This window comes from Miniopterus natalensis, chromosome 11, assembly GCF_054644295.1.
Source record: "Miniopterus natalensis isolate mMinNat1 chromosome 11, mMinNat1.hap1, whole genome shotgun sequence".
NCBI classification, from domain to species: Eukaryota; Metazoa; Chordata; class Mammalia; order Chiroptera; family Miniopteridae; genus Miniopterus; species Miniopterus natalensis.
The window spans coordinates 47,375,634-47,663,991 of NC_142091.1; the positions used below are offsets into that span (position 1 = coordinate 47,375,634).

Below are 288,358 nucleotides of genomic sequence, written 5' to 3' on the forward strand. Positions count from 1 at the left end.
TTTTTTTTTAACCACCAAAATGAACCAATAGCCCTGGCTGGTTTGGCTCAGTGGTTAGAGCATCAGCCTGCGGGCTGAAGGGTCTCAGGTTCGACCCCGTCAAGGGCACGCGCTCGGTCGCAGGCTGGATCCCTGGCCCCCGTCAGGGCGTGCATGAGAGGCAGCCAATCGATGCTTCTCTCTCACATCAATGCTTCTCTTTCTCTCTCTCTCTCTTCCACTCTCTCTGAAAAGCAATGGAAAAAATATCCTTGGATGAGAGTTAAAAAAAAAAAAAAAGTACAATGAGGATTAAAAACCCAATGGCAAAAAAGCTCGCCAGCCACGCAGCTCTTCCTAGTCCCCGGCACCCACTCACACCCATGGCCCAGCACCTTCCAAAGGGGTGCATTGGGTTTTAATTTTCCACCTTTATCCTCAGGTCATTTACACAGCAAATAGCTGTGACAGTCTCCATTTCATAATATTCCTTTCAGGAGGCTTATTTAAAATAGTGCTGCCTGGTTTACTCCTGGCCCATTTTTAAGTGATGATGGGACATGTCAGTGTATGAGTCAATCCCCCGGCATTTGAATATCCACCGTGCACAAGATTCTGCATCTAACTACGCTGGAGAGTGCAAAGACGTGCATGCTAATTCCTTGCGGGAAGCACCCTGAAACTCAGAGGGAGAGAAGATAAATAGCCGCACAAGAGTACACCGTAGCAGCAGGCGGCCTGTGCTCAGCGGCGTGAGTCAGGGAAGTATGGAGCGCTTTCATTACCAGGACGACTTCTCGAGAAGGGGCCACCGGAGCTCAGCCCCCAAACATGAAGGGGATGTGCACAGCGCACTCGTTTCTGTCAAGACAAATCTTATTAATAAAGATGCAGGCAGTGGGGTGTTTGAGATGTGTGGTGGATGGTGAGGAGGGTGGTTAGATGGCACAGAGGAAAACGGGTAAGAGGTTAGGGGAGAGACTGATTGTGGAGAGGCCTGAACGCCGTATCCAGAACGAATGTTATTAAACGGGAAGGAACTGATTTGGATGAGAGCCAGGCCCGAAGTGGGAAATGAGGAGGGAGAGTCTTTCTGCAGACAGCTCCCCAAAGCCTACTGGTAGGGAAATGAAGAGGAAGATCGGATGGTGGCCCCTAAGGGTGAATTAAAGTTATTAACACCATTGGGGAAGCTGCGCATACCTGAAGGCTAGAGAGGCAGCGCTGGGTGGGGTGGGCAGAGATGGAAGGTGACGGGGAGAGAACAATGAGGAAAGCAAGCTCTCCAGTGAGGTGAAGGGACAGACTGGAACACATGCTGACGGAGAAGCGGGGGGCGGGGTATCTTTGACAAGGAGGGAAATCACATGCTCTGATACAGGAGAGACAGAGACGGGCCCAAGAATGGAGATGCAATGGTTGAAAGCAGAGAGACGGGAAAGAGATGTGTTGTCCCAGGCTAAGCCCGGGCTCGGTGGGCTCAGGGCAGCAGGCAAGGAGTGGTTTGATCTGGAGAGTGATGGCGATTATTTAAAATGAGGTTGAGCCCGGATGGTGTGGCTCAGCGGTTGAGCATCGACCTAGGATGCAGGAGATTGCGGTTCGATTCCGGGTCGGGGCGCATCCCTGGGATTGCGGGCTCGATCCCCAGCGGGGGCACGCAGGAGGCAGCCGATCAATGACATCATGGATGTTTCTCTCTCTCTCCCTCTGCTTTCCTCTCTCTGAAATCAATAAAGACATATTTAACAAAATAAATAAATAAATAAATAAATAAATAAATAAAATGCGGTTGAAAGGTTGGTGGTTTCAAACTTAGGCAGGGGTTGAAGGTACAGCATAGGGAATATAGTCAACAATGGTTGACTGTCTATGGTGCCAGGTGCGCACTTGAATTATCAGAGGGAACACTTCATAAAGTATATGAATGTCCATCTGCTGTGAAGTACATCTAAAACTAATATAAAATAGTGTTGAATGCAAACTGTAATAAAAAAATAAAAATAAAATCCAATGAGGCTGATGGCCCAGGGGATAGATGGAGAAGTAGCAGAAAGCTGGGTGAGAGACCACAGACCTACAGAAGCAAATCCACACCCAGAGCCCCATAATTAGTAACCTCTTCCTACAAGTGTGAGCTGGGGCTCTCCTTGGGGTGGATACATTCCTCCAGCCCTTGGTTTCTTCTTCTCCCGTGGATCTGGAATTCTCTGGGGCGAGGACTACATAGGTCCTCTGGCAGCACTGTCCAAGAGAATTTTCAGTGATGATATAAATGTTCTATATTTGCACTTCTCAATATGGTAGCCCCTAAAATGGGGCTACTGTGATTGAGGAACTGAATTTTAAATTTTACTTAATATTAATTGATTTAAATAGGCACACATGACTAATGGTCAGCTCCCTGGACAGAACAGCTATTGACGGGCCCCTTTCTCCCTAGTGAAGGACATAAGACCTTCCATGGAGTGGAGGAATGCGTGGGGTCGGACAGATGGTATTGCTGTTCACTGGGAGGCACTAGTTCTCTCAGTGACAACTCCGGTTGACCCTCCCAAGATTAAGCTTGTAATTTCAGAAGCTCCGAATTCTCTTCAAATTGCTCACGATAAACACACTCACAATGATCAATTATTTTGGAGAATAATTTTTTCATGACTAGACTGAGTGTTTTCTTACCGTAATGACAGTCCTGTCCTTAAATCTATGTACCTGGGAAGCCAAGGGAGCTACCACAAGTCTTCTTGATGAGGAGATGTGGGGACCCAGGAGACTCTTTGCTCAGGCCAGAGTAGCTTCTGTGCTGCTTCTGCTGTCACAGGGAGGATGTCTGGGGTCCTAGAAATAGTTCCAGCTTAGTATCAGAGACCTTGATTCAAACTTTGGTCTTTGAATCAAACGGAAGTTATCCAACCGTTTTATTTCCACATCTATAAAATGGAAAAAATGATACCTACTTAAATGGGCTGTTGCTGGTGTTTCATATAATTAATAACATATTTATTCCACATTGATTGCCAGCTAATGTGCTAGGTGCTAGGAATAAAATGGTAGGCAAAGCAGATACAATTCTTGTTCCACCAGCTTATTTAACCACCATGTGTTCTGGTGTGGGATTAGTCAAATAATCACAGAGTAATATAAAATTTCAGACTGTGATAGGTCCAGGAAGGGAGAGTATATGTGATTTTCAAAATGTCTGCAGATTTTTTGACACCTTCCCTCTAAAACGTAGAATCTAGCCCTAGCCAGTTTGGCTCAGTGGTTAGCAAGCATTGGCTTGCAGACTGAAGGGTCCCGGGTTCGATCCCAGGCAAGGGCACGTACCTCAGTTGCAGGCTCAATCTCCAGCCCTGGTCGGGGTGCGTGTGGAAGGCAACCCATCGATGTGTCTCTCTCACACTGATGTTTCTCTCTCTCTCCTCCCCCTTCCACTCTCTCTGAAAATCAATGGAAAAAATATCCTCCAGTAAGGATTAAAATAATAATAATAATAATAATAATAATAATAATAATAATAATAATAATAATAATGTAGAATCTAATTCTCCTCACTTCTAACACAGATAATATGGAAGAAGTGATGCTATGCAGCTTCTGAGGCTAGTTCAGGAAAAGAAATAGTCTTTTTCTTCCCCTCCCTCTCCCTTTCTCAATGCTTGGATTTGAGTTCAAGTCACCATGTTGTGAAGCAGCCCAAGCCCAAGAAATACGAAGAGGTCCATGTACAGAGAAACAGAGTCCCATTACCACAACCAACACCAGCTTGCCAGCCACATGAGTGAACAGCCTTGAAGTGGGAACTCCAGTCTCCCTCAAAGCTTTAGGTAACTGCATTCCTCCGACACCTGACTACAATCTCCTGTGAGACCACAAGCCAGAACCACCCAGCCAAGTCATTCCCAAATACCTGACCCCCAGAAATCATGAGAGGTAATAAACGATTACTACTGTTTCAGACGTTAAGCTTTGGAGATATTTGTTACCCAGCATTAGATAATACAATAGAAGACCATGTGGTGAAGTCTGAGGATCAGGGCAAAAAACCTCACTTGATGAAGTAACATTTGAGCTAATCACAGGAGGAGAGGAATGAATTAGACAAAGAGGAGGGAAACGTATTACAAGGAGCTATGCTCACACAAACAAGCGCTCTGGGGACAGATGATAAATTTGAGGAACTAAAATTTACCCAGTGGGCTAGGAACACTCAGTTGGAAAGGAGAGATGCAAGATGCCTGAAAAGGCAGGGAGGGGTTGGCACATGCAGGCCCTTAGATGGACTCTTCCTAAATATAGCAGACCACTCCGGAAGGGTATTCTGAGTCATGAAGGCTAGAGGGGCACCTGTTTTGATAAAATAAGTGATGGAGGCAGAAGCCCAGTTGGAGAGAGTTGAGGGATAGTGGGAGGTAAAGAAATGGAGGTAATGAGGTCAGACAAATCCTTTCAAAAGTTTAACTGTGAAAGGGAGGAGAGAGGGCAGTAGGCGGGGATGGGGTTAGGGCAATAGATTATTTTTTGTTGCTTTTAAGATGGGAGAGAGACTTCTGTATGTTGAAATGCTGATGGAAAGGGTCCAGTATAGAGTGATGTTGAAGATCTAGAAGAGAGGGAATGATGTATTCTAAAAGGGCTGTCAAAGTGTGAGAGGGGATAGGACTCAGAAGCAGGTCAAGTTCTGGGCACATGGGAGGCATCTGAATATTGGCAGCTCTCGTCAAGATTTAATTTTAATGTTTAAAAATTGTGCAATATAAAAGATATGTAGAAAAGAATGCTTGAAACAAATATACAGCTTAATGAGTCATTATGGTGAACACCCATGTAACCAGAGAAAAATATAACATTGCCAGCATCCCAGAAGCCCTCTCACATTTCCCTTCCTTGTCCCAACACCCTACTTATAACCGCCACCCCAGATTTACTGGTAATTACTTCATGTTATTTTTTTCCTTCAGTCTAGTTTTGCCACCTAAGTATGCATCCCTAAACGATACTGTTAAATTTTGCTTTTAAAAAAAGTTTACTGTCGGGAGTATTACAGATGTCCCCCACTTCCCCCCGACCTTTGTCCCCTCCACCCAGCCCCTGCCACCCCAGGTCTTCCCCGAACTACTGTCTGTATCCATAGGTTATACATATATGCATGTGTTCATTGGTTAATCTCCGCGCCCCCCCCCCCCCCCCCCGAGATCTGTCATTCTGTTCCATGCATCTGGACCTATTTTGTTTGACAGTTTATTTTGTTCATTACATTCCACATATAAGTGAAATCAATCTTGTGATATTTGTCTTTCTCTAACTGGCTTATTTCGCTTAGGGTAATAATCTCCAGCCCGGTCAGTGTGGCTCAGTTGGTTAAGTGTCTTCCCATGCACCAGAAAGTTGCAGGTTTGATTCCTGGTCAGGGCACATGCCCCAGTTGTGGGCTTGAACCCCAGTAGGGGGCATGCAGGTGGTGGCTGATCGATGTTTTTCATCAATGTTTCTCTCTCTCTCCCTCACCCTTCCTGTCTCTGAAATCAATAAAAACATTAAAAAAATAATGTCCAGGTCCATCCATGCTGTCGCAAAGGGGAAGAGCTCCTACTTTTATTTTTTTTTGCAGTTGCATAGTATTTCATTGTTAAATGTATGACAGCTTTTTTATCAACTCAATTTACTGATAGGCACTTGTGCTTGTTTTTAAACTATATATACATGCACAATTATACTACATGGATTCTTTTATTTCATGCTTCTTTCACTCAATATTGTAGTTTTAGAATTCATCCATGTTGTTGTATGAAGCTATACTTCCTTCATTTGCAACCTTGTACAGTATTCCACCATGTGATTATATCACAATTCATTTATCCTTTCCACCATTAGTGGACATTTGGTTTGCTTCTTGTTTGGGGTTATTACAAAAATGCCCCAGGGAACATTCTTGTATGTGTGTCCTGGTGCACACGTACCTCAGTTTCTCTTGGTTGTATTCCTAAGAGGAAGTGCTGGGTCATAAACATGCATATCTTCAACTTCACTAGCTAATAGCAAACTTTTCCGAAGTGCTTGTACCAATTTACACTCCTATAAGAAAAGGTATTCAACTTCATTAGAAATGAGACAAATTGTATCATTACTATTAACACATCTTTACTTGTCTTACAAAGCATTATCCTCCTGAGCCAGGTGCTTCCTTAGAGTAAGATCTAACCCAGTGATTTTCAACCATTTTCATCTCATGGCACACATAAACTAATTACTAAATTCTGCGGCACACCAAAAAATCTATTTTTTGCCGATCTGACCAAAAAATAGGTATAATTTTTATTCATTCACACCAGATAGCTTTTGTGTTGGCTGTTGTCATTTTCTTATTTGACAATCTAAGGGGAAAAAAGGTCAGTGCCCCTGACTAGTTAGGTATTACATGCTTTAAAAATTCTTGCCACACATCAGTGTGCCACACACTAGTTGAAAATCACTGCTCTAGCCCACTGGCTCTCTTTTCTAGCTTAAGGCCCTCTCAGAGTGTCTCAGTATGAGTTGTTACCATTAAGTGGATCACTTTTCTCTAATGTGTTACAAGTTAGTTTCTTCCTTGGTAATACTTAGGAGTAACAAACTGTCTTATATCATCAGTGATACAAGTGATTGTTACATCTCAGGGTCGGCCACCCTGGCAGATGGTTGATCTTTAGCACTCTGTATAGTACTATATTTGGGTGGTTAAATGGAAGGTTAAGAACATAAAACCTGGAGCTGGACTGCCTGGGTTGAATCCTCAGTCACAAGAGTTATTCCTATTTATGTGTAGATCCCGGCAATGTACACTTAGCTGAATGAGACCCAGTCCACATTCTAGTGGCTCAGATATGGGGGCATCATCCCAGTACACTTGTACAAATAGTGTGTCTGGTGCAAGGAGCTTTAAGGGTTCTAGGGAGGAAATATCTAATTAAGCAGTCTTCCTGGAAAAAAATATACGCATGCAGATGGGAGACATTGGAGAAAATTCTGGTCAGGAAGTCACAGTACTTCATGAAGAGCTTTGAATCCCAGGCCAAGGAATTTTTCTGTAATTCAGTAAGGAATAGGAGACGTTGTACTGCCAGGTGGCTCTGAGATAGGAGCTAGATTCTGAAAGGCACCTGCACTGGGCAAACAAATAGTGGTTTAGAAACCTATTGTTTGGTTGCCACTACCATCCGACTCTATCAGGTGCTTTTATAAGGTGAGAATAGTTGGAGAGAGATGTCTAGTACAGTTTTAATGCCAAATTAATTATGTTTTTACACATTTCCAAAAACCAGTGCGAAGGTGGCTGGGGTCATTATTGTGAGCCTCATTGTATTACCTTGTTATTGCACACAAACTAGAAATAAAATGCATTAGTACCTGACCATAGTGGTGGATACCTATACAGGTGAGAAAATTGTATAGAAATAAATACAGGTATATGCAAATGAGTACAAGTGAAACTGGGGGAATTTAAGGTGGATTGTATCAATGTCAATATCTTGTTTATGATTCTGGAAGACATTACCACTGGGGAAATCTGGGCAATCTCCATGTTATTATTTTTTACAATTGCATGTGAATTAATTTTCTCAACAAAAATTTCAATAAAAATGTGCACTAGTAAAATTTGTTTTGTAGAAAGAGAGTCACAACCCACTTCTTTCAGTTACCTATATTTAGGGGATTCCTGGGACACATAAATTAGACGTTATTTTTCTCGAGGCACTGACTGGAAAGAAGAGCAAAGTGCCTAGAAGGGAGGAGGCCAACAGCACAGGAACTGCATTGCTATTTTGATCTAAGTGAACTTGCAAATTACAATTACCCCAAATTTTTGACAGTTCTGCCACAGTAAGTCAACTTTACTCAGCTGCTTTCTGATTTATCCACTGGGCCTACTATGTCACTTTTGGGTCACTAGCTCCAAAGGTAGGATTAAAATAATTCTGGGGAGGGGGCGGAAGTGGGGAGGAGGGGGTCCATGGGGGGAAAAGGGGGATATCTTTAATACTTTCAACAATAAAGATGAATTAAAAAATAAAAATCAAGATAGAAAAAAATAATAATTCTTATTATGGAAGTGAAGTTTACCCACAAAAAAAATAAAAAATTTAAAAAAAAGAAAGAAGGGGGAAAAGGTGTGATGCGAAGTTTCCCCGATGCGGCATTTTATAATTTAGGGAGTTTTTAAGCCAAGTCCTTACTTTAGAAAAGTACAACCCACAGCTGCGAGCGAACTTAATTTCTTGAGCGACTGGAGAAGACGGCGCTCGCGGGACGGGCGTGAGGAACTCCGCCGCGACCCTCCCGGCTCCGCCGAGGCCCCGTCCCGGCCGCAGCGCCCCTCTGCCCGGGAGGGAGAACCGCACGCTGGGCGGCCCCGCCGCGCCCGACCGCCTCGCGCTTCTGGGAAGACACTTCCCTCCCCGGACCTGCAGGTTTCCGCGAGCCCAGGAGCTCTCTCCGCGGCCGCCCGCGCTCCCCCGTCGCGGACGAGGGAAACTGAGGCAGGGCGGGCGCGGGCTTCCAGCGCCCTCCGCGCGGCCGCGCGCTCCTCCGGGCCGCCCTCCGCCCCGCCCAGCCCGGGACAAAGCCCGGGGCCCGCGCGGGGAGGGGGCAGGGCGGCTCCCGCGCGCTCCGCGCTCCCCCGTGGGCGCCAGGCTCCGCCCCGCCGCCCCGCCGCCCCTCCGAGGGGGGAGCCCGCGCCTCGGCAGCCGGGCCGCCCGGCCGGGCCCGCCCCGAATCCCCATGACGTCACCGCCGGCAGGCCCCGCCCCCGGCCCTGGGCGGCAGGCCGCATGACGTCACCGAGGCCCCACCCCTCCGAAGCGAGTTCGGTCCTGGCGTTCATTTCATTCCTGTCCTCATTCCGAACATTCTTAGCATCGCTCGCGCCGCGCCTCGCCGCCGGAGCCGAGCCGAGCCTCTGCAGCCGCCGCCGCGGCCCCGCCGCCCGCCGCGGGCGCCCACCAAGCACTTTGCAGACTCGCTTCCACCCCGCGGGCCAGTCCGCGCGGCGGGGCCCGGGCCCTGGGCGGCCGCGTCCGGGGACAGGCCATGCAGTGAAGCCCCCCCGCCCCGTCCACCTTTGCCCGGAGCCGCGGGCGGCCGACCAGTGCGCCCGGCCGGCCCCGGGGCAGCGGCGGTGCCGAGCAGAGGCGGGTGGTCCGGCCCGGGGACCGGGAGCCGGGGAGGGGGCCGGGCACCGAGCTGCGGGCGGGAGAAGCGGCGCCGAAGTTTGCCTCGGACTCACCCGGCGCCGCGGCGGCTCCGTTCGTGAGGTAAGTTGGCGCGCGGGGCTGCTGCCGGGCGAGGAGCGCACCGGGCGCCGCGGGGCGGGGGGCGGCGGCGCGTCCCGCCCCGGCGGCCCTTCCACTCGGGCTCCGCTTTGTGCGCGGGCCGGGCGAGCCGGCAGCGCGGGGCTGGGCCGGGCCCCGCGCCGTCCGAGCCCCTCGAGGTGAGTCCCGGCGCGAGTTGCCGGGACGCCAAGTTGGGCCGCGCGCCGCGGAGCCCGCGCGGCAACAGGCGGCCCCCGCGGGCGGCCCGGAGGCGCCGGGCGGCCGCGCCGCCCCCCCGCGCCCCGCTCCCGCCCGCGGGCGCGCACACGCACATACCCTCACAGCCGCGGGCCCTTTTCCCGTTTTTCTCGGAGAAGTCAGAAGTTGGAGCGAGCGCGGGCGGGAGAGCCGCCTGGGAGCCCGAAGGCGGCCCGACCGCCCCCCAGGAGCCCCCGGGCCGCCCCAGCGGTCGGGGCCCCCCGAGGCCGCCCGGGGTCCGCGCCGACTCGTGCTGCCAGCGGGGGTTCGCTCCTTCTTCTCAAAGATGAAAGAGGGCACGGGCGCCTCTGCCGCTCCGCCGGGACTGCGGACCGCCGCCGCCGCTCCTTCCTTGCACATTCAAGTGGAAAATTTTCAGGAGTCAGCAGAAACATTGTGTCCAAAAAAGACTGAGTCGCAGTTACCACCAAACCCTGGAGGAGACTCTCCCTGGAAAACTTCCCTTCGGTAGGAAATACTGGGGGATTTGTTTGTTTATTGGAGGAGAAATGATCTCCAGGAGGGGAGAAAATCAGGGTGCACTTCTAGTCTTTGTTCGTAGCAGCAACACTTGTTTTCAAAAGTCCAGAGGCCCGCTTTAAAGAAAGTTCAACTTCTGTGTTTCCTTTAAAAAAAAAAAAAAGCGTATTTTTTTTTTTTTTTTTTTTAAACAGGCAACATTTTAAATGAGCTGAAAACAATGCAGGGCTCACACCTCCTTATTCTCCTCCCCCGAAAGAAAGAAAATCCAGATCATCATTTTCCTTGCTTTTAAATTCTCTCTTTTAAAGATTTATTTAAAGTTGAGTGGTGTCACTGGATAAAAATATTTGTGAAACAATGAAATACCAGCCACCAGCATTTCTCAGAAGGCTTGTTAACTTCTCAGAAGCAAGTGGCTGCCTGTGATTTGTAGAAATGAAAATTGACCTCAGTAAGCACTGGAAACTTAGAGACAGATGATGTTGCAGGAGCGGGTAATGTAAAAAGGCCGTGTTTTAAAAACAGTGTCTTGGAGGAAGCCCAGGTCCTGGGACAGAGAGGTCTGCAAAACCTATCAGATTTCAAAATAATGTAAAAAATAAAATAAAATAAAATAAAATGCTACAGATACTGCAGAGGAGTAGAACACTATCAGTTCAGGTCAGCCACATGTTTCTTCCTCCCCACCTCTCCCTAGGATTGTTTCTGGAAGTTGAGGTGCTCTGATCGCTCGTGGCGTGCTGGCTGCCTGCAGGTGGTTACCTGAGTAGACAGGTCCCTTCAGGAAGACCAGAGCTCCCTGCCTTGTCCGTGCGGGGAGTGGGCTCCTTCTTTGTGGTCTGCCATGGATCTTGCTTCTGTCTTATTCATGGGGGGCTCCTCGGCTAGGGTGTTTTGGAGGCAGTGTTTGGGGAACAGACCTCAGGTTGTGCCCAGAGCTGCTTCATCCTTTCACAGTTGGTTTTGTGCCCTTCTGTAAGTAGGATCTTTGGGCCCAATCACATCTGAATGCCAGACTTAGATCCAACTTTGGTAAGAATCTTCCCTCGTTAGAAGGAAATGGTAGAACTAATTACGGAGTGACTCAGGAAAGACAAATGGATTAGTTGAACCTTTGTCAACATCGAGGTTTTGAATTGTTGATAATTTTTTTCAGGGAAAGGCTTATTTTTCTAATCTCACTATTTCCATAAATGGTCACAGATATTTTTGTTTAGCGTTTCTTTGTATGTGCAACTCTGTGTTGAAATCTCAGGTTTCAGGTTTTAAACAGAGTTTACAATTCTTTTATTTGCTGTTGGTGTAAAAAAAATGAACTGATAAACAGTATCCATTACTGCTTCTTGCTGATGGTATAAAAGTGCCAATGTAGACCATTTTATTTTTACTTAAATGATAAGTATTACTTGATCCACAGTTTTAGGGGAATATTAGAATACCTTTTCTTTCTTTTATTCCCCCCCCCTTTTTTTTTTTTACAAATTTGGAACAAAACCAGTGTGACACTTTGCCCTGACAGTGAGAGTAAAAAATATAGGAAAGAATCTTTGTTTAGAGCCCTCCTCTGTGTGATCTTTTGTAAGGTATCAAATAGAACTCCGTCCAGAGAATATGCCTGAGAGATTATTAGAGGGATTTTTTGTTTTGTTTTATTTTGTGTTTTTTTTTCCCCCAAAGCATAAACCAAGACTCATGACATATACGTAATGAAATTTGATTTAAAGAGGGAGGGCAACCTAGCTTAGCTTGAGCCAGATTGAAGTGAATTTCTCACCGAGAGGTGCTTCCTTACACTGTGGTACAAAGTGTGTGCTCCACAGCAGCGAACTAATTATACATAAGGAAGAGTTGGGGCTGTGGGTACAGCCTGGGGAAGTCAGCTTTCTCCTTCCTTTCCCTCTTTTCTTCCTCTCTTTTGCTTTATACAGCAAGAAATCTACTTTCATATACTCACTTTGGGGACTGACAGCTCCTTTTATTTAGAAAGAGGACAAGCAGTTCATAAGGAAAACTAAGGTCCTGGGTTTTTTTTGTTGTTGGTTGCGCTTCTGTTATTTATAAACAATTTTGAATTTTCCTGGCTCTGACAATACAGAACAGCTAGTATAAGAGGGCGTTTCTTAATGGGGAAATTTGGGAAGAGTATACTTGTATATCATCTGTGTCTAGATCGTATTTGTTGTCACATTTTCAGTAGAAAAGTATGTAAAGGGACAGTTAGAGAATGTAGATCTCAAATTTACATAGAGCTTTGAAGAAATAAGCTATGTCATTAGCAATATTTTAAGGTCTCCTGCTTCAGAAATGGGTTGATCTCTCATACACAGCGGTTGTACAAAAGCCTGCACATCTGTGGGGTTACTCTTCTCTCCCATCTCATGCGTTATTATGTGTTAATTGTGAGCATAATTATACTGCCTGCAAATGAAAATTGTTGCGTTTTATCACTCAAAAGTTTGGTGCAAATAACTGCATGTATGATCTAGTGTACATAAGATCACCATGTTGACACACAGATAGTAGGTATATAACACTTTTAAGCTTGTATTTTAGGCACCTAGTCTTGTTTCCAATAAAGAAAGTGCAAAAAGACAAAAAAAAACATTGCTGAGTGAAAGCCTTGCTTAGAGGTTGGATCTGTTTAGTGATAAAACTTTTGGGGCCTGTTTTCTCCAAAGACTGGAGAATGCTGGCCAGAGCAAGGGTCCAGCTTTCTCTATAGAGCCACAGGGAAATCAGAGCCCACCTTTCTGTTGACAAATGTGGGTGTTGCTGTTTCCCCCTTAGAGTTCAGTGACTGGGACAGTGGAGGGCTAATGTCCTACTTCTGAACTCAGTAAGAAAAGTATATTGTAAGCCTTTTGCCCTTTGACAAACTTAGGCTTCTCTGCTGGGCTGTTGGGGACTGACCGATGGCTGGAATAATCTTTTATAGCTGAGTGGTGCCTTTTCTTTTCTTTTTCTTTCTCTGTTGAAGACACAGATTACCCTGTGGCATTTAAATGAGATCCCAATCATGTTTGAACAATATCAATGATGTGGTTTATTCTTTCATATTCACAAAGGTGATAAAAATCAAGTAATTCCGGTTCATGCTAAGCACTCACACTAAGCACTTAACGTTTCAGGGTTGGGCTTTTTGACAAATACCCAGTTAGACCCCGTTGTGTTATAATTACTGGCTGCTTCTGAAATCAGGGAGGTTCGAGACCTTCCCTATTCTGGGTTAGTTTTTGGAATGCCAGAATATTTGGATCTAAATACCTGGAGTGTTTTTGTTGGGGTTTGTATGTTGTTTTATTTCAAAGCTGTTAACCATTGAGAGTCCTTAATCTGTAACATACTCATCTCAAGCTTCCTTGACCTTATCCCGTATTTAAACTCACAGTTGAAATTCAGCCATTTTTTCAGATACATTTGGGCTGTGTAGTGGTGCAGAACGAGAGAATTTCAAAATATGTGTTTTTATTTTAGTCAAAGCAAATGGGGTGCCCTGAAGGGTGGGTTTTCAGGATAGTTTTCCTTAGAGGGTGGCTCACTCTCAGTGCTTAAGTTCTTTTGTTCACTGGCTTTTTGCATGGTTGGGAGGATTCTCAAAAAATAGTTTCCATAGTCTGGGAGTCCTGGCTAACTGTGAAACCACTGGTCTCTCTTCTGATTGGATTGGGGGGGGGGGGTTGTTCTATGAGGCTGTCTTTTCTACTTTTGTGGCAGGCCAAGGGAAGGCTCCATGCTGGCTGTATTATGGGCCCCTCTTTCCTCCCTGCAGTTTTTTAAAATCAGTATTTACTGAAATGCTTTCTGCCTCCCCCCCCCACATTAATTTAAAAACTAATTAATTAAGGCTCTGTCCTAGCATTTCATTAGCAGTTGTAGTTTAAGGAACAGGGCCCAGCACTGGAAAATGGGTTTCTAAGAAAAAGCCAGCTTATTGATGAACAAGTTAAGTCACTGTCGTCTCCAGCGGAGATTCTGGTTGTTTTTAGGCATCTGACGGGTTTAGATGTATGTGTAAAGTGACTGAAACACTATTGACTGGGAATATACAACAATGACGAGTGCTGTTGTTTTTACTGATATATAAACTGAAAAACTGCTGCTAATGGTGGGAAATGTTAATTATGTGAGAACATATTGAACTTATATTCTCTGGCATGAACTTTAAAAAAAAAAATGCATGAACTACGCTGCTTTTTTATAGGCACAGCTTTCTAATTATCATAATTCAGTTCAGCTCCGCTCTTGGATGGAGTTCAAGTGCAATCTCAATTTAACTTGAAAGGAGTTTTTTTTTGTGTGTTTTTTTTTCAACTGAGAATGTTTAAGAAAATTTGAAAAGTTCATCCAAGAATGTTGTCTGCTTAGGTGCGGGTAATTTGGGGGGATGAAAATGAGTGCCTTTATGTAATAGTTAAGTAGATCTGAATATTAGGAGAGAGACTTTTTTTTTTTTTTTTTTGCTTTACACCTATCCAAATCTGCATCTTGTGCATTTTTGCATACAGATGTTATGTGTTCTGAGTGCTCTTTGAAAACCAGGTTTCTTTTCCCTAATAGGTAGTAAACTAAGAAATGAATATTTTATTACTATCAATATCATCTCTGCAAAGATAGAGACCTTTTTAGAGAGAGTAGAAAGTACAAAGAAATGCAGAAATCTTATGAATTCATTTGACACAAGTCACCAGTAATCTTTTATACCAACTAAGCCCTTAGAAGCTGATCTCCTTATCTGGCCAACTTTATACTTTGACTTGATGGCATTTTGTAAAGGGAGTCATATTCGAGAGCATTCATTCCCGTGTCCAGTATCCTTTAAATTTCCTATGACCTTATTGTCTTTTCAAAGAAAAAAAAAAAGTTAATGAAGCCCAGGCGCCCAATCCTCTGTGGAATCAATTTTAAGTGGAAGAAAGAACAACTTCAGCTGGACCTTCCTACTCTCGGACTCCCGTCTGGTCTCACTTCTGCTAGAATGCAAAGGGAGCCCGCGGAAACCAAATGACTTCATTTGCTCTGGCACTTCAGAGCCAGAGCCGAATTCACTTCCATGGTGGTGAAATAAAAGGAGCCAAGTGTTTTAAATAGCCACTCCCTAAGGCCCGCCCGCCTGAGTGTTTTGAGAAAAGCTCATTGTCTGCTTGCAGCCCTATCTGGGAGCCTGCCTGGCTCGCCCTCCCCCACCAGGCAGCTCCAGTTCTGAAGTTGACATCTGGTTTTCTCTCTGTTCACCTGATGTGTACCCATTCATGTGCACACATGAGGTGTGTCCGCAGGTAACACCTATTTTTGGCATTGAATATGTGTGTGTTTCAAGTCTCTACTGGGATAGGGGGAGGCACAGAGCTAATAGCACAAAATAAAATGTAAACACTGTAGTCACCCCGCATGCCACTGCTGCTGGGTTTCTGTCCGAGGGTGCTTTGGGTAGGCGTGCCTATTGTTGTGGCAGCAACAGGCGGCAGAAGTTGGGGCACCATATGGCGGATGTGGGCCTCAGATAAGCTGTCTGGTAATTTAGCTTACCAATAGCATTTTGATATGCTTCATTTTCAGATCACCCATCCCCGTGGCTGGGGGTGTCTTGGGGACTAGCTGATTTCAAAACTATTGAAACCATTGTGAGCGATGCTGCCTTTGGTGGAATCTCTTTCAACCCTTTCTCCCTCTCTGCCTTTTCATCTGAAAGCCTTTGGGAGACAATGGCGGTTCGAGTTGGAAAGAGCCCCGTCAGCTGAGGGAACTGTCAGTCCCCAGCCCCTAGCCCCGTCTTGAAATCTGGGACACTTAGAAGACCTCATCAGGTATTTTCATTGAGAGGAAAACAGAAAACAAACTACTTAATAGCATCTCATACTGGCGGAGCCAAAATTCCCATAATTCAAAATGTGCTTTTGCTTTAAATACTGGAGAGAGAAGGCTGATATTGTTCTTATTTTGATAAAAGGTTTCTGGTTTTGTTACGCATTAAAAATGTCTCCCTAATTTTCTTTCACCTTTGACTTTTATCTTGATCATAAAGTGTAAAAATGATTAGCATCTATATAACTGGATATCCGAGGAAGTGTTATCTGTGATTTGGAGGCAGGGAGCAGCTTCTTTATGACTAGGAATTGTTAAACAGGGACATATATGCTTCTAGAACACCTCCACTTGGATGTCAGGTGAAGCTGAAACAAAACTAAAATCTGCTCCACTGTGAAGTGAGGGAGGGGGTCAGGGGTGGGCGATGACTCTTGCCTGAGTTGCCACAGCGAACTCAGATTTTCTGCACACAGTAGGTGGCTCTGTGCATGACCATGTGCTTCTCAGCCACATGAATCTCATTCAGCAGATATTAGTGTCCCTGATGTGTGCCAGGCACTGGGGAAGCCAGGGTGAGACCGTGTGCTCGTTTCCTAGCCCACCCTTCTTGCATACTCTCTCTCCTTTCCAGGCCCCTCGCCTTTCCCAGGTTTTGACTTGAGTTGGTAATTAACAGTACACGGATCCTTTTACATGGCTGATTCAGGATGGTTCTGACTCAAACCCAGGGTACCCTCTGCCACACCAGTGGTTCCCACCTGAGCTTGTGCATGCTGCCGCCATGGAGCTTTCTACAGCCTGGTCGTCGCCCCTGGAGACTTAGGAGGGCTGGGGGAGGTGCAGCATTTAAGAGACCCCACAGTGGTCTTTGCCTCCAACTGGGAACCATTGCTCTAGACACTCTGTAATTTTTATCCTTAGATTGAATCAGACAAAATGTGGCCATTCCTCCTAACTCTGGATTGGGATTTTCCTCCCCCTATGTTTGTGAGGTGATGTACTTCAGGATATATACTGAATCTTAGGGAATTCACAAAGATGTTCTTGGTTGGTTTTAAAGATGCAACTACACAAAAATAAGGTTGCATCCTTTGTGCCCAAGAAGCAATAAAATGGGCAGGACCACCTTCTCCATGCTCTGCGCGCTCTCTTCTGTTGGCCCTTGCGAGTGTAGCAGTTGTTTCCAGATGTGATAATAGAGGTCTGTGTCAAGCTTCCTGGGGAAGGTTTTAAAGGCTAATTCTTGCCTGACTGCTTGCAGAGGTAGTTTTATTTTTTGAGTAGTGGGAATACTCTCTGAGTTTCTCAGAGAGTATCCCTTGACATTGCAGAGTGAGGGGGTAGGAAGGGTGATCCTGACAGCTTCCCAGAAATGAACCTGCTGCTGATAAACCATATGCGGCTTTTCATTCTTTTCTTTCTTTTCCTTCCACCTTGTGTTCCCAGAAATCCAGGTGCTCCCAGTTTTGCATAGAACTGCTACTTGACCCCGGACATTTAAACATTTACAGGTGCTACTGTGTGCCAGGGATTTGTTGATCAGTAAAAGGTGGCCAATGAATGGTGATCAGTTAAATTTACAGGAAGGGAAACAGCCGTGTAGAAGATCATCGCAATCCAGTGGGGAAATAGTGTATCCCATGTTTTATGATGCACACTTTTTCCATATTTGAACATTTCCTGCAATTCTGACTGGACCCATGACATGGTTGCACACACTCATCAAAGGCTGTCGAACGGATGCAGGTAGGGGGCGACAGTGTGCACCACAGCATGGGTATTGGTCCCTCTGAGAGCTTGTTTTAGGTATATCTTATCCGGTTTATTTTGCTTATACTTTTCTCTTTATGTATGTACAAGATCGACATGATTAAAAAGTTTCAATATGCATAAAATATGATTTTTAAGTGATAAGGAAGCACTCTGGGATGGTTTGTTTTGCAACATTTCTTAGAAAGAAAATCATGCTGCATCTTCCAACTAGTGGTGTCTTAGAGTTGATGAAATGTGTACATCTCTATCCAGAAGTATCTGGAAGATTGTACATTATTGACAGGGTTCTCTTTGAAGGGGTGGATTGGGAAGGGGGAGGGGCTTTCATTTTTTTACACATTTGTATTTCTAGGAGCATGAATTTCTTTACATAGTATCAGAATAGAGGGGGAAAAAGTCAATGGAGTTAGTGCTCATGACATTTCCGAAGAGCTTTGTTGCCTAGTGGTGGGGACTGAGGAAAGATTTGTAGAGGAAGTGACGGATTTGGGCCTTGAAGGAAAAGTTTTTTTTGTTGTTGTTGTTTTGTTTTGCTTTTTGCCAGATGCCGTTTTGGGAGTAGAGTAGGCCTAAGTTGTTAAAAGACAAACAACCCCCCTGAAATACTCTCCAGAGTAATGAATTCAAATTTCAAATACTGTTAACAAAGGTTTATTGCCAATCATGGGCTAGTATAGATCTGAAAGTTGGCTGTGAACTATTAATTGAAAGAAGGAAAAGGGAGGGAAGGAGGGGGAGAGGAGGGAACTGGTTGAGATTAGAGTGGGAAGTTTCCTGGTTCCGGTTTGGAAAAACGCAAGAAAATCATATGTTTAAACACACAGGTTTGGAGTCCGACACACCTTATTTGGACTCTTGGCTCAGCCACTTACTAGTTCTGTGGCTTTGTGCAAATTACCTCTTCTCTCAGCCTCGGTGTCCCCATTTGGAAATTCCAGTAGAATGCCTCCTGACAGTAAGTGCTCAGTAAATAACAAATTCAAATGTTATCTTGCCTACCAGGTCTTCACGGATTTCCTGCCAGGTCAACCTGGACAGGGACTATGGAGGAACACCCAGGGCTGAGGCAGAGTTACTTAGAAGAACCGGACTTCTGGTCTCAGGCAAATGGACTGAAATCCAGGAGAGGCTGGGGCATCTCATAAAGTCCTGGACCATTAATCGCTATGAACCACACTTCCCCTGTTCATAAAGTGGAGGAAATCCATCAGTAAATACATCATATTTGAGGTCATTCTTTGCCAAATGGTAGTACGAATTAAATGGAACTGCTTCTAAAAAGTGGGTATGATGTACCTCCATCCGCCCAAAAGGAAACCTCTTTCTTAGATCCTTGCTTAGAAGTCATGGTCTTAACTTTGCATTGGTCTTAAAAGTTCTCTCTAAGGTGGTTGTAAGGAACCCTTCATAAAGAAACTGTGCTTAGGGCCCTGGGCCTGCTGGCAGGACCATTGAGGAATTCCTCCCTGCTGACGTTCTGAGGGCACTAAGCATTAGGTGGGAGAGAGAACTAGAGGCAGAGAGGAACCTCCCCCTACCATTGCTGCCTTCCTGCACTTTTAAAAAATTTATTGTTGAAAATATTACAGACGTCCTCTTTTTTTCCCCCCTTTGACCCCTTCTGCCCCCCCCCCGTGCTATTGTCTGTGTCCATGGGTCATGCATACATGCATATAAATTCTTCGGTTAATCTCCCCCCCCCCTTCCCTCTGAGAATCGTTAGTCCTTCCTGCACTTCTTAATACCTGTTTAGCACAGGCTGCTTAACTTGTCTGTGTCCTCAGTTTCCTTATCTGGAAAATGGGGATGACGTTTTCTACTTTGAAGAATTGTGGTAAAGTTTAGTTAAGAGCTAGCTCAGTGTGACTGCTGTGAAAACCCAGACCATCCTGTTCCTCCAAGTAGGTATTCCACGCTCGGGAATCAAGTCTTTGCCAGCCTCTCTCATCAGACTCTTTGCTTTGGGTCTTAAATATAATTTACATAATAATTAACACTTTTACGTGAAAGGTAGCCCTCCCTTTGCCCGTGTATTTGCATATGTAAGAGCAAGTTTGTTAATCCAAGATGAGTGTCTGCTTGGGTTAGTACCCTGGTTAGGTGAGCCGAATCCTTTCTGGAAGCTGGGTAGGGACCTGTTTTCTGTCAGTTGGCCTAAACTGGCTGTGTTCTGCTCAGATCCCCAGCTGCACTTCAGCGTGTGTCAGCGTCCCCTTGTTGTTCTGACCTGGTCCACTCCCTGTGACTGGTTTGAGTAGTTAAGATAGCTTTGTGTGAGCCAGGACTGGGGACCACCTGCATTCTGTTGACATCTATTGTCTCTTAACCACGGTATGCAGAACTAATGTGGTAGTTCACGTGACTTCCCAGTCTTTAAGTTAAAAATTGCTGAGGGATGAGTAAACTTGTTGGGGATAGGGGCTTTTAGGCAGCTAACTGACGTTGAAGAAAGGAGAAAGGATGATTTAAAAACAGTGATTCACAGCCTTGTGAATCTACTAAAAGCCACTGAATTGTATACAGCATGTTCTCAAAAAACCCCCCACATACACACAAAAACACACACCCGTTTTGTTCAACTTTGTTTTGTTATAACACTGATGAGATGCTGTAGGAACTTAATTCTTGTTTATATCCATTAGCTTATGGTGAAATTGGTTTTATTTTGTATTTTCACTTAATGTTGTGGAACCTATCAGCAATGTTACACGAAGACTTACTGTACCTGAAAATGGTGAATTTGTGTGGTGGGTGAATTATACTCTCATAGGAAAAATAAAACATTCTGGTATCACACAGCACAGTGTTGGCCTTGTTCCCCATCTTACCCCCTGCACTCCTCGCAGGGACTCTGCAATTTGTTTTGCTGGTCAAGAGATTAAGATTGATATTCAAAGCGATGACCTAATAAGAGTTTACATTTCTACTACTGGCTTTCGTGAGGAGCCTAAAGATATATCTTAAATGAAAGATTTTTTTCTTTGTGAAGAATGGTTTAATGATGTGAAATGACTCTCTCCTTAATGATAAATGTTGACTGTGTTAACCGCCTATGTGGCTTATTCACCCACCACACAAATTCACCATTTTCAGGTACAGTAAGTCTTCATTTGCTTTAAACAGTCAAAGAACTAAAATCATGAAGGATAAACTAGGAGATCATGAGGAAGAAAAACCCGGAAGGCATATGGGGCCACAAGTCATCTATTGAATCTGATTTGTAAATAGATTTAAGATGGGAAAAAAGAAACCCAGAGTCAGGTTAATTTATACCTCGTGTAGCCAGCTGTGCTCTGCCCAGTTTTTCCTTTAATTTCAACTTGGTCTTTCTAGTTCCTGTGTCCTCCCACCAAATGCTGACTGTCTTCCTCATAGTAACTGTGGCAGTTTTTATCCATTTGCATTTTCTAAAGGGTTGTCCTTTACTGTTCCTTGTGGCTGTGTAACTGCTTGCCTGAAACAGGCTTGGTTTATGCTTCTAGTTTTGGTGTAATCCTTAATAATTAGCACCCCTTTTTACTCTCAAATGTCCGGTGGACGGTAAACTTCATGGTCATTCTACTAATAGGAAACTGTTGAGGAAACTGGCCGGCTCCCTTTAATTAAGCAGAATGGAGAGAAAATCTGGGCAGGAGGCCTCGGTGGTGCTCTGGTGTTGAGCTCTTGACAGTATTATTCTTGCAGGAGTGTCCCAAGCTATTGTGAGCCTGGAGCTACAATAGAAGGGAATTTCAGGGAACAACTTGTCCTATAAACTTGTGCTAGTTTCAACCAAATTGTTTCGAATCCTCTGCTATTCTGAGGATCAATTCCTAACCTATTAAGAAAAAATTCTCATGATTCATAGGAATGATTCAGCATTGATTCATTTCCTTTTTGACTAGCAAAGTGTAATTTAGGAAGTTTTTCCCAGTGGAATTCTGAAAGGTTTGTAACTGAAATTTGGGGCATTTCTGATTATGGTATTGAACCTATGGTCTCAGGGCTCTTGACAGTCTTTGGTTTCAAACTCGCTTATTGTGTTCTTTGGGAGAGTGTGTAAAGATGTCCTATGCTGTGCCTGAATACGTACAGCAGAGGAAATGGAGTGGGATTTTAGGAATTAAAGATATTTTTAGTACTTAGCCTAAAACCAAAAGTAATTGTAATGACACTGCGCAATTTTAGGTGGTCTCTTGACACCACTATTTGCTGAGTTACTATCTGTGGTTTAGGCAGTAACTCCGGCAGGTTCCTCTCCACTGTAGTGTCTTTCAGATCTTGATTAAGAATGGCATCTGGGTTTTGCTGTTGAGAGCCTGGAGAACTGTTTCCTTGTTGGGGCTGTTCATTTGGAAGAAGGCCTTTGAGGGTCCTCCGGGGGCTGAGATCTAGGTCTTCCATTTCCAGCTGTGTGGAAGGAAGGCCTGGTTAGACAGCCCCTGATACTGGCTTTCCCTGTGACTGGTCGAATGGCTTGAAAATCTTTGGTTTCTCTTTCTGGGAAGGTGATACTGGGCCACCTGCCCCTCTAGCATGCCTTTGAGTTGAGCTTTAGATTAAAGATATAAAATGTGAGTGCCTTATCTGAGTCATCCCATCTACCACCCCATACTCTCCTCCCCAAACCAGATTTTGTGGAGACGGTGCAGGTCTTCTGAGTTCACTCTTCTTTTAGTGGCACTAATTCCTTGGGCCACTCTGGGAGAATTTGGATAAAAAAGGAAGGCTGGTAGGCCAGGTTCTGTCTTCAGCCCATTCTTTAGTATTACCTTATTGAAATCTAAGAGCTCCATTTGTAGTTGAAAAAAGGGAAGCTCAGAGAGGTTTGGTAACTTGCCCAAGGCCACACAGCCAGTGTGACAGGGCCAAAATTTTATTTTATTATATTTTTAAACATGTTTTTATTGATTTTTAGAGAGATAGAGGAAAGGAGAGGCATAGAGAGATAGAAACATCAATGAGAGAGAAACTCAGTTGGCTGCCTCCTGCATGCCCCCGATTGGAGATCAAGCCTGCAACCCGGGCATGTGCCCTGACTGTGAATCGAACCAGTGACCTCTTGGTTCCTGGGTGAATGCTCAACCCCTGAGCCACACCAGCTGTGCAGGGCCAAAATTTAAAGCCAGTCCTTAGATCTGTGTGACTTCATAGCTGCCAGGCTAACAAAAGTCTGCGTATTAAGTCATCTAGGTGTTTTTTTGTTTTGTCTTTGTTAACCCTCACCCAAGGATATTTTTTCTATTGCCTTTTTTGTGTAGAGTGGAAGGGAGGAAGGGAGAGAAACATCAATGTGAGAGAGACACATTGATTGGTTGCCTCCTTGCATGTGCCCTGACTGGGCCAGCGATTGAACCTGCAACCCAGATATGTGCCCTTGACCAGAAATTAAACCCAGGACCCTTCGGTACTTGGGCCGATGCTCTAACCACTGAGCAACACTGGCCAGGGCATAAGTCACCTCTGTTTTATTGAGGCATTTGAATGGATTTAAGATTGATTGTGACATTGAAACAAAGGTAGACTTCCCCTCGCTTAGAGTATCTGCCCAGAAAAGGCAAAGTACACAAAACACAAAAGTACACAAAGCACAAAAAAACACAAAGTAGTTTGTGTTCTTGGTGGCCCATTTTACTGTCTTCAGAACAAACCTGTGGCTGAGGTTCTCAAATGCTGGGTGTGACTCAGTCAAGCTTTTCCTAGGGGAATTTTCCTGCCCTAGTCATTGATCTTCCTGAGAAGGGGCAAGATTCAGCTTTCCCTTTTGGTTTCAGCCCTCAGACTATGGAGACTTAAGTAATACCCCTCACCTCTCAGACTGGTTGTACTGGCCATTGAAAATGAGAGGGTAAGGCTACTCCTGGGGGCTGGGTTGATCCAAACTGCTCTATGGCTCTGTGTGTGTGTGTGGGGGGGGGGGGGGGGGCGGCTGAGGTGGTTTTGAAGCTTGGAACTGGACTTACCAGTTTTATCGGGTTTTTCTTTGGAATGTGCCCTGTTGGCAGGCTGTCAGAGTAAGTTAGTCCCCTCTACCACCCTGAAGGCTTGGATATGGAAATGGCTCGTGCTGGGGGGTAGGGTTTAGGCACATGACCTTGACTTCACTCCTTGGTAGTGGGAGTGCTAGGGAACCTAAGAGATGGGGTGAATTTCTGTCCCCTCCACCCGGGTCACTTAGGCTCTGTCTCAGGCTGTGACATGTGATGGGCAGTGATGGGGGTGGAGGTAAGAAGGGTGTTAACTGCTTCCTCAGAGTTCTGAATAATCAGGCCTCTGAAAAAAGACATTAGGGGCTTTGAAATGGGGTTGCTCTCCGTCTGTGCCATCTTGGTGGCTGGTTTTAGTGGAAGGGAGTGGACTGGTTGACACTGTCTTTTCCTCCCGTTCACCTAGCTCCGGTCACTCTGGACCTTGTGCTCTTGTATTCAGGACTTGCCCCTTTCTTAGACTTTCCCACTGACGTTCTGGCACTTCTGCTGTTGGCCACTGTTGTTGACCTAACTTTGTGTAGCTCTCTATTGCTTGATTTATTTAGTAAAGTAGCCTAAAAGCATGGCCTTGAAGTCAGACCCCAGTTCTGCTTATTGGCTGTGATATCTGGTAAACGATTTAATTTCTTTGGGCCTCCATTCCCTCACCTGAAAAATGAATAAAATAAAATAGTTTTTGAGTGTGAGTTTAAAGTGAAATATGATGAAATATAGTAAATGACCCGCAGTGAGTGTCTCCATTGGTCCCCCCAACCCATTCTGAAGTCTCCTGCTTCCTCTGCCCTTCAGTTCTCCATCTGAGATCCTCAGAATTTGTCCCAACTAGACTGGACTAGCCTGACAGGAGCTCATTTATTTGCTTTTCCATCTTTCCCCTTTGGGTTTAGTTTTAAGCTTTTCCCCAGCTTCCTCCCTTGCTGGATTTCCTGCTCTGTTGTTTTTCTCTCTCTCTTCAGATTGTTTCCCTTTTCCTTTCATGTATTTACACACACACACTTGCACACATGCCCTCCACTTTTTATGCTTTTTTCTCCACTCTTATCACTCTGAAATTTTAGAGACTGCCTCTGCAGTTCCCCGAGTTTCACCAAAAATGGTCATCAGTAAAGCAACACTTCTCGATTCTGCTCTCTTTAACACTAGAGAGCATTGACTCTTCTGGATCATGGAGTTACCAACCCTCTTAAAAGTTGTTACTATTTTGAAAAGACAGTTCATTCTGATTCTCGTTATGCTTATGAAATTGTGGAATCACACACATTTTATCCACTTGTCTGTTTGTCCTTGGGCCACCTCTTTACTTCTTCTCAACCCCAGTATCCTTACCTGTAAAATGGACATAGCAGTGCCTGCCTTATGGGTTAGAGCAAGGATTAACTGAGGGTTACACATGCCTGGCAGAGCAGTAAGCGTCCCATAAATGTTAGCTGCTGATGTAATTATGATTGCGATTACCATCCCTTAGCAGCCATGCATTGGAGTGCCAAGTACCTGTTCCCATAGCATCTTTCTTCCTTTTTGAAGGAGGGGGCCAGGAACCGTGTCTACTTTTAATTTTATTTTAGGTTTTCAAAAGTTTTATTATGGAAAAATTCAGCATAGTGGAGGGTAACGAGCCTCCGTGGACCACCATCACTTAGCAATAGACATCGAGTCATGGCCATTCTTGTTTCTTCTGAACCCCGCTTCCTCTCCCAGATGTCATACTGTTTCATCTGTAAATTTTTGTATGTATTTTTAAAAATATGATTCTTTTTAAAAACATCAAGTATAATATTGTAGGAACATTTTAGTAATAATTCCTTAATATCAAATACCTAGTCCCTGTTCACATTTCTTTGATTGTCTCATAAATGTTTTCCCACAGTTGGTTTGTTCAGATCAGGTTCCAAACAAGATCAACAGGTTATATTTGGTCAATATGTTTCTTAAAACTCTTTAAAGGTCTCTCCTCCTGCCTTTTTTTTTTCCTTTCTTGCAGTTGATTTGCTATTTAAAAAGCCTTATTGTTTCTCTTGTAGCATTTCCATCATTTTGGGTTTTGTAGTTGCATTCTCATGGTCCCGTTTGTCATATTCTACTGTCCTCTGTATTTCCTATAAATGGGAATTCAGATTTGAAGCTTGGTCTGATTCAGGTTTAATTTTTTTGAAAGGAATATTTTATAACTAGTATTCCACCAGGAGGCCCATAATGTGTAGTTGTCTGGTCTTTGTGATATTAGCAGCCATTGATTTATGATCTCTGCCTATGTCTTTTCATATGAGCCACTGGTAATATTCCAATCCTCTCATTTCTTCTTCATTTATTAGCTAGAATACCCCTTTAGAGAGAGACTTTTTCTCATCAATTATTTAGCTAACTTGGTGTATAGTTTATACAGGAAAGGCAGGTTTCTGTTTGTGTTTTGTTTTGTTTTCCTGTTTGAGTAGCCTTATACAATCATAGATTTTAAATGATTGGATGCTTTTGAATCCATTGTAGTTACTCTTTTTATTGGTGCTCAAAAGACACCATATTTGGCCAATGGGAGTTTCTTTAGTTGACTCTCTTGTCCTTTTGATGTAACCCTAATAGTTTGTTATAGCTTACTTGCTATCCAGTCTCTTCTTGTATATTCTTGGACTTAAAATGGATCATTTCTGCAGAGTTTTGGTTCCTTTTAGTGGAAATGGTACTTCAGGGCTACAATGCAGGTGCTAGGATCTCTGCTTTTTTTTCTTTTTCTATCCCATTCCTCCGGAAATGGATCCCACCTACTATGTCAACTTGTTGACCATGGTAAAAAAATTTCTTTGCACACTGGTCTCATGCTGGCCCCTTTGCGTCTCATTGGCTACTTCCAGGCCCATGCTTGTCCACTTCTTCCTCAAGAAAAAGGCCAAATTAAAGAATTCCCCACGGACAGGTCATGGTTTGACTCTCATCTCGAAGGCCAAAGCTCACGATAATTTAGGCTTCACAGAAGACTTTAGTGACGTTTGTTCTACCCCTTGCTTAAATAACCAGAAGGTGAGAAATCTCTTATTACCTCTCTGAGCCATTCAGATTGCAAACTATAGTTTGATGATATTTTGGGGGTCATTTACACACATCTATTTGAATAAATACTCAAGTCTTATACCTTCCTCTCTTGAAGTGTTTAAAATAGAATATATTTAATTTTCAGTCACTTAAAGAATTTATCAGTATGTAATACATTATTTTTAGTAGCTAAAAAAATGTTAAAGCTTTGTAGTTTTAGTCAGATTTGTGCAGTGGAGTCTTACACAAAACACGGCTGTTACGGTATTGTGGGTACACGATAGAAAGCCTGTAAGTCTGACATGAGTGTTTTTTGTTTAACAGGTCTGCTATTAGACTTATTTTTAGTAATTCCTGCCTTTGCTTCTTGGAAATTGTTTTATGCCCATGTTGGTGCATCACAGAATATGCACTTAGGCAAAACCCAAAAAAGCAGAATCAAGGAAAAACTCATTTTAAAGATAAGCTGCTGTAATACTTTCCTCAGAGGTTCCGTTCAGGCCTGGAGTTTCAGCTTCAGTAATACATTTTGTTGTTGGTGGTGGTGAAACAAAGCCGTGTGCGTTCATAGTCCAGTCAACACAGGCTCACAATAGAATGAGCGAATAGTCCTGAAATTATCATCATTCATGACATCTCTGAGAAATTAATTAGTGCCCTGGACTGTGAAATTTTGGCCCCCCCCTCCCCGTCGGTTTTTTTTTTTAAAGGCAGCTTCATTTAATGCTTCCTCTGTATTAAAGTACAGTATTGTTGGGGTTCATTCCCTCCCCTTTCCTCTGTGGGCACCAAGAGAGGGCGAGGAGCCTGTAGTTCACAGGCTGGCCTCTGTGCCCCGAGGTAAACTTGGTTTCACAAAGGGAATTTTCATTGTGGTCCTGTGGCTCCCTAACATAGTGGAGGCTTCAGGAGGCGTGTGGTAAAAGCTACCAAAGAAAAAGCTGGACTGGAGCCACTGACGTCATGTCAGTAAATCTGTTGGAGGAGCCCAGCCTAGCAGCGCCTGCCAGCCAGCCCCTGCACTTTGGCCTTGCCTGGTCAACTGTTCTCACTGCTTCCTCCACCTCCGCCCCCCAGCCAGCCTACACTTTTGTTTTCTTTACCCCCTTTCCCTCTGTGCCACTGGGCTTGCGTTGAAACCTGTAAACACTTTGAAAGCTGCCCCTGAAACTGAGCTTGTGCTTAATGTCCTGTATTGGGGGGCAGGGAAAACCCAAGGATTGGTGGGTGAGGGAAGATTGAAAACTTTTCCCTAGGGGGACTTCTTCAGGATGAATGAATCCGTGGGGACATCACGGGGAGCAGCCGGAGGTACCAGCTCCTGACTTTAAACTCTGAGAGAGCTTTGCTCTTCAGTCCTGGGTGTATGGGTTATATTTGCGCGAGTGTGTGCATGTATGTGCAGAATGGTCTGAAGATGGGTGGAAATACCGAATTGCAGTCTTCTGTAGAGGATGATTTAAGAGAACAGGTTCCACTGCAAGTCCTTTATTATCCATTACTCATTAGTTGGTTAACCCTGCACGCTCCCTGGTTTGCAACTCTAACAGTTAAATCTGTAGCTACACACTTCCTTACATCTTGGGTTTTTAGAGTCACAACCCCAGATGCTCCTGAATTAAAATATTGCTGTGCTAAATCTATTTTTACATCTAGGGGAATGACATCTAAAAATAAACCTTATCCCACCTGTTACCACTTTTGGGAAGTTTGGACGCTGTCAAGTCACAGCCCACGGATTAGGCTTTTGCTCATGGCTTCACATGTGATAGTCACATTCCACTCTTCCTGCCCTTGGTGTTATGTTTTCATTGTTTCATTAACTGTTGTCCTCCTGTTTATTTTGCTGTGACTGTTCATTTGCAAAGAAGAGTGAAGCACAGGTTCAGGTTGGTTTTGAAGTTCTTGAGCCGCCGGGTCAGAAACATATTAAAAGCAGTATCTTATCCATGAATCATTAGATGAGTCAGTTCCTGAAACCACTACAAGCCTCATAGTTCTTGGCTACAAGCAAAAGCAGGAAATCCAGGCTTCAATAACTTCCTTTCCCAGTCCTGGCTATAGTCGCGTTGGTGGTTAGGTTCTGCTGCCTGAGTTTGTAAGCCGTAGGAAGATGTATGTCTGAGGAACAAAGGCACCCGAGTCAATTTACTGAAACTGGTTATAATTTGCGGTCTTGATCTGAATGTCGGGCTACACTGGCGTACCCTGCTCTGCTTGCAGCCCGGCACCACTCAGCCAGGAAGGTGGCAGGCCGCGTCTGCCGAAATGCTCCGACAAACGCATGGCAGCGTTTCAAGGAGCTTTAGTGTTCCAGTGAATCCTAAAACTTGTGGGCATGCAAGCTGACATTAGGCAGAGAGCTCTGGAGTCCATATGTATAGCTAAAGTGTCAGCTCCTTTTGTTTTGCTCACCCAGTTGAGAAACAGAGAGAAGGGAAGAGAGGGAGGGAGGAGGGAGGGAAGGAGAAGAGAGAACACAGGCTTGTGCCAGCCGCCTGAGCTCTGGCCTGTCTCTTGCTTTTGCTTGCTGTTTACTTCCACATACACAGGGTCTTTGGGGGTGGGGAGAGTGGGGCGGGGTGGGTTGTCCTTTTGCAGGGTTTCAGGGCATTGTTACTGACCTCAGAATCACTTTGATAACTGTTTTATTAAGTATTTTTAAGAGTAAGGTAGAAACACGAAGTGGTTGTCTCCCAGTGTAATGGGTCTGCTGCAACTTGTGCTCACTCTTTTATGAGCAGCCTCCACTTGTCTGAGTTCCGAAGTTGGAGCAGACACGGGTTGGTGTCTCTGTCTGCGCGGGGTTGGTGCTCACTGCAGCTTTCTGTTTTGTTTGTGAATTCATGGACTTTTATGATCTTAAAAAAAAAAAAAGAAAATCAAGTGTGATACGTTTTCACTTATCGACTGACTCTTCTGTTCTTTTCCTGAACTAATTGGTGTTGGCTGGCTGTGGGATTTGAGAAAATGGGACTGAAACTAGACGTTTTTCCACTGTAGGTTTAGGAGGAGTCATTGGAAGTTCTGATAAAAGTCTAAAAATAGACTGGGTAGACAAACCCCGTGGAAAGACCATGAAAAAGGAGACAAAATGAAATGATGAGCACTCATATATTGATATGCTGTCTTTTACATTGAGCTTGTTTCTAATTCATAGTCGGCAATAGCTCAGAAAGGTCAAATTCTGCCTCAGCCTTTGTGAACAATAAAATAAAAGCAAATGCAAAAGTTTGCCTGCCTTTCTAATGAAGCACAACAGATTCAGAGCACAGCCGGGCTGGTGAGTGCCACTTTGTCCTTACTTGTCATTTGTGCTTTGTGTTTGGGTAATTCTCTGTTCAACTTCAGTCTCAGCTGAAAGGTTCTGATAAGCTTTTGAGAAAGTTGGGCTCAGCTGATTTTAGAGGTTTAACTGAGAGGCATAATATCTGACCCAGGTTTTCCAGATTTCAGGCTTGTACAAAACATCTCTTAGCCTAGGTAAGTTTGTTAGGAAATCATTGGAAATATATTCCTCTTATTAATGTGTGAAGAGTTATTGTTTGAACTTGGAAGAGATGTTTCTTTTTTGTTGAGGGATACAAACCCAATTATTTTTATTTGTCCTGCATCAATCTGAGAATTAACTTCTTTTTAATGTAGATTTTAGGCTGGGAATACAGACTGAACTTGAATTGCTTACTGTCTCTGGACCAAGTTGTTCAGGGCCAGGGATTGATTCATTAATTAAAATCAATGTACATGGATTTGTAAGCCTCCTGTAACAGATATCTTATTAGCAACCACACAGAGCAGTGCACGGTCAGTGAGGAATGTGTTTGTTGCCATAGGTGAAAGAAACCCCGACTGATGGACTCTTTGGGGCTACTTGATGAAAAGCCCAGTGGGCTTTTGTAAGGAGGGAGCTTTGCTGAACCTTTACACTGAACAGATTCTAGCTATGGAAAATTATTTTTGTACGTCTGCCTTGAAGGCTTCCATTCTCTGTGTGTGTGTTGTGTGTGTCTCCATCGTGGCTGCCTCTCTCCCCCATCCTTGCATTCATGATCTCAAGGACATTTTCGTGAATTGTCCAGGTCCTACTCATTTCCAGGCAAAAGCAGGAACCAGAAATAAATTTCTATTTGATAACAACAAAATGCTTTTTTTCTCTGACCCGAGCAACCAACAAGCAAGTTACAAAGAAGACATTTATCTGTTATTTGGGGATCTGGCTGTACAGCTGTGCTTCCTTGGAGTGATGATAAGAAGTCAAGATGGTACCTTTGGAAAACCTTGTGGCTTTAACAAAGGTCGGAGTTCATCGAGCTGTCATTTGTCCTATTATTTTTTTGTAATTGTGCTGGACAGGTAGGTATCCTCTATAGTTAGACCAGTTCACCCACCTTCTCTCTGATGTTTGGATCAAAGGGGGACATCTGACCCAAGCTGAGTTAAACTCTGTCTCCTGAATATTTTGGGATTGTCTTTGATGTTCACACTGTAGTCCGGGGAAAAGCTAAGTGGGGAGTAGATGTTTGACCCATGGGTGCAGAGAAGCATGGACTAAAACGGCTTTGCAGAGGAAAAAGACAAAGCAGCTGTGCAGAGGAGGAGACGAGAGACCTTGGGGATAGTCTCATTTCCTGATGGTTTCCATTTCCCATCGGAGCTGACTGCGGTTCCTGATTCAGGGGCTTTCTGATAGACCCCTGGACCTTACAATGAACCTATGTTCCCCTGCCCTTTTTCCCCCCTTAGGTTATTGGGAGTGAGTTTCTGTTCATTGAAAGCAAATGGTCTCTGGCGAACCAGTTTGCTGGGAAATACGCCCTATGTGGTGCTCTGGAGAGGCCCCCTCACCGAAGGCAGCTAGCTTAGTGCCGCAGCGCCTGGCGTCTGCCTGGGCAGTCATGCCGGGCTGCTGTCCTGCACCCTGTTCGCTGCCATGGGCTTGGTCCCAGGGAGCGTTGCTAGGATGTTTAGCTAACTGGCCCCTTAATCTGTGTCTCAGACTGGAACACCTCAGGGCCTGATTTAGGCCTTTCCGTTGCCTGGTGTGCCTTATGGATTCAGGTTATGTGGTGCTTGGTTCCAGCGTGGCCGGTGAGGAATTTTCCCAGCCATCCCCCCTGGACACTGAGGAGTTCTGGTTGGTTGAGCACCTGGGAAGAGGGAAGCCAGGTGTGTCATTAGAGCTGAGTGTCCTGCCCAGTGGCGCCATCTCCCTCTTCTCCCCTCCCACCTCTGAGCAATGTGGAAGGCATGCTCTCAGAGGCCCTTGGCAGATGCTTCCCAAGGATAAATCCAGTATGTAAGATGGGCACGTGCTTCAAGTCTCCTCTGTCAGGGAATCTTCCAAATTCAATGGATTTTATTAGCAAGTGGATTGAATAGCAATGCCTCGCTTGAGGAGACCAGTTAAGATGTGTGCCTGTGCCAATGGTGTTAGAAACAAAATGCCTACTTCCTCCACTGTTCCCCAGGTTTGGGGGTGGGGGGGAGACATGGCAGTGTAAATTTTAGGTGGGACTTAATATTTAGAAATAGAGTAGAAGTTGTCTCAGAAGATAGAGTTTGTTTTGGAAATCCTTAGCATGTACGTAAGCAGACGTGAGGAAGCATTCGTTTGTTGGCATGTTCTACAAATTTGAATCCCTTTTAAGTTTAGGCTTGATATGAAATGTTATGTTCAACCTGTTTTGTTTGTGAAGTTTAGTTTGTATAGTTAGAAAATGGAAACCTGGAGAATGTTGTTTTCCTTAAGTTGAGAAGGGGTAGGGAAGGGGGACATGGATGTGAGGGGTTTGGACTCATATAAATGTGTTCCTAGATGTCACCTATCTAGTAAATAACTAATGTTCCTGTGATGCTTGACAGTTTACGTAGTTCTTTCAATAGGTTAACTTGTTTATTTCTTACAACAACATGGTGGTTTTTGTCCATGAGGAAGTGGAGTCTAAGAGATTAGGAGGCTTGCCTGGGGTCACACAGCCAATAGTGGTTAAACAGGGACTGAGCTGTGAGCCCTCACTGGGATGCAGGATGTCTGATGTCGCTTAGCCATGCCCCTCGTCCTCCTTTGCTGTGCTCTTTCCCTTTTGTCAGCCTTTGTTGTGGGAGGAGACTGCTAGGACAAGGCTGCAGAAAGGTGACTTGGGGGTGGGGGTGGGGGAGGGGGCAGGTGGGGTCTGGGATGGGAAGGGAACGGTTTAACTTCACAAGTTCAGACAGGTCTCTCTGCAGTATTCAGAGCACAGAAAGAGCAGGAAGGGACTCAGATGATCTTCTCCACTGGATTTCAAACCAGGCTGAATACCTTTGTCACCCAGGGAGTTTTTTTTAAAAATACTGATTCTCACGGTTCACCCTTGATCTAAATCAGAGTGGCCCAAGGTGAAGCCTCGGTGAGTGTTCTGAAACCTTCCCAGGTGAAGCCATAACATACTTCATATAGTTGAGTGTGTGTAGAATTTATCTGGTATGGTATAAAGAGTGAGGTAGGGACCCAGACATTTTTACCTGATTCTTGACTTGTCCCAGCTATTCATTGAATCTTTTCTTTGTGGATCCACACATTAAATTCGTTCTGCTATCTACCGTTAATTATCATAGCTCTGTAAAGGGTTTTAATATCTAATTCAGTTAATCTTTTCTCATTACTTTCTTTTTTAATACCCCCCCATCCAGCTTTCCTCATGAGTTTACCTATCCAATTTTAGAAGCACTTTGTCCAATTTAAATTTTTTTTCAGAAACTATGTTTATTGGGGTTTCATTAAATTTCTAGATTTGTTTAGCTTCATGCTTTTAAAAAATATTTTTGTCTTTTCTAAATTATATATACTAGTTATTCAGAACACCTTTCAGCAACAATCACATCTGCCCTTTGTCGCAGATATGTTGGAAGTTACAAGAATATATCTTCTGTAGGATTTTATCTTCATAGAGACTCTCCCTGACCTAACCATCCCATCTAGTGGGTGCCTGTGCCCTCCCCCTCCCCACCCACCTGGCTTGTTATTCTGAATCACTTCATTCTGTTCATTTATTTCTCTCAATAAAATTAATAATAAAATTCCTTGATTACCTACCTGACTTAACCTACTAGATAGATTGTAAGCCCCACAAGGAAAGGTTCCATGTCTGTTTTATTTGCCAGTATAATTGCTGAGTGTTGAGAAAGTCCCTGGACTTGATGCTTAATACATAATTGTTAAATGACTTGGAATGAATGAAATCCCAGTAACTAAAATGTCTGGCCCCTCTTGTTGAAGATTAGCTTCATGTAGAATTGTCTGAACTTGGATCTCAGTTTGAACCCAGCCCACTGTTTGAGAAATTATTCAAATGGATTAAAGTGAATGTGTGATCTTTTCGGGGAAGCATTAATTATCTGCCGTTGAATCAAGCACAGCCCTGGGAGTGTTTTAACCTAGGGAAGTTGGCAAAGATGACCAGTATCTAGCACAGGCCTTGTCACCTAGCAGGTCCTTTGGTTCAAATGTCATAACTTTGGGTTTAGCAGCATCTCTCTTTTAGATCATTTTGTTATGTTAATTGTTTTTCAACTAGGGAAAATAAAATAACTGCTGCAGAGAACTTTGGACCTTTTTTCTATTACTAAAAATTTCTTAGAGAAATTAGCATCACCCATTTATTAAACCCTTTCATTTTAGGTACAAATACCCAACTTGTGAGCTCCTTATGGACAGGAACAGACTTGTCATTCTCTTTTATGATTCTGACATCCAGGTGCTTGACAAATGTTCAAGTAGTAAGAGGATCCAAACTATTAACACACAATATATTAAACAGAAAAGTGACGTTTTATCTGTGGAGTGCAGTGGAAATAAGTTTTGCATATATTTTAGTTTCTGCTCATGTTCTTAAAGGCCACACTGATCTTAAAAACATTTCTTTCCATGATAGAAGAATTTCTAGAAATTATATTTCTTGACACATTTATTTTCCCTCAGAAGAGAAGTGTGGGATATTTGGATGGAATTGGCCAATCATTTAAAACACCGCTGCTTTCGCTCCTTAGTTTATGATTTCAGGTCTATATTTGGAATAAATTGAAACTCCAGGAGTGTTTGAGGTCTTGAACATATTTAGTGCCAAGGGGCTTGGTTTTGTGGATGATTAATTCAGTTGACTGTTTCTTCAATAAAGTAGCTCCACTGCATGATTCTGTGGTCATCTCCTTGAGCTCTTTTTGATGGTCCCGAGAGCGATTACTTTGGGAAGGACAAAGCCAGGAGTCTGTGTCTAGCATAGGCCCCTGCCTTATAGTTCAGCTTTTGAGCAAAACCATAGCAGTCCCCCACTGGTGACTCTGTTGTCCCTTTGAATTTGCGTTTGCTTCTTTGTGTGCACAGTGTACACTATTTGAAGAGAGTGTGTAAGCCCGTTGTGTTTTCTTTAATAAAACTGCATTTATCCTTGTGTGGACAGATTGTGTTCTTAGAGTCTAAATTCTTAGAGAACACTAGGAAGTGTTTGCTTAGATCTTTTTTTTTTTTTTCTTTAAATAAAGGCTTCCTCTGGTTTATCAACTTTAAAACTGTTGAAAGTCACAAAAAAGTTGGTTGAAGAGAGAACGCATGATTCTGGAGTGGTTTGAACTTAGTGGCTGTATTTTGGAGTGACAAGACCTTTTACTTTTCCAGAACCTGTTTCAAACAGTACTCTAACGCAAAACACAAACTAAGATCTCAAACCTAAATTAGGCTTTTTGATCTAGGAAATCAGGTTTTTTGGAAAACCAAACAGGGAAGGCTTGAACAAATGAGGTGCTGCTTCGTTGAAAGTCTTTTCTGAGTAAGGGGTGAGTTGAGTGATAGGAGTGGGTCGTGCGTTGGGTTCTCACTGTCTTTGGGTGCCACAGATGGGGGCTGAAATGTCTTTGTTTGTGCCATGGTCCATGGTGGGTTGTGGGGGCTCAGAGAAGAATGAGAACTCCAGGCTCTTTTAAGGACCTTCAAGGAACCCCAGGCTAGTGGGAGAGAGAATTGGTTAAGACCATTCCAGCCTACAGTGGTGAGTGATGTGAGGAGGCGGCATGGGGTCTGCCAGAGAAGAGACATGGGCTGGGTTCCTCCTGAAGCTAATATAGAGAAAACTTTCATGGGGAATAGGAGCTCCTGATCTTTATTGTTTCCTGGACTACATAGGCTTCACTTAACATAAAAAAGATGAGTTTCTAGAAGAAATCTTATCCAGCCAGTGACAAGATAATGCAGGAAATGTAAACAAACGTTTGGTCCCAGTGGAAGGCAGATGCTGGAGGGCTGCCTCCTGCAGCCCTGCAGGGCTGTTTCTCCCCCCCCCACCCCAATCTCTCTGTGGCTGGCTCCAGGACCCTTCTTTTGATCTGTTCACAGGCTTTATAGCTGGAGAGCTGGAGGAGGTAGAGCCAATGGGTATTATTTTTCTCTGGACTTCCTTTCTCTCTGCTGTGCCCTAGAATGGTGAATCCTGATGTCCATGTGGGGGGCTGCCTCCTGGTCTGCCCCTTGAACCAGACCCTTTGTGGGCTCTATCCTCAGCGAACCCACACTGAGGAAGCCCCAGTTGTCAGTGTTCCTGGGCTGGCACCAGCCTGCAGCTGTGCAGGGCGAGAATGTTGGAATTGACCCTCAGTGTTACTATCTGGGAATGTCATGGGTGGACAAGGTTAAGTAGAGATTCCTCTCTTTCTCAGGGCTCATTCCTCAGGCTGGTCCCTTGTCCCAACTCTTTTTTGCTTTATGCCCTTTATCTGTACAGTGTTTTAAGTCTTAATGTCCTGTGGCCAAGTCCACACAACAATGCCAAGAGTAAAAAGGGGAAGGATGGTTAGCCCCATGATAGAGATGGAAGACTTGAGGCTCAGAGAAGTATACCTGGATGTTCAAGGAGCAGAGTCCAACAAGAATCCTCTGAGTCCTGTGGCTGAGTGGCCCCTCCTTCCAGCCACACTGCCTTTTTCCCAGGCTGCAGGCCTCGTGAAACATCCCCCTTCTTCCCAGGTCTCTGATCTCTCAAATCGGTTGCTTCCCTTCCATTCCCCCTGCAGCTACTACTATCTTCTCTTGTCTGAATTGCTCCAGTCCTCTCTCAGATAATCTGCCAACCTCAGTGAGTCTCATCTGGTTAATTAAGTTGCTGCATCATTATAACGATCATTATCTAATAATACTTTGATAGCAGTTCTTATGGGTAGCATTATTCTTACTGCTTTGCAATTCATTTAATTTTCACAATAATTCTGTGAAGTAGGTATAGAATTATCATGCCTACTTAATAAATGAGGAAGTGGAGGCACAGAGAAATTAAATACCTTGTCCACAGTTTTACATAGCTGTCAGAGCTGGGACCAGACCCAGACCGCTGGCCCCCGTGGCTCTTGGTCATCACACCTGATCCCAGGCTCTCATGTCTCCAAAGCGTCCTATTCCCTGTGTGCTTCATCGCCCAGCCATTGTGTGCATTCCCCTCTGCCAGGAGCATGAGACCTCCGCAGTGGTCTCAGTGTATCTTTCTGGCCTGGTGGCCCGTTCAGTATCCTTCCTGCAAACTGGATTCTTGTCATTTTTCCAATGTGCTGTGCTCACAGGAAGGCCTCTTTTAGCCGAGAAGGAGACCTTTGGTTCCTGGCTTTGCCACCGATGGAGTGTGTGACATTGTGCAAGTCACCCATGCTCTCTGAGCCTGGGTTCCTCTGCCCAGTGCATGGAGATAGTGCCCCCTAGCACACTGGTGTGTGGTGAGATTTGAGTGAGGTGTGGCAGGTGCCATCTTTTCTATCTGTTTTGTCTGTAAAACCTGTTTTCTCTACAGCTGCCTTCTTCAGGAAGTCTTCTCGCAGTCTGTTCCTCCTTTACCAGGAGATCTTCACTTCCTTTGCCCATCAATGTCTCAGTGTCACTTTCACCGTCCAGCATGTCCATTCTTTGTAGGTGCCCTTTCTTCCTCCTAAACTGTAAGCTTTTTCAGGGTATGGATGGTGGCCTGTACAACTTTATATTCTCCATGGTGCTTTGCATATAATAGGCATTCAGAATATATCTGTGGAGTGAATGAATTCAGGGCCACTGGAATTCATTTACTGCATTCCTTGGAGAGCTGGGTGAGTGGTGCCCAGCATGAGTTGACCTGCAAGAGCAGCCATCTATTGCATGGGCTCTGGCTTCTGCTTTTTAAAAAAATTTTTCTCATTATAGCTGGAGATCCCTCCCCTCCTTTTCAAACCCAGGCTCACGGGGTAGTGCAAATTTGCACAGCCATCTTCTAAGCAAATTGGCTGAAACTGCAAATCCCTTGGAAGCGGAGTGGCCCTGGATGTGCTGTTAAAAAGCTGCATGGATTTTATTTTAGAGCACGGAAAGAGTTATGTTGGAAGAACTCGACTCCTGCCAAGTCAGAGACATGTCTTATTATACTTATCTTCTATTACGGCTGAGTCGGCATTGTGGTTGGCTGGTTTGGGGAGCTCCCCGCCATGCACCTAGACCAGAGGAAGACCATGTGTGTGTTGGACAAGCCTCCTGACAAGCATGGGGAGAATGCAGTGTGACCACTCAGCTTGGTATGTGGAATTTGCTGAAGCAGCCACTCTTTTTGCTCTGAGACGTTACAGATGATGGAGGTGTCTATGACACTGGGTGACCCCAGCCATGGAACTACCAATGAGAAAGTTTGGTCTTTTCTTCTAATCTCCTGGCCAGCTGCACTCACCCATCTCTCGCCTCCATGCCTTCTCCTCCATCAGCACTTACCTGGGATACACTCTTGCCATTGTGCGCTCTTCTTCTAAGGAGAAGACTGTCCATTATTTCACAGAAGACTTCCCAGCACCTACACAACAGTGTAACCAAGCCTCCCTTCTTTCCCCTAGTCCCCCACACTGTCACTCAGCGTTAGCATTAATCACATTGTCTTCTACATCTTAAATTTACCCCTTTCTCTCCCTCTGAGCCCCTTGAGGGCAGTAACTGTATCTTATCTTTGTATTCTGCCTGGTACAGAGACGCTCAGAGCATGTGTGTACAAGTAAAAGTATTTGGAAGTGATAGAAATAGCTAACATTTCCAAGTGCTGTAACTTTTATTAACAGGAGTGAGTCATGGTTCTCATGATGGTCACTCATTTTCGGTATCTTTAAGGGTAGAACTTTTCAAAATATAATTAAATTTATGCTGATGAAAACATGTCCTGCACATGTTCCCAGCTCTGTGCCTTGCAGAGTAGAGGTCCAGTGGATGTCTGTGGGATGACTGAATTAATGAGTAAGTGAATGAGTGAATGAAAAGAGCTTCCATCCTCTGGGAAGGAAAGAATGGTAGAATGGACCAAATTGCTCTTGAAAGCTGTGTTGCTTGGTGTGAGGGCTGAGGCAGGAGCTGAGCTGACAGAAGAACTCACATTTCTTCTTTCTAGTAATTTCCATTTTTGAGAACCAGCAGGTCTTCTGTATCTTCTCACATTTTCCTAGAACCTGAGTTTTTACACTGTTCTTCAGAATCCTAGAATTCTGCCACCACGTTTTAATCCAACATGAAAAAAATGTGCTAATGGCTTCCAAGTTCTCACCTCTTCATCTTCTGTGAAAATGGTGTCGTGATAGAATGATGCAGTACAGAGAAGAACCCGGGTGTTCCCCTGGCTGGGGAAGGTCCCAAGGCTCGATACTCATGTTCTTGCCACCCATCTCCATGGAAGTGTGGACGTTGCAGTTGTCAGCATTTTACTGGCATTTGTATGTGTGTATCCAGGCAAACATGAGAAAGACTCATTCTTTCAAACACTTGACATATACAGAAGTGAAGAAAATTTTATCTTATATTGTGAGAACAATGACAGCAAAAATTACCAAGATGCTGATTTGCATACCAGCCATTACCAGAAGTTGTGTCTTGTATATGCAAAATCTGCTTATTAAGTAGACAGCCTTTTAGAATATATGTAGTACACAATGTGTACATTGTACCAAGGTATTGTCCTCTTATGAGTTATCTGTAGTGATGTGGATAGTAATTCTTAGGAGTTTACCTTTTTATACTACAGGTTGTTGACCCCTCAAGAAAACGTTGAGCTACAAGTATTTCATATGAGGTGATAAACCACTTTTCTACATTGGCTGAATCTCTCACATATAATGTGGTTGCTTTCACTTGTGTATCCTACTGAAACTTTTAAGAAGAGTGGAATGATCACCATTAGGCAATGCGGGCTTGTGTTCTCACCATGCTTATTTACAAAGGCCGGGTGAGTGTGATGAAATTGAAACTTAGTTTGAACTCAGTGTGCGAAACAAAATAAATTGGACTCTTTTGAAATTTTGCGTAAATATCTGTCACAGCCTGGTACTAAGTATCAGAGAATTTTTAGAACTGACCTCATTGAATGTTGAATTATGTTCTAAGATACATCTTAACAGTGTTTTTCTCCAGAAATAAAAGCTTAAACTGACCAGTGAAATCACTCTTTAACTCTCTCTGAATTGAACATTTCCTAATAAATGTTACCTGACTTTAAAAATCTCCTGTTGTCCTACCTTCAGGTTTCTGGGTTAGTTTCATTGAGTGGATGCCTGAGCCTGCAAGTAAAAGGTTAAATACTTATAGATGCCATTTGCAACTATATGTGCATTAGGACTTTCTGTGCATAGTAGTTAAAAGAGAAATGTATTCAGTGCTTCACTTGAGATTTAAAATTATGATCATGAGGATAGTATCATTGTCAGACCTGTAAGTAGATACTATAACTTAAACAATTAAGTTCTCATGGCACTTTTTATATTTTTTATGTATTGAGGTGATCGATAAGGTTTACTCTGATGGAGGGTGTTGGTCTCCTGTCAAAAGCCATTGCCTTAGATATTTCTACGCTGACAGTGGGGCTGCAGCCTGCCATGGTTGAATGGAAACTTGTCATTGCTCTCCTTCCTTCCTGGCTCCTTCTGGGACTCTCAGGATCCTCTGGTGTGGCCGGACCAGATGTGACTCCCCTGATGCATGTGTCCTGCAGTTCATAAACACTCCAAGCTTGAGTGGGAGGCTCAGCCTGGCAGACTTCCTTCAGAGTAGGGGTGGTCACAGTCATATCGCCTCACACTCTCCATGGTGGCCCTCTTTTCCTGGAGAAGAGCAGGTGTCATTCCCATTTTACACTGATGGGAAAACCACGCTGAAAAAAAGGCATGTGGTTGGCCCAAGGTCATCTGTTGACCTTGAATCCAGCATTCTCTTCACCATGTGATGTTATCCTTGTAGATCTCAGTTGCTGTGCCTAGGAGGGGAGTTTGGGTTTACAAAACTCTCCAAATTGTTGGCTAGTTGGAGATATTCCAGACAGCTTAAGTAAGGGAAAGAAATAACATTTGCAGCACTTTTTTTTTTTCTTTTAGCAGAAGCATAGTGCCAGCAGAAGACTTGTTTACTTGCGGTGCTATGCTTGTATGACTAGATGTTTGTCTCACTTGCTGTGGAGGAAAGTGGCTGATGTGTTCTTTTGAAAGCACTGGTCCCAAGACCTAGGATCACCCTTCTACTCCTCACACGTCTTGCCTTTGGCAGCTGGCCAGCCGCCTGCTTCTGTGTGTCAAAAACAAAAGCCCTCCACCAAGGATGTGACAGAGCTATCTGCAGGCCGCGTTAAGGCACAGGATCAGATGTAAGACTGGCACTTGAAGTAGTTTCACAAAGTCTGCGCACCAGGACTTAACCACTTCACTCACCGGCGACCTGCTCAACCGTAGCTACGTTACTCATAATGTATTTGCAATTCTACTCCACTTCCGTTCTGCTTCTCACAGCATGAATGACCGGAAAGGGTCATTTTTGGCTCTAAAGTAGAGAGGGGGCATCTGCTAGAGAGGAGAGGAGGTGGCAGATAGATGATAGATGATAGATGATAACGTGGCGAGAGAGAAACACGAGAACAGGCCCATGGAAAGAGCGTATTACACCGGGTTCTTCAGCCCTCCTTGCCCTGTCGTTGCGAGTGGTCAACACCGTCATTAGCACAGTGGGATGGCCGGTGCTCGTGATGTGACTGTGATCCTTAAGTAGCATCCTACTTCTATCTAGTGAGCTCTGTTTAAGAAGACAGGGAAGAATTGTAGAAATGAACTTCAAACATGAAACAAACATTTTGATGGTCATGGCGCAGATCAGTATTCATACTGAGAGAATATTAACAAAGAACAGTTTTTCCCTGAGGGTACTGGTAACATGAAATCTTACGCTGTTCTGATCAGTGGCAGTGGGTTTTATTTTAAAGAACTTTCTTTTCTATTGCTAAAATATGTGCTCTTGGCCCTAGCTCTGCTCTTGCGGTTTCCGAAGCCCCTTAGAGGACAAGGATGATGAGTGGGGAGATACATCTCAGCCCCAGCAGCTGCTCATTCATAGGGGTCTGTCTTGCAGAAGCTGCAGGCTCTCTGTATGTTGACAAGGGTCCTATGTGTTCTCTTTGCTTTGTGCTCAGAGTCCAGAGCTAGGGACCTCTCTGTGGAATAGTTGTCTTCACTTGAGCCCTGTGTAATTATTCGTCCTCTAGTGTAGCCCAGAGTTCACCCAGTAAGGCTCTTGAACCCTGGGCAGATTTAATAAAATTCTGCTTGTTTTCCATGAAGAGGCAGAATTGGTGAGGTGAGCATGGATGAGTTCCAAGGACAGTTTTGTGAGTCAGAGACTTTATCTTGATGAAGGTATTAACTCTCCTGATCAAAAACACCCTTGAATGAGGTGAAGGTGGGGGAAAATTTCATACACTACTGACAGGAATCTAAATTGTACAGCTTTTCTGGAGGGACTTTTGACAATAGGAATTTGAAATGTCCAGTGCATTTACTCTGTGACCTGGTGGCTCTACTTCACATACTTCACCCTAAGGGATGAATAGTACACATATGTTAAATAGTATAATAGTATAAACAGTACAAAGATGTTCCTCACCATACTGTTTAGTGTAGTTATTCCCATCTCCCCTTTTGTCCCCTAAAGATTCAAACAGGTCCTTTACCTTCTTAGGTTTTACTGAGAGTTACTACAAGGAAACCAATAAAGAAGTAAAGGTAACAAAGTAACAAAGGTAAACTAGCAGGGACAGCAAGGTAACAAATTAATAGTAACAATGAAGCAAGCATGGGGTCCCTCACTAGTTTCTGTTCTTCCTTCAGAGTCATTGTCTCTGATTGCTGGTTAGAATGCATCAGGTTTCCTTATCTCATCTATCACTCTCCAGGGCCAAATGTGCCAAACCTTCCTCTCTTCTCAGCTCCCCTTCTCCAGGTACCCCTCTCTCTTTCTCCACCAAGGTCTTGCAGCCCAGTGCTAGGGCTAAATGTGTAATTAAGGTACTCCGGGCTAAACGTGGAGTGTCCATTTCCAGGTCCACTTGGGCAGTTGGCATCTTTTGAGAGACACTGTGTAATAGTCATATAGGGTCAGTCTTCTTAAATTATTTTTTCATGGAATCTCCCTTATTTTCCATAAAAATCTCCTACCTCCTACCCACCCATCTGCTCATCCATCTATTCTTTCATTGGCCCATCCATCCATCCATCCATCCATCCATCCATCCATCCATCCATCCATCCATCCATCCATCCATCCATCCAATAATATAAGCTCCTTATTGGAGCAAATCACTGTTTTTAGCCCTTAGGTAAAAAAATGTCAGGGGGCTCTCAGTTCTCACCTGACCATTTGCCCTCTGGATCCGTTCGTTGCTGGCACTGCTTCCTCCTGTGAGGTCGGTCACTTTTTCTGCACCCATACTACTTCAGTTGATGCTTACGAGTGGATGACTCCCATCTGAGCTCTGCTACTTAGTTGCTTTGTGGCCTTGGGCAAGTTATCTGAACTCTGTCTCACTGTCCTCATGTGTTAAAATGGGAATAGTAATATACTTACCTCAAAGTTTTTGAAGATAAGATTAAATAATGCATGTAAAGTACTTGGCACATTGGCTAGACTGTGTTAAGTGCTAAAATGTTACACCACCACCACCACCACCGTTACATTAGTATTACTGCTATCACCACCATAATTTCTGCCCTTGGGAAATGTATTAATCATGTGGGAGGTACTAGGGGAAAAGTACAGTGAAAAGTCAAGGTTTTATCAGGGCAAGAATAAATCAGATCCCATATGGTTGGGGTTGATTGTGCAAACAGCAGAAGACAACTCTGAATGGACAAAAATCGAGGGGTATCATCTGGGAAGACATTATGGGGGAAGTGCGCCTTAAATAGTACTTGGGTCTGAATTGACAAGGGAAAGCATCAAGCTTAGCCCTAAATGGAATTGGGAAGTTCTTTGGCCTTCTATCTAGTCAGAGGGTTCTCAAGTTGGGGGCCAGATACAACGGGTCCTCAAATGATGTCATTTCATAACACTGATGAGAAAAAAATTGACTCCCACCAGGGCCACTGTCTGAGTTGACATGTTCTCCCCATGTCTGCGTGGGTTTTCCCTGGGTACCTCAGCTTCCTCCCACATCCCAAAGATGTGCACGTCAGGTATATTGGCACGGCAAGGGGAGGATGGGATGGCTACATTCCTCTCAGTCGCTCCCGGGGAACGCTTGTTTCTGGAAGCTGCAACAGACAGCCCCCCCACTGGGGAGCCCAGGGAGCCACCTGGTGAGTGTAAGCGGGGCTCCCAGAGACAGGACCTGTCATGCAGAGTCTTCACAAGAAGGGGCTGGGCTCAAGGGGTCTGCATAATTTGGATTCTGCATAGGGTTGCCAGATAAAATACAGTATGCTCAGTAAAATTTGAGTATCAGAAAAATAACCAGTACTTTTTTAGTGTAAGTCTACTAATCCATGACTTGAATTTTAGAGAAGCAACATTTGGGACAGATTTACACTAAAAAATTATTCATTGTTTATTTGACATTCAAATTTTACTGGGCATCTTGTGTTTTTATTTACTAAACCTGGCAACCCCCAGCTCTAGGGGTTCCTGGATTCACTGAGGTGATGAAGAAGATGGAGAAACAGAGGGCAAGGATAATCCTGGATTATCTTTAAAAAAAAAAAAAATCTTGACAAAGAAATATTGTGCCCTAGCTCCCCCACCCAGCCTCCCTCCAAAAATGAGACTTTCCACTAAGAAACCTCACAAAGGGGTCACAGCCTAGTGGCTTCCTGTCCCTCTCTGGCTCTGCCTGCCGCTTCCCGCTGAGGGCTGGATGGGCTCTAGCTCGTGCTTTCTGCTCTGCCCTCATTTCAGTTGCATTGAAGCCACAGGACAGGCAGAATCACTGCACTCCAGTCCAGCCTCATTTTCTCTTAGAAAAGGGCATGTGCTGCTGAATCCTAGACTTGAATGATCGGTCAAGAAGGAGCCATTTCTATTTTTGTCAAGGTCTTATTTCTCGCAGTGCTTTTTTTTTTTTTTTTTAAATCCTCACCTAGGGATATGTTTTTATTGAGATTTTTTAAAGAGAGAGGAAGGGGGAAAGAGAGAGAGAAACACTGATATGAGAGAGAAACATCAATCGGTTGCCTCCCAGCTTCTGCTGCTACCAAGTGATGGACTGTGCTGGGTTTCACCTTTCAGCTCCCAACAGTGCAGGTACAGACCCACATCCCATAGGTTCTTGTGTGACTTTGTACTTCTTCCATAGAGAATGAGCCATTAGCAGTCAAAAGTGTAGCCACAGAGTATTATAAGGAATGTAGTTTAAACTCATCATAGGCTACAATATCGGGAGTAATTTTGGCCTAATAAATAAATAACCAGCAGAATTGAATGTGGGACAATTATATGTCTGTGTTACAATGCTGCCTGCTCCATACAGCTGTGGGTGTTTGATACTGTGTTTCTAAATGGAAAGATCAGATTAGGTTTGACTTTCTGTCACCAAATGGGGTCTAGCTACACCTGAAACATGGGTTAGGAGGCAGGGCCTTCCATTCCTGCGGGCCCTGACTGATGGAGGTTTTGTGTTTTATGGATCTAAGATGTGCTGGGTAAGGTGGACAATGGAATTACACTTCCCACAGAAATCACTCCTGGACTGAGAATCAGGTTTGCACGTGTGCCCTGTAGCATTCCTTCTTGCCGAATGCTGGGAGATGGGTGGTTATTAGGTTATGTCAAAGTGGTGTTTGCCTTAATACACGATCCTCTTGCAGTAACCCAATAATGGGAGGTGGAAGGAGGGAGGGAGAGAAGGTGGTGACCTGCATATTTCTGAAAGTTGGAAGCATCTGGAAGTTACGGAGCTTTGTGTGGCATCAGCAGTCCTCACCCCAGTTCAGTGGCTCATTTGAATTCACTAACCCTGGGACCTGGTACAAGGCAGTGCAGCTTTGTGGTCCAATGAGTAGCATCTAGGCTCAGACTTCTTGGCTCCTGGCCCACCGTTTCCAGCCCCTTGCCTTTGGGCAGATTACTTAACCTTGCTGTTTACTGAATTGTACAATAGGGCATTAACAGGAGTGTCTACCTCATAGGGCTGTTGTAAGAGTTAAATGAGTTAATGAATATAAAGTGCTTAGAACCCTGCCTGACTCAAATGCACCTTTATGGAGGAAGAAGTGGTTTTCTTTCCCCCTAACTGCATGCTGTGAGCACTCTCTGATAGCAAGAGCTTGTAATAAGCTCGTAACCCCACCCTGCTCCCACCGCCTCTCATACAGACATGTGTGAACATCCCTGGGAAAGGTCACGGCTGCTCTTTGTGATTAGTGGTTCATGGACCATGCTTGGCCCTGACGTGACCTAAGGCTCACAGGCTAGACCTGTCACTGGCTGTGGGACCTTTAGCAGTTTCAGAGATATGTGGGTGCCCCACATCCCCCTCCCATGACTATCCTGGGGGCATCAAAAAGGACAGTGAAAGTGAAAGTGCTTTGCAAGCTGAAAAGTTCCTCTTCAGAGGGAAGGTGTCATTACTGTTAACGTCATCCCCTCATATCCACGTCCATCTGCGTGGCCTCCCGCCAGCCCCTTGCAGGTCAGGGCTTTGCTGTGTTTATGGAATCATGTGGTTCTTCAGTGGAGGCTTTGACGCCCCCCCCCCCCCCCACTTTTTAGGGGGTGGAATTATTTACATAATTCAAGTTTGAAGTTCTGTATGAATAGCATTTTGATTTCGTGGAAGGGTGTTATTTCTGAACCCAGTTCCTTCCTTTTCGTTTTTCTTTAAATTATTCTCTGGTCTGATCCCTGCAGGGTTCAAGTATAGTCCAAGGCCAATCTATAGTGAGATGGTTTTTCACATTTGTTTTATGGCTGTCCGTTTTTAAAAAAGGAGACGTTTCATCAAATTTTAATAACCTCCATCCTAGTGTTACCTTAAGTATTTCCCTCTACCCTCATTTGGGCTGAGAATTATATATTTTATTTCCATATGCTTTCCATGTATTACATTCAATTAAGGGCAGTTTCCCAACTTTAAGAGTTTGCAAACTTTGCTCTGGGGTGTTCTTGGGGGTCTGGGGGTCTTCTGAACAACCACTTCTGACTGGTGGTTGCTTTCTGGGATTTTTAGGGCATGGGAGACCATCACTTTGACAGCAACATTTCCAGGAATCAGGACAGGGGCCGCTGTCCTGGCCCGGGTCATCCTGAGCTCCTTCCTCAGGGCCTGTCCACGAGCAGCAGTCCCTGTTCAACCCCAGACAGAGTGAAACAAGGGCAGTTTGGGGAGGCGATGAGGTGCCTGGGGTGGGGGTGCGCCTTTGTGCCCAGGGGAAGAGGGGGTGGGATGCTATGGGGGATGTCTTTGTCCTACAGTGAGAGGTAAGGAGAGTTTCTTCGACTATCACTCACATTAATGTGGGTAAGATGTAAGACACTGCCCATGAGCCCCTGAGAGGGAGACGCTGCTGATGAGTGAGCCTCACGCCTGTTGCGTGCAAGCAGCCGCAGAGCCCAGCCATCCTGGGCTCCCCTCGACCTCTCTGTGCTGTGCCACTTGCTTAACTCCACAGCGCTGCTTAGCACCTCTCCATCTCTTCCCCTTCCTCTTTTTTGGTCCAAAGGCCAGGCTAGGGACAAGGATCATTTTGCACTGAAAAGGACAAGCAGTGCTGAGATAAATCTCGGCAACCTTTTCAGAATTGAATCTGGGAGAAATCCTGGGTTGGTGGTGTAGGGGTGATGGTTTAAATAGCAAAGAGTCTGAACAGCTATACCCGTCTGGAGCTCTGAGCGGTGAGGCTCTGTGACTTGGAAATTGTGCTTTGGGAAATAAACATTGAGGACATAGCTGCCCAGCAGGGGAGGGTGGGGCGGGAGGAACATATGCCAGGTAGCAGTGAAAAGTCAGATGCTTCCGCTTTGCAAGCCAGGGTGTGCTGGTGGCTGGAAGAGGCTGTGGTTTCCCTAACCTGTAACCTTTTTAAGGCATGACTGAATCTTTGCATCCCCAGAGCCTGTTTTCTCCATAAATAGTTATTGAAGAGATTTGAATTATAGATTTCTTTTCTGTGACTGGAAAGGATCTTTGAAATCTAGCTTCCTCATTTTGCAGGGGCCCAGACAGGCTAAGTGACCTTCCAGGTCTCAGCCAGTAATTGGCCGAGGTAGAGCTCCATCCCCGGCTTCTCCTCTTAGTGAGGAGCATTTCTCATCATATCATGTTGCTCTTCTAATTAAATCATGGATAATGTCTGTGACATGCTTAATTTCTAATTAGATGACTTTATGGATCAATTTGCATTTAACGTTAGATCTGATGTGGAAATCATTAAAAAGTTAGATCCCTGGGGAGAGGAATAGGTACTTACTCCCTGCCTATTAAAAATAACAAGTATATGCCCCATGTTAATACATGAACCTTTTTATGTGGAATGGGAAAATGTTAGTAGAGAATGCAGAACCCATAGGAAGTCTGTGTGCTTGTGAATTGGGGAAACGTCTGGTGTTCAGATCAGATTTTACAATGCTTATAGTAACTGTTGCAACAGGTATCATTTACTGCAGTTTTATGGTGCGCCAGCCCTGTGGTAAGTCCTTTAAGGTCATTGTTTTACTGAATCCTCAAACTAACTCGATGAGATGAGCATTATTATTTCCATTTACAGGTAAGGAAACTGAGGCTGGAGAGGTGAAGGTCTTGCAGTGAGCAAGTGGCAAAGGCGGGATGCGAATCCAGGCCAGTTTGATTTCAGAGCCGACTCTGGGCTAGACTAGTGAGGTGCTCCCATGGATGCTCAATAATTCTAACCAGTAAACTCTGGAGCAGTCTAAGTGTTAAATCTGTTTGATTCTGAATGTGTTTGCAGCTGACAGTAATTTGGGGTGGCACCATTATAGTTTTAAGGAAGAGAGATGGGCCCTGAAGTGACCAGCTGAGACTCTCTCACAGGGTCCAAAGGCAAAGGGTCAGTTCTTCAGCAAATGTGACTCCCTGTCCATGACTTTTCTGAGGTTGGCCGGGCACCTCCTCTGGGAAGCCACTGTTGTGTGTGGGTTTTCTTTGGACCATGTATCCTTTATGGGACATTATTTTAGACTTGCATTTCTTTTATTCTTCTTGGTTTTCATGTTTGGCTACAAACATGAAAACCAGTTAGTCCTAGTTGCCAGTTCCTACTCCACTGGATATAGTTGTGGTTTCCTTGAGTATATGGGTGTGAAGTGCTGGGCCCAGCACACTCAGTAAGGAAGCTCCTACTTCTCATTTCTTCTCCTATAAGGATGTCGTCCATTTATTGATGAGATGACTGGATCCAGGAGCACTTACATTTTTCACTTACATTTTTCTGGCTCTTGCTATGGCTACTATTTATTCAGTCAACCACTATTTACGATTGCACAGCGCCCCAGGCCCTGTCACAGAGGGAGGATCTGCACCCATTCCCACGCCCATGTCATGGAGCTTTCCCAGTAGCGCAGGTAGACAAACAAGCAAACAAACAGTATAAATACCAAATATAGTTGTATGCAAATACTGTCTACCAGCTCCATTCATTCATTCATTCATTCACTCACCCATTCTTTCACTAGCATTTTGAACACTGTGGTATACATGAGGCATATGAAATTGGGTAATGTCTGGTAGTCCAGGAATTATTTCACCAGAAAAAAGTGTCTGAGAAACACAGATCCTTTCTTGTGATCTTTTGTCTTAAACTTTTTAACTTTGTGGGGTTTGATGCTCATTTGAGCGATTACAGGCTTCTAAATATGTTTTTCCCACATCCAGCAGGTTTGTGTGTGTGTGTGTGTGTGTGTTGGGAGATGCACATATGAATTTGGGTGTTTCGATTTGGCACATATTGGTGTGGTTCTTAGGCCAGTGGTTTGCAAATATCTCTGTGCATAAGAGTTGCCTGGGAGACTGGTTAAATTCAGATTCAGGTGCTTCATTCCCAGATCCTCTGATTCACTAGCTCTGGGTTGGGGCCAACCATCTGCGCTCTAACCTGCAGTGCAGGTGAATTGGAAGCAGGTGGTCTGTGAACTACGCGTGGATCAGATTCACACAGTGCTGTGGAGCAGAATAGTCTGGAGTCTCACCCTGTCTCTCACCTTGTAGACTTATACAGTCTTGGGTAGGTTGTCCGGCTTCTCCGAGCATTGCTTTCCTCATCAGCCTGCCTTGCTGGCTGAGAGATGTGACAGGAGGGATCCAGGCAAAGCATAGGATAGACACTCCTGTGCTAGGTGTTGCCCCATGCCCAAAGCCCACACATTGGTTTCTTAGATTCCTGGTTCGTTTTTTTGAATGGGAGTTGAGCTGCTGCAGATACACACCGTGATTTCTCTTTATTTCAGAAGATAAAAGGCTCTAACCACACTAACGGAAATGAAACAAAAGAAAAAAAAGTTTACCCACAAGCTCACCATCCTAACACAACTGTTTTCATTTTTCCTTTTAGTCTTTGTCTCTGTTTGCAGGCATATTTCTATATAGCTGTAATCATATGTACACTCAATTTTGTATTCTGCTCTTTTCACTAAACCTTAAGCAAATGTTTTCCAAATGGTTACATAGTCTTCAAGACGATTCTTAATGGACTTACAATCTATCATCCCCACAGGCTAAATTTTTTTACCCATTCATCTGTTATTGGACATGTAGCTTTTTTCCCTTAGTTACGTGCTATTATTATAAATAATACTTGAGATATGGTTTCATACTCTTTATTGGATATTATTTCTTTAGGGTGAGTTCCTAGAAGCAGGATTTCGGGGTTAAAGAGCATAAACTTTTTTTTTTTGACTCTCGATGGATATTGCTAAATTGGATTCTAAAAGGGTTGTACCAGATGACAATACCAGCAGTAGTGCAGGAAGGTACCAGTTTGAGTATCTTGGCCTGCATCAGATATTGTCATTTTTACAAAGGTTTGGCTCAATGGTGCCTCATTGTTTGATTGGCACTCCTTCAATTGTGATAAGGTTGAATATGGCTTTATTATTATATATTTAGATTTTAGTTAATTTCTTAATTTTGTTATAGGCAGGATCTCTCCGTTTGAGGTTAGATTTAATGCCTAGAATATTTTAGATTTTGGGTTTTACCGTTTTAAAAAAACAAACCAAACTAACATAAACCAAACCTAGAGCCCATCTGTATAATAAATACTTCGGACATATTTTACGGTTGGATTAGCTGCTCATGATCTTAACTTCCTTGCAGGTCACCAGTTTATGGGGTGATATTTGGAGAGTGGAGGGGCTTTTCCTTTACTTCTTCAAGTCATCTTTGTTCTTTCCCTTCCTCCTCCCATTTCCTGTCCCTCCTGCTCCCCTGTAAGCACTGCTTTTGCCTCTTTGGAGATAAAACATAAAAGGATCAGCTTTTCAGTCATGCTCCTTCAACTCACAAAATGTGGGTTGCCTAAACTGTGTGCTAGTATGGGAAGGAGGGTACAGAGAATCACAGCATTGTGACAAATTGCCTTTGACCGCACTGCGGAGCCTCACGTGGAATAGTAGGAAGGTGTGTTTGAGGGTGTAATCTTAGCTTATGCTGAAGGGGAGTCCAACCTGTTTTTCAGGTTGGTCTTGAATAACTTTGTTCCTTCTGGAATGCTCACCATCCTGAGCATGGCAGAGTTTGCTTGATGACAAACTCTCTCACTCTGCTGTACATACCAGGCCGCTCACTGAACTGGTTTGTTTATTTGCCTGGGGTCAGTGATTGAACCACCCTTCCTATTGCAGCGGCACGCCCAGCATTTGATGGGCCACTTGTGTCCCCCAGGCACCCTTAGAGTGGCCCTGGTGGTCACCCTTGCCCGTCTGCTCACGAGGACCACAGCAGGGCTAAAGGACACGCGCTTCCTTGGGCAGGAGACAATCTCTTGAGCATACGGGCTCTCTCTCCAAAAAGGTGCCTATTGAATAGCAGGGTGTGTGTATACATAAGAGAATGGTCGCGGCTCAATTTCAGTTTAATTTGTTAGTGAAACGAGATGGAGCACATTTTCCCCTTCTGCACACCTCTCGGGCTGTTGGAGACGAGGCACAATTAATTTATTTGTACTGTCTGTGGAGGCATATGCCAGCTAATGCAGTGCAAGAGCTTTTATCTTTCTGTTTGTAATGAAGAGGGGCAGGCTGCTGGCAAACCGACAGGGACTGCTGATGACTCATTCTAGGACTATAAAGTGCTTTCTTCTGAAATCACAAAATGCACACACTTGAACGTGGACATGCAAACCTAGTTCCTGTTTGAAATGGACAGAACCAGTTTGGGAAAGTTCAGGCACCTCTGAAACACTGCAGGAGAAAGAAAGAGAAGGCAGGCAAAGCTGTTTCTCCAGCTCCCTGGCCTGACCGAGGGCAGGACCCCTTGCTCAGCAGGGCCCTGCCTCCCTGGAACAGAAATTCCCTGTCCAGTCTTGGAAGGCTGGCTCCTTTTTGCTGTCTGTCCTTTGTGCTCCAGTAGGCGGCCTTTCCCCAGGGCTTCCTCCCGGAGGGGCCAGGGGGCTGGATGCCTGCCTTACCTGGGGAGCCTGCCCTTCTGGGCTGCTTCCTACCTGAGATCCTCTGGCCAGGAATTCTGGGCCTGTTTATGTCAGCCCTCTTGCGCTGGTCTCCGTCTGGCCTTGACTATGGCTGTGTTGTAGGTTGCTCTGTCACCCCACTTTGATGTGCTTCAGAAGAAATAGTTGACGAAGTAGCTAACAGTCACTTGGTCCTTTATAGTGTATAAGTCATTCTGACATAAGAACTCCAAGTTTGTTATATTGTTATCCCATTTTATGGATGAGAAAATTGAGGTGCATAGAAGTTATATAACATGTTCATGATCAAGCAGCACACTAATAAAAAGGTAGTGGTGATGAAACTAGGACTCTGGAGTCTAAAACCTGACCTTAAAGTCTTTTTATGACATTTACTCATTAAGGACAAAACTCAGCATTTTCTATGTAAGAAATGTATAAGTGATTGGCCAGGGAAGCTATTCAGGAATTATCTGAGAAAAGGTAATTTTTATATTCTATGGAATAGGAGGAGGGTCACAGAATACTTTCTGGAAACCTAGAAGCAATTTATTTTGCCCCATTTTGCACTGGTCCAGAAAATTAGTGTTTATTACAAATTCAAAGGTGTTTTCTCCTGTGTCATATGGTTGGTTGAGCTGGTTGTGCATTGAAGGCCAAATGTAAATGTCCTAGTTGGTTTGTTCCCTGGGTATTAGTGACACAAATCTCTGTGCATGGTCTTGTTGATTTCCAGAGTTGGAAGGAACCATGGAGATTTTACAGATGAGGAAACTATGGCCTAGAGACGGAGAGACTTTTGTGTTAGGAAGAATCCCATTCATTTATCCAACCATCCATCTGTGCATCTGGCAAATATTTATTAAGCCTCTGTTGGGTTGGGAGTAAGGCTTGAGCTGTGAATGAAACAGACACAGCCCTGTCTTCAATGAACATACAATAGTGGAGAACACAGCGGAACAGGCACTCAGAGTACAGTGTGTTAGGGCTGTGAGGACTGAAGTCAGAGTACCCGGGCACAGAGGGGGTGCATAGCCAGGGCAGGCTTCCTTGGAGTGCTACCTAAGCGAGACTGGTAAGTCATTTAAACATGGGGAACCTATGCCAACTGCAAACTGGGGCTTCCCAGTTCTCAAATTCAACAGAAGTAAGTACCACAAAAAAGTCTCTACATGCTTTAGAAACCAAAAGGCTTCAGGCTCTGTGAGACTCAAGTGGGCACAAGAAGTGTTCCCTCTAGGCCCATACTGTGCAGTATGTGGTGGCCACCACCCACGTGGGCTGCTCGGTGCTTGGAAGTTGTCATCTGAAGTTGAGATGCGTCACAAGTATACAATGACCACTGGATTTCGAAGACAGTACAAAAAGAGAATGTAAAATGTCTCATTAACAGTTTTTTCTTTATATTGATGACAGACTGAGATGATAATAGTTGGATGGGTTGGGTTAACAAAAGAAGTTATTGACATGAATTTCACCTGTTTCTTTTTCCTTTAACGAGGCTACTAGAATGTGTATCATGCCGCACGTGGCTCACTTTGCATTTCTATTGGATGGTGATGTTGGTGGTTGGTGGAGAGAGGCCCAGGAGAGGAAGCTGGTTGGTGATGAGGGCACAGGGTTAGTATGAAGAGGCGTGAAGAGTCCCCGGGGCACACTCTTTGGCAGGCCCCCCCCCCCCCCCCCCCCCCCGCATCTCTTGATTTCCCTGCCCTCTTCTCTGTTGTGGCACTAACAGCCTTACCGCTGGGATGAGGTTGAAGTCAGAGTGCCCATGAAAAGCCACTCCCATTATGAGTTGTGGTTCCCCTTGTAGTAAAACAGGTTTTAAGATTGAGATAGTGTGTACTATACAATATACTGATATTTTATTTTATATGTATTTTTTTTAAAATATATCTTTATTGATTTCAGAGAGAGGAAAGGAAAGATAGAAACATCAATGATGAGAGTCATTGATTGAGCCCGCAACCCAGGCATAGTGCCCTGACCGGGAATCGAACCCCGATCGCCTGGATCCTAGGTCGACGCTCAACCGCTGAGCCACGCCTGGCCAGGCTATACTGATATTTTAAAGACAGATAACAAATTTGGCCCATTGCAGCATTAGGCTGGTGTGTGGGAAATGCATTCAGTTCACAGTGAATTACAGACTGGGGGTGGATCTGTGTTGGGTGGCGTGGAGAAGAGAATTCCATTTCTGTTGCCCTTAGCTTGCTCCACTCCAGGAATTCCCTCACACCTCACCTCAGAATTTGCATCCAGGCTTTCATAGTCCTCCCTCCTTGTTTTGCCTGAAAAGGCCAACAAGTGATTGCTATTTCTTTTTTATCTTCAGGTATTTAATATTGTATTCCTGAAACTCAGCCCTAATTAAGTGCTTAATGAGTGAATTGCCATTCTACCAATATTTACTGAAAACTTGGATGTATCAGGCTTCTGCTGGGCTCCAGGGACCTTATGTTGAGCAGGGCACAGGCCCTGCCCTCAAGATGCTCACCTTTGGGAATGAGACAGTTACCAGGCCAAGGTAGAGAACTGTGGGAGATATGGAAAGAGTTCCTATTGTTAAATCCTATGTCTCAAAGGATGACTTGATTAGAGATCACAAAGGAGGGAGCTAAGGAACAGAGGTAGCTGACGGAAGTATACTTTCTTATAATTTCCTTTTGGATAGTGACACTGAGGAATTGTGTTTACCTAGGATTCTACCAGCCCTCAGGGGTTTCCAGTACTGTGGCAATGTTTGATATTAATGTTGCACCTGTATATTAATTACATTTTTCATTGTCAGTTACAGACTCAGAAGGTAGTGCACATGGACCAAATAGCCCTCCCCAACTGGGAGCGACTAGGGCTAATTGGAAGGCTCACGGAGGAGCAGTGAGGCCGAGGTAGTGGGTAGGGCTCAGCAGGAGGTGTTTGAGAGACATGAAGTAGCTGTTGACCTGGCTGGAGGTGGTAGTCAGGCAGACAGTCACGTCATTTCGGCGGGAGATAGCATCTGATACTCATCCCTTCGGGCTAGTCTTTTAATAGTGGCAGTAAATAAAGCTGCCTCCAATGTGTTCCCAGAATATCTCTTTCTGCAAAATGTCTTTGAGGGGATGTTTGACTTGCAAGCATGTGGTTGATAAAATAAATACATTTTAAAAATGTAAACCTCTGTATGAGAGGTTTTAGTCTCTTCTCTCCCCAGGGGAAAATAAAGCCCTTCTTTAACCTCTTTTCTTCCCTAAGTGTAGAATTCCTGCCATGCTTTATACGAAGAAATATTTTTGGAATGTAGCACCTGCAGAAATATAAAGGGGCTCTGCCCAAACCACTGGGCTGTGGCTACTGTGTGGGTGGTTTCTTGAGGGTTTGTGAAGAGATATCCACTCTGACACCTGCAAAACATTTGAAGAGCTGGCCCTGGGTTATAGGAACTCAGATTCAGAGGCTTGTAAATTGTTTTTAGCTGAATTCTGCGGGCAGGCAGCTGTAATAGACCATTCTCTCTACTATTAGAGGAGCCTTAGCATTTAATGAAACCTTGCTAGAACAGGGTTCGGTGCCTAGGAAAGTTCCTGGCAAGATGTGGGAATGTAATATATAGTTGTTGATGAGTGAATGACCAAATAAATGAGTGAATGAAGGACTGAGGCCCTTTGGGCTTCAGAGATCTTAAGGGATGAGAGTGACCTAGGCCTTCCCCTCACTTTCTGAGGGTTGTCTGTAGGTCAGTTTCATCATCACCTTGTTAGCACACGAATCACCTGGGGATGCAGATTCTGATGCAGTGGATCCGGAGAATCTGCCAATAGTGCTGGTCCACAGCATTTTAAGGAGCAGAGCAAGGTTCTGTTAGGGTTCAGTCAAATCATTAATAAGTCTTTAATGAGTTTCCAGCAGCACTAGGGATTGTGGATAAAGATGAAAGCCTTGGTCCTAATCTCAGAAAAATGTGTAGTCATAGTGAAAAGTCAAGACTCATCCTTAGAAGCTAGAGGAAAAGCAATTCATTGTTAAACTCAGTGGATTGAGTAGTGGTCCCGGGAAAGCTGAAGGAGTGAAGAGCTTTTTCGTGAAGGTGCTTGAGCCACAGTATAGAATCAAAGGATCTTGTGTCTGGTTTCAATCCTGTGGTATCCCTTTAGCCACCCTAACAGTTGGGCACCCAGCTTCTGCTTAAATGCTCTCATGTCAGGACTATATCGGCTCTCGCTTGTATAGTACCGCCGTTTTACAGATGCAGAAACTGAGGCTCCTAGAGATTCACCTGTGTAAGGCTATGTTCTTTACAGAGGCACTGTGGGGATCCAGACTGTTTAATTCCAGTTGAATGTTTTTTTTAACTGTACTCCATTTGGCCCTGATTTGGTGAGAGAACAGAGAGGCAAATCCTAAAATCTTGATTGAGGATCCGCACTAACAGGAGTAGTGGTATTGTAGATTAGAGGTATTGTAAGTAGAGGTATTGTAGATTCTGGAGCAGGGATGACTCAAGCTGTGTTGAAGGAATTGGAGCACAGTAAGTCCTTCCTTGATGTTGTTGATAGGTTCTGTAACTTTAAGCAAATGACATATCATGAACCCATTTTTACCATAGGCTAATTGACGTAAACAGGAGTTAAGTTCCTACAGCATCTCATCAACATAACAAGATGACATTATTTGAGGACCTGCTGTAGATACCTTGAAGGTCAAAAGAAGCTAACCCTGTAGAAGCTAAAACTCCATGGAGGCTTCTCCTACAGTGTGTTCTGTCTTAATACATCCTAGAAGCACAGCTGCTTTGATGGGGATTTCACGATAACAAAGGGCTGTTTATTTCACTGGTACACCATTCTCTTATAGTGAGCTCAGGGAGGGTCCCCTAGAATCTTTACCCATGAATCCTAATCCTTCCTCTCCTGCTGAACTACGGTGCAAACCTCTTTTCATATGCTAGACCATTTAGGTTTTAGTTCATTGAAAAATTTAAATAATTTTTCTTACCAGATTTTCAGTATATGTCCATTATGAAACATTGAGAAAATATGGAGAATCAAAATATAGAGAAGTAAAAAGGAAAACAACTATCAATAATTGCAGCACTCATAAATTCCAGACTGTTTTCAATGCAGTTTTAATGTGTTTGTCGTCATTTTTACAAAATAAGTTATATTGTTTTGTGCATATTTTATAATTTTCTTTTGCTGGTGAATAGAATTTCATTAATATTTTTCATTTCAACAAATATTTGATACTGCAATTGGTAACATATAATTTCATTATGAGATATGTAATTTATTCCCTTTTGGTATTTCGCCTGTTTTTGGCAATTGTAAACCATGCTGTAATAAATGTTCTTATAGATTAATCTCAGTGTAGTCATTGTTTTGGTAAGCTGCATCTCTGTTATCTGTTCTGGAAATGGAATGGTAAAGTCCAAGACCAGTTTGGCAGTGACTCTCATGGCCCTCCAGGTCATCCTCCAGTCCTCATGTCCTCATGCGTTTTCAGGATGTGGCTTTACCCTTGTGTCTGCCCTCTGAAACATGCTCACTTTTGACCATTCCTCCTCTACAGACTCTGGGATCCAGATCTGAGATCTCACTTTTCTTACTGTGAATGTAGCATTTCTAATCAGAGCAGCCTGAGAGAGCATTAGCTTTTTCAGGAGCCCCATCACCCTGAGTCATTGAGCTTGTGGGCAACCCAATCCCTTAAGACTTTCTCGTGTGATCTCCTCTACCCTATGCTTGTGAGTTGATTTTTTTTATTATTTTTTTTGGACCTAAGTGCATGACTTGACATTTATCCTTATTAAATTTCCACCTTGTTAAAGTCAGCCAGTCATCATATCCTTTGAGATAGTATCAGGAGCAGACTCATCCTTCATAGTCACTGTCCCTTCCAACTCCCAGTCACTGGCAAATCCCAGTGTCAAATGATTCAGCAAATCCCAGCATTCACTTTCATCTTCATCGTCCTCCCTAGTTTGTGAGGTCTTTGGGGCTGAGACCATGTCCTATTATTTCCCTTTAAAAACCCTATCCCTGCTTCCATTTTATTATACATGACTTAATGGATATAAAGAAAATGTTGCCATGTGAATATTTGTTTTGATTTAACTCCAGGGATGAAGGCATGGTGGTATCACAGTGAGGAAGAATATAGAGAAACCTAGGCTGGGTCTCTGGGTGAGGGGCTTATAATGAAGTTGGAGAGACAAAAAACTGAGTAACAGATAAGTAACTGAGTAAAGATAAGTTCAGATACTCTTCTGAGGTTGCACATGGGTTGACTATTTGGGCTGGAGCTGATTGTTGAGATGGATCTTAATGTCTTGCAGTGGAGGGATTTCTCGGGCACAGTGGGTGAATGCCCAAGACAGTGAAAACTTGAGTTGGGGACAAGAGGGATGGCAGTGGAGATGTTTGCTAGGAGAGCTGAGCACAGAAAACCACCCATCCACTGTTTTGAGAATTGTGTTGAGTAACGATGTCAGAGAGGAGTCTTTCTGAGTCTGTTGTGTGAGATATAGAACAAAAGTTACCCTCCCCTTTTCTTTTTTATTCATTGAGCTCCAGACTCATAAAGTTAATATCTGCTCACGAATGATGTTATCCTTAGATCAGAGGCTGAACTGAAATCAGAACCTAGGAGCTCAGACCCTTCTACCAGGGCCAGTACTCTAAGCCAGATTCATGGTGCGAAGGCGGCGTGATGGCCTCTGCATTTTCCCACCTTGGAGCCTGCCTGGGGCCCATCCACGTTTCTGAGTCTCAGACTCCTTGCCTGTGAAATCAGAATAACCTCACCCTGTTGGCTTCTTCGAGTTGTAGTGAAACACGTAAGACAGTGCTATGAGAAGACGTAAGCTTTGGGCACAGTCACTTGTAAGTAAAGACCTGTTGAGTTGAATGACAGTGAACTTGGCAGCATTTCTTAGTCCCAGAGAGGTCAGGGGCAGGAACCCTAGTGTTCCAGCTTCCCTGGTGTGGCTGTGGTATTTTCCAGGCAGCCCTGGGGCCCCTATATCCCACCCTGCAACCAGTTCAGCTCTCCTGGTTAGAGCAAAGGCCCTCCTTGTTCACGAAAGAGAAGCTTTCCCCCAGGAGGGGAGAAAGGTTTCTCCAGTCCCAGGGAGTTCCAGCACCTCAGGCCCTGCCCAGTGGTGTCTTGGAAGTGTCAGGGCTTCTCCACTGGGTGGGACCTTAGTTATTTGTATAGGGTGAGCTTTCAGGTTTCTGAGGTAGACAGTTTATTTCTCCTGCCTCGGTCCATGTACAATACATGGTGGTGTTTGTCATACTTCCCTCCACTACAAGAATCCTAGTTCATATTTCTGTGGAGGTGTATACAGAATGCATACCTACTCAACACACAAACATGTGTGAATGTACATACATATGTAAACATATGTAAACAAACATGCACTCACAACTAGATAGAAACATGCAAATGCACACCCATATTGTTTTTAAAGAAAATGTAAGGTCTAAGATTATATTAAAGCTTGCTTTCGTCTTTTGTATTGATGTGCAGCAGTTATTTTAATTTAGAAAAGGAAACTCATGCAGGGAGATGGGGAGAAAATAACTCCGGCTAATTGTCAAAAATCCGAGGCAGTCCAGAAAAGCAGTGTGTCCAGCAGAAATTGGAACCTTTTAAGTGTCTGGCTCAGGAGGTGTTTTTTTTAAATCTGGTTTCGAGCCACTGAGAGCTTCCATTCCAAGGGGTGGCTGTCTTCTCCTTTCTCCATAGTTAGTCAGAGGATCCTCTTTTCCTCTCCCTCCCAATTCCTTTTTGGTTTACTCACTCTGAGTCAGCATGGGGACTGGAGCTACTGCAGGGAGGATTAGAAAAGAGAGAGGAAGAAGTGGAAGAGAAACAAGATCTTGTCCTGCTGTGGTGGTTCATTGTCATCCCAGGTCCCTTCCCCAGACAGAAGGTAGCAGTGGGTAGAGATGGGGTCAGCATGTTTGCATTTCCAAGCATTTCTGTGTATGTTATCTCATCACTACCCTAGGAGGGAGCACAGGAGGCCACTGAGGCATCGTGACATTAAACGCGTTGCCGTGGTTCACAGCTGCAATGTGGTGGAGTGGGCATTAAAGCCCAGACCCCTGCATTAAGAGCCAGGCTTCCTACCAAACTCCAAGTCTCGTGGCAGATTTCTGCCTGCCCATCTTGCCTCCTAACCTGCTTCATTTTGGGGGGCACCTACTATGTGATATGCACTGTTCTGGATTCTGGGGTTACAGCTGTGACCAAGGCAGACATATAGACACCATGAGACATGCATCCTCTGGCCCTGTCACCACTTTGCTCTCCATATTCCCAGCACAGCTTTCTCTACGTGCAGTTACCAAGATGTGTCCGCCTCTCACTGGACTGTGGGATCTTCAAGGCAGGAGCATATTTGTTACTCATCATTATCTCTCCAGCACAGAGCCTGGCCTGAAGTTGGCTTCATGCCTGTTTAAGGCAATTGAACGGATGTTTTTATGTGTTGTATGACACCCAACTGAATGGAGTAATCCAGATACTGCTGCTCCTGTGTCTCAGTCAGCACTGCACAAGTGGACTTTGTAGGCTATACTTCACCTGGACATCTAGAGAAGTAAATAAGGCAGGCCCTGAAGCCCTGCGTCAGTATGTGTGAATTGTGAACAGAAACCTCCTTGAAAGTGTTAATATGATAATTGTTTACTCTGATAGTTTGCCACTCAGATTCCTCTCAGTGAATCCATATATAATGTTCCAAAATTCCAAATGCATAATTTTTTTCTTCCTCTCATTTACTATTTCCATTTAAAACTGGAATATGTTAACATATTATAGCCTATTAAGACCAAAGAGCTTGATTTTTTTCTAGCCTTTTATTTTTCTTTTTTGCCATTGTCCCACTTAGAACAAAGTACTCAGGAAAGATAGGTTTTCATGGTAGCAAGGTATCTTAAAACAAAAATGAATTCAATTTAAAGAAGGAAATGGGATTAGAATATTATTTGTATTTAAGATTTTAGATATTTTGTTGAACTCAGCTACTGTTGTAAAATGGAATAGGAGTGATCACCTCTCTTCCTTTGAATAAATAATTTATTAGTGATTATTCTTAAACCTGGCTGTGAATCTGTGAATATTCACTGAACGTGTTCTACGTTTTAGGTCCAGGTATAATCCTCAATGCTTATAGAATAGTCCGTGAACATATTAATTAAATATAGACTTTTAATCAAATTTGATGGTCATATGGGATGGGATGGGCTCCACCTAGAACCTTAATTTTTTATTCTTATCCATTCGCAAAGAAATATCATAGGTAAAGCAGGAAAAAAAAAAGAGAATGTTTCTTTGAGATAGAAAAAAGAGGTTTGCTTTTCTTTTAAATTGTTACGCATGAAAATATATTTTAGTTTTAAATTTTACTTTATAATTTTCTTACTTTTAAGACATACAAATTTATAATCACCATCTTTTATTGTTTTGTCAGAAACAGTCTGCTTCAAAATTTTATATATGTAATGTGGTCAATGATATTTTATGGGACTTTGAAAAGATTGATGTTTTGGACAATCCAGCCATGTATGGGTCAGAAGTCTGCTTGTTCTGGTAGACAGCTGAATGGAGTAGAAACAAAATCTTATACTTGAAAGCTACCTACAAGTCTGATTTCAGTTCCCGTGTTTATAGATGAGGAAACTGAGGCCCAGGTTAGAAAAAAAAAGATTTACTTAAGGGTATATGGTATTTGTGTCTTACCACAGAAGTTAAGCTCCTCTGAGTCAGATTGTGTATTGACATATCTCTGGCTCTGTAATTCATACACATTCCAGAATATTTGACTAAACAAAAGACTAAGCACACACACTCAAAAGTAATGATCATCTACATTTAAAAATGCTCTGAGTTTCACCTTCCCTACCTCAGATTCTCAAACATCTGTTGGCTGTGATATTTCTTTGTGAATGTGTAAGAATCAAAACCCAAGGTTCATGCAAGGGCTATACTTACAGAGGGTGCCCAGGCAACCCACAGCCAGGGATATGCCTTCCATTTACAGTGTCATTTTGGCATTACCTGCTTGGAGCTGTAATTCAGATGTATGAACCCGTGTTGGGTTTACCCTGAAGCTACACGTAAGCCATGCTAAAAATCATTTGTGCTCTCCAGTGGGGTGCTATATATTCTGGCCGCTTGCTGCATTGTGGGGTTCAAGTACGGATGCTTGCTTCCTAGCATCACTCTTATAGTTTGCTCAGTAATTAGAAGAAAAAAGCATTTTGCAGATGTGTTCTCCTATGTGAAACATACACCAAGAGTAGACTTGGAGGTGTATATAGCAGTACAGTTTTAGGGGTGATGAAGTAATGTATATGACAGAAACACATACATGTACTGTTGTATCTGTACATGTACTAGCTGCCTTAAAGAATGGAAAAAGGACTAGGCAGAGAACAGCAATTATCGCCCCTGCCTTCAGCTGACCCCTCAGTATCGATAAGGATTTAGCAGCCTTAAAGAATGTTTTCTAATTTTAGCCCACAGAATAGGTGCTTGACAAATTGATCCAACTGCAATTTAAACTTTTGTTCCTGCAAAGAAGAAAATACTCCCCTGACCTCAAGTGAGTTTGAAGAGGTGATGTGTTTAAACCCCTGCACTGGGCCTGGCACCTGAGTCTCAGCCAGGAGTTATCAGAAGATGGGTGTAAATTATGGAAATGACATTGCTCACAAATCTCTCTTTTCTAATGCAGGCGGCTGTGGGAACCTGTCTGGGAATCCTCTGCCGTTGAATCCTTTCCCTTTCCGTTTCAGGTCAGAAAATCATTGGGTTTTCTGTGAGTTTAACTTGACTGTTAACTGCTTAAGACAACCCCACCTGTGAGCTCTGAAAATCAGAGCAGCATTCTAGCCCCTCATTTTTTCTGGCTGTTAATCAAAAGGTTCAGTACTGACTGAAGGTGGTCTGTGTTGCACCAGGTCCTGAGGACACATCCAAGTAAGGTAAGGGTGCTGCCTTCATGGAGCTCAACACTAGGAGCTAGACGTGTTGACAGGCGCTTACAAAGGTGCTCTGGGACAAGCATGATGTGTGTGTGGGAGCGTGCAGCAAGCACCCCAGAATTCGGTTTGACAAGTGGACACATGACTTAGTATTTCTAAACTTCATGTTCTCATCGGAATAATGGATATAGTAATACTGCATCTCTACCTAATATAGTTGTGATGAGGATTAGAAGAAATAATAAAAGATCCTGAGCCCTGTGCCTCACACAGTAGTCAGCGCTGAACAAATGTTAACTGTGAATATTATTTCCATTTATGCCTACAAGGTATTTTCTTAAATTTTTGCCATTGTATTTGATTTTAGGAACCAAAAATATTTTTATATCCATCAATTAGAATTTTGCTGATTTGGCAAAGAAGCTGCGGTTCATCCTTCAGCCTCCACAGCAACTTGGAGTTTGGAGTATATGCTTGCGAAATGGAGGTGTGGATGGGCATTGTCTCTGACTTGATTCCAGCTGGACCGTGATCCCAGCTGCTGAGCTGGACAGTGCTGTAATGCGTCCAGGCTAGCACCTTCTCGGTTTTCAGAGTCTGATTTTATAGGCCTCTTGCTTTTTTTTATTCCCTTCCCTGACTGGTGTTCCAGCCCTGGCTTCCCCAATAGAGGATGGACAAAAGCATTTAGAGGAAATGAAACTCTGTTCCACTTATTAGTTATCTGTTCACAGAATATAGTTTAGCTTAGCAGTGAGAGCTAAGGTAGACATCGTGCTTGCAAGTGCATAGCAGTATGCACATCCTCCAAATGTTCCTTTTATTGGTATAATAGGTAAGCCAGTACCAGGGTGGTTTGGGCATACGTTAGGCTGTATTTGACTCTTCTACCAATACCTAGATTTTAGCATTTTAATATTTTTGCTTTAGTTTTCTGAGAATATAGTTGATGATCCAAGAGTTCCTCAAAGCCTCATGGGACTTAAGCAGATAACTTTTATCCTTCAGGAACCAGTATCTCTGGTACTAGTACTAGGTCCATGAGTCTTACGATGTTGACGTTTATCTTCGTCTAACCCAACTCACTGTGCTTTGTAGAGAATAACTTAGTGGGAGCAGCTCCCTGTTAAGCATCTTGGAAACTGCTTCCTATTCATTGTCCATTTCAGTTTTAAAAATAAAATATTAGGAAATTTAATGAATTTAAGAAAGTGCTGACATGACAGTGGTCTCTGATTGGAGAGAGAGAATTAACAAAATTTAAAAAGCAAATCTTAAGTTATAAGTTATCTTTGAACAGGGTTGGTATTTAAAATATTAAATAAGCAGTACAGACATTGACACAATGGAAACCTCTGGAGGCCCCCAGGTGTGCCAGGCACTTACCCTGTACTTGTTGGATAGTGAGGGGCCAGGGGGACAGGGGCATTCAGTGGGTTTGGGCCACTGACTCTTAAAAAATATATATACACACACATATATTAAATGTATATAAATATATACTTATTTTAGAGAGAGGAAAAGAGAGAGAAACAGAAACATCAATCAGCTGCCTCCCTCATGAGCCCTGACCAGGGTTTGAACTCGCCATCTGGTCATGTGCCCTGACCGGGAACAATATTTTAAACAACCAGTATGACTGTACCAGTGAGGTACTGGTGTGGGTGGTGTGTGGGGCGAGCTGCATCTGAATTGCCTTTGACAGGTATTCTGAGGAGTTAGATGGAGTCCTTTATCTCAATGCCAAGGGGACTTTTGTGTGCTGCGCCTGATGATCTCCCTGTAGGCACTTGGAAAGTGTCACATTAGAATTTAGGGTTGTCTATTTGGAAAGCACTGAGACACATTCCTTCACTCAAAAAACATCTACAGTGTGACAGGACAGTTTCTGTCGTTATGAGGTCCCCAATCTACACCAGATTTTTCCTGCCCTTGGACTCCAGGAATCTGTCCTTAGGAAATGATTACAGGGATGTTGCCCTAACAGTGAAGAGTTGGGGCAAAACCTAAGTGTCCAACCATGGAGAAACATCAAATAATGCTACATTCATGACACAGAATACCGCTTAAAAATCATGAATACAAAGAAAATTTCAGGACTCAGGAAAATGCTGAGTGTAAAATGTTAGGTGGGCAATAAAAGAACCCAAAACTCTAGGGAATAATAAGAATAACAATAAGTTGTTAGTGCAAGAAAATACATCAAAATGCATTGTTAGTACTGACTTCTGTTTGGTGGAGAACTGTGGGGAAAGTTTATTTTCTCCTGTGTATGTTTTCTTTATGCTCCACTTTTTGGGTTATCTAGGATATTAACTTTATCATTAGAAGTGTTCCATAAATATTGTATTTTGAAAATCCATTTTAAAGTTTTAAAAATTACTATAAACAGTGGCCGAGTATGTTGAATATAAAAGTAGAGAAACACATTTGGGGGTTGTGTTTGTTGCCTGTAAAGGAAGCTGCTGACTCCATGGGGTAAAAATAAGAGCCTAGGTCAGCCTGCTCATGCTGGCGTGCGGGCCCCTCCAGGTTTCCATACTGCTAGGGTTCCGAGAGGCCCTAATGGGCTTGTTGAAAGGCTCTACTTGGCTTCTTATTAATGTCCCTCCCTGAGCCGTGCTCTGCTCTGCTGGCTAACCTTGTCAGAAGGTTACCCGTGGCTCTCCAGGGCTCGGCTAATTTTAAACCCGGCCGGCCAGTGTGGTGGCGTGGCATTGCGCTGCGGAGTCACGAACAGCTCCCTGGGAGACATGGCTGGGAAAGATGAGCTGAGTCCCGGGTTTTTCTCTTCCTCCTGTAAGTGACCAGGCACGCTGAACAAGCAAATAATAATGAGATAAGAATGAGCTTTTATGGTAAAAATCAGGATTCTTAAAGGTCTGTTAGCAGTGGCAGTGCTGGTTGATAATTGCACGGTGTGATGTGTCCGGCATGAACTGTGTGACTCCTGACAGCCCGAGGAGGAGCGAGGTGGCTGAGGTCCTCTCTTCTAGGAACTAGATTCTGACTGTTTTTAAAGATAGAATGAAAATGCCGTTCATTTTATTACTTATATGCTATTCTAACTTAACAGAACTCAAACTCTACTCGTAATAGGTTCCTTTCCTGAAGTTTTTTATTGGTTTCATTGAGAGAGGAGGGTTATTTCTTAAAAGTTAAAAAAAAAAAAGCAAAAAAAAAAAAAATACAGAATCTGCCTGTCTGCATGTCTACCAGCTGCTGGTCTGGCTGCCACTAAAAGCTGTCATTTTAAAGGCTTTTTTAAAAAAAAGTATTTGCAATAGAGTCCTGTTTGGAACACTGCTATGCCTTATAATACTCAGAATGCTGATATTTTAAAATAAAACATAAATCAGTAGTTCCAAAATAATGTGACTTTGGGAAACCTTTCCCCATCAAAATTAACTTTAAAAAAAAATGTAGAGGACCTATTTAAAAATAATTAAAAAAAAATTTTTTTTTTTTTAAATCTTTCCTCCTTTTCAGCACCTTCAGTCTGGGAATCTACATTGCCTGTTAGAGTGAGCTCAGTTTTCCCCTGCTGGGGCATTCATAGCAGCTCTCACACATAGAAATTACAATGGGAAACCTAATCCACCAGGTGCATGGCCTGCTCTTGGTGTTTATCTGCCCAGCCGAAGAAGGACAACTTTTCTTGAGCTGGGTCTATATCCACCCTCTTGTAAAATGTTGCTAGAAGCAAATTAAAGAGGCCTAGCGTATGGAGTGAACCCAGATGAAAGCACAGTGGATGGAGAATCAGTAACCTGCTCACTGGCTGCGGTGATTGAAGTTAACTTTATTTGAAGGGCCCGGACTGGGTCAGACCACATCCAGCCAGCAGCCTTCCTGCACGAGGGTAGCACAAGAGTGGACTTTGATTTCATTTTAGAAAAAATAAAACTGCATAAATCTTTTTATTAGCTGCTTTTACCCCCTTAAGGTTTTGCCCCTCCTTCAATATACTTAGTTAGCTTTGTCATGTTTGAATTTAGTTTTGAGAAAATTAAAGCTGAGTAATATCAGGAATTTGTTGAATGGGAATTCTTGTCAAAACCTTCATTGACCCAAATCTGACTTCTATAGAAAACATTAAATAAGCAAACTAAAAAAACCCCATCCCTCTCTTGTCCTAAAATAATGTTTTAAAAAGTACATTCAAAGTTGTTAAGTATAACATAAATAGAAGCTGCTCTGAACTGGATACTAAATGAATAAGTGAAAGTACATTTCTTAAAACCCAGTTCCTCTGTGACTCAGATGTCTGCTTTTTTCCTTCTGGACTCCTTTATTTCTCGCCTCTTCCTTCTGCACTTGGCCTGCTCACCCGCCTGGTGTAGGTCCTCTGTTATTTTTGTGGTAACCTGACACTTCTCCTGACTGTGCCCCCTAAGTCCCTGGGGCGTGAACTGGCTGTGAGCTGAAAAGGCGGGCTTGCTCCTGCTCCCGCTGCCTGTCTCCTGGGTAGAGCAGCTGCTGCAGCAGGGCTACAATGCCACAGACTGGAGGGGGTATCTGTCGTCTCTGAAGACCTCCCATTGTGGCTCAGTAGGCAACAGGCCCTACCCTGAGGTGGGGGGCCGGCAGCTTTGGTGTAGAGGCTGGAGGCCAGGCCAGCTAGTCAGGGTTTTGGAGACTGGAAGAAGGTTTTGGAACCAGTGAATTCTTTATTTCAGCCTAGAGTATGCCTTAGGCTGTCTCTGTGATTCCTTAGACAAGGATGAATTTCTTAATAGTCATAAAAATTGTATTAATATTTTATATTGAACTAAATTGAACAATTACTTATTGAGCTGGAGCAGAGATGGGACAGAATCCCTCCCTTCTGAAAATTTGCAGAATAGCAGGAAAGATAGATATATAAGTAGTAATTACTAATTATAGTTATATACCTTTGTTCAACAGCTATTTGAGAACCTATGCCAGGCACAGTTCTGAGATGTGTGCACACACAAACCCACTAATCTGCAAGCATGCAGGTAAATAATGTACATAATGACTGCCAATGATTGAGACACCTGTACTTCACACAGGTCATCTCATTTAGTCTTTATAATCGGTAGGTAAAATGATTAATTCCATTTTGCACATGGAAAAACAACACCTGAGACACAGCTAATAAGTGGAGAACTCAAAATCAGACTCTTTCGGGATTCCAGACCTATGTAATCTTCATATATATTGAACTGCTTTGTCAAATAGATTCTCCAGTATGGTCCCTGCAACTGGAGGGGTACCCATGAAGGAAAATATTTAGCAAACATTTTTTGAGTTCCAACAATTTGTCTGGTATTGAGAGACGTTAAATGTAGGCATGTCCAAGAATTTACTGTTTGGCTGTGAGATAGTATCTTACGAGAAATCATGGCAAAGTGTACTAAGTGTGGTGTTGGAAGTTTGTATGAGATGCTATGGGGACATAGAAGTAACTTGTCTGAATGGAGAAATCCACTAAGGCTTCCCAGAGGAGAGGTTGGTGGCTTTGGTCTTGAAATGACTGTTAGACATTCATCAGGCAGTGTTGCTGGTGAGAGAAGCTTCTGAGCAGAGGGACCCAGGTGGCTGAAGGGGTGAAGCAGGCAGCTTGCTGTGTCTGCGCACCTTAGAGTGGCCATATGGCTGGAATATAGAGGACTGGACAGATGTGTGAGAAGCAGGCCAAGCTTGAGTGGTCAAGGCCATGGGTGCCCTGTTATGCAGTTGGTTCCTAGAGGGGGTGGGGATCTGCTAGAAGAGTTCAAATGAGTATATGAGAAAAGTCATAGTTGCATTTTAGGAAAACTCTGGCTGAAGAATAGCGTAGGAGAGTCTTGCTAAAAATACATCTCCTAAGGATTGTGATTCAGTACTCTGTCATCAGAGCTGGGATTTATATTTCTAAGAAGCCACCTGTGTCATCCAGATGTACATCCAAGGTTGGCAACCTGGCAGAACCAGGTTGTTGGCAGTGGTGGTGGTGTGGGGACTTAGGTGGCATCCTGGCTCAGAGAGAGGTGGTGAGAGCCTGCCCGAGGGAGAGGAGCAAAGTCAGTGGGTTGGAGAGGAGTAGAAGGGATCTATTTAAGAGATGAGGGGATGAGTAGACATTCTTGGTGACAAGTTGCATCAGAAGGGATGGGAGAAGCCTGGGATGATGGCCCAACTTTGGGTGCTGCTTCAGCCAGGTTCTCTGAGTGGAATCCCTCAGGGGGCTCTGGGATTGGGTTCCTTCATTCAGGACCTGAAAATCCTTTTTGGATTTTAATGGGCGCTTTTACAGACAGATGCTTAGATGCAGAGAAGTGACTTTGAAGGTACCCGAGCCCAGTACGCCATTTCTGTGAAGCACACTCATAGGCTGAATGTGATGGTTTGGGTTTGTTTGCTTTCCCTTTGGGCCTTTTGGCCTCTCAAGTTGCATTCCCACCATTAGGCCATTGCATTGAGAGAGGGAGAACCCAGAGAGCAAGGACTTTGTAGGTAATTGAAAACGGATTACATTTTAGAGAGAGGAATTGAGGTTTCTCCCTTCCTCTATGAGGTTAGCAGAATCTGTAGAAGGTAAAGATCCTGGAAAGAAATGTGTACCCCTCCCTCTTTTTTATTCCTAGAGGGGTGTGTGTGTGCGCGCGCATGCACACTGGGGAGCTGCAGAAATGTTGATGGAATCACGTTTTAGCCTTTTGCCTTTTTTACTTTGATACATTTGCTGGAGGCATTAGGGGTGAGGAGAGAACAGTCCAGTGGTCTCCTTCAGACCACTCTGGGCCACGTGCAAGTGAAGGGAAAAGTAAGGCCTGATTTCAGAATTGGCTGCCTTAGCCTTTCTGTGGGGTCTTGCCCCACTGTGTGCCCTTGCAGTGCTTGTGGACCACTCAGAGCTGTTGCTGTGCACACAGTTGGTGCTCAAGTAATATTTGTTAATTGAATGAGTGTCTTGTTGTCTAAAGGGGGTGGACAGTAGCTGCTCAGTTCTCTTGCCTCAGCCAGTTTCCAGCTAGAGTGCAAGGTTCTTTCTGCTGCTGAAGTTGAACTGTAAACCAAGGACCGGGATGGAGGACAGGGATGGGGCCAGGGTGAGGCTTTCATTGGCCCTTGAATCTGCATCCCTCTCTGTGTAAGACCTGTTTTGCAGCTCCCTCATTGTGTCATCATTAAGTGGCAGATTGTATTTCTCCTTGGAAGGGTGGGGACTCAGTTGTATCAGTGAACATTGAGAACCAGGGGACATTTTTGAATATGCAATGCATGTATTTTTGGTTAGTTGGTACATTTGCTCATGTGGGCATGAGCTTGTGTTTGCACACTATGTGAGCATGAACATTCTAGTCCCCATGCAGGGTTCAGGGATGAGCACACGACCAGCACTCAGCCCTCTTTAGGGACAGGAAAATAATGGGAGTGCTTAAAGACCAAGTCTGATGAGCATTTATTGGAAGAGCTGAGTACTGGGTACCTGGCCGAGTTAACCTTGCAGCTCTGGGCCATTTAAACAAGCACACCTGTATAAACTCTCATTGTTTTTTGGTGCATTAAAACACCTTCATAAATTTGAAATGCTTAAGGGATAATGCCACATTGTAGAATTGAATTTATCTAGAGACTTGGCATTGGGACACACTGAAAAAAATTGATTAAAAACAATTCTGATTCCAAATTTATAAAATTATTTGTTCTTTACCCCAATTTCTTGTTCTCTTTGTATGAAACAGTGCAGAACTTTTGTCACAATGTGTGTGGTCCCCTGTAATCTGGGCAAGCTTACTTTTCCAGCCTCTGCCCCATCCTTTCTGCTTTCTTGCTTTGCCTTTTCTCACCACTTCTCCTCCATGGACATCTTCTCTGAGCAGGCCTCCCAGCTCTCTTCTTGTAATTGGCCTGCTAAGTCCACTCAGGCTTCAGGACCAGCCTAAATGTCACCCCCCTCGAGGCTCTTGTTGACTCCAGAGAGAAAATCAGCTCCTACTTCTGTGCTCCAACAGCACTTTGTTTATTCCTCCTTTGACATCTAATATTCATTTACTCATTCATTCACTTATTCACTTATGGACTCACTATTTAGACATCCATTCAGTTGTTATTTTGGGGGAGCATTTACTGTGTGCCAGACACTCAGTTAAATGCCCAGGATAGAAAAATGATTAAAGGCATGGACCTTACATGGGTCTCACAGACCCACAGACAAGGGTGACAGACACATAAACAAGTCATTCCTATGCAGTGAGTGAACAAAGGTGCTACCTGCAGGAATGTAAGGAGGGAGGTGGGGCTTGAAGTCTTAAGGATAATTAACTTTCTTATCTGTCTCCTTGCTGGAAGGGTGCTCCTTGAGGGCAGGAAGGGTAACACATTTCTTTTACCTCCACCTCTTTAGTATCTGGCACATGAGTGGGGAGACATGGGAGAGGGAGATAATTATAAAACAGAAATAATTTACCTATCTTGTTTCAGAATGAATTTAAGGCATCTTGCAAGGCTGTAAAATAGCTTAAATTAAAAGGGGGAAAAGAGGGAAGAAAAAGAAGGGAATAGAGGTAGGGACCTAAAGTGGATTTAGGAATGAAACCAAACTTCCCAACCAAAATCACCTCTGTGCTTTCCCTGAGGGGCCTGCCGGAGTGGCTCAATGCACCTTGGTAGCCAGTGAGTAAAGCCGAGGCCTAGCTAGTTGACCACAAGCTATAAAACACATTGTTGTTTTATGTTTTATCGAGCTCTCCTTTGGGTTTTTTGTAAAGAGCAACCTGTGTGATGTGCTGAAGGACACCCCAACATCCTTGTAGAAAATCTAGTTACTAATTCAGGGTTGTTTCTTAGTATGCTAATGACATCTCATAAAAGCATAATTCAGTAAAAGCAATTATTCAGAGCTCCTGGAATAAACTTTCTCTGAGGTAACTGTGGAGTCAGAAAGGTACTGGAACAAACAGGTTAGTTCTGTTGTTCTATGTTGTTCCACTTTTTTTGTTTTTTTGTTAATCCTCACTGGAGGATATTTATTCCATTGATTTTTAGAGAGTGGAAAGGAGGGAGGGAGGTGGAAGGGCGGGGGAGGAGAGAGAGGGAGGGAGAGAGAGAAACATCAGTGTGAGAGAGAGACATTGATTGGTTGCCTCCTGTACATGCCCCAGGCAGGGCCAAGGATCAAACCTGCAACCCAGGTACTTGCCCTTGACCTGGAATTGAACCTGAGACCCTTTTTGCAGAGGCTGATACTCTAACCACTTAGCCACATGGGCCAGGGCTGTTGTCCCACTTCTATCCAGTTTTGTTTTTTGTTTTTTTCAAATATATCTTTATTGATTTCAGAGAGAGAAAAGGAGAGGGAGAGAGAAACATCAATGATGAGAGAGTCATTGATTGGCTGCCTCCTGCACGCCCCTGACTGGGGATCGAGCCTGCAACTGGGGCATGTGCCCTGACCAGGAATTGAACCCCGATTGCCTGGATCCTAGGTCAGCGCTCAACCGCTGAGCCATGCCTCGCTGGCCCCACTTCTATCCAGTTTTAATGCTACATGCTACTGCCCTCAGTCCTGTCACAGAAGCTCTATTTCTCCTCCCAAGGAGTTTTATGATCATGTTTTGGAATTCAAAAAATAACTCTTGTATGATTTTTGGTAGCATATCAGGATCTGTATGTTTGGAGCCATTAGAAATGGATATTTAAAGGCAGATAGGCCACACCCAACACCCACACACACAAGTGATATCCTGATTTCTGATGGTCGAGATGATGGAAAGGAACCAAATGTGTCATGATGAATTGTGTTCTTGGCTACCCTAAGTTGACAGGAAATAGGAGTTTTTTTCTTTCTGGGCAGGCTGGAGCCTAGATTTTGGATCCTCTGATATGAATTCTGATGAGATCAGTTTGGTCTTTAGAGAGCAGTTGAAAGCCAGTGTGTATACTTAGTAGAAGAACCAAGGACTTGGACTTCACAGTTCAGCACTTTAAAATGTCATCTTACTGATTAATTGACTTACAACCCAATCTGAAGTAAACTATGTGTTTACCTTTTGCCTCTGTCCCCCAGCATGCTGTCTAAATAATCCAGGGTGGTTGGCCAGAATGAGGGAAGCATCCTAAGTCATAGAAGCTGGAGAAAGAGGCCTGGGATCTTTTCTCTGTGTAGAGGAGGGAGGACCTTTCCTGATGCAGCAGAATTAAAATATTGCCAAAGGAGCTGCATCTGGGCAGGTCAGCTACTGGGATTCTGAGTCAGTCCAGAGCCAACATATCATTAAGTTGGCTGTCAACAGACTGTGTAACATTGAGTGAGTCTCCACTGGCCTTTTGTAAGAAGGATAACACCCCAGGCATGACCCATAGATTTGCCACCCAGGGAGCTAGCACTCTGTATGAGGCCCATTTGTAGGCATTCTCTTGGGCATGGGGCTGAGATGGACCCTCTTGACATGCTTGTCTTAAGGTTTGGCCAAAGGCAGTGTACGTATTTATCTTGCATGTTGATATGTTTTGAAATATGAACTGTTTTTTATTTTGAGTTTGTACTCATTGTCATTTAAAATGCTAAGGCATTGTGATAATCTAGTGAATCTTACCAACAGGAAAGTGATGGTACCCATAATTTAGTGACTAACGAGAATTATATCCTAGGTATTTCTTGTCTTTGTTTTGGTAAGCAATATGATTGGTCTACCTCAAATGTATTTTCACTCTACACACCTATTGGAATTGAGGAGTTAATTTTGGGGTCTTCTTTAACTGTTATACCTGGGAAGGGGCTTACATGTTTTTCTTTCAAAATGTTTCCTGATAGCTAGTCACCGTTAACCCTGTGGCATTTTTTTCTCTTAGAGCAGGAAAGAAGCTTCTGTTTCCAGGTTTGAAATGTGTTTCCTGAAGTTAAATTGTCCACCTCCCAGGATCCATGACTCAGCCTGCAAGTCATGTCATCCAGCACAGACTCCCCTTATGAGTGCACTGTTTCTATGTCAAGTCTTCACTTTGGAGTGGTCAGATGGGATAGACTGCCTAGACCTCAGCCTGTGGCTGTGTCCTTTTGAAGGAGTCTACTGATGAAGGAGAGCAGTGATTAGCTTGACTGATGGTGGTGATGGGGGAAAGGAAGTGGCAGGAATTTCTGTTCTCAAAGCCTAACAGATTCATTAAGGGGATAGGGAAGGTGATTCCCCTAAAGGCTGGTAATACAGAGCTGCATAGCATGAAATCAATCAAAGCCTTTCTTGAGCTATCACCTGGGCAAGTACTTAGGGCTGATGGAGCAGAGAATTAGAGCATCTCAGGAGGGCAATGCTAAGTCCTCTAATGGGGTACCCAGCATTGGGAGCTTGTTGAAGAGGTATTGGCGTGTTGATGGATCCTGTTGATAGGGAAGTGATTTTTGAAAATGAGAAAGAGTAATTATCCACTCCTTCCTGCTGAAATTAGAAGGAACCTATTGGCAGTTGGAGTGCATGACACCCAGGTTCACTGGCTGATATTGGCTCCACAGCAGATGTGGCCTCAATTCTCAGTGTCAGCATTCCCTAAAAGTTCTGCTCTCTCTTTGACAATGACTTACGTTCTACAGTTCCATCTCTCTGGAGGCTGCCTTCAACATCCAGGCTGCTGTTCCTCATATTTCTCAAGCCACTTGTTAGCAAGTTTGGCTGGTGTCTGAAATGGTAGGAAAATAATAACCTGCCTACTTTGCATGTGCAAAAGCGATTAACCATCATTAGTTTCTGACATTCCTCCCAACTACCCAGGGAGGTGAGTCAGTATCATCACTATTCATTAGGAATTAATTAGACTGTACTTGATGGTGTCAGTCATGGACGAAGCTGAGAATTTAGCACTGCCTACATTCCCTCCCTTTGCAGTCCAGCCTACAGCTAGTGAGCATGTAGTGTGAGACTGATATTCCCATGGGATGTGCATTCTCTCTGGAGAAATGACCTCTAGATTAAAATTCTGTTAAGTATATGACTTTGGTCAACTTATTTAGACCTCTGGACCTCATAAAGTGGGGCTAATACCCAACGAGGGTATTATGATGATTAGATAAGATCCTGTAGGTGGAAGTTTCAGACATTGTTCTTGAAACCTGGCTCACTGGGAACAGGATGAATTTGGATTTCAGGTACCACTTTGGAAGTAAAGCTCCTTTATTTCTAGTCTTTTTATTGGAGGGCAGCTTTCTGCTTATGAGAAAAATTTGGGTTTTCTGCTAAGATCACAGTGAACTTCAAACTGTCACATGCTTGGTTGAGTTGTCTCTTACAAATATCATTCCAACCATGTGATTCTCTTTCTTTAAACCCTAAAGTGGCTTCCACCTGTGCCTGTTTTCACCTTCTCCTGAGTGCTTAGACATCTTTTTTCTTAGGTTTGCTCTCAGTGCGATCCCCTATATGTTGCCTTTTTCACTCACCTACTCAAATTTGCTTCGCTACCATTTTTTACCTTTTGAATTTCTTTCTTGGCTACCTCACTGGTTTCTGGTCGTTACACCCTCACCCTCCTGTATGGCTTTTCTTGAAGCTGTCATCTTCTGGTTTTTGTCTTCTCCTGTGGTCAGAAGAAAAGGGGGAAAACAAAGGTTAAATATTGTATCTCAGAAATTACCATTCCATTCAAAATAAGGTTTGTTTGTGGTAGGAGAAGCTTACCTGCTAGAGGATCCAAACCATATTTGTCCCTTTAACACAGAAAGACTATTGGTTGTCAATAATCATGATTAAATAAAGAATAAATTGGATCAGACAGCTAATCCTTGGTTATACAAACTGTGTCAGACTTAAGTCTGTCCTCTTACATTTTCCTAATTTGGGGATTTCCCTTGGGCTCTTACTGCTCATGAGAACCTTGGCCAGAGTCAGGGTGAAGCTTGATGGTAAGTTTAGTCATGTTGTCAAAGAATGTCCATGTCATCTGGTTGTTGGTTTATTTCTTCTTTCTTTCTTTGAATATTCATTATGCCAGGTGCAGTGCTAGCACTGAGGATACTGTGGTGAGTGTAACAGTCCCTGCCCTCAGGGACACTGGAGTGTGGTTAGGGGGCAGTAATAAACCAACATACTAAGTTCTATTCTAGGTTGAGTCTGTGGAACCACAGGTGATGAATGATTAAGTTCCTTCAGTGTTAATGATGGAAACTGAGGCACACAGGAGCTGCAAGGATCATGTAGTCCTGGGTTACTCAGGTAGAGACAGAGTCCTAACTCCTAGACCAGCTCCTTTCCTTTTGCCTCATAGAGTGTTAAGACATTGGCTAAAACAAGGCATACGGATTTTTGTGTGACCTTCATGTTCAGTGGCATTCCATAAATCACGAGGGTTAGTTAAAACTAAGCCTCTTATTTAAGAGCTCTTAAATCACCCGTAAGTGGGTGAGATGCTTGTATTATGAGGGACCCAAAGGAATTAAGATGAAGGGAGCAGCAGATTCCTGTGTCCTATGTCATAGCCCTTGTGCATCCATTCCGTGAATAGAGTTGGTGTCAGAAGCACCTGTATTTGACTCTCTGACCCCCTTCTTTCCTCGGGCTCTTATGTTAAAAGTGGATTGGTCAAATACACATATGATGTCATTCCACTGTACTCATGTTGCTCTTTCTGGAGTATCAATGGGTAACTGTAAAAGAATGATCCATTTAGGAAGTGTGGCTATTGGAGCAGTTAGCAGGAATATATGGGTCCCTGTTAACAGATCTTTTTGGAATTTATTGTGTGGCTAGGAAGAGTTTCAGAAAAAAAGGAACTTCTAAAAAAGTGTTAATGATGGAAACTGAGGCACACGGGGGCTTCATGATATACAGTGGATTTTCAGCAGCAGGAGTTCCCTTCTGTCTTGCCTTTTAGGCATTCATTTAGGCTTGGGATTGTTCGCTTGAACCAAACTTCCCAGAAGAGTATGAAAATTATTGAACCTGTGAATATAAGTTTAGATTTATATAAGTATTAGAAGTAAAGGGGTTTTTACAAATTTAAATTTTTTATTTAGTCATCTGAAGACCTTAAGGAAGAGGGTCCTTTCTAAACTTATTTCCCAAAGGGAACTATTAGGAAAGTGCCTTCCTTCCTTCACCATCCCATTATCAGTAGGTATTTGGGCACCACAAGGTACATACTACTGTCTAGAGATAATGGACTTGAGAACAAATGAACATCCGGTCATGGTTTTACAGATGTCAGAGCACCTTCACCCATTATCTCTAAATCTTTACGGCAACCCCTTCAGATAGAGTCCCTCCACCCCTTAATGATTTTTCTATGCTGGGATTGAATTTAACTTACTATCTCCATTTTACAAATAAAACCTGAGCTTCTGTCTGGACTGCATGGCTAGTGGGTGAGCCAGGTTTGGAATCCAGATCAGTCTGAGCTTCCATATCATGCCCCCCCCCGATTCTATATTGTTCTTTATTTACTGAATTGTGTGAAAGTTAACTCCCCTTGCTCAAAGGAGGGGTGAGGTGAAGACATCAGCTTTACAGGCACAGATATTTGATGCATAATTCACTTGATTAGATCTTACTGTTGGTAATAAGCAGGTGCTTCTTGCTAGGTATTTGGAAACCAGGTGGATTGGGTGGTAGTTAACCAATGCCACACATTTTCAGGACACTCCTCATGTGTGGCCGATACTCTGAGCCACTAGATACAAGGATGGTTTCCAGGATGAGGTGGATTTTGAGCTTAGCTGGAAGGGACCCGAGGGATAGAATGCCAGAATGGTTATTTCAGTATCCAGTATAGGGAGCTTTTCTCAACCAGCCCCAGTCTTGTGATTGGAAACTCTCTGCCCATACAGGGCCTCATCTTACAATTGGGTTGTAAAACCAAGAGCCTGTATAACTCTGTGGATTATGTATCTAGTGGCTTCTGGGGTTGTGCCCTGGCCCTTGTTCAGAGAGGTAATTCCATCCTGCTGAGCTCCAGTTGACCAAATTGCAAGAGCCTGGACACAGAGTTCTTCCCTTTGCAGTAAATGAATAAAAACATGTGAGCATTTAGAACAGTGCCTGTGCTTACTAAGTAGATGGGTCAGTTAATGCTAATACTGCATTCCCCAAACAACCAAGGGCATATGACTCCTAGCTTTGGAGGTAACTTCAAGGGGTTGTCTGCAAGACTCTGCTGTCTGTCTTTAAGGCAGCCCACCCCTTGTTGAACAGTTCAACTAGCAAGAACTTTTTCTCATGTTGAGCCAGAATCATCTTAGAAGGTCCACAGAGTGTGTCAGCACCCTGTTCGTGTCACAGATAGTTCTTCCGAGGACGGTCATGTCTAAGAACACTAAGCTTGGCAATTATGATTCAAAAAGATCTTACCAGCTTTGAGCCCATGGGTTTAGGCTAAAATAGTGGAATTTAATAGAAATACATATAACCCCCTGCTTTTAGCTCCTAAACCAATTGCACTAGAGAAGGGAATTCAGGAATAGAACTTGGAGTGTGGGAGCCTAAGAGGTTTTGTGGATCCCGGTCAATCTCTGTCATTTATTGGGTGCTATGGACAAACTGGTATGTGTTCATGAGGGCTGGGCCAGGTATGATGTGAATTATGTTTAGTCTGGGGCACAATCGGGCTGCTCTTGTCATATATAAATGGATGTTTTCTTGGGAAATTTGCTTCTGCAAGGGATGGGTTAATATAGAAGTTAACCTGGACATGAGTTTTAGCCTAATGGAAGAATTTCAACATGTCAATGTGGAGGAGGTGGTTTTGGGGAGGGAGTGGGGTCCTTGTCATTGGTGATGTTCAGGTGTAGACTGTATGAGAAGTTGAGAAGTGTTAGAGGTGACTTCAAGCATTGGATTAGGGCAGTGTTGGTGTGTTTTTGTCTGAAAACTCTGAGGCTCTCAGTTATATTGTGATTTTTTTTTTAGGCAAGTAAAGCTCCCCCAGCCCTTCAGCTGGCCCTCACTGTTCTGGATTCTGTCCCTCTACCATAGTGGTTGCATGCTGGGCACATCCACAGTTTATCTTAAAATCTGGCTCCCTGGAGTAAATTCATACTGCTCTGAGCTGTCCAAAGTTCAAGGACTGGCCTGTGTTTTTGTATCTCTATTATTTTGTTTTTTAGGGGTAAGGTGGAGAGGGAGACAGTAGACTAGCCACTGCTCAAAGCATTCACTCATATTCCCATAATTTCTCCAATAAACCACTTTGGAGCTAGAACAGACTCTAGGGGAGCACACAGCTCAGCTTGAATTTTATAAGACTCTTAGATTCCAACAAAAAATGTAATAATTTGAGAATTCAAAAGGCCCACACTGCAGGCATTGCAGAGTTCATCTGGGGGTTAATCACAAAACCCTTTTTTGTGGCATAATTTATACCTCAACATTTGGCAGTTTTTTAAAGTCCTATGTCAATGTACATGTGTTGGTAAGATGTAGTAAATATTTTGCTGACAAGTTCTTTAAATGATGGATCTGTGGCAGCATTTAAAGGCAGACAACCTGGGGTTTCTTTTATCCAGGTGCTGCCAAATCTAAAAAGCTGTCAGAGTACTGAGCCAAAATCACCCACTAGTTATACCATTAATTGTGTAATGTTCATGTGCCTCAGAGTTTCTGCACCTGGGATCTGTTGATATACATCGGTGGGGGAGAGGGAAAAAAGACAGGCTGCTTGCTCTCAGGTGACTGCCCTGGAGCACGGAGCAGTCCCTGGTGCCTGATGGGGCTGCCAGCACCTGCTCCCCTCCTAACTGTCTCTGTTGTAATGTTGCATGGACTTGATGGGGCAGAAGGCAGGGAATGGTGGTCCCACTAAGCTCTCTCTTCTAAGGCCCTGCTGTCTCCCTTCTTCTGTCAGTCCCCAGGAACAATTCTCCCCTTTTTGGGGAAGTCTTTGAATTAATGATCTGATGCCTTTTCAACAATGGAATATTGATAATGTTAGTGTGTGGACAGCAGGGGGTACTGGATTAGATCATTTTCTCATTGGTGTTTGTGCCAGTTTGACATTGGTTTGGAAAGCTTATTCCTTTAAGACCACAGGTTTCATGAATAATTTAAGGAGAATACATCTTTGAGAAAGATTTCTTTTGGTTTTGTAATCTTCAGCGCTACAGAGAAATAAATGAAAGTTTCCCTCATGATTTTCTTCTGATCAGGAACTCCAAGTAGGCTACCAGATGAAGTGCCCATTTAGGTGTAAAACATTTCTTTCTGCAAGTGTGCTGGCCACTTGTAGCTGTTGCAGGGAAGGCAGGAATGGGGACAATTTGGTCCCTGCTTCAAGGTTACAATCTAGAAGCTGAGAGTGGCAGAGTGGCCTGATGGTACAGGATCAGAGTCCCACAGAGAAATGCTATGGACTAGCAGGTTCAGGTCAGCTGTCATTGCTGTCTTAGTAGAGTGAGTGTTTGTGGTAACAAAATAATATTCTTTTTTCTTCCATCCTGCCATCATCTTGCATCTTGGTGGTGATCTCAGTGATAAATTTTGAGATGGTTTAACATTTCAGAGTTACCCTGTTAATTGCCACAGTGAGGAAAACATCTTTTGTTTTACTTTTTTTCTTTTAAACAAAGTTGTTCTGCTATGGAGTTTTGGTTATCATTGAGCAGGGCGCTCTTGGTAGATAGTAGACACTTAGTGAATGGTTTTGCATGGTTCACTGTGAACTTGCAACTTAGAGTAAGTACTATTCTCAGATGAAAACTTCCTCTCATCTGCGAAGATTATACAGCTGCTCTCTGCCATTAGGTTTCTATACTGAGTGCCTAACATGAATACATAAAGAAAAAAAGCCACTTGGATCTCAAAATCCCATATTTTCTCCTCGAAGTTCTTCTCCAAGCGAAGCTGCCAACTAAAGAATGCGCAGTGAAACTAGGAAGAGCAGTATATTGGTGGTTACCTCATCTTGATCACAATATTTTTTCATTCTCTCTTAGGTTTATTTTCTTGAAAAGGCTCCAGGCTTCGGCTTGGAAAATCCAACCGCCAAAATTGAGCCCAGCAGCTGGAGCGGCAGCGAGAGCCCTGCCGAAAACATGGAAAGGATGAGTGACTCTGCAGATAAGCCAATTGACAACGATGCGGAAGGGGTCTGGAGTCCGGACATTGAGCAGAGCTTTCAGGAAGCCTTGGCTATCTATCCACCATGTGGGAGGAGGAAAATCATCTTATCAGATGAAGGCAAGATGTATGGTAAGTGGTCTGGAATGCTCCTTTGAAGCTCTACAACCTGTTTTTTTAGTAAAGGATCATTGTAGCTAGCCTTCTCCTTAGATCTATTCATTGTGTTGTGTTGAATGATCTTTGTAGAATTTTAGTTGGCCATCCAAGGGACTAAATTTCAACTAAAGAGAGTCAATAAAGGACCATTGGGAAATCATTCCCTGAGGGTTTCTTCTCCTCCCCTATGCTCAGTGCCATTACATCAAAAGCTCTCTAGGTCCAGGTAGAACACAGACAGTTGCAGTGGCCTTTGCAGACAGTAATGTGGGGACTAGTTCTTCAGAATGCCCAGTTGAAAGGAAGTGCAGCCACTTAGCTCCAGATAATCCCCCCCCCCCCATTTTCAAGAAAAGCTAGCAATCTAGATGTTTATATAGGAAATTTCATTTTTTAAAGTCAGCACTTTTTTTGTTTTGTTTTTAACATAACCCTGTATAGGCTAAATAAAATATGTGCATGGCTTAATCAGACCCTTAAACCACCAGTTTGTGACTTTGTTGCTAGTTTGCAGTTGAATGGCAGAAATGGCATTAACCCCTCCTCCCAGGCTATTCTCACCTCTTTCCTCTTTTAGAAGGGGATGCCAGGCGGTGTATTCTGAAGGAAACTCCATGAGTATCTAAGAAGGCAAGACTGGTTGATCAGATGGCTTGGGTTGCCAAAGTCTGGAGCTTTTGCATGCTAGTTTTGGGCATTCCCCAGTCCTTCCGCTAATGCTTTTTGGCTGCTTACCTTTTGGGAAGCAGATGGCAGGTGGTTGCTTGTACATACTGCTTGTCTAATTGGGTACACTGAGTTGACAGAGTTTGCACTATAGCTGAGTCTAAAGAGATACAAACAAATAACCTAAACTCAAAGAGAACTACCTTAGCAACCTACCCGAGGTTAACTTATCACAAGAGTGATTTATTTCTAAATAATTTGAAAGCTTTTTCGTAATAGGGTATTGTACCTTTAATACTGCGCCTCCCCTGTCAGGAGCTGTAGGACGCTGCAGCTCAAACCAGCACACACCGCTAAGGAGAAAGCAGATGGTGGTGCAGCTGCCACCAGCTGTGCCCCCCCCTCCCCCCTCCCCTGCTCCAGCTTGGATGATGTAATGGAAACAAGGAAAATTTTGCTTTCTGCAACACTGGAGTCTCTAAGCCCGTCAGTGTCACACACACAGGGGGTGGAAAGAGAGAACCCAAACCTTCAGCATTTGTTTTATGCTCTCATGTAATCCTTTGTTGCCAGAGAAGCTTCTTTGGGTCTGCTGAAATGGACTCTGGATGAAACATCTCAGCTGCTGTGGGTAGAATATTTCAGGGCCTTTGATTTTCTGAATGTTTGTATCTTTCCTGATCTGCTCATCCTTAGCCTGGGTATATGTTTTCAGGGTCTTGTCTTCCTACCTAAAAATGAAACCTCCCCATTTTAAAGGCAGAGGAAAGCACTTTAATCTTTGAGCCTTCTTTGAAACTGATTTTATTACAGGTAGGGAAGGTGGCTTCAGGCCACTTTACCTTGTACAGCTCCCATTTGTTTACCCAGAAATTGTTGTAACCTGAAATATTGGCCTAGTATTGGAAATCGTGGTGGGGGAGAGCTACAGTCTTTTCTTTCTCACAAGGAAGACTAGGGAAAACTCTGTCCCTGTAGAGGTCAGGACTGAGAACATAATGCAATGCAAAAGTTTAACTTTTCAACTTCAGTTTTGTTTTCTCCGCTGAGTGTACCTTTTAGGTAGCAGCCATGGTAGATGTAACCAATTTGCCGATAATTTCATCATAAATATAATTTTTTGGTGAAAATAATTGTGTAAGAGCTCTTGTTGGTAATTGGATGTCAGGGGCAGCTGGCTAGGAAATAGAACTGTGAGGAGCTTCGGATTTGGGTCATCTACCAACAGTGAACTCAAACAATCCTACCTTTGGTCTGCATCTCAGTTGTTCTCCCGTGCAAAAAAAAAAGAAAAGGTAAAGTAGAAGATGTCCATGGGTCCTTGGGACTTTGCCATTTTGTGATGCTGTGATTTTGCGACTTGTACCTCAGTAAGAGCGATCAGTTCATGGACAGATGTGTTAGTTGTGGGAGCAAGTCTTTAATACCCCCCGGTTGTCAGATTCTGGGGGCTTCCTGAGAGCACATGCTCTTGGTGCACAGTTCTTTTCCCCCTTAAATCAGCCTTACATTTACTGACTGTGTTGGTGACCAACCTGATTTAAAAATGGGACCATCTTTTGGAGCGAGCAGCATTAGGAATTATAACTGCAAGGTTGTGCGTCCTGATTTGAGGGTTTAAGAGATTCATTTGCTGCAGTGGCCCTGAGGTCGCTTCACCCCAGGCAGCTGCCTTGGGGTAGAAATCATCCCCTTGAACTTCCTCTCAGCATGGAGGATCTTTCTTTCTACTACTGCTTTGGAAGGAAATATGGTAGTTAGCCGGGCCATGGGAGATGGAGACTGGACCCCTTAAGAGGAACTGCTCCACGTGCCCTGAAGCTGCCTGTGACCTGTTTGTGATTTTGAGGACGAGAAAAGGTTGAGTTGGGAGCCTCCACAGTGACGCCCCAGCCACTTGGGGATTGAGTCATGTGAGCAGTGTGGGCCAGAGCTACTGTTCCTTGGCTTGTGGCCTGTTCCCCATCTTACCATAAGTGAATCAGGACACAAACCAGACTAGGAGTTGAGGTTTCTTAAGGTCCAGAGCGCATACTTTCTCTCTTAAGCATTTTGAAAATGAAAACATTGAAAGCATTTTGGATTCCATGGAGTAAAATCAAAATAATTTAATGCCTTTTAGTGAAATACCAAGTGTTTTTGACTTGAGGGGGTTATTCTGATATTTCTGAGCATTTGTAGAGTGCGTTGTGATGTCACTAATCCTGAGCCGTGGGAGAAGCAAGGTCAAGTGCAGTGCTGATTTATTTTGGTAATGAAATTTCCTCTGTGGTTGGCAGTAAGGCAGATGCAGTCTTATAGAGTGGGAGAACGGAAAACTCTCTTTATGATGAGGCTTGGGCCATCAGAAGAGATGGCTTACCTCCTTCCCTGCTCCCTGGGGCTGTGGGGAAGCTGAGACTTTACATGGTTGGTCTCCATGTGGATAGACTACTTCTGTCTTGGGCACCCTATGTGTAGACAGTTGTTTTTAGGGATAATTAGAAAGAGGATGAGACCTCTTTGACTTTGTTCCTGAGCTTGCATACTCATTTTTTCTCTGTTTTCCTTTCCTTTAATTTAAAAAAAAAATTTTTATTGAATTTATTGGGGTGACATTGGTTATTAAAATTATGTAGGTTTCAAGTGTACAACTCTATAATACATCATCTGTATATCGTATTGTGTGCTCACCACCTAAAGTAAAGTTTCCTTCTGTCACCAGTTATCCCCCCTTATCTTCTCCTATCTCCCCACCCCCTTTCCCTCTGTTGTCTGTGTCTATGAGGTTGTTGTTTTGTTTGTTTGTTTGTTTAATCCCTTCACCTTTTTCACTCCTCAGCCCCCCAACCCTCTCCCCTCTGATAGCTGTCAGTTTGTTTCCTGTATCTATGAGTCTGTTTCTATTTTGTTAGTTTAGTTTTTTCATTAGATTCCACATATAAGTGAAATCATATGGTGCTTGCCTTTCTCTGACTGGCTTATTTCACTTAGCATAATACTCTCCAGGTTCATCTATGCTGTTGTAAAAGGTAAGATTTCCTTATTTTTTACAGCCTAGTGTTCCATGGTGTAAATGTCCCACAGCTTTTTTACCCACTCATCTACTGATGGGCACTTGGGCTGTTTCCAGAACTTAGCTATTGTAAATAACGCTGCTATGAACATAGGGGTGCATATATTCTTTCAAATTAGTGTTTGGGATGTCTTCAGATAAATTCCCAGAAGTGGAACCGCTGGGTCATAAGGCAGGTCCATTTTTAATTTTTTGACGTAACTCCATACTGCTTTCCATAGTGGCTATATCAGTGTGCATTTCCCCCAACAGTGTATGAGAGCTCCCTTTTCTCCACACCCGTGCCAACACTTGTTTGTTGATTTATTGATGATAGCCATTCTGATAGGTGTGAGATGATATCTCATTGTGATTTAAATTTGCATTTCTTTGGTGATTAGTGACATTGAGCATCTTTTCATATGTCTATTGGTCATCTGTAAGTCCTCTTTGGAGAAGTGTCTCTTCAGGTCCTGTGCCCATTTTTTAATTGGATTGTTTCTTTTTTTGGATTTGAGTTGTATATTTCCTGTTACTATTATTTTTTTACACAGCTTTGTGTCTTTCTCTCTGGTAGGAAGTTGTAGAGGAGATAGCAGGAGCACAAGATAGGAGAGAAGTTCTTCATTAGCAAACTTGCCTGGAATTGAATTTCACAGGAGCAGACCTTAGTTTAAAGCAAGAGAGAACAAAACAGTGAACCATGGGAATGCCGGAATATGTGTCTGTGGCAACTGAAAAACCTGGTCTGGCTATGTAGTCGCATACGTCCCATAATCAAACCAGGGTAGGGACAAGAGATAACATTCATTGATTGCTTGCTTTAGAGACAGAAAAGTTAGCACTTCAAGTCTTGGACTTTGAAATTGATACGAATCCTGGCCTAGCCATTTGTTGATATCAGAGTTTAGGCAAGTTGCTTTTCTTTTGTGTGCCACCATTTCCTCAGTTGAAAAGGGATTTAAGTAGAGCCTATTTCAGTGATTATTATGAGAATTAAAGCTAATTGTGATCTAGGGTCTCTCGGACCACGGTTGAGCAGTGTCTGGTACACAGTAAGAGCTATAAAAGTGTGTGTGAACTAAAAACAAAAAGTGTTCTCTGTCATGGGCTGGATTAAAGGCTTTACATATAATTTCTATCTAATGCTTCCAACAATGTTTTGAGGTGGTTATTATCCCCACCTTGTAGATGAGGAAACTGAGGCTAAGAGGGTAAAGTCACTTTCATATGACTAGTATAAATGGTGGAGCTGGAAAGTTGCAAATCCAGGTCTGTCTGACTCCAAAACCAGGGTTCTTTCCACTGTGCTTTCATGCTTCCTTAGTGGAAGTTATTAAGCATTAACTCAGCAAGTAAGTATTGAGCACCGCCTATATTTCAGCCCAGTGCTAGGAGTTGTCAAGGATATAGCAGCAACTAGGCAGACATGGTCCCTGCCCTCATGGAGCCATCACAAGTTCATTTGCAGGAAACACTGACCTGAGGTCAGGGCTGTCTGCCAGAGCTTTCTGGGAAGTCTGAGGGCCCTTTGAAGATGGTCACCTTCTACTTAGCCTTTTGCAGCCTGTTCTTGGCCACCAGTGTCCAGGGCACCTGGCCCAATGCTGGCAGGAAGAAAGCTTCTCAAATAACACAGCTGGAGGATTCTAGATCACAAGGCTAGCCCTGATAGTGGCCAGAAAGATGTCTGGAAGATTCTAGTGCTCTAGGATCCTGCAGGCAGCGTGAGCAGAACAATTGCTAGACAATGACTTTCTCCTTTTTCTGAGCAGATGTCTTCAGAGTCCTTGCTTAGCACAGCCCCAACGATGGCCCCTTTCTTGCTGAGATGCCATGCCTAATGGTTAGCCCTAGAGCTGAGTTGCAAGAACTAGAGAAGGTGAGGAGGAAATTATCTCTGGGCCAACCTTCTCCAGTTGTTGTCCTGAGTCCTGCCAGCCATGGAAGCACAGGACTTGGAATTGCCCCTTTGCTTACTTCATACGAGAACAAGACAGAAGGAGGAAAGGGGGGGGCGTTTTAGTGAGGTAGTGGCAGAACAGACAAGGGGACGTCAGAATGAGTACACACAAGCAGATGTGAGTATGTACTAGTTAATCAATGTAGGCAAAGAGACTGACCTTTGATCTGGAGAACTGGTCAAGGAAATGCACGATTGTCCCTTTGTAAGACAATGGACTCTCACAACATATCGTTGAGGACCAGGAAAGTGATCTATGTCTGTGGAGGCCCTAGAGACCCTCATATGGAAATGGCTATACAATCCGAGCCCTGTAGGATCTCCAGGCCTTGGGAACGTGCCCCTTGGGGCCTGAGCTGAAGTTCTTTCCATTTTCCATCTGAACATCATGTGGCATCTTTGATTTCCTCTCTTGGTCTGACCTGTGTTTCAGGGCATTATTTCAAATGAATTGGCCAAAAAATATGAAGCACAAAGAGGCTGGTATCTCCATAAGTCAGGGACCCCTTCTTGCTGTCTCGTGGGACATAGAAAGTGTCAGTAATGTTTCTTGAATATATGAATACATACATGAATCATTGGTTAGAACAAAAGAAGGTGAGTAAGTAAGCCTCTACGCCCCAGGGCCTCTACTGTTGGAGGAATTGGCTGGAAAGAAAGGAGGAAAGAGAAAGAAAAAGAGAAACATGTTTGTGTTTTTAATGGTCTTTCCAGATTGAGAAAGAGGACACCCTGGTTTTCGCTATGTGTGTTGGCAAGTGTTAGTTCAAGAGGCAGGAAAGATTTTTGCCCAAATAGGCACAGTAGTAGAAGAAGGGTTAATTCTGGAATCCTAAGCACAGATGAGTAATGAGGGATTTTGAAATAGTTTGGTTCCTGTGAGAATAGCAAAGCCAACGTCATCAGCATTTTGAATGTGTGGGGGAAGTTAAATGTGGGGGGGGGCCATGCAGAAGTTTACACACAAGGTGTGAGCCCTTGTGCAATCTGGATTAAAAAAAGGCGAGCTAATTAGGATGGCTCAAGATATGGTCATGCGGGAGAAAGAGGAAAGGATGTTAGATCACCATGTTATGTTTTCCAACAGCTTTGCTGTGGCAGTGTATGAGTCCTGGGACTGAAGAAGACATGGATTCATAAATTATTCATTGAGGGCCTGCACTGTGCTTTGACTGCAGTGGGGACAACAGATAAAAAATAATGAAAATAACCGACCTGTTTGACCAGTTGCATGTGCTAGGCATTTTCTCTTTGCTTTAGAATGTGTTATCTGTTTATTCCTCATAACAACCCAGTGATATAGGTGCTGTGATTATCCCCATTTTACAGCTGAGGAAGCTGAATCGTACCAACATCAAGTTACTTGCTCAAGGCCACACCATAAATAAGTGGTAGAGCAGACATTTGAAACTAAGCCAGTCAATACAGTAACTACAATATTGACATTTAAGGAAGTCTATTCTGTACTAGAGATATTTACAGCTTAGTGGTAGGCCAATGAAAAGTGAGATTATTTATGATTGGGGAATACACATGTCTGTATTTAAGAATCAAGAGAGCAGAAGAAAGTCAGGCTGACAGGCAGACTTACCAGAACTAACTTTGAGTGGGAAAAAGGCCACTAAGTGTTTTTTCTTTTTTTTAAATTTACTTTGGATATAGACCTATTTGAGAATCTATAGAAAGTTGTGGGTTTTTTTCCCACAGAAAAATGCATATTTGTGTGTAGTTATAGGATTGTTGCATAAAACTTTAGGTGATTTCTGGAGCCCAAATTCAGATGTGCTACTGTGGGTAGAGAGAGAAGGGAAAAGGCATTCAGGCCTAAGGCAACAGCGTGATAAAGGCACAGAGTTCAAAAAGGCATAGCTCTGGTGTTCTCAGAAATGAGGGTGTATCCTGGGGGGGGCTGGTAGAGGAGCCTGGAAATGTGGGCTGCTACTGCATCCTGGAGGGCCTTGAATGCCTCTCCGTGGTATCTGGTGCTCATTCCAAGAACAAAGGGAAACCATTACATTTTGTTTCAGGAGACAGCTGTGACTCAGTCTGTGTTATACAAAGCCAGCTCTGAAGGCGTGAAGACAAGTTGGATGGCTATTGCAATAGTCCAGTGGGAGAGTATGAGACCTAAACCAGAGTACTGGCAGTGTTGGTGGGGAAGTTTCAGAGGCAGAACCAACAGGACTGTCTGACTAGATACAGTTTGTGAAAGAGGAGGAGGAGCTGAAGATGATTTCAGGGTTTGCGTCTGGGTACTAGGGAGGATAGTGGGACTATTAAATGGGGAGTGGAGACAGGAGAAGCAGGTTTGATAAGAGGAAAGGAGTGAGGAGTTGAGTTTTGTCATGCGCTTGAATTACTGGGCTGCCATCCAGATGAAGAAGACCTGTTGAAATCACAAGGGTAGTTTGGGGCTCACCATCAGAGAAGTGACCCCTAAAGCTGTGATAGTGGGTGAAAATGGCCTGCAAAGTACGGGCTCACAGTGTCTCCTGATAAAACCGGTATAGATTTTAAATGGAGTGTCTGTGGCCATGGGAGAGTAAAGAGACTGTCTTTTTAAGAAGAAGGAAGATGCCTCAGCAGTTCCCAAGCCTGACCATTGTCAGCAGGAGCTCTTGAGAAGTTAAAAAAAAAAGGCAAACAAATTGAATCAGAATCTCTGGGAGTATGTATAGTCTGGGAGTCTATGTTTCTCAAAGCTCTGTGGGCAGTTTGGGTGATCAGCCCTGTTCGAGAGCCATTGGGTTAGGGTAAAAAGAAACAAATGAGCAGAGAATGAGAACAACCTTTGAAGCAGTCCCCAGTGTTTGAGTGCAGGAAATGATCTACGTTAGTCAGTGTATGTCCCCTCTGCACGGAGAGGGACATTACCGTTGCCCGGCCGCTCTTTGGAGAGATTTGGCCACACAGGGAGGGAGCCATGAGATGGTATCTTGAAGGGCGTAAAAAGTTAAAGGAAGACTGATTTTAGAACAGGGGAGAGACTTGACCATTTGGTTCATAGGGGAGAAAAATTATGAATTGAGGCTATATTTAATGGAAGAAACCCAGGAGAGACTTCAAAGGGAGTGAGGCTTTATTTTCACTCTGATACATAATCAGATGGGTTGGGGGGTTCAGGAGAGCTTAATGATTGCTTTCTTCAGGTGAGGGCTAAAGTCTGTGGGCCAGGGTGGGTCCTGGGCTTTTGAGGAGTAGAGCTATCGTGGGGGAATGGGATATGGATCGGCGGAGGGAGTCAAAGGATCGCTGAGCAGCGCACTGATCTTACTCGCATTTCCCTAATTCTACATGTACCCTTGCGTGTGTGTGTGTGTGTGCGCGTGTGTGTGTGAAGTTCTGTACAGTGGTGTCACATGTGTAGGTTCAGGTATCCACCACACAGTGAGGATATAGAACAGTCCCAACACCACTAGATCCCTGGGGTTATCTTTTTATAGCCATACCCAACTCTATCCTGCCCCCCTACCTTATCCCTAACTCCTGGCAAGCATTAATTGATCCTCTATTTCTATTTCTAAAGTGTTATTTAAATCATATTATATAGTGGATCTATATAGTATGTAACCTTTTGGGATGGCTTTTTTCCTTCCATTCAGCATAATTCCCTGGAGATTCATCCAGGTTGTTGTATGTGTCAATAGTTTGTTCCTTATTGTTGGGTGGTAGTCCATGGTATATATGTTCTGCAGTGTTTAACTATCTGTTCAAGGGCATCTGGGCTGATTCTGCTTTTTGGCCATTAAAAATAAAGCTGTTATGACCATTCATTTACAGGTTTTGTGTTAACATAACTTTTTGTTTATGTGGGATAAATGTCCGGGAGTGTAATTGTTGGGTCATATCATAGTTTTGCCTTTAGTTTTTTTATTAACTGCTCAACTGTTTTCCAGAGCAGCTGTACCATTTTTGTATTCTCACCTGCAATCTAGGTTCTCCACCCTCATCAGCATTTGGTATTGTCACTATTGTTTATTTTAGCCATTCTGATAGGTGTATGGTGATATCTCATGTGGGTTTAATTTGCATTTCCCTAATGACTAATGATGTTGAACATCTTTTCATGTGCTTATTTGCCATCTGTATATTCTCTTCAGTGAAATGTCTGTTCGTGTCTTTTGTCTAATTTTCTAATTGGATTATTTATACTTTTACTGTTGAGCTTTGGGAGTTCTTTATTCTAGATACAAGTCCTTTCTCACATATATAGTTTGCAGATATTTTCTCCTTGTCTGTCACTTATCTTTTTATCTTCCTCACATGGGCTCCCATAGAGTAAAAGTTTTTAATTTTGATGAGTTCCAGTTTATTAATTTTCCCATTTATGGATTGTACTTTTGGTGTCAAGTTGAAGAACTCATTGCCTAGTCCTAGATTCTGAAGATTTTCTTCTATGTTTTGTTCTAAAAGGTTTATAGTAGTTTTGTGGGGTTTTTACATTTGAGACTGTGATCCATTTGGAATTAATTTTTGTTTAGGGTGGAGAGTGTTACTTTTGGGGGAGCCCATTGGCATGATTATATGATATCGATATTTTATCAAAGGACTAGGGTTGATTCATATTTTGAAATTATCAAGGCTTGAGAACTCAGATACTAAGTTCCTAATGAGTGCATTGTTACACCAGTCTAGGTGCAGAAAGGGACACGGTGAAGCTGGAGGGGCTGGTAAATCATGATGTGTGCTGCTCAGAGGCCTGTTGTGTTAGGAGGGGTAGCAGGACAGGAGGTTGTGGTCATGCACGGGAGAGGCAGCAGCTGAGATTAGAGGTGGAGAGGTTTCATGTGATGAGTTTCGAGGTGTGGCCACAAATGTGGACAACTGATATGAATGTGGGCGATGGCCATTGGAAGCGAGGAAGTAAAACACTGTGAGGCTCATCAGCATTGGGTTGATTAATCACTGATGTTGAAGTTCGCAGTAGTGAAGTGTGAATTTGTAAATAAACATACCAAAATAACCAGATGTCAGGGGAATTTCTTTGCGGAGGATATGACCCCATGGATGTGAATGGAAAGAGCTCTGTATAAATGAATGGTATGGACCTTGTGAAAAGCAGGCAGCAGAATTGTGGAATAGAAGGAACACTGGGTCACAAGAAAATTCTAACAATTCCCTACTCCCAAATTCTTTGGCTGGTCCAGAACTACCATACCCATTTGCAAATTATCTTTGGGCAGCCAAAGAAGCTCTTTGTATGTTGTTGCCATCGTCTGTAGAATGGAATGAGGAAAGCAACATATTTCTCCCTACCTCTCAGCAGTGTTGAGAGAAAATATAGTTATGTATGAGAAAGTGCTTTGAACTGAATTCTAAAAAGAGTGCTTTTGTGAGGTTAAGCCCTTTCAGGGCATGCCTGTTGGAAAGGTAGGGAAGACTAATTTGGAGCTGTCACTTAGGGTGAAGCTTCCCTGGCCCAGGTAGAGGTTTTTGGTTAAGGAACGTATTGAACTGACCCCCACCCCCACCCTTGCAGCATTTCTGCCAAAGAAAGGGATGGAGAGGGGAGATCCAGGGCCATCTTGTCTGGATCAGAGTCACAGACGATGACGGAGGTGACCCATTGCCTGGCAGAGGCTATGCTGGCCCCAGATTAGTGGCTGTCCCTGACATCCAAGGGGAGGAGGCAGTGGACAGACTGCCATGCTCTTAGCAGGCACAGCCCTGACTTCCAACCCTATCTCTCTGTTCTTCCCCCACTGACTTCCACTTTCAGAGCTTTAGTTCCTTGCTCCCCTGTAGCTGTGGCTTTGCATTTCACTTGAAAGTGTGTCTCTAATTTCTTCTTATTGTTGTTTATTTGTATCCCATTGCATTGATAGTGAGTGCTTAAAGTGGTCATTTTAATAATAATTATCAAAATTATTACGATGATAGTGTTCTGTTGACCTCTATAGTAAACGTGCTATCTTAGAGAACCTTCAACTTGGTAAATTTAAATATATTGATGTATCGTATGGTTAGGATCATAGAAAAAAAAAACCTGAAGGCATTTACAACATAGAAATACTGGTTGCTGCAGGCATTGTAGGCAACTCATTCCTTTTCTATTATATGTTTCTGTATTAATAGAATTTTTTATAGTGAACATATGTTACTTTTGGAATTGGAAGGGAAAATAATTATATCAGGTTTATTTTTTCCCTCTGATTCTGAGTAAGGACTACTCATTAAAGAAAAATGTTGAAAATACCAAGACTTAGAAGCAAACCATATTGCCTGAGTTCACTTTGGTGTGTTCACCAGGGGTTCATGGGGGAGGGGGAGCTGCTAAGGGTCCTGGTGGGCAGGAGGGTGTTGTTGGGAGAGGAGTCGATGCCAGTGAGCTCTCTGTTCCTCGTATGGGTAGCCAGGGCAACGATCTTGGGAGACAGGTGGTCAGAGAGTGGTGGTGCTGGGGCTGGGAAGCAGGACAGGGTGTTCTTATTATAGGTTTTAGGACATTGGCCGGGAGTTCAACAGGTGCCCTGGACAGTTGGATCTGTCAGTCAACTGTTCAGACTAACAGTGGCATTATTCTGATATTCATGTATTACAGTGAAATAGGGATGGGAGAGGTAGAGGAAAGCAGTCCAATCCATTCTTTCACTGCCCATATGCTCACAACAAAGTGCCACATCAGAATTAACAGGAATTAACACGCTATGTCTCTGCTGAGCCAATATTTATTGTTGAACTTATACGTAAGAGGGTTGGGGGCCTCTCTTTTAAAAATGTTGATAGATTTTTTTTATTGTCCATATTATTCTCTGTAACAGATTTCTGTCAAGTAAAATTCCTGGCATTGACTCTGGGCAGAGGTGGGTGCCTTTCAATGTATGAAAATAATCTGGAGACATTACAGGTGTGCTACAGATTTTTGTTTGATTATAATCATTTGGTTTAATCACGGGTATGTTTCATTTGCTTGATATTTACCTGCTCTGCATACACTGGAGATTATACGGTCTGCCCACCTTCTCTTCTCTCAAATGCTTCACTTCCAGGTAAATAGTAAAATCAAATGGGTTCTTCAAAGCCCATATGGATATTATTTCTTTAAAGCCTCTTTGTGTATCACTACACTCCCTTCTCCTTAGCCTTTTAGAACACAGTCTGAAAGGTGCCACAATGAAACCTGCTGCCCAGGACATTCAGTTATTAAAAATTTTTTTTTTATAGAATTACAGCTTTTCTTCACAGCCAGTGAAATTGGTCATTAGCTGAAAATTTCCATAGACATTGTTCCTTTTGCAAAGGCCAGGGGAACTTTTAGGCTACCTTAAAAGGGAATGCTCTGGGGGGAATGTAATTGATCACCCCAAAGCTTTGCAGCATCCGGGGTAATAGTTAACATATGTTAATAAGCTGAGTTTTTTCCCCAGCCATTTACAAAGGTCCTAATTACTCACTCTATGCCTGCCCTCTTCCCTGGGTCTGCCTCTGTGCTCTGTGAGTTGCTTGCTATTGTGTTGAGACAGGCTTTGGCAACTGTCTCTTAGATGAATGGTTCTATTACAAACACAGTAGCTTCCGTGACAGCTTAGAAGAGATTGTTGTTTATGACTGCTTTTATTGAGAGAGGTTTGGTGCACATTAATTCCCATAAATACATTTATACCTATATAGTAGCCACAGCCTTAAACATATTTGATTGTGAAGAAGGTATCAGGGCTGATGGCATGCCATATGTGAGGTATCGGATTGCATGTTTATTCAACTGTTACTGCAATCTCTGTACTCGGATGTGCCTTTGTATTTGCTGTCTCACAGCAACACACAGAATGCAATGGCGATACAATCCTGATTATGAAAGATGCTATTTGGGTTACTTGAATCGTAAGCCACATGTATTAGGAAGCATTCTCTCAGTCCTCATGTGTCCTGAGACAACAACCATGAACAGTTGTTAGGTGAAGGGAATTGCCAGGTGGAATGACAACAAGCACTGGGATAAGGGTCTTTTGAGATGGCCAAATCTTTGTAAGGCCTGGACTGACCAGGGCAGGCTTTGTGACCAGGGAGTCAAAATAATAATGATAATAATAATGATAATAATAATAATAATATATTTATCCAGTGCTTACAGTGTTCCAGGTACTTAATGTTCTAAACACTTAACATCAACTCATTTAAGCCTTTTTCCAAATCTTATGAATAGCTACTATTATTCCCATATCACAGATGAGGACACCAAGGCCCAGGAAGCTTCAGTAAATTGCTGAGGGCCATACAACTAGTAATTTCTGGAGCCAGGATATGAATCCCTGTCATTTTGGCTCCAGCGCTGGAGCTCTTAACAGCTACTTTCTGTTGCCTCTGGGTTGTGACAGAACTGTAACCTGAGGTTCTCTAGACCTGGTGTCCCTCCCTGTGTTGCTGCCTACCTAGTGTAGAAGAGAGTTCTGGCTCCAAGTAAACAATGAAAAAGAGAAAATGGGCTTCCTTGGTGTCTGGCACACTCTTCATTCTGTTTTCTGCCTGGTAAACTCCTACTAGTCCTTCAAGACACTGGAAAAGGTACTCCCTCTTCTCTGAAGACTTCCTTTATCTCCACAAGCAGAGTTAGTTGCGCTCTCTTTTGTTTCCACCGCACATTATTTAACCATCTGTCGAAGCACTTTTCAGACTCTTTTAAGTGTGTGTGTTTGTGTCTCTGCCCCCTTCAAGGGCAGTGCTGTGACTTTGGCATGTCTGTAACTGTAGTCCAGGCATAGCACCTGGCATACCTTAGGCCCTCAAAAAATGTTTGAATTAATGGAAGTTGCTGGTAAGAACAGTTCCATCTTTTATCTCTACAAGGTGTTCTTGCCGATATTCTTATCATTGTTATCACATTTATAACATACTAATGAAATGAGGGCAACAATTATAATTTTATAAGTAAGAAACTGAGACACAGAGCTCAGCAAGTTTTCCATTAGGACATTTTATTTTGAGGAACTTAGGGTAGAACCAACCACACCCCATTTCCATGTTTATACTTTTCTATTATAGCCACATTGACCATGTGCCTGAGATGTAAATGAGAATAGTTTTAGTTTACAATTTTATGTCAGTATCACAATGATTCTGCCCAAATGGGACATTCAGTGGCTGTAAAGGATCGCTGAGCTCAATTTGGTTGTTATGACTGAACCTACCATCCTCCCATCCCTGATTTGATAAGCTTATTTGAGATGTCTCTAGATAGTGTGTATATGTGCACATTACTTTTTTCAGGCTGACTCTGGATTTAGTTTTAGCTGTCTGAACATCTAATTATCCGCCACTGATTATTCTAAGATGATGTTGTTGATCCTGAATGATTTACTTAAGTGGAACAATGCACTAAGTATCACTGTGGAGTTTGGAAGGATGTTAAATTAGGGCAGGTCACCAGACCTTTAGGACCAGGTCACAAAATCTGGTTAGTGTAGATTTAACCTGCCACTAATCTGTTTAGTGGCTGATTTATATGGGGGTTTATCAGTTAGCCCATAGGAGTAAGTTCATCATGATGATTAAGGGCATAGGGTCAAGAGTGAGGGCTGTCTGGGTTTTAATCCTAGCTCTGCCACTTGACTGGATGTGTAATCATGGGCAAGTTAATATTCCTGAACCTCCGTTTTCTTGACTGATAAATGGGGCTAATATTAGTATCCATCTCACAAGTTGAATGTAGGGATTGAATGAGATAATGCATTAAAATGCTTCACATACCCAGCTCATTTTTTGAGAGCAGTATTACCCTGACAGCAAAGACAGATAAAGACATCACAGGAAAACTACAGACCAAATATAGATGCAAAATTCTCAATAATATACTCACAAACCAGTTCCTGCAACGTGTTAACAGGATCACACATCATGACCAAGTGGTATCTATCCCAGGAATGTAAGGTTGGTTTAAAATCTGAAATTAATTAATAAAATATACCATATCCATAGAACAAAAGACGAAAATGATATTATCATCTCAATAGATGTAGGAAAGCACTTGACAAAATCCAGTGCCTCTTCATGATGTAAACACTCAACAAACTAGGAATAGAAGAGAAAGTACCTGAAAAGGAGCACTTATGAAAAATCCACAGCTAACACTATACTTAATAGTAAATGACTGGATGTTTTCCTCCTAAGATCAGGAACAAGACAAGGATGTCTGCTTTTACTTCTTCTGTTCAAACTTTTACTCCAAGAACTACAGAATATTGTTGAAAGAAATTTGAAAAGACCAAAATAAATTAAAAGACATTTTATGTTCATGGATTACAAAACTTAATATTGTTAAGACAGCAGTAATGGATCTACAGATGGACCATAAATTCCTAACAAAACCCCAGCTGATAAGCCAATTCTAAAACTCATATGGAAATTCAGGGGACCCAAAATAGCCAAAAGAATCTTGAAAACGAAGAACAAAGTTGGAGGACTCATACTTCCTGACTTCAAAACTTACTACAAAGCTACAGTCTGAATCAACACAGTGTGGAACTAGTGTAAAGTCAGACATATACATCAGTGGAATAGAATCAAGAATCTAGAAATAAACTCTTAAAGTTACAGTCAATTGATCTTGAACAAATGTGCCAAGATAATTCAAGGATGGGGGGGCGGCATTGTCTTTTCAACAAATGGTCCTGGGACTATTGGATATCCACATGCAAAGAATGAAGTTGGACCCCTTTCTCACATCCTATGCCAGAATTAACTAAAAAGGGATCATAGACATGAATGTAAGAGCTAAAACTAGAAGAAAGGAATAAATCTTTCCAACTTTGGGTTAGGCAAAGTCTTCTTGAATATGACACCAAAAGCATAAGTAATGGAAGTACAAATAGATAAATTAATACTTTTTTTAAATGACAAACTTTTATGTTTCAAGGGATACTATTAAGAAAATAAAAAGACAGCTAAGAAAATAGGTGAAAAGTTTTTTCAAATCTTAAATTTGACAAGGGTCTTATATCAAGAATATATAAAGGACTCTTAGAACTCTAACAGAGAGGCAAATAATCCAGTTAAAAAGTAGGTAAAGGACCTGAACACACGTTGTTTCAAAGAAGATATACAAGTGGTCAGATAAGTGCATGCAAAGAGCTAAACATCATTAGGTATCAGGGAAATTCAACTTAAAGCCACAGTGAGATACCTGCTAGGATATGTAAAAAGACTATAGTAAAGAAGACTGACAGTAGTAGATATTGCCATGGATGTGGAGAAATGGGAACCCTCGTACATTACCAGTGGGAATTTGAAATGGCACAGCCATGCGGGAAAACAGTCTGTCAGTTCCTCAGAAGGTTCATCATAGAATTATAAGACCAAGCTGTTCTCCTCATAGGTATAAAACTAAGAAAAATGAAAACAAATGTCTCTACAAAAACTTTTACACCAGTACTCATAGCAGCATTATTCATAGTAGCCAAAAAGTAGAAGCACCCCAAATATCCATCAACTGATGATTGCATAAATAAAATATAGTATATTCATACAATAGATTATTATTACTTGGCTTTAAAAAGGAATGAAGTTCTAAATGCTATAACATGAACAACTGTTGAAACATTATGCTAAGTGAAAGAAGACAGTCACAAGACTACATATAGTGTGATTTCACTTATGTGAAATGTCCAGAATAGGCCAATCTATAAAGACAGAAGATAGATTAATAGTTATATACGACTGGAGGGTTTGAGAGAAATTAGGGAATAACTGATAATAGGTATGGGTTGGTTTTGTTCTGGGATGATTAATATGTTCCAAATTGGTTGTGGTGATGTTTATACAACTCTGTAAATAAATAAAAATTACTGAACTGTACACTTCAAATGAATCAATTGTATGGTATATGAATTACATCTCAACAAAGCTGATCTATATGCGTATATGCTTAGCATTCGACCTGGCCCATTGAAAGTAGTAAATAAAAGTTAGTTAGCACTGTAATAATAACTGTCTTCCTTCACTTTTATATCAGTGGAATGAGAGGAGAACACTGAGAAAGTAGGTGAGCAAACCAGTTAAGTCAGATACCAGGTGATAGAGAAGGTAGAAGCTCTGTGGCAGCCCTGGGCTAGGAGCCAAATGCTGATTTAGGAGAACTAATGTAAAGGTTAAGTGAAGTTATGTGGTACAAGTGCCTGGCACTCAAGAATGTGAAGGAAATCTTAATTTAGTTGCCCTTAAAATGTGGTTGAGCTTGGGTCTGAGGGTCTAGATGTCACTAAACCAGATGTTTTTCACAAAAGAATAATCACCATTAGTGTGATAAAGTCCAGGGTTTTTGTGTCTAGGAGTCATTAAACCAGATGTGTGGGGGTTTTTTGTGTGTTGTTTTTTGTTTTTTTAAATCACAGTAAGTATGACACACAGGGCCCGGTTTCAGTTCTGTTGCTATATTTTTTTCTAGGCGGTGTCTGGGGAAACTCAGCTCCTACTTTCAGCCCAAGGTAGACAGTTTTGTTCTTTGCAGCATGTTTCATTTGGGCCTGAATATTCGAACCCCTCAAGAGGAGAAAGTCAGAGCCCAGCCTTCATACTCTGGAAATGAGTCCCTGCAGAAGCTTTGCATCAGCACTGTAGATGCCCTGGGCTGGTGACCAGTGGTTCCTCCTTTAGAAGTTGGAAGTCACACGTCAACTAGGGGGAACTTCTCTGCCAAGATGCATTAATTTGCTAACATGTCTCACAGTGTTTATTCCAAGGATCTACCTATGTAGGGATTTTCCCATTTCATTGTTGACGAAAACCAAGTGAGTGGCTTTGCAGAAGTTTAGGCCACATACTGGCACCCATGGTCACATGGTACTGAGTGGTGGAGCCAGGACCCAGACATCTCCCCTATCTATCTGACTGCTAAGGCAGTTTACTCTTAGTCTTTACCACTAGGCTGAACTACATCTCAGGGGTGGACAAAGTAGAGGAGGAGGAGAGTTGAAGGCAGAGAAGGGTGACAACACACATGTATGTTCTCAGGATCAGTAAGGAGTTTGGGAGAGCTAGAGTATGGGTGCTGTGAAGAGTGGATGGAGTGGAGTGGCTTAGGAACTCCGAAAGGTAGAACGAGAGACTATGTCGTAACAATTACATTTGAACACTACAGATCAAATATAAGTAGCACATTCCTGGGAGGGGTGGGGGTGGGGTGAGAGCCCTTCTTTTTAGGATCTACAGCTAGTGTTTGAGGAGAATCATTATGGAGGCCTGATGACCCATAAGAAGGCTGAGATTGCTGCAGTACTCCTGGCAGGAGAGGCAGAGGGTTTGAATTAGGTCAGAGGCTGTGGGAGTAACAAGGAGGGGATAGAGTGGGAAAGGGAAAGGTATTTTAGATCAGTATGTTAGTGATCAGGTATTTAGATTAGATACCTTAGAGATCAGAGGCTGTAGGGTTTCATGGCAAGGAAGAGGTAGTTTCATCTGCATGACAGCTGTGTATTTAGAGAGACAAGGAAGGTATACAGCATGGAAGAACAGGTTTATAGGACTGGAGTCATGAGTTAGAGTTGTATGGAGTTTGCAGGGCTTTAGGACTCTCCTTGGGGAGGAGGGGACAGCAGGCACTTGGATATTCAGCATTCTTGGCTGAGAAAGTTTGGAAGGTAACATCTCAGGGTGTGGAGTTGAGACCTTGGTAGTAGATTAGACTTTCCAGGAGACAGAGAGAGAAAAGGCAAGGAGAAAGGAAGGCTAAGGGGAGAACACACTTGAAGCATTGAAGAGCCAATATCTCAAGCCCAGCTTCATGCTATGTGACATCTTGGTAAGCACCGTGCAAGCCACATGAAACCTTACAGATTCTGGGGCCAGGGAGCCTGAATTCCTGCATTTTTACTATACTAAGTATGCTGAAATATTTGTTTGTCTCTTGGCCATGTGTTGATGGAAGCATGGATGCTTTTCTTGTAGGTTAATGGGGTGCTGAATGGTTTGACATGTTCCTCTCTGGCTCCCTAGGGTGAGTTAATGGGCCACACCACGATCCTAGTTTGGCTCCTTCCTTTTCCTTCAGCCAAATCTGGTATGAGCCCGAAGTGTTATTTCCTTCCTTCCAGGCTCCCCTGGAGTGTTGCTGAGCTCCCTTCAGTAGTTGCAGTTGTAAAGCATCAGCTACCCTGTTAACTGTAGCTCCTACAGCTGAAAAGTGCACACTCAGTGTGCAGTGGATAAAAGGGACAAGCTGCCTGGAGACCCTGGAGGCCATGTTGTGTGTGAGGGAGCTTGGGGGATCCAGCCCACTTTCAAAATCTGCTTCAGCTTGCTCTGTTGGGGCCAGTCTGGGGGTTAAGGCTGGAGAAAACCCAGAGACAGTAGGCATGACTTGTCAGAAGGAACAAGGCCTGCCCACTCTGTGTCAGATCAAAGACTGACTTTTCAGTCACTTGACACCTAATGTGAGGATGTTTCTGAGCCAGGGCTGGGGCTCCTGGTGGCCTATGCATGGGGACTGTGGGGAACGTGTGGACCTGCATGTGCTCTGTGACAAGACCTCTTCCAGCTGCTCGCTTACAATTCAGAGCTGGAGGGATCTGGAGAGACCAGCCTGGCCTTCTCGGTTTTCATATTGGAAGCTGCTGCCTACAGATGCCCTTTTCCCAGTTCCAGTTCTGGGGGCGAGCTGGCCTGGCTTGATCACAGCTGCTGCTGCATGGCTGTTTCCTCCTGTTTCACAGATCGTGGGCTCCAGGGTGCAGAGGTCATTCCCAGTTTGGCTTGTGCCTAGGATGACCATATACTTTAATGTCCAAACTAAGACACTTTGGAAAATAAAGTGGAGCAGCAGCTAAGAATAACACCAGGAAAACAGAAATAAACTGGGACCATTCAGGCAAACAAGAATATATGATCTTTCTACCTGGACCTTCACTTTGGGCTCAGTTTTTCCTCCACCCAGGTTGTCCTTTCCAACTCCAATTCTCCAGATTCCATGACCCATATGACTTTGGGTGCCAGGAACTTACAGATTTTGGACCTTTGAGATTTGGTGTCTAGAAAACAGAATCAGGAAATTTTAGGATAACCATGGGAAGCATATCTCTGAAAATCCATGACTGTTCAGAACATAGACTTAGGAACTTTGATTTTTAGTGGATAGTGTGGGTATGTCAGAATTTACTTATTTTTATTCTAAGCACTAAATTGTTTTCACATATATTCAGTCTTCTCTCAAATGTAGCATAAGGTAGCCTCCTGGTAACATACAAATAATGAGAAAGACATACTGCTCTGTGAGTCTGTGGCCCTATATAGAGCTCAGAAATACAGCCACCCAGTCTTTTGACCCAGAAATGGAGGGGGGAGTCCATGGCTCTGGGCTCCTCTCGGGAGTGAGGGGAATAAGTGGCTTGTGCATGCTGTGTCTCTACCGTCTCCACAGACACAGAGGAGAGTGGGAGAGAACACGAGCACCTGAGCTTTTCTGAGACCAAGCCAAATGGGGATTTAGGAAAAGAAGGCATTCCTTTCCCAGAGTAGAGGTGGTGGGTGTGAGAGCTGTCTGGTGGCTTTCTCAGCCTGCACTGGCCTGACTTTCTACCCAAAGCTGGCAGAACCCAGATCACTGCTGGGCCTCAATGAAAAGGGTCTAAGGAGAGGAAATGGTCTTATAATTGTGTGCTCTGACCTTTGCCTCCCCCAGATCACCTGGATGGCCTGGATTTCACCCTTTTCTCACTAGAGTTGGAATTAGAGTTGCCAGATTTAGCAAATAAAAAATACAATTAAATTTGAATTGCAGATAAAGGAAATTAGTATACCCATGCTATAGTTGTATTTTATATGGCAGCCCTAGTTAGTAGGGACTGGTCAAGTGTTTCTTACCTCTAGAGTGTTGTGGAACCATTCACAGTGCTACTTTCATTTAACATATATTTATCAAGTGCCAACTCTGTCAGACGCTCCTCTAGGCACTGGGGATACTGCAGTGAGTGAAAACTGACAAGAGTTGCTGACTTCATGGAGCTCACAGCTACTGGGGGTGATAGACAGTAAGGGAGACAAGTATGTTAGACGGTGAAAATGGTAAAGAGGAAAATAAGACAGAGGTTGGGGGATGGGGGAGGAATATTGGGAGGGTTCGTACTTGGAGGAGGTGAGGGATGGAGCGAATAGAATAGACCAAGCAGGTGTTTGGGGAAGAGCATTCCAGGCAGAGGGTGGCACACACATCAAAGCCCTGCTGTGCCTGGTGTGCTTGAAGAGTGTGAGGGCCAGTGTGGGCTGGAGCAGAGTCAGCAAGGGGAGAAAATGTGGGAGAAGAGTCAGCCCAGGTCCAGGTGCATGGAGCTTATGGAGCCCGGGAAGCCTCTGTGAGGATTTTGGCTTTCACTCTGAGTGGTAGGTCATTGGAGGCAATTGAACAGGGTGGGCTGTGATCTGATTAGGTTTTAAGAGAGTCACTGGCTGCTGATGGAGAACAGAGTGAAAGCTTGCCTGAGATCCAGTTCTCCCCCCACCCTCTGAGGTGGTCTGTGAGGTTTGAGACATGAGTGTCACTTTGAATAAAGGGATGTTGTTACTTGGACACTACACTTTATAGGATCTCTTCTCCTAACTCTGTCTTTTCCATTTGAGTGAAATGTTCCTACTAAAGAAGCAGAGGGACATGTTGTAATTATTCGTTTTTGCCAATCACTGTGTGATATACCTGGTTTGAGGGACAATTCCTTAAGGTTTCCTATTAAGCTTTAGAGAGAATAGTGACTTGCTGGATATCATTTAATATACCTGGAGTTTCAGGGCCTTCAATGGATCAATTTTTGTCAAAGTAAAAGGAAGTTGTGGGGACTTTTCAGTCTTTGAAAGGGAAAGAGAAGAGTGAGCTGGCCAAATAGTATAGAACTTTGTTTTACCTGCATGAAGTTTCTGCTTTAATATTTTTTAGAAAGTCAACAGTTCACATTTACAATTAAACAATGCAAAAATTAAGGAAAACATGCATTTTATTTTCAAAAATAATTATGTTCTGAGAAAATTATTGAGCTTATAAAAGCTTGGCTTATAAGATTATTTTAAATGTCAGCAAATTTTGATGAGAGCTATAATTCTGAGGGGTGGCAAATGTTTTTCAAATATCTTTGATAAGCCTATTGATTTAGAAATGGCATACTGATAAATTAACTTTTATAGGTAATATTATGAATAAATATTTAAGTTTTCACATATAGCCATAAAATTTATTTGAAAGTACACAAATGAAACACTTTAAAAAATGTATAGTGTACACATTCCAAATGTGAAAATGGGTGATTTTGCCAGAGGTGTGAGGAATATATTAAGACTGAGTCAATATTTAAAGTATAAGATATAAGCAGACTTTTTGAGGGACTGTCCTGTGCTGGGTTATATGCTAGGCATGAAGAATACAGAATTACAGGGTGACCACTGTAAAAAACATCAGATGAATAGAATATATGCTAAAACACAGGTATGTACATTGTGTAGTTAAAAGGGACATTTTAGATTCAGCCTGTTCTAGACTAGTGATTTTATCTGTTTTCTTAAGCAGGGACTAAAATTCAGTGTAAACCACATTCATGTATTTGAGACCCCAACCTTAATAAATTGAGATTTTTGCCACCTCGGTTTAGAATTGCAGTGTAGAAGTATATTCACTTCAGTTAGAAAGATCTAGCATTACCACCTCTGCCTGTATGATCTTGATTTCTCTAAGCTTTAGTTTCCTCTCTGTAAAATGGGGGTAGTGAAATGTACCTTGTGGGGTGTTTGTGCCAGTTAAATGAGACAACATGTATCAGTATCTTAGATAATACTGGCACACAGTAAGCTCTTGGTGAGTGGTAGCTCATGTCATTTTTTTTTTTTTTAATATATCTTTATTGATTTCAGAGAGATGGAAGGGAGAGGGAGAGAGAGATAGAAACATCAATGATGAGAGAGTCATTGATCGGCTGCCTCCTGCATGCCTCTGACTGGGGATCGAGCCCGCAACCCAGGCATGTGCCCTGACTGGGAATCGAACTGTTATTTCCTGGAGGTCGATGCTCAACTGCTGAGCCACACCCAGCTGAGCACTCATGACATTCTTGTTGGTAGTACTTTTATTATTTCCTGAGAGTATACAATTTATATTATTTAATGATTTACAGGGTTCCCCAAATTCAAATTTTGGGTGTGCAGCTAACATCTTTTTGATTGCCTTGAGAGAGAGGGAGTTGACAGGAGAGAGTTTGGCTCAGAATAGGTGGGAGGTAGGAACCCAGAATCCTGGTGAATGTGCCATTACACTTGACATCACCCTCCAGATGGCCATTCAGCAGGTTGATAATTAGCTTCAACAGACGCAAGCCGAGAGTCTCCTGGGCTGCTTTCTGCAGCGTGGATATGTAGCCAGAGGAGCACATGGCATCAGGAGGCCTCAGCCTGCTTGGGTTGTGCAGCAGGGCTCAGCTGGGCCGGTGGAGGTATTGCCCTGAATTGGGCCCGCCTGGGTCTCAGCTGGTGCACAGACACTGTCCCTGCCTAGCAGGCTCCGAGGAGCAGACGTGCCCCTGTTGGGGGCTGTGGCCTCCAGCTGCTTTGCAATCTCTTTTGGGCCAGGGCAGTTCAAGCCCCTGCTCTGCTATTTAAATCCATCATCACTGATGACTGCTTCCAGTTTATGCAGAGGAAGTATGTGTATGTGCTACAGGTTTCAGCTCATTACCTCTGTGGGGGTCCTATCTGGTGGCAGGCTGGGGGAAAGGCCTGCACTGCAGCCTTCCTGTGCCAGTCCTAACCCTCCAGAGGCAGTGGTTGGGCCCAGCATTTGGCTCTGCTGCCCCTGCAGTGCCCATCCCCTCAGTGGATCTTTCTCCACAACACAGACCCTGGGGTTTTGCTTTTTCCCATTGTGACGGGATGGGGACACTTGGGCTTGGACATCAAGGCTAAATGACTTTGGGTAAGTCAGTGTACCTTTTGGAATTTGTTTCCTCTATTAATAGGCAGTGAACTTTTAAACATATCATCTTTATCTACATGTCCCTTGGATATAGTAGGTGCTCAATAAACAATAGCTTAAATTTGAAAATATAAGGATATGGTGTCCACATCCCTGAGTGGTACTGAGGAGAAAAGAAAGTTTTTGTGAGGAGTAAAGTGAGGGCCCCTTTTTTCCCCTCATGTTCTGCTCCTTCCATACCCCAAGTATGAAAGAATCTCAGATACTCAGAACTTTAAAAGAAGCACATTTATATATATTCATTTACTGATTCAAACTTTTACTGGCTTTACCAATGGATCTTAATAGACATCTCTTCATAGAAGGTATACAAATAGCCAAAAAGCACATGAAAAGGTGCTCACCATTGTTATCCATTAGAGAAATACAAGTTAAAAACTATGAATCCCTGGTCAGATGGGAGACTCTGGTAGTAATGGGATATCTCTGGAAGGGGCTGATAAGGGTCTTGTCAGTTTCAGGAGTGGGCAGGTCCTCCTTATAGAGGTTTCTTGTGACTGAGATACCTGATCAGGCATTTTCCTGGCTCAGGCCAGTGATGGGTTATAGGTGGGTGGGCAAGGGAACGGAACGTCTTACATGTGTCTACAACGTTGAGGAGTCAGTGATTATTGGTCTTGAAGAGAGGGCCACTTGACTGAGATTTGGGGCTAGTTTCAGCCAGTTCTCTAAGCAGTTATTTTCTTGCATTTGAGATATAAACTCATCCTATAATAAAACTATAATGGCATAGGGGAAAATGCTAGATGACCAAAGGAAGTCCCCTCATGGGAGATCAGGCCGCAGGGCGATGGACACTGGGCAAGTGCTCATGGCACTCCTCCAGGTGCACGGGGACACTCTGAGATCACCTACTGATTAGATAGTTTGGTGAGTACAGAAATAGGACAAAAGCCAGTGAGTGTTTTTTAAGGGAGATTTCCATTAAGCTTTATTTGGTAGATAAATAGTTCCTCTCTGCTCTGGGGCATTTTCTCTCTAGGCAACTGTTATTGACCTCTCAAATGTTTAGGGGAGGAGTGGTTCTAAGGATATTACAAGAGTAACCAGAAAAGGGAAGTAAGGGAGAAAAAAGCTTAAATTGTACTATATAGTACAATAATAAAAGTTTGGCCCAGACATAAAAATATAGGCAAATCTGAAAACTTGTTGCTTTTTTCTTTATATTGCTTTCTTTGATGTAAGTCTGTTTATATTTCAGTTAACCTGTGATGGTCACTGAAAAGGAAATATGGACTTGTTCTCAGGACCCACTGCATTGCTCTGTTAGAACAGTGTCCTGGTTTTAGAACATCAAGCCTGGATATGTACAGCCTAACTTTTAGCTAAGCAGCTCTGGACAAGTTCCCCAGCCTCTCTTTATCTTTAAATAGGGTCAGTTATACTGGACACGTGTGGTTGCTGTGATGATTAAATGAGATATACACTGAAGTGTCCCATTATAATGTGAGGAACATGGTAAACTCTCAAGTGTTAGTTTCATTACCTTATATATAATTAATTATCTTACAGTGAAAGTTACAATTGGGAATATTTAGATTTAAAGTACACACTCACTTATTGTTTTTCTTCTGATTTAAACAGTAGAAATAATTGAAAAGCATAAAGAGTAAAAATCAAGTTTCCATCATCTGGAAATTAATCAATTTACTATTTATATATTTGGTCAGTTTTTTCTATCCCTATATACGTTTTATTTTACATAACTGAATATTGGGATCATAATTTAAAATTTTGCATATAATTGAAAATCTATAACGTTATTTTAGAAAATTACCTAGAATTGTGTGTGTGTGTGTGTGTGTGTAATATTTAACCAATTGCCCCCTTTTTCATCAATTAAAGCTGTGTTTCCCTTCCACAAGTAAATATAGCAAATGCTCTTGAATAATATACCTGATTATTCTTTAGGACCAATTCCAGGAGTTGGAATGGCGTATTAAAGTATAGATTATTTTCTTTAAGAGCTATTATGATATTGCCAGATTACCTGCATCCAACCCACTAAAAAAGGAATAGGAATGCTGATTTTCCCCAGTCCACAGTCAGTGCTGGGTGTTTAATTTTTTAAATATCTTTGCTTATTTTGATAGGTAAAAAATATCTTATTGTTAATGCTATTTGTATTTCTGTGGTTATGGGTGAACTTAAATAATTGTATATGTTTATTATGTATTTGTATTTCTTTCATTAATTATTTAGTATTTTCCTCAATTTTTTTGCTAGAGTATTGTCTTTCTAATTAACGTATAGGATGTTGACCCTTTTCATGTATGTTGCAGATATATTGAGTTTGGCATCTCACTTCTTTTTTCTTTTTTTTTTTTTTTTAAAGCATTTTTAGATACCCACTGACATGGTAAGACTCTGTAGGGAAAAACGCATGCAGGTTGTGGATCATGAACCTAAAGATAACGACTTCTCTGTTGTTCACGCTCATTAATTGTCTGTGATGCAGTGCATAGGTGGGGATCTTGCTGAGTGCCAAACATCTAGAGCTCACTTTTTCATTCTGATTTCACTGCAACTTTTCAGAAGCCCTTCCTCACTGGGAAAGTAGGACATGGGATATTCCTGAGGATATCCCAGGTATATGTAAGTGTATTGCTTTGAAGAATCAGTTTTGGATCACTATCGAGGATATTGGAAGCACACATTTCATTCTTATAGCTCTCGAGTAAAATGGCCATGACTTTGGTCTACCCCAACCCATCTTAAATTTTGTTGCTTTAGCCAAATCTAATGGAAAGCAGTTGTGGATAGTGGGAAGGGCTTGGAACCAATAGTTCAAATCCTACCTATTCTATTTATTAGCTGTGTGACCCTGCACAGCTTACACAACATTGTTTAGTCTGTTTTCTGGGTTTGCTGTGTTAGTAAAATGAGTCACATATGTGATCCTCTTGGCATGTCCAAAACACCCATTAAATGCTTGCCAATTATTTTTACCCTTTGTACCAAACCATGTGCTCCTCCAGGCCTGATCTATGCCATATCAACCACTGTATCTGCATGTACATAGTAGCCCCTTAGTGATTATCTTATGACCAAATGGATGGAGCCAAGCACAGCAGCTTAAATAAGTGCAAATTTACTCTGAAGAATGAGAATTGACTTTTAAATGGTCTCTGTATATTACTTTTATAAACATATAAAAGTATTAAAACATGTTATGGTGTTGATGACTTTGGGTATCAGGGTACACTGAATTGGGAGTGTCCTTCATAATTTGGGGCCTAGCATCCCCTCTTTCAGATTGTGACAGACCCTTTCTGGGTTAGGTCTAGGGCTGATGCAGTGGTGCTGATTGATCCTCTTCAGGTGGGCTCTGGAACCTTGAGTTTCCCCCTGTGTGGTCCTTGCAGTGCCTGTTAGAACCTACTGGGCCAGAATGGGCTTCCAGGGCCCAGCCAGGCCTGTAATTGTTCCCACTCAAGACAGAGCAGAGCTGCTCCTGCGACCCACTGGGAGCGCCCAAGCGGGTGTGCAGATACATAATGGGCTCTGCTGTGGCTGTAGCATAGGCCAGGTGCCAGAACGTGTCTTTGAGCAGTTACTTTCCCTTGAAAGGGGATGCTCGTGGCCTGGTGCTTTCCCTAGTATTTCTGACAAGGAAAGGAAATCTGTCCTACACTGATCAGCGGTGTTGGCACCTTCTCCTGTAGACCAATTCTAGCAGCAGCCCCCCAAGGGAGATGTTAGTGTGGCATTGTATCAGTGTGCTAGGGCTGCATAGCAAAGGGCCATAAACTGGGTGGCTTAAAACCATAGAAGTTTCTTGTCTGGCAGTTTGGAGGCTAGAAGTGTAAAATCAAGGTGTCCACATGGTCCAGCTCTCTCAAGGCTCTAGATTCACACCTTCGTCTAAGCTTTGGTGTCACCATTGGTACTTGGTTTTCCTTGTCTAGCAGCTGCGGCACTTTAGTCTCTGCTTTCATTGTCATGCAGTGTTTGTTCCTGATGTGTCTTTGCATTATCTTCTTATAAGGACACCAGTTATATTGCAGTAAGGATCCACCCTACTCCTCCTGTATGACGTCAACTTAACTAATTACATCTGCAGCCATCCTATTTCCAAATAAGGTCTCATTCTGAGGTATTGAGGGTTAAACATACCATTTGGAGGCACAGGTCAATCTATAACTCATGTTGTATATAAGGATGCAGGTTTAAAGTAGGTCAGGCCCTGCTGGGCATGGTTCAGCGGTTGAGCGTCGACCTAGGATCCAGGCCATCGGGGTCCGATTCCTGGTCGGGGCACATGCCCGGGTTGCGGGCTCGATCCCCAGTCAGGGGAGTGCAGGAGGTAGCCGATCAATGACTCTCTCATCATTGATGTTTCTATCTCGCTCTCTCCCTCTCCTTCCCTCTCTCTGAAATCAATAAAGATATATTTAAAAATAATAATAATAATAAAAAAATAAAGTAGGTAAGTAATTTGGCCATGGTCACAATGAGAATGTGTGGGGGTCAGGATTGTAACCCACGTCAGTCTGACCTCAAAGCAAATTACTTCTCTTCCCCTAAACTTTGATGCATCAGAATCACTTGGAGAGCTAATAAAAAACACAGAGGCCTGGGCTGTACACCATTGCTCCCCCATCCGTGATCCGTGGACCAGCAGCAGCAAATTGCCCAGGAGCTGGTTGGAAATGCAGATTCTCAGGGCCCTCCGAAGACCTACTGAATCAGACCCTGAAGTTACAAGGTTCCCCAGGGATGTGTATGCACACTCATGTTGGTGAAGCACCTGACTCAGGTAGTGCACTGCTTCTCCACCTCGACTGCATATTAGAAGCTTTAATGTAAACAAACCAAACAACAGCAGCAGCCTCACCCAAGCCAATTGAATCAGATGTCTGAGGAGGCAGGGAGAATTGTTGTTTTTAAAGCTGCCAAGCCCATTCTGTTTCACCGTCAGAGGTGAACACCCCAGGGGGCGGGGGACTGGAGGTACTTACTTTTGCGAGAGTGTCAAGAACCTTCAGTACTAAGGTTGAGGATTCTATTTATGCAGAAACTGGAGGAAAGTTCATTTCTGGGAATGCAGATGGACCTCATATATGACAGTGATCTCGTAAGATTATAATGGAATTGAATTTCCTGTAAGAAATGGAAGGGTTTATGGTTCAGGAGGAATTTATTTTTCTCTGATGAGAGCAATATCTGTGGGGCTTGACAACAGGCTTCTTCTCACTCACAACACCTCAATTTTGAATGCATGGATTACATCCTAGTCAGCCACTGACCTGTTTCAGCACAGAGGAGCCTCTCCTCCCAGCAGTGCATATTCGAAGGGCCTCGTAGATTAGCTTGATGGTCTTCAGCATACATTGCCGTAAATTCTTTGTTGAGGACCTAAGGTCCTGTACAAGGACACAGGGCCACAGGAGCTACCTTAACAAATATTAAGTGCCACTGCCACTTTAGTAAAAGCTTTCTGTATCATGTTGTAAGGATGCAAAGAATAGATACGTGTTATTTCCTCCATCAGTTCAATGCCAGACAGAGGGCCCTTTGTGCCAAATAGGGTTATTGGAACCAAAAGCAAATTTCCAAAGTCAAAATATTCAGCCCTTAGTTCTGTATCTTCTCCATGTTAAACACTCTTTTTTTTAAAAAATGAATATCACAGAAGTTTCTTAATCTAATGTGCAATAACCAAAATCACACTGCCACGACAACCCTATGTTCCTTTATCTCACCATCTTCATTTCTTACTCCTTCTGATCCACCTTTTCCCCTTTCCTGAGTCACTATTATGGTGATCTGTGCCCTACCAGCCAGTTTCTCCTTTGTATTTCCAATCAGTCCAGCCCATGTCCCTGTTCAAGGAGCAGCATTGACAGCTTCAGGGCTCTGTTTCTGACTTTGTCAGAAAGAAGGAGGTGGAGGACTTGTAGCGGTGTTTAGAAAGTCTACAGTAGTGTCTAGTAATGTCCTAGGCCTTCCCATTCACTCACCATTCACTCACGGACTCACCCAGGGCAACTTCCAGTCTTGTGAGCTCCAGAGTGCCCTGTAGAGTTGTATCATTTTTTATCTTCTATGTTGTATTTTTACTGTACCTTTCCCATGTTTAGATATGTTTAGATACACAAGCACCACCGTGTTACAGTTATCTACAGTACTTAGTACAGGTTATACCGTAGGTTATACGCTGTAGGTTATACTGTATAGTCTAGGTGTGAGGTGGGCTATACCATCCAGGTTTGTGTAAGTGTATTCTGTGATGTTTGCACAACAACAAAATTGTCTAAGGATGCATTTCTCAGAATGTATCCTTGTCATTAAGCTACTTAAGACAGACGTGTGTGTTTTGTATGTGTGATCTTAAGGGGTTTTGTATAAAATATAATTTTATATTTCCACTTTCATCTTTCACTACTACCTTGGTGGCCTCAGCTCCAGCCACACTATTTTTTTGCTTTCCCCACACTTGCCTTGTGTACCCACACTCTGTGATTGGCATGTGGGGGTTTCTGTGAAAGTTTGCTGACTGCTGATTGGAGGGGATGCATGCCTGTCCTCTAGACAGCTCCCCTCTGCCTGCCTATCCATGCTTTCCTGCCTTTGAGGATTCCTGGTTCCAGTTCCACCTCTACCAGGTCTTTCCTGACCACTCCATCCTGCCTTGATTTCTTTTTTTTTTTCCTGTGACTTCAAAGAGTACTCATCTTCTCTAGCACCTTTTCATTAACTCTGTTTTGATTTCACTTTTATCGATTTTGAGTTTGTAATATGCTGGCATTCTGTTTCCTCACTTAGATTGGAAGCTGCCTAAGGGCAGGGCTTCATTGGTGTTACACCCACTTCTTCAAGGTCTGCGCACCCTACCCCACCCCCCACCCCCACCCCTGCCACTGTGCAAGGCATTGCTCTCTACATGTAGGAGCTTGGTACCTTATGTATGGTTAAATAAATGGATGAAGAGAGTCGGAACCTGTGGTGGGTATATTTATTTAAATGTGTAAAGCAAGAATGCCTGCAGTATGTATGCCAAGAGTGTAAGTTCCCATCTGTAATTACCAATTAAAAAACACCTTGTATTTACAGTTGAGTTTGGCACCAAATCAGCCCTGGTTTCTCCCTCTTTGGTGCGAATGTTATAAAACCTTGAATGCACTGTTTCTGTGAAAGGAACACGAACTTCTGCAGAGGTGGTGATTAACGTCAGACGTCTCCGCGCGGTGCCGCCCCACTTCCGAGGAAGCACGGACCTGTGGATCTAGGCTCCGTCTCTGAACTGGTTTGCTTTTGCTCTCCTCCCCCTACCATCCCCACCTGAAAAAGAAAAAACAATCTGGAGGTCTGTTTACTGGTACCATATTAAAATAGAAAAATTTTAATGCGTAATATCTGTTTACTCATTCAGACGAAGTTTGGGGCGTCGTACTAGGCCTCCCTCACCTGTGGAGGAGTCAAAATCTGATTGAACTTGTGTTGTGGAAAAGTGAGAAATACATATTTATCCACTATTGGTTTGTCTAGTTATCTACCCAGCTACCTAGCTATTAAATTAGAAAATGTGCCAGGCATTGATCTAAGTGCTTTACAGATATTAACTCATTTAAATTTCATAACAGCCCCACGACAGGGATACTCTGCTCTCATTATCCTCATTTTACAGGAAGGAATCTGGGCACAGAGATGTCTGAGGGGCTTGTTAAAAATCACACACTTCGTTCAGAGCAATTACTTTTTAAAAGGACTTAATATATTATTATTTTTTCATATTTCTTGACCTCTGGTTATTATTCAGGTAGCTAAATGTCTATTATTCCCATTCGCATGTCTTGTTCTATGGCTTTTATTCTCATAAATCATTCTGGTTCCTTTTTTATGGTCATGGCTATACTTGTGTATATGTGTCGGGGGTGTCTGCATTTTAACATTTCAGAAGCTTCCTATACTGCTTTACAGTTAATAAGTGTTGTTTAAGATGTTATCTCCCTTAGTCCAACAACCCTGGTAAGAAGAGTTATTATTAATTCCCATTTATTAAATGCAGTAAGTGGCTTAGAGAGGTTAAGAGATTGGACTGTGGCCTTTGCATGATTAATATATTGGAATTTGAACCCACATCTTCTTAATCCTTTGCTCTTCCCTCAGGGTATTGAGAATGAATCCTTTGCTCTTCCCTCAGGGTATTGAGAATGGGGTCTTTTTAAAAGAGGAGACTATCAGATGGCATGAAGAATTTTTTTTCCATTTTTCTTTGATAACTAAAGATTGGGAGTTTTGCAGGGTTTTCCTTGATATCTTTGGACTTGGGCACTGCAGGGGAATACATGCCTAATACTAATAGTTAAATGCAGTTTTTCTAATAAGGGAGTGTTCTCAGTTTTACCTACATAGACCTACAAAATTGCATGAGAGGTTTTTAAGGAGAGATTTAGGCTAAAGAGCCCATTTTCAATGTAAATACCCAAGTCTGAAGATGATTACCTCCTGTACTTCAGAGCTAAACAGTCTCTTCTAAGAAGATCCTGCAGTATGAGTCAGCACTCTGGGTTCCCATCCAGTTCCACCACTTAGCTCTGTGCTCTTGCATAAGTCACCCACATGCTCTAAACCTCAGCTCAGTGTAGCAGGCTTTCATGGAGCAGCTGTATGCCAGGCACTGTGATAGGTCCCCCAGATAGTTTTTTAAATTAGATAAAGTCTCTGCTGTTGGAGAGCTGTCAAGTGGTGGTGGTGGGTGGGGGCGGGGGGGGCTGCCAGGAAACAGAGTTATGGTTCCTGCTGTGCTAGAAATAGGCCCAGGAGGCTGATGAGGTGCTGGGAGGCAATAAGCCATGCAGTAGAGCTACACGTCAATCAGGGAATGTTCCCTAATGTGCTGAATTAATATCAGCTTTCCTCCTCTTTTGATCCCCTAAACCTACCTTCCTTTCCTTACCAGTAGCCCCCCTGTACCCCTGTACTCAGCTAATAGATGGGGGTATAGTAGGGACTGTGATGAAAGTGAATGCTGGCACAAAAAGGAAAAGCCTCCACCATACTCTTTCCCTCTGTGAATACTGTGGTCAGGCATCTTATCTCCCCTTGCTCCCATCTGTGCCTTGAGGACCACATGCTAGCACAGGGCTAATCTCAGATTTATAAGTATCCTGTGTATATGTCTGTATTTCTCACTGACCTAAGAACCCCTTGCAAATGGAGTCAGTTACATCTTTGTGTATTTAGCATCAGCACTGTGCCTGGCACAAACTTAGTGGCGGATAAATTCTGTGGAGTAGGTGGGTGGGTGGGTGGATGGAGATTGCTGGAAACACAGCTGGAAGGAGCAGAGGAGAGAGAGACTGAAATGAGAAGAGGTGGGATGCTCTTGGGCAGTAGCTGATAAAATTAATCCAGGCAGGGATGGGGCTTGTGCTGGAAGCCTTATTAAAAAACTGCCATATGCAAAGTAAGAACTTAACTCCTTGGTTTCGCAAGAAAGGACAGAGTTTATCCCAGAAATGGCTTGATTTGACAATTAGGCCTAATACCTGCAGTTTGTACTGTAGTGAAAACTTCTTAAGTCCTAGATGTTGATTGGTGTAAATGGGCCATTGTGGAGAGAAATGGGTGCTTGGTGGGGTGGAAAGGGTCCCAGCTCTGCCTGAAAGTTCTCTCCTTTTCCCTTTTCATGAATTTGCCTGCAGAGGTAGAAACTAGCGCCTCTAGCAGTTCTACCCCATTTTTAAGAAAAGCAGTAAGTTAATAGAGGCTTTAATTGATAGTTACAATATCTTGAGTACCTGCCACAGGCTAGGGACTGTAGTAAACACTTTAATTCACTGAATTCTCCCAGGAACTTTCTGAAATAGGTATTAGTGTCCTTATTTTATAGACATGCAAGTGGGAGCACTAAGAGGTCTGTATTGAACAGTTAGTAGAAGAGTTGGAGTCGTGATTTGAACCTATACCCATTTGCTTCCAGAGCTCCAGCTCTTTAGTAGATTTCAGTGATGCCAGATGACTGGACTCTCCTGAAGATGTTTATGCACAGTATCACCACATGGTCAAACTGAGAATCATATTGTTTTATTTCATTCAGAATCATAATGTGCTTTAATCCAGATTCTGCCTCAGATAATGAAGGTGGGTGGCTCACAGGCTATATTGATCAGTGTTTCTTACAAGCAAAAAAACCACAACCATTTGATTTTGTTCTGTGTAGGCAGAATGGATCACACCATAGCTTGGCTGAGTTTGACATTTACTTAATGTGGATATATTTAGTGTAAACTGAAATTAGGCAGACGGCTGAAATAGGCCCTCTGGGGTTGCTGTGGAGTAGGTAGAGGTAGTTAATGCTCGCCTCTGTTCTTCACATTTTGAGCTTGAGTTTATTTCTGAATGAAATATAGATCTTTGGTTTTAACTGGCTGCAGCTCAAAGGTCAGCCCTTCAGAACAGAGCATTTCAGTCTCAGGGCACCAATTTTAACCTCCTAAGATGAGACCATATTCGAGGCAAGTGGGTCAGCATGGGATGGTGTTGAAAGAGAAAATTCATCAGCAATAAGTCAGATTACAATTAAGTTTGTTATTTATCGAGCGTCTACAGTGCATGGGGCTTAGAAATATGGAATGATTGTGGGTTTTGCTGTTCGTTTTTTAGAAGTATCTGTCACTTTTTTCCACATGAGGAAGATAATCCTGAAGAAGGAGAGACTTATTCCCCTTTGAACTTAGGAGTTTTATTTTGCTTTCTTTAATAAAGCATGTAAAGTAAAATATATCATTTAAAACAAGTATGTGTTGCCTTGTGTGACCCCCACCCCCTTCCTCTAAGTGCTGTAGTTCCATTTTGTCTTTGGACTCAGAGGAAGATAATATTTATGAAAGTGCCTGGTGGGTGGTAGGTGTCGAGTTAGTGCCCATGAATCTTCATTTCCCTGTGCAGCTCGCTTCCCCGAGAGGTATTGGTGGCCAGGTGCTATTCATCCAGGTCAAGATGAAGAAAATGCACTTTTGTCATTTCTTCAGGCATGTCGTAAACCCGGTCGAGTCTCAGGTATTCCAGATATGAGCGATGTGCCGATTGTGTAAGGCTTGAAGCATTGCTCACTCGGAGATACAGAGGCCTGCCTGCCCCGAGCCCTTTGTTCTCCTGGTTGAAAGCAGTTAATTAGCAACTGTCTCCATAGCAACTACCTCATAGTCCAAAAACATTGTCTAGTTTTTCAGTTTAGCTTATCACACTGTTTACCTGAAGGGCTTTTCACTGCTCTGAGTCTCATTTGAGTTGGCGGCGTGCCTGTTGGGGAAGTGAATTGTCAAGATAGAAAAAACACCATGGTAGCAAGAAGCCAGGGAGCCTTCTCCCTAACTGTACTGACCTGGGCTCTGGATTCTGTGAAAACAAAAGTTGTGAGAGCCTAACCTTTTTACCTACATTTTTTTGTTTGCCAGAAAAGTGCCATTCTCTCCACCAAGCCCAGAATTACGAGAACCCCCCCCCCCCCTTTTCCTGAGAGCCTTTCTAAGCTCTTTTATATTCCCCGTTTATAGTACATTTCCATTATTAGTCATCTCAAAACCCCGGGTGCTCTCGGCTGCTGCTGTACATTCGAGGAAATTTTACTTCCCTGAGGGTCTTGGCATTTCTGAAGGCCCTTGGATGAAGGATTACGAGTCTGCATGTGAATTAGTCAGAGCAGCTTTGTTTTTAGTCATAATGAGCTGTTCTTCTTACCTGTGCCTTAGATGGGTTAAGCTCATATGTGTGAAAAAAGACAACTTCGAGTGTCTTTCTGATAAATAGAAAGGGGAACTATGGCTTTTCTTCAACCATGCAACAAAGATAATAATTTTTATGGCTGTCTTTGATTGAGTACCAATCGTATGGGCCACTGTGCTGGGACTTTTAGGAGCTTTGCCTCCCATCTGCAAAGGGAAGATCTATTATCTGTATTGTAAAGACAGGAAACCAGGGTTCTAAAGAGTTGCTGCCTGCCCAGGATTGTGGAATGCCAGCCCAGGTCTGTTGGATTATAGGACACAGCTCTTCCCTGAAGTCAGGAAGCATGATGGGGGTACAGAGCTTTCTCTCAGGATTTGGAGGTGGGATTTTGCCCATACCTGGTGAAGGGCTTGGTGAGGATGTCTATAGCAGTGCTCTGTGATACTTTTGCCCAAGGTGCTAGTTAGAATCGTTAGAATTGGGTGGTGGTCATATGTAATCAGATCCCTCGGTTATGTCCAGGAAAATCATGTTTTTGAGGTTTTCTTGGGTCCAGTGATGAAGTAGTTGAGTTTAATTTTTAGACACATGTACCAGAGCTTATATACACATCTAAGTCAGTGTTCTTCTCTTCAAGGCACTAACCTAAACAATATTGTGCCTTATGATGCTCCCACTCTTCAAAACTTTTTAAAAAATATATGTTTTTTATTGATTTGAGAGAGAGAGGGGAAAGTTGAGGGAGGGAGAGAGAAACATCATTGAGAGAGAAGCATTGATCTGCTGCCTCCTGCACACACCCCTACTGGGGCTCTAGCCTGACACCCAGGCGTGTGTCCTGACCAGGAATCAAACCAGCGACCTCTTGGTGCATGGGGAGGGTGCTCAACCAACTGAGCCACACAGGCCAGGGCTCCAAACCTTTTTAAGGGACCTCTGGGGGGAAGATGCTTTCCAAGCTTGTGACGTGACTTTGAATTCAATGTGACAGACAACTCTTGGGCACTTAACTCCTGTAACTGTGGGCTGAAAAATATGGCTTTGCCAAGTGGCGAGCAATTGGACCTAGCGTGGATTCACCGAGAACAGCTCATACCAACCCAGCTTCTTTTTTTTCTTTGAAAAATTTATTAGACTCATAGAGCAGAAAACTGCACTTGACATAGAGGATAAACAAGACATTGGGTACAATTTTTAATCATATTTACTTTGTCAAAAATGGAGATGTATTCAGTGTGCTAAACACACAAGGACTATGATTCTGAACTGCAGCTGGTTTCATGCCTAAGAGTGCAGAGCAGGTGGTAAAATGGGAGATCATTTCCTGGTGGTTGCCACACTATCTTGTGCTCTGGCCAACATTTGTATGGTGTCCTGGTGAAGATAACATGAAACCTGGAGAGGGTGAGCATACTCGATGGGGCCTGATTCACAGTCCAAATCTCTGCCCATGCTGGAGGTATAAAGGTACCTAGAAGTCCCAGTGCAGACGGTAAACAGGAGGCTACGTGCATTTTGTTGACTGTGACATTACAGTACATTCATAAATATGGCTTCTGCAAAAGCGAATGTTGTCTCAGACTGTGTTGATAGGAGAGGGGAGGACGATCACCATATTAGGCTATACTTGGAGTCAGGTGTTCTGTGTTCTTTCTGTTTTCCACCCTCCTCTCCCTCTCTCCTATAGTGTGTGCCAGGTACCTTTTTTTCTTTTTCTTTTTTTTTTTAAATATATCTTTATTCATTTCAGAGAGAGGAAAGGAGAGGGAGAGAGAGAGACAGAAACATCAGTGATGAGAAAGTCATTGCTCTGCTGCCTCCTGCACGCCCCTGACTGGCAATCGAGCCTGCAACCCGGGCATGTGCCCTGACCGGGAATTGAACCCCAGTCGCCGGGATCCTAGGTCCATGCTCAACCGCTGAGCCACACCTGGCCGGGCGCCAGGTATACCTTTCTATATGTTAGGAATACAAGGGTGGACAAAAGAAAACCTTCTTTAAAGGTAACGTGAATATTGTGGAGTTTGTTCGGTGGAAAACAACCCAAATAATAAAGAGAACAAGAAACCACATGCCACACAAAATCATTGAAGGGGTTAGGAGATATTTGGCCCAGCTTATGAAAGATTCAGCAAGGACATGAGAGTTGTTTTAAAATGAGTGAAAGAAACTTCTGGGGTCAGGAGGAGGCAGATTTGTCCTGTAGTCCATACATATAATGGAAGCAGACAAATTTTGACCTAATTATGAAAAGATTATTTTCTAATAGCCCTACAAAGATGGACTAGGCTTCTGTTTTGGGATATAGTGAGAAGTATTCAGGCAAGGGTCAAATGACCATATGGTGGCTTGCTATACAGATCAAACAATAAAATGAACCTTCTTTAAAATTTCTAGTCATAAAAATTCTGTTGTAGATCAGGCATGTCATCTGCCTGGGAGACAAATGCTAGTAGTGAAGAAAAGTAGGTATCACGATCGACATGTCTACTTATTATTTATTTATCTCTTTTGGGATGCAGCTGAACGTGAGCAATGTAGAGATGTTAACACCTTTGTAACTGTGGTTTATGAGGTGGGCAGTTTTTACTGCAGGAAATTTGTTTCTTCAGAATCACAGCACAGGTCCAATTCACTATAGTTGTTATGTCATAATTATAGATGATAGTGTCTCATTCCTTTATGAATGCCTAGAAGTAAAGAGTGGGTAACATGTACTATAGCCATTGTAAAGGCGTTACAGCTGTTATAAAAACTACCGCTGATGTAGAACCACTTAAGTTTGGATCTTAGGTCCCTCTATTGAATTTTTCTTTTTCTTTTAAAGTATGTCTTTATTGATTTGAGAGAGTCATTGATTGGCTGCCTCCTGCATGCTCCCTACTGGGGATCGAGCCCACAACCCGGGCATGTGCCCTGACTGAGAATCGAACCTCGATTTTCTGGATCATAGGTTGATGTTCAACCTCTGAGCCATGCCAGAAAGGCTTGAATTTTTCTTTTTTCTTTTAAAAATGCTTGATCCTAAAGTTGGTACAGATCTCCATGAATGATAGACATAATAGTGATTTATTTTGCTTTTGATAGTTGTGTATCAAAGTTTTAAGACAACCCATGGACTTTTAGAGAGTGTCCATTAAATCAGGCGTTGAGTGATTAAATAAAGATTAGTAGTTACAGAAACCTGTTGAAGCATCGATTGGTACACCTTGGACCTTCTGAAGAATTGATCTATTTAAATCAACTTAGTATCACAGCTCCATTTGTTGTTTCTCTAGGTTGATTAGATAGTTTTACGGAGTTTCTTTTATTCTTTAACTAGGAATTTTACTGGGCGTTTTTTTAATGCTTGAATCAATAGACTGGTTTATAAATTTTGAGGTTCTGTCTGAGCTTCTTAGTCTATTTACAATGGCAGCACTTTCATGTTTGGATGTGACCATAACTGCCCCTAATATTTATGGAGCCTGAAGCAAGAGTGTAAAGTGGAAGCTCACATACTATCTGTCTAAATATTTAAAAGTTATAAATCACTGTAATAAACTGTAAATAACTTTCTAACCTCCTACTTTGACAAATATACCTTCAAAAAACCTGGAATCACCTTCAAATTTAGGGGCCTGTCCCTTTCTCCTTCCATCCCTGGCTGCATCTCGAGGATGTATGGCTCCCCCAGATAGCACAAGAAAACCCTCCTCTATTTTTGGTATCCCCAGACAGCTGCCTCTTGATCATCCCTTGCACCTCAGGGTACACACACCAGTGACACAAACATCATTTTGAGGACAGATCAGGGAAGTGGCCTTCGCAGGCCCTGGAAGTGGAATGGGGTTCTTGGGCTGGGAATTCTGAAGACTCGGGTCCTTAGTCCATGGTCTAAACAATAAGGGAGGCTCTGAGTGGACTGTCAATTTGACCCTCAAAGACTCCTTACCTAGAGAGAGGAGGAGTATGGCCAAAAGAGGACCAGAGCTGGGCCTTCTAAAGCCTCTGGCGCCAGTTAGGCCTTCTTGCCCATGTCTAAGGACAGTACTGAATATGGGTGAAAAACAGTTGCCCACTGGCTTTCAGGCTTCTGAGCTTGAAACCAAGCAGTTTCAGCCAAATAGTTGGGTTGGCCTAAGTAACTTTTGCCATTTAAGCTTGTAAGTGATCTAAACAGCGTGGTCTGAGGGTTGAGGTCTGAATTCTCTCACATGTTTTAGTTTGTAGATATATAGATGTATACTATGAAATCCCTGCAACTGTGAAATTGTCGTAAGAATTGCAGGTTGTGCTGTACAGTCAAATGAATTGGTAGGTAGGCTTACATGGACAGAATCCTGAAACTGTCTGGAAAAAAAAAAAGAATAAATATAACTAGTAATAAGAATCAAATATAATACATTTTTCTGGAGAACCAGATTGCACTACAGGATGTTTTAAAAGAATGATATGAAAACATAGCATAACGGCACAGGTAGAAATGTTAGGCCAGTTTTCACGGTAAAATCCCCAAATGTAAAAGCTCTCCTTTTTCGCATAGGTATTTGGAAGTAGTAATGTTTGCATGCACGGTTCATTGGTCAGAAGAAGATAACTTTTGGTCCCATGAGTTTTTCAAGGCAAGTGCAACTGGTCAACCTTTAGTGTTTTCTTTGCCACAAGGTCTAGCTCTGTTTCTGTCAACTCAAAACACAGTCTTTATGAAGGCTAATTCCCCATAGGAAACCACAGTATGTCTTTGTATATAACACATGGTTGAAGACAGTATAGTATAGATGATGGTTTAATGTGGTTGGGTGGGTTCTGAAATTGCAGCCCTGGGTCTTGCTCTTGGTTCTACCACTTCCTGGCTACCTGTGTGCTCTTAAGCAAGTCACTTAACCTGTCTCCAAGTTAATTTTTTTAAATCTTTAAAATGTGTTGAATAATAGCACTTTGCTCTAAGGTGGCTGTGAGGATTAAAATATACAGATATAGAGCTTTGCACATAGTAAATTGTTAATAGTTAACTGACAGATTAATGAATGGAAACTAATAATCATTATTAGCTCACTTGTGTGAGGAAGGTCTAAGGGTTTATATAAAGGCAACATTTTATGGTATAAGAACCGTTCCTTGAGAACCTATGAAAATTTCAAAGCACTGCAAGGCAAGTAGCATTGAGGATGATTGGCCTTCTTCTGGAATTGCCCTGTTCAGGTGAAATAGGTAATGTTTTGCAGTGCTGGCAGTGACCAGTCCTGGGTAGGTGCTGAGACCTCAGTGGTTCCTGTGGTTGCTGTGTCCTTGCCCCCCACCCTAGGTAGCAGATTGTGGTCCTCACCCATCTACAAGGAGCCCTAAGTGGCCAGAGCCCTAGATGTGGTTTATTGTCCGCAAAGGGTATGAGTTTTCCTCTCTGAGTATAAAACGGAAGAGGATGACGGGAAGCTGGAGGCTCTTTTTCTAAGTAAGCGCAGCGCACAGCCTCAGAATGTGTGGGGCAACGATGGGAAGGAAAATCACTTTTGTTCCTCAGTGCACTCTTCATCCCACTTCCCAGGTAACTTGTGGCTATCATTATTTTTAGTAATTTATGCTTACATAGTTTCCCTCAGGAACAATCAAATACTCGCCTTAAACACAAGGAAATTTTAGGTCATAGCAGGCTCATAACATAGTGCCTAGAGTGAACTTGAGGTCAGACAGGGAGTGGGACAGTGGGCTTCTACCACTTCTATGTCCTCAGCTCTGCCCCGGAACCTTCTCCAACGCAGATCGAATGGCCCATGTCGTGCAGGAGCAGGACCTCTTTTCTGGAGTAGCTGCTACTTAACTGATGTCCACAGTGAATGCACCTCCTCTGCTCCTTCCTTGTCTTTAAGCTGCAGTGTTCTCATTTATAGGAAGGGAGACAAGTGCCCAGCTTGCCAAGGTGCTCAGAGAATGAAGTAAGAAGCACCTAGCATGGGATGCCCAGAGTGTGCTAGCTTACTCTTTCTCTTGCATGTGGAAAGGTGGGTGATTTCACTGCTCACCAAGCCTCTCTTCTTTGAGACACGAGGGAGGAAGCAACAAGTGTGATTCACAGAATTTCCTGGACAGGCACAATTTCAAATTTTCTACCCTTACTCAGCCTTGTACACATACTTTAAGGTTGTAAACTGTGTTTTCTTTTTCATTCTTGGTGTTCAAAAACCTGACCTCTAAGTTTCTCCTCTGTCAGTGGGGGAGAAGAATAGGCCCCACCTCATAAAGTGGCAGCGAGGGTGGAATAGTACAGGTGAAAGGCTGTCCAACTCCAGTATGCGGAGTCATACCCAGAAGAGGAGGAAGGAAGCTGTGAGACCCTGTTTTGAATTGGAGGTTTTAATTCTGAGCCTATATTAAGAAAAGGGATGAGACCCATCTCAAAGTAGAAACCAAAGTGTCCTTATTGAATATGGCATGAACACTGGTTTTTCTTAATGAGGTAGTAAAGATTAGACTTATGCCTTCCTGACCTCACAGAGTGAATGAATCTGGGAACTCAGAGGAGCCCAGTGGTGGATCCTCACACAATCCAGCCTGGCCCTCCCAGATGTCCCATAGGTCCGTGTCACCTAAGGTTTTTTAGCTCTTCCATTTTCTGCTTCATAGTGAACTCTTTACCATTCCCTGTACTCAGTGGCAAAGCCTTTGAAGCCAACTCTGCGTTGAGGCATGTGGAATCTGGGAGATTCAGACCCACTGCTTTCCCCTCTGACATGTTTAGGGTGAGACATTGTGCTTTACTCATCATCAGCCCAATTTCTGAACCCACCGAGTACTAACAGACATTCAAGAAGTGCCAGCTGGAAAAATTCCCCAATGTGGTTGGTGTTCTTGTGTACATCCCCAGATCTTCAAAGACCCTATTTCTTGATCTGGCCACAGGACCTCTTTCCCCTGCAGTCTCAGACACAGCCTTTCTGTACCTCCAGCAATTCTGCTCTTCTTTGTAGCAGGCGTAAAATGTTAGTGCTGCCATGTAAGCCTAAGGAGGGGCTGCCCAAATCCAACTTCCTGTGCCTTCCCATTGGAGGCTGTATGGGAAACCACTAAGATCTTTAGAAGCAGAGGCTTCTGTGTGCAGGAGAGGTTAACAAGAACCCTCTGCTTCATCCCATAGGAACTGGGCTTTGCCTTGTAAGTTCCCAGCCCTGTGCCTGACAAGTGGGCCATATTGTTATGAAAATGCCCCTGCGGCATGAAGAAGTCATCTTTAGACCAACAAAAAAATTGTCAAGGGATAAAGAAAAAAAACTATTGTGTTAATCCTAAGTAACTGCTAGCAGGTGAAGGCTTTTTAGAAGTGAAGGAGCTTGGGAATTTAGATACAGATGTATTGAAGTTGGAGCATTTTCTCTGTTGGGGTTTAAGCCTGGGAAAATGGCCAGATTGAACTCAGACATTTTCCCATTTTCTCAAATTAGGGGTGTGTTGGGAGAACTCTGGGCTCCTTGCCTGCAGGAGAGCTGAGGAAGCTTTTGTCTTGACCTCTCTGGCTGAGGTACATTTTCCTCCCTCTCCACATCCCTCTCTGTCTTCTGAGTGTTTTTGTAGACTCAGGATTTCTGGTGATTGATGGTTCTGTGCTTTCTGGTGTGACTGGGAACTGTGCTATACCTCCCTGGGTCTGGTTTTGTTACCAGCAGTGAGTTGATGCCTAGGGCTACATCCTTTGTGCTGATGAGTATGGTTGATAATGTCACTGTGATGATTTATAAGAAAAATGTAAATTTGGTCATTCAGGTGACCAAAATATATTTCTTATATATATTCCATCTTCTTCTACAGTTCTGGACTCACAGCTCTCAAAACTCTTGGAATTTTGTAAGTGTTTAGAGTGACAATGGTGTCTCTTGCTATGTTGATGAAGTGACTTTTCGACCTCTCCTAAGGATGGGGGCTGGTTGGCAGGAGAACCAACCATGTTAGGTTGGAACTTGGTTTTACCCCCTCACCTCTGAGGAGAGGACAGAGCCTGGAGGTTTAATCATTCGCCAGTGGCAAATGATTTAATCAACAATGGCTATGTACTGGATCCTCCATAAACACCCAAGAGGACAGGGTTTGGAGAGCTTCGGGGGTGGTGAACTTGTGGAGATTTGTGGAGAATGGTGTGCCTGGAGAGGGCATGGAAGCTCCACATCCTTTCGCTGTAGCTTACCCTATGTATCTCCTCCATCTGGCTATTCCTCAGTTATATCCTTTATGGTAAGTTAGTAAGTAAGATGTCTCTCTGAGTTCCGTGAGCCACTCTAGCAAATTCATCAGACTTAGAAAGGGGGCTATGGGAATCTCTGATTTAACCTTCAGTCTATAGCCAGTAGGTCAGAAAAATAGGTAACAACCTGGGCTTTCAACTGGTGTCTGAAGGTGTTGCAGGGAGCAACAGTTTTGTGAGACTGAACCTATGGAATCTGATGCTATCTCCGAGTAGGTAGGCATCAGAATTGAGTTGAATTCTTGGATACCCTGCTGATGTCCAAGAATTGCTTGTTGGTGGTGCAGAAAACTACCTCCTCCATACATTGAAATTTGGAAGCAGGAGTCCATTCAGTCACCATGGGGATTCCTTATCAAGTTCTTCCCATAGCTTTTGGCCATGGAGGTCTCAGATAATTCTGTCTCTAAAGAAGCTGTTCCTTAGCCCTGTCCTGAGATAAATTCCTTTGGGTTACTGATTCTTCCTCATCTAGTGGCTGCCTGCAGTTAATACTTCTTTCCCTGGACTAATTAGATGGTTGCTTTCAACATATCCTGTGAAGCTGGGAATCATTTGTATGGAAGTGATCAGAGGCTACTTAATGCTCCGTGGCTATAGAGGACATTTTTTGGAAGCCTCCTCAGCATCCATTTTTCTCTTCTTACCAAAATCACACATACTTTCCTTCCCCTGTTCTATATATAATTTGGGTGGGGTTGACCTCAATCACAGCTATGGAGGTGGGGCATGATCGACATAAGCCAAATAGCAGATGTCCATGGGGATTGGTTACCCAGTCAGAGCCAGTGAATTAGATGAGATCTTTTTTCTGGGCTTATGGAAAAGAAAATCTTTCTTTTGTTGAAGCTTTTGGATGAGAATCTCATGTCCTGTGGATAGTGTGGTGTGAGGACCTGAGGTCTGTACCTATAGAAGCAGTTTTCTTTCATAAGAAACCTACACATGTACAGCACTGGTCATTGGTTGGAACCAATAGCTAACCTAGTGGGAGGTAGATTTGTGATGTCATCTGAGCTGCTGGAACAAGACTTCTTAGTTAAATGAGCTGCTAATCCTCCTACCCCGTCCTTTGCTTAAAAGCCAGTTTTAATTGTTTCTTAGAACATAGTAACCTGATAAGAAAACCCTTCCTATTGAGAATTTGTTGAATAATTTCTAACAAGCTCTTTCCAAGACTATCATGGCTGGGTGTCAGCATCCATGGAGCCAGGGAGTCTCCCTCCCTTCAGCTGTGGCAGGTGGATCCGGAGCATGGCTCCTACTTTCTGCTGAGGGGGGCCAGGGCCAGCAAAGGGTGTCTTTGATCCTTGCAGGAAGGCAGCCTGAGGTGGGGCCCAGAAACTCAGGGAGCCGGAGAGAAACAGTGAGTTGGAAGAAATAACCGGGAGGTCTTGGACTGGTAGTAGGGAGCAACCTTGCTCACAGTGGTAATTCATTAAGAATTCCAGTATGGATATATGCCATTATAAACTTGTTCAGACCTATAAAACAAACAACAGCAAGAGGGAGCCGTAATGTAAACTACAGACTTTGTATAATAATGATGTGCCAATGTAGGTTCATCAGTTGTAGCAAACACACCACTCTGGTAGGGGGTATTGATAATGGAGGAGGCTATGCATGTGTGGGGATAGTGGGTGTATGGGAAATAACTGTACATTCTACTCACTGTTGCTGTGAACCTAAAACTGCTCTAAAAGATAAAGTCTATTAAAAAAAAAAAAGTTTCCAGGATGAAGATGTACGTCCTCAGTTGTCATAGACTGTGAGTGTGTATTGGGAGCTTGGGGGGTGGGGGGAGTCCAAGTTCTATAATGTTGGGGAATCTGGGGTGTTGTAGATGTCACTTTTCTCTAAGTGAATTCTGTTTTTTTACTTGGAAAAACTCTTGCCTCTGTGCTGAGAAGAGCCCCTTAAGGCCACTGTTCGTTTGGTTGTTGATAATGACACACCTACGGTTGGACAGATCATCTCACACACACAGTTCGACAGCAGCCAGAGCTAACCCAGGGCCGGGCCCATGCTCACAAATACTGTCTTTGTCATGCACATGGGCTTTTGAGTTTGTGGCTTTGGACTTGTGGTTGTGGACTGAGAAAATTGCTTCCTAGGTTTACAGGGAAGGTAGAGGAATGACCCTCTTGCCACCACTTACTCAGCGATGGCTTTCTGGCCTGGGCACTCGGGGATGGATGTGAGTGACAGGCAAAACATCAGGGGTTTACAGAGAGGGGTCAGATAGGCAAAGTGGAAGAGCACGCCATAGCACGTAGGGCTGAGCCTACCCAGTGTTTTGCCGTTATTACAACCTCAAACAGGCAGCAGTTAGAAGAGCACTTACTATCTGTTTGTCCCCGAGGAGATGGAAATGATGAGGGTTTTGTCTCTAGCCTGTGGGAGCTCTCAGCTTCATGGACAACAGATCTGTAATAAATATGATAAGGTCTAATGGATGGATTCACATGGGCACAATTTTTTTTTTAAATAAAAAATTTTAAGCAGAATTCTGAATTACTATTGGTATCCATCCTTTTTCTAAATGTCGTGTCCGATGTGAAACATGTGATGTTTGTCAAGAGAAAGGTTGATCTTGGAGATGTTGGAATTTATCTTGAGTTCCCCTTGGTAAGCATGAATCCTTCAAGTTCAGGACCAGAGAGAATTAGCCACCATCTTCAGTGAATCACTCTCCGCGGGGAAGTGGTGGCTGAGCACTCTTCTGGGTTCAGGAACACTGAGCCGGAGAATTGCCCGCAGTGGGCTATGCAGCAGTTTATCTCTGTACCCAGTGAGATTATGAACACAGCAATAGTGTAAAAGAACTTTTTTGAAGGCACTTGGGCAGGCTGGTGGCAGGTTCCTGGGATAAAGCAAAGGTTTAGTGACCATGATGTTATGAATTAAGACTCAGCGCACATGGTCTGTCTGAGTGGGGTGAGTATTTATCTATGGCAGAATTGCTGGTATCCAAATGCTCCTCCAGAACCTGTATCAGTGGCTCTGTTGGTCAGACATGGCCTGGGAGGAGAAACTAAGCCAGACAGTAAGGGACAACCTGGAACTGAAAGGGAGGGATTCAGTCCTGGTGAGGATGTTCACTAGGCTGAGGGTGTTAGAGCTGTAGAGGCAGGTGATGGAACAAACCAGGGGCTCCCTGGGAGTCCGGGCAGCAATTTCTACCACTTTGATGCTTGAGAAATGGAAGAATGCCAGGGAAGGCTATTGGGTATTTCTTTTCCCTATGACATTATAGAAATTCCATCTTTCAATCAACCACTGGGAAGCTGCCTTTAAGAGAGCTTCAAGTGAACCAAATAAGGGGGTAGGAGAGAGGAAAGAGTTACTGAGGTAAAGTGAACACTGAGGGTCACATTCTGTCCTTTCTGCAGCCCATATGGACTGTACATCCTAGATTTTGGCCTGAGAAAATAAAATTTCCGTGTGTGTGTGTGTGTGTGTTTTCAATTCTTTACAGCGGTTCTTGTGATAAGCAGTGTAATGTTAAAGTCAGGAACTGTCCTTTCATTTCTAGAAATGAAACATGAGGAGCCCAGAGGCCTCTCTATGAAATAAGAGCTGTGTGACTTTGTATGAACTGCTTAACTTCTCTGAGCTCAGTCTGCACCTCCTTTGCAAGTTTGTGCTGAGGCATAGATGAGATGATATCCAGTCTTTCTTTTCTGCAGGGAGGGTAGTGGTGCTGGCAGACAGAGCGCTGAGCTGCAAGTTCCCCTGGAATCTCCAGGTATTGTTTGGATTTAACTGGGATGCTAGTATCCTCTCCTCCTGCAGGTGGTATCTTGAGTCACTGCCCATGGTAGAGGAGAGAGGGTGGGGTCCAGCCTGGGTCCAGCTCCCTTGAACAAGGTTGGGAGGTGCTGACCACAGGTCCGGGGCCCTGAAGAAGTGCTACAGGAGGGTGTTTCTTTCCCCGTTGGCACTGCATTCAGTTCTTGACAGTCTGACACAAACAAACTGTTCTGCTAGCCATTTCTTATTCCCCTTTGCCTCCTGTGTGCTGCCTGCCACCCTTGCTGGTCACTGGGGCTGACATGTGGGAGCAGTGGAAAGCAGCTTCGCTGACAGTGTATGCCATTATTTGCTCTCTGTGGAAGGAGGGCGTCTGGCAGAGGCTGGAGACCACACTCTGGCTGTTGAGGCCTGTGTTGAGGCCGCAGTGGGACTGGGCACCTTGGGGGAGTGTGTATGAGCTTGTCTTCAGAGGATAGTGCCCTGGGTCACTGGTCCTGTGCTTGAGTGCTGCTTCCACTCTTGAAGAAAGAGTTTGTTTGCCTTTGAAACAGATGTATGTAGCCAGGGGCACCTTAGAAGGCTGTAGGAATGAACATAAGAGTGTGTGAGAGGGGCTCTGACCTGTACTGAAGAGGTTCAGTTGGTATTCCCCTCCCTCCCTCCCTCCCTCCCTCCCTCCCTCCCTCCCTCCCTCCCTCTCACACACATACACACACACTCACACACAATTCCCTTGAGCCCCTGCTGGCACAGCAAGAGAACTTTATGGAAGGGGGCCCTCTGTAGCTGGGCTAGAGATACCTTAGGGACTTGTCCCCATCAAGAATGCTAGGGCTCTTCCCCAACTTAATGGAGAGGAAGTCCAGGTCAGAAATGATTCAGAAGTCAAATAAAGGCGTAAAATAACAGCACTTAAGACTCTTTACCATGTCATTTCATTTTATCCCCCAACAGCAGGAAGGGTGTATAGGTTTAGACAGGTTAGGAAATTTGTCACCCAGTGAGAGAGTGATGAATTGTGACCCCAAGTCCAGCCTCCTCTGACTGTCCCAAAGCACTGTCTGTGTGCGTCTGCCCGCCCATCCATCCACCCACCCATCCATTCTCCACGTGGACAAGGGACATGCTTTTTCCTTTCATTTCTTTCAGGAACAGGCACCCAGTGCAGAACTGGGCCCCATAATGGCTGCTGACTAAGTGCTTAATGGAGATGCTGCTGCTGATAAACTGCAGTTGAAAAGGGAAAGAAGCAAGCGAGCTGGCCAACATCAAAGCTGGCTTTTGTTTATAGATAAGAGTAGGTTTCACTCTTTGGGCTCCAGAGCCCCTGTCCTCAAATCTCAGACAGGGTTAGTTTTAAAATGGAAACTGTGTCCCTCTCTCCCGGTGAGCTGGCGGAGAGGCCTGCTGGGGCCAGGAAGTCTTCCTTCTTCCTTCCTAGACGCCAGGCCACTGCCCTCATGCGCAGTGGAGCCTTAGGGGAGAGGGAGGACTCCCATCTGCCTCTGAAGTAAACAATCCTGCCCCACCCCAAATGTTTCCACTTGGTTTTTGTTCTTCAAAATTTTTCATTCCTACTTGAATACACCATTTAAAATAATTTAGAAAATAGGGATATTAAATAGAGGAATCTGGAGAAGAAAAGAGATCTGAGTAATGTAATGGACCTGTGAACTACAAAAATGGAAAACACAAGTGTAAGACTGTGTGTGTGTGTGTGTGTGTGTGTGTGTGTGCATGCATAGACCTTCCTCCTAAAATAAAACTTAGCATGAATGTGATGTCATTTCTCTAGTAACAGTTGTATTCCAGGTGAAAAATTCAGGTAAATGTAACCAAGTAATACATAGCTTTAACAACTGGGTAATGATTGGGCTAACTTGGAATCTAGACAGAAGCATAGGGATTTGACAGGTTCAGAGGGTGCCTGTGTTATGTGCGTGTATGTGTTTGTATGTGTGTGTTGCTAATATGTTCTTTAGAACATAGGTGGAGCCAAAGGAGAAGTGTGTGTTTTCAGCACTGGGGCACTTAAGAAAAGCAGGTACTGGCCACGCCAGCACATGTAAGCTGTCTATTTACAGGTTGGTGAATTCTTTTCTGTTACTTCACTGGCTCAGGGAAAAGAAGGCAGGTAGAAAGTTAGGATCCTAAATATGACATACACCTAACCCCTTAAAAAAATTTTTTTTTTTTTACGGTGCTTCAGTTTTGATTTGGCCCTGACTGAAGTCCTCTTAGCTTTTCAGGAATCCAGGCAGGGTCTCTGAGCCAGCCTGGAGGCTGAGCTAGCTGGTGACGGCTGTGCTGTCCTCTCTTTCTTAGGAGCCACTGATGGCCATCTATCCACTTTTGGGCCAGGCTTTAGGTGTTGTTGTTTTTAAATCAACCCAATACCATTGCTCCCATATCCCACTGATGGCTAGATAGAAGTCACACTGCTCACCTTGCCATCATCCTCTCTCCTGGTGCCCATGTGACCACATTCCCACTTGCCCTCTGGGAAGCCCCCACGGGATTTTGGAAAGCATTCTAGCAATGATCTCTCACATTTGGTCCAGGACACTTGATCCAAGGTTGTAGGTTGTTTGCTCCTAGGAGCTCTTTTCTTCTGCATATCTGTTTTCCAGGGGATTTCAGGGTTGGTTCAGCAATTTAACTCATCCCACCCCATTTTTGGTATTCTGAGTAGTTTGTAAGTCCCAAAGTAATAGAAAGAATTTGTTAGCTGATTAGGTGCATTTCCTAGTTGGGCCCCTAATCCTAGAGATCAGGAAGATGGCCCTTGGGGTGACCTTTTTTCTCCTGGTTAGGCTATGCATCCGTGCAAGAAAGAGGATAAGTTTAGTTTGTATACACAAGCCAGATGCAAGACTCCCAGAGTGTGAGGGAGAGTTTATACCCTGTGGGTATGCATTTACCACATATTTTGTGCACCTCTCCATTGACAGAGAAAAAGGTATCGAACTTGGTTTTTGCTCTCGAGATGCTCATGTTTAGTGGAGGAGACAAAGTTGGACACAGGTCACTACAATATTATAATGTAAAAGTAGAGAACCGAGGACTAACTGCTGGACCCCTCCCTATTCAAGATGCCCTCTCTGGGCAGCCTGGCTGGAGGCTTGCTGGCTTGGAGTATTGATAAAGACTTCCCATCTTTGGTGGAGCAGCCTCTGTGAAGTTTATGCACATTGCACAACTTAAGAGAAAAGTCTCATGTTCACTAGCTGCCCGATCAGCAGAACCTTCCACCAGGCACTCCATGGGCTCACACACGGCAGGAGGTCTGTTTTTTAGTCCAACTGTTAAGGTTCTTGGGAATAAAAGGCACTTCAGAGCAGGGATAGGATAATTTTTCTATCATCTACAAATTAGCAAATTTTACTTTTAAGGGAAGCGGGGTAAACATACGGTGATCAACAGAAGGGGTATACATTGCCAGCATTTGGATTTTTTAAATTCTTGTTTACAGAGAGAGACTTCCATTGACATAATTCCCATCTTGTTGATATACGTACCCTATTTTAATCAATTTGCCAGATTTAAACATTTTCCTTTTGCGAACAGTGTATGTACTCCATCTATCACATTTAATGTATTCGGTGTGTGTGAGCGCCGGCCTCTTCAGAACTGTTGACTTCATCATCCATGTGCTGTTTAGAAATGAGATCTTGATGCCCCCCCCCCAATGAATTATAAAAAGCTTTTCATAGTAATATAATTGATCCACTGTTGGCCACACTTATAAAAAAAAATCAATGTAACGTGTTAATATTTCATGAGTGCCCACGTTGCCAGCTCCTTGCAATGGGACCAAACTATAAAGAATGAGAAATGTTTCATAATAGCCCAGCGCATGGACAGAGTGCCAGGAAAGAGAGTTTGGGGTTGACTTGAAAGTTTGCAGTGCAACAGGGCCATTGAAAAACAATCCTCTGACTCATGTCAGATTGTTATAATTATTTAATACCCACAATGCAGCCTTGTCCCCACGGATTTATACTGGAGAGGTTTCTTACCCACACATTGTGGTTATTAGCTGCAAAGAAAGCGGCGTTTGTTTATAGTGACATGGGGTGTATCTGTATGGCAAAGAAAACACTACAGATTCTGTCTTCTTATGAAGGAGGCAAGAATTTGGCAGACAACCTGTAGGAAATTGGGAGACATGCTCTCATTACTTTTCATATATGTGGGTGGTTGCACCTAATAACCATTAGACACCTTTTATTTTTAACCTTTGTCCTAAACTCTTGGAGAGAATGAAATTGCTTGCTTACTTTTCATCCATGTGATATTGTACAGCTGATGTGCTCCAGAGTGTATCTGGACTTAGAATCTTTCTGTTTCTATTAAATTTGGGTTGCAAACATTGTCTCAGGAACCACTGTGAACATTTGTATAAAGAGTAATGTGCTTTGAACAGTTCTCATGTGGCCAAATCTCACTAAGCTCTTCCTTGGGACACAGAATATATATATATATACACACACACACACACACACACACACACACACACATATATATATGTATGTATGTATGTATGTATGTATGTATATTTTTAGAGTCAAGAAATGAAAGTTGAAGAAGTAGCGCTTTGGGGCCTCTCTGGGGACACATCTGGTTTGGAGATTGGTGGTGGTGCTAATGACCCAGAGTCCAGGCATCCAGCTGTTTGGGAGATGAAAGCCCTTTGAGTCCAGGGGGGCCAGTCATGTCCAGCCCCCCAGAACTGCCCTTCTGTCTGGGCCTTCCTTGGTCCTCCCTTCTTCTCTCACAGGAACTCTCATAACTGCCTTTGCTATCAAAGGAGATTCAGTATCAATGGGTTTCTCAAGCATAGAGGGCAACAGGGAGACATTGAACCAGAATAGTGTGAAATTGTCCCGAGGCACTCACAAGCTGGGGTGTGCAAATGCAGTTTATAATTGCACCGGAAAGACTTGTAACCTTCATCACGCTTAGGGGTGGAAATGAGAAAATCTATGTGAGTCAGCGGAGGACTGGCTTGGGACCCATAGGAAGCGACTGGGTCCTCTTAGGTTTTGCAAGACAACTACAAATAGAAAGCAGATCCAGGAAGTAGTAAATATATTTTGAACCCCAAATTAGCACTCATGGTATATTCAAGGTTTTTGATGCTGTTTCTGGTTCAACAGGAAGTCTGGGAGATCTGTAGGAATTCAGGAGCACTGGTGATGGTTTATGGAGCCCGGAAAACCTAAATTTTGGGACTGAGATTGTGCTGGAAAACCTGAATATATGGACTGAAATACAGAATGTGGGATATTGAGAGTAATACAAATTATGAGACAATTAAGGGAAAGGTTTGCATTTCAGCATCTTCCCTTCATACCAGGGGCAAAGGCTACCCGGTTGCATTGTTATTCCTGGTAGGAAACCCTGAGGTGCTTGTGTAGAGGGGATTACTTTTTTAATTAAAACAAAAACAAAAAGCAACTCTATATGAGTATTCACTTTATAATCCTTCCTTTATGTCTTATGCACTTTAATATATGCCTGTTATAATTCACAGTATAAAAAAATGTTTAAGAAGCAATCTTATTTTGTCACATAATGGCCCAGTTTTAAACCATTTGAAATGGGTCAAAAATATGGTGTTATTGTTTCACAAACAACTAAATGGCTTATTGATTTTCATATGATAAACATACACTCAAAACCTTTGTTTTCTTACCCTGATTGTGAGGTCCTAGAGGATAGGAACTGTTTCTCATACTTCCTGGTGTTGGAGGTGGAAGAACTGAGTGAGCAAAATGGCCAGTTGGGCAGGGACTTGGTGGCTGGAGCTCAGAGCCTGCGAGGGCAGGGGAGAAAGTAGGAGGTGAGGGGGGTAGAGTGTTAGATATCAGAGGATACTGTGTGCCATGCTGTGGAGTATAAGTTCTTCCATCAGTGCAGAGCCAGATGGCAAATGTTGCATTAGCGGGAAAGCATGTTGCTATGAGATGGTCCGGTCTGAATGAAATATGCTCAGGGCTCTTGCCCTACAGTAATTTTCTGCAACCCACAGGGCACTGCTGTTCTGAGGAATGGAGAGTGGCTTGATTCTTATGACAACATCATGGTTGTGTAGCCTAAGAGTATAAGCGCCCACTGCCCCCACCCACCCACGGGCCATCCAGGGCTTTCCTCTCTAACAGCACTTTGTCTCCTGAGAAGAAAGGCATAGTTGTTTTTCCTTTCTTCCTCTCCTGTCCCCAAAGCATCCTCCTTCTCACCCAAACCATGATCTCAGACCTTAGGAGTTACAAGTCAGACATGTCATGAAGCTTCTTTGAGAGCAGTTGTGTACATTGGTGATGCAATCAAAACACCCTAAAAGAAGCCTTTGGAGTAGGAACTTGCCAGGGTCATGAGACATACTTGGGTTGAGAGAGGAAATGTGATTACATGAAAAAAGAATACAAAGTTGTGCCTATTTAATGATTACGGCTACTGTTTCAGGGGGCAGGGGCCAGAAGGGAACCAGACCAATGGAAACCATTGTCTTGTAAGTGCTGTGGGATGGTGAGTACTGGTTTCGCAAAATAAAATAAGTCCATTATGATAATGATTTTGTTGGGCCACTGATGTACATTAATTTAAAGAAATCAAATGTGAGTCATTTTAAGATGGCAAGAGTGAACATCAGGCTAGGAATCCAGGAAGGAACCAAAGTCTCTCCAAGGCTGATGGCAGAAAGGGCTCAGGGCAAGGGAAGTGTTTGTAGCCGTTTAGGGCCTTAGTACCTCTCTGCGTGCTTTGTTTAGTCTTTGCCTTGGCCTCTCCACTAGCCTGTCTGCCCTTAAACCTGGGGAAGTGAACTCCTGCTGCTCTCCAGGGCTTCCAGAAGCAGAGCCCTGTTCTCCGATGTGTCCACTTTTCTGTTGCTGCCCAGAGTCAGATTCTGTGTGGGCTGACTTTCTTCAAGGCCCAGTGTGATGAGCCGTTGTGTAGAAGTGTGTGAAGTAACACTCAGTGCTTTAGGAGCACATGGTGCCTTCAGAGCAGTGATTTGCTGTTTCTTATGTGAAAATAAGAAGTCTAGATTTTTGAGTTCTGGCCCTACTTTCATCATTTTCTTGCCTTGTGACCCTGGTCTAGCCCTGAAACCTTTTAGAAAGTGTTAAAGCTGTGTTCACCTGTGAGAGAATATTTTTATTCATCATTGCTTCATATTGTGATGTAGACATAGAGGAAAGCTAATCGCTGTCACAGTTTAGTGTCTTCAGTAAAATGGGAGCATAACTGAGGTTTTCACTGGGAGTTCCCCTCAGCATGCATATGGAAACTTAGAACCTCATCTACATGGCTCTGAGCTAGACAGACTGTGTTTGAGATGGAAGGGCACCTCCTGTCTTATGAGTGATCTAAGGTGTATAGGTAGTGCTGGATTTAGAACAGTTGTCGGCGTCTTATGATAGGATAGCCTACCAAATGGATGTGCAGGTCCCATCTAATTTCATTCATAGCTTATCTCTTTGGATTCCATTTGTCCATGTGGTTTGGAATCGCAGTTATGAATGAATTATTTTTCTTTGGTGTGTCAGAACTGTGTCACTAAAGACATGAAGTTAGTAAACAGTGTGGGAATGCTAGCAGATGAGCTGGGAGCATTGATACCTTGAATTTCTACTCAATGCTGAGTTAGATTCACATAACAGGAAATTCCTGTTTCATGTGGGAGAGGAGGTAGCACAGTGCCAGGGAGACCAGTGAGGATCCAGAGCCCTGGCTTTGGATCTGCCACACACTGGTTGTGTGCTGTCCACCCAGTTGGTTAACCTCGTTGCAGCTCAGGTTTTTCATCCAGTAAGTGTAATTACAAAATAGGATCAAAAGAGAACAAGATAAAATGTTTGCAGTTATTTTTGTGATAGGGACGTAAACATTTAGTTGTAATATATACACTAAGGAAACAATATACACACATTCTATTATAATAATAGCATTTTTATAACTAGATGACCTTGTTTTGATTCTCACAATTACCTTATGAGATAGGTACTGCCATTTTCCTGTTTAATAGATTGGGGAAACTGAGGGACCCAGAGATCAAGTCCCATATCTAGTAAGTAGGATAGCTGGCTCCAGAGTCCTTCCTCTTAACCACTACACTAGTCTGTTCCAAGTAAATAAGCCCCAAATATGCTGGGAATGATATTCCCCTCTTGATGGATTCTCATTCATTTGGCAACGTGCAAAATTTGTGTGCAACACTGAGAGGAAACTAGAGCTGGGAAACTGAACCCGAGTTAAGGAGCTCCATGTTCAGTAGAATCTCAGTGCTCAGGGGAATGCTTGGTGATAGCTCTTCCGAGCAGTGCCCAAGACACATGGTGACTGGCTATTAAATTCTTGGGGACCTCATGCTCTGTGGGACTTGAGGAACTGTGCCTTTGCATACCAGTGATATCACAGACCACCGTTCACACTGCTTTGCCTTGATCTAGATGCAGACATTATTCTTTTCTAGGCTTATATAGGTCTGGTCCCTGGCTTTTCCAGCATACACACACACGCACGCCCCATCCCTTTCTTACTGATTGCAGCAAATGATCTGGAACCCTGAACTATCAGCTCTTCGGGAGGATAGCAGCTTTCTCTTTTGATCAACTCCATGGTGCTAAGGACATCAGAGACGCTCAGCTGAAGAGTATTGAAAAAGTGAAAAATGGCTTTATAGAAAGTGCCCAGATCTGTTTTTATGGATTTTTGATCCACCTGTGTGGGATCTATAGCCAGATATTAACTGGCTGAGCACTGGTAAAGTGTTTCAGTGTGCACAGTTGAATGGCGCATTCTCTCTCGAGCTCCCCCTGCCTCCCTCCCTCCCATTTACACCCTCTTCTGCTCTTCTGTCTTCCCCCTTCTCTGCGCTCCTTCCTCCCGTTTCTCCTTAACTGCTCTGCTTCACCTGTAGAGAAACTGGACGTCTAGTTTCTCATACACTGTGGTCCTCTGTCTTTAAAAATATTGAGCACCTCTCTCCCAAGTATAGAACAATTATTGAAATAATGATCTTGAGGGAACCATCGTGTGCATGGTGTGCATACTCATAGCCAGATGCAGGCTTTGTGGAAGGCAGGGGGTGTGCTGTGTCTACCCTGTCACGTCCTTCCAGGGTGACAGCTCAGACCTGAAGCTTATTCTAAGCTTTCCACCCTCAGCTTCTCCACAGGAGCCCAGTAGAAGGTGGTAGGATGGGGCCTGCCTGTGAAGCGCGTCTGCTGGGAGGGGGACAGAGAAGGCGTGGCCTGGGAGGCCAGTGCTCTCCTCAGGGCTGGGGCTCGGCGTCCTTGCGCACGTCCACCCGCTCCTCCCAGCCAAGCAGGGCCTAAGAGCTTTCTGCGGCCACGCTGCCTTGCACATGGTGTGCACTGGAGCTCTACTAAAGGAACTTAGGTTTTAGGAGCATCCTCATTATGACATCAGTGTGGTTGCCCAGATAAAATGAGCATCTGTATTAGTAACGCCCAATCCCAAGAACGATGCAATTATCTCATGATTTTATTTAATGACTGTGCTCTTTTCAAAGCTCGTTGGGGTAATCTTCAGAGCATGTCCTGATTACATGCTGTATGGTCTACATAACAAGTAAACTAAAAGGGCAATTCAAACCTAGCTCCGATTTAATTTCTAGCTTTTATATTTCAAGACAGCATTCTTAGTAGGTAATTTGTCCAGCATTTGTTTTACCTGGGTCAGTATTTACTTCTTTTTATAGTTTCCATTCTCCCAGCACATCTCATCTTGGGTAGTAGCAGTGAAGATGAGAGAGCAGCTGTCCTGGATCTCCTTCACCTTGCTAATCAGGCCATCTCTCGAGCTCTTTAGGAAATGTTTAATGACTAATAAGACCTTGCAGGACTTGTGTATGGAGCCCTCTGGTCTTTTCTAAATGGAAAGCCAATTGCGGGCGTTTGTTAGCTGAGTGATCTTGGGCAGTTTACTTGACTTCTGAACTCTGATATCCTTGCCTATAAAATGTTCCCACTTTATTAGGCAAGGTTTGCTTCACAAGGTTGTACTCCAGCTTAAATGAGGTAATTCTGTGAGAAGTGCCTGGTCCATAGAAGGCATTTGAAAGTCATTTTCTGGGTCTGCTTAGGTGCCAAGACTTCCCAGGTTGCTTCACAGTTGGGGATGCTGGGGTTCTCCTAGGACCCTGCCTCTTCACTTTTCCGTCCAGAGATGTTTTCTCTAGTTGGGAAGTGCAGGAGGGAGGGGAGAGCAAGTGCTTCTGTGCCAGCTAATTTACTCTTCCTCTGGACCATTTTGATAGTAGACCAGGCACTGTATGGGAAAAGGTGCAAGGCTGAGACGTGCCACATTCCTTATGGAATACACTAGTATTATGTGACAAAATGGGATTTGTCTGTTGGCAGATTTTCTTGTCCAAAATACCGTTAGCAGAGCAAAGTCGAGGACTCATTTACTTGGCACTTATTATGTAATAGGCACAGGGGCCTCAGAGGTGAGTGTGACGATTGTTGGGAGGTGCAGAGGGTGTGAGAACTAGAGATGAGAACTAAAGCGTTATTGTCCATAAATGTGGTAAATATGTAAATGGACATAAGCAAAGGGATCTGGAGGAGCACCTAAGTGTTGCCAGTTTTCCCGTCAGCAGATGGAGGTCCAGCTCCCCCACCTGAAACAAATATTTATTTTATTTTATTTATTTATTTATTTTAAAATATATCTTTATTGATTTCAGAGAGAGGAAAGGAGAGGGAGAGAGAGAGCTAGAAACATCAATGATGAGAGAGTCATTGATCGGCTGCAGCCCGCAACCTGGGCATGTGCCCTGACCGGGAATCGAACCCTGCTCGCCTGGATCCTAGGTTGACGCTTAACCACTGAGCCACGCCCGGCCGGGCCAAATATTTATTTTAGATCTTAGGGAAACTAAGTAATTTTGACTTTTGACCTATCTGAGATACTGAAAAATGAAAACTTTTGTAAAGTTAGGGAAATGAACTCTAGCTCTGCCCATACACTTCATTAATTTTCTTTCTCTGCCTAGATTTCAAATCCTTTGAGCAAGACTTTTATTTTTTAATTTATTTTCTATGAAATCCTAGCTTGTAATGCCTAGTTTGTTTATATTCATCTTTTCATATCAGATTTATTACACTGTGCAATAGAACCTGTAAATTATAAAGAACTAAATGTGCACTCTGGGCACTGGGTTCTACGTGCATTAGGTATTCAGTCATTGTCTGCAGACTTGCCTAGTAGTGTAAACAGTAGCCATTCTAGGCAAGTACTGTGTAGAGGCTGGAAACTTTATAGGATCGAGTGTGAGGGTGTGTCAGAGCAGGCAGTTGCTTCAAACATTTGGATTCTGAACACCCATTTGTGCCTCTTGCTGGGGCATCTACGTTTTCACCTTTCAGAGAAAACAAGGTCTTTGGAACCAGTGTGTTCTTTCAAACACTGCTGGATGCTGCCTGATTGTTTCCATTCTGGAACCAAGTTTTTTTTTAAAAAAGAAGTCTGGCTGCTTTGTTAAGATAAGAGACTGTTGTGTGAAAATTGCTGAGTGAGAGCTCTCATTGAAGGCTCCTTCTCTTCCAGACCCCTGCACAGTTCACTCCCAGCTGGCTCAAGTGGTGATGGGGGGAGAGTTTGGGCCAGATTGCTAGAGCTCCCTTTGCCCCACTGCCCCCCAGTCCTGGACACTGGGGTGGGCAGAGGTTGGAGAGAGTTGGTGGGACCAGGCTCCTGGCCTTGCAGAGCCATGCTGACCTAGAGGCTGTTCAACAGCCAGCAGCGATATCACGTCCTCCCGGACTCTGCTGCCTGTTTGCCTTCCCTTATGTCACCTTCTCTCCAACTTTACACAGTCCTTGCATGAGACAGTACTACTTTTTCATATATTTAGTTTTTAATAATTTTATTTCATCTATTAGATGATACTTGTGGTTCTCTGTTCTTAATTTAAAACACACATTGATTTTTTTTAAGTTTGTGAGTATGTTTTTTATTTGTGTGTGATCATGGGTAAATAATATAAAATATACTTATGCAGCTCTGTTTTGTAAAGTCTTCAGGAAAGATAATAGTATGAGTAGAATACTTTATGCAAATTATGAATACAGCTTTCTCCTAAGATCCGGAACAGGGCAGAGATGTTCACTGTTGCCACTTCTATTCAAAATCGTTCTGCAGGTTGAGAGTTAAAGACATCCAGACGGTTAAGGAAGAAGTAGGGCTGTCTTTATTTGCATACAAATTGAGACTGCATATAGAATATCTTAGGGAAAACCCCCCCCACACACACACAAACCTATTACAACTAAGAAGTTCAGCAAATTTATGGGGTATGAGATCAATATACAGAATTCAGTTTGATATACTAGCAAATACAACCTGAAAATGAAATTACAAAAACAGTTCCATTCAAAATAACATAAAAAATAAAATTCTTAAGAATAAAGTTCAAAAAGAAATGTAAGATTTGCACACTAGAAACTATAAAATATTGCTGAGAAAAATTAAAGAAGATCTAAACATATGGAGTGGTATTCCATGTTCATAGATTGGAAAACTCAATATTGTTAATTCTCCCCAAATTATTTATAGAACTCCTATAAAAATCTCAGCATGCTTTTCTGGGTAGAAATTGACAAGCTGTTTCTAACATTTATACAGAAATGCAGAGTACCCAGAATAAAGGAAACAATTTTGAAGAAGAGGAAAATAGAGGATTACACTTTTTAGTTTCAAAACTTACTACAAAGCTATAGTAATCAAGACTGTGTGTTACTGGTGTAAAGATAGATCATTGGTACTGAGTTGAGAGTCTAGAAATAAACCATTACAGTTATTGTCAATTGATTTTTCTGTAAAGGTGCCAAAGCAATTTAATAGAGGAAAGATAGTCTTTTCAACAAATAGTGCTAGGACAATTGGATATCCACATGCTTAAAAAAAAAAAAAAAAAAAAAAAAAAAAAAAAAAATTCAAGCCCTTACCTCACACTTTACACAGAAATTACTTACTCAAAATGGCTTGTAGACCAAAATGTAAAAGTGAATACAAATCAAATAGGAAAAAATGCAGCAAAAAATCTTCATGACCTTGGGTTAAGCAAAGACTTCTTAGGTATGAAACCAGAAGTACAACATGCCAAACTACTTTCTAGAAGGTTTAATAGCTGTGCATATGAGATCATCTCAATAGATACTTGCTAGCATTGAAGATTGTCTTTTTTTTTTTTAATCTTTATTCATTCAGTGGGTGAAAAGTAAACACATTATTGAACTATATTGTCTTGTTCATAGTAAGGTTGAATTTTTACATTTTATTAACCATTCCAAATATTAAAACTTTCTGGGCTATTCTAGATCTCTGTCCTATCTTTTCCTAACCTACCAAACCTTTCAGGAGAAAATGTTTCCTTGAGGAAGAACGTAAGTGTATAGGGCTTTATACATTGAATTATACTTTTCATATCAACTGTGGGTCTAATGGGCACCATGGTAGATCCATAGTGTCTTTTGTGTCCTTCTGCCAAAAAAAAGGTGAGTGATGAAAATTCAAGACATGAACAGCAGAGTAAGAAGTGGACATAGCCCAGACTATTAGAATAACCAGGTGTGATAAAAACAATATTGTGGGATTTAAAATTGACCTGCCTGGGTATCAATCATGGTTTTCTTCTTACCAGCTACGCAGACCTTAGGCCTGTTACTTAACTTTAACAAGTCCCTAACTTCATCTGCAAAATGTAGATATGAAAATTACTTCTCTCTTAGGGTTGTTCTGAATATGAAGTAAAATACTGTGTCTCATTTATTTCATCAAATTAAATAAGGTTTAGCCACTGTGCCTGGCATATAGGAACTCATTATTAATTAATATTGTTATAGATTGGATTTCATAGAGCTTGGAGCTTGGACCCTGGACCCTGGAGCATCCTAAAGGAGGTTCTTCCAGGCATTCTGCACAGTCTTCTCTTCTTTTTAAAGTACAGTTCAATTCAAAGGTGGGGAGCAAGGTCTTTTCGTCACTCCAGATGTGATTTCCTTTGGGGCTGCTATGCTCCCTATGGTTTGAATTCATAGAGTAACTAAAGGACAGGAGGGAATTTCTCTCAACTCTCTGACTCCAAGAATACCTCTGGGTGCTAGTGAGATGCCACTCATCAATTCTGTTGTTATTGTTTTAAGAGCTGTAAGCCTTCTGGATAGAACCCAGTGGATATTCTTGAGTGCAGAAGAATTAAGTGAGGTGAGGGAAAAGCATTTAGACTTTATTATCTAAAGCAAGCTTCACCTAATCTTGCGTTAGCCCTAAACTTACAATATTGCCTCTAACTAGCCTGAGAATGCTTCGCAGTCAGGAACTGCACCTTTTAATTGTTTGCATCTCCTAGGCGCCTGCCTCAGTGCTAAGCAAATGGTAAGCATTCGGGTAATGCCATGAATGTACCTGGCATTTTCTGAGCTTCCAGATAGTTGAAGTTAAGGAATCATACTTCTGTCAAATGGTGGTCATAAACATAATCTCATTTCGTATTCTCAACAACCCTTGGAGGGAGGTTATGAGAATGAGGACACATTATCCTTCTTTTACAAATAAATTATTAAGTTAATGACTTGCTAAAAATGATATGGCTATTGCGAAGGAGAGCAGCCCTGGCTGGTGTGGCTCAGTTGGTTGGGCGTCATCCTGTGCAGGGAAAGGTTGCCAGTTGGATTCCCAGTCAGGGCACATGACCGGTTGCAGGCTTGATCCCCAGTAAGGGGCGTGCAGGACACAGCTGATCAATGTTTCACTCTCACATCAATGTTTCTTTCTCTCTCTTTCTCCCTTCGTCTCTCTCTAAATAATCAGTAAAAAAAAAAAAAAAAAAAGACAGATTTGAACTCAGTTCTGTTGACTCTAGTCATAAAGTCATTCTGTTGCTCCCTACTGCTTATGTTGCAGATTGTCATGTGCATCAGATATAATCATTTCAGTGGATTTTGTCCTAGTGATAGACCATGCATCCTGCTTGCCTATTTTTAGGTTTGCAGGAGGAAGAAAAAAATTTTTTCACCTTCAATATGTTGGAGAAGAAAAAAATCCTAGGAGCAAAGGTATTGACTCCTGTCTCTCCCTGTCCTCAACTCTCTGGACAAACATTTATGGTTTATGGACCTCATATCGTGTTTTGCCCTTTATGCCAGGACAGCTCAAATGGATGCTTTTGTCACCACCCCTCCTTTTTTGGCAGGAGTTGTCATCTTCCGAGCCAATGAAAAAATGAGTGAGGGAAAATGACATTTCCTGGTAATGGAAAGTAGCAGTTGGTGAAACTTTAGAAGAGAAATGTGGTGTGTGTGTGCGTGTGTGTGTTGGTGAATAAGAAATGGCCACAGTGGAGCCAGTTGTTGATTTATTTGGCTGAAGAATGTGTCTGCTTGCATCACGATTGTCAATAAAGATCTTTAAAATCCCCAGCTTGATCCTGGATGGCCGAGGGGGCTGCCCTGCCGCTGCTCCAGGATGGAGATCTCTTCCTGGTGGACACTTGATTTACAAGTACACTGACTATTCACTCTTGCTCCTCGCAGCCTGCTGAAACAATCGCCCGGCTTGTTTGGTGCACAGTGTGGAGTCGGACAGCAGGCCTTTTTATGTAACTGATGGCGCTGTATGTTCATATTGTTCTTTATGTACTTATTTTATAGCTTATACAGCAGACATTCGAGTCAATTAGCTTCTTGTCTTGCAAACTGGGCACTGCTGTTCTAGAACCAAGTTAGAAGGGTGTGTTCCAGGGTACCCCTGCGACCTCTCTCCTTTCTTTTTGTGCTGTGTGGGTTGGTTTCAAGTTACAGCATTTTTATTGGCTCTTCTTGGCTGAACCTTGGTTTCAAAAGCTGGCTTTTGGGAGTTGAATTTCTTAAAGCCATAGCTTTGCTTTTCACAAAACTGAAGTCAAGCAATACACAGGGCGGTGTGACTTTTTTAACTGATTGGGGGGGGGGGTGGTGTGTGTGTGTGTGTGTGTGTGTGTGTGTGTGTTTTATAGTACTTACTAACCAAAAATACAAGTGAATGATTTTTCTACTCACAATTCCTTCACTGGTGCCAACACAGGCTTTCCTATATCAAATAAATCCTTGTTTCTCTTTGCTTTGCATTTTTCTGTATAATCTTACTCCTGTTTTATTTTTTACATTTTGTCCTAATTGTTTCCTTTATCCTGTTTTTTGTTGTTGTTTGTTTGTTTTTGTTTTGGAACCTGCCTCAAACCCTTTTGGGAACAAGTTGGAGTATAAATTAGTTGAATTCTGTTATGAATATACCACAAACTATTTCTGCAGAGACTATTTATGGAGCATAGATTCACTGTTTTAAGCTTGTGAGGATTTTCTAAATATTGGAAAGAAAATTTACTGAAAGCAAAGAAAAATAAAATTTCCTGCTTCTTCTTTTGTCTCCTTTGCTGTGGTTTTAGCTCCCCAGCCTGATCGTTTCCAGTGATTGTGCACCTGGAGGCCCCCATGTCAGAGGAGATCCCCCAGACTGAAGTGCAGCAGAAAGGATTTTTATCTAGAGCATTTTACCCAATAGACTGTATGATTCTGCATGGCAGTGACTCATGTTTACCCTTGAATTATCAGAGCCTGCTGTGGTACCTCCACCAAGGTAGTTATTCAGAAAATACTGAGCATGAATGAGCTAATGGGCCTGCCCACTCCACCCCTCCCTCCCTCTGTGTAAGCATCCCTTTAGCCTCACCTGAACCAGAGCATCTTTGCCAAGCCCATTTGGCTGGGCCATGTAGTTGTGGTCACCAAGGAGCCTGGGTGTGCTTTTAAGAGCAATTGAATTCTCTGAAGCAGTTGGTGCAAACTGTTGATTAAAGCATAAAACATTGATTACCCTTATATTTGTGTTTAGACAGAAAATCTAAACCAAACAAAAGGATCTTGAATTTGTTTATTCTTCCTGACTTTGAATGTTGACAATAGTGTTCATACTGACCCTCTAGCCAAATCGATTTCTTCCTGTATCCATTTATTGAGCATATTCTACATTCGAGGCTCCACTGTTAGCATGAGAGATGGGAAAGCATGAAGATGTGGAATGCTTCTGCTAACCCCCTCCCACCCAGTTATAAAGATTAGGTGTGAACTTGGGTGTTTTTTTGGTAGAATCATGAAAGCTACAAGAGTTAGAGTATATTGAGGATGTGCTATATCCTGAAGACAGCGCCTGGTGCCTTAATTGGAATCGGCTGTGTAATTCATGAGACAGCACACATGTGTTAGCATCACAAGACTGTTGAGACCATTTTAATTCTCCATAACACTTACCACAAAACACTTAAGGTTTTTTAACTGAAGTTTGGGCAGGGAGAGAGTTAGTAGTTGCCTGCAAAACAGGACAAGGTCATTTCTCATTGGGAAGATCAGAGAAGTTTGCCAAGCTGGGCCTTAGGGGTGGAGAGATTAAGGGAGGACAGGTACAAGGACATTGAGGCCAAGGGAGCATCAGAAAAGGACCTTGCAGGAGTGTGTGGGAGAGGCCCCTGCGTCATTAGGAAATAGAGGAGCCTAGCCTTGCTGAAATTGGAGGAGAGAATTGAGAGAGAGGTGGGGTGACAGTGACCAAATAAAGAAGAACATCATGCTGGAGACTGAGTTGTACCTCACCTCACTGGGCAGGTGAAGTCAGAATAGCCTGCCCTGCAGAGATCCACAAAGGCTGCCAGTGGGGGTGTCCTGATGGGCAAAGTGGGGATGAGCAAAGGGCCCAGAGGTGGAAAGACCCTGTTGGGTCTTAGGGGAGTCAGCTTACTCTTATACTTCTCTGCAAATTCCAAGATACTCGATTCCTCCAGCGAATTCTTGAGCATTTCTTTAATAAAAAGAAATACCTACTGTGAATTCTAAGGCATTACTTTTTTCTGTTATTATTTTAATTTCTGAATCCCCTGGTGAAATCATAACTGCTCATCTTGTTACTTCTCTACTTACGCTATATTTACTTATATTGTATCTACTTATATTGTCTTGGCAAGAAATGGGCAGCCTCACCCTGGCTGGTATACTTCATTTATTGGGCTGCCTGGGCAATTTGCTGTTGTCCTCCAGGGCTGGTGCCACAGCCCCTGAGTCCTGGCCCCTAAGGAAGATTCACTACAAACCTCTCTATGCATTTGAGCAGCCTGAGAATTGGCCTTTTCTCATCGTAAGCTGCTGAAAGGAAGGCTTCCCCCAGTGACCTCTGGGCACAGAGATCTTCATTTTCAGTAGTGGGCAGGGAGTAGTGCCCAAGCATCAGGGCCTCACCTCATCTGGGAAAGCTGCCTCCCCGTACAGCCTAGCTCCATTTGTTCTAGGGTGTCTGCTGCTTGTTTATGTTTAATAAACAGGGCCTAGAATATGTTCATTCTTTAAAAAATCTGTTCTCGTGCATCTAATACACATAAATATATACACATAACGTTTTTACACAATTATAAATGAATTACATGTATATTATATACTAATATTTATAATTACATTTTACACATGCATGCCCTAATTTCAGCTCCTATCTGTGGCTTGTGTAAAGGCCGAAAACAAGCCAGAAGTCTCAAGAGAGTGAGTGAGGCCTCCTCACTTCCACTGGGTCCCCTTCCCTCCACTGTCCTTTCTCTGGCAGAGGCTTCTGCCTCCTCCCTGTCAACTAACTCAGGGCCCCAGTGCTAGGGAAGGTGGTGGCCTCTCGCACCCGCAGCCGCCATTCTCCTGTTGTATAGGCCAGTTCCCACCATTTAGTTCTACAAATGAAATATCTCATGCATGAAGCTCTCTGCCTTAAATCCATCCCCCACCCGCTTTCAATCACTGAATTTTCAGATCCCTCCTCCATGAAGCCTGCCTTGTCTGTTTTTCTGCCTCCTAACCCTTTCCAGCTTGTCCTATTTAAATCTTGCCCTTCAGAGCCTATCTGAAATATTAGCCCTTCCATGGATTTTTCCTGCCCAACCTGCCCTTTCCTTGGCCCCTCTGCCACCTGAGGACTTTCTCCATCCCCCGAATTCCCCCAGTGCCTGGGCTGATCTTAAATCTGCCTTGTTTACCATTAATTGGGTGCTTATTCCCCTCAAACTCCTTGAAAGTGGATGAGCTGCCTCATTATCTTTGTGTCTCAAAAATCTTGCTCTAGACAGTCAAGAAGTATTTGTTTGAATTAGTTTTTTATAGATTCTAGAGAGGGTTTTTGGTTTCTTTTTTTAAGCAAAAGGAAAATATTGCAAAGTCTCAGGCATTTGTCTATGACTATTTCTATTGGCTTTAAATATTTAAGTTTCATATTGTGCTTATTATTTACTTATTTGTTACTGAAATGTGCCACTTTATTTTAAATAGGAAGGAATATTTCTAATTGATATACCAGGCCAGAGACTTACTGCTTCCAACAGGCGTAGGAGGTAGGAAACCTGCCCCGGTTTTAGTGCCTGTAGGATAACTGATCCTGGAGCAGTGATGTGACTTGCCCAGAGGCACAGTAAGGAATCCACAGATTCCAGATTTACACTCACATCTCTCCATCTCCTTCCATTCATCCACACTCCTCAACCTCCACCCCCCCGAAATGATTCACCTGGTTACTGTGTACACACAAACTACATTCGATTGAGAGTTTTATTTGTTTACAACGCCAAGCTCTGTTTGTATGTATTGGGTTTTCATAACTTAGTGGCATATGAAGGACTGTCTATCCCTAAATTAAAAGCAAGCAAATGAACAAAAATCCAGATGGAACGTTGTCAGAGATGGTCAATTCAGTTAATCTAGACACTCAACAAGGGTTATAAATACAAATTCAATGGCTGAGAAAAAAATTAAAGGTTTTGGTAAATGATACTCAAAGCCAGGCTGCTTCTTAGTAAAACAAGAGAAAAGTAGTAATGCTCCCAAGGTCGTGTTTAATCTATACATTCTCGGTAAGACCTTATTTTTCCCCTTTCTGTTGAGTTTAAGGTTTCCTTCTGGTTCTTGCACTAATCGTTAATAACTATACTGTCGTCACAGCTCAAAACTTTCCTATTGACACTTCAATCATTTTTAAAGATCTTGAATGTTCAACCTGTACAAAGCTACCTTTTACACTCTATTAAAATTTAAGAACCCCTTGATTCTCGGTGAATGCCCCAGCTACTAGATCATGAAAGCATTACCTGGTGCCAAGGGCATGATGCAGTACACTCATTCCTTTTTAACAAATAATAAGAAGTTTGACTTTTCATTTACACATCCTGCCAATTGCTAACAAGTTCCCATCTCGTTCAAACACCAGATTGATCCTAAGAAATTGAAAATATTGATTTAACCCTCTGTCTGATTTGTACTGCAGGCACCTGCTAGTGCAGTCTTAGCACATTACAATTGCTTGGCTGTAATTCCTCAGGGGACCACTAATAACTACCACATCTGTCTTTTCATCTTCCGAAATTATGCTAGCAGTTGTCCAAGTCAATTGTGATTCATTTGATACTGCTCTCCTTCAAGACATATTGCAACCAAATAGACTTGCTCACCAGTAATATATCTGATGACATAGTTAGTTCTCGTTAATTGACAGAATGATTCAGGCTTTTATGGATGGCATTAATTGGTCCCTTGTGTCCATGCAATAATTGACCAGACAGAAGAAGCAGCATTAGCTTTCACCCAGTCAGGAGAGTTTTGAGATGAGGTAAATGTAGCAAGAATGACAAAATGTCTGTATTTTTAATCAAGACTTTATCAATGAATTGAAAAACAGATTTGGGGAGAATGCAGATCATCTTAATTATGAACATTGCTTTCTAGCCCATGGAGATGTGCTAAAATGCAGGTCTGCCTCCCCCGGCCTTCCTGTACAGAAATGTTTAAATACAGGGTACACTTGAATCTAATATATGCAAAGCAGGAGAGTGCCATACCTGAATTAAGGTCATGAAAAAGGAGAAATATAAAGAGCTCTTTCTGACACACATCATTAGTAACCTAACAGACTGGGCACATAAAAATCTGAAAACGTGGAAATTTCTCACCTCTTACTTAGAGAGTAAGTCACACTCCCAGAATGTTTGGATAAGTTGTCTCATCTTCCTGAACTTTAAATTTACTCCTGCCACTATGCTGCTAAAAAAACAAAACAAAACAAAACAACAACTTTGACTTCCTTTTTCCCACAGGGTAAAGTGTCTCATGTAGAAAAATGTTCACAACCTGTTGCCGCTGTTTATCCCCCCTACTCTCTGAGTAGCACGGAATTGGCCTTTATTTTCAAGATCTAGTTCTATGTAGCTATTTCAGAAATTCCCGTTCACCCTTCAGGAGCCCTTTCAGGTACCTCCTTTGAATGTCTCAAACCCGATGAGCACCCTCCTCCTTGGTGCTTAGACACTTGGTTCCGGGTTTTCCCAACTAGACTTTGAGCCAGCCTTGGGCAAGGGCTGCATCTGTGTGCTTGACATCTGTAATTACCTAAGGACTTAATATTTGTTGAGTTGCATTGCAATAGTTACATCTTGGGGAATGAGAATTTAAAGTTTTAATTCAAGAAAGATGACTTGGATAAAATTAGGTGTTAAGCAGGGTGTCTCATAGCCAGTGTCAACAAGTGGCTGGCAACCAGCATTGGGAGATAATTACAGTTTGGTATAAAACAAACCATTTGAGGTATGAAAGATAAATTACCCAGCTCACATTTGGAGAGGGGAGGGTGGGGTATGAGTTATGCAGAATAGGTTTTCTAGTGTGTGATTTAGAGACTTCATCCTTTTTAGGTCACCCATTACTTAGGCTGGACAGTGGCTGGAACAGATATCCATGGAAGCTTTGGACTTGTGAACATCTGACACGGCCTCCTTTTAAGGGCAGTGCTATCTGACAGACCAGCTCAAATCGCAGCTCAGCTCTGCTGTGTATTAGCTGTGTGCTTTGAGTGAGCCCTTTAACTGTTCTAAGGCTCAGCTTCCTCACCTGTAAACTGGGACTAATGATAGTACCTGTCTTGTAGGACTTTTATGGTAATGAAGAGAGATACTTGGCAAGTGTGTTGCACAGTAGCTGGAACACAGTAGGAGCTCAATAAATGGCACCTGTTACTGATTTAAGATATGTTTCAGTGTTTCCTTCTCAGAGTTCAGAGGGGTTGAGAGTCAATATGACAGTGTGTATGTAGAGGAAGTGCCATAGAGTTTTATGATTTTTTAACCCTGTCTCTAGTTGCTTGAGGTTGCCTTTGTCTATGTGAGATTATCTGTAGCTTCCATAGGACTCAGAGCATCGTGTTATAGAGTCCAGAATGTAGCAGAGGGAGGGTGGCAGCAATGTGCCACACACCAGTGAATATATGTAATATCAGATCTTGTTTTTTATGTGTCTTTTTTTATCTTTTACTAGAAAGCAGCAAATCTGCCATTGTGACAGACAGTATTTGATTTTCACTGATTTGGGATAGATTCCTGGCGATGCCAATAGTTTATTACCCAATCTAGGTCTGGCATTTGGTACTTACAGAACATTTTCATATTTGTAGGAGAGTAAATTTGTTTGGCAGCGCGATTATAAATGGTGAAATTTATACAAACAAACCTTGGCTTCTGACTGGCCTAGAAACATGTTACTGCTTTTCTGTAACCTACAGGTTTAGAAATGGAGGGGAAAAAATCTTCTGTGCAAAGAGGTAAACTCAGGGACCTCAGTCCGGGTAAACCAAGGTTGGTACTTACATGTGGACTTGACTGATGTGAATATGTCGAAATGAAAAAGAGTTGGCACAGAGTAGGTTTTTAAATTGTTGGATCGGTGAATGGATGAATAAATGAATGTCTTAATGCTGCTTTCAAATGAGTTTAATTTGAAAGTAATGATAATCTTCTTTTAAAAGTTACCCTTCCTATGATAACAAGCAAAGGGCACTGAGTATAGTGTAGATGAGGTCCATCAGGTTCTCCTAACCTTCAACTGGGATCATTACATTGAGGAAATGTGGATTCAACTTGGAGCAGAGTGGAAACTCAGTAATTTTGGAAACTATTGGACTTTAGGGGTAGAGCACGTGCAATCTGGAAAAAGTGGTAATAGGATTGTGAAAGAAAGTAGAGCTAGCAGGAGAATGATAGAAGAAAACCATTGTTTCCTGCTAGGTTAGGGGAGGGTAAAGTGGATGAAGCCTCCCTCTTCCTCTCAGCACCTCAGAACACAGGTAGTCACTGGGAGCCGTCTTTCTCTTACGGTTCGATAGATTTTTGTGGACCAGTCTTGCATTTATGAGCTCACCAAGATTTGGTTGGACTAGCTGGAAATTAACTCTGCACATTTTCTTTCAGGAGAAGGTTATACCACCTTTCAATTCCTGACTTCGAACCATGGAAAACAACCCCTACTAATTTCTCTGCCTTCAGGGTTATTTTGATAAATCTTCACCATGTTGTGGCAGTAATCTTCACCATAGTGCAGTAAAAGTGGAGAGTCTTGGCCCATTTGTCATAGGAAGAAGGAATAGACCTATTTTTCTTTGACAGAGATTGCCTTTGAAAAGTGTTATATTATGAAATGTAGTTTCCTTAAATACAAGGATCTCCACCTTAATGTGTGCCTCTTTTTTTACGTTCAGCAACTAAGCCCAGGTCAATTAATGGCTGTGCATCCGATAGTGATTCTTTCTCCAGCATATACCCTAGTGCATAAAGGCAAACAAGGTAATTAACTTACTTTCTAGCCATAATTATCTTGAAAGGAACTGTTTATAATGTCCAAGAGTTCACACTGCAATTGTATCTTAAAATCTATTTGAATGAAAGGGACCAGCATGATTGGTTACCCTCTCCTTCCTCTGATTACTTAACTGTTAATATGAATAGTAGCCACTCCCATCGTATTCTGTGGCTGCTTGCTTGAAATGATTATTAATTTCTCCAAACTCAAGATTTCTTATTTGTTATCTCTTATTTCAAGATGTGTTATTTTTTCATTGAGCCCCTGCCCTGTGCAAGGCCCTAGGCCCTCAGTTGCGGACAGGGCAAATGTGATGACTATGAATTTAGTCTCTTTGGAAGCTACAGACACATTGTGTTAGTTTGCTACGGCTGCTATAATCAAAGACCACAGATTGGTTGACTTAAATAGCAAATTTATTTTCTCACAGTCCTGGAGGGTAGAAGTCCAAGATCAAGAGGTTAGCAGGTGTTTTCTTCTTAGGCCTCTCTTCTGAGCTTGTGCACATCCATCCCTGATGTCTCTTTTTCTTCTTATAAGGACACCAGTCATATTTGATTAGGGTCCCACCCTTATGACTTCATTTAAGTATAATTACCTCTTTAAAGATCCTGTCTCCAAATACAGTAATATTGGAGTTAAGCCTCTAACATTAATTTGGGGGCAGGTGCACAATTTAGTCCATAGCAGGTTAGTAGCCATTGACATGGGTTGGTAGGTGGCCCCCTATGCATGCCCCCACCCTGGATCAGGGCAGACTTAGTGGAGACAAGGGCTATCTGAGATGCAAATTAACACAGAAGTAGGAATTGGCCAGGCAGAAAAGGAAAGAAGTATCTTAGGCTACATGTTTGAAGGTCCAGAGGACATGAGGGAGAATGTCAGGGATAATTCAGTGTGACTGGATTTGGAAATATTTGCTTTCTTTCAGTGTTCAATTCGGATGCATGTGCTTGGAAATTGTAGTCTGTAATTGTATCAACTCTATAAACTCAGCAGCATGTCCTTGGATTTGTGGGTGGTGTTCAATGTGAAAATGGGATGAAATGCAGCCACCTTTTACCTGTGGAGAGTCAGGGTTATGAATAGGTATTGACTGGGTAGCTTCCAACTCACACACCTGTGCTGCTCACTGTTTGGGTTTCTTGGCTGCCCTATCCTTTGCCGCCTACAGATGCTACTTCTGTGTAGGCACTTGTTTGGCAGGTGGGCAAAGGGGTAAGATGGTTTGCCCAAATGGAAAGGAGGAGACTAAGGGGCAGAGGGGAACCACCCATATATCTACCACCCAGAAGCAGCCACTGTTAGCATTTTGAGTATTTCCTTCATATGACTTTATTTTACAAAGTATAATCATCCTGTGTTTTATCTTACTTTCTTATAATGTAATTTTTAATGCTGCTTCAATGTTCTATTCGGAGGGAATTTATGTAACAATTCCTTATTTTTAGTTGCTTAGTTTGTTTCTTTTTTCACCACTAAGATAACTGTGACAAGCATCTCTTAACAACCCCCACCCAATATTCCTTATTATATCCCTAAATTACATTAGGAGCAAAGGTTATTTTAGTAACCAAATTACTATCCCAGAGGGTTGAATCAATATGTCACTATATACCACCTACAGCAATATGTGCTCTTGGGAACATAGAGGATCAGTATATGCAAAAAGGGATATTTTATTGGTATTTTACATTGCTTTGACTTGACTGTATGTGAGGATGAACCTTTTTGTCATTGTATCAGATCACTTGTTTCTTCTTTTGTGAATCAGCCTTCACTGTCCTTTGACCAATCTTTCTGTTGGTACAGTATTGCTTTGAGGTAAACAGAAAGCTGCAGAGGAATGAGCGTTCTCTCTTCCCTCACTAAACTGTCAGTGATGGTATTGGAGGAGTGTGGGCCTGTTTCTGTTTGACCACAGGAGTAATTGCATTCAGATCCTATTTAAAGTAATGTGAGAAATTGTAACAGTGATGAGAAATGAATTCATTTATATCTAATTTGATATTCAGCTAATATATACAGTGTGTTTATTATGTGTCAGATACTGTGCCAGCTGATTTCATAGAAATGTTCTATATTGATCCTCACAGCACTTCTATTAAAGAGAGCTTTAGACTCCTTTTGCATATAAGAGAACTGAGGTTCAGACAAATTCAAACTGGAATTTGAACCAGGTCTCCCGACACCTAGGCTAGGGCACTTCCTTCAAAATCATCAGACTTGCCCTTTTTTAAGATCTGGTATCTGTATTTTTATATAAGTATCTAATCCAGTTGTTTTGTGTTAGCCCCTGCAATACCAGGTACAGTGTTGCCCTGCTCCTACAGGAGGTATTAACTGGAGACAAGCACATTTCCCGGCAGTGAAAACGATCCTGGGGATTGCCTCGAGGTAGCATAGATGAAGACCTTAGGGCCCGTCTGACAGGAAAGAAGAAATTTGAAGGGAGACATGAAGGAAACTTAAAATCAAAAAGGATAAATGTAGCCCAGCCAGCATGGCCCAGGCAGCATGGCTCAGTGGTTAAGCATTGACCTAGGGTCCAGGAGATGGAGATTCAGTCCCCAGTGGGGGGCGTGCAGGAGGCTAGTCGATCAGTAACTCTTCCTCATCATTGATGTTTCTCTCTTTCCTTCTCCCTTCCTCTCTTCTGAAATCAGTAAAAATATATTTTAAAAAAATGATAAATGTAGATTTATCCAGTGTTTTCCTAAATGCTTCAATGATGATGTGATTAGAAATTACAAAGGAGGTTTTTTTAGGACACAGGGTCGCATAATACATTTCAAATCTTGTCACTCTGTATATCTTAACAGCTGAAATTTCATTGGTTCCGGCATTTTCTGGATGAGGGAATGATACACAGAGAATGATTCAGAGAATGAATGATTCCATGAAGCACAGTTAGTTGGAAAGAGGACTTTAGCTTTTTAAGGTTGAAATTATGGATGGAGAAACAGAATGTCTCCCTCAGCAGAACATTGTAGTTCTCCCCCGGGGCAGATCATCTATGCCCTGGTAGATGACTCTGTATGGAGTAAAGCAGGGAATCAAAATGACAGCTCTTTCATCTGTCATTATTTGAGACCACACTGTGGGCTTTTGCCCCAAATTAGTCTTTTTACTTCCTCTTATCTTTGCCACATTATCAATCTGGTTAAGAGAAGATATTTCTTTCTCTCTCTTCAGAGGAACTTTGAAATCTGTGGGATTTTGAAAACAATACTGTTACCCCATGACATACAGCATATTCCTGGGAATCCTAATAACAGAACTTCTGGGTTCTGTGTTAATATGAGACCTCCTATTGTGAAACTTCAAATACATTCATGAAAAATGTGTGATGGACAAGATTGCACTGTTGAGGGGTATTTAAAATGCTGGACAGTCCTTGGATAATATTGAATATGGACAATGCTATGTGATGTCCAAGAATATTTCACTTCTTCTCATGCTGTAAGGGAACCGGTCTTTACTTTTTGATTATGTAATTGTGATCAAAACAGACTCGGGGATATAATTCCAAATATATCTGGATTAGCCTTTTCAGTCTAATCAAGAAGAATTTTGGATTTAAATCTTGTTGGAAGCAAAGTTAAGGGCATATCATGTGCATTTACTAAATGTTAATGATGAGATGCACTTCAGAGATAAACTTTAACATTTAAGTAAAAAGTTGATAGAAACAAAGGTTTATTGTAGAGTGGCTCTGAAATGAGCACCGCTCCAGAGTCAGGAGTCCTTAGCCCTTCCTAGATGTAAGTTTCACAAGTGGTGTGGCCTTAGGCATGTCTTCTGGCTTCTCTTTGCTTTAATTTTCTCATCTGTAAAAGAAGTTTAAATTATTGGATGAAATTTTCCCTAAAGTGTCTTCTAGAGCCAAACATTTCTGACTCTTCAAAATCTCTAAGAGAGTTTCTCTAAGACCAGGCATTATGGTTACAAATATTTTGATTGTTTGTGTGTTGGTTTTAGCGATAATATTTTGTAATTATGAGCTTTGGGTAGATGAGAAACCACACACATGGCATACAAGTGTTTGTCAACAGAAAAGCTATGTGGCTCGAACTGGAGAAATGGGCTTATAAATTTATCTTGACAGAAAACGTGTTATTACACAAGAAACTTGTGAAGGACCTTTAAGGACTGCTGTTCATAGTCTTGGGAATATTCCCAACTAATCTTATTCTCCCAACTTATTAATTGTTTTTACTTAAATATTAAGCTTTAGAAAGAAGTACTATACACACTCTGTGTATTTCTAGTCCATTCCTTGAGTCAGCATTTATTGATCATCTGTGTACTAGGTGGTATCCTGGAGGCTGGGGATAGAGGAAATGATAGGAACAAGCTGCTGCCATCTAGTAGCTCAAAGACTGGAAGAGAAGGTGGTCATGGAGACAAACGATGATGGGTTATGGTGGGGTTATGGGAGCGGGAGAGTGTGAGGAGCATGGTCAGCGGGTCACTGACTGAGGGCCGTGGAAGGCTTCACTGAAAGATGAATAGAAGTTTGCAGGGAGCAGCAGGAGTTGGCACTCTGGGCCCTGGGGACTGCATGGCAGAAAGGCCAATGATGTTTTAAATGAGATCACTCTGGTTGTAACCTTAAGGAAAGATGAGAGTTGGGAGAGATGCCTGATAAGAAAAGCAGTGTGAGGCTACTTCGGAATATCAGGGCGAAGCTAGTGAGGGCAGCGGCAGGTGGGTTGGGGTGTGGATGGATGTGGGAGATGGGGTCAGTGATGTAAGGGTGGCGTAAGATTGGGGAGACAGAAGAGGAGCCTGCACGTGATTGTGAGGTCTGACTGTGGGAGCTGGTTGGATCGCCCTGGAAACTCTTTGGCAAGGGAATAATCTTTGGATCTTCAAATGTGACATTTTGTTGATGTAGGAACCTGCTGCCCTTTGGGTGAAACTTCTAGAAGCAATAACTAGAATTAAGACGTGATAGCCAGTGATGCACTGGTAAATATTTTAAACAACGCACGCATACCTATGCACACGTAGCACACAATTTACAGATCCTAATAATGCTTTGTATTGTAAATTCCATATAGTCAATTGATTCTCATTGAGTAGTTTCATTGATTTTTTTTCCCTGAACTCTTGTGTTCATAATCCATCTATGATTGCAGTTGACCAGAGACTGTAATTACCCTGTACCCCCAGCCTTGGCATGTAGGTCTGGGAACGTGGGCCCTATTGCCTCGCCTCCCATACTCTACCAAAGGGCTGCTGGACACAGGCCCACACATTATCAACACTCTCCTGGACCACACACCATTCAGCAACTGCTTTTGGATTTTGTTTCCTTTCATTCCCCCACATCCTAGGTCAGTGTCCAGAGTGTTGGCATATGAGACCATCTGAGTCATGTAAATCCCAAAGGGATCCCTGATCCTTGGAACCCCTTTTGAGAACCCTTGTCACAGAACACGGTTCATCTTAGATCAAACTGATGGGTGGGTGGGCAGCACAAACAACCACAACTACTTTTGCATGCTTATTGTAGCATCTAAGAGATGTGATTTGACGTGTCCCATAACATAGCCTGGTTCTCATCCTACTTGACCTCCTTTCTCCAGCAGTTTAAATGGTTGACTTTCTGAGCTCTCTTCTTTTTCTAACTTTTATCTATCCTTGCCTTCCATATTATTACTGGACTAAGTACATCTCCCTTTTCTAGTCTCAGCCTCCTCTACTAATTCCTTTTCCTCTGTTCAACTCTCAGTTCTCCCCAGCTCTCTTTTCCTTTTACACTTTGCCTGGGTGTGATTCATTGCTCTCGGGGTTCAGTTACCAGCAATAGACCCTTGATGGCTAGACCTATGTCTCTTGCTCAGCCTGAACCTCTTAATCACCATCCCTGCACAGCCGGCTGCTTGCTGGGTGGCTCCACATGGCTCCTTTTGTGCCCTCAAATTTAAACACCCAAAATGAAACTTACTGCCTCTCTTGTTCTAGTCTCCTGATTTTCCTAGATTCTTGGTTTCCAGCATGTGACCACCACCTTGGAGCTAGAACTGTCAGCTGCCATTGAAATCCTTTCTGTCCACCCACATACTAGGTATGTCAAGGAGATGTGGCAGGTCTACCTTTTTGATTCAGTTCTCTCTCTTCTTTTTCTCCCACATTCAGGCATTTATCACCTCTCACCTGAACTGTTGCTGTTTTTCTTGCTTACCTCCCAGCTTCCAATTAGCCCCCTCAGTCCATCCAGTCTTCACTCTGTAGACTTATCCTTCCAAAGCCCAGGTAGATGTTTAAGCATTATATTTCTTGAGCACATCTGGTGGTACTTTCCATTGTCTGCAGGTTGCAACCTAAACTCTTGTCATGGCTGTCTCACGACAGCAACCTTAGCTCTTCTGCTATTCCTCTAGCTATTTACTTCATAAACCAAGCTAAATAAATACTTCTGTTTGCTCACTCACACTGAAAGGTCTGTAATGGAATTGTAGAAAAGAGTCGATCAAAATTCATATAATGGGAATGGTCATTTCTGAGTAGCAATCTATATCTCTCTCCAGTTTTACTTATTTTTATTTTCATGACATAAATGATCATCTGTGGGTACCTGATGCCCAGGTCTAGGATTCAGGTGTGTGTCATTATGACACTGTTCTGTGTGTTCATCATGTGTTTGGGGAGTGCTGTGTGTGTTAATAGGTGTGTCCAGCTGTCTGCAGATCTCAAGGATAGAGGGGGCCCCATTTGCATCATTTCTCTGAGGTAGAAAATGAGATATAGTGTTCATATTGAGGGAGTTTATATGTATATGGTGGCTCCGTATATGTGACCTCATGAGTGGAATGAAATCAGAGATGCAGTGGTTTTCCGAGTTCTGGTAGATACTTCATTACTCCCCCAGGAAAGTAACTTTATGGCTTCTACAGAGAGTTGTGTTGGAAATTTACCCTCCCTGTCCTTCAGCTGGTTTGTCGCTGAGCCAGCCAGCCCTCTCTGAAAATTAAAATGGAATACTATTTTTCTTCTCAAGTTATCAGTTGTAGCTGTCAGGAATTTGTTACTATCTGCTAAAGCCTTTCAGCATGAAAGCATGCTAAGGACAGTGCATGTGTGAGAGTGTCTGTTGTGTGGGAAGTTACATTATGCGGTTGCAGAGAACTTAAAACTACACTATTCATACATGCAAGGGGAAAAAAGGAACAGTATTAAAAAGGAAAATCCTTAAAAATATATAGCCATGTGGATCTTTTTTTCCTACCTGCATCTCTTATACACCATGAGGTAGATGGATCGTAGCTCTGTGGGGACAGAAGGGCTGCCTTTTGCCTTTCTTGGGCACATACCCCGAGTCACGCCTATAATAATGGGTGCTCAGAAGGCACTGGCTGCAGAGAGGGCCTCTTCCCTCTCCACACAGCCCTTGAGATGGCGGAGATGGATGCTGGTTACGGAGTGTGCTCCGGCCCTAGCATACAGACTGTACTCACTCTCCTTAATCGTCTTTCCCCAAGTGAAACTCGTGGCGAATGTTGTGTTGTTCTTGGAGGGGTTGTCCCTTCCTGTAGCTACTTGCATTTGCTGGGAAGTATGCCATCTGCCTTTGGTTTGGACCTTGGAGACGGCTCTTTCAGTGTTCAGAGGGAAATAGAAGGTGGAGGAGCTCTCTGGTGTCCTCCGACTGTGTTTGGAAGGAATATAAAAGTAGCTAGATTTCAGCACAGTCTCATAGCATCATAAAGTATGAGACCTTTGGGGAAACTGAGGCTCAACAAAGTTAATAACTTTCCCTAAAGTGAATGACTAGTTAATGGCACAGTTCTAGAATCTATACTTTTCCACACTTCTCTGTTCATATGAGGGAGTCTGGGAAGGTCTCTTTTGAAAATGTATCATGACCTCATGAAGTATAAACCTCAAGGTGACATATGCTAAAGAAATGTAGTTCAGTGTTTCTCAGACTTCTGGTGAGTGGGCTGATCCCAGCCCCTCAAATCATTTCTGCGGAGCAAAGAAAACACAGTCAGACTAATGTTAATCATGGGAGTCTGTTACAATGATGTATAACTTGTCATAACACATTATAATATTACAGAAATATATTTAACTCACGGAACAGTCTCAGGGGGCTCTTAACGCCCTTTAAAGCCATGTTCCATGCCTCTGCTGTAGCAAGCGGAGTGGCAGAGTTCTGTGACACTGCCACGCCACTTTTGCCCAGTGCAGCCTAAGAAAATCCCTTTTGGACCCCCCCCCCCCCCCCCCCCCCGCCCCGCAGAGTCTCCTCCGCTCAAAAGTACAGTTAGTTTTGTCAGCACCTGGACACGGGAAGTTGAGATTTGAGGAGAAGCCTCTGCGGTCCTGCAGTGCACTGAGCTTGCTGGAGAGTTGGAGTCTCTGTTGCCACGGAAACGGCTGCCTCGTTGATTAATGGCGAGCTCGGTGAGCTTCCGGAGGCGCTCCTGCCCGGCCTGCAGATTCACCCTAGAGAAATGCAGGTGGACTTTAAGATACTTCTCTGCCATTTCTCAGGCATTCCCTCCTGAGTCCTCACTGAGCTCCGGAAAATGGGCCCTACGCAGGTTCAGAACCACCGGTTTTTATCTGGCAAGCGTGTGCGAAGGCCATTTCCTCACTTTCCTGCTGAAATCGTGTTTATGCCTGCCTGCCGTGTTCAATAAGCGAATTCTTTATCATGCTGCCTTTAAGAGTTATATGGATTTAAGGGAAAGGAAGAGGGAATGGAAAAATTAATCAAATACACTGAAAACCTTAGTACTGGTCTTAAGGGAGTTATACATTTCTAAGCATTTCCTAACTTTTAATATTCCAAACTTTGTTGTTGTTTTTTATCCAGAATGAAAGATTTGTTTCTTCCCACTCTAGTAAGATGCTTTCAGAGAATGTCTTAGACAAATGTTTTTAAAATAAGTATAATTTCACTAAACGAATTCTCCCCTGCCAGGCATATTAACAATATTGGAAATTGCCTCCAGAAAAGAAAAAAATTTTTTTCCAGCTAATTGTTTATCTGGAAGGATGCAAATGGTGGTTTTAAGCCTTTAAGTCATCCATCATGCCTGGCAGCCTCTTTTGTCTCATTGTTGAGTTTGAGCCAAGAGAGACTCTTTCTTAGTCTTGGGATGGAGATACAGAGGCCTGGTGCTGCCAAATCTGTGTTCTCGGAGAGTCTGAGCCCTGTTCTGAGGGAAGATAATGTAGGCAGACCCGTAGGTCCCCTTGAATTGAGAAAGGTCATGGGTCCTCGTTTTCTGATGTCACATTAAAGTAGGAAGTAACTCTGTATTCAAAGTAGAAGTACGGGACTCATTCCCTCAGTTCTTCCAGTGTCTGTGAATTGCTGTTAGTTTTTAAATGCATTTTTGCGGATGTAATAAAATACTGTTTATAGTCAGCTACAAAGTAAGTAATTACAATGCGGCGAATGAAATTCAATATAACTTTGTCGTGGTTTTTTGAATTTTAATTAAACCAGTCTTAGAGTAAATTATAAATGCCGCTGCTTTTGTTGTGACAAGTGACATTGACAAAATATTAATCTGATGGATTGTTATTCACAGAAGCTAAATGTGTTCTCTAGTCTACAGGCTTTGGGTGTTTGTTTTGTTTCAGTGTTCAGTGTATGTTTTCAAAGATCCAGAGAGAAGAATAAAGTTTTAAAACCACATGAAATAAGAACTCCATGTATGGAATATTCCATTGTTGATATCGTGCCAACCACAATTGCGTGTGTCTCATTATGGCACTGAAACCTTTTTTTTTTTTTAAACCAGATGTCTCTGTGGTCACTTTTTTGGTATCGTTAAAACTGAAGCTGGGATAAATAACCAATTGTTGACTCTGAAGTCTAATGTTAAAGGAATAATCAGCCCATGTTCCTATTAGATCATTTCCCTTTTATTTTACTTTGTACGTTACCTTGTGGTATTGCTCAAAAATAGTGTTTTGTTGGTTGTGTATTTCTTTTATAGCTAAATTATCCAAGTTATTTTCTTTGAGGATTCTTTTTACTTGAATTTATATAATTATCTGTAAAGACTGTATATCTTTTGAGTATATTAAAAATTCAAAAACTGGTTTTTTTGGTCAGTTTATTTGCCTCCCCCCACCATGGCTTAAAACTTTTATTTTAACATTTTGGTGTTTAAAATGGATGTAAAGAATTTAATTCCAAGATCTTCACGTTAGTCCTGCATTTAGTTTTTAACAAGACAAGTTTCAATCCAAGGGTTAAATCTTTATATTCCATTTCTCTCCCTTTGCTCTTCAAAGCTGACCTAGAATCCAAAGGTTAGAGTGAGATCAATTTTACACCATAGCTTTTCTTCAGTGTATTAGAAATTCCCGTTTGAAAAATAGAGCCAATTACTTCTCCGGGGTGCGTGTGTGTATGTGTGCGCTTGATGGTAAAATCACATTATTTAGTCAGTTTCCAAGTATGATTGTTGCCTGTGTTTTTTACTTGGGGATTAAATTGTTGCCACCACCACCACCATCAGATCATGGGGGCAAGAGCATAGAGGTGCGAGACGGCTGTAGACATCCAAATACGACAGCAGAATAATCTCTGCAACAATATGGCAGTGGAGCATTTGCTGACTTCAGAATGCCAGATCAACCCCAATATTTTTTTCAGGGATGCTAAACCTCTTGTAACTGCTAAATTGGATTTGTCACTGAATGAAGTATCAGCTGCTGTTGGACAAGGCCATAAAAGCCAGCTGGCTGGCCCTTTGTAGGCAGGGCTTACCCAACGATTGATATGTTTTAGCACTTTGGGGATTATTGTGATTAAGAGGAAACCATTCTGAATGAGAGAGAAAAGGGGGTAAGGACACACAGACTACAGCTGGTGAACAGCATGTGTTTGCTGCCGAGGAAGTCACTGTTATGGCTTTCTCCGGGTTCCTGTTCTGATTGACGGGTATGAAATCTTTATACGAGGAAGCAGTGTCCTTATTTCCTCTAGTTGCAACTCGCCCTGCAGGGCAGTAGACATTTGGAATGTTGTGGGCTTGAGAACTCTGAATGCTTTTAAAGCACTCATGTGTGCGTGCGCGTACACACACATAGTGGCTGAATGCGTTAGTCTACACACACGAGTTAATTGAGTTAATGTGTAGGGATTTCAGTAATAACAAGTGTCCTGTTTCATTTCCGAGACCCAAAGCTCTGTGCCATGCAATAAAAATATACCTTCATGTAGTTTGTGTCTGAGTCACTTGTATTGTGTAAGACAACTAAATGGAATCTACACAGCCAATGGATTTGTAAACTTGAGCACCTAGCCGAGGGTTTATTAAGTACCGGAACCTCACTGTCTTTTTAGAACAGGTTTGTTTTCAAGAACCACCTGCTCCCAGGAGTGGTAGAGCTTTGCATGGGTCTTGTACTGGCCAAGGCAAGCCCCTCTCTGAGAGGCAGCTGGATGACTAGATTGGGGTTTGAAGTTGCCCAGTACTTGCAAATGCACATGGAGTTGGTTGCCTCTCCAGCCATCCCAGGAGGCTGTGCCCAGTTCATGCTCAGAGTTTGCTCAGCATACCGCACAGGAAAGAGGCTGGTTTGCCAGGTCCTGCAGAGCGTCTTTCCAAGCCTGTGAAAAGCACGAATCATCCAGCAGCAGAGCATGCTTACAGCTGGCCCTTTGCTAGCTTTGATCTGCGAATCAGGCCACACCATGAATGCCCTTATTGTCATGTTATGTGTACACAGTGTGTGAATTATTGAAAATAGGGAGGCCTGAGCCTCATCTGGTAGAGATTACAGTGCAGGCATGCTGGGCGAAGGTCTGTAATTGAAAATCCCCAGATGCTGTTTATTTGGCCTTTGTCACATGACCTGCTGCAGGAAGATTGCCTGAACAAAATGTTGCCTGCATGGAGAGTGGAGCCCACCCTCCCCCTCCCCCAGAGCCTACACAGGCTCAGTCTGTACACAGCTTAAACACCTGCCCACAGGGTTTTTAAAGGCTTAAAATAGATTCTCTCATAGCATTTAAACAGAGGGCATCTTGCTTGTTGGTTTAAACTGCTTAAGCGTTTGTTGTTGTTGACTTGTGGAACCTTCTATCCACACAAGGGTTTGCTGAATAATTTCTTTCTGACATATCCTTGCAAAGCAACCTTCAGGGCTGGAGCCATGTAAGGCTAAGTAATTTGGGCTCTGCCTTTAAAGATTAAACTTAAGTGTGGTGAATGAGCTTGCAGATGAAGCCACGTTAACTCATCTGCATTTTTTCCAGTTCATTCTTACCTATTCTGCCTATGAAAAAGTTGGGATATTTCTTAGAAAATTTGTTTTTCTCTGTTAAATACTGAATGTTATTCTCTTTATGGGTGATGGATTGGGCAGGATGCTAAATCCAAAATTTGATGAAAGTCACAAGAATTAAAAACAAAGTAGGCTGAGATCATTTTGAAGAAGGAACGGCATTACATTTTCTAGGTTCTTTCCACTGGGAATAAAATAGCCACTCACCATTCTTTATATCCCCCCTCTATCTCAGTTATGATTGTGGGTGCCTCTTCCATTTCTAGGAGCTTAGGATGAGGAGAGGTTCCATGGGTATTTCGGCATTTCATGGAGCATTCAACTAGGCCAGCGATTTTCAACTGGTGTGCTGCAAGAATTTTTAAAATATGCAATACCTGACTATTTAGTCAGAGGCACTGACCTCTTTTCCCTTAGATTATCAAATATATATATAAAAAATAACAGCCAACACAACAATAGCCATCCAGTGTGAATGAATCAAAATTATATATATTTTTTCTTCCATCAGTAAAAAATGTATTTTTTGGTGCACCGCAGAACTTTAGTAATTGGTTTATGTGTGCCATGAGATGAAAAAGGTTGAAAATTGCTGAACTAGACAATGAGTTCCTCGAAGGCAGGAACTCTGTTGTATTTTTCTTTATTTCCCCATGTCAGCTTTTGCTGCTTTTCCCGTTCCTTCTCCCTCCCTCTCTTCCTTCCTCTTCAAAGAAAACATTCAGTCACTACCTCCTTTGTTCCATGATGTCACTTCAAATATTTTTTCTCTTCCAAGAAGGGGCTAAAATCCATAGTAGCACTATCCTTAAGTAGCATGTTCTCAGGACAGTGCCAGAATTTGGAGGATGGGGATCTATGGGAGCATGATGTGGACCCTACCTTCAAGAATCTCATAATTTGTCAAAGATGAGTGAAAACACTCCTAGGAAGAGTGTAGTGTGGCAAACATAGTGCTAGGTGTGTGCATGAAGTATGGTGAGCTGAAGGGGCAGAGCAGACCAACTGCCAGGGAGCTGGGAAGTGCCATTCGAACTGGGTTTTGGCAACTCAGAAATCAGTGTTCAGCAAGTCTGGAGGGAGCCCTGAGGATAGCGAGGAGGGAGGGGCCCATCATCCAGCCGAAGGAAGCAGTACCCAGAGTGACTTGACAGTGTGTGTAGAGAGCTGCAAGAAAAAGGCAAAATAAGTGAGTTTGTCCATGTCACATTTTTATTTCTTACAGGGAGAATATAGTGCATATTAGCTGGGTAATTAGAAATTTAAAAGGAGAATAAAAATGGGTCAGCTCTCCTGAATGTAAAACTCACCCGAGAAAGGTAATCTGTTTGGTTTACTTGATCACTTAATAGGCCCATTTCATAGGCCATTGCGTTCTCCTTAATGATTGGCCTGTACATTATTGGCATTGGCTTCTGGTTTTGTGATCAGTCAAATGCTGTCTGAGCATGGCAACCACAGGAGAAAACATCTCTGGACTTTTATCTGACTGTTCTTCAGTGTTTACTCTCATCCTCCTAATACTCTGCCCTTTATTACCGTTGCGTGGCTTCTTGCCTCATTTCTCCTCCTAAACCATAAGCTCCTCGATGGCAAAGGATATGTATTTATTCCAGCATGTGTCTCCTGCAGTGCCTAGCACAATGCCATTTACATAGAAAATATTCCATAGATGTTATTGAACAGGAAAGGGGGGAGTGCATTGGGGCCAGATTATGCAGGCCTTGGGTGCATAGAGAGGAGTTGAGGTTTATCCTGTTTTGTAGATAGTGAATGCAGAACTTTAAAAATGGTGTATATGCAATTCAGTCCACTTCATGGATGGGTTGTGTCCCTTTCTAAGATTTTGTTTTCGTTAAACACTTAGTCATGAACTTGTGAGAAGCTCACTAACTATAGAGGCTATTTTCAGAGCAGTTGGTCTAAAGTTAAGGAATAATGAACTTGGGAGATAAATCCCAACTCTGTCACTTCCTAGGGTGGGAACTTGGGCAAGTTTCTTGACTTCTCTGAACCTCAGGTTCAGCATTTGTACAGTGGGAATAAGGTGGGTGTGAAGGTTGAATATATGAGTATCTAAGCACAGTGCACTACCTAGTGCTGACAGCACAGTAGGCATTGAGCACATGTATTACCTAGCTTTCCACTATCTCATTTTGTCTCTACCTACCACACAAAATTATTCCATTTAGCTTAACCCCCACAGTTTATTTTCTCCAGTTTGCATGCATTAAAAAAATGCCCTTTATGTTCATGGATTTCATATTATTTTTTTAAAAATTACATGTTTAGCATGTTTTCTAAGAGGCAGGTAGTCCCATGTGAGTGTCATGTTGATTTAATGCTTGCATAATTCACTTTTGTGTAGCTACTATTATAGTAGTTACAGAAGTCAACACTTAATTCTTCTAGGGATAGTTCTGTTTTCACACCAAGAACTAAATTCCAGAAATCCAGTGGGGGACGTGCTTTTTAATGCAATGCCTCCAGCCTATTCAGAGAAATAATTTTATGATCTGCCACAAATTATAAGAATTTTGGCCACAGTTAGCCCTTGGCAAAAACTTAATTTCTGCTGTTTTGTTCCATGATGAATGTATTCTAAATTAAAAGGTTATTGTTGCAGGTAAGTAGCTTGCATGATGCCGTCTTAATGTTAAGATACCACAATAAAGGGTTCCTTTTACTGTACTGGGAAATAGTGTTTATGGCCATATCATTTTGAAAATTTAGGGTGATGCAAAGATTTTGAGAACATGTTCAGTATAGCATGGAAAAGATGTTCAATTTCAATAACACTGAAAGTAGAAGCATTGGAGATTTATACTGGATGTCATGTGGCATGTGGTACCATATCCTGGACAGAAACCTAGTATATCAGTTTAAGCAATGAAAACATGAGCCAAGTGCAGTGACATTGCATAATAGTTACAGGACCACCTTAAATTATCTTGGGGTGCCACAACCTCCATCTGTTGCTGCTGATGCATACAACAGTCCAGCAGGGTAGGTGCTTTACCCCCCTTTTACAGGTGAGGAAATAAAGGTCGAGAGAAGTTAAGTAAGTTGCTTATGTTCACATAGCTAATAAGTACAAGTCCAGCTTCCCTAGAAAGATCTAGGCAATCATACATCTGAGTTAAAAAAAAGAAGAAGAAAAACCAAGTCTGCAGCATTGCCACCATTACAGATTCTCCATTAACGACGAGCAGTTTTTAGTCCTTGGAATGTGTGGATTTCACACTTCTCTAACGTCAAATAATTAATAAATAAACAGAGTGTTCTTAGCAAAGTTTTTCATTAACAAGGCTCTCCTGGGTTAATGTTGAGATTAGCCTTTTTCTGGGCCAGGTCCCTGTTACCATGGCATGTGAGGTCAGTGTGGGGAGGGAGGAGCGAGAAGGAAAAGAGCATGTGTTGGTGTCACTTGTGCCAACTTAAGAGAGCAGAACAAAGTTCTGGAAAATTGTGCTGCCTGTCACTGTAATAATCGTAATTGTAAAAGGGCTTACGGATTTCAGGTGGTATTTTCAGTGCTGTCCAGTTTACATAATCTCTTTCTAGATCATTTTTTTTTCTCATTTTTCTTCATATAGGAAAGGAGAGCTCATTTATTCATTCATTTATTGAAAACTTTTATTGAGTCTCTTCTTCATAGGTGCCAGATCTGTGGTTACAGAGAACTAGATAGATTCTTTCCATGGAGCAGTTACTATTCCAAGCAGAGAATGAATAGTCCCATAGATAAGTAATGGCAGTGCAACAGCAGCAGGTGCATATGCTTGGCACATAGGGGTACAAAGGGAGAAATAACTCAGTTCAGATGGCTCCCAGAAGAATTCAGGGAAGAATACTTCAGTTGGGGCTTACAGGGATGAATAGGAGTTTGCAGGAAAGAACATATAAGGACAGATGGTTTTACAAAGGCATAGAGGTATGGGAAAGCATGACAATGACTTGGGGAACTATATGAAGCTCCTTGTACTGGAACAGAGGAGCCCTCTACAGGAATGGGCTGTTAGGCCTAGGCATCAGGTTAAGGAGTTTATGTTTTTCTTATAGTGGACAAGGAACTATTAATGTAGGAGAGCAACATCATAAGGTGTGGGCATAGTTCTCTGTTTCACAAGGAACTCCTACCAGAGCCAGAATGTGGGCAGTGCCCTGACACGCACAGAAGTAATGCACTATGGGTCCAGGACAGAGTGGTTAATCTGTGCTTTTCTAGTCAGAATGAAGCCATCCCTTCCCTCCTATACTAAGCAATTTGTTTTTAACTCACAGTGTCTTTTGTTTAGTTTGCTTTGTAATATTGTGGTTTTTTCCAACCATTGGTCTATGAGTTGAGCTCCAGGCTCCTGACTTCTCTATAGGTCCCATGAATCGTGCATGTTGCAGGCATGCTTTGAGTGGGGTTTTCTGGAGGAGACCCCATCTCAGCTGACCCTGGAACGATTTCAGTTGCTAGTCTTAAGGGATATTGCAAGTGCCTTAGAAAGGCAGGATGTTTCAGGGAACTGGAGTTAGGTGTGCATTTTGATGCTGGTAAAGTGGATTAAGGTGGTGGTGATGAAAAATAAAAAGTTGGGGCCAGATGGTGGGACAACATTGACTACTATGCCAAAGCAGCTTGGCTTTTAGACTGTGGCCAGTAGGGAGCCATTGAAGGTCTTGAAGCAGTGTCATGGCTAAACCAGAGCTCTCTTTTAGGTAGCTGTGTAGGATGGATTAGAAGGGAGAATAACAAGAAGAGTAAAGTATCAAGGCTGGTAAAATTATTCGTTAGAGGATCCAAAGGCGATTGTGTAACACCTCTTTATTGCTTCATAGAAAATGAGCCGTTAGAAAAACTTACTTTATTTCTACTTATTTTCCTTCTAGAAATAATTACAATTAAAAGAAATTCTATGCAATGTAGCGGGTTGTATTCAATACATAGCATTAGACATTTTTACTTGACCCTTGTAGACTAATGCAAATGAGTGATTTGTAAGCTCTCCCAGTAAGATGAAGGGAAACACAGTGTTTTATGGGGCTATCACTTGATTATGTTATCAGCTGCCACCGTGTGATAGGAACTCCGAGAAGGTGGGACTTGGGTTATCGCCAAGTATTTTGAAGGGATGAGAGGAGTAAGTTCTGACTAACCAGGGGTTAACACAGCTATCCTCTGTGTATTCTTGCTTCTAAAGTTGTTCTTTAGAAGCCCCTGGGTGAATGCAGACACAAGATATTTCAGGAACTTGCCACTATTAACCCCCTGAAGGCCATCAGTCCCTTTTGTAAACCTTTAGATTGAGAACACGCAGAACCCTGGCAACCCAGAACAAGCTGCCTGGCCCTTTCTGGTGATTTTCCACATTGGTGCAGATTTTTGGTCAATGATTTATATTGGGGATTAACCGAGACACTGGTGTCTAAACTTCCTCATTGGCAACACTCCTGGACTGGTTCCAGTGCCCTTTTTCATGAGCCTTCCTTAACCCCCAGTCTTAATCATGTACCCCTCTCTCACTCTGGTGCTCCATCCCTGTCGTTCAGTCATTCATTCTCTCAGGGTTTCCTTGGTGAGAACCTGCTGTATCCTGGCACCAGAGGCACAGTGATGAGCAAAACCCAGTCTGTGGTCTCTGTTCCTGTGGAACGCCCTGTCTGGTAGTAGGGGAGGCAGGTGTTCATTCTGCAGTCGTTCGAACACATGGAAGGGAGCAGCTGTGATGCAGGCTGTGGATGAGAGTTTGGAGGAAAGATAGGGTGATTTGACACCGTTCTCATAGGTGAGAGTCCTTCACAGGTATAAGCTCCTTGAAGGCAGCGGTGGCCCCTTTTTACCCCCATAATTCTAGCATGTTGTTTGTGCTTTTGTAGGTGCAGTTGGTGTCTGATTAGTGAGTGACCCTCCAGCTTTGGTAGCCCTTCTTCCTTTCCCAGTGTCGCTGGGACAATGGCAGCAGTGTGGAAGGAAAGGTTAATTATTAACTTCTCACTGGTTAGTTAATAAAGACTCCTCACTGCCTCCTCTGGCCATATCCACAGATGTAAAGTTCCCAGAGCTTCAGGACAGAGTCATGGAACATCCCTCTGTAGACCTCTCCCTGACTGATGACACTTGGTCCCCGTGGTGTCCCCTACATCTGTGCTTCTAGATTGCTGACTTTGATATCCTAAGATACTTTTTCCTTTAGATGAACCTCAGCTGATATAAAAGGGTCCATGGCTATAAAGAGTTTTAACACCATCTTGTAGAAATGGAAAAGTCCTTTGTACACCACTCTCTGCGTGGGGTGCTGCTGCTCTGTCCTCCGGAGGACTGAGCCGTGCTCCATGGTGGTGTCACTGTGGAAGGCATCTTTCTTTGCTTCTCCCCACTGGGTCATCTGTTTTTCTTTTTTCTTTTTTTTCCATCTGTTTTTCTTTTTCGTTTTATGTTGGTGATTTAAGGTCACACCTTGGGGGAAGCAGAGAAAAGATAGATGCCATTAGTTGTTATTCTCAGTGACTTGATGATCTGGATGGAGCCATGACATGTACCAAAATGACAGACTCTAAGACAGAAAGGTTACAAGCCAGCAGCGAAGAGGCCAGGTCAAGGGCTGTGGATGTTTAGGGGGAAGGGAGGTATCTTCAGCTGGAAGGCTTATGAAGGACAAGGCATTTGAAAGATGGATCAGAATCCAGACATGCAGAAATGGGCAAGGGCGATAAGGGCTGTGGAAGCAGTTTTGCACTCAGGTGCAGAGCTCAGAAACCTCAAGGTGTTAACAAGGAACATTCTAGTAATCTACTCATGTTATTAGGCTAACTTAGGGTTTGTGGAGACCCTGTGGTGGCAACCATAACATTGGTGCCCCTTTGATACAGCTTTGGTCTTGCAATCAAGAGAAGCTTGAGTTTTGTTTCTGATTCTTATTCTTTTAATGTGGGAATACTCACATATCCCCCCCAGTCAAGGGAGGGCCAGCAGAGAGTTCCTCAGAGTAAATAGCTAGAGCCCCTTCCCCAGATCCAGGAGAATTTCAGCCCTCTCGGGGTGTGAATTTGCCTAAGAAATGGTTGCAGCCAAGGAAGGGAAAGGTCCACTTGTTATTCCTTTCTTTGTGGCTCCCTGACTCCATTCAATTACAAAGTGGCTCTTAGGCTGTTAAAGCCCAGTGTCTCTGGACTACAATTTCTAGCCACAGACCTTGCATTTGCTGTGCCTCAAACATGACCTTGAGGCCACATCCCATTACGCACACAGCCCACAACAACGTTAACCAGTCTTCTTTCTGTCTGGGTAAGGCAAGCACAGTGCAAACTCTGGGCCTTCCTGCAGAAATCTCTCTCTCTCTCTCTCTCTCTCTGTTGCCCCTTTAGCAGGAAATTTCATGCCAATCGGGATGCAGGAGGTGCTAATGATGGGCTCATTTTCAACTGTGTTATGTTATTTAGGAGAAAGGAAAAATAAAATATAAAGTGGATTGCAGTGCCTGGTGACGATCATAGTATGAAAGTGGCAGGTCAGGCTGTGTTTATCTTTGCTGCTGCCTGTGGGAGAACCAAGGGCAGCTGCAACTGTTGAATCTCAGACTTAAAGAAGTGATAGGGTGTGCATTTCTGAAGGAAATTTCATGCTACAGAGAACCAGTAGTATAATGACACTGAGTGGTGAAGTGCGACATTACCACTCAGCTCTATAAGCTAGTACAGATTTGTGGAAGAAGAATGAAGGAGATGAGTCGTGAATGTTGTGGATTCTATGAGTATAGAACCTGGAGACTCCTGGGCTCAGAAAGAGAGTGTGCAGTGCCTGGCAAGCTTGAGGGTTAGCAGGCATGTGTTTTTTATTGTTGTTTTTTAAATGTCTCAGTTTTCTGCTTATGTATTTAAATAAATGGGGCTTCCTCTGTCTAAAATGGTCTTTACCTGCCCCTTCCATTCCACCTGTCATAATCAGCCTTGTTGCTCTAGTTAGTGATATGCACACTGAAGTGTTTAGGGGAAAGTGTTATGCCTGCCACTTAGTTGTAATGTTATGGCAGCACCAATAAAATAAGATGGCTTGGTAAAATAAATAGAGGAATGGAGAGATGGGAAAGGTATTTGATAATGCATATATAGAAAAAGTGAATGGTAGATTCTAGGTGGTTAGGTATATAGTGATCACTGTAAAATTCGTTTTGTAAAAAGCTTTTCTGTATGTAAGAAATTTTTCATAATAAAATGTTGGGGAAAATATAACCTATCCTTAAAGGCCTAGCTTATGATCCAGCACTGTAGGAAAGGCTTTCTAGATTCCCTGAATTACTTGCGGCTGAATCCCCACACATGTTACTGGAACCTCTTTCATGGCAATTGTTGTCATCTGATATATAGAGCTGATTTGCTCCTGTATCTTAGCCTTGCGTTGCACAGTGAACTCTTTGTTGGCAGGCAGGCTGTCCTCCCTTTATATCTCTGATGCATCAGACAGGCATCATAAGGCACAGTTATGTGGGTGGAGATGGTCCCCACCCACATAACTGTAGGATTAGTTTAGGAATATCATGATTAACTTTAAAGTTAACTTTGTTGAAATTCATTTTTGTAATTAAGGTTTACTGGATAAAGTACCACTGTGTGTGTGTGTGTGTGTGTGTGTGTGTGTGTGTGTGTGTGTGTGTGTTTTGAAGGGGGAGAGAGAAATGAGGGTTAACATTTACAATACCCAACATCCTGATCATGGCTGCAAACAAGACTGTGCTGTGTGGACGGAGGCTCACTGCCCGTTACATCAGTGATGGCTGGTGCCACTGAGCTCCCTGTCCTTGATAAGGGAATTCTGTATCTTACCACAATTCAGACTCAAAATTCTGGGCTATATGGATTCACTCCCTTTAGAGAGCCATGCTATAGAAATATAAACAGGTCTCAGGACATTCTATCAGGATCACTAACAAGAATCTATTCAGAACATAGTTGATTTTCCCCAAATATGTATAACCCCAAGCAGTCAAAAAGATATACCAAAATCATTTGGAATGGCATACTTATTTTCCCAACAGGTGAGCGTATTTTAATTCTGGGAAGATTTAGAGAAAGGATGCAGTTTTGAAGGGTGATCTTATAAAATACATGTAAAGCACAAGGAGCTTGGGAGCTATGACAGGCTTTTAGTGAAATGATGACAGTGGCATAGTGCTCTGCACACAGTAGGTACCCAGTGAGGGCCTGTTGTAGAAGTACCAATTTTTAGAAGTACTGTAATCAACATATGAGTTGATATTGTTTAACTCCAGGGGGTTCCATTTGCATAGACTACAGGGAGCACAGTCAAGTGTGGCTGTCCTGGATGTTGACCTCATTCATTCAGCCAAGTGCCATAAGAAATGAAAAGTTAGTTATATAGGTGATGTGTCGCACATAACAAGTAATTCTGTCTGCTTTCACAGAAAGTAAGCAAGTGTGGGGCATCTGGACAAAGTTCAGATGAAATTGCATGTAATACAGAGCCCTGAATTTATTTCATCCTGGCCATTCAGGTGGCCCTGAACAGGGTGCACAGTGAGGCCCTGAGCTGGAGGATGCTTGGCTCCTCCACAGACATTGTCATTTAGGTCTGGCTTCTGTAATTAGGCACTCCTAGCTGGACTCTGCTGTCAGCGAGCATTTGAGACAAATTGCAAAATCTGTACAACCACCTGAGAGATGAAGAAGTAGACCAAATGACACTACAGGAGATATTGGTAGTTCTCAAAAGTTTAAAAGGAAATCCTTAGAGAAGCAATCCTCAAAACTGAATTTCCAGGTCCCTTTTCTGTGGTTAAAGGGTAAGTTCAGTTACAGAATCAGGATCTTAGGGGATCCTGACAGTCTGGGATGACAGGTTTAATCTATCAGGATGAAACGCAATAGAAATAAATGTCAGTTTCCGTGTTTGGATCTGGAAATTCTAACTAAGCATAAAAAGACTGGGCACAGGATGGTAGCCCATATGAAAAGAACCTAGGAGTTCAAATTGACATAAGTTCATAGTTTATTGTGGTCCCCCCAAATCAAAGGCAGTGCGGCATGAACAGGGGGTAGAGTTTAGGATAAGCAAGGTGATGGACCCACTCTGCTCTGTGGATCTGTCACAGCAGGAGCATCACTGCAGTTCTGGGCTGCAGGCTATGAAAGGAAAATGACAAAGGATGGTCAGTGTCGGGGGGGGGGGGGTGGGGAGGAATGCTCCAAAGCTTGTCACAGATAACAAAGGGACAGGGTCCGTTTGGCCTGGACACAACTCCAGGAGGACCTGAGAGTCGTCATTAATATCTGAAAGCTAGTCACGTCATGTGCGTAAGTGACTAGCCTTGTTTCTTGTTAAGAGGAGCAAGAAGAATCTGAGGATGAAAGTTAGAAGAAGCCACAGATGAGATGGGCCCTTTTATTCTTAAATGTTTTAAGGTAAAACGGACCACTTCCTGAATTCTGGAAGTGCTGGCTTCGGCTAATAAGGACTTCCACTTTTAAGGGTGGGAATGGATCACCCAGAGGTACTTTCCAGCCCCAAGCTTCACGATTTCTTCGTCTTCTAGTGGTGACTGTGTATTGCACGGTCCTAACACAGGCAGATGGTAGACAGAGCCATGGGTACAGGAATATTCTAGGCAGTGGTGGGACCATATTTAGAATCCTCAGACAAGATTGCCCTAAAGACACCCTCCATTGGTCTTCATTAGTGCTGCCAAGTTTTTACTCTGCCAGGGGAGGTCTGGTGATGTCGTTACTCTCTTTCAGCAGAGGCTGTGTTATTCCCTTGTTTATCTTGCTGTGTGCCCAGCTTTGTGCTGTGTGCCTGGTGGGACGGGAGGAGCTTTGGGGAATAAGACAGAGTTCTTGCTGTCTTCGGGTAGTATGTCTGGGAAGTAAGGCAGCAAGCACAAATTATACAATTAGCTATACAGTTATGATTATAGTTAACAGTTTGGACCCGTGTCTTGTAAGAGTGGGGTTTTACTTCATGTGGTATTACATTTCCCCACTTAGCTTTGGGGCTATACTTTCCCATTATATTATAGTTCTTCTGAGTCAGGTTATCTGCTTGAAACTTCTCAGTCTCCTGGTGGGGTTCGGATGGAAGGGATTTGTTTGTACTTTTAGATGTTTTCTTTCCCCCAAAGATTATAAAATTCTGAGGAGGCTGAGTCCTTTTTCACCAACACAATCTTGTGTGTAGTTGCTAGTGCAGTGACTGCTTTCAGGGGATGTCTGCTTTCATACCGCTAACTTACCATTGAAGGGTTTCTGTGGCCACAGCAGTTCATTCTCTTGTGGCTATAATGACTCTGACTGGAGGCAGCTACAAGTAGAAACCTGGGTGTGGAGGAATGGATATGGAAAATAAGACTTGAACAGAACTGGGTTTGCAGACGCCCACACTAATCCTTGTATGTGTTGCTTATACAAGTGACCACCCATTTAGATGCAAGCATGCAAAGAAACAAAAAGGCACATTTTTAAAAAGCAAATTTCTATCCTCAATTGCTGATTGTAGTTCATAATTAATGCCCCTCATTTTATTTTCCCATAGTAAATATTTTTGCAAACAACAACAGTACTGTTTTATTTTTCTAGCATTAATAAACTTACAGCTGCAACTGATTCTGAATTCTATTCTTAGCTTTCAGAGGCTTTTTTTTTTTTTTTTTTTTTCATAATCCACCTTATTGTAAATTCTTCTTTCTTGCAGGTAGAAATGAATTGATAGCCAGATACATCAAACTCAGGACAGGGAAAACGAGGACCAGAAAACAGGTAAAGTAAACTACCTGGAAATTGTGCATGTCAGCGAATGGCCCAAAGAGGCATTTTGGCTGCAGTGGCTGTCTGTGCTTTGGCTCCTAGGAGCCCCCAATTTGAGTTCCCTGTAAGGACGTCAGTGATGTTTAAATTGGTGTTTTAAATTGGCTCAGTTTTCACTGTTCATCATTTCAGTGACCCTTGACTATGTGGTCTTCAGAGTTCTTTTTATACATATGGGAAAGTTTTACTAAGGACAGTGTATAAACTGCTCCTGTACTGTATTTTAAGTTATATTTCTTTCCCAAACTATGCATCTGCAAATGCTAGAAATGCTGCAGGTGCAAATATACATGCAAGTCATGAAATTTTGAGATTTTGTGCATTGTAAAATCCTGGAACGATTACGTATTAGTCATCATTTCAATGAAAAAGTAACACTAGCAGCCGTGAGTATTGGCCTGAATATGATACTGAATGATGTGCGTCCAGGGAACTGTTGCTCCTTAAGCTATGGCTTTTTGTCAGTAGCTGCTGTGACTGAAATGAAGTTACAACTTAAATACCTTTGTTCAGAGCAGTGACAGGAATTTCCTCTGCCCTTTGTCAGGGCTCTGGCTCTCCTCCTTTCTGATGTAAAGCAGCCCAAATCTCTGACCCAGTTCAGAACTGGAATGGATGAGAAATTTGTGTTTAACTAAAAACAAAAAGAAAGAAAGGGGAAGGGGGGGGGAATCAAACATCTCATGGGTGAGTTGTTAACAGAAAAAAAATATATTTTTTAATGTTGACCTATGCTGATGAATCTGTGGATTTTAAAAACTATAATCAAACCAAAAGGCAAGCTCAACTGTGGTCTCATTAAGCCTGAGCAGCAGATTCCAGTCCTCTGCTCAGTGATGAGTTGTTTTCATGAGTGTTTATGACGGGGGAGAGCTTTTCCCCAGGAATGCTACATGTGCCCCAGCCGGGAGCCTGGCTGCTGAGTCAGCACAGAGGGAAGTGGCCTCCTGCCAGTGCTCAGACGCAGGACATTGTCTGTTCGGTGGATGTTCCCCCCGACAATGGACAGTGGTCCTCATTAAGTCCTAGAAGCACATAAGAACAAAATTCGGGTGGAAACAAGTAAAAGCAGGAACCGGATGGAGGGGTGAAGAGGATGGGGGAGTTCCTGCTTCTCCGTACTTAAAAAAAAAGTGCAAATTGGAAAAAAATTAATAATTTAAACTCAAAGACAAAGTTAAAGATAAAAGGACCTTTTATTGTCACAAATCCCGTTTTTTAGAGTTGCTACAGTGTTTAAAAAAAGTAATTGTCTCATAGCCTGAGTCGCTGAACTATTACATGGGAGGTCCTAAATTCCTGAAACAGGTAAAAACAGACAAGACCTAATTCCCCAGCATACGGAACGTGCTGGACCTGGGCTGTCTGCTGTTGTGTGAGCTGTGCTCATGTGCCCAACCCCTTCACTGGGGGACTCTACTAAATTTAACCAAGTCCCATGGAAAAAGATGCAAATTTGTTTACTCAGTGGAATCACTGTGTCTCAGAAGCCAGGCTTGGCTTGGTTTCTACACCCCGGCATCCTGGGGATGTTTTTAGGCAGCAGTTGGTGATACCTCTCCAATGTGAATTTGTTGTTCAGCAAATCCGTGTGGTTTTCAACCCAGATTTTTAACAGGATGGCTGGCTGGCTGTATTCACACTTTGTGCTTTGTAATAATATGCAAATCCACTTGGCGCCCAGTCAATACCCAAAAGAGTGAAAGGATTAAAGATATTTATAAGGGGGAAAAAATGCTCTGCTAACTGGGTCTTTCCATTTCACTTTGAGATCTAATTTACATGTCAGTATTATTTTAACATTTGCTACAGAATCCAGAGCTCTTAATGAGATCAGAATACAACCGACAGCTTCAGCTTTTTGATTCTGCAGTATGTGCTAATTTATGGATCGTCTCTTCTAAATTGAGAAAAAGGGATTTTCCCTCCTGATACTGAGAAGCTATAAATATTTTCATTTACCTCTACCCCCACCTTTTTAATTTTGTAACAAAAACAATCCCACTCTCCCCCTCTCATCCCGTGCCCGTGATTGCTACCGGGTGAGAAAAAAACTAGATTAGCCTAAACTTTCCTCCTGAATCAAGTCACTGCAGCGATGACCCAGTCTGAAAAGCTGAGAGCAGTGCTGGGGGCTTGGTGTCTGGCTGGGACTGTGTATTCCTAACTGCAGAGCTTTGTTGCGATGCAAATAACCTCCCCATCCCCACCCCACCCCACCCCACACCCTCCTAAGGAGTAGCAATTTTATATTTGATTTCCTTTTTTGTTTTGTTTTGTTTTGTTTTGTTTCCCCTCATAAACCCGAACAATGTAGGTGTCTAGTCATATACAGGTCTTAGCAAGAAAGAAAGTTCGAGAAATTCAAGCCGCCATTAAGGTACGTCTGGCTTGCCCAGTTGTAGGGGGCTTTTCATCTCCATGGTTACAGGCTTTTCCTTTGTTTTCCTCCCTTCCCCTACCCTGCAGGTGTCTAGTCACATTCAGGTTCTTGCCAGAAGGAAATCTCGTGATTTTCATTCCAAGCTAAAGGTATGCGCTTTCCTGCTTTTTGGCTTGTGGTTGCTATGCATCTCACTTCCTGTTTTCCATGGTGACTGGCGAGCGCCCGGTGCTGGGATTCATTCTCGTAACCTAGTTTCCTCGCATGTGAGAGCTGTTTACATTGCTTTGTGTCTAATCTCTCTGTTTCTGTACTAGCCTCACATTAAGCCCAGTGTGTGTGCGCGCGCGTGTGTCCCTAATAACAATGCAAATGCAGCAGAGAGCTGGTCTTGATAACTTTTCAGCACAGAAACATGATTTTTTTTTTTAACCTTCAAATATCCACCAAGCAGCCCTGGGCTAGGAGAAGAAGAAAATTCCAGAGAAACAAAGTTGACGTAGAAATTATAAACAAGAATCATTTCCACAGTGGTCATCATGAAATTACTTTTAATAAAATATTTAGAAATTAATTTGTGCTTTTTATGTATTTTCAAGAATACCCATGTAAAATGAAAAATACACCCTTTTCATGTAACTTTTCATGTGTTCTTCCAACACAGAGAGTATTATCTGCCAGATTTCTTCCTCAGTGCTTAATATTGTTTTCTAGGTTAAAAAAGAAATTTGAGGTGAGGCCTTAAAAAGAAAGTTCTTAAAGATGGGAAAACTGATCAAATCCATTTTTGCAATTCCATTTATAATTGAGTTTACTTTAAAATGTTTTTACACGTGCCTCAGTTTCTGTCTCTTAAAATATATTTCATAGCAAAAAATGGAGGCATGGACAATATTTTAAGTATAAGTTCTCCCTTCCAAAATTTGCAGTAAAGCATACGCGACCCCCCCCCCCCCAATAATGGTCTGTTTTAGAAATGCAGAGATTATAGTTTACAAGGAGGCCTTTTTGTAATAAAAACAAATTTGCAGCTCATATTGTTTCCATTCCCATATGCCATTTTTTGTTCTGTTCTGTGTTTTTTCCACACATTAAGTAAATTTGTGTTTTCATTGTAAACCTGAAGAATAAAGTATAATTTCACAGCACTGAGTGCTGAACACTGGGACCCTTCCCAAAGTCCTGCAACTCTTTTTATGCAAACAAGTCTGGCTGTGGAGTAGCGCTAGTTACCAGGAAGGAGCATTTGGTGTGCCCTCTGCGGTGGGCAGCATGCTGGCTCGCTCTCACGTGTGGCTGATGGTGGCTGGCTTTTAGCTGCACTGGCTGAGCAGTCGGAAGACTAAGATAACTTCTTAGATCCTGCTTTTTAACCAAAGGTGCATTCCTCTCTATGTGGACGTAACTACTGCAGTATTTGCTCAAGTTCTGACTGTTTCTAGTTTCTCTGAGCTAACGGATTAATGGTGTACAAAGAAGTTTACAGACATCAATTTTGTGGTTCCATCTGCAATGTTATAAATTGCTCTATTTCTGCTCTGTCTGTGTGGTTCCTATAAACTCTCCAGGGCACTGCAGCCCTAGACCAAAAGCCCTATAAGATGAATGAAGCTCTCCTGTTCAGAAGGGTCCCCATGGGGTGCGGGAAGCACTCCCTTTCTCACTTGGTGATTTTAAGAATCTTCCTCAGTGAAAACAATTTTGCCATTACTTTATATGCACCATACACACAAACACACAGTTGTATTTGTGTTTGTTCTTAAAAAAAAAAAAAGACTTCCCCCCACTTGCAACCCTGGCCCACTCTCCTTTGGGGCAGCACAAGGAGGAGGTGGAAACAGAGACAGTTGGGTAGCAACTGGCTCTGAATTTCAGCTCCAAGAACCACCTCCATCTTCTTACAGTTTCTTTCCTCCCCTACCACATTATTCTTGGGAAAATGAGGCTTTTGTTCTTCCCATCAGCTAATACCAATTGTGTGTTCCAGGCATGGCGTTCATCACGGTGGGCAGCTATGCCCATAACAGCCAACCCCTTATTCACAGAGCTGGCCATGCAAATGGGAATGTGAAATTAGGGCACTGTTGGATACGTGTTAGCAGAAAGAGCCAAAATAAAACGTGGAGGGAATCCCAGGGACGAGCCGCATGGAGAACGTGCTGCTGTTTGGGAACTAACAGACAGCAGTCCGTGTGGTGCAGAGCCTGTCTGTGTTCTCTCATTTACCTGTACTACAAAGGAAGTTTCATTAGTCAGATGTTGAGGAATAATATTTAGGAAACCAGGGTTCCAGGAATTTAATTGACTTGCCAAAAGCCACCAAGCCTAGTAAGTGTTGAAGTCAGGATTTGAACCCAGATCTTTCTGAATCCTAAACCACTGCTCTTTCAAACAGGGTGTTACCTACTGGAGATGGGAGAATGTTTTCAAGTAGAAGGCTTCACCCCAGCACATACACTAGATGATCTATCACCCCTCCTGTTCCTTGGTGCTAGGCAAGCAGCCCTTACTACCAGCCTTTCCTCAGCACTCACATTTTAGAAAGTGAACTTTTAACTTTGAGCTTGTGTTAAAATGTGGACTTAATTTGTGATTGATACTGTGGTGATTGTCAGTAATTTGGGGTGATGTGATCCTAGCTGCTGAGCTGCTGTGTCACCACTCTGAGGCCATTAGGACAGTTGAGGAGACTAAGGCTATCACCTACCTGCAGAGATGCCGCTGCCTTGACCTCCCATGGGCATTTTATGTTAAGGGTGCCCTCGTTAACCTTCCTAGCCAGCCATCACCAGGAAGTGGGCTCAGTAGGAGAGAGAGATCTCACCATTCCACCTGCACTTGCTTGTTCAGCTCTAGAGTCTAATATACATTAGTGGGAGACAGGGCTGAGCCTCCCGCTAACATCATTGTGGGGTCAGGCTGATAGCCACGTCTTCTTGGCTTCCCACACCAACTAATGAAATAAACTCACTACAGAAAGTTGAAGTCTTCCCAACCAACAACAAGGACAGCTTCTGGGTGAGCACTGGGGGAGGCAAACTTTTTATAAAGAGACCTCTGCTTTGCCTGAAAAGATGTAATAAGGCTTCCTGGAGACGGTGGCTGGTGACTGACCATCTCAGGACCTGTCCTCTCAGTTCCTGCCTCAGGCTGCTTAGTGTCTCTTCACAGGCTGAGAAGTCTAAGGATTTCTGTTCTCTGGGGTGGACAAAGGTGTGCGGCCCTCCTGTGAAGACTGAAGCCAAACTCCATTTCCCTGTCCTCCCTTGGAGTTTGAATAAGTGGTTTGCTCACACCTGGGACCACTGACAAGTGTGGTTCCATGTGCGCCCACTTGCCTGTAAACCTCTCTTCGCTTCCTGGGGAAGGCTGTGGTAGAATTTTTTACTCTAGTGGTTTTCTAGACATTTTTAAACAGCAAAACTCTTGTTTCAGATTGAAATCTTACTTGAAACCAATATATAGGGGAATAAAAGCTGTTCGAATTGAAGCCCACACTCTCATCCTTAGCCATGGCCTCTATGGCTGTTCTGTTGAGTAAGGTTTGAGAACCAACACTGCTTTAGGCAGAAGGAAAAGGAGACAGCTGCCTCTCAGCTGGCCCTCCCACCTTTACAGGAAGGCTCCTGGGTTCCATTTAAAGCCCAAAGTGTCTAAGTTCTGTAGTCTGTTCTTCATACTTCTCTGAAGAAAACAGACTCCAGAAGAGAGTGGTCATTCTCATGTCACAGCTACGGATGTGTCATCCTAACTGCAGAAGTCTTGAGTTAGTTCCAAAAGTCAGCGTTATGCTTCTGCTAACGGCAGTGCTCCTCAGAGTGCTTGTCTGTGGACCAGACCACCCCTTTCTGTGTGTGGACTTTAATTCTATTTTAATTTTTATCACAAACTTTGTTATAGTAAAAGTTTAAGATTCTATGTAGATTTGAACTCTAAAAGCACAGAAATGGTGATTTAATTCAGTCTAGTAACCTTCTCGTTGAGAATCCAGTGTGTTCTAGACTCTTTAGTACAAGTTGGTCACAGAGAGTTAAGAGCAGAGTGTCTGTGCTTGAGGAACACTAAACTTTTCTGTTATTTTTGGCTCCATTTGGGGAGAATACAAGATTTCCAGTAGATTATCCTCAGCTGGGGGTGGGTGGGGCTCTGCAGGAGAAATTTAACAGTGGTGCAAAGATTGCATAGTGAGAGGGTGATTAATTCTGAGGGTGGAGGAATTAAAGAAAGCCTTGTGGAGGAGGTACCATTAGAACTGAGCAAAGAGGAAGGCGGAACTTCCACTGAGATACAGGGGTGTTTGGGGAACCATGAAGAACACCATCTGGTTGGAGGCATGGGTGGGAAATGCCACTGGAGGAACCTAGCAGAAGGTCCTGGATCACCCCATGGAGATGGAGGTTCACCTGTGGGTCATGGGGAGCACGTGGGGGTCATTGATATTTACTAATTTAGGGGCTGCTGCAGAGTCTGAGAGACAAGGGTGGACCAGGGTCCATCATGCATCCCTGGGGCCCAGCTAAGGGCATTCATTAGCCCTTACCACGCTCCTTGGCCGACCCCCCATTCCATTCCACTGTGACTGCTGTGTACACTTTCTTCCTCATTGTTTTAAAAGTTCTATCCTTATTAAGTCTGAAAGTGTACTCTGAAACTTTTCAATAGCAGCATTTAAAACTTAGGTTATTAAAGGTTGGGTTCTCTTAAAGTAATGGCAAGTAACTGAAGGTGCGCATTAAAATTAATTGTGAAGGTTTTGCTGTTGCTAAATTTAAAATGTAACAAAAAGTTGAAAAGTGTGGAGAAGGCTATATTCATTCATGTTTGTATCATCCGGAAATGATCATTTTCATCTTGACATATTTTTTTAAAGTTTTTTTTTAAGTGAAAGAAATCAAATGGCAAAAATTATTATTATGTTTTCTAATTCCCTTTACCCACCTTCATTTCCCAACTGATCTCAGACTCCCTCCTTCCCCATTCCTCTACCAGCAGTGTCTTTTCCTTGCCATTTATTTCCCTGAGAAAAATCAAATCCAATGAAAACTATGTCTTCTCCTTTGCCCCTGACCTAACGCTAATTTAGTGTTACCCACTGTCTACTATGAATTTGTGCTGAAGCCACTGGCACCAACATAAGACATTTTCTGTACCATTTATAGCAGCCTAAACCAAGATAGACTTGGCCAACAATTTGGAATGGCCTTGAATACAGACACGACCATAAGGGAGAGTTGCAAGGGGCAAGAAAGTCTAGGGAGTAGTAAAGTGGTCAAGAAGGGGTATGAGGAGACAAAGAATCAGGAGCAGGGACTGGAGAATAGGGAAAAGGGGTGAAGGGGTCAGCAGAGTGCAGCTGAGATTCAAGAGCCTGCTAAAGGCATAAGGAAGTGCAAGGCATTTATGACCAGAGGGCCAACATTTTGGACATTAAACATATACTTTCACTTTCATTTTAATTTTTTAAGAGACAAGTCAGAGTGCTAACTGCTGCTTGAGAGGAGAGCTTATCTTTGAGGGAGCCATTTCTCAGTGATGGGAGTGTGATATGTTTGGCCCCTGCCCAGACAAAATCCTTTTGACCCACCATTCTTCTGGTTCTCGGTGGGTTCTAGGTGACCCACGGCTTTGTAGCTAGGCCTGGTTCTGGTTATAAAGCAGAGAATGGATCCATGCAGTTACACTGTGCAAGTGGCTTATCAGTCTATGGAGCATGCATTTAGGAATTCCAAGGATGTTGGCTTAGAGATCTCTCTTGGACCTTCTGTCACCAGCTGCATCTACAGCAGTGTCACCCACACCAGTTTCATTTATTGTCTAGCATCTCTGCCTCTCCCTTTACTCACTTCAGTTGAGCAGTAAGAGGCAGCATGCTGTCTGAGAAGACTTTGGTATGGTCTGAGGACTGGCCTGAAGTTTATAAACTATTTTCTACCTTGAATTATTTCACTCACCATTAATTTATCAAAAGGTCATTTTTTTTAAGCTCCAGAGATTTATTATCCCAGCATGAAACAACACAAAATTATTCTCTGTGCATTAAGCAGTCTTTCCTTTTCTACTCAGAGTTCCTCCTTAGAGTTTCCTGCTCTGGGTCTCTATATGTCCTATTGTCCTGAGATTGTCCAGGCCCAGGGATCTCCTTTCCCTAGTAGCAGCAGAAAGGCAGTCCTTTATTTGCTGTCTTCAGGGGCTTGTGGTAGCTAAAGTCAAGCTCTGCAGACCACCACACTGTGGACCATTAACCATCTTTCTGTGAAAGTAGACCACGCATGTCTGGTCTGGGGTGTGTGTGGTGAGTGTGTGACTCAGGACAGTAGTGAGAAGACCGGGACAGTAGTCTTCACTCTGCCCTAACCTCAGCAGGAATACATCTTAGCCACCTGATGTATTCATGTCAAGCTCCGGATGTGTATTAAAGGAAAGCCTGTACTTGCTGGCATTGCATCATCCCAGTAGAGCAGAAAAAGGCCTGAGTTCCTCTGATTATGTCCAGTCGTTGGTGACTAATTTATGGGCTACATGTGCTCCCCAAGGCCATTTTCTTCATTCTCGCCCTGGTGGCCTTTGTGATTTGATTTCTGAACAGGCCATTCTTCCCAATCTGCCTTTCCTTCCAATAAGCAGAGAGCTTAAAGTTCAAATTGTTGATTTAATTCTCTTGAGGAGTTCCAGAACTTCACTGAGGCATTGCTGCAGTCCACACTGCTGAATCCTGGTTGTATCACCACTGATTCCATCCAGAAATGGGCCAGTCCACAGGGAAGATGCATTTCACTTCACCCATTGGTGTTCCTCATGGTCCTCTGAGCCACTCTGCTCTGTCAGGAGGTGGCCGTTAGCAGTACCCAAGGCAAAGAAAGCCTGGAACAGCCATGTCCTTTGTCTCAGTGCCAGTGCCAAGACACTTGGCCTTGTCGACGGATTTGGGAAATGATACATTGCCTTTCCTGGCATCTCCCAATCTTCAGGGAGTTCTTTGCATTCATGATGTGTACCCTGTCTCCTCAGCTATATTTTCATTACCTTGTTTTTAATTTTACCTAGCTAAAACTACGATTGGAGACAGTTAATTTCTCATGCCTCAGTGTGATGGAATTAGAACCTCTCAGCAGCAGTGTTGTGATGCAGAACTAGTATAAAAGAGGACTGAATACATTGATGTTTCCATGTGAACTGAGCCGGGTCTGGATTTTCTTTTTAAGGATGACAGAAACAGCCTCATTCTACATTTCTATCCCTTCTGAGAGAAATCCCATTGTTAATTGGCCTCCAGTGTAGACAATGCCTTGGTAACAGTGAGCCCCAAGATTCTGTAATCAGGGCCAGGGCTCCTAAACAATTCAGGCCTTGAGCAGGATTGAGCCTGTATGGTCGGTCCTGTAGGCCCCGTAGATTACAAGTTCACTGAATGGCTAGGCTGCTGGCACTGTGCAGAGTGTTTGATGCAATTCTTAGAGCAGTCCTGAAAGTGGATGTTGTTACCCTCACCTTATATGTGGAGAAACAGAGTCTCTGAATGGCTAACTGACTTGCCCAGGGTCACAATTCTGATTCAAGGGCTATCTAGCACCAAAGCCCAGACTCTTTGCATGATGTCATGGTGCCTCCCTAGAGAGTATTGGTCAAGGATGAGGGTTCCTTCCCTTGGTTTGAGATGCTTTTGCATTGTCTCCCCTCAACAGAGCCCATTTTTCATTGTGTCTGGATGTTTGGATTAAGCAGAGGTGAGTGGCAGGAGTTGTTATTCAGTCTGGAGCTAAACTTGAGCCTGCCACCTGCTTGGGTTCCTCTGGCTTTTCAGGGGAAATTTACCCCCTGCCTCTTGCTGTCACCTCTGAAGGGAAAGGGGGCTAAGGTCAGAAGTGTGCCTTCTCCCTAACACCCAGACCTGTCATTAGCTGATCTGAATCCCAGGCTTCCTGGTGGAGAATCATCAGGCATACCTACAAATCACTTGGATCCTCAGCTACAATCCTTAGTGATGCTCAACCCCACATAGAATGGAAGGAAACACTATTGACAATTATAAAATACTAAATATAGCTCAGTACATTTAAAAATGAACAATAGTAAAAGCCTTGAAACATTTTTCCTTTGATGTGAATGGAGTCTTTGGCATTTGGAAATACAATAAGATGAATTAATTGCTCCTCATTACATGGCAAGTCAGGGGAGGTATGAATGTGCCTTCTCTCCTCGGCATTAGCTGTTGCCTGACCGAAATAGCCCCCTTTTGTATTTACTCCTGCTTTCTCTAATAATAAGCAAATTGGAGGTCATGGCTATAAGAATTCAAGTGCCCTTCATCCTTTCTCCAAAACCTTCATAGAGTTTTGTGACGTTTATCTGCTCAGGGGCTACTGCTAATAATTGCAGAGGTCATGTGAATTCACATAGTGCAAGATTAGAAGTAGCATCTGCAAAATTACTTCTTAGGAAAGTATTCTGTGTTTTATCTTTTTCTGCAAAAGTGATTTTGCAAGCAAATTGCTGTCTTTCCTCTCTTGCACTATATTTTTATATTGCTGGAAAAAGTATATTTGGGGAAAAACATTTAATAGCTATCAAGGGTTTTTGAATCCATGGTCTTTTTTTTAATGTGTTTTTCCTGATATATTGGTAGACTTCGATCTGAATAAATTAGATTGGAGTCTTTAAATTCTGAAGTGATGGCCCCTGAATAAACTGTTTGGAATATATTGGTTTAGTAGGCTGTTCATTAAAATTCCATTTATGACAACTATAATATTGTACATGCAAGCCTGTGACCTTTGTGCATTATCTTTACTATTTGTTTATGATTAATGCCTACGAATTATGACATAATTGATTCCCCCAGAATAATCAGAAGCTGGAGAAGCAAAGGAGAAAGAAACTGATAGAAAGAAACTATCCAGAAACTGATTCATAGCATGTCCTTGATTTTGAAGAGCACACCATTGCAGCTATGTGCATTTGGGATGCGGCTGCCTTCCTGTCATGTATATTACATGTGGACATTTCCCAAACATTGTGTACTTTCAACCAGTAAAAGGAGGCAGTCAGCTGAACCCAGAGTTGTAGCAGCAGCCTTGCTCTGCTTCATGAAATATGAAAGTCTGTTTACTTAGTAACAATAACACTGTGAAAGGCTTGGGGCTGAGGAGTTTATGCATGACACATCCTTCTGGACCCCATGTGGCCAAGGCAGTGAGGCCATTGATGCCTTGGTGTGCCAGAAATTGGACAGGGAGGAGAGCTTAGTGGGTACTGAGACATGCACCTCAAGTTCATCTGCCCTCATTCTCAGGTCAGAATTTGTTCTTAGCAACCTATCAACAGTCTTAGACCCATGTTGCCTGCTTTATAAACATTTTTTACAATTCAGGTCATGGACTTGAGTTAGGGTTCAGTTGGAAAAGAAGAGTTGCCTTTTCTTACTAATCTCAGGGGTAGATGGACTTAAAACCAGTAATAAGGAGTCAGTGTGAAGTTGTCCAAGCTTTTTCCTAGGATACATTTGTCCTGTCCTTTTTGTGCATGCTCATATGTACACATACACACTCAGTGTTTCCTGTAACCTAAGACATCATTGATGGTAACTCAGTATTGACTTAAAACAGTTTTTCAAGAGAAAACAGTATGCTCATCCTTTGTAAATCTCATCCACATCTCAGAAATTTTAGTATGAAGACATTTTAGAATAAAATCAATATGGTATACAAAAGTAACATATATTTTTTAATTTACTTAAGCTCCAGTATTTGAGTAGATTTGTGATATGCCTTCCCTCTTTAGTCTGAGGATATGAGTGGTGAGGATAGAGGGGAATGTTTAAAAGCCCAGATATTAGACTAGAGTGACACAGAGAAGCAATTTACTCAGGTCTGACACTTATAGTTATAATTTCTTCAAAGCCAGGCATGTATCTCTGGGCTGAAAATGACAATTTACAGATCCCTCCATTGAAATCTCTCAGCTTGGCATCCTTCCTCACTCCCATTTCAGGATAAGTGGATCTACGGCCAGGCTCTCAGTTCTGATTTTGAGATCTCCCTGGTGGTGCTTATTATCTGCAGGGTTACTTTAGATTTTAAACAACAACAACAAAAAATGTAATTCTTTTAATTTTTAAATGTATATCATATATAAAGGAGAGCTGTTATAAAATTAAATGAGTAGTCAGAGCGTGTCCACTACAAAAGGTAGGAAATCACTGGTATAGACATTTTAGTCCATTTGCAGAAAATTGCCTATTCTCAAGTAGGTAGGTCAAGTGCAGAAAGAACCTCTACTTCAGATACAATTTCCTCTCCACACTTGGCTTTCTCTCTATTAGAATAGGTGGCCAAGCACTACCCAAATTTTAACATTCTGCTGTCTTTTCACTAGCAGTTTTTTGGCTATATGTATTAAGATCTATTTGCTTATGCTAGAACTCACACTCATAGCTACAACTTTAGAAACAGAAGGACTTCAGAGAATCAAAATAAACCTTTATTTTGTAGAAAATTGGAGAGTGTTAAATGACTTGCCCAAGGTAATGCAAGCCATTAACGTCAGGCAGAGGCAGATTCAGATACAGGTCTCCAGACTCCTCTGCAAGGATGCCTTTTCCTGGCACAGAGCAAGTTGGTGTGATGGAAGCATTTGATTTGCTCTCCTGCTTCTGAACTTTTGTTTTCATTCAGGTACCTCATGGAATACTGGGTAATAAGACAGTCAAACGTTTTATTCAACAAAAGAAAAAGACCATGTTCTGAAGCTGCATGACATAAACAGCAAAGCCAGTGACATTTCTCCTTTCCTCATTGACTGACTTCCCTGTTAAACAAGAAGTATTGAACTTTCCTGAACATTCTGAGGAAATTTTTAATGAGCCTAGCAAAGGGAAACATCTCGAGCTACTCTAATAGAGTAAGAGTGGGCTATGGAGATACAGGGAACTCATTTCCACTTGGACCTGGGGTTTCAATTTGTGAGTTACTCCACCCAAGTGTACACAAACGCTGTCTGTATTTAGGCGAGCAGAATTGACTATACAGATGTTCACAGTGACCGTGTACATCCCCCAAGAGTTGTTCCATGGGGCTTGGGAGCTGGAGCCCAAAGTGACTGTTCCAAAGAGAAACAAAGAATTTATATTCTTGACATAAAAGGTCCTCTTGACAGAGAAGGGAGTAAGCGTGGCTGGAGCCATGTTTTCTGTTTGGTATACCTAGATGACCCTCTGAAAGGATAATGGGGTAGGTAGCAGGTGAGACCACAAGACCAGCTAAGAGTAGATTGACTGGTGCTGAGATCTGTGTGTGTTAGGCTCAGTTTGGCTTTGGGGCATTTGCACACACCCAGTCATTTTATCATAAAATTCCACGGACTTCAAGATTTGTCTTGTTTAAGGACATCTTAGTATCTGAAATGTTTCAGGTGTTTTTTTAAAAAGTTACCAGAAGTGACTAGCTCTAGGTGAGAGCATTCGGCAGATAAACAAATGTAACTTCAACCCTGAAGAAGAATAATATCTGACCAGAGGTGGCAAAAGCCTCCTCTAGTCACCCGTGGTCCTTCTGTTGGGGACCAGTAACCCTGCAAGCTTGCAGGGCCCTCTCGGTCTCATTCAGCTGTAGCACATGGCCGTGCAGATGTTCACAGTGGCTATGTACATCCTTGAAGAGCTGTTCCATGGGGCTCATTATTTTTTCAGTTAAAAGTCAAAGAAATAGATAAAATATTACAAAAACTTATGCAAGTGTTAGGCTCTTTTTCAAGGGCTAATATAAATTTTTTGAAAACTCACATGGTATTCCTGGCAGTTATGGGGCAAAGTGGTGTCTATACCACTTTTGGGAGCACCTAATTGGTTTTTCTTAGAAGCCCCTAGTACCTTCTTGTAGGTCTTTTTTTTTTTTTCAACTTCTCCTTTTGCCCTTGCCTTTGGTACCTCAGCATGTTTATTCATCACCTGTGGGTAAATCTGTAAACAGTGAAGCCACCTCTCTGCTGGTACTCAGTGTCTTACCCAAAGCTTCCCTTGACTTTTATTCACTGTCTAAACTCTGAATGGCAGCTGTGGAAGGTGCTCTTTTTATTTTGATGTCACCATCTTGTTCCCACTTTCATGGATTCTGGGGCCAGGTAGATTTATAGACTTCCTACTAGCAGCCAGGGACCGTGACATGCTTAACCAGCATGAAACCCTGCCTGCCCCCCTGGGGCCTGTCCCCACCAGGGCTGTGGCCATTTCTCCCATCTCTACCGGAGAAGCCACAGAACCAGCTTGGAGGAGTAGGAGGTAGTTTTTGATGGTTGAAATTGTTGGTAATTGCCCTTCTAGATAGTTATGTGGGTCATACATTCCTCCAAAAATGTGGGGGGGAAAAAACCCACCCACACTCCTACCCATTTTATTATACCCAGTATTGTGTGTTTATATACATATATATTTTTTAACTGAAGAAGAAAAATAACCCTGCCTTTGTACGCAATCCTTTTAACAAATTGTTTATTGTTGTATCCAGGTGACAAGCATGGTAAGTATTTTCACCAAATTGAGTATTCTGTATTTTAGCTGTGCTTGGCAGACTTTTTGGCTAGCTTTGTGTTATCAGCCTTGGCTTTTCTAGAAAAGATCCATTTAGGAAAACAAGAAACTACTTACCTGGTAGCATCCCCTGTGTCCTCAGCTAAAGAAGGAATCCATGTAGCCTTTGACTCACGGCGGGGATACTTCAGAGAGCATGTGCCCTGCCAGCATGCTGCTTGGCCCGTCAGCCACCGCCCCGCCCGCCCCACTGCTTCTGAGCCTCCCCACCAGGCATCTGCCAGGGCGTCCAGGTCTCGCATAACTCCAGCATCTCCTGGGACTGTGGCCCCTTGATCATGCACACAGTCAGGGCCTCCTCACGCTCTGGATGGTCCTACCCCAGATCCACAACTACCACCACCCCACACCAGCCCCATCTATATGCTTAAAAGAAGGACCTTTTTTAACTTGACTGTGTTAAGTAATTGGAGAAATCGCCCTTTGGAAGCTGGAAAAATAAATATATTGTCCACTCTTCTCAGAGGCTTCCCATTCTGTTGGAAAACAGATTAACAACAACAAAAATTTTTTTTTAAACCTTGCTACTGGGCATTCTCAGTAAATGTTCCGAGTTGCAGTAGGTTCAGTGTGTTGTAGCCTTCTGGCTGTGTTTATTTATCCATGCATGTTTGCTTTTTCGGCCTCTTTTGTGGCTCTGTATTTTAGTCCATGTGCTCGTGGCTGTGCCTGTGTGAGCTGCCTGGTAGCCATGCATTATGTATTAAGTCTGTGTGTCGCTGTCACCTTCAAGGATCAGACTGCCAAGGATAAGGCCCTTCAGCACATGGCCGCCATGTCGTCAGCCCAGATCGTCTCGGCCACTGCCATTCACAACAAGCTGGGGCTGCCTGGGATTCCACGCCCCACCTTCCCAGGGGCGCCGGGGGTGAGTCACAGGCTGTGCCCATAAACAATGGCCCTAGGGCCACAGGGTCACCATGGGCCAGCTTGAAGCTGGCTACCTGGCACTTCTTATGATTGGGTCAGGTGTAAGAGAACCACCTTGTGGTGAACTGATGGTGGGTGCAAAAAGGTGAAAGAAATAAAGGGAGGGCGACATGGAGTAAGGGAGAGACTGGAGCAGAGGGAGCCTTAGTCCCTGAAGACATTGAATTAGGTGTCACTTTTCTGGTGCCCTCTGGGCTGCATCTGTGTCTTTTGCTCTTTTTTTTAGCCCTTCATCCTGTGTCCTCAGGGTCACTTTATGGCAGCTAGCCCCTAAAGGGACAAAGAATTCTATTAACATTTTCATTTTATACCTACCAAGGGCTGAGAAGCTAAATGTTATGGCCCCATTTAATCTTCCTAATAATCTTAAATGCCTTGTTATTGCCATTTTGCAGAAGAGAAAACTGAGATTACTTAGTAATAAGACAGGAGCCTGTGTAACGTGATCATAATTACATGGATAGTGGTGTCAGAACTCAAACCCAGGGCTTTGTGACTTCCTTTACACAGTGCTGCCTCCAGTGGGGACGGGGGAGGGGTTGGCAGGTACCAAAAGCCTCAGGAAGATTCACAGCAAAGTAGGTGCACTGCTATTTGGAGCTTCTGGCTGGGCCCTCGGGGCTATGAGCCCAGGTGGCAGAGTGTTACACAGGGAGCGGTTCAGAATGGAGGCGGGGAAAGAAGGGTGGGTGGGTGGGTGCATGGATAAGAGCAGTCAGATGAAATATTCATGAGCGCTCTGCAGTGCACCCAGGTCACTGCCAGGTGTCAGGAGAACACTGAAGCTGCTGCCTGACCCTGCACTCAGAGATTATCTCGAAGAGGAGCTAGAGGGAGCCCTGGGTTGCCAGGCCAAGGGCATAGGTTGCAATTTTGTGTGCAGCAGTGACCACATCTGCATTTAGGGAGGGTCACTGCCGCTGGTGGATGGTCTGAACCCACTGTCTTTAGCAGGGGCTGCAATGCTTACACGTCCTGAACTATGCTTTGAAGTGAACTCATAATCCTGAAACCTCTTGCATTTTGCCTTCCAGTTCTGGCCGGGAATGATACAAACAGGGCAACCGGGATCCTCACAAGAGTAAGTCTGAGGAGGGGCAGCACTGACAAGGGCCTGGGCATAGCCCACCCTGGGTAGTGGGGTAGTGTGTTCCTGGGACTAGACTGCTTCGGAGCTTGGAGGGGGAAGATTTAACCTGATTTCACCAAAGTTGTTCCCCATTGTTACTTACTGGAAGCCAGTAGCAGGAAAGAGACTGCTCAGATCCTAGAGACATGTAAACACCTCACTCCCACTTTAAGCTTAGTGGTCATCTAGCTCAAAACAGGAAGAGGATTCTAGTCCTTTCAGGTCTCTGAAGGCAAAGCCTAAGGTCTTCTGAGAAGTGCCTGCCTAAGAGAGAGGGCACTGGGGTGATTCTGCAGCCCATTCTTTTCTCGCTTTCCCTGTGGTGTGGCAGTGAATAGAAAATCCCACTGATGCTTTGAGGGCCAAGGTAGCAAGCTCAGTATGAGCTATTTAGCCTAGAGAAGGAGAGCCTGAAGCATGCCCCAAACCTTGCCTGAAACTGGTGACCACTAACCTCGGCCTCTACAGAGATGAGAAGTTCAAAGGTAGATGTCCAGCTCATCCCACTGAACTGGCATGAAGCAGGTGCCAAGACCCTAGCAGCCTGGCCCCTCTCAGTTGAAGAGAGTAACCCTCTCAATCTTGATGGAGCTCTGCCTGGGCTGTGCTCCCACCTGCAGGCAGGGAACCTCACAGTGAGGAGAACCACAGGTTGGTCCCTAGCCCTGGGAGGTCAAGGCCAGAACTGAGAAGCCGTTGCTCCAGCCACCATTTCTCACTCTCCATCCTTCTGTCCCCAGCGTCAAGCCCTTCGTGCAGCAGGCCTACCCCATCCAGCCAGCAGTCACAGCACCCATTCCAGGTGAGTCTCCATGGGGCTCCCTCTCCCTCTGTTCCACAGCTTCATGTGTCCCCTGACTTGCAGAGCCATGGGTGCCCCCTCTATACCCCCAACTTGCTTAAGGCAGGGGTTAGCCTGGAGCTTAGGAGGGTCACAGGGGTGTTCCCTCCCAGTTCCCCAATTCCTCTCAATCAACCCATGAGAACTCTTCGGACGCATTTTTAAGGAAACAGGAAGCCTGGTCACTTTCACTCGGCACCCTGGTCATCCTTGGAAGGGGAAGTTGCTACAGTTCCTTCCTCATCATTAACAGGCAGAATTGAGCAATCCAAGTCCTGAGGGCACATGGGATTATTCATCCTTTCTTAGATAAGTAGGTTTCAGTTCCTTAGAGGAGAGCTGACAGGGAAGCCCAAACTAGAAAACATGTATCTGTTCACACACACACAAACACACATAAACACGCGCGCACACACGTTGAATTACCCAGTGGAGCCGCTCTCCGTCACAGAGTCCCCAACCTGAAATGCCCTCTGCTCCACTACCATGGAGCATTCTTAGAGAGTATTCTATAGTGCTGGTGACTGCAGTCTGAAGACGGGAAGTGGAGAAACACAAGAAGTGTCTGGCCCGTGCCAGCCTCCCAGGAGATCTTTGCCAGCATTCATTTCTGCTCCTCAGTCAGTCTCTCCCTGGTCCCCAGCTCAGCCCCTTTGTCCAGGATAGGCATCCTCATGCCACAGCCCGTAGCACAACTGAAGTGGGCTTTACGTGGAGCCATACGCATCGTGCTTTTCCAGGACGCTGCCTCTGAGGTCCTCGGCCAGAATCTCACCCCTACCTCACTTAGTTCCACAAGACACTGGTAGAACAGGCTGTTGGCCTTTCCTCCTGGGTCATCCGTTTTGTAGGGCCCCACCCCAGTATTGGCCTGAGGCCCAAGGGGAGGCAGATGGCCAGCATTAAAGGTGACGATTGATCTTTCAGGGTTTGAGCCTGCGTCAGCCCCAGCTCCCTCAGTTCCTGCCTGGCAGGGTCGGTCCATTGGCACAACCAAACTTCGCCTGGTGGAATTTTCCGCTTTCCTCGAACAGCAGCGAGACCCGGACTCGGTGAGTGTGCTCAGAGAGGTGCCTCAAATCTGGAATCAGCTGTCTATTCTGTTCCCTTTCTCGATCCTTTCCCCTGCCCTCCCACCTGATAGATAACCCAAGTGAACATGGGCCTGGGTAGGCATAGCAAAGCCGCCTTTCAGTCAAGTGAAAGGTATTTCCATTGACAAATGTGTAGGACTTAGAGCTGAAAGTTTATGGATGCTTTGGACCTGAAACTTCAGGGAAAACTGGCACTGAAGGGGGGGAGGACCTTAATAAGCTCTTGCATTTGATAAAATTGAACATTATTGAGCCTTGCCACATGACTGGGACTAGGCAAAGCTGTTTGTACATACAGTCAGATTTTACCCTCACCACAACCTTATAGGGTAGGTACTGTCTGATAGATGAAGAAACGGAGGTTAAGTAATTTTCCTGAAGTCACATAGTTAACAGCTGATAGGTTAGAGATTCAAACTTAGGTCTTTAAAACTCAAGCCTAAACATTCAGTCATTATTCTGTACTGCTTCTCCAAGTCTACGTGTTTGCAAAATAGCCAGTTATCTCCTTAAGGAGAAGTAACAAGATGGCACTTTAACAATTTGAGGTCAAATGCAGTGCATCATAATATAAATACCAGTAAGGCTGGCATCTGGACTCTATTTGTTGTCTCCCCCACCCCATTGCGGCTCATCATCCCCTTGTTTCCCAGCCGGGTCCATCATTTTCCATACATATGTGAGCCTCCCACCCAGCAAGCCCAAGACCCTTTTCTCACTCCTAGTCCTCTGCTGTGAGTATGAGCACTGCGTGTGTGTGGGGGCAAGTCTGAGGCAAACACTGAAAAAATCGTGAGTTTGTCTTTGGGAATCCTCACCAACTCCTCCCCATATTCTCTGTCTCACCCACCTGGGGATCTCCAGGGCCACCAAAAGCACATGGGCGCTGTGTTGTCTGTGTGTCTGCTGCCTTGCTGTCGTTCTGTTATCAGGAAAACGTGTCATGAGTGATTTCACCATCTGTTGTAAATAACTCAGATACGGAACAATTGCAGCTGACCTCTCCTGGGAGTATTTGCACTTGAGCTTGGTGGAAAGCCTCTGGTGATAGGATGGGGGAGACACCCTGGGCAGAGGGGCTTCTACCAGCTACCACCAGAGCAGAGACTCAGGGGAAGCCAGTGTAGCTTACTGACATTTTTTTCTATGAGTTGTGAATTCTGGGAGCTGGTAGGAAAATAGAGCCTGCTCCAAAATTAGGGAAAACTTTATGTAAATTAGATCATTGGGTCTCTCCAGGCAGGCATAGGAAAATAAGGCCATTAAAAACTGAAGAGAAAGCCAGCTGGGTCACTCTTCTCAAGTGAGCGGTTTTACAAGGGAGAGTGATGGTGATGACTTAAATCCCTATCTGGGGGCATTGAAACGAACAAGAGTACCTTCCCTATTCTAGGCTGCCACTTCCTTCTGAGAAGTGTAGATGATTCTTTGGCTGAAGGCTTACTTTGGCCCAGATGATGTTTTTGCTTTCCGAAACTTGTGTTTGTGTAACACCTCATTGCCTACACTGTGCTTTGTCATTGATCATTTCCTTCTGTCCTCATAGTGCCAATGAGCTAGATTCTGTTTCCCCATTTTATAGGTGAAGAAACTGAGGCCCAAACTCATTAAATGACTTGCTGAAAATATTTAAGCAATAAGTAGAGGGACCAGGAGCCAAAATCTCTTTCAATATACTCTTAAATTTTTTATTTATGGATTGATATTGAGAGAGAGATATAGATTTGTTGTTCCTCTTATTTATGCATTCATTGGTTGATTCTTGTATGTGCCCTGACTGGGGATTTGGACCCACAAGTTTGGCGTATCGGAACAACCTCTAACCAACTGAGCTACCCGGCCGGGGCTCAGTATACTCTTACACCACCGATTATGAAGATCTCTTGAATTGTATATTCAGTCTTCGTATCTACTATGTGAGCAAATCGCTCTTTTGCTTGTGACGATTTTTTTTTTTTTTAACCTGCAAATAAAACTCCAAGACATTGGGAAGCAAAAGTCCCAAGATGGCAGTTGTTTCCCTGGTAAAAAGGTTGTACAATGTTTTATCACAATAAAAATATATATTTTTTTTAATTAAAAAGCCTATGGCAGCCCCTCATTGTGACCATCTTCATCAGTTATGGACCTTTACAGCCCAGAATGCTTTTTCTACTGTGGTTAGTGTTGTTGAGCTTCACCTTGTGAATCACTGATGGACCCTTTCAGTCTATTCTGTAATCATTTCTGAGCACCTGCATGTGCAAGGCGCTGTACTGAGAAGGGGCCTGGTGCTACAGACAGCCGTTCTTCATCTGCTCTTGCGGAGTATAACATCTAGTGAGGAGACATGCTTGAAGCAGTAATCACACAAGAGGTCATTGCAGCCCTGGCTGGTGTGGCTTAGTTGGATGGGTGTTGTCCTGTGCACCAAAATATTGTCAGTTCGATTCCCAGTCAGAACACATGCCTATGTTGTGGGCTTGTTAGAGAGGAGGAGGCAGCCAATTGATGTTTTACTCTCACATCGATGTTTCTCTCTTTCTCCCTTCCTCTCTCTCTCAAAATCAATTTAAAAGTAAATATAAAAATAAATAAAGTGATCTTCAAAAAAAAAGAGGCCATTGTGAAGTGCGGTGAGTGCTGTGAGGGAAGAATATAGAAAGCTGTGAGTGATGAACAGGGAGCAGGCAGGCTTCCTTGAGGAGTAACCCTTACGCTGAGGGGTAGAGGATTGCTGTGGACTGGGGAAGAATGAGGGGGAACATCCCAGAAGGGATGACCTGAGGTGTGGAAGCAATAAGTGAAAGTTGGTGGATAGTTTTAAAGGCAGGGCCCACAAGTACTTGGAATAGAGTCCAGAGATAATGTTTCATGTACACTCAGGATTACACTTAATAATCTGAATGGTTCGACTGGATTGGCCTTTCCCTCATGAATGAAAAGGCTTGGCTCTGTAGCTTGGACCATAATACATGAGTTCAACAGTCCTGAAACAAATGGAAGGCCTGGTATGAGTCAACATTCTTGGGCCTCTTGAAAAACTAATTATATTTTAGGGGGCCCAAGATGGGGACTGAGAGAAAATGGAATTTAATCAACAAATCCTTTTTAAACACTACTTGCCTATTTCAGGTGTTAGGGGTTCAACAGCAAAGGAAACTAAGTCCTTATTCTAATGGAGCCTCCACCTAGTAGAGAAGGCAAATAGTAAGCACCCAAACAGGTACACACATGCACACACACACACAGAATGTGAGGGGTGCTAAGTGCTTATGTGGGATAACGATCCTTTTGCACAGTTGAAAATTAAATTGCTCTTTAGATTTAAAAAGTATAATTTCAGAAAATGTCTTATATATGTTGATGTTTTAAGCTTGTTGTATTATGATTTTAAGTTATGTCTACCAGATAATGCCAACCAAAACTGTACCACTATTCTGAAATTATTTTACTAAATCGTAACATCAGTCTCACTTGTTAATGTCACTTCTAATATTCCTGTGTTACAAACCCTTATTTTGCAGTGATACACAAGTGAGTTTAATGTGTATAAATGAATTCATGGCAGTTTGTGAATGGTACATGTATTTTATTTTAGTGAAAATGCGAGGGTCCAAAAAGAGGGTTCTTGTGCTAGAGGAAGCGGGGGACCCTTGGGAAAAAGGGTGATTGATGAATTGAAGTAGGGGAGAATTAACAAGATTATTTAAAGCACTTTGACGGTGTCTCAAGCACCAGCGTGTTGGATTATATAATAATGTGCTTTATTTTGCAAACATGAGGTGCTGTTACAATGAATGTATAATGACATTATAGGACCAAGGTCACACTGAAAAACTTGCAGTGTGTGAACGGTTTCTTTGGCTCTCAGACTTTAATTTTACTATATTTTTGTTCCAACTATAGGAAAATTTAAAGTCACCCAATTCATGTGGGACATTTAAATGAATGTGGATATAGTATACTTAAAAATTTAACATCAAACATTAAGCACGTTAATTTGATAAGGAAGCCAACAAGGTGACAAATAATTAAAGGTCCCCAAACAGATTCAGCTCTGTGTTTGGAGCCTATATCTTTGTCTCCATAAAGGCATGCACACACACTTCTGCCTACTTCTCTGTAATGGCTTAGGCTCATTGGAATCATGGGGTTATAGATACTGCTGGTAAAAAGCCAATCAATCAATTAATCAGTGAGCTGGGAGCAGTGCTAACTATTTTTCCTTAGTGATTTCCTCTGTCCTCATCACAGCCTGATGAGGTAGGTAATTCTATTCCATTCTATAGAAGAGGCTTGGAGAGATTGCTGTCTTGCTGGCAGTCAATGGTTGTGGCCAGGTTTGAACCTTGTGGCTGTATTGTTTCCCAGCAATAAGGCATGAGCAACAGCCAAGAGGAGAACCTAGTTTGCCTCGGTCCAGGGTAGCCTCCTTTAGTTACCACTGTTGTAGAAATTCACTCTTCAGTCTACCACATAGGCCTTCATTGCCACCACTGAAGACTTCCTCATAGTAATAGTACCAGCAGTAGTACCATCTGTGGAGATAGCCAAAACTGTGCATGGTCTTATTTAATGCTGTGACATGGCCTGCCCAGTGTTAGGCAGCCAGCTGACGTTGGAAATGGGGTTCTGATCCAGGTTTGCTGATTCCACACCCTGAGACTGTAACCAAAGAGTGTGTGGCCCGTTTGTACCCAGTGAGTAGCCTGTTTTGTAGCTGATAGCTGACTGTAATCTATGAGGCGCTAAAGGCAGAATAATCTGGGGGATGAGCGCCCCCTGCTGGCATTGCATCAAGTATGAGCCAGATGGCAGCGTTTCCCCAAATTGGTTGTTTATGTTGGTGGAGAACCAGCAAGCCAGCCCCTGTGTTACCTTTGGCTCCATTAGAAGCTAAGAGAAAAACAGCAGAGGGTGAAGAAAGGAAGATCTAAAAAACTAAGACTATTTTAGAAGTGGTTAGTAGTGTTTGGAAATACACTTTCTACATGATTTCAGTGTCGCATATCAAAGGACTTCAAATGTTAAGTGTATGATCCTCCTCCCGTGGTGGGTTATTTAAAAGTGCCTCACCTGTAATCAAGGTCCAGTTCCTGGGCACTGAGTTAGGCAGCTGCTGATTGAGGCGGATGAAAACCTGGCCTTGCTGAGCGGTAAGTTGAATCCTGTGTGCGCACGGGGAGTGGTTTTCCTGATAAAGCTTAGTGGAATTCCTCCACCCCCACCCTGAGACATGGCAGGTTCCTCCAGCCCCCCACAGCTCAGCCACATCCTGCCCCACGTCTGGCAAACCCGTCTCTGCAGACTTCCCAGGCACCAGGCTGTATGTTTTTAATGCCTGTCATGGTCTAGATGCCAGAATAAGCAGGACTGTGTGCAGGAAGAGTGTGTGTGAGGATTGAGTTAGGTAGGTGTTACCCAGCCAGAGAAGGGAGAACTTCGGGATGGACAAGGAGATTGTCTCTTTAGATTTTGAAAAAGCACTGTCTTGCCAAAGAAGGAGAAAAGTTCCACTATGTGGTACGGTACAAACCTGAACAGGGAAGGCACACCCAGCTCCTAACAAACACCTTGATATATTATAGCAATAATGATAATCGCCGGCGCTTACTGAGCTGTGTTATAAACACTGTATGCCAAGCATTTTGACACAGGTACTGTTCTTATATCCAGTCTTTCGGGAATGGAGGCTCAGAAACATTAAGGTACATTATCAAGATCTACTGCCAGGAAGGGGCCGTGCCAAGGTTTGGCCCCACTCTGTATTCTTAACCACTTCACTGTAGTTTTGGAGAAATCAAAAAAAGTATTCAGAGGTAAAAACAGATGCCTTCCAAAGTTTGAGCTCCCCCAGCACAGGCTGCATGCCGCAGGGCCCTTCGCACTGGGGCAAGGTTTGGGCTGAGTTTTCTCTAAGCTCTTTTCCCAGCCTGCAGTTTTGTGAGTCTTCTCAGGGTTTGGGGCAAGGCACGAGAGAAGGCAGGAATGTTCCCACTTGGACCGTAGAACATATCTCCTATCATGTTCTTGTGACTACACATTCGTTCTAGTTGAAGGAGAAAGCTGGTATCGGAATTCTTACCAGCAGTGTGAGATTTGGGGCAAGCTGGTGGAGTGGGCATCATAGGACCACTCTCACTGTATTGCTGTGACAATCACAGTTAGCAGCATCCCTGGACCTATTGAATGCTCCACATGTGTTCTGAACCTGAATGTCTTTTAGAAATGTAGCAGGAAATTGGGCCAGACAGATGGAGGGATCTGGCTTGGGAAGATCTGCTCACCAGGTGTTTTGGACTCGATCGAAACTCAGATGGGAGCCAGAATATTTTTAAATTAATTATTTATTTGAGTAGGTAGTAAATTCATGTGGTTAAAAATCTAAAAACATAAAAGAATGGAGACTTCACTACCTTTTAATTCCTATCCCGCCCCAACTATGTTACTAGTTTCTTGTGAATCTTCCCAGAGATTTCAATACATACACAGCATAATATGAACATATATTTCCCAACCTCGCGCTCCTTTTTAAAGAGATGTGATCTGAAGTGTGTTTCAGGAAGTTGGCAGCTGCAGCAGGTTAGAGAATGGGCTGGGGCTAGGAAACGGGTGACAGGGACCAAACCGGGGCACAGGCAGTGACGGAGGGGATAGACATTGTGTTGATAACATTGAAAGGTCTTAGGGATTAATTAGCTGTGGAGGAGGAGGGGATGTGAGACTGGGAATGGTGGCCAAATTTGAAAACTCACAGAACAGAGAAGGAAGCCGATTGCCTTCTTTTTGTCCCCAAAAGAAACTTGTTGGAATGAATATTGGAAACAGACATTCGGCAAGTTTAACAGCCCAACACCCAGCTCATAGATGATAGGGTTGATATTTGAACTTCGTCCTAATCCATGGTTTGAAAAATTGGGGGAAGGTAGCAGCAATAACCAACATTTAGGGAGATCTTACCATGTACCAAGTGCTTTCCCACCTGCTAATCTCAGAGAATGATTATCCACCACCTGGGGGAATGGAGCTGCCAAGGCTTAGTATCGTGTCACAGGTGGTAGCCAGTGAAGGAAAGGGGTCAGGATATTTTGAGGAAGAAGAAAGTAAGGGCACTTGATTTGGGTTCCATGGGAGGAGAGAGATCCTGAGGGGTGCCCAGGCTTGGGTGGTGCAGGTCCTCAGCCAGGAGGCAAGGAGTTTTGCTGTCTGACATGTCCTGGCCTCTTTGTTTCTGGGTGGCTGGGACAGCCTAAAGCATGGTGCCTCCTGGATGTGGAGTCCCGAGCGCTCCGCTCTAAAGAGCGCCTGCGCTGCGGTTCTATAGAGGCACCTTGAAGATAACTTTACTCTTTCCCATAAAGGCAATTGGTCAAATGTGAGCCCGAGCAAGATTTAATCTTTATATCTGAATAGCCTAAGTTCACAGACAGCTAAAATTCCTTTGTTAGACCACAGATCTTGACTTTGCTTTGGAAAATGTGTCCAGCACAGCTCTAAGGAAATAAGACATTGATGAGGCCTGTGGCAGAAAGAAGGGTGGGTGGTTTGCATGGGGATTAGAATGGAAATAAAGAAACAAGATCAGAAGCAGTGTTTAAGTTCCAGATTGCCAGGAGGGTCCTTGCCTGGTCCTGACAGAGTGGAGGAGGGGACGGTTTCTCTGGAGAAGCTTCCAAGCCCTACAGTGGCTGCTAAGGCTGAGCTATATCTCAGAGTGAGGTTCTCTATTTATGGGAAACAGCTGTTTGGGCAGATCTGGTTTCTGGTCCTTTAGAAAAGAAGTTCCTCTATCCCAGTTCATAGCTTATGTGTGGATCTCATTAATAGTAAACCTGCCAACCAGCATCTCTGTAGCTCCCTATAGCTCACACAGAACTGTGATGTTTACTGTTTCATTTGACCTGCACATTGACCCCTGGAGATGAGCAGGCCAGGTGTCATCCCTATGTTCAGGGACAAAGCCAAGGCCCAGAAAGGTTAAGCAACTTGCCTCAGGTCACACAGCTCAGAACCAACAGAGCCTGGATTCTACCCATGTGCTGTTAATGTCTGCACCCCATGTTTAGAATAAATGGTCAGAAGGCACGCTTGCCCTCCAGGCTCTCAGAGGAAGGCTACAGCTGGTCTGATGGCTGTGCCCAGTGTTTGTGCTTCTCCCAGGTTTTTCTCCTACATTTTACCGAGCATAGTATTCCAGTAGGGCACAGAGATGAAGTGTCTTTCCGAGATTGATGGCTCCCTGTGGTGTGGTGGGTTTTGCCACACCGTCCCATAACTGCCGAGCTGTCCTATGGGCTCGTCCGTGCACCTCTTGTAATAGCAGTGGATGGTTTACTCTCGGTGTCTGAGCTGCTCTGGGCACTCACCCTCTTTCTTCATTTCCATTTGGGGATGAGGCAATTGAAAGCATCTGGAAATCTGGGTTTTATAGACATTTCACAGAGGCCCCAGCCAGGCTCCATCTGCTTTCCTTGGCAGGTCAGCCCCATACCCGCTTGCCTTCCTGGTCGCTGTCCCTGCACTCAGCCAGTGGCCCTCACAGCTGCACCTCTGTGGGGAAGCCACACGGCCTCCTAAGGAAACAGCAGCCCCCCTAGAGAGAGGGTGGAAGTGGAGAGCGGGTGGGGGGTGAGGGGGTGCATCCTGGTGTGAGATCTGGGAAGGAAGGACTTACTTGCTCCTAGTTTCTTGTTTTTAGTCTTTCTGGGAAGATCACAGGGAAGGGACGAAGCAGCAGTGGGGGCAGGTAACCAGAACAGGACTGGTGTCTGAGCAGGCAGCCGAGGATGGGGCCTACCTGTGCAGGAGCCCAGGAGACCCCTCTTGTTCCCCCAAGGCCTGGATATGCAGGCCGCTTTCTTTGGCCCCACAGCCACTCCCTGGGGTCATCGCAGGTTGCCCAGGCTGCCCTGGGAGTGTCTGGACGGAGAGTCCTGGCAGGAGCGTGGCAGGAAGCAAATGTAGGTGATTTGCCCTTGTTCTGTTCCAACTTGTACATTTTCATCCCTTGACATGAGTTATTTGTCTTGGTTTCTTTAAATTCCTAAGTGGATTATAATTTCTCTCTTGGTATTACTTGACAGCAGTCATTTTTCAAGGTTTTACTACGTTCTTCAAATATTTGGCATTTTTTGGAACAAGTTTGGGAAACGACCGCCATCTCCAGGTCAGGCGGTGTACTGCAGCACTGAGGCGTGTCGGAGCAGCTCCCAGGCCAGGGACCAGCGCATTTATAGGGCTTTTCCTTCCTTTTGCACAAAAAGTGAACTGCCTCATCAGAGGTCTCTAAAGTAAAATGATTGGCAGTCTTTTCAAAAAAGAGAGAAAGAGAGAGAGAGAAGAAAAGAAAACCCCAGTGGGCACTGTGGGGGTTGTATTGTTCCGGTTGTCTCATCTGTGGTGATGAGCCCGAGGCTGCCCCAGCGCCATTTACAAAGACAGATTTTGCGTGCTTCAGAGGGTAGGCTCTGATGTGCCGGAGGGAAGTGCGGGGCCAGATCACTCCAGGCCCATGTGCACATTACCCCCACCTCAGCCACCCCACGTTGCAGTAGCTAATGGTAGTGTCAGAACAGTAGGAGTCACCCTAATGTATCTGAAACTTTCCTCTTAATCCTGGCTTTAAATTTTAGTATTTCACTTTTGTTCCTGTCAGAAGGACAGCCTGAATTTCAAATCATCTCTTCCAAAGTAAAGAAGCATCGTGATTATTTGGGGAAATAGTAAAAGCAATAATAATAACAAATGACGTGCTTGGCACAGCATTTTGTATTTTCCATGCATTGTCTCACTTAATCCTTGCCGCACTCCGAGGTAGTCACTTTTATTATCCCTGTGTTACGGATGTGGAAATGGCAACAGAGAGGGCTGGAGTCGCCGTCCCAGATGACTCAGCTAGACACTGGTGCCAGCTCCAGGGATCAGACCGGATTCTGTCTGACTCCGGAGTCCGAGCCCTCAGCCCTCCTCTCTGCAGCCTCCCTGAGCAGCAGAGAGGGGAGCCAGGAACCCGGAGAGAAAGTGACCTCTTAGAACAGCTTGAGGGAGGAGGAAAGCCCTTTGTGTAACCCCCAGGGTAGCTAAATAACCCTTTGCAAGTAACTTTGTTGAGTTTCTAGGATTGCATTCACCTCTCTCACTGTATAAAACTGCTGTGAAAAAGAACTGGAGGGACTCTAGCAATAAAAAATGAGCATTTCCCTGAGTTGAAAGAGGAATCCTTGTGTTATGACTGTGTCAGGTGCTGCTGAGCTGTGGGGTATTTTGATCCAGGTGGGATTTTGCTGGTGCAGCATCGTTCTTTTTAGTGAACCTTGCAGGCAGACATGGGTCCCATCTTCTGCCCAGTCATCCTGAGTCGTTGAGCCTTAGGAAGGCTCTGTGATCTGACGAAGTTCCTTTTGAGTCCAGGGAATTTGTGGTCAACTAGAATAAACATCCTGAAGCACGACTCTTAATGTTTTTGTTTCCCTTTATAGTTCTTTCCCTCCCTCAAATAACTCCAGGTTGTTTCAAGGTAGTTTTTGATTGGCTGTTTATTTAATATAGTGCATGTGCTTTTTATATAAGCCAAATTGAACCTCATGCATGGCCTATGAGGAAAAGCGGCAGTCCCCTGCCCCAAGTGTTTCTACCTCCCAGTTCTACTCCTTGGGGACAGCTGCTTACAGCCCTTTAGCCATTTCTTCATATGTTATCTCTATATTTCTAAATACCGTGCTTATACCTGATATCTCACTCCATCAGTTTTAGGCATTTTCTATTGACTTTTTACTGTGGAAGATCAGGACTTAGCTCTCTACATTTAGCACATGACCCACCCCCACCTTTTACTTCTAACCCTCCCAGGGTGGTTATATCACAAGTTTTGGGTTAACATTCAGTGTTTACATTGCACACCTGTGTCACTTTTGTACACAGCGTGGTTAATGTGTGATGTATTAGAACCATTTCTTGGTCGTAAAGCTTGTTTTTTCTAGGGTTTGTCATTGCTTTTTTTATTTGTTCAGTTTTTACATTACACAAATTCATCCTTATAATATCTAACAGAATCTCAAACTCTTCTCCAGATGGTCACATAAGTGAGGGAATCTCGCAGGTTCATGTCCCCTTGGTGACATCCCTCCGGGACCCCTCCAGCTCCTTGTCCGCTCTGGGCCGGCAGCTGTCTGGGTCCGCAGCCCAGCCGCTGGCTGAGTGTTCCTCTTCCTCTCTCCTGGGTTAGGACCCCATCCCCCTCTATTTTGAGAGTAGTCACAAGGAAGGTCAGTCTTCTGAAACCTTATAGACCTGAGAGTGTATTATTCTCTCACATAACTAGGATAACTAGGTTTTCACCATGGTTTTGCCTTAGAGATGTGAAAATTCACTCACATTCTCAAGGCAAGTTCCACACATGTTCTCCTTGCTAATGAGTAACAGTGCTGGAGAATAAAGTCATTCACGTAAAAAAGCAGGTTTAAGTCATCTGATATACAAGAGTGGGGACATTGATTGTTCTTAACCCTAGTCTTTTCTCTAGGAATCTTTGAGAACACATATTTACGTGGGCAACACATGATTTACTATAGAGGCAGTAAGCTAGCTCTGATACTCAGTCACTCTGTGGGGTCTATGAGGAGAGGGCCTTTGTATTTTTGGCTCATGGATTCCACGTGCCTAGCACAGTGCGCCTAGCATATATGTGGGTAATAAACATATCTCCTGAGTGCCTAGAGGGCTTTTTTTGTCATTGAACAAGCCAGTATTAATCTCTATTTTGAATATCAAGGAAATTTAGTCTTAGGCTTTGGTGTATGTGACTCATGGACCTTCACCCTGTTTCTGCTTATATATTACCCCCAACACTTGGGGATTTGGTTTGTTGTTTGTTTCAAATATTTGTTTTCTGCCTTATAGGATAGAACTGCCCTTTTCTGGTTTTGTGTTCCACCTTTGGTTTTGGGGAACCAATACTGCTGGAAGGAAAATGGGATTTACTTGGGAGGGTGGAGGAGACAGGAAAGGAAGTGTCTACCCTGGCCTCCTTTCCTTGTAAGGAGAACTGGCAGGATGGGAAGTAGTAGGTAGAGCCTCATCAGGTGGTTTTTAAGAGTTCTAATTTCATTAAAACTTGAACCCACACATGTCAGATAGACTTCTTTTCAGCCTTCTGGATTTGGGGGCAGAGAGACTCCTGACCTACCCAGGTTGAATTAGGGGGAGAGGGAGCTCTGCTTGTCTCACTGCCGTGGTCTCCAGGACACCTTCTTTAGTCCTTTGTATTCTTAGCAACAAAGTCATCTCTTGGCAGGAACAAAGCCACTCAGGTGCCAACAGTCAGGTCAGGGTTTGGTTTCAAGTCACCAGCCTTGGAGAGTCAGTGCCCAATTTCCTTTGGCAAAGACAGCCTGCCCCTTCTCAGTTCCTTTCAGCCACTTGGGCACAAAGGTAATTTCCTCAAAATAGAAACCTTTGAAGACTATCTGATGCATCTGTGAATCATTATGTTTCTCCCGAATTCTAATTTAACATCTTAGAATTCTGAAAACAATGTTTAGCTTCTTTCTTTTTTCTCAAATCAACTTTCAAATAAAAACAACAAAGAGATATGCATTAGAAGGGTGTGGGCATTTTCTTTGGGAGACCGTGTGGTTGGTATTTGCAGCAAATGCATGGGTGGTGGTGTGGACAGATCCAAGTTTTATTCTTAACTCCAGGACTATTCCCGGATGTGTGACCTCAGGCAAGTCCGTTCATCTTTAAGCTCCTATTTCCTCGTCTGTAAAATGATTTTAATCAAATCCACCTACAGTGTCACTGTGAGGCAAGGAGTACCTGAGGTCACATATATAGAAAGCACATCACACACAACCCTGAATGGATGCGAGGTCTTTTGCTTCCTCCAGGCACACGTGAGAGGCCCACACCCTGGGAAGCTCCTAATGGGTGGGCCATCATTAAGGAACTGCACAGTCCCTCGGCTTCACAGCCTGTTCCCAGCGTGGGCTTGCTTGTGTTTGTTTTTTCTTTGCTAGGCAGGAGGGATAGCTGAAGTAGCAATATTTCTGTGCTTCTACCCCAGGATCTTGTTAATCTCACATAATAATAAACCAACACAGTAGTAATGTTAGCAGCTACGATTTATTGAACACATCTTTTATGCTAGGCCCTGTGCCAAGCCCCTTCTGTGCATTATTTCCTTTCATGCTCAGTCAGATCTGTTCTGCCTTAGAGGTATTACATCCCCATTATACACATGAGAAAACTGAGGTTTCAGGTTCTTGTGTGGCTCCAGCATTTTCACGCTTCCCACTCAACACCTTGCTTTTCAGCTGTATCTTCAGTGCCCCCATTGAATTTTACTCTCCATTCACTTCCCTGACCTCTTGACATATAGCAGGTCCGGGCTGTCATCCCTGAGTTCCAAAGTACAATGCCAGGGCTTTTAATGTCAAGAGCAAAAAGACTTAAGTCTCACAGCTTCTAGCCCATGGGGACTGGCCAGACAGAAGAGCTGAGAGGGTGGTGCTCAAATGAGGGACTCAGGTCCTATTCACAGGTGTCCCCGAGGCTCTGCTTGTATTCCATTCTTTCCCATAAGCTCACTGCCTGTAGACAGCGCAGGTAATGACAGAAATGGAGCTTCCTGGAGCTGGGTAGGGCTGGGGGCTCGCTGTAGAAACTATTAATAAGGGTGAGGTAGGTGGACATACAGAAGGCCTCACTCCCTATAGTGGTGGATAACCGGAGAATGAACAGAGCAGCCAGACATGAGGCACACACCCTCATTCACCTTCTCATTTCACATTCCCTTCACCCCGAAGTCTCTGCCCCCAACTTTGCCTGTGTTATTTTTTCTCCTTTTACCCATGGATGAGATTGGAAGCAGTAGCACTTTATATAGTTTATATAGTTCTGTGAACTTTTCTTTGCTTGTAATTGAAAAGATGATGTGACAGCTTTGGAGAAAATGTACAGAAAGATCAAAGGCACTCCACCCCACCTCATAGCCCACCTCCCTAACACAGCAGTGGCTTTTACTTTACTTAATTTTTTTTTCCATTTCTCTTCCAGCACAGGCACACTCTGTTCTTTCATAGTAGTTTCCAGGTCTCAGTCCTACCTGAAAGTTACCAGGTAGCTGGAAGGAACAGAGGCTGGGACCACGTCAGAGCTTGATAGATTCCATTTTGTTTTTCATTTCTGATAGCTGATACCTTTGAGGGATTTTGAAGCCTTGGTTAAGATATCTCTCTGATGTTGAACACGAAAGGGGTTTAGCCTTCTCCTGGAAGATGCCAGGCCCTGGCCACACTCCCCATGTGTGCAACACTGTGGACAACTGGCATCACGTGGGGGGTCGCACCTCTTGCCCTTTGGCATTGTGGCCAGAGATCCACAGCGTGGCTAACAGGTCACGGATTTGAACCAGCACTTCCTTAGGATATTTTTACAGGGTTGTGATCAAATGAGTTTGAGAAACTTTGGGCTACACAAGGTTAAAAAATGTTTCTTTACTGCAGTGCTTTAAATATGCTAATATTTGCCATAAATCTCAAAGAAGGAAGTTTTATAAAAAATCATAATAGCTGCATTTATTGTTTACTTTGTTGGGTCTAGGAGTTCTAGTGCGCTCTTTATAAGCAGTGCCTCATTTAAACTCTATGAAGTAGATGCCACCACTGTCCCCATTTTAGAGACTGGGGGAGCACTTGCCCAGTGTCATGGCTAATTTGCAGTACTCTTGGTAGACAGCCATGACCAATCCTTCTTTTCTTTGGGGTTTCTCATTTCCTATGGGATCAGTACTCAGAAGGACTCTAGTTGGAGAAATGCCAATTTAAACTTGAAAAGTGAGTAGGGACTGCTAGGTGAGTAGGGACATGAGATTTCTCTTATGAACTCTGTTGTGTTCTGAGCTCCCTGGAACCCCTGCACCCCCAGATGTCTTTGTCTGTGTCCCATTAGGTTGGTGTTACGGCCTATTCATCAGGAAAGGCAGGCAGGGAGGGTCCGGAGTAGAGAATCTAGGCCACTGGTTATCAAACTTAGGTGCATGTTGGGATTCACCCTAGGAGCATTCAGAATTACTGATGCCTGGCCTCATGCTCAGGGTTCCAATCTAGTCTGGGTGGAGCCAGGCACTGGTGATTTTTAAACACTCCTTGGTAATTCTGCTGCAAACTGGGTGAGAACCATTGGTTTGGCCATTCTCCTTTGTGGCCCAGTTACCATATCTTACACCAAAGCAAAGAGAAGAAAGGTTTTCCTTTGTAGGTTAAATGTCTTAGTAGGGTTTTGGTGGTTTTGTTTCTTTCTTTTTTCTTGAATGCAGGTAACTGGTATTCCTTTGTTACCAGCCTCTCATAGCCTTATGCCATGAATCTTTTCCCCTGACCCTAACTTCGCTCTGATAACCACATATTGACTGGCCCTTATGCAGAAGTTTTAGGTTGGTTACTAAGGGGACTAGTGAAAAGAGGCTTAGCGCTCATTCCTGCTGGAAGAAGTAGGTAGGTACCATTGCTCAGAGGGCTGCATCCCTGCTGTTGCTGGGGGAGCTGGAGTGAGAAATGCATCCTGGGAGAGGATCTGAGTTAACTATGCACATGCTTTTCATTGGGCTTAGACTGTAAATAATGGGTTCCAAAGGGCGTGGCTGTACTTTTCAGCTGAGTCTCCTGAAACTGGGTAATAGAATTGTTCCTTGGTTTGGTAGTTGGGTAATTTAAGCTATTGTTTACCACTCTATCTACAAAAAGCCTTATTTAGGCATTGGAAAAATCTATACCCTTGTCAGTAAAAGACAATGACTGTTTCACTGTTATATACCTGAAACTAATGTGTTTTTGTATATCAACTTTAATTTTTTTTTTTTAAAAAAGACAATGATTGTTTTGCCCTAAGCTCTAATGACTTTTCTTAACATCTTCATCTTTTCAAAGGCGCAGACCCTCAGTTATTCACGGCATAATTCTGGAATTTTATGACTACTTGCTCTTCAGTTCAAGATGGATGTGTCCCAGGTTGTTCACAGGGTTTGTAATGGGAATGTTTCTGTTGGTTTCTTACAGTACAACAAACACCTCTTCGTGCACATTGGGCATGCCAACCATTCTTACAGTGACCCATTGCTCGAATCAGTGGACATTCGTCAGATTTATGACAAATTTCCTGAAAAGAAAGGTGGCTTAAAGGAACTGTTTGGAAAGGGCCCTCAAAATGCCTTCTTCCTCGTAAAATTCTGGGTGAGTAAGACATTGCAGTGATTTCAGTGGCTTTTGTCCTAGTGGTCAAGTCCCAGGCATGAGTGTGGAGCAGCACAGCTGGCCGTGGACGCACGCTGACTGCACATCCATGGGCACCTGCAGGATCGCCGTGGGTCACAGACTTGCACCTGTGTTCTGTCCTCATGCTGGCCTTGTGGTGCCCTGCTGCTGCCAAAGAGCAAGAGATGGGCGGCCGCTTTGGGCTTCAGGGCTCACTCACACAGTGACAAGAGGCTTCCCAAACAGGTGGAATCAGGATGGAAAACATGGGCCACTAGACCCACTTTCTATTTCTTCTCACTCTGTTAAGCAAAGCAACCTGTAAATTCCACTGTCTGAAGGGACCTGAGGCACAGACGGGGCTGAGATGAAGATAAAGTTATGTGCTTCAAGATTTTATAAGTGTCTGAGGGAATACAAAACGGCTTTGCCCAGTATGTGCCTCATTCGTGTTTTAAGTATAATGTGTGTATACTGGGGGCCAGGGGGACAACAGGAGACCAGATGACCTGCTCACACTGAGTGTTTATAATCCCTCAGTCTTTGTAATAATAAAAAGAGAAAAGCTTCAGATGTTCGCTTTCCTCAGCATGGCATTGATGGCCCTAGGTGAGCTAGTCCCAGAACGTTTCCCTTGCTGTCCATCCTGTGCCCAGCCTTCGCATGTATCTGGATGCACTTTCCCCTTCCCCTCCTCCATCGGGCCAGCTCCCTTTTCCTTTGAGATGGTGGTTTGTTCATTATAGCACCTTCCTCTCTTAGGCAGACCATTGATTTCCCTTTTACTCCCATTGCTTTTTGTAGTTAATCAGTTCCCATGCTGTGTCGTAATTATTTGGATGTGTGTCCCATTCCTCTCTGGATTCCCAACTGCCTCCAGGGGACCTTATTCACAGTAGTGGCCACCGTTTATTGAATACCAGCTGTGGGCTGGGAGCTGCACTAATGCTTTACAAGCATCTCATCCAGTCCTCACAGTGCTAAGTGGAGCATGCCTCATATCCAACTAAGAAGACAACGACTCAGAGATTACAAAGGACAGGCTACTTGTAGGGTGGGGACTTGAGTCTTGAAACTGGGTAAATTCAGCTTTAGTGCCTCTGCTCTGTTTCCTGATCAATTCATACCCTGTGGATCCTGGCCACAAAGCCCATTCACAGAGGACTCTCCACATCTCCAGTACTAATAAGCAAGTGCCTAACCCCAAAAAAGTCCAACAAATGGGGAAACAAGTGGGTGAATTAAAGAAAAATTTACGTTTTAAATTCATTGGAGGGAAGTTTACATATTACATTCAGTTTGCTTAGTTTCTGTTATCTGCTTGCATGGTCACTGGCTTTCATTTTTCATGCTTTTGTATTGAATTTGAGTTGTAGAAGTAGCCTTCTACTTACATTAATGTTCTTGGAATGGGTAATACACTTGGATAACGTGAACAAGCAATAATGGTCATTTCCCCTTTTTAAATTGGTGGCTGCCACTTAGTGATGGTGTTAAGGGGTCAGTTATATGATAACACAGCAGTTTTCAAAGTGTAGCCTGCAGGACCCCTTGGGCACAGGATTGACAAGGTCAAAACTATTTTCATTATAACATTGAGACATTGTTTGCCTTTTGCACTCTGCTGATATGCACACTCTGGTGGCTCAGAAGCAATAGCGGTAAAACTCCTGAGCCTTAGCTCAGTTGGGCTGGTATGCACACAGTTAAAAAAAAAGAACCAGTCACACCAAGAATGTTCTTTATGAATCTTCGCGCATCTTGAACCTAGAGTACACTTTGAAAACAAATGCCGTGAGCGCCACATCAGGGAGAGCAACTGACAATATTTGTTACCAAAGATAAAATTCGAGCTTTCAAGTAAAAATACGAATTTTGGAAAACTCATATCTACCTCGGTGAACTTGACAGCTTCCCAGTACTTAAAAGACTTTTTGATGAGGTCCACCACCATATTAACAAGTGTGATTTTCTGATATTGTGCAAGATAAACCAATGGATTTTAATGTAACAGAGAATGTACGTTTATTGATACAGCTTCAGATTCTGCACTGTGGCTAGCCTTTAAGAAACTGTCACTTGTCCAGCTTTATTGTAAAGAAAATGGGCACAGTTATCTAATGAGCCTATTAAAATATTCTTACCTTTTCCAGTTACATATTCCTGTGAGGCTGGCTTTTCTTTGTGCAGGTCATGACAAATTCAAATGTAGAAGCAAATATAAGAATCTAGGTATTTTCCATGAATTCACACATTAAATAGATATGTAAAATATAAAACAACACTACCCTTACTAATTTTTCTGAACTATAGGTATGTCTAATTTTTAAAAAAAAGTATGTTAACATGTAATGAGCTTATTTTTTAATTAGGTAATAAATATTTTTTTTTAATTTAGTTTAAATTTCCAATACAGAAAATATAGGTAGATATAACCTATGGAAACAAAAGCTCTTTGAGGTCTTCAGTAAATTTTAAAAGTGGAAAGGGGTCCTGACATCAGAAAGATTGAGAGTTGCTGTTATGATGGATATAAAAATGAGGCTGTTCTATCCAAGTTAATTAAAATTCTTCAGAAATTACAGGATCTGATGAAAAGAAACCATTTTCAGTACTTTTAAATTAAACAGTATTAGTTTTTAATGATAAGGGTTTTAATAATTAGCATGTTATTTGAATATAAAGTGGAATGGAAAGTGCTTAGAAAGTATGTTCTTGTTTTCCCTTCCAAACTTTCACCTGTTTTACTCACGAGGTGATTTTAATAAATGCTTTCAGGGTTGGGGCCCTTCAGTCATTCATGAATCCCCAATTTCTGAGGTCTAGATTGCAGATGTTTAGAGTGTGCTGGCTGGGGTGAGATGCTCAAATTTGACATGATTACTCCGTGATTAGATATTAGTTTATTGAATTAAGATTTACAGAATTAAAGTTGAGCACTTCTATGAATATGATAGAAGACAACACTTCTTAGTATAGTTAACAGTACTTAACCTTTATAGAGAAATTCAGTCATAACTGTGTTAAAATAAATGAGGAAAGGCAATTTGAATTAGGTTTACAATTTGCTGCAATTTGAAATCTCATCGGCTTCTTCTAATGACTGAGAATGAATTACACTTAGAATGCTTATTCTTGGATATCAACAGGTATTTTCAGTGAGTGTTTCCTAATAGATACAACGGTCCCTTTGAAATATCTTTTGTATTAGTAATTTGCTTAGAAGATTTTCTTATTTTTGTATGAATTCAGTAAATTTCAACCGAGATTCTCTACCCAGTCTCCTCCTTTCTCCTCCCTTTCCCTCTGTCTTACATAAGATCTCTAGGTTGTCAAAATTAGACCGACTGTTAATTTGTTCATGTGGTGGTTCCTGAAATTCTGTTTTCAGAGTGTCTGCCATGCTTACCTAGGCTCAGTTGGGCTAGACTGGGTCAGGAGTTTGCTGCAGAAGCAATACTGAGTGCCCCCTGAAGCACCTGCTCTTAACCCCAAGCTGTGGGCACAGCTCCTTGCCAGTTGACACTTGGAGGTGAATAGGATGGTGATGAGCCAAGTAGCGTTCACTCCACTGGTTTCAGGGTGGAAGAACCTGCCTGGCGCCCCAGGACTCAGACCCCAAAACAAATGAATGGCAGAGCCCGGATGCACCTCTACCCTGTGAGCCTTGTCGTCTCTCATGCCTTAATGGTGTGGGACACCCGAGGGCCCCTGTGAATGGCCATGTGTCTGGTGAGATTTTTTTTTAAGAGCCTTATTAAGGTATAATTTATATACCATAAAATTTACACACCATAAAATTCACTGAGTTTTAGAAACTTTACAGACTTGTGTAACCATCACTACAGTCAAATTTTAGGATATTTCTATTATTCAAAAAAGATCTGTGCCCATTTTTAGTTAATCCCTGTTCATACTTCTAGCCCCAGGCAACTTCTAATCTACTCTCTGCCTGTACTGCTTTGCCTTTTTTGGCCATTTCATGTAAATGGAATTAGTCATTGTGTGGTTGTTTTCATCTGGCTTCTTTCACTTATCATAATGTTTTTGAGGTACATCTGTGTGGTAGCACGAATGAGTAGTTAGCTCATTTCTATTGCTAAATACTGTCCCGTTGAATGGACATACCACATTTTGCTTTTCTGTTCACTAGTAGTTAGACTTGTGGATTGTTTCCACTTTAGGAGTTTATGAATAATGCTTCTATGAAGTCTTTGGGAGGGCATATGTTTTTACTTTTCTTGGGTAGCTACCTAGGAGTAGAATTGCTGGGGCATATGTTTAACTCTTTAAGAAACTGTAAAACTGTTTTCTGAGGCGGTCGTACCACTTTACATTCCTACCGGTGAGATGTTAGGTGCCACCCCTCCCCCTGTTATGTCTGCACATATTAGGGTGGGGAGAGATGACAGCAAACATTGTAGGTAAGGGGGCTGATGAGGGAAAGCAGCAAGACAAGGAACATGAAAGGTGCATTCAGGTGAGTTCGTGTCATTTTGAAGTGCTTTGCAGGTGGGCCTTCATTTGTATGGGAAACATAGGTGGATATAAAAATTAGAAAAGACAAGGAATTAAGATTCAGTTGTGTCAGCAGTAGGGAGCAGTCAGTAGTTGTAACAATTTTGAGCCAAGAGAGTAATAGGATCATATTTACTAAGTGTTATAGCAACATTCTCTGTATTTTACCTCTTCTATTTTTATTCTTTAACTTTTCCTTCTCATGTCAGCCTCCTAATTATTTCCCTTCTCTTCTGTCTTGCCTACTTATTACTCATTCCTGTGCGTTTAAATTCTAGGCCATATTTAATTACAAAGAGAGGAAAAGTGATTTGCAGGCACAGAAGGGAAGGGGCTCCTCTTTTACAGCAGTGTGTGAACATGACCATTGATGAGTTCCTTCTTTGGGCCATGTACTGGTGCCAGGCTTAAGCTTATATTAAGTATTTATTTAATCCCCTTGAGGTACATGTGATTATTTTATACCTAGAGAAATTGAGTAATGGAGAGGCAGAGTGACTTCTCTCGGGTCACACAGCTAATAAACACCTGATCTGCTGGACTCCAGAACCCATGCTCTTTCCACTGGATCTGTGCTTGGCCTCTTCAGGGAGCACTCTCTGTCCCTAGAAACTCTCCTAACATGATTTCCCCTGCACAGCAGCCCATAGCGACAGTGACGTAGCATAGTTTCTTTGTGAAACCCTGTCATTATGGGATACTCTGGTGTAGTTTGCATGGATCTAAAATGAATAGACTAGTGTTACTAGGAAGTTCAGGTTGTAGCCTAAGTCTTCTCGAGAGACCAATACCACCCTATTAGCTGCCTCTGGGGGGAAAAGCAGCATGATTTTTACATGATGATTACAAAGGCAACATCATAATATTCTAGACAGCCTTGAAAATGTAAAACTTAATTCATTCCTAAGTGCACCATGAATATAAACCTAATGTATATACATGTTTATGTAGTTTGAATCAAAGAATGCATTGATTCTGGCACCCTGCTTTTCTTCCTTTATCAAATACTCTTCCATGTAGCCATATTTTATTGTTTCCCTAATTACTTTCTTTAATGACTATTTACTGGGTGTATCATAATTTAACCATTCTTCTTCTTTTTTTAAATCTTCACCCAAGGATATGTTTTTTATTGATTTTAGAGAGAGAGAAGGGAGAGGGAAAGAGAGAGAGAAACACTGATGTGAAAGAGAAACATCTATTAGTTGCCTCCTATACACGTTCCAACCAACTGGGAATCGAACCCAAAACCTAGTATGTGCCCTGATGTGGAATTGAACCGGTGACCCTTTGGTACATGGGACAACACTCCAACCAACGCCTGCCAGGGCTAACCATTCCTATTTTACTAGTCATTGATAATATGGCTTTTAGTACGTGTGTGTGTGTATAGGTATATGTGTGTTTGTATATGTGTAAAAATAACCAAATTGCTTTCTAAAGTCTTCAGGCAGTGAGTGAGTATACCAGACATCTCCATTAGCCTTGGGTGGCTAATTTAAAAGCAAAACAACTCTTCTGTTGTCATGCTGTTCTTTGAATTCCTCTACATCTGCAGTTATTTTTTCTTTCTATTCAGTCTTTAATCCTTCATTCTCTATTCCCTCCATTCTAAGACAGATACTTGTTCCCATTTCAAAAGTACTAGAGGCAGTTCTCTTACAGTCAACATCATAAGCACCTAGCCCTCCCCTCCATAGAGGAGTAAGTGGTGATGTGGTTATTATTGCCTGCTCCTTGTGACCCTTGCCAGTAGAGGGCATCTCATCATCTCCTTGCCACCTTAGTGGAGTTATTTGTGCAATAGTACTGTATACTAGTCGTGAAAATTTTAGCTTAAATTTGAGTTCCTAATTTTTAAATGTCTCAGAAAAATCAGTTTGGTGCAGCATTGAAATTGTTATTATGATTGAGGTTGAGTGTGGAAGCAGATTTATAATAAGTGAGGACAACATTTTGTACTGGCAGAAAACCATCTTTATTTCTTTCTAAAACAATGATCAGGTGCTGTGTGGGCCCTAAGAAAGGAAGTTGTCCACCCACACATGGACAGAGCCGAACTTCATTTCTACATTGAGGTTCATGCAGATGGGTTGCCAGTGGAATGGCAGACACTGCCGCTAATTTAAGGTACAATGCCAACTGTCTTGGAACTGATCATAGATTTCCCAAGCTTGAAGAGGTGGGTGTGATTTGGTCATGCATTCTGAAAGACAAAAACCCAACTGCAGCTTGAGCTGACTTTCAAAAGAAGTTCCTTCCCAGCCTCATGTAGCTTAATTAAGGAAATAAATGAGAAACTATGGATCTAACCAGATACGAAATTCAGTGAAGCTGTTCTTTTTGGAGTAGTTCTACTCTCTGCCCTAACGGTGCTCAAGAGCGTCAAATTTTGAGTCACTGGTGCAAAGAGAGCCGCATGTTGCTAACATGTGACTTATAACCCTTACAGCCAAAAGCTATTCAAAAGAATCATTAGTATGATGAAGGCTTAGTCTCAAATTTGATTGGAATAATGAAGACGGAAATAATATGAAAATGTATAGATGTGTATCCTGTTGTTAAAGAAGATTTTTTTATATATACATTTAATACAATGTTTCTTTTTTCCTTTGAAACCATTATTAAAGTAGTGGTGTCTCAGATACCAGGATATACGATGTTATCCAATGGTTATTTATTGTGTTATCTTTTTAAAATTCTTGGAATTATGAACATTCAGTACAAACCATTAACAATATATGTATAGCCATTCAACTTACTTTCTTAACCAATTTTTTTTTTTAGGGGAAGAAAAAGAAAGGCTAGTTTTACTAACCAAAGCAGATATGAGAAGATTTTATGAAACAGAGAAAGGAAAGCGAGTTGTCTGGAAAGAGGGCAGCCTTTGTAAGATGCTTTTATCTTGGTGGGAATGAAATCACATTTGTTGGACAAAATGACAGGCACTATAAATTAAAAACTGGGCTTCATTTAAGCAGAAGAAACTGGTGCACATGGAAGCTGGATGTATGGACCCCCTCTGGAGTTTCAGCCTGCTTCTAATTGGATTTTGCATGATTTGGGTTGAATTGTAGACTTGAGTCTATCATTTAGAACCAAATGTCCCTGTTGCTATTCATGGAAAAGGAAGTTAGCAAGATGGAATCATTTTCTCCCCACGTGTTTTAAACTGCTATCAATAAGGAAAGGGCCTTTCAGTTCAAGTTTTCATTTCCCTCTACGTCTGTCACATCTCAAAAGGGTGTTAAATTCTGAAATTACGTGAACAATGTTAAGTGATGGAATGATTTAAGTGGAAGGAAGATTAGCTAAAAATAACACCATATTCCGAGGTACTTACGGGCTAAAACATAGTAAGTTCCCTTCAGGTAGACTGTGATTATATGATTATCTTCACAAGAGTCTGTTCTTTGAGAAATTATCTCTAGATAGGCAGATCCTGATGTTTCATGTAGAGCAACAGCGGAGTCAGTAAGCTTGCACACCCATCCATTTTGGTTTGATTTCATAAAAAAAAGAAAATATGTGGATCTTGTTAGCACTTTCTGCATTGACTGCTGTCTGTTACTGCTTTCTTCCTGTTTCCCCAGCCTCATGTTCTAAACTTTGTAGGCCTTCCCCAGGGAGCAGGGATCCCATCTATAGCCATTGTTTATTCAGCAGGGCAATGTATGTGGTAGATTTTCAACAGCCCCCCACCCTTGGCTGAAAAGTTATTTTATTTCATTCAACTAGAGAAATGGCTCTACATTGGGCACTGTAACTGTCTCTTAGCCAGCTCTGGGAGGGTAGGCAGATACAGTAGGCACCTGATTGTTGTGTAATCTTTCTCAAGGAATTTCCTAAAGAGCAGGGAGGAGACCTCGAGATTCACACAGCAGCTATCCAGGTGATGTCTGGAGTTGTTAGGTCCTTACGAAAATAATTATTTACATTAGTAATAAGTACACACATCACTAGTGAGTCAGTCATTCAGCAAACATTCACTGAATTTGACTTTGCTCCTTGAGAGCTGGGGAGATAGACATAAGTAAGAAGCAGACACACAGGCAGGTAAATGACTGCACTGTAGGGTAGAAGCTGTCGTGGAAACATGGGCACACAGAGAGAGGAGGAGGAACCCTTTGTGCCTGAGAACATTTCAGAAGGTCTCACCAAGACATGGCATTTGAGCTGAATCTTGAAAGAGTTGGGTCTGTGGAAGGGGAGTGGGAGGAGTTTTCAGGGGAAATGGATATTGGTGCAGACACAGTCTTACTGGGAGATGGTAGAGGACCCCGTGGCCAACGGGCCTTACAGAACCTGGAAAATGGTGAGAGTCGAGGGTGGAAACACTGATCATGGCCCATGGCAGTCGCTTTATTTAAAAGAACCCTTTCCGAATCCCCTGAAAACATAGGTAGAATAGGACAGCCTGGAAAATGGGATCAGAAACTCACTCCACATTTTCCTCAATCCTTTCACCTCAGTCATACCACAGACTCTTTTTTTTAACCCTGAACTCTTCAGGACATCTTTGCAGAATCTCATTTGGGAATTCCCTGGACCTCATGGAAGAATCCATCTGACAGCAGTTCCTCTAATACTCTTTGTCCTAGGTCATTTGGCTCAGTGGCTGTTAACACAGCTGAGGTCAGGGTTCGTCCTTTTGTGCATGAGACTGTTTAACTCTGCTCCCTGCCATGGCTACAGGCTGACATGCTAAAGCCACGGCCCCACCAAGAACTGCTGCTCACCAGAGGTCCAGGGGAAAGCAGACCCACGGTGCACCTGCGCTTCCCAGCGTTTGCCCTGTTGATGGAGGCATGGTTTGCTTCTCTCCATAACTGGACCTCAAGAGAAGCCTGAGGAGGGAAGAGCTGAAGTGACATAGGCAGAGTGGCTGCTTATTTCCAGACTTAATTTTTCAGGAATAAGTGCATTATCTGGACATGATCATAACCCCCTCCCCCCAGGGATCTTGGTCAATAGTCTAAAATTGGACTTAGCCCCTTCGTGATATGTGAAATCCCTTCTCCCTTGGGCGGGTACATCCTACCCACTCACCCATTTTAATTTACTTCTTTGCATTACAGAAGCAATATAAGCTTATTGTAAATAGTCTTAGCAGTTCAAAAGACTATAGAAGAAAAGGTGAGATCCCCCTCAGCCCTGTCTCCTTTTGGACTTTTTATGTGCATCTAAAAACATCGCACACAAACCATTAGTTTTGACTTAAACAAGAGATACGCTTATGTGTTAATCATCAGCTTCATTTTTTTCCCCTAACTTAAAATATCTTGAGCATAAGCTGTCTTCGTACAGCAATGAGAATTTGAGGGTCCCAATTTTTGTTACTCTTTTCAGTAAAGGTGACTTGTTAGTAGAGTTGCCAGATTTAGTAAAGATACAGGCCATCCAATTAAATTTGAGTTTCAGGTAAACAATGTATAATATTTTAGTGTACATATGTCCCATGCAATCTTTGGAACATGTAGATACCCCCAAAAATGTTGTTTATCTGAAAATCAAATTTAACTGGGTGGCCTGTAGTTTATTTGGCAATTCTAGACTTGCTAGTTGATTGATTTTGTTGTTTTATATAAGACTTTGCTTGCACAAAAACTCCAGACCAGAAAAAGGTCCTGTTTCCAGGCTTGGAAACGGGGGTCCTGGACCTGTGTTCGCACACCTGATGAATGTGGTGTGTGAAGGGCCAGCTCAGCTGGGCACCCAGTACTAATTAAGGGCCTCTGTTGGAAAGGGCTGGCCTGTGCAGCTGCTTTGTACTCGGGGCTGAGACCTTGGCTCTTTCATCTCAGCTACTGTGTGAAGTCACCAGTGGCAGTTACCTGAAGTTGTGTGGGTGATATTAATTGAATTTTTTCTTAATGAATGCTGGTATTTGTAGGAATTTGCAATGCAAACAGCCAGTCTTTTCAAGCGGTGAGTATTGTAATTAGAGCAAGCTTTTAAGATTCTTTGAAGTACTAAATGTTTATGAAATTCAAATAGGGGTGTCAATCTGCACAATAAAGGGGCTCTTGGTGGTGTTTTTTAAAATCTTTTATTTTGTCAATGTAAATATATGCCATAATTAGCGGGAAGTAACTTGGAGAGTGGGGGCTGAGTTTATTCCTATTATTCTTACTAAAAACAGCTGTGGCAGGAGAGCTACAGCTGCTGTCCTTTTGTGCTGGGCAGGGGGTACCATGGCCCAAAATAAACAAGCTCGAAGACTTGCTTCCCTGTGGGCAGCTTCCTCGCACTCCCCGAGGAGCGCAGGTTGCTTTCCGGGGCATTCTCCCACGGCCGTCCAGCTTGCCCCACCCCAGGCTTCTGCGTGCAAAGGAGGGCCGGCTTCAGAGGCCTCGGCCAGGGGCAGGTACATGCTAATGAGCAGGGCTGCAGGGCCTGGGGTCCGCCCTCTCCCTCAGAGAAGCCCCCCGCCAGCGCTGTCCCCGGGGCACGGCTGCCTAACCCTCACTGCCCACAGCCTGGTGCGGAGAGATCGTCCTTCGGGCCCTCGGGAGCAGCTGCCAGGCCCACGAGGTGCCCTGCCCGCCTGGGCCTCACCATGTGGCAGGCCTGGACAGCCGCCCACAACAGAGCCCAACTCCCAGTGCCGCCTGCCAAGGAGCCAGATGCTGTCATTGGAAAAAATTGCTTCACAATTTGAAATCTTGGTCCTTTGATCATTGCTCATAGAGGATGAAGAGGCGAGGTTCAAAGTGGCGGGCCGAAAACGCCAGCGCCGCCTGCACCCGTCGGTGCCCGTCACCCTCCCGTCAGGGACTGTCCTCTTGATGTTTGCAGTTTTGCAACTGCGTAATTCCTGCCCAGCCCCTGCAAGCCTCGGGCTGCAAGGGAGAGGCGGGCGGGTGGGAAGGGAGTGTCCGCAGACGGCTCCTTTCCTGGCCGGTTGTCCCTGTCCGGGGCTTTCTGCTTCCTCTTTGTTCCAGTCTCCTTTTTCCCTGAGAAGCCAGTGACAAAGCAGTGTCCTCAGCCAAGTACTGCTTCTGCATGAGCTGCGAAATCCCATCCTTCGCCTGGGGACCTCACTTTCTCCTACCTCAGCCCCCAGTAGCCGCGTTGCCAGGGGAGGGGATAGTGAGGGCCTGAGGTTTCCCAGAGAGGATCCCCCTGGCCCAGCCCTTCCCTCAGAGCTCTGGATCCTGCCTAACTGGGCTAGGCCTCATTTTTTCTCTCCCATGAAATGGAAAGGATCGTTCTTTGAATATGTAATTAAAAAGTTGTAATTAAAAATGACATTAATATTTTTCTTTTTAATTTCAAAAGCGTGAAGTCAAACAGTGGGACACATCTGTAAATAATGGGCTTATTGAATGAGAGGTAATAGAGGAGAGACCAATCCAGAATTCTGCCTGGCGACTTGAATGTTTTCACTATAGGAGTAAAGTCACCAGTGTGAGAGAAGGATGGGTTAGGGAAGAATTCGGGAACACTGTTTCCTTGCTGTCCGATGCAGGCAGCTTTCTCTGCCTGGCATTGTAACCTGCTTCCCCTTCGACCTTGTATTGGTTCCGGGGACTTGCCTACAATACACCCGAGAGTTTTAATTCATTCAACACACATTCATTAATAATCGCCTTTTTGGTTTCCAGAAAGAATTCTATAACATCTCTAACCATATCTGTGTGGGAAAGATGGTAATTTTGTACCTGTTTGAGCAGTTATCCCCAAAACTTAAGACTTGTCATAAACTCACAAATCAGAAAAGATACCGATTTTATTGTTCAGAAAACCCATTGTTGCATCTGTGCTGATGAGTGTCGATTGGGACTCAGATTGGCTCTGTGGGGAGAGTTTTTACCTGGTTTATTGATTACAAACCACCGTCTATGTTGGGCCACACCTCTGTAGATGTGATTGAGGCTCTGTCTTTATCTCTGTCCTGGTCTATATTTTAAATCAATAAGCGAATAGGAATGGTTGTCAGTTTTATTAACAGCTGTCATTTGTGTAGCACAATACAGCCATGAGTTCTCTCCTATCACCATGGTTGTCTTCTCTGTGGTTAAAAATGAGGACAGTGAGCCCGGCCGGGCGTGGCTCAGCGGTTAAGCATCAACCTAGGATCCAGGCGATTAGGGTTCGATTCCCGGTCAGGGCGCATGCCCGGGTTGCGGGCTGCAGCCGATCAATGACTCTCTCATCATTGATGTTTCTAGCTCTCTCTCTCCCTCTCCTTTCCTCTCTCTGAAATCAATAAAGATATATTTAAAAAAAAAAAATGAGGACAGTGAGAGTCAAAGAAGTAACTGCTGCCCATGCCATAGTCGGATGTCTGAGATAAGATAACAGCAGATGAAGAGTCGGATCTGGACTAGATGGAAGGGAGGTCTGAAGGCAGGATGGAGTTTAATAAAAATAAATGTAAAACTTGAATTCCAGGAAGCAGATAGGACCTGAACAACCCTGTGGGTCAGAAGGGGGAAAGGAAAGGTGAGATTAAGGGTGAAAAGAAGAGAATTGCAGAGTTGTTTTACAGATGTGTTCTTAGGTCTGCATAATCCCAGAGGACCCAGCTCTAGGTAGAAGTTACAGGGAAGCCAGTTGCAACTTAATGGGTGTGGTAAGTAGAATCATGTCTAAGTTCTTACCCATGATATTTGTGAATATACTACATGACATGGAAAAGGAGAATCAAGGTCGAATCAGCAGGTAGAGAGACTGTCTTGATCTGAGTGGTCCCAGTGTAATCACAAGCTTCCTTAAAAGTGAAAGAGGAAGGCAGAAGAAGAGATCTAGAGAGATGACGGCTGGCAGAGTGAGAAAGGCTCAGTCTGGTGTCACCGGATTTGAAAATTGGGAAGGGGCCAGGACTCGAGGAATGTGAGTGGCTGTTAAAAGCTGGAAGAGGCAGGAAAGAGATCCTTCCCCAGAGCCTCCAGAAAGGAACACAGCTCTGCCAGTACCTTAATCTTAGCCTCATGAGATCCATGTTGGATGTTCAACCTACAGAAGTAAAAGATCATAAATTTGTGTTGTTTTAAGCCACTAGACTTGTTAATGTACCAATAGAAAACTAATACAGCAGGGGAAAGAACTACCTAACATTTAGGTCTGTCTAGCACATAGTAAGTATTAAAGTAATGATTTTCCTGGAGCTGGAAGTATATAGCCAGAAGGCAGAGCAGGTCAGGATACCGTGGAAAGGATTTCCACATTGCGTGCCAGGAGGGAGAGTTGGCCTCTGAACCCAGAACATGTGCAGTAATCTCTGTTCTAAGACAAGATAGGCAAAGAGTCCTTAGAAGGGCCTGTTTGCCTGGACTTGCCCTCCCCATCCAGCCATATTTTCAAGTGTTTTTTTGTTTTGTTTTGTTTTTTAAATACTTCCGAACCTGGCCTGTGACCAACTGCATATTTTAGGTTGGCTTGTCTGTCCCCAGAGGATAGGATGTGGTTTGACTTTTAAATTTGTTGGGAAGATAAGTTTGCAGGTTTTAGCTGTTTCTTGGATTTTTGTATTCATTTACTTTTAGAAAATATCCTATGGTCAGAGAAAAGCCGATTATGCAGAGAGAGTCTGCATCTCCAATACCAGCCCATTTTTTCTCATTTGCTTGCCTTCAGAACTCTAGGAAGTGTTTGCCCTGAGTTTTCAGTAGGGTGGGTAATGAACACAGCTTGACTCCCAGGCTCATTACAGAGTGTGCCTCCTTTGTTGCTGATTTAATGCTAGCATTCTTTCTTTGATTCTACCTTTGCTTCATGGGAGTTCAGTGACTGTATTTTTTCTGGGATAATAGTAATATCATCAGCTCACAGATAATTATCTTTCACATCAATACCTCCTCCTAGAAAATTCCTGAAGAGCAGCTGTGATATGGTTGGATGGCTACATGATTATTTTTCATGTTCAAGAGTAATCGCAAAGCAGTTAACACAGCAAATTGGTTATTTTAAGACTGGGAAGGCTTTTAAAATCTAACTTATTAAATTTACACTAAGAATTAAATATAAAGTGTTCTCAAACTGTTAAATAAAAAAAGAAGGCAAGGAAATTGAGAAACTTTCTGTCCCTCTTATCTAAATGAAAGCTAAAATGCACATAGCCCTAGTGACCCAGCAGTTCACTCCTAGGAACACCCAGCAGAATGGCATACCTGTGCTCATCAAAAGCATATTCAGGAATATTCAGAGTAGCACTCTTCATCATAGGTTTGATGTGGAAACATTGCAAATGTCCATCAGTAGTGGAACCAATAGATTGTGGTGTGTTTTGTTCAATGGAATACTCCAGAGTAACAAGGGTGGAGGCGCTCCACACAGCAGCCTGGGCCACTCTCATGATATAATGCTGAGTGAACTGAACACAAAGGACTCAACACTTGTTCAGGATTTAAAAACCCAGACAGAACTAATGCATAATGCTTTAGGATCGAGGCTGCCCTTGCGGGGTGAGTGCAGGGATGATTGTAACTGGAATGAGCGTGGGTCGGAAGCCTTCTGTTTCTTCACCTGGGTGCTGGTTACATGGGTGTGTTCACTTTATGAAAATTAAGCTGTAAGCTTGTGTTTCATGCCCTTCTCTGAATTTATGTTACACTTTAATTTCTCTCTTTTTTAAAGTTAACCGTGATAACTTTAAAACTCATAATTTGTTGAGATGGTTTCTGAGGGCAGGTTTTCATGATGTATATTCTTTCATATTTTCATTTTTTATAATTCTTATCATTATAACTATAGCTTGTTCATTCCCAATTAAAACTAATTGACATTATTTTGTTAATTCTAAGGGATAGTGGTAAAGCAAAGGTTTGAGATGATGGGAGTGGCCCACTGCAGGTCCAGGCAATAGGAGGTTCATTGTCTGCAGAGAATTTTTAGATGCCAAAACCATCTAAAAATTGTTTTCATTTTTATTATCAGCATATATCCAAAGTTCTAAATAGTGCAATTGATAAAATAGTCCTCAAAAAAAAAAAAAAATCCTTTGTTGGCCTAAGCCCTAAACTATTGGTGAAATCAGTGTAGTGTTTTTATTTCATATGTACATATACATATATAATATCCTTCAAATTAGCACACTTGTATTACTTATTCATTATATCACTAATCCTTTAATAACACATATGACTCAGCCTTGTATTCATTTCTAGAGCAAGTTATTAACAGTTTGGAATCATTTGCGCTGCAGTCTCCATGGTGCTGCTTCTTCACCAGTTAAACAGTGGAGTCAGAAATGATGACACAGTAATTATGAAGATGAGGAAATAGAGCTTGAGTTTCTTCAATTCTGTCATTCTCTGTTAAGTACTTCTGGAGATTTTGTGTTTAAAATTTAAACAAAACAGAGTGTTGATTATTACTGAAAATAATTTTGGCCAGGAAAGGAAGGGGAGATCTTAGAAATGAACCACTCAGGTATGCCCTGCTCTGGGGCAACTCCTTCCACCAGCATGGAAACACATAGAGACGGAAACTTTAAAGTTGTGAAAATTTTTAGTTTTACTAACATCAGGTTATGGTCAATACTATTTTAAGCTTGGTTAGTATTTTTAAATTGTATATATTGACAACTTATTTTGTATATTTATTTCTATGTTTCCTTTAGATCTTAAGTGTCCCGGTTTGCTTACATTGCAAATCTTTGGCTTGTCAAAAATAATGCCATGGAAATGAATAGAAAGAAAAATAAAGCATTTAAAAAAACAAAAGAAAACAAAACATTGTGCCTAGGGAGTTGTGGTGTAATTCTTAAGAAATCCCCCTCCTTGTTCAATCACCGAAGTAAGTGAAGGTTGACAGTTTTTAAAACAATAACCTAATTCCATTCACTCTTTCGTTGACTCCTCCACCCATTGCTTATTTCCCTGTGCCTGGCCCACACTCCACCCCTTACATCACAAACACCTAACTTGCTTTTGACTGCTCACCAGTCTTTCAGAGCAACTTGATTACATCAAAATTGCAAATTTGTTTAAATTACAATATTAGCTAGCAGTGCGTTAAAGCCCACTCTTTCAAAGCTGGGACTTTTTTAATGGTGAAAGGAAGGAAAGTAAAAATAATTTCTGATGCACCTTTTCTCGCATGGTTATTGGGAAGCACCCTAAATATTCATCAGTAGAGCATTTATTAAATTATGGACCATCTGGGCAATGGAATAGTATACAGCCACTAAAAAGTGTGGCTGTTCATTTTTTTAAATGGCTGTTCTTTTTAATACTGATATTGTGTATCAGTACTGCATGAGCTCTAAGATGTAGTTATAGATGTATTTTTTAAAACAAGGTTTAGAAGAGTGCTACTGTTTGTGCACAAAAAAGGTGAGGGGTTGTATATGCTTAAATGTCTACATGCTAAATATTTCTAAAAGGAAACTTGAGAAACATAATACTGGCACCTGGGGAGGTTGGCAAGTTCAGGGGTAGAAATAAAGTGTACACCCTTTATCCAGTTTGATTTCTTTATTACCATATGAATGTTTTGACATTTTAAAAATGCCAAAACTTGTTGGCACAAACTACATCATAATAGAGTCGTCCCTCAGTATTCATGGGGGATTGGTTCCAGGAACCTCCACAGATAACAAAACGCCCAGGCGCTCAGGTCCCTTATAGAAAATGGTGTAGTATTTGCATAACCTACGCATATCCACCCGTATGCTTTAAAGCATCTTTAGATTACTTATAATACCTAATACAGTGTAAATGCTATATAAATAGTCATTGCACTGTATTATTGAGGTAAACATGTCAAGAAGAGCCTGCTCACGTTCAGTGCAGACTCAGCCATTATAGGCCTAACCACGCAGTACACGTCTGCACCAGCGTAATGTGTTTTTTCCAATCGCTCAGTCCGCAGTGGGCTGAGTCTGCAGAGGCAGCACCCGCGGGTGGGGCGGGCCAGCGGTGGTAAGAGCATAAGCCCAGGAGGAAGGTCCCTGGTAATCCCGCCACCACGGAGCGCCTGGGCTGCTCACAGGCACTTAGTGTCAGCTGGGGGTGGGCACGCAGTGGACGCCCTTGAGGCCCTGTGGGAGGCTGGGACGTAGTCCCAGGGTCAGAGCTGCAGTGTGCCCCAGACACGTCGATCCCTTCTCCTCTGGGGGCCGGAGCTCGGGTGGACCCCTGGGCCACGTCGGCCTTGGGCAGCCTGGATACAGATTTCGGTTTGGGAAACACGTCCAATTTCCCCCGATTAAGCTGCTCTTCCATGCAGCCAAATGTCAAACCTTTGAATGTGACGAAAATGCACACCTGGGAATTTTTATTTACTTACGATTTATGCCCAATATAATTCCAAAAGCTAAATGTGAGAGAGTGTTACTGGATTTATGGATAATATAAAAAGCAAAAGCAGATTGGAATCCAGTAAAGGGGCCTTTACACTGGTTGTTAGTAGCTATTAGAAGTACCTGGGTAAGTTAATTACTGCAGTTGAGCACTGAATTTAGCTTTGAATTCTTGGCACATAAGGTGAAAGGGGGGAACGTAAAGTATATAGTTCTTTTTATATGAAGCCAGAAAATAGGAAGTTTTGCCTAAGGAAAAGGACATTTCCTGATACTCAACTCAAAAGGGAAATTCAATGCAGATCCTTACTAAAAATATATATTGAATGAGTGAGGTCTTCCTGGTGGTTAGTCAGTGCCTGTCAGGGTATTGAAATTAGCCAGTCAGAATGTGCCAAACCTCACAGAGTGTGTATAGTCTCCTTTGTGCATCAGATCTGTTTCTGTCTCGGCGGTCGCCACAGTACAGCTACCCTCTCTCATCTGAATGGCTATGAAGGGCTCCTAATCCATCTCTGCGTTCACTCCTACCCTTCCAGCGTCCTCTCCAGGCTGCGGTCAGGTCTGCCGTTTTAGAATGCAGATCTGATTATACCCCATCACCCTCTCCGTCCCATATGCTTGCAACTCCTACATCCCTCTGGTTTTAGGATATAAGACCCAGATCCTCCCGCCTCCCCAGCCTCTTCTGCCACCGTCTCTCTCCCTTGCTGTTGTTTCCAGCCTTTGCTTAGCCCTGTGTCTGGCCATGCACCCTTTGAACACAGCCTCTCTCTCAGCGCATGCTCTGCCTGCCTGTGCCAGCAGTTCCTTTGGATCTGAGCTGCGTCACCCTCAGAGCCTCCCTGACTCCGAGGGCCCCTCCCAACTGTTGTTTGTTCTCTTGTCCCTCTGTGTCCCTCTCAGGAGTGCTCACCTCTGTTGTGATGGCCTCCCTGCTAAACAGCAGGGGTTGGCTCAGCTTGTGCTCACTCTCTGACCCCAGCTTCACACCCCCTACCTGATGGTTGAGCAGTGGGAGTCAGGAGGTATTCAGGGGAACAGACCTTTCATCGGTGATCTAGATGCCACAGCCTCCCAGCCTCCTTTTCCAATAGACCTTATGCCTGAGACTTTTCTCTCTGAAACACAGTTCTGATCACATCTTCTCCTTGTGCCAGAACTTTCAAGGGGTCCTCATTTCCTACAGGATTCAGTCCACACCTCTTATTTAGCCCTCCCCAAGCTGGGCCCAGTTGCGTTTCTCGCAGGTCCCTTAGTCTTTCCACAATAGCAAGAATGAAGTCCTGGGCTTCTGCCCACACTGTTCCCTCAGCCCATCTCTGCATGCTGAGATCTTCAAAATCCCTTAAATAACACTCTTGGGTGAAAGTAGTGCCTCCCATTATCTGAACTCTGAGTACCTTTGATATGGTACTGATTTTCTGTCTGAATTATAACTATTTTATGCATATATCTCCCACATTAGGTTGTAATCAAGTCCTATATAGTGTCTAGCATGAGCCTCATGTAGTAGGTAACTCATAAAAATGTATTCAATGGGTGGTGATTTGTGTTAAATATTAGCATCTCTGTAAGCAAATGTTTAATAGCAACCATTTCCTCTCTAGATGCTTAATTTATCGTGAAGTTTTTGTTTTTACATATATAACAATGCTGTAGATTCTCCTTTTAAATATCTCTGAAGATTAGTGAATATGAATTCAGTTCTTACACAGTGGACCCTTGAACAACATGGGTTTCAACTGCATGTGTCCACTTATAAGACCTCATGTATCTTCTATTACAAAGGCACAGCATTATTCTGATACTGAGTGCAAGAAAGTGAAACAAAATAGATTCACGTAGCCTGTCATTTTAAGGGAAGACTGCCCAAATTTGTACTCTCTTCAAAAAAGTGACCAGTGGGCCATCACACCCGTTTCTAGATGAGCATCCACTCAGTCAGAATGGAGGCCTGACCCTGACCGCTACTGCTTGTTGCCATGACTCCTGCGACGAGAGCATAACCCTCACCTCCATTTCCTTTCCCACAGGCCGACTTAAACTGCAATATTCAAGATGATGCCGGGGCTTTCTATGGTGTAACCAGTCAGTATGAGAGTTCTGAAAATATGACAGTCACCTGTTCCACCAAAGTTTGCTCCTTTGGGAAGCAAGTAGTAGAAAAAGTAGAGGTAAGTTGGCCTCTGTATACTGGGACCTTCTTTCAAGGCGAGACTCTGCTGCCCTTTAAACCTTTATTGGGGCAGAGAGTTCTGCCTTTTTTGGTTTCTTCCTTCCCGCCTCTCCTCTCACTTTTCTTCCCATTACTTCTAAAAAAAGGCAAAATTATTTGAAGGCAACTGAAAGAAGGCCAGGAGGAAGTCCCATGCCAGCCCCCCTTGACTATTAAGTTGGCCCTGCCCTGCGGCCAGCAGTGCTGTCCCGCAAGAGGCCCCATGGGGGGCCCTGGTGTGGAAGCTGCCACCCATCAGGTGAAGCCTTGCCACCCACTCCAGTCCCAGGGGCAGCCCCGGCACTGTAGAGAACAAGGTGCGATTCAGCTGATGGGCCCTGCCTCTGAACCCCTTCCTTGAGTGTGCTATTGTTGCTTTTGGCACTTCTAGCCCTTTCATTATAATTGTTTTAAGTCTATTCCTGTACATACTGGGATCAAATATTTATGGCTTTGTAACTTTATGCCTCCCTTTTTTTCAAAAATATTATATGTTTGTTATATATCAGAGTGGGTTGCTTTGTGTGAGTGATATTTGCAGTTGGCATTCCATTTAGGGTTTTTTCCAGTGTTTCTGTTCATCACCCAGTTGACCCATGTTTACTGAGAAGCTTTTATTCACAACAGTCCTGTCATGGGAGCCCATCCTGTGACAAAGACTTTGTGCTGAGGTGAGAGAGAAAGGCGGGGGGGGGGGATGCATTGGGGAATAAGGAGGAGGAAGGATGTTTTCTAAGACCTTGGGCTGAACAATGAGGACTTGGGGGGCTGCAGGCCCTCAGCTGCGTGAGTACAGAACAGACGTCCTGAGAATGGTGTTAAGGAGGATGACGCTGGCAGAAGGGGGGATATAGGTGAGCTGACTAGACGGCCCATTTAAGCTTAGGGGCCACGAGCTTTACTAAACTGGTGGCAGTGGGGATCCAGTAAGACATTTTGAGTGGGACTTAGAAACTGACTGGATATTTAAGGTTAAAGAGGAGGAAGAGTGAAAGGTCACTCACTTTGTCCTTGGAAGGACAGTGCTGTCACCAGCAGAGATAAGGAGATGGGGTGTTCAGGAGGAACTAGGGCATGATGATAGATGCACGACTAAAATTTGGGAGACAGGTAAAGACTGAAAATGTTGGGAATCCTAAGCATTAAGGATAATTAAAGGTGGGAATGGAGATCTCGTTGCAGAGAGGGAGTAGCAGGAGCATAGAAATAATGAGGCAGCTGGGGAGCAGCGGCCAGCCCTGCCGTGCCTGGAAGGAAGACCAAAGGAGCAGAAGGCAAGGACGGGGGAGGGAGGAGGGGAGCCGGCTCAATGCAGGGTCTAGGAAGCTCGGGGAAGGGCGGGTGAGAAGGTGGCTGGTAGTGAGACAAACCTGGAGGACCTAGAACCCACTTACCCCCCCTCCTCTGAGGAGGAAGCAACGTCACCTGTCTGTGGTGGGGAACCTGGAAGGTTAGTGCTGGGCCCTGCTGCCCAGTAGCCAAGTTGCGAGTTGTCGGGGCTTGTCTGTAAGTGGACCCCTTGCCCGGGCAGGTGCATGTGAGAAGAGGTGAACCGGACAAGTTAGTTTCCCAGATTTCAAATTACCCTTCATCCTGTCCTCAGGCAGCACACCCAGAGCTCTCTGATAGTTCAGGGAGCCGTGAAAGGTCGCTTCTGACTGATGAAATCCCAGGAATTTTCACGGAGAAGGTAGTATGAGTGCGGCAGGTGGAGTTTTCAAGTTAAGCCTTTAACCCATTTAGAATGTACTCCCGCATTGGGTGTGTAAGGGGAGGCTCGTATTCTCTCCCAAATGGGCAGGCGTTCATGTCAAAGCCGCTCGTTGAGTGATTCGTCCTTTCCCAGCTGAGTGGGTCTGTGCGCTTGAAGTTACCACGTAAACTGGGAGCTGTCCCTGGCCTCTCCCTGCTCCCCACCCTCTAGCTCTACATGTGCCAGGGCCATGCGTGTTTACTTACAATGGCTTTGTGATGTGTTCAGGTATCTGCTGAGGAAGTCAGTCTCACCAGTCTTCTTTTTCATATATTTTCTAGGTTAGTAACCAGCATTTATTCTTCCAAAGAATGAGATCATTTTAAAAATGTAAAGAGAAACAAAATCTTATTTGAGCAATCTAATTGTAATTGCATTTGATTGAGATATTACTTGGGGATAAATTGATAGATAATTGATATTAAATCTTTCCAATCAAGAACCTATTTTCATTTCCATCTCATTTTACCTATTTTAATAAAACTTTATAGTTTTTATATATAGGTTTATTCCTTTCTGGCTAAATATATTTCTAAGTGTTACATAATTTGTTAATACAGTTTTCCGTTTCTAGATTTTAATTACTAGAAAAGAGAAAAGCTCTTGGTTTTTTAATATCTATGTTCTTTCAAAACATCTTACCATATTTCTTGTATTATTCTGTGGTCATAGATTTCCCCTAGATTTTTGGGTTTTCTACATATATAATCTTATTGGCAGCTTTGTTTTATCTCTTCTTCTCCAATGTTGATGCCAGTTTTTTTAAATTACTATTTTCTCACCTTTTAGTTTGCTAAAACCTCGACACAGTTGTAAAAAGAAATAGTGATGTATAAATAGGAGTCTCCTTGTATAGTTCCTGATGTTAGTAGATACAGTTTTGGTGTTTTTCCATGAAGGATTATATTTATTCTTGGTTTTATAAATGGTCTTTATTTTATATTTAAGTGCCTTCTTTAATTATTTTACTTAGGATTTTTATTAGTAATAGCTGCAATATTTTATAAAATGCCTTTTCAGCAACTCTTACTATATGATTTCTCTGATTTTTCTCCCATTGGTTGACATCACAAGTTAGCACATGTCCTGTGTGCACCACCCCAGCATTCCTGAAGAAGGCCTTACTTTGGTTACATTGATGCATTCTGTTTGCTATTTTAAGAAGCATTTTTGCATCTCATAAGTGCCATTAGTCTATGCTTTTCTTTTTTATAATCTCTTTATTAAATTTCAGCATTGAATGTAATTCAGTTTCATAAAAAGAATGGGGACACCTACCTTTTTCTGTGGTCTGGCGTGACCCTGAAAATAAGTATTCTTTAAATTTACATACAACTTGGCTGTGAAACCATCTGGTCTTTGTACCCTTTTCAGTGGTAGATCTCTAAGCAACTTTCTAGTCATTTTCACAACCACTGACCAATTTAAGTTGTACTTTGCTAGAAAAGCATCCTACCCTCCAGGTTTTCTTTGCTTGTTTCCCCTCTTAAGGTTATGTGAAGTAACCTCTTGTAAATCTTCTAATCTCTACTCTAATCATGGTTTTGTCTCTTTTTTTTCCCCTCTCCTTCATAAGCTTGTGAAGAGTTTATTTTATTTTGTCTTTTTTAAAGAACCAGTTTTTACATTTATTCTGTCTGTATTTTTAATTTCTGTTACATTGATTTGCGCTTTTATCTTTATTAATCTCCTACTCTTGGTTTCTTATGATTTTTCTGTGGTTTTGTTTTGTTTTGTGGGGTTGTAATTTTTTAAAGATGTATATTTAGTTCTGTAATTTTTCGTCTTTAATGATGAAGACATGAAGCTGCTTCATTAAGTCTCCTCCATGTGGAGCTTCATTGGGTCCCAGAGTTCTGATGTATTTTCCTTTTCATTACTCTTTGGGTAGATTGTAATTTCCTTTTTGATCCGAGGTTATCCAGGAGTGTGTTTCTTATTTCTGAGTGCTTCAGTGGGATCTTCAAACTGCATCTATACAAGTATTTTCTTTCTTTCTTAATTAAAGGCATAAATAACTAACAGTCAGGGACTCGTGGTGAGTGTGAAGTAGTTTTTTCTAAAGTAGAGAAATTAGCCAAATTGTTTCTTGGCCTGTGAGACCTTATCACAATAAAGAACTTCTTTGGGGCTCTTTGAAGACTTGGAGAAGGCTGGTGCTGCTCTTCTAGATCTCTAGGTCGAGAACCACTGAGTAGGTGGTTATATTGTTTTCTGACCTTTGCTGAAAAGGATTTATGCTACTCTTCTTTAAAGTGATCAGCTTTCCCTTTTTTTTTTTTTTTTTTTTTTTTAATAAGGCTGATGTGCTTACCCACTGCACTAATGAGGCACCTTCCAATTTTTTAATTTCCAGAAAAATAATGAATTCTGAGTATGGTATTAAGTTTGGTTCTAGGATTTTTTTAAGTAAACTGCACAAATAGTACAGTATATAGCAGATATTTCATGTTGAAAAAGTAAAATGCTGTTACAGGCAGTAATCTTTTTTTCATGTATTTTGAAGTCAGAAGTGTAAAAATGCTCCAATCCTTTTTCCCTCACAGACGGAGTATGCAAGGTTTGAGAATGGCCGATTTGTATACCGAATAAACCGCTCCCCGATGTGTGAATATATGATCAACTTCATCCACAAGCTCAAACACCTACCAGAGAAATATATGATGAATAGTGTTTTGGAAAACTTCACAATTTTATTGGTAACTGTTTTGTCTCTTCCCTGTTTGGGCAAGACTCAGCCATGAGGCTGGTGGGGAAAGACAGGAAGGGGCTGGGAGGCACCAGGGCCTGGGCCAAGGCAACTGACCAGGCTGTCGGGTTGGGCCCAGGTGGTCAGTCAGCAGCTGAATTCACGCATCCTTAGGGCAAACCTGGCCTTGGTTGGGTTCAAGTCTGTAGGAGAGAAGGGGTCCCATCTGGCTGGGACTTCTGTTTGACAGAACTGGAATTCAGGGGGGTAGTAAAAACAATGGTCCTAGGTCCTCAATTCTGGCTACACATTAGAAAGACCTTGGTATCTAAATATCCTGATACAAAGACTGTGAACTATATCCATTGAATCAGGGCCTCTGAGGATAGGATCCAGGCATGTGCATTTTTTTAAATTCCCCAGGTAATTCCAACATTAGCCAAGTTTGAGACTTAGCAGTAACATATATAAATCATAAATAAGGCAAAAGCAGACTTAGTGGGTTTATAGTTTGAACATACCTTGATTCATTTCCTGAAGGATTTGCAAGGCCTTATAAGAAGTAACATACATTAAGACAGCAAAATATAAACTCTCAGCACTAGAAGGAATATAAGTTAGAACAGAATGTCATGACCAGGAAGGGTTGGAAATATTCTCCAGAGGCTGCCAAGTATGATTAAAACTTTATGGGCAGCTGAAGGGAAAGGAAAAATAATGGTGCTGTGTCCATCCACAATGGGAAAACTTTCTGGTTGCCCTGCACAGTGCTTGTGTGGGGGGTTTTTTCCCCCCTTAATATTTAACTTTAAGACAAATTTCTCATGGAGGCTTCATTTGGGGACTTGGGAAGTTTATTAAGAATAGTGTTGTCTTCAAAATATACCTATAACATATATACAGTAATGGGTTTTACAAGGCTCATTTTTAAAAAAATAACATTTCTTAATTAAACTCAAGGATAAAATGCCAATCCAAAACTTGGTGGAAAGAATTTTGCTAAAAGACAATTTTGCAAGGCAATATGGTGGTCACATAAAGGCCTGCTCTGTGACTAGGATTAAGAACTAAATACTTAGGAATTCATTACCTGGAGTTTCTGGATTTGCTCCACCCATGGTTCTCAATCAGTGGTGTGCTGGTGGAAAAAAATAGCTCAACCTCAGCACCCCCAAAACCCCGATTGCTCATTTCTGTGCTGTAACTCCTCCCTCCATGGACAATTTCAAGCTACCAGTGGTTCATCAGCTCATGAAATTCCTTAATATTTAACAATGACTTTCAAGAGCCAGTAGGAGCCAGTCCCTGCATACAAATATAAAAAATGAATAAATAAAAATTTAAAAATTCTGAAGCCGAGGCCCCACCTCAGATTAATGAAATCAGAATTCCCAGGTAGTTCTGTACACAGGGGTTGAAATCCCTGCTCTGGGGGACTGGTCGATGATCTGATTTTCATTTATTCTGGGGAGAGATCCTTAGTGGATTCTTAAGTGTGTCCAGGTGCCTCTAAAATTTAGAAACTAGCAGTCAGGGAAAAAGTTTGGAAACATGCTCTTTAGTAACTAGTCTTCATTAGTATCCTTTTCCTTGAAGGTCTTTGGTGAAATTGAGCAGTTCAAGGTTTGGGGTGTTGGCGGGTCCTTGTCACATAGGTACTCCCTGTTGTAGTAAAGAATAGATTACCTTAGTGCTCAGATGTTACATATGGAACATAGTCATGGAAGCATTTTGAGTAGGAAAGTTGGGTTAGATTTGCTTTTAGAAAGTTTCTTCTGAGAGTGGCATGGGGGCTTGAGACTGAGTGAGGCAAGGAAGGAGGCAGGGCCCAGGGGGATGGGGGCTGCGTGATCTGGGCCATATGGCTCAAGATCTGAACCAAAGCTGAGACTGGGTGTGAGGAAGAGAAAGGTGGATTGGAGCCACCAACTCAAGAGGGGAAGCAGATAAATATTTCAAAATGCACTTTGAAAAGTAAAGCCTATATAAATTAAAAGAAGGATCATTTGACATGATTCTACCACTGTTCTTTACTCAGCACTTATTTTACTGATCCAGGCACTGCTCATTAAAAGTGGTGAGCAAGGCACTCATGAAGCTTGTGTCTGTCATTGGCTATAGTGAAATAAGTTTAGTAAAGGTTTAGGAATCAGATAGGAGACAATTCTAGGATAAATGACTGCTCATGGGACAGGATTGTAGGAAATTTTCTTTGTCATAAAGAAATCAGCTTCCCCCAAAACCCCACACTAATTCTTCTGGTCCCTTCCAGGGCTCAGATTATGGGTGGAGACCCTTCATGTAAGGTCCTTCTTACGCGTGGTAACTCAGATTGGTTTCAAGTCCAACCCCTAATATCCTGAATTCGTGCTATATGGGGCAGAGTGAGGCTGGACAGATTTCTACTCATTTACTTGTTGGACTTTAGACTGTTCCTCTCCAAGTAAATCAAAGTGATCATGGCACAGATGGAATCTGTTTTCATCCATGTGGTGGTTTTATTTACATATGTGTATATATACTTTTTTTTTTAACAGGTGGTAACAAACAGGGATACACAAGAAACTCTCCTCTGCATGGCCTGTGTATTTGAAGTTTCAAATAGTGAACATGGAGCACAGCATCATATTTACAGGCTTGTAAAGGACTGAACACGATTATTTATATATAGAGATACCTGTATATACACACACACACATATGTGCACGCACACACACACTCTCCATTATCGAACGACTGACTGTAAAACCTCACCATGCAGGGGTGGTGCCCTGGCCCTGAGGTCACCCTGCTTTTCTAAATCCTGTTTGAGTGAAGTCATTTTTTCATGTGTTCATACTATCATCGTAGCTGTGAAGTTCTGGTACAGTTGTAAAAAGAGAAATCAAGTTGTTTCTATGTGTTCCTCAAATCTGCAGCCCACAATTCCTCGGGAAAGGTGAACCTTAAGCACCCAAGTCTCTGTCTGCAGAGACCTGTTTCTAATTGTGGTAGAAAATATTCAGACAGAGCATTTGTCGTGGGACATTTACAGCCTTTATACAAATGTATTTAGTTCTTTTGTTTTTTTTCCAACATAAAATTCTTGTTTTAAGATACAAGTAAAATTAATCTTTAAATATAAATGTAAATTAGTACACAAAACTAAGAATCTTTAGACTTATCTTTGTAACTAATTAGGGTGGAAGTTATGAAAGAATGTAATTCACTAAATTATTTTTTAAATGAAACTTTTCTTTCTTTTTGAAACCAAATGTTAAAATATAGCCTTAAGAAATGCTTGGTAGAAATATCCTAATGAGACAAATTTGTACCTTTTTCAAGGTTAAAACTAATCTCCTAATCCATTGAACTCTTGAACAGGTATTACAAAGGAAGAAAACTTCCCCCCTTATCCTTAACATATATAGTATATTTAAAAATATAAAACTGTATTGTACTAATGTGATGGTTGATTATTTAATGAAAAAGAAAAGATGGCTCTTTTCGCAATAAGTAGATAAATACTGAAAATCTGAACTTACAATGTTTATAGTCTTGTGTGTGCAGTTATATTTTATAAGGACAACCAAATTTTTTTTATTAAAATGAGTAGATATTTGAACCACTGAAATTTAATAACAAAAAATTTTAATTGGCATGAATACTGCACTGTGAGCTGCAAAGTATAAAAAATCCTGTGGCTGGGAGAAAATTTCATCAACCAAACAAGTAAAAGGCTCATCAGTTTTAGCATCTCTGCTCCCCAGAAATTGGCAAGATCCTCAAATGCCTGTGGATAAATTGTTTATTTCTGGTAATCCAATATGCATATTAACCTGCTATAAATATATGTATGTGTGTGTTTGTGTATACATATACACATATACATATATAGTTATTCAAGACATATTTATTGAACACCTAGTTAGTGTCACTGAGTTTGCTAGGTGCTGATTATGTATGTATATTTCAGTCTGTTTCTATAGATATATTCTCTAAGGACATCCATTTTCTTGTCATCTCTCAATAAGTCACAGTACTTGTTTGACCGAGGTTTAAGAGGCCCAGCTATCTATCTCTGACCTTTCAAACAGGCTCATTTGGGAGGTTCTTTTCCCAGGAGAGATTCAACTTTCCAACCCAACTATTCCAAAGCATGGCCCAGGCAGACTTGGTTTGATGTAGCCACATACCTGTCTTAGGTTCTTTCCACAGTACTTCCTCGGGAAATACCCACAAGGACACACCCCCAACTTCCCAGAAAAACTGACACTTTTATAGTTGTTGGAAACACGTTAACACAACAGAATGTGAAATAAGTTTTATAAGATGTATGAAACCTATCAAGACTTTTCATCAAGCCAGAAAATAAAAACTTTGTTATATCACATCCAAGTAACTTATACACCCCTTTCATGTCTCACTGTCTGCTCTGACCCTGCTCGCATATTGATTGGTATCGTGGTCATGAGCATGAGGGTGACTGGGCCTGGTCTCTTCCAAATTCATACCCCTGGTCACTGGGAAGACCAGAGGAGAAAGTGCAAAACCTTCCCCATGTGGAGCGTACCCCCTTACGTAAACCAATAGGAGGGCGCCCTCCTGCCCTCCCCAAGGAGACTACCTTTTGTTCCCTGATTCCAACTAGGCCCTTGTAGGACTGCCTCAGTTGCCTGCTCTTCCACCTGGTCTTCACCCAAGCATTTAAGCTTCTATGGGTCACCATCTTAGGGATGTTGCTTTTGCTCCTGTCTCTGGCATCTTTCCTCATGGGAACCCCCACTCTTGCAGGAGCAGGACCCTAGACCTGAAGGCGTGCAAATGATTTATGTGGCTCAAGGCCAGGCCATCTCAGAACTCCAGGGGGAGAGGCATCTGGTTCACGTTCCCACCCAGAAATGGGGCTCTTCTGTGCCCCCAGGAGAGCTCTTGGGATTTACTTTTCAAAGCACAAATAGACTGAGACCCAAGAAGACCAGCTCGAGGGTAGTTCTGTCGGCTACCCTGGTCGCTGACTCTGAGTCAGGCTGGGTTCTCTACCGCTTCACTGCCAGCGTCCTCCAGATCCTTCTGTAGTTGAGTTTGGGGCGTTTACAGGGACAACCCTGAGGATTACGTTTTGCTCTTAAATCTTTTTGCTTACATCTTTTGCTCCAAGATCTTTTAAAGTTACTCCTAGTCTTGTTCTCAAGTTTTCTCCAGAGCAGATCTTTTTCCCTATCTTATCCACTGGTCCAGTCACCCAAACTCTTGGCCCTCTCTCCATCTCTCCCAAATTAGACCCTGGGGTGCCATTTGTGTAACATCTAATCCAAGCCTGTTTTTGGCCTCTCACCCTTTATGGCAGAGTACAAGCCTTCCCAAAGCATTGTCCTCACTGCTCGCTCCCAGGTGCTCTATCTCCTGGTGACCCTCCGCTACCAGGTTTGATTCAGGGACATCCCGTGCTTTCACTGGAGAAATCAGAGGCCAGGTTGTCGTGCCTAAGCAGGGAGTAGCTGAAGAACTGGGTTCTGGTCTGTTGCATTCTTTCCCACCTGTGGTAAAATCAGGATTTCTTCAAGAACATGTCCCAGGTCTCCAGGATGTCCAAGCCGCCCAAGACCAGTGTCAACCTCGACACTTGACATTTTATACCAGATGCTTCTTTGTTGTGTGGGGCTGTCCTGTGCATGATAGGAGGTTTTGTAGCCTCCTTGTCCTCTGCTCACTAGATGCCAGCAGCACCTCTTCCCTCAGCTGTCACAACCCTAGATGTCCTCAGCCATCGCCAGTGTCCCATCAGACACAAAATCGCCCCTAGCTAAGAACCACTGCCCTAGACCACACAGGTCACAAATACCATATTTGAGAGTTTCTTTTTCCTCCCATTTCACCCTGAGATAGCATCTCTCCTTGTGTCAGACATCGGGAGGCAGGTAGGAATGTGACACAAGTGACATTGTGTCCACGTTTCCTCCTGTCTCAGAACTTCTGTTTCACCACAGAGTTTCTCTTGCCACAAGTATGTCTCCTTTGTGCCCAGGGAAGTTGGGAACAGCTGGTCACCATCATTCCTACGATCAACTCGCACCTGTTTAAAGAGCATTTCTAATTTGACCTTCAATCCTCAGTTTACCGGGTTGAAAAACACACAGCCATTTTCGTTATTTGTCATCAGCTTGTGGGCCTCTTGATCAGTCCTTTCATCGATTCAGTAAGTTTTCTCTGGTTTTCTACTTCTCTGCCTCACACTCAGTGCTGCTTGTATTCATAGAAGCCTCCGGAACATGTCTTTTCACCGTTAGGGATGGAGGAGGGAGGCCTGATAGAATTTTTTCTTTATTGAGCTAAAAGAGCACAATTGACTCCCCTTCATTGTGTAGGTGAGAGCGCTGAGGCTCTGAGGGGAGATGACTGCCCAGAGTCACCCGGCTTGGCTGGTGATGGGATGAGGGTGAGACTCCAGCCCCCCTGCCACTTACTCCTTGGTCTCTTCTGGTGGAGGTGGTTGTTCTTTGGTGCTCAGGATGCTTAAATGCCCCCTGCAAATGTGCGGGCGGGGTTCGTTCAGAAGGGAGGGAGATGAAGAGCCCCCTCTGCCTGAGCCCCAGCAGCACCCCAGGCTGCTGCTTCCCGCCCGGGAGAGGCCCGAGCTGGCAGAGGCCACCACGAGCAGCTAGGCGAGCTGATGAGCCTTTTCGCTTCCTCTGAGTTCAGTCCACCAGCCACAGGCTCCTCGTCTAAAGTTCCAATTGCTCAGCATCCCGGCAGCCAAGTCCCGCACTCAGACCAGCCAAAAAACAGGCCCTTTCCAAGCACTTGGCGTGACAAGTCCCCAGAGGACTTGAAACCCCAAGTCCTTAGGTTTCAATACTGTAGTGGCTTTAGCAGTTTGTTTTTGTAGAAACATAAATTATTTAAATTCTGAGACAACAGTTTTACAAACCAGGTACCTATAATTTGTATGATTTTGTACGTGCTCTGGTACACTGCACTCGTCCTAACGAAGGGTAGACCCAATCCTGTGTGTTGGTGTCCACGCCTGTGTCGTTTAAGAGGACACGTCTGTGTTGCCCGTTTCTTTACGTTGCTGTTTCTGTGGCAAAGCTCTGCACAGGTCATTTCTGAAAAGCCTTAAATCTTTGAGATGCCGCGTGTAGGGTACGCAGTGCAGAAGGCTGCCTCGGAACTGTGAGTCCTTTTGTAAGCTGGAAGCGTTTCTCTTACTACTGTTACTTTTTTAGGAAGTTTTAAATTCAGAACTGCCAAAGCGTTCCGGTAAGCAGTGCCTTAGTGATACCTTAGTCGTGCCGCCAGCCTTCTCTTAGACCCGTTCTCAGTGCCCGTTTACCGATTGGCCCGATACTTAGAACAAACAAAAATTGTTTTCATTTTGTTTTTTAAGCCCATTTTTCTCCAGTTCTACAAGAAACTGACTGCTTGGTCTAAAATCAGAAGCTGAGCCTAAGTCAGTCCTGTGCCCAGACTCCCAAATGTATATACCAAAATGGAAGGTTTTACAACTTCATAGTTTCCTATGAAGAGCAAGTTGTACTTTTAATGTTGCCTTTTAAATTCACGACCAAATACTTAGCTATTTGTGAATCGTCTGCACTCTAGCATGAAAGTGCCTTTGGTTTGAGATTCCAGCTTAGAAAAGTGCTGCCATAATAACGATAATTTGTAGAGAGACCAAAAATATTTTGAGATCACCATAATGCCTTTGGTTTACCGGGATGAGTAACCAACCACAGGCCTCTGTCCGCAAGAGCACGACGTGGACCCTGCCTGCTGTGAGTCTGCGTGGGGGAGCCCCCGCCACCACCCACCGGGAACACGCTGCCGCAGGAGGGACCCCAGGAACTGCTGTGTTTGTGCGTGCCAATGACCCTGGTGTCATCTCCGCTCGTCAGCCAGCCCTGCAGCCCCGGGAGGGGGCTCCCACGCGAGCAGCAGGCGCTCGGCCACCGGCCAGACCGTCCCCCTGACGTCGCGTTCAGCCCCCGCAGAGGCCTTCTTTCCCATTCACACGACCGTGCGCACTTCTCTGGTTTACACGATGATACCATTTTGAAAGTTGGAAGCCTCAAACCGAGATGACAGTGCAGAACAAAAAGAGTTAGGGTCATGACAATTGAAGTGTTCTTCTTAGGGCCAAAATGTTGACTCCGAGTGTCCTGTATGACTGTGCTGTGAGAAACTTCCAAAGAGCACCATTCACAATTCGGCATTTTCAAAGAATGTTCCAGCCCTCAGAGGGGCCGGTCTTTAAAGTCCGCGTTGGCTTTTATCAAAACCTTGTCTAAATTGGGAAGGCGGGTAGAGGTAAGGAGGAGTGAGAGCAAGAGGCAAAGCACCAGCCAGACAAGCCAAGGAAAAAAGATTTTTCTTTTCCCGTCTAGACTTAAGTGATATCAGACGTCTTTGCAAGTTAGCCTGGACTCCTAGTGCATGTGTTCCGTCTCCCCCGGTGTCTTTAAGAATACCCTCTCTGGGCTCTGAAATGTCGGGAGTGCTTTCTGTCCACACCGCGTTGTGAGCATTTATAGAAATCTCTACAAGGAAAAAAAAAGACAGGAAAATTACTCCCACGGGCTCTAGTCGGCGCTTGCGTTCAGGCCCTCCCGTCACTGTACCATGCACCACGGCCGGAAGAAGCTAGTCCGATTCCCGTCGCCTCTGCTCTTTTCAGCTCTTACTGTGCTTTGTTTGGCAATCGTTTTCTCCCAGAAACTCATTGCTTAGACTGTTAAGAATGAAGGTTTTGTGTTTAAAATTTATTGCATCGCAAAGGACCTTTTCACCGAAGTCGTGCACCATTAAATAAGATGAAATATTTGTATTTATTGTCCTACTTCTAAGCCGTAACTTGTCTTCTCTGTGGATTTGCATTGAGTCGGTCAGATGCCGCACCACACTTTTGTATTCGACGCGCCCCGTGGGTGTGCCCCCCGCGTTCGTCACTCGGTGGGGTCAGATTCCAGCGGGCTCCCCTGACGCGTGGGCCCTCTGTGGGCGGCCTCCGCCCGCGGATCGTTTCCCCTCCTGTTTCTCTCGGAGAAGCCGAGAGGATCTGGGCGTAAATCAGTTGGAAGCTGGTCTCTGATTTTCTTTCATTTCTTTGCATTAGTCATTCTCTGTGATTAGTTTCACTGTGTAAATTAGATATTAACTGCACTTCTTTAAAAAAAAAAAACCTCCCTGTTACCTCCTTGAAAGATTCACTTCTATAGGCCTTTTTTTCAATGGGCTCATGACTACAGATTAAAAAACAGTAAAAATAACAACAGTATGTGCCTGAAAAACGACAAAAAAATTTTGTAACATTGAAAAAAAGAAACCTGAATAGCCTTTAATTCTTTAATATGCTTACATGTTCTGTAAATCGGTTTTCTCCACGTGTGTTTGTTCACATTCTAAGTGACTTAATGGGATTCTCACAGTCTGTGTCTTCATGTCACGTGGACAAAATGGGCTTGTGATGTAACTGTTTCATCCGGTCAGTGGTTCCTTTGATATTGTACTGCTGCTGGGAGTGGGCCGTGGGACCTGCCTTCGGGCGCTAAGGTTCCTCTGGGGGAGATTGGAGAGATTGGGGGGCGGGGACAAATCCTCACACACATTTTCTTAACCTATTTGCAGAAACTCTCAAAAGGCATTTGGTTAAACCTCTTGGCAGTACAGTATTCTCGTATTTGTTAACGTCTGTGTTTAGGTACTGGTACCTTTTTGTTTAAAAAATGTTCTAAGTGTTGGCTTTAAAGTGAATTTATCTTTAGTATGATAGTTATATGAAAATTATAGGGTTTGTGTGCAGAGAATTTTTTTATAAAGTGCTTTGTAAAAAAAAAAAAATGTATTCTAGCTTTCGCGGTACATATGTGTGATAACTTTAATATCCATGACAGTTAAGTGCAATTATTTCATCACTCTAAAAACGCTATTTTTGTGTCAGTTCCTGCAGGTGTTTTCATGTCTTTGCAAAGTGACACATTTTGATGCCTTCTTGATAAAGTGGTAGACATTTTGTAGCTTTCTAGAAACTTTGTATTCATACGGTATCAATGAAAAATAAAGACAATGAAAGTGTGGGTCACCTTTTTTATCTGTAAAAGTGTATGTTGTTGAAGATGAAATACCCTTTCCGTGTTGTGCTGCTGATAGGAAGGACAGAGTGAAGGGGGTTGAAGCCACGGTCCCTTTGACGGTGTCCACCAAGCTCAGTTAATGGAATATCAGGCGTTATGTCTAGTCAGGCTTCTTAAAAACATCCCCAGGCCAGTCTTTGTGTCTGCCTGTCTCTCTCTCTCTTTAGTGCTTCATTAAAATTGACATACGTTTTGCAGAGCAGCTTACCTCTGGATCCCAGGCAACCCTGAGGAACCTTGTCCCTCCTTCCATGGTACCATAGCAGGGCCTTGGAGCACCGAAAAGAAACCAGCTCAGCCACTGAGTGTCAATCCGACGTGCTGGGCATGTGCCGGGAGCCAGGGCCGAACAGGCCGTGGACACAGCGGGAAATACAGTGTGGTGTTGCCGGCACGGTGCTCACATCCTCAGTAGCGGGCTGCGTGTTGAGCTGCAGCCCCGGGCTCCTGTCCTCGGCCTCACTGTGGGATTTATAACACGCGTGTATAACGAGGCCTTGGATTCACGACGTATTTACTGTATGCTGGGCACCGGGCCACCCGGCCAAGTGTATTGGTGCGAAGTGTCTATGTTATTTCCTTTGATTCTCAGAATAGTCCCAGTGGCAGTGAAATTATTACCGGCAATCTGAGGTTCCGAAAGAATAGGTCGTCCAAAGGCATGACTGGTGAGTGGTGGAGCCTTAAATAGGTCACCCCGACTCTCCATCCTGGACTCCTGGCCCCTGCATTTTGGGCCAGTGGATGCCATGGAAGCAGCTCAAGGCTGGGGAGAAATCTGGGTGGACGAGGGGGGCAGCTTTCCTAACGATGACCTTGGGCTTTTGACAACAGGACGGAATGTACCCTGGGATCCTTTGGTTTGAACTAGACCTCAGAGGGTCTTACTTCTCCCCATTTCTTTGAAATCTTGAGGGAAGGCCTGCCTGAAATCCCCTGAGGCATTGGTGGGAGTGGGAACAGAGAAGAATTAACCGTCCAGCTCCTCTGAAGGGACATTTGCAGCCAGCCGCCATTTGAGAGACATGCTGTTGTCCCGTGAGCCTGGGGCAGAGGGAAGGGGACTGTGGAGCCTTTTGCTGAGGCCTTATTATGTGGAAGGCACCTGCATACGCACTAGTCACTATTTCCTCTAACCCACATGCTGTTGAATAAAGAAATCATTTCCAGTAAGGAAATTGAGGCCCAGAGACTGTAAACCCTTGTTAGGGCTATAAAAGCTAGTAAAGGCAAGAATCTGGAGGCGGGGAAAGCCCCTCCCTTGCAATTCAGGCTCCACCCCTGGCTCCTTTGCCCTCCAGCTCCTCTAAAGCAAGGTGCTTTAACACTTCAAAAGCATCCTTTGTTAGCACCTGTGGTTCCAGCCATTGGAGCTCAGCAAAGAGAGTGACACCCTAGGTAAACTAACTTCATTGAGTAAAGATGTTGGAGGAACAAAGGGAAAGGTGGGTAAGATCAGGAACCGAGCACCTGGCTGGGAAGCCCTGACCATTCCCTCCTGCCTTACTGCAGCCGGGGAGGCTGGAGCAGAGCTGCTAGCATTGAAAGCCAAATTAGTTGCTGCTGTTATGTAATCAGTGATCAACTGGTATCACTGCAATGTAAACGGTGTTCTATAAGCCGGTGAGGCCTCAGAGTAGCCACAGAGTTTCTTAAGCTGCCTTGAAAAAGGCATCTTAGTTCTGTCTAACACCCCACACGTCACATTGGTCTAGGTTGTAACCAGCAAATGGGCTGCCAGCAATCTGACTGCATTTTCTTCAAGCAACATTCCCCCATTTGCTTTCGCTCCCAAGAAGCTCAGAAAGATGTACTTTATGCTTATTGAAAGATGTGCTCTGTGCTTGTGATAGGAAACAAACTATAAAGGCACAGAAAGATTGAAAATAAAAGATAAAAACTGTATCAGCAAAACACTGAAAGAACGCCAATGTAGCCGATGTAGCTATATTGTATCATTCTCACACTAGCATAGCTCAAGGAAGAAATTACTGGAGCTCAGGAGAATTACTTCAAAATAAGACCAGACCCCAAAAATGTAGGCCATAGAGGATATCAACAATGTGCTGTCCTAATTTACAAAATACAAAGTAATGAACCCAACAATTGGAGACTATATGTCATTTTCAAGCACTCGTGGAATTTTTATAAAAAATTATCTAAGGCCAAGGGTATGGAAACTGGCCTGTGGGCCAAATATGGCCTGCTGCTTGTTTTTTGTAAATAAAGTTTTATTGGAACACAGCCACTACTGTTTATCTACTTATTGTTGTGGCTGTTTTCATACAACCAAGGCAGAGTTGATTAGTTGTAATGGACCTTATCTTATAATACCTAAAATAATTGCTACCTGGCCGTTTATAGGAAAAAAAACTTGCCAACTCCCATCCCAAACCAAAAAGCAAGGTCTTGCACACAGTAATCTTTTTAAATTTATCTTTATTATTGAAAGTATTACAAATGTCCCCCTTTTTCCCCAATTGATCCCCTCCACCCAGCACCCTCCCCCCTTCCAGGCGTTCACCACACTATCATTGGCTGTGTTCATGGGTTATGCATATATGCATATAAATTCTTAGGTTTATCTCTCCCCACCCACCCCTGCCTTCCCTCTGAGACTCGTCAGTCTGTTCCATGCTTCTGTGTCTCTGAATCTACTTTGTTCGTTGGGTTATTTTGCTCATTAGATTCTACATATGAGTAAGATCATGTGATACTTGTCTTTCTCTGACTGGCTTATTTCTCTTAGCATAATACTCTCCAGGTCCCACCATGCTGTCTCAAAAGGTAAGGGATCCTTCTTTTTTATAGCTGCATAATACTCCATGATGTAAATGTTCAAAAAGATGCTTGAAATGATTTCAGTCTTCTTGAACTTATAGAGATTTGTTTTGTGTCCTAACATGTGGTCTGTCTTTGAAAATGCCCCATGTGCACTTGAGGAGAATGCCTATTCTGCAGCTTTGGGGTGAGATGTTCTGTACATGTCAATTAAATCCATCTGATCTAGTGTGTCATTTAGAGACAGTTTCCTTGTTGATTTTTTTGTCTGGAAGATCTGTCCAGTAAAGTCAGTGGGGTGTTATAAAGTCCCCTACTATGACTATATTGCTGTCAATCTCTCCCTTAAAGTCCTCCAGTTTTTTTTCAGCCTGTGTGAGTCTTTTGTTCTGAGGGGGTCTCCTATGGACAGCATATATTTGGGTCATGTATTCTTATCCATTCAGCTACCCTATGTCTTTTGATTGGAACATTTAATCCATTTATATTTAAGGTTATTATTGATAGGTGCTTATCTATTGCCATTTTATTTCTTTATGCCTATATTTCTCCTTCTATTTCAACTTATCACAGCAGCCCCTTTAACATTTCCTGCAATGCTGTTTTGGTGGTGATAAATTCCTTTAGCCTTTTTTTTTTTTTTTTGTCCGGGAACCTATTTCACCATCTATTTTGAATGACAGCCTTGCTGGGTAGAGCATTCTTGGTTTCAGATCTTTGTTTCTCATTACCTTGAATACTTAATGTCATTCCCTTCTGGCCTGTGGAGTTTCTGATGATAAATCAGCTGACAGCCTTATGGGAACTCCTTTGTAGGTAACAGATTGCTTTTCTCTTGCTGCCTTTAAGATTCTATCTTGAATTTTTGGCATTTTAATTATGATGTGTCTGGGCATGGGCCTCTTTGGGTTCCTCTTTCTTGGAACTCTCTGTGCTTCCTGAACTTATGTGACTTTTACCTTCATCAGGTTAGGGAAGTTTTCTGCCGTTATTTCTTCAAACAGGTTCTCTAACCCTTGCTTACTTCCTACCTTTCCTGGCACTCCCATGATGCAAATATTGTTATGTTTCATGTTGTCCCACAGATCCTTTAAACTGTCCTCCTGTTTTTTAATTGTTTTTTCTTTTTGGTTCTCTAATTGAGTGCTTTTTATCATCCCTGTCTCCTAATTCACTGATCTGATCTTCAGCTTCCCCTAATCTGCTGTTTATTCCTTCCTGTGGTTTTTTATTTTTATTTTTATTTCTACTATGTCATTCTTTATTTCCTTCATAGTTTCCATATCTTTTCTTATGCTGTTGAGCAACCTTGTGATCAGTATTCTGAACTCCATATCTGATAGATTGTTTATCTCCATTTCATTTAGCTCGTCTTCTGGAAAATTCTTTTGTTCTTTCATTTGGGGCTTGTTTTTTTGTCTCCCCATTTTGGCTGCCTGTTTGAATTTGTTTCTATGTATTAGGTAGATCTGTTAGGACTCCCAATCTTTTGGATGGATCTCTGGTGCAGGCCAATGTCAGATGCTGCTGTGACTAGCCTTGGGTACCCTGTTTGAAGCTTTCCACACTCCACAACTTATGGTTCCCTCTGCTGGGCCTGGGTGCCTTTGGACAGGACCAAGATGTGCACCAAAGTCTGCTTTTCTAAGCCCTGGGTCGAGAAGCAAATCAGGCAAAGACTCAAAGCACCTAGAGGGTGAATGTTATTCAGACTCTTAATGAGCCTCAGGCTGTAGAAACTCCACAGGGTGGGGGCAGAGGTTTTCCAGCAGGGTGGGGCAATTGCTTCCTCCCCAGGCAGAAGCTACTTGGAAGGTAAATGTCTGCCTAAGAAAGATGTCCTCTGCCCTATGATGGAATGACTCAGCACAGGAATCCAGGTGGCTGCCCTCTGAGCTTTATCCCCATGCCAGCATCCCTAGATTCTCCCCACACACCTCCAGTCCACAGTGCACTCTGCCCTCCTTCCACCGGAGCCCAATGTCAGTGGCTGCACACAAAACTTGTACATTGGCTCTTTAAGAGGGTGCCTGTATGTCCAGCTGCCTCCCTAGCAGACAGAAACCCCACTCCTTTTCACAGCCAGATGTTATGTGAGCACCTTTCTCTGTTCTGGTGCTCTTGGCTGGGAAGCCCAGCTTGGGGTTTAGGCCCCAGAATTCTCTCAGTGGGAACCCCCCACAGCTGATATATTGTTCAGGACCTTCAGCTGCTCCCTGTGGGAGCCCAGCCAGCCTTCTGGCACCTCCTCACTTCCTACCAGTCTCTGTGGGGTCTCCACTTTATGTCCTTGCTTATAAGGGTTCTCTCTAGCTCATCTTCAGTTGATTATTCAGGGTGATTTTTCTATATTTTAGTTGTAATTCCAGTTTGGTCCTGGGTGAGTGTTGGTGTAGCTTCCACTCAACCACCACCATCTTGGAATCTCCACATACAATAATCTTAAAAAGATATCTGGGTTTCCCTTTCCCAGTGTATAGATATACAGATACTCTGTAGCTTTCTATTTTTCCTAAGCATTATTGTCTTTTCCAAAGAGCCCTGCCTTCTCATGATCTGCCAGAAGTAGAACAGCCCCTACCTCCCAAAAAAGAAATCTGCATGGCCAATAAACATATGAAAAGACATTTAACTCCATTAGTAATCAGGGAAGTGCAAGTTTAAAACCACAATGAGATTTGCCCAGCAGATTTAAAAATTTTAAATCTGATAATACCAAGTGTGTGTACATGCTGGTGGAAGTGAAAATTGATACAACCACTTTAGAAAACAATCTAGAATTACTAAAGAAAGGTGAACATATTTATAATCTGTAACAAGATTTATACCTAGGTTGGTTTCTTGCACAGGTGCTCCAGGGACTTGTACAGGAATGTTACAGCCCCATTGACCTAATCCAGCAACAGCAGAATTAAAAAATAAATGGACTCATTTACATAATAGACTATGATATGAGTACAAAGAACACTTGAAATATGTGCCAACATCTTGCAGCCATGAGGAGGAGCCCATTGGCTGTGTTTTTTTTCTTTTCATTTACTACATGTAATTTATAACAGAAAAGTTCATTCATTTTAAGTGCATAGTTTGTTGAGTGCAGGCAATTGTACATAGTGGTATAATTACCACCACAATCATGATACGGAACATACCCATCACCCAAGTTTCCCATTCCCCTTTTCGATGCATGCCTTCCCCTCACTCCACCTCAGGAAGGCTCAGGTCTGCTTTCTGTGCCTGTGGTATTGAGCCTTCTCTAGAATTTTACTTAGAGTCACACAGCATCTAGTTCTTTGTGTAGGGTTCCTTTTACGTAGCATAACATCTTTTCACGTGAGAATGGGCCCCATTTTTTCTGGTTCTTCATATGTTAGATAATTTTAGATTGTAACATATTCTTAATTGTGGAGGTTCTCAATTCTGATATTTTTCTCTTAAGAGGTTATTTCATTTCATTTTAGCAGGCATTTTCCTTGATTGAACTCTAGCTACAAACTCTGTTTCTTGGGAGGAGGCTCCAATCTCTTTCAGACCCTTTGGTCTTTGGTGGAGGTGCTGTGCATCTGTTCTGTGTACGCATAGTTCAGAGGTCAGCCGGAGGTATGGGCAGATAGAATTTGGGGAACCCCACCCTGGTTCTTTCCCTCCTGGGACTCCCTCTCGTCCCTTTGGCACCTGTAGTTGCCCTGAACTCAATGTTCTTTTTTCATGGACCAAAAAAATATGGCTGCACCCCGCCCCCCCAGCACCACCACTGGCCCTCACGGCAGGGCCTGCACCTGGCCCCTGGCTCATGGCAGCAGAAATGGGGGGCTCGCTTCCTGTACCTTCTCTCTCCGTCTGAAGAGCGACTTCCCACCCAAACCTACCTGCTTCTGTTCACTCCCTAGTGCTCCCGTTTTTGTTACGTCCATCCAGTAAAATCTCACTCACTCATTACTGTGAACAGAAGGCTGACCGTCATGTTTCAAGGGCAAATGTTAAGATGCTCATTTTTTTGAAGGTTTTGAGTTCTTTTATGGGCTTCCCAATTCTGCTGTGAAATCAATATGACACCTAGTGGTGTGGTAGAGAAAGTTAGGAGTGGTTTTAATCAGTGACATCTGGATTGGGGGCTTCCTACCTGTGGAGATGGGTGGAGGTCACTGGTTACAGTGTGTTCTGAGGTTTGATGTTTAGGAAATGCTTATTGGAAAACAGTGACGACTAATAAAGATCTTGACTTCAGTCTGCTCATTAACAGGCAAGAAAGAAGGAGGGTGGGAGGGAAAGGGGTGAAAAGGGAAGGGAAGGGAAGAGGGAAGGGAAGCGGGAGCAGCAGGGGTGGAGCAGAAGGCAGGGTGCAGGAGAAATGCGGAGAAAGGGGGAGGCGGGGGGGGGGGGGGGGGGAGCAGAAGGGATGGTGGCAAAGGCCGACCCAGGGACAGGGGGCAAGACCGAGCCTAGAATTAGGAAGTCACCTGACAGGACAAGGAAAGGGAGTAGCAGGAAATGTATGTAAAGTGGTCTGGCCCAGGAAAGACCCTGCACGTCATGGGGCAGATCTTAGCTTTGATCCCAGGCCTTTGCCCTCTGAGTTCAAGCTCGCCAAGGGAGCGCTCGGGCTCCGAGCTGTCTCTGCTCAGATCCATGCCCTGCCTTCCCCTCCCCTGTCCCGCAGGGAACTGCCCCTCTGGTGGCCTTCTGGCCACTCCTCTGGCCGCTGCGTGAATCAGCAGAGTGGGCCACGGAGGCACTGGCAGGTGCCCGGGGGAAGGAGGGAGGAGCGGGGCGCGCACCGGGACCCCCGGGGAGCCCCGCGGCCAGTGCCCTCGGCGCGCGCCCAGCCTGGTTTCCGGCTCCTGGCGGCCCGCCCCCGCCCCGCCCCTGCCCCGCCCCTGTCCGCCCCCGCCCCGCCCCCGCCCCCACGCCCCGCCCCTGCCCGCCCCGCCCCCCTGCCCGCCCGCGCCCCGCCCCTGTCCGCCCACGCCCCGCCCCCACGCCCCGCCCCGCCCCCACGCCCCGCCCCTGCCCGCCCCCGCCCGCCCCGCCCCCGCCCGCCCCGCCCCCCCTGTCCGCCCCCGCCCCGCCCCCACGCCCCACCCCGCCCCCTGCCCGCCACGCCCCACCCCGCCCCGCGCCCGCCCGCCCCCGCCCGCCCCGCGCCCGGCCGCCCCCGCCCGCGCCCCGCCCGCCCCCGCCCGCCCAGGCTTCCACAGAGGGCTACCTGGCGCTCCTCCTACCTTGGGCCCCGCGCCGGCCTGCGGGGGTGCAGCCAGCTCCCCGGCGGGTGGCAGCGGCCGGTGCCCCGGGCGGCGGCCTCCCCCGGCGGGCTCGCCCCTTGCTACAGGCCGGCTCTGTCCCGCAGCGCAGCCTGCCCTGTCACAGACGGGCATTGGCGGCTCTGACTCCTGAGCCCGACTGGTCCCGAGGCCGGGACACGCATGCTCGTCCCCCGCCAAGGCCGGCGGCCGGCGGGACGCGGGTGCACCTGAGCGGCCGCTGCGGCGGCCGACGGCCCGCACCCGCAGCCTGGCTCCCGCAAGGGGTCCTTCCCCCCCTCTTCTCCCCGACACGCTCTACTGAACTTCGGGTCCTCGGGGGCCGCTGAGGCTGTGTCATAGGTCCCGAAGCCCCCCGTCAGGAGCAGGTAATAAGGAGGAAGGGCAGCTCCCTGGCACCCACACCCGCCGCCGCGCGGGATCCTGCCCTCAGTGGTGCCCATCGCTTGGTCTTAATATTCTGTTGTCGCTGTCTTGAAATTCTTAATAAATTCTCTAACACGGTGCTGTCCGTTTTTCACCGGACCCCCGATCACGTAGCCGGCCCTGGCACTCCCCCCTTCCTGGGGTGCGCCCTTCAGAAGGGTGGTGGGAGCCCTGGGTGCCCAAGCGCCTCGCGACCTGACGGCGGCAGCTTGGCCGAGCGCCCCCGGGAGTTCTCCGGGCGGCCAGCAGAGGGCAGCGAGCCGCCGTCAGTCAGGGCTCCGCGCGGGCCCGGCCCGAGGCGCTCCCGAATGTCCGTGTTGGAGGAAGGTGGGTGGCAGAGGCGGGCTGGCTGTCAGCTTCTCTGAAAACCCCCCTGAGCCCCGCCGCAGGTGAGGTGGCTGCTCCTGCGAAGCCTGTCTGTGAGGAACAGGACCAGTCCCTCTTGCCCGCGACAGCACACACCCAGAACCTGTGCCAGTCTGTCCCTGCTGCGAGCCAGTCCTCTTACTAAAGCCTCCCGTGGGGTCGGGCAGGGGGCCGCGTAGACTGCCCCCCGTCCTCGGAGCACCCAGCAAGGTCTGCGTTCTCACCTGCATTTTCCGGGTGGGAAACCGGACTCAGAAATGGACTTTGATGCAACTTGTCCGTGGTTGCAAGCCATGAAGTGAGAACATGCGGACTTGAACCCGGCTCTGCCCAGGCTCAGCAAGCCCCGCTCTTTCATAAGTTCATTCCACCTCCACAAAAGAAACGGAAAGAAAATACCATTTTTTTCTTCGCTCTATCAGATGGAAACAAGTTCCCTGGGGTTACGCCCGCCCTCTCCGGGCCAGAACAAGAACACTGGCATCCACCTGGCCTGTGACCTGCTTACATTCACATCAGACATAAAAAGGACCTTTTAAAACTTTTTCCCCCTTTTTACTAACAGCTCTCTCTGCTCTCCCTTGAAGCTTTGTTGTGAGGAGAAACCCAGGGTTGAGTCAAACCTAATGAAAACTGTCCTTGGTGAGCTTTCCTATACCCCCGATCATTTGATAAGTTCTATATAAATCGACTGCATTTAGCAGCTACCTAGAGGACTCTGTAACGCCGAAGAGAGGCCTCCAGTTACACTGGTGTCAAAGGAAGACGGCTGAAATTTTGCATAGTCGGTGGAAATGTAGTACAGAGGTTGCAAACTCGCATGCATGCCAGGATCGGGCCACTGTCACACACAAGAGAAGCCTACCAGCTGCGAGGGGCAGGGCACGTCATCGACGGACATTCACAGTCAAGCAGCCAGCACTGCTCTTGGCCGCTCCGAGCGAGCGAGCAGAGACCCATTTAGCCTGCGTGCGTCCTGCTGTGCCTCAGCAGCTGGGAAAGCAGGACCAAAAGGATCAGGGTGGGGACAGTACAGAGGAGGGGCGCTGCAGCGGCTGAGCTGAGGGCTCTAGGGCCACCCAGCCTGGATTCAAACCCTGACCCTACCACCCACTCGCTGTGGGTCTTTGGGCGATTTACTCCATTTCTCTGAGCCTCAGTGTCTTTAGCTGTCAAATAGCGGTGACGACATTTATCATCATAGTGTGAAAAATGATCAGGGTGACAGATGCCGTGTCGACCAGACTCACAGGTGGAGACTCAGGTTATCCCCCCTCCGTGCTCCAGCTCGTATTCGAGAGCAGGTGTTCTGCTCTGGCCAAAGAGGCTGCTTCATTCTATGTTCAAATGTCTTCTGTGGCATGCTTTAGCTAGATATTTTAAATTAATTAACAACAAAAAATGAGCAAAATGCCCCTTTTTGTCCCCAGTGCCCTCTCTTTAGCCTTTCGAGTGAGGAGAGAACAGATCTGGCTTGAGTCTCTGGCAGAAATCGAAGGCCTGGCTCCTTAACCCCGGGGGAAGCTGCGTAGGGATTTTCTTGAATTTCACAGAGGTAACACCAGAGAAGTGAGAACTTTTGCAACTGCGAAAGCAACCTCTATGAATGTGGGAAGGAGCACCTGCTAGCTTCCCACAAGGTGGGAGCTCCCAAGGGTTGGACCCCACACAGCAAGTCTGCCAAGGACAAAGCTGGACCCTCCCCTGCTGAGCTGGGCATCGGCCAAGAGGCCTTTTAGCAAAGGGTTCCAGGTCCAGCTTGGATCACCTAACTCCCTGAGGGACAGGATGCCAGTGTGGCTGGGAAAAGGTCCCAGCTGGCAAGATGAGGGGCATTGCAGGGACTCCTCGAAGAGAGAAAAATCCCTCCTCTATTGCCCCTCAAGTTTGAACAAACTCAGGACAACCTTTTCACTCTTTTTTCTTTGCACCTAACAAAGGAAAGAGAAAGCGGTTGCACTTTTGGACACCCAAACTCTCAATTCAAACTCCAGCACCGGATCAGCATCGTGCTGGGAGGGCCGGGCTTGGGGGCCCGGGTGTCTCAAACAGCTCTGACAGGCAGCCCACCCAGGTCGCCCACACCACCAGGACTTTTGCTGTGACCAGGATGCCCAATACTGTCTGAATTGTCTTGGATACTAAGTAAGCTGCACATATTTTAAAAGTTGGAACCAGATTTCAAAGGTGCTTCATATGTTTTACAATTAAACTAGAAAAAACTGTCTTTGTGGCTGTGGATACAGCTGTTTGTGAAGGGGGTTGGGGGTGGAAAACCAGATTGATCAAAGCAGAAACTTTAGAACTGCCTCCAATCTTTCTTGGAATGAGGCTGGGTATGAAAATCAGTAGATAAATGCATGTGTAATTGAACTGTTATCACAAAAATGTAGATCAGTGTCAAGATCAGGATCCAAGACAAGAACTTTGAGGGGCGTAATGCAGAGAAAGCCAAGCTGCAGGATCCTGAGGAGCTCAGGCATTATTTGTAGATTTGGAGGCGAGATATGTAAAGTACTGGGTTGGGTCTTGAACGTATTTACTCTCAAGGTATAATCTTTGAGTCCCTGTCTGTGGGTGGCCTGGAACGGGCTGAGGAGCCTGATAAGGTCAAAGCCATGATAGGAAGGGGGACATTCAGGGGACTGAATTTCCCCTGAGGAGAGCCTGCTGTTCTCACCACTACAAAAGGAGAACTTGAGAACTTGACCCTTGACTCCTCTCTTCCTGCCCTTCCTCCTTCAGCCTCTTTCTCCCCCCTCCCTCCCCCACAACTCCCTTTGAAGCTCCAAGGGGGTTCGAGTGGCATCCTGCACAGCCCAGCCCTTTGCCCCACCCCAGCTTTCTGCCTACAGGCTCAGGAGCCACCTCAAGTGGTAACTCGAGCCCTTTCCTCTGCCTCTTGCCTGGCTCCGTGCCCCTCCTCACCCACCTCTAATTTAATCATTTTTTCTTTCAATCAATATTTTCAAATTCGTATACCATGAGTACGCTTTTAAACTTGGGCTTGTCCATGGAAGAGCCAAACTGGAGAGTAATTGGTGATTGACCAACACAGGTAAGGTCCCTTCCCTGCCCTAAAGTGCAGTCTTAACATCCTTGTTGCCTCACCTCACTGTAGGACTCACAGGATACCTCTTAATACCACCCCCAGGCCTTAATATTTTCCTAAGCCACAGAAGAGAACTGACATTTATTGAGCATTTACTATATAGGCCAGACTGCAGCCCCCCCCCCCCCCAACAGAGGGGATTGCTGTCCCCGTAGTGTAGGATTCTCATAGTGTAGGACTTCAGTGCCATGTTCTCAGAGTATAGGACTTCAGGAAATAATTATTAGAAGTGAGAAGCAATAATCACACTAGAGGTGGGAGAGAAGGGTGCAGCCCCAGCTATGGCTCCCGGCTGCTTTGGAGGCGGCAGATGCAATGAGAAGGAGCAGGCCCTGCTGAGTTTGCGGGAGGCTATGGCATGTCCCTGGCCCACCAGCCTTTCCTGATGGACTTCCACCGGAGCCTGGGCTGTAGCCCCTCCTCACCCTGCCCTCTACGATCCCATCCAACCTGCAATGATGATCCAGAGAGTAATTTACAAGCTGACTCCCCTGAGATGGGCTCCAGCAAGTCCTGGCCGGTGTCTGCTGGCATGGGGTCGGGGAGCAGCCCTCCTGGGTGCAGCAGCTGAACACCTGCAGGCCCCAGGACTGTCCCCAGCCCTCCCTCTCCGGCAATCTCTCACTGGATCTCCCGTTCCAGCTCAGATGCAGGGGAGGGAGATCAGACGTAAAATTCCAGGGGCTGGAAATTTCTCCCACAAGGACATTGTCCCCGCCAACCCTCAATTTCCAGTGAAGCAGAAATTTTAACTCTTGGGGCAAATTCTCAAAGCTGAGTAACTACCTATTATACACTTAAATCCTGTTATTTGTTAACAGCATTTGAATGAGTAACTTGCTCCCATTGCTTTGAAAATGCATCTTTGAGTAGGTGAGCAGGCGATTAGAGATGAAAAGTGCCCATGCAGTCCCTTCCGCTGTGCCAGAGGCGGTTCCGAATGGCATTCCAGGGCTAGTGAAAAGAACTTTCTTTAGAAGAATGCAAGAGGAGGGTGACTTAAAGGGGAGCGGAACAAAGAGCACATCCTTGTGATAGGAACCATCTGGGGACCTCCCACCCCGCCTGACCACTCTGTGCCTGTTGTACCGGGACCTGTCCTCTGATCACCAGCTTCCAGTGCCGACAGGTGACACATGCTGCCCCTGGACTTTCTGGGCTGTTAGAGAAACAGGCCAAGCCTTTCAGGAAAGAACAGGGATATTAATTGAAACCCCCCAAACCCCCGATTTCTCTTCAGAAGGTCACCTTTCCACAGTAATGCCCAACAGCCCTCACCACTCCCCTGGTGCACAGCTTGGCTGTAGAAACAGCCCTGGGACACACGGGTGGTCTTTGGCGATGCCCACGGCCCTCCAGGATGGACACGCCCATGAGCCCTGCAGTCCTGCATCCCAGGTGGGGACTGCAAAGCCAGGATTGGAGGGATGGTGCTCCCTGCAGTGAAAGAACAACCCAGGATGGGGGGATTATCGCATCCCTGGGACCCCAGCAGGGTCTGAGCTCAGCTCCGAGCAGGAGGCAGAGTGGTGCAGAGCAGCGGGCTCTCCAGCTTGGCTGCACGGAAGAATCGCGGGGGAGTTTTTATAAATCCTGATGCCCAGCCCACCCTTCCAGCCCCCCACTCCCCAGCCATCTGAATCTCTGCAGGTAGGATCCAAGTGTCAGTCATTTTTCAAGCTTTTGGAGATTGTAACATGCAGCCAAGTTTGAGAACTAGTGATGGCAAACAGGCTGATTCTGAGACTTCGGGAGGGAGACTCCGCACTTAACTGGCTTAACTGTTTTTATTTGTAAGCTTGACTTTGGAGCGTTATAAAACCTTTAAAAAACTTTTTTGGAAATAATTTCAAACTTAGAGAAATTTCAAGAATAATAGATACGTTCCTTATATACTCTACCCAGAAACACTGATTATTAATATTTTGCCATATTTGTTCATATATATATACATATATTTATGCACACATGTATATGTATATACATATACATCTCTATATACACACATAAATCACTATATATCTGCACACACACACACACATATGTGCATTATACTATTTTTTTCTCAACCATTTGAAGGTTAGTTGCATCTATATATAACTGTCCCTTTATCTTTAATACTCCACTATTTCCTAAGAACAATGATATTATCTCATATAAACACAATACAGTTATAAAAGTCAGAAAATTTGACATCACTACAATACTAATACCTAATCTACAGTCCATATTCCAATATTCCAATTGTTTCAATAATATCTTTCATAGATTTGTTTCCCCCAATTCAGGGTCTAATCTAGAATCACACATTGCATTTGTTTACAGCTTAAACTTCCTGGTAGGCAAGAGAGATTTACATTAAAATTTTTTATTGTATAATATAACAATTAACCTAAGGAAGATTGTCAGCTGATTTTAAGCATAATGTTTTTCGTTCTCCAAACTTATAAGCCAAAACTTTTTTATTAAAAACTTCCTCAAAAGTTAAAAATGAAAAATGTTCTCCTGATTTTTCAAACCTTTAAATCTTGAAGAACTCACAACATGTTACCACATTTGACTTTTCTCTCCTAGCAAGGACACAGCCTCGTTGTTTAAGGGAAATCCCCCACAATAACTATTGTACAAGAAAATGATCCCTGGCAGTGTCTTCTTAGGAAGTGTCCAAGAAATGCATGTACAGTGAGCGAATGAATGATCTCTTGCTTGGATCTCTTGCTTGGATTACAGACTCGTGGCTGGCTTTTTGCTTACCTTTCCCACTCTTGGTTTTTTGTTTCTCAACTCAGCAACCAGAATGATCCTTTTAAAAACACAAGTCAGAGTGTGGCCCTGTTCTCACTCTCAACAACCTCATTGGCTTCCCAGATCATTCAGAACAAGAGCCAGCATACTATTCTCCACTGGCTTGCCTTTCTTTGGGTTAGAGGACCGTTTGAGTGTTTGATGAGTTCTGATAAGTCTTTGTAACTTTAATCCTTGATCTCCAAGCAAGATCAGATCTAAACTCAACCCCATAGGAGCCTGCTGGAGGATCTCCTGGTTTAGGGCTCCACACCCTATTCTAAAGGGCCTGATGTCTCTCTTCATATCCAGCAAATACAAGGAGTTATTTTTATCTTGAGAGCTGCTGATGCATTGGAAGGAATGATTCCATAAGAGGAAAAGGCAGTGTGTGAAGGAAGTAGGGAGGTGGAGGAGAGACTCCATAAAGAAAGGAACACTTGAAGTCAAAAGGAAGGGCAGCCCTGGCCAGATGCTCTGTGGTTAGAGCGCCGGCTGTGGACCGAAGGTCTCGGGTTCGATTCTGGCCTAGGCCATGTACCTCGGTTGCAGGCTCAATCTCCGGCCCTGGTTGGGGCCGTAGGGGAAGCAACCAATCGATGTGTCTCTCTCACATCGATGTTTCTCTCTCTCTCCCTCTCTCTCTCCCCCGCTCTGCTCTCTCTGAAAAGCAATGGGAAAAATATATATATCCTCGGGTAAAGATTAAAAAAAAGGGGCCGGACAAATGACTGAAGGTCTTTGGAAGCCTGTGAACTGCGGTACTTTCCAGAGCCTAGGCACCATTTAAATCCAAGCTATCATTATGACTACAAAGCTATTTACTTATTTCAGTGTTATTATTTAATATACTGAATCAAGCATTTTATGACTTAAAGTAACTTCAAAAATAAACTTTCTTTTCCCCAAGTCATTGAAGACGGGTCCCGGGTTCATTTCTGCTTGATAGATCAAGGTAGTAAATCACATTTTCTACAAAAAGGAAATGTTTAGAGAGCTTTGGGGGAGGGCTGAGTTTTTGAGAGACAGGAATGTGGGCTCTGTGCCCAGTTTTCTTTCTGACCCTGTTCATGACCCTAAGAAGTCACCTCACCTTCTTGGAACCTCAGTTTCTCCCTTTGAAACAACCACGCTTGCCTCCTTGGGCAAGTTGGATGACTAATACTGAGACAGTTTAGCAAAGTTACTTTGAGGCCTTAGCATGAAAGACAACCTATAAAGTGGGCTGGAGATTTACTGTCCTATTAAAAGAAGAGCAGCATCTAGCGCTCCACTAATAAACGTTGACAAAATAAACATTCTCTATTCATCCTGGCAAGGACAGCCATTCATCTAATGCAGGTATGATGAGAGAGGGTGTGTTCCAAGGTCGTAAAGAGTTCTATTAATATTGCCCAGAAACATATCTTGGATCTATATCCGTATTGCCACCTGGAGGTATAACCAATAGAATCAGCCATCTAGATTTATCATGAGCTAATAACTAGTAATGAATGAGACAGGCAGGCAGCACAGCTTTGTCCCTTGACTTGGGTATGAAAAAAAATAATAGGAATGGCTACCCAGTAAGTTCAGACCAGAGTTTCAGTAAAATAAGAAAAAGCTGTGAGAAATGTGGCTCGCTGCGTGCGGGTCGGCTCTGCTGAGCATCCTGACGAGCCGGACAGGGGCCTGCGTGGGCCGGCGGGAGGGTGCGGAGCCATTTCAGGGCTGCTGCTCATTCCTGACGCCCAGGCTCTCCCTGCTCAGCAGATCCACAGAGGCCTCGGCCGCCCGACCGTGTTTCCTGGGCCCTGTGGGGGTTAAGGAGTTTGAGTCCAGGTGGCTAACCGGGCGACTTTGAGCAAACTATTTTCTGGGCCTCAGATAGCTAATCTTTAACACGGGGGCATTGAACTAATAATAAAGCCACCATTTGCTGAGCACATACTACATACCAGGCCCCCTTGCTAGGCACCGTACAAGCCTTATCTTAGTTTGTCTTCTTAATCCCTTCATTTAACAGTTGAAGATATGGCTCAAAGAGGTTGAAATGTATTTGACGCACAGGCATTTATTTGATAAATATTTACTAAACATCTACTATATGCCAGCTGTCAAGAGTCAGGAGGGACGTTCAGTGCTCGTTCTTGATGAGCGCACAATCTGGAAGAGCCTCCCAAGGTACGAGCCTTGGAATATTGCACAAAAATCTGAGCCTCCCTGTCTTAGTTGGCCCAGGCCGCTGTAGCAAAATACCATAGACTGGGCATCTTAAACAGCAGGCATTTATTTCTTACCATTCTGAAGACTGGAACGTCCCAGATCGGGGTCCCCGCATGATCTGATTCTGGTGAGAGCCCCCTTCCAGGCTGCAGACTTCAGATTTCTCATTACGTCTTCACATGGCAGAGAGCAGAACAGGAAGCTAGCTCTCCATGGGCTTTTCACTGCTCCGCCTCAATCCGGGGTCGGGGTTCCTCCGCTTCCCTCTGTTCTCTCCTGGCCGATCACTTCCATTCACATATCCCCAAACCACTGCCTGGGCCGCACCATCCCAGCGAAAAGCCTTCAATGCCTCTTCATTACCTACCCGATGCAGCCCAAATCCTTTAGCTCTCAGGCCTCCATCCTTGGCCTCGGCCGTCTCTATTTCCAGCCAACCTCGCCATAGCCACGGCCTGTTTTCCCACAGAGACTACACCCGTGAGCTCTCACCTCTGCACACCTTCTTATGCTCCCCCACTGTCAGGAATGTGCTTCTTCCCCTCCCACAGAGACCACACCTTCAAGGCCCAGGCAAAGTCTCTCCTCCCAGCTCCCTACGGTCCCCCTAAAGTCGGAGCCCCCAGCCTAGATCACCAGCAACCACTCATGTCCTTACTTCCTTGTAACATCTCTTGCAATGTAGTCGTTTTATTTTCAACTCTTGTATTGTATTGAGCCTTTTGTTGGTCACGTCTTCTCCCTTTGGCTGTGCCATGACACCTCAGCAGGGCACATTGGGAGAGCATAGACTGTGGAGTCAGACAGATGTGGGTTAATGCTGGTTCTCTCGTCAACTGGATTAGGGAAGCCACTAAAAATTGTTGTGAGAAAGAAACAAGACAACTGGTGTGACACTGCCTAAGAGTGCATAGCTCCTAGTATTTCCTCCCTCCTTGTGTCCAACACGGAGCCTTATACGTAGCAAATTTTGAAAATCTACTCATTTAGTTTTGAAACAATGTTGATTGTGAATTATCACCAATTAGAGAACAGCCATAGAATAAATGTCGACACCTATTTCTGCCATACATTTCTGAAAAAGTAAGGAAATGCCCAGGGTCCAAAAAATGGAGTAGAAGCTGAAAAAAAAAAAAGGGAGTTTTAACTAGTATTTGATATTTTGGCTGTGTTTGGCGGTTTACCCATCAAGCTTGAATTTTATTGTCCCCCATTCAGGAAAAAGGGCAAGGTCTTAAACTGTGCACTGCACAGAGCAAATACCTTTCAAAGGGACATTCTGGAAAATTTCTTCCCACCTCTAAAGGGCTCTAGGTAAAACGATATAAAAATTCCCTTCTGAGAAATAGTAACGACAAACCAAGTGTAACTAGAAGGTTTATTCCCACAGGAGTTTGAGACACAGATTTACACCATGCGCGTGGCAAGGGAGAACCCAGTAAAAAAACAACATCATCTGGTAACAGGACAGGCAGAAGCAAATGCAGAACCTCCTTTAAGACACAATTACATTCCGGGCTACACAGAAACCCATAACAACTAGGCTTAGGGTTATGTTGAGGTATGGGTTTATGGAAAGGGTTAGGGTTAGGATTAGACCTAGGGTTAGGGTTATGTTGAGGGCAAGGGTTAGAGAGAGGGTTAGGGTTAGGCTTGACCTAAAGTTAGGCTTCTGTTGAAGACTAGGAATAGACAGATGGTAAGGTTTAGGACTGGGCCTAGGGTAAGGGTTATGTTGAGGGCTAGGGTTAGATACATGGTTAGGATTAGGATTAAACATACACTTAGAGTTATGTTGAGGGTTAGGGTTAGAGAGATGGTTAGGCTTACGATTAGACCTAGCGTTAGGGTTATGTGGAGGGCTAGGGTTAGATACATGTTTAGGTTTAGGATTGGACCTAGGCTTAGGATTATGTTAAATACGAGGGTTATGGAGATGGATAGGGTTTGGATTGGATTTAGGGATAGCGTTATGTTGAGGACTAGGGATAGAGAGATGGTTACAGTTAGGACTGGACCTAGGGTTAGGGTTATATTGAGGAAATGGGTTAGAGAGATGGTTCAGGTTAGGGTTAGACCAAGGGTTAGGGTTATGTGGAGGGCTAGGATTACACACATGGTTAGTGAAAGGATTGTAACTAGTGTTAGGTTTATTTGAAGGAGGAGGGTTAGAAAGATGTATATGGTTAGGATTCGACCTAGGGTTAGGGTTATCTTTAGGTCAAGGTTTAGACAGCTGGTTCTTGTTAGAATAGAACGTGGGGTTAGGGTTCTGTTGAGGGCTAGGGTTAGAAAGAAGGTTAGGGTTAGGATTGGATCTAGGGTTAGTGATAGGTTGAGGGCTAGGGTTAGAGACATGGTTATTCTTAGGATAGGACCTAGAGTTAGGGTTATGTGGAGGGCTAGGTTTAGATAAATGGTTAGGGTTAGGACTGGATCTAGGGTTCGGTTACGTTGAGGGCTTCAGTTAGAGAGAAGCTTAGGTTTAGGAATGGACCTAGGGTTAAAGTTATGTTGTGAGCTAAGGTTAGATTGATGATTACGGTTGCGATTACACCTAGGCTTATGGTAATGTTGAGGGCTTGGGTTAGAGAAATGCTTAGGGTTAGGAAGGGACCTAGGCTTAGTGTTATATGGAGGGCTATTGTTAGAGACATGGTTAGGGTTATATCGGACCTAGGATTAGGGTTATGATGGGAGATAGTGTTAGAGAGATGGTTAGGGTGATGATTGGACCTAGGGTTAGTGTTATGTGGAGGGTGAGGGTTAGATACATGGATAGGGTTAGGATTAGACCTAGGGTTAGTGTTATGTTGAAGGCTAGGGATAGAGAGACGGTTAGGGTTAGGATTGGACCTAGGGTTAGGGTTATGTTGAAGGCTAGAGTTAGAGAGACGGTTAGGGTTAGGATTGGACCTAGCGTTCGGGTTATGTTGAGGGCTAGGATTAGAAAGAAGGTTAGGGTTAGGATTGGACCTAGGGTTATATTGAGGGCTAGGGTTAGAAAGAAGGTTAGCGTTAGGATTGGACATAGGGATCGGGGTATGTTGAGGGCTATGGTTAGAGAGACGGAGAGAGTAAGGATTGGACCTAGGCTTAGGGTTATGTTGAGGGCTAGGTTTAGATACACGGTTAGGGTTAGGATAGAACCTAGGGGTAGGGTTATGTTGAGGGGTAGGGTTAGAGAGAAGGTTAGGGTTAATATTAGAGCTAGGGTTAGGGTTATGTTGAGGGCTAGAGTTAGAGAGACAGTTAGAGTTAGGATTGGACTCAGGGTGAAGGTTATGTTGAGGGCTATGGTTAGAGAGATGGTTAGGGTTAGGATTGGACCCAGGGTTTAGGTTATGTTGAGGGCTATACTTAGAGAAACAGTTAGGGTTAGGATGGAACCTAGGGATAGGGGTATGTTGAGGGCTAGGGTTAGAGAGACGGTTAGGGTTAGGATGGGACCTAGGGTGAGGGTTATGTTGAGGGCTAGGGTTAGAGAGAAGGTTAGGGTTAGGATGGGACCTAGGGTTAGGGTTATGTTGAGGGCAAGGGTTAGAGAGAAGGTTAGGGTTAGGATGGGACCTAGGGTTAGGGTTATGTTGAGGGCTAGGGTTAGAGAGACGGTTAGGGTTAGGATGGGACCTAGGGTTAGGGTTATGTTGAGGGCTAGGGTTAGAGAGACGGTTAGGGTTAGGATGGGACCTAGGGTTAGGGTTATGTTGAGGGCTAGGGTTAGAGAGACGGTTAGGTTTACGATGGGACCTAGGGTTAGGGTTATGTTGAGGGCTAGGGTTAGAAAGAAGGTTAGGGTTAGGATTAGAGCTAGGGTTAGGGTTATTTTGAGGGCTAGAGTTAGAGAGACAGTTAGAGTTAGGATTGGACTCAGGGTGAAGGTTATGTTGAGGGCTATGGTTAGAGAGATGGTTAGGGTTAGGATTGGACCCAGGGTTTAGGTTATGTTGAGGGCTATACTTAGAGAAACGGTTAGGGTTAGGATGGAACCTAGGGATAGGGGTATGTTGAGGGCTAGGGTTAGAGAGACGGTTAGGGATAGGATGGGACCTAGGGTGAGGGTTATGTTGAGGGCTAGGGTTAAAGAGACGGTTAGGGTTAGGATTGGACCTAGGGTTAGGGTTATGTTGAGGTCTAGGGTTAGAGAGAAGGTTAGGGTTAGGATGGGACCTAGGGTTAGGGTTATGTTGAGGGCAAGGGTTAGAGAGAAGGTTAGGGTTAGGATGGGACCTAGGGTTAGGGTTATGTTGAGGGCTAGAGTGAGAGAGACGGTTAGGTTTACGATGGGACCGAGGGTTAGGGTTATGTTGAGGGCTAGGGTTACAGAGACGGTTAGGGTTAGGATGGGACCTAGGGTTAGGGTTATGTTGAGGGCTAGGGTTAGAGAGACGGTTAGGGTTAGGATGGGACCGAGGGTTAGGGTTATGTTGAGGGCTAGGGTTACAGACACGGTTAGGGTTAGGATGGGACCTAGGGTTAGGGTTATGTTGAGGGCTAGGGTGAGAGAGACGGTTAGGTTTACGATGGGACCGAGGGTTTGGGTTATGTTGAGGGCTAGGGTTACAAAGACGGTTAGGGTTAGGATGGGACCTAGGGTTAGGGTTATGTTGAGGCGTAGGGTTAGAGAGACGGTTAGGGTTAGGATGGGACCTAGGGTTAGGGTTATGTTGAGGGCTAGGGTTAGAGAGACGGTTAGGGTTAGGATGGGACCTAGGGTTAGGGTTATGTTGAGGGCTAGGGTTAGAGAGACGATTAGGGTTACGATGGCACCTAGGGTTAGGGTTATGTTGAGGGCTAGGGTTAGAGAGACGGTTAGGGTTAGGATGAGACCTAGGGTTAGGGTTATGTTGAGGGCTAGGGTTAGAGAGACGGTTAGGGTTAGGATGGGACCTAGGGTTAGGGTTATGTTGAGGGCTAGGGTTAGAGAGGAGGTTAGGGTTAGGATGGGACCTAGGGTTAGGGTTATGTTGAGGGCTAGGGTTACAGAGACGGTTAAGGTTAGGATGGGACCTAGGGTTAGGGTTATGTTGAGGGCTAGGGTTAGAGAGACGGTTAGGGTTAGGATGGGACCTAGGGTTAGGGTTATGTTGAGGGCTAGGGTTAGAGAGGAGGTTAGGGTTAGGATGGGACCTAGGGTTAGGGTTATGTTGAGGGCTAGGGTTAGAGAGACGCTTAGGGTTAGGATGGGACCTAGGGTTAGGGTTATGTTGAGGGCTACGGTTAGAGAGACGGTTAGGGTTAGGATGGGACCTAGGGTTAGGGTTATGTTGAGGGCTAGGGTTAGTGAGACGGTTAGGGTTAGGATGGGACCTAGGGTTAGGGTTATGTTGAGGCCTAGGGTTAGAGAGACGGTTAGGGTTAGGATGGGACCTAGGGTTAGGGTTATGTTGAGGGCTAGGGTTAGAGAGATGGTTAGGGTTAGGATGGGACCTAGGGTTAGGGTTATGTTGAGGGCTAGGGTAGAGAGACGGTTAGGTTACGATGGGACCTAGGGTTAGGATTATGTTGAGGGCTAGGGTTAGAGAGACGGTTAGGGTTAGGATGGGACCTAGGGTTAGGGTTATATTGAGGGCTAGGGTTAGAGAGACGGTTAGAGTTAGGATGGGACCTATTCTTAGGGTTATGTTGAGGGTTAGGGTGAGAGAGACGGTTAGGATTACGATGGGACCGAGGGTGAGGGTTATGTTGAGGGCTAGGGTTACAGAGACGGTTAGGGTTAGGATGGGACCTAGGGTTAGGGTTATGTTGAGGGCTAGGGTTAGAGAGACGGTTAGGGTTACAATGGGACCTAGGGTTAGGGTTATGTTGAGGGCTAGGGTTAGAGAGACGATTAGGGTTACGATGGGACCTAGGGTTAGGGTTATGTTGAGGGCTAGGGTTAGAGAGACGGTTAGGGTTAGGATGGGACCTAGGGTTAGGGTTATGTTGAGGGCTAGGGTTACAGAGACGGTTAGGGTTAGGATGGGACCTAGGGTTAGAGTTATGTTGAGGGCTAGGGTTAGAGAGACGGTTAGAGTTAGATGGGACCTAGGGTTAGGGTTATGTTGAGGGCTAGGGTTAGAGAGACGGTTAGGGTTACAATGGGACCTAGGGTTAGGGTTATGTTGAGGGCTAGGGTTAGAGAGACGATTAGGGTTACGATGGGACCTAGGGTTTGGGTTATGTTGAGGGCTAGGGTTAGAGAGACGGTTAGGGTTACAATGGGACCTAGGGTTAGGGTTATGTTGAGGGCTAGGGTTAGAGAGACGATTAGGGTTACGATGGGACCTAGGGTTAGGGTTATGTTGAGGGCTAGGGTTAGAGAGACGGTTAGGGTTAGGATGGGACCTAGGGTTAGGGTTATGTTGAGGGCTAGGGTTAGAGAGACAGTTAGGTTTACGATGGGACCTAGGGTTAGGGTTATGTTGAGGGCTAGGGTTAGAGAGAAGGTTAGGTTTACGATGGGACCTAGGGTTAGGGTTATGTTGAGGGCTAGGGTTAGAGAGACGATTAGGGTTACGATGGGACCTAGGGTTAGGGTTATGTTGAGGGCTAGGGTTAGAGAGACGGTTAGGGTTACGATGGGACCTAGGGTTAGGGTTATGTTGAGGGCTAGGGTTAGAGGGACGGTTAGGGTTAGGATGGGACCTAGGGTTAGGGTTATGTTGAGGGCTAGGGTTACAGAGACGGTTAGGGTTAGGATGGGACCTAGGGTTAGGGTTATGTTGAGGGCTAGGGTTAGAGAGACGGTTAGAGTTACGATGGGACCTAGGGTTAGGGTTATGTTTTGGGCTAGGGTTACAAAGACGGTGAGGGTTAGGATGGGACCTAGGGTTAGGGTTATGTTGAGGGCTATGGTTAGAGAGACGGTTAGGGTTAGGATGGGACCTAGGGTTAGGGTTATGTTGAGGGCTAGGGTTAGAGAGACGGTTAGGGTTAGGATGGGACCTAGGGTTAGGGTTATGTTGAGGGCTAGGGTTAGAGAGACGGTTAGCATTAGGATGGGACCTAGGGTTAGGGTTATGTTGAGGCCTAGGGTTAGAGAGACGGTTAGGGTTACAATGGGACCTAGGGTTAGGGTTATGTTGAGGGCTAGGGTTAGAGAGACGATTAGGGTTACGATGGGACCTAGGGTTAGGGTTATGTTGAGGGCTAGGGTTAGAGAGACGGTTAGGGTTACAATGGGACCTAGGGTTAGGGTAATGTTGAGGGCTAGGGTTAGAGAGACGGTGAGGGTTAGGATGGGACCTAGGGTTAGGGTTATGTTGAGGGCTAGGGTTAGAGAGACGGTTAGGGTTACGATGGGACCTAGGTTAGGGTTATGTTGAGGGCTAGGGTTACAGAGACGGTTAGGGTTAGGATGGGCCCTAGGGTTAGGGTTATGTTGTGGGCTAGGGTTAGAGAGACGGTTAGGGTTAGGATGGGACCTAGGGTTAGGGTTATGTTGAGGGCTAGGGTTACAGAGACGGTTAGGGTTAGGATGGGACCTAGGGTTAGGGTTATGTTGAGGGCTAGGGTGAGAGAGACGGTTAGGTTTACGATGGGACCGAGGGTTAGGGTTATGTTCAGGGCTAGGGTTACAGAGACAGTTAGGGTTAGGATGGGACCTAGGGTTAGGGTTATGTTGAGGGCTAGGGTTAGAGAGACGGTTAGGGTTACAATGGGACCTAGGGTTAGGGTTATGTTGAGGGCTAGGGTTAGAGAGACGGTTAGGGTTAGGATGGGACCTAGGGTTAGGGTTATGTTGAGGGCTAGGGTTAGAGAGACGATTAGGGTTACGATGGCACCTAGGGTTAAGGTTATGTTCAAGGCTAGGGTTAGAGAGACGGTTAGGGTTACGATGGCACCTAGGGTTAGGGTTATGTTGAGGGCTAGGGTGAGAGAGACGGTTAGGTTACGATGGGACCTAGGGTTAGGGTTATGTTGAGGGCTAGCGTTAGAGAGAGTGTTAGGGTTAGGATGGGACCTAGGGTCAGGGTTATGTTGAGGTCTAGGGTTAGAGAGAAGGTTAGGGTTAGGATGGGACCTAGGGTTAGGGTTATGTTGAGGGCAAGGGTTAGAGAGAAGGTTACGGTTAGGATGGGACGTAGGGTTAGGGTTATGTTGAGGGCTAGGGTGAGAGAGAAGGTTAGGGTTAGGATGGAACCGAGGGTTAGGGTTATGTTGAGGGCTAAGGTTAGAGAGACGGTTAGGGTTAGGATGGGACCTAGGGTTAGGGTTATTTTGAGGGCTAGGGTTACAGAGACAGTTACGGCTAGGATGGGACCTAGGGTTCGGGTTATGTTGAGGGCTAGGGTTAGAGAGACGGTTAGAGTTACGATGGGACCTAGGGTTAGGGTTATGTTGAGGGCTAGCGTTAGAGAGACGGTTAGGGTTAGGATGGGACCTAGGGTTAGGGTTATGTTGAGGGCTACGGTTAGAGAGACGGTTAGGGTTAGGATGGGACGTAGGGTTAGGGTTATGTTGAGGGATAGGGTTAGTGAGACGGTTAGGGTTAGGATGGGACCTAGGGTTAGGGTTATGTTGAGGGCTAGGGTTACAGAGACGGTTAGGCTTAGGATGGGCTCTAGGGTTAGGGTTATGTTGAGGGCTAGGGTTAGAGAGACGGTTAGGGTTAGGATGGGACCTAGGGTTAGGGTTATGTTGAGGGCTAGGGTTAGAGAGACGATTAGGGTTACGATGGCACCTAGGGTTAGGGTTATGTTGAGGGCTAGGGTTAGAGAGACGGTTAGGGTTAGGATGGGACCTAGGGTTAGGGTTATGTTGAGGGCTAGGCTTAGAGAGACGGTTAGGGTTAGGATGGGACCTAGGGTTAGGGTTATGTTCAGGGCTAGGGTTAGAGAGACGGTTAGGTTTACGATGGAACCTAGGGTTAGGGTTATGTTGAGGGCTAGGGTTAGAGAGACGATTAGCGTTAGGATGGGACCTAGGGTTAGGGTTATGTTGAGGCGTAGGGTTAGAGAGACGGTTAGGGTTAGGATGGGACCTAGGGTTAGGGTTATGTTCAGGGCTAGGATTAGAGATACGGTTAGGGTTAGGATTGGACCTAGGGTTAGGGTTATGTTGAGGGCTAGGGTTAGAGAGACGGTTAGGTTAGGATGGGACCTAGGGTTAGGGTTATGTTGAGGGCTAGGGTTAGAGAGACGGTTAGGGTTAGGATGGGACCTAGGGTTAGGGTTATATTGAGGGCTAGGGTTAGAGAGACGGTTAGAGTTAGGATGGGACCTATTGTTAGGGTTATGTTGAGGGTTAGGGTGAGAGAGATGGTTAGGATTACGATGGGACCGAGGGTGAGGGTTATGTTGAGGGCTAGGGTTACAGAGACGGTTAGGCTTAGGATGGGCTCTAGGGTTAGGGTTATGTTGAGGGCTAGGGTTAGAGAGACGATTAGGGTTACGATGGGACCTAGGGTTAGGGTTATGTTGAGGGCTAGGGTTAGAGAGACGGTTAGGGTTAGGATGGGACCTAGGGTTAGGGTTATGTTGAGGGCTAGGGTTACAGAGATGGTTAGGGTTAGGATGGGACCTAGGGTTAGGGTTATGTTGAGGCCTAGGGTTAGAGAGACAGTTAGGGTTAGGATGGGACCTAGGGTTAGGGTTATGTTGAGGGCTAGGGTTAGAGAGACGGTTAGGGTTACGATGGGACCTAGGGTTAGGGTTATGTTGAGGGCTAGGGTTAGAGAGACGGTTAGGGTTAGGATGGGACCTAGGGTTAGGGTTATGTTGAGGGCTAGGGTTACAGAGATGGTTAGGGTTAGGATGGGACCTAGGGTTAGGGTTATGTTGAGGCCTAGGGTTAGAGAGACAGTTAGGGTTAGGATGGGACCTAGGGTTAGGGTTATGTTGAGGGCTAGGGTTAGAGAGACGGTTAGAGTTACGATGGGACCTAGGGTTAGGGTTATGTTTTGGGCTAGGGTTACAGAGACAGTTAGGGTTAGGATGGGACCTAGGGTTAGGGTTATGTTGAGGCCTAGGGTTAGAGAGACAGTTAGGGTTAGGATGGGACCTAGGGTTAGGGTTATGTTGAGGGCTAGGGTTAGAGAGACGGTTAGGGTTAGGATGGGACCTAGGGTTAGGGTTATGTTGAGGGCTAGGGTTAGAGAGACGGTTAGCATTAGGATGGGACCTAGGTTTAGGGTTATGTTGAGGCCTAGGGTTAGAGAGACGGTTAGGGTTAGGATGGGACCTAGGGTTAGGGTTATGTTGAGGGCTAGGGTTAGAGAGACGGTTAGGGTTAGGATGGGACCTAGGGTTAGGGTTATGTTGAGGGCTAGGGTTAGAGAGACGGTTAGGGTTACAATGGGACCTAGGGTTAGGGTTATGTTGAGGGCTAGGGTTAGAGAGACGATTAGGGTTAAGATGGGACCTAGGGTTAGGGTTATGTTGAGGTCTAGGGTTAGAGAGACGGTTAGGGTTACAATGGGACCTAGGGTTAGGGTTATGTTGAGGGCTAGGGTTAGAGAGACGATTAGGGTTAAGATGGGACCTAGGGTTAGGGTTATGTTGAGGGCTAGGGTTAGAGAGACGGTTAGGGTTAGGATGGAACCTAGGGTTAGGGTTATGTTGAGGGCTAGGGTTAGAGAGACGGTTAGGTTTACGATGGGACCTAGGGTTAGGGTTATGTTGAGGGCTAGGGTTAGAGAGACGGTTAGCATTAGGATGGGACCTAGGGTTAGGGTTATGTTGAGGCCTAGGGTTAGAGAGACGGTTAGGGTTAGGATGGGACCTAGGGTTAGGGTTATGTTGAGGGCTAGGGTTAGAGAGACGGTTAGGGTTAGGATGGGACCTAGGGTTAGGGTTATGTTGAGGTCTAGGGTTAGAGAGACGGTTAGGGTTACAATGGGACCTAGGGTTAGGGTTATGTTGAGGGCTGGGGTTAGAGAGACAGTTAGGGTTAGGATGGGACCTAGGGTTAGGGTTATGTTGAGGGCTAGGGTTAGAGAGACGGTTAGGGTTACAATGGGACCTAGAGTTAGGGTTATGTTGAGGGCTAGGGTTAGAGAGACGATTAGGGTTACGATGGGACCTAGGGTTAGGGTTATGTTGAGGGCTAGGGTTAGAGAGACGGTTAGGGTTACAAAGGGACCTAGGGTTAGGGTTATGTTGAGGGCTAGGGTTAGAGAGACGGTTAGGGTTACAATGGGACCTAGGGTGAGGGTTATGTTGAGGGCTAGGGTTAGAGAGACGATTAGGGTTACGATGGGACCTAGGGTTAGGGTTATGTTGAGGGCTAGGGTTAGAGAGACGGTTAGGGTTACAAAGGGACCTAGGGTTAGGGTTATGTTGAGGGCTAGGGTTAGAGAGACGGTTAGGGTTACGATGGGACCTAGGGTTAGGGTTATGTTGAGGGCTAGGGTTAGAGAGACGGTTAGCATTAGGATGGGACCTAGGGTTAGGGTTATGTTGAGGCCTAGGGTTAGAGAGACGGTTAGGGTTACAATGGGACCTAGGGTTAGGGTTATGTTGAGGGCTAGGGTTAGAGAGACGATTAGGGTTACGATGGGACCTAGGGTTAGGGTTATGTTGAGGGCTAGGGTTAGAGAGACGGTTAGGGTTACAATGGGACCTAGGGTTAGGGTAATGTTGAGGGCTAGGGTTAGAGAGACGGTGAGGGTTAGGATGGGACCTAGGGTTAGGGTTATGTTGAGGGCTAGGGTTAGAGAGACGGTTAGGGTTACGATGGGACCTAGGGTTAGGGTTATGTTGAGGGCTAGGGTTACAGAGACGGTTAGGGTTAGGATGGGCCCTAGGGTTAGGGTTATGTTGTGGGCTAGGGTTAGAGAGACGGTTAGGGTTAGGATGGGACCTAGGGTTAGGGTTATGTTGAGGGCTAGGGTTACAGAGACGGTTAGGGTTAGGATGGGACCTAGGGTTAGGGTTATGTTGAGGGTTAGGGTGAGAGAGACGGTTAGGTTTACGATGGGACCGAGGGTTAGGGTTATGTTGAGTGCTAGGGTTACAGAGACGGTTACGGCTACGATGGGACCTAGGGTTCGGGTTATGTTGAGGGCTAGGGTTAGAGAGACGGTTAGAGTTACGATGGGACCTAGGGTTAGGGTTATGTTGAGGGCTAGCGTTAGAGAGACGGTTAGGGTTAGGATGGGACCTAGGGTTAGGGTTATGTTGAGGGCTACGGTTAGAGAGACGGTTAGGGTTAGGATGGGACGTAGGGTTAGGGTTATGTTGAGGGATAGGGTTAGTGAGACGGTTAGGGTTAGGATGGGACCTAGGGTTAGGGTTATGTTGAGGGCTAGGGTTACAGAGACGGTTAGGCTTAGGATGGGCTCTAGGGTTAGGGTTATGTTGAGGGCTAGGGTTAGAGAGACGGTTAGGGTTAGGATGGGACCTAGGGTTAGGGTTATGTTGAGGGCTAGGGTTAGAGAGACGATTAGGGTTACGATGGCACCTAGGGTTAGGGTTATGTTGAGGGCTAGGGTTAGAGAGACGGTTAGGGTTAGGATGGGACCTAGGGTTAGCGTTATGTTGAGGGCTAGGCTTAGAGAGACGGTTAGGGTTAGGATGGGACCTAGGGTTAGGGTTATGTTCAGGGCTAGGGTTAGAGAGACAGTTAGGTTTACGATGGGACCTAGGGTTAGGGTTATGTTGAGGGCTAGGGTTAGAGAGACGATTAGCGTTAGGATGGGACCTAGGGTTAGGGTTATGTTGAGGCGTAGGGTTAGAGAGACGGTTAGGGTTAGGATGGGACCTAGGGTTAGGGTTATGTTGAGGGCTAGGATTAGAGATACGGTTAGGGTTAGGATGGGACCTAGGGTTAGGGTTCTGTTGAGGGCTAGGGTTAGAGAGACGGTTAGGTTAGGATGGGACCTAGGGTTAGGGTTATGTTGAGGGCTAGGGTTAGAGAGACGGTTAGGGTTAGGATGGGACCTAGGGTTAGGGTTATATTGAGGGCTAGGGTTAGAGAGACGGTTAGAGTTAGGATGGGACCTATTGTTAGGGTTATGTTGAGGGTTAGGGTGAGAGAGATGGTTAGGATTACGATGGGACCGAGGGTGAGGGTTATGTTGAGGGCTAGGGTTAGAGAGACGGTTAGGTTTAGGATGGGCTCTAGGGTTAGGGTTATGTTGAGGGCTAGGGTTAGAGAGACGATTAGGGTTACGATGGGACCTAGGGTTAGGGTTATGTTGAGGGCTAGGGTTAGAGAGACGGTTAGGGTTAGGATGGGACCTAGGGTTAGGGTTATGTTGAGGGCTAGGGTTACAGAGATGGTTAGGGTTAGGATGGGACCTAGGGTTAGGGTTATGTTGAGGGCTAGGGTTAGAGAGACGGTTAGAGTTACGATGGGACCTAGGGTTAGGGTTATGTTTTGGGCTAGGGTTACAGAGACAGTTAGGGTTAGGATGGGACCTAGGGTTAGGGTTATGTTGAGGCCTAGGGTTAGAGAGACAGTTAGGGTTAGGATGGGACCTAGGGTTAGGGTTATGTTGAGGGCTAGGGTTAGAGAGACGGTTAGGGTTAGGATGGGACCTAGGGTTAGGGTTATGTTGAGGGCTAGGGTTAGAGAGACGGTTAGCATTAGGATGGGACCTAGGTTTAGGGTTATGTTGAGGCCTAGGGTTAGAGAGACGGTTAGGGTTAGGATGTGACCTAGGGTTAGGGTTATGTTGAGGGCTAGGGTTAGAGAGACGGTTAGGGTTAGGATGGGACCTAGGGTTAGGGTTATGTTGAGGGCTAGGGTTAGAGAGACGGTTAGGGTTACAATGGGACCTAGGGTTAGGGTTATGTTGAGGGCTAGGGTTAGAGAGACGATTAGGGTTAAGATGGGACCTAGGGTTAGGGTTATGTTGCGGTCTAGGGTTAGAGAGACGGTTAGGGTTACAATGGGACCTAGGGTTAGGGTTATGTTGAGGGCTAGGGTTAGAGAGACGATTAGGGTTAAGATGGGACCTAGGGTTAGGGTTATGTTGAGGGCTAGGGTTAGAGAGACGGTTAGGGTTACAATGGGACCTAGGGTTAGGGTTATGTTGAGGGCTGGGGTTAGAGAGACAGTTAGGGTTAGGATGCGACCTAGGGTTAGGGTTATGTTGAGGGCTAGGGTTACAGAGACGGTTAGGGTTAGGATGCGACCTAGGGTTAGGGTTATGTTGAGGGCTAGGGTTAGAGAGACGATTAGGGTTACGATGGAACCTAGGGTTAGGGTTATGTTGAGGGCTAGGGTTAGAGAGACGGTTAGGGTTAGGATGGGACCTAGGGTTAGGGTTATGTTGAGGGCTAGGGTTAGAGAGACGATTAGGGTTACGATGGGACCTAGGGTTAGGGTTATGTTGAGGGCTAGAGTTAGAGAGACGGTCAGGGTTACAATGGGACCTAGGGTTAGGGTTATGCTGAGGGCTAGGGTTAGAGAGACGGTTAGGGTTACAATGGGACCTAGGGTTAGGGTTATGTTGAGGGCTAGGGTTAGAGAGACGATTAGGGTTAGGATGGGATCTAGGGTTAGGGTTATGTTGAGGGCTAGGGTTAGAGAGACGGTTAGGGTTAGGATGGGACCTAGGGTTAGGGTTATGTTGATGGCTAGGGTTACAGAGACGGTTAGGGTTAGGATGGGACCTAGGGTAAGGGTTATGTTGAGGGCTAGGGTTATAGAGACGGTTAGGGTTAGGATGGGACCTAGGGTTAGGGTTATGTTGAGGGCTAGGGTTAGGGAGACGGTTGGGGTTACGATGGGACCTAGGGTTAGGGTTATGTTGAGGGCTAGGTTTAGAGAGACTGTTAGAGTTACGATGGGACCTAGGCTTAGGGTTATGTTGAGAGCTAGGGTTAGAGAGACGGTTAGGGTTAGGATGGGACCTAGGGTTAGGGTTATGTTGAGGGCTAGGGTTAGAGAGATGGTTAGGGTTAGGATGGGACCTAGGGTTAGGGTTATGTTGAGGGCTAGGGTTAGAGAGACGATTAGGGTTACGATGGGACCTAGGGTTAGGGTTATGTTGAGGGCTAGAGTTAGAGAGACGGTTAGGGTTACAATGGGACCTAGGGTTAGGGTTATGCTGAGGGCTAGGGTTAGAGAGACGGTTAGGGTTACAATGGGACCTAGGGTTAGGGTTATGTTGAGGGCTAGGGTTAGAGAGACGATTAGGGTTAGGATGGGATCTAGGGTTAGGGTTATGTTGAGGGCTAGGGTTAGAGAGACGGTTAGGGTTAGGATGGGACCTAGGGTTAGGGTTATGTTGATGGCTAGGGTTACAGAGACGGTTAGGGTTAGGATGGGACCTAGGGTAAGGGTTATGTTGAGGGCTAGGGTTATAGAGACGGTTAGGGTTAGGATGGGACCTAGGGTTAGGGTTATTTTGAGGGCTAGGGTTAGAGAGACGGTTGGGGTTACGATGGGACCTAGGGTTAGGGTTATGTTGAGGGCTAGGTTTAGAGAGACTGTTAGAGTTACGATGGGACCTAGGCTTAGGGTTATGTTGAGAGCTAGGGTTAGAGAGACGGTTAGGGTTAGGATGGGACCTAGGGTTAGGGTTATGTTGAGGGCTAGGGTTAGAGAGACGGTTAGGGTTACAATGGGACCTAGGGTTAGGGTTATGTTGAGGGCTAGGGTTAGAGAGACGATTAGGGTTAGGATGGGACCTAGGGTTAGGGTTATGTTGAGGGCTAGGGTTAGAGAGACGGTTAGGGTTACAATGGGACCTAGGGTTAGGGTTATGTTGAGGGCTAGGGTTAGAGAGACGATTAGGGTTAGGATGGGACCTAGGGTTAGGGTTATGTTGTGGGCTAGGGTTAGAGAGACCGTTAGGGTGACGATGGGACGTAGGGTTAGAGTTATGTTTTGGGCTAGGGTTATAGAGACGGTTAGGGTTAGGATGGGACCTAGGGTTAGGGTTATGTTGAGGGCTAGGGTTAGAGAGACGGTTAGAGTTACGATGGGACCTAGGGTTAGGGTTATGTTGAGGGCTAGGGTTAGAGAGACGGTTAGGGTTAGGATGGGATCTAGGGTGAGGGTTATGTTGAGGGCTAGGGTTACAGAGACGGTTAGGGTTAGGATTGGACCTAGGCTGAGGGTTATGTTGAGGTCTAGGGTTAGAGAGAAGGTTAGGGTTAGGATGGGACCTAGGGTTAGTGTTATGTTGAGGGCAAGGGTTAGAGAGAAGGTTAGGGTTAGGATGGGACCTAGGGTTAGGGTTATGTTGAGGGCTAGGGTTAGAGAGACGGTTAGGGTTAGGATGGGACCAAGGGTTAGGGTTATGTTGAGGGCTAGGGTTAGAAAGAAGGTTAGGGTTAGGATTAGAGCTAGGGTTAGGGTTATTTTGAGGGCTAGAGTTAGAGAGACAGTTAGAGTTAGGATTGGACTCAGGGTGAAGGTTATGTTGAGGGCTATGGTTAGAGAGATGGTTAGGGTTAGGATTGGACCCAGGGTTTAGGTTATGTTGAGGGCTATACTTAGAGAAACGGTTAGGGTTAGGATGGAACCTAGGGATAGGTGTATGTTGAGGGCTAGGGTTAGAGAGACGAATAGGGATAGGATGGGACCTAGAATGAGGGTTATGTTGAGGGCTAGGGTTAAAGAGACGGTTAGGATTAGGATTGGAGCTAGGGTTAGGGTTATGTTGAGGGCTAGGGTTAGAGAGACGCTTAGGGTTAGGATGGGACCTAGGGTTAGGGTTATGTTGAGGGCTAGGGTTACAGAGACGGTTAGGGTTAGGATGGGACCTAGGGTTAGGGTTATGTTGAGGGCTAGGGTTAGAGAGACGGTTAGGGTTAGGATGGGACCTAGGGTTAGGGTTATGTTGAGGGCTAGGGTTACAGCCACGGTTAGGGTTAGGATGGGACCTAGGGTTAGGGTTATGTTGAGGGCTAGGGTTATAGAGACGGTTAGGGTTAGGATGGGACCTAGGGTTAGGGTTATCTTGAGGGCTAGGGTTAGAGAGACGGTTAGGGTTACGATGGGACCTAGGGTTAGGGTTATGTTGAGGGCTAGGTTTAGAGAGACGGTTAGAGTTACGATGGGACCTAGGCTTAGGGTTATGTTGAGGGCTAGGGTTAGAGAGACGGTTAGGGTTAGGATGGGACCTAGGGTTAGGGTTATGTTGAGTGCTAGGGTTAGAGAGACGGTTAGGGTTACGATGGGACCTAGGGTTAGGGTTATGTTGAGGGCTAGGGTTATAGAGACGGTTAGGGTTACAATGGGACCTAGGGTTAGGGTTATGTTGAGGGCTAGGGTTAGAGAGACGGTTAGGGTTACAATGGGACCTAGGGTTAGGGTTATGTTGAGGGCTAGGGTTACAGAGACGGTTAGGCTTAGGATGGGCTCTAGGGTTAGGGTTATGTTGAGGGCTAGGGTTAGAGAGACGATTAGGGTTACGATGGGACCTAGGGTTAGGGTTATGTTGAGGGCTAGGGTTAGAGAGACGGTTAGGGTTAGGATGGGACCTAGGGTTAGGGTTATGTTGAGGGCTAGGGTTAGAGAGACGGTTAGGGTTACAATGGGACCTAGGGTTAGGGTTATGTTGAGGGCTGGGGTTAGAGAGACAGTTAGGGTTAGGATGGGACCTAGGGTTAGGGTTATGTTGAGGGCTAGGGTTAGAGAGACGGTTAGGGTTACAATGGGACCTAGAGTTAGGGTTATGTTGAGGGCTAGGGTTAGAGAGACGATTAGGGTTACGATGGGACCTAGGGTTAGGGTTATGTTGAGGGCTAGGGTTAGAGAGACGGTTAGGGTTACAAAGGGACCTAGGGTTAGGGTTATGTTGAGGGCTAGGGTTACAGAGATGGTTAGGGTTAGGATGGGACCTAGGGTTAGGGTTATGTTGAGGGCTAGGGTTAGAGAGACGGTTAGAGTTACGATGGGACCTAGGGTTAGGGTTATGTTTTGGGCTAGGGTTACAGAGACAGTTAGGGTTAGGATGGGACCTAGGGTTAGGGTTATGTTGAGGCCTAGGGTTAGAGAGACAGTTAGGGTTAGGATGGGACCTAGGGTTAGGGTTATGTTGAGGGCTAGGGTTAGAGAGACGGTTAGGGTTAGGATGGGACCTAGGGTTAGGGTTATGTTGAGGGCTAGGGTTAGAGAGACGGTTAGCATTAGGATGGGACCTAGGTTTAGGGTTATGTTGAGGCCTAGGGTTAGAGAGACGGTTAGGGTTAGGATGGGACCTAGGGTTAGGGTTATGTTGAGGGCTAGGGTTAGAGAGACGGTTAGGGTTAGGATGGGACCTAGGGTTAGGGTTATGTTGAGGGCTAGGGTTAGAGAGACGGTTAGGGTTACAATGGGACCTAGGGTGAGGGTTATGTTGAGGGCTAGGGTTAGAGAGACGATTAGGGTTAAGATGGGACCTAGGGTTAGGGTTATGTTGAGGTCTAGGGTTAGAGAGACGGTTAGGGTTACAATGGGACCTAGGGTTAGGGTTATGTTGAGGGCTAGGGTTAGAGAGACGATTAGGGTTAAGATGGGACCTAGGGTTAGGGTTATGTTGAGGGCTAGGGTTAGAGAGACGGTTAGGGTTAGGATGGAACCTAGGGTTAGGGTTATGTTGAGGGCTAGGGTTAGAGAGACGGTTAGGTTTACGATGGGACCTAGGGTTAGGGTTATGTTGAGGGCTAGGGTTAGAGAGACGGTTAGCATTAGGATGGGACCTAGGGTTAGGGTTATGTTGAGGCCTAGGGTTAGAGAGACGGTTAGGGTTAGGATGGGACCTAGGGTTAGGGTTATGTTGAGGGCTAGGGTTAGAGAGATGGTTAGGGTTAGGATGGGACCTAGGGTTAGGGTTATGTTGAGGGCTAGGGTTAGAGAGACGGTTAGGGTTACAATGGGACCTAGGGTTAGGGTTATGTTGAGGGCTGGGGTTAGAGAGACAGTTAGGGTTAGGATGGGACCTAGGGTTAGGGTTATGTTGAGGGCTAGGGTTAGAGAGACGGTTAGGGTTACAATGGGACCTAGAGTTAGGGTTATGTTGAGGGCTAGGGTTAGAGAGACGATTAGGGTTACGATGGGACCTAGGGTTAGGGTTATGTTGAGGGCTAGGGTTAGAGAGACGGTTAGGGTTACAAAGGGACCTAGGGTTAGGGTTATGTTGAGGGCTAGGGTTAGAGAGACGGTTAGGGTTACAATGGGACCTAGGGTTAGGGTTATGTTGAGGGCTAGGGTTAGAGAGACGATTAGGGTTACGATGGGACCTAGCGTTAGGGTTATGTTGAGGGCTAGGGTTAGAGAGACGGTTAGGGTTACAAAGGGACCTAGGGTTAGGGTTATGTTGAGGGCTAGGGTTAGAGAGACGGTTAGCATTAGGATGGGACCTAGGGTTAGGGTTATGTTGAGGCCTAGGGTTAGAGAGACGGTTAGGGTTACAATGGGACCTAGGGTTAGGGTTATGTTGAGGGCTAGGGTTAGAGAGACGATTAGGGTTACGATGGGACCTAGGGTTAGGGTTATGTTGAGGGCTAGGGTTAGAGAGACGGTTAGGGTTACAATGGGACCTAGGGTTAGGGTAATGTTGAGGGCTAGGGTTAGAGAGACGGTGAGGGTTAGGATGGGACCTAGGGTTAGGGTTATGTTGAGGGCTAGGGTTAGAGAGACGGTTAGGGTTACGATGGGACCTAGGGTTAGGGTTATGTTGAGGGCTAGGGTTACAGAGACGGTTAGGGTTAGGATGGGCCCTAGGGTTAGGGTTATGTTGTGGGTAGGGTTAGAGAGACGGTTAGGGTTAGGATGGGACCTAGGGTTAGGGTTATGTTGAGGGCTAGGGTTACAGAGACGGTTAGGGTTAGGATGGGACCTAGGGTTAGGGTTATGTTGAGGGTTAGGGTGAGAGAGACGGTTAGGTTTACGATGGGACCGAGGGTTAGGGTTATGTTCAGGGCTAGGGTTACAGAGACGGTTACGGCTACGATGGGACCTAGGGTTCGGGTTATGTTGAGGGCTAGGGTTAGAGAGACGGTTAGAGTTACGATGGGACCTAGGGTTAGGGTTATGTTGAGGGCTAGCGTTAGAGAGACGGTTAGGGTTAGGATGGGACCTAGGGTTAGGGTTATGTTGAGGGCTACGGTTAGAGAGACGGTTAGGGTTAGGATGGGACGTAGGGTTAGGGTTATGTTGAGGGATAGGGTTAGTGAGACGGTTAGGGTTAGGATGGGACCTAGGGTTAGGGTTATGTTGAGGGCTAGGGTTACAGAGACGGTTAGGCTTAGGATGGGCTCTAGGGTTAGGGTTATGTTGAGGGCTAGGGTTAGAGAGACGGTTAGGGTTAGGATGGGACCTAGGGTTAGGGTTATGTTGAGGGCTAGGGTTAGAGAGACGATTAGGGTTACGATGGCACCTAGGGTTAGGGTTATGTTGAGGGCTAGGGTTAGAGAGACGGTTAGGGTTAGGATGGGACCTAGGGTTAGGGTTATGTTGAGGGCTAGGCTTAGAGAGACGGTTAGGGTTAGGATGGGACCTAGGGTTAGGGTTATGTTCAGGGCTAGGGTTAGAGAGACAGTTAGGTTTACGATGGGACCTAGGGTTAGGGTTATGTTGAGGGCTAGGGTTAGAGAGACGGTTAGGTTAGGATGGGACCTAGGGTTAGGGTTATGTTGAGGGCTAGGGTTAGAGAGACGGTTAGGGTTAGGATGGGACCTAGGGTTAGGGTTATATTGAGGGCTAGGGTTAGAGAGACGGTTAGAGTTAGGATGGGACCTATTGTTAGGGTTATGTTGAGGGTTAGGGTGAGAGAGATGGTTAGGATTACGATGGGACCGAGGGTGAGGGTTATGTTGAGGGCTAGGGTTACAGAGACGGTTAGGCTTAGGATGGGCTCTAGGGTTAGGGTTATGTTGAGGGCTAGGGTTAGAGAGACGATTAGGGTTACGATGGGACCTAGGGTTAGGGTTATGTTGAGGGCTAGGGTTAGAGAGACGGTTAGGGTTAGGATGGGACCTAGGGTTAGGGTTATGTTGAGGGCTAGGGTTACAGAGATGGTTAGGGTTAGGATGGGACCTAGGGTTAGGGTTATGTTGAGGGCTAGGGTTAGAGAGACGGTTAGAGTTACGATGGGACCTAGGGTTAGGGTTATGTTTTGGGCTAGGGTTACAGAGACAGTTAGGGTTAGGATGGGACCTAGGGTTAGGGTTATGTTGAGGCCTAGGGTTAGAGAGACAGTTAGGGTTAGGATGGGACCTAGGGTTAGGGTTATGTTGAGGGCTAGGGTTAGAGAGACGGTTAGGGTTAGGATGGGACCTAGGGTTAGGGTTATGTTGAGGGCTAGGGTTAGAGAGACGGTTAGCATTAGGATGGGACCTAGGTTTAGGGTTATGTTGAGGCCTAGGGTTAGAGAGACGGTTAGGGTTAGGATGGGACCTAGGGTTAGGGTTATGTTGAGGGCTAGGGTTAGAGAGACAGTTAGGGTTAGGATGGGACCTAGGGTTAGGGTTATGTTGAGGGCTAGGGTTAGAGAGACGGTTAGGGTTACAATGGGACCTAGGGTTAGGGTTATGTTGAGGGCTAGGGTTAGAGAGACGATTAGGGTTAAGATGGGACCTAGGGTTAGGGTTATGTTGAGGTCTAGGGTTAGAGAGACGGTTAGGGTTACAATGGGACCTAGGGTTAGGGTTATGTTGAGGGCTAGGGTTAGAGAGACGATTAGGGTTAAGATGGGACCTAGGGTTAGGGTTATGTTGAGGGCTAGGGTTAGAGAGACGGTTAGGGTTACAATGGGACCTAGGGTTAGGGTTATGTTGAGGGCTGGGGTTAGAGAGACAGTTAGGGTTAGGATGGGACCTAGGGTTAGGGTTATGTTGAGGGCTAGGGTTACAGAGACGGTTAGGGTTAGGATGGGACCTAGGGTTAGGGTTATGTTGAGGGCTAGGGTTAGAGAGACGATTAGGGTTACGATGGAACCTAGGGTTAGGGTTATGTTGAGGGCTAGGGTTAGAGAGACGGTTAGGGTTAGGATGGGACCTAGGGTTAGGGTTATGTTGAGGGCTAGGGTTAGAGAGACGATTAGGGTTACGATGGGACCTAGGGTTAGGGTTATGTTGAGGGCTAGAGTTAGAGAGACGGTCAGGGTTACAATGGGACCTAGGGTTAGGGTTATGCTGAGGGCTAGGGTTAGAGAGACGGTTAGGGTTACAATGGGACCTAGGGTTAGGGTTATGTTGAGGGCTAGGGTTAGAGAGACGATTAGGGTTAGGATGGGATCTAGGGTTAGGGTTATGTTGAGGGCTAGGGTTAGAGAGACGGTTAGGGTTAGGATGGGACCTAGGGTTAGGGTTATGTTGATGGCTAGGGTTACAGAGACGGTTAGGGTTAGGATGGGACCTAGGGTAAGGGTTATGTTGAGGGCTAGGGTTATAGAGACGGTTAGGGTTAGGATGGGACCTAGGGTTAGGGTTATGTTGAGGGCTAGGGTTAGAGAGACTGTTAGAGTTACGATGGGACCTAGGCTTAGGGTTATGTTGAGAGCTAGGTTTAGAGAGACTGTTAGAGTTACGATGGGACCTAGGCTTAGGGTTATGTTGAGAGCTAGGGTTAGAGAGACGGTTAGGGTTAGGATGGGACCTAGGGTTAGGGTTATGTTGAGGGCTAGGGTTAGAGAGACGGTTAGGGTTAGGATGGGACCTAGGGTTAGGGTTATGTTGAGGGCTAGGGTTAGAGAGACGATTAGGGTTACGATGGGACCTAGGGTTAGGGTTATGTTGAGGGCTAGAGTTAGAGAGACGGTTAGGGTTACAATGGGACCTAGGGTTAGGGTTATGCTGAGGGCTAGGGTTAGAGAGACGGTTAGGGTTACAATGGGACCTAGGGTTAGGGTTATGTTGAGGGCTAGGGTTAGAGAGACGATTAGGGTTAGGATGGGATCTAGGGTTAGGGTTATGTTGAGGGCTAGGGTTAGAGAGACGGTTAGGGTTAGGATGGGACCTAGGGTTAGGGTTATGTTGATGGCTAGGGTTACAGAGACGGTTAGGGTTAGGATGGGACCTAGGGTAAGGGTTATGTTGAGGGCTAGGGTTATAGAGACGGTTAGGGTTAGGATGGGACCTAGGGTTAGGGTTATGTTGAGGGCTAGGGTTAGAGAGACGGTTGGGGTTACGATGGGACCTAGGGTTAGGATTATGTTGAGGGCTAGGTTTAGAGAGACTGTTAGAGTTACGATGGGACCTAGGTTTAGGGTTATGTTGAGAGCTAGGGTTAGAGAGACGGTTAGGGTTAGGATGGGACCTAGGGTTAGGGTTATGTTGAGGGCTAGGGTTAGAGAGACGGTTAGGGTTACAATGGGACCTAGGGTTAGGGTTATGTTGAGGGCTAGGGTTAGAGAGACAATTAGGGTTACGATGGGACCTAGGGTTAGGGTTATGTTGTGGGCTAGGGTTAGAGAGACCGTTAGGGTGACGATGGGACGTAGGGTTAGAGTTATGTTTTGGGCTAGGGTTATAGAGACGGTTAGGGTTAGGATGGGACCTAGGGTTAGGGTTATGTTGAGGGCTAGGGTTAGAGAGACGGTTAGAGTTACGATGGGACCTAGGGTTAGGGTTATGTTGAGGGCTAGGGTTAGAGAGACGGTTAGGGTTAGGATGGGATCTAGGGTGAGGGTTATGTTGAGGGCTATGGTTACAGAGACGGTTAGGGTTAGGATTGGACCTAGGCTGAGGGTTATGTTGAGGTCTAGGGTTAGAGAGAAGGTTAGGGTTAGGATGGGACCTAGGGTTAGTGTTATGTTGAGGGCAAGGGTTAGAGAGAAGGTTAGGGTTAGGATGGGACCTAGGGTTAGGGTTATGTTGAGGGCTAGGGTTAGAGAGACGGTTAGGGTTAGGATGGGACCAAGGGTTAGGGTTATGTTGAGGGCTAGGGTTAGAGAGACGGTTAGGGTTACGATGGGACCTAGGGTTAGGGTTATGTTGAGGGCTAGGGTTACAGAGACGGTTAGGGTTAGGATGGGCCCTAGGGTTAGGGTTATGTTGTGGGTAGGGTTAGAGAGACGGTTAGGGTTAGGATGGGACCTAGGGTTAGGGTTATGTTGAGGGCTAGGGTTACAGAGACGGTTAGGGTTAGGATGGGACCTAGGGTTAGGGTTATGTTGAGGGTTAGGGTGAGAGAGACGGTTAGGTTTACGATGGGACCGAGGGTTAGGGTTATGTTCAGGGCTAGGGTTACAGAGACGGTTACGGCTACGATGGG

The 288,358-nt window shown here is 44.0% G+C and overlaps 1 protein-coding gene and 1 long non-coding RNA gene across 6 annotated transcripts; one reads left to right on the forward strand and one right to left on the reverse strand.

The window, feature by feature from the left end:
• Positions 1–5,544: 5,544 nt before the first annotated feature.
• Positions 5,545–9,715, reverse strand: LOC148092010 (uncharacterized). The gene is made up of 2 exons (XR_015715285.1): positions 9,603–9,715; positions 5,545–6,054 (listed from the first exon to the last, which is right to left on the reverse strand). It is a non-coding gene; the product is annotated as an uncharacterized LOC148092010 (long non-coding RNA).
• Positions 9,171–240,846, forward strand: TEAD1 (TEA domain transcription factor 1). 5 transcript variants are annotated; one of them, XM_087821739.1, is made up of 13 exons: positions 9,171–9,269; positions 81,317–81,572; positions 177,505–177,569; positions 179,935–179,997; positions 180,087–180,149; positions 193,314–193,448; positions 194,545–194,591; positions 195,380–195,441; positions 196,408–196,532; positions 212,612–212,785; positions 232,610–232,750; positions 237,091–237,243; positions 239,771–240,846. In XM_087821739.1, exons 2-13 carry the CDS (start codon positions 81,416–81,418, stop codon positions 239,882–239,884), a joined length of 1,299 nt encoding a protein of 432 aa, XP_087677865.1. In that variant the 5' UTR covers positions 9,171–9,269; positions 81,317–81,415; the 3' UTR covers positions 239,885–240,846. The 5 variants fall into 5 exon arrangements, with proteins under 5 accessions (XP_087677865.1, XP_087677866.1, XP_087677868.1 ...); XM_087821741.1 differs by lacking the exon at positions 9,171–9,269 and adding an exon at positions 9,975–9,992; XM_087821740.1 differs by lacking the exon at positions 179,935–179,997.
• Positions 240,847–288,358: the final 47,512 nt, after the last annotated feature.

What these genes read in the sequence shown, in the direction of transcription:
- TEAD1 (XM_087821739.1), top strand. Translation starts at nt 81,416, where the DNA reads ATGGAAAGGATGAGTGACTCTGCAGATAAGCCAATTGACAACGATGCG. An exon ending in ATTTTCATTCCAAGCTAAAG is followed by an intron (nt 180,150 to 193,313) that starts GTATGCGCTTTC and finishes GTCACCTTCAAG; the next exon opens with GATCAGACTGCCAAGGATAA. An exon ending in AGTCACAGCACCCATTCCAG is followed by an intron (nt 195,442 to 196,407) that starts GTGAGTCTCCAT and finishes TTGATCTTTCAG; the next exon opens with GGTTTGAGCCTGCGTCAGCC.